The sequence below is a fragment of the Callorhinus ursinus genome, unplaced genomic scaffold, assembly GCF_003265705.2.
Source record: "Callorhinus ursinus isolate GAN/ISIS: 27379988/994484 unplaced genomic scaffold, GSC_fseal_2.0 scaffold4, whole genome shotgun sequence".
In the NCBI taxonomy this organism is placed as follows: Eukaryota; Metazoa; Chordata; class Mammalia; order Carnivora; family Otariidae; genus Callorhinus; species Callorhinus ursinus.
In genome coordinates this window covers 153,377,340-153,665,697 of record NW_027397066.1, presented here as the reverse complement: position 1 = coordinate 153,665,697, position 288,358 = coordinate 153,377,340, and the positions used below count along the sequence as shown (strand labels likewise).

The 288,358-nt window shown below is 42.1% G+C and overlaps 3 protein-coding genes and 1 long non-coding RNA gene across 11 annotated transcripts in view; 1 reads left to right on the top strand and 3 right to left on the bottom strand.

Moving 5' to 3' along the window:
* SCARA5 (scavenger receptor class A member 5) overlaps positions 1-70,264 on the bottom strand; it is a 150,623-nt gene extending 80,359 nt beyond the window's left edge. Inside the window, exons 1-3 of one of the 3 annotated variants that reach the window (XM_073892548.1) lie at positions 69,868-70,264; positions 65,492-65,609; positions 41,767-41,895 (exon numbers count right to left, since the gene is read on the bottom strand). In XM_073892548.1, coding sequence (XP_073748649.1) covers positions 41,767-41,895; positions 65,492-65,603 — 241 coding nt within the window. In that variant the 5' untranslated portion in view covers positions 65,604-65,609; positions 69,868-70,264. The remainder of the gene's footprint in view (positions 1-41,766; positions 41,896-65,491; positions 65,610-69,867) is intronic. The other 2 variants (XM_025874025.2, XM_073892547.1) reach the window with 2 other exon arrangements.
* Positions 70,265-94,911: 24,647 nt separating this feature from the next.
* On the bottom strand, positions 94,912-155,322 carry NUGGC (nuclear GTPase, germinal center associated). Of its 6 annotated transcripts, XM_073892545.1 has the most exons (21): positions 155,305-155,322; positions 147,496-147,559; positions 141,940-142,061; positions 139,595-139,683; positions 136,709-136,813; positions 135,994-136,102; positions 134,960-135,182; positions 134,224-134,454; positions 130,336-130,545; positions 124,923-125,098; positions 123,569-123,587; positions 123,198-123,287; positions 115,161-115,266; positions 113,831-113,964; positions 109,634-109,798; positions 105,985-106,142; positions 104,128-104,266; positions 102,961-103,069; positions 102,134-102,270; positions 100,024-100,114; positions 94,912-96,051 (listed from the first exon to the last, which is right to left on the bottom strand). In XM_073892545.1, the coding sequence occupies exons 4-21, from the start codon at positions 139,635-139,637 to the stop codon at positions 95,912-95,914; spliced, it is 2,385 nt and encodes a 794-aa protein (XP_073748646.1). In that variant the 5' UTR covers positions 139,638-139,683; positions 141,940-142,061; positions 147,496-147,559; positions 155,305-155,322; the 3' UTR covers positions 94,912-95,911. The 6 variants fall into 6 exon arrangements, with proteins under 6 accessions (XP_073748646.1, XP_025729565.1, XP_025729563.1 ...); XM_025873780.2 differs by lacking the exon at positions 155,305-155,322 and having other exon boundaries at positions 134,960-135,176; positions 147,496-147,648; XM_025873778.2 differs by lacking the exon at positions 155,305-155,322 and having other exon boundaries at positions 147,496-147,647.
* Positions 155,323-156,469: 1,147 nt separating this feature from the next.
* ELP3 (elongator acetyltransferase complex subunit 3) lies at positions 156,470-259,111 on the top strand. Its single transcript, XM_025873776.2, has 15 exons — positions 156,470-156,558; positions 159,668-159,767; positions 162,499-162,637; positions 177,236-177,306; positions 178,307-178,370; positions 179,742-179,810; positions 182,756-182,910; positions 197,390-197,551; positions 200,209-200,335; positions 210,034-210,227; positions 221,090-221,180; positions 223,945-224,010; positions 225,591-225,818; positions 227,211-227,292; positions 257,607-259,111. The coding sequence occupies exons 1-15, from the start codon at positions 156,540-156,542 to the stop codon at positions 257,681-257,683; spliced, it is 1,644 nt and encodes a 547-aa protein (XP_025729561.1). The 5' UTR covers positions 156,470-156,539; the 3' UTR covers positions 257,684-259,111.
* Positions 210,581-221,724, bottom strand: LOC112825691 (uncharacterized). The gene is made up of 3 exons (XR_003208778.2): positions 221,655-221,724; positions 216,260-216,309; positions 210,581-210,783 (listed from the first exon to the last, which is right to left on the bottom strand). It is a non-coding gene; the product is annotated as an uncharacterized lncRNA (long non-coding RNA).
* Positions 259,112-288,358: the final 29,247 nt, after the last annotated feature.

Below are 288,358 nucleotides of genomic sequence, written 5' to 3'. Positions count from 1 at the left end.
ATCTTTACAGTCTTTACAATCTGCTTATACCCGCCTCTCTGCCTCCAATTACTTATAACTGTTGGAATGTTCTGCATTCTGTTCAGACTGGAAATTTGCCTTCCTGTAGTTTCTATCCACTGACCCTGCCCTTTGGGGGTCATATAGAGCTAGTGAAATATTTTTTTCACAAGACAGCTCTTCAGAATTTCAAAATTTCTGATTGAAAATCTGCATTTCCTTCATCTGTCCTCGCCTAACTAGGTTCTAAACCTCCATACATCCTGGCCGCCCTCTACATATACTTCAGTGTGTCCACATCCCCTTAGAGGTGGTGCTTGATCTAACTGTGGTTTTCCAAAACGCGGACGGACTGGGCAAAATATGGTAGAAGGATCATCTCCTTCATTCTGGGCATGAGACTTGTCATGTGGCCCAAACTGGGCCCTGTTTAGCTTCATCTGTCTGGGCTTTTCAGACTTTGGCCATTGGATTTGAGTCTATGCAGTCTTTGGTGAAAAATTTCCCCAATTTCCAGTGAAAACACTGAGGCTAAGAGAGTCTAAAGGAACTGCCTAATGGCATGCTTTCTGCCTCCTGGTCCAATGGTTCTTGCCCCTGCTCCATGCTCTGGAAGCTTAGCTGAAGCGTTGTCAATAAGAGTAGAGGTTCTGGGGAAACGAATCCATGACCCAATCACAACCTAAGAAACCACAGGAACTGTCTGCTGAAGCAATCATCATAGGCCAGAATTTGATTTTAAAACCAGTGTGTTTGTCCCATATTCGACCCAGATTGGTTGGCAAGTGTTAGAGACAGGACGGTTGGAAAACAGAAAGCCCGATAATTTGGTTGCAGTCCCTGCCCGTGATGCCCCTGGAGTTCAAACAGACACCACAGTTTATCAGATGCAGTAAAGAACACTCTGGGCTTTGCAAATTCTGGTTTGAAACCTGGGATTTGTGAGTGACTAAGGGGAACAGGGCAATCTACTTGCTTTAAGTTCCAGGCCTGCTTACACCACGAAGTAGGTGATCTCCCTTACTCCCCCTCTCTGCCGGCTCCCCACTCCCTCCTTCCCTCTGCAGGTGGTGCCCATGCCTGACTCGTGCTCTGTGCCCTTGGAGGGCCCTGGCCTTGCCCGGCAGCCCCCCTCTCAGAACCTGCCAGCTCTGGGGCCCCCTCTCTCTGTCCAGGAAACTGGGCTGACCGTTGCCCATGTGGTAGTGATAGTCGGCTACCCCTTCCTTGAGAGTTTATTTGGGTCTTTTATTATTGTTCATTGCACAACCAATATTAACGTACACCCAAATGAAAGAAAGAAAAAAATTCTCCCACAATCCCACAACCTCCAACAAAGCACACTGGTTTTCTTTTTCTCGCTCCATCTGTAGGCATCCCCAATCTTTACAATCTGATTTCGGAGGTTGTGTTTTTGTTTTGTTTTGTTTTGTTTTCTAGTTTGATTATTTCATAAACATGTTCTCATCCTTCTCTCTGTCTTTCGTAATTATGATTTTGGTGCCCCCCCCATAGAGTCCATCAAGAGGATGTGTTGTAATTTGCCCATTCTCTTACCATTGAAATTTTTTTTTTCAGTCATAGACAATAAATGCAGGAAAGTCTCTCCTTGTTTTGAAAATGTTCCTAACGATAAATTCCCAGAAGTTAAATTAGTAGATCAAAGGGTATAAACATTTTTGTGATTCTAAAAATCTCCAGCCAAATCACTTCACCCCAAAGTTGCATCTATTTATGTGCCCATCCCAGATGTTCTAGGCTTCCAGTTGAAACAGTGCAGCTGAGTGCCCCAATCCTCGTATCGTTAATTTCACAGATGTAAAAATGGTACCTTGTTATTTTTTTGCGTTAGTATATTTGCATTTGGGAAGGGGCCTTTTGAAGGTAATGAATTAGCTCAAAGGAAAGGTTTCGACATTTTAGGTATCCAGGCTAATCAAAACAGAAATTACTTGGAGGGGTAAATAGTCTCTGGGCATCAAATCATGCTGTATAAGCCCAGAGCAGCCTCCCTTTTTTGGGGGGGGGGATCACTTACCCACCACCAAAATGAATTATCTCCTTCCAACAGTCACAGTATGTTCTCAGCCCACACCACCACCACCACCCACCCTCTTCCCCCATTTAATTCCTTCCAGATGTTTGCTGTCCTCAACGGGAACAATTCTTCCTTGAGTGTGACTCTCTTAATTCATGTTTATGCAAACAGTTCATTTATCTCTCCGCCTGGCATATTTTCTTTTAATGTGCTTTCATTATTCTTCGACCTTTATACTTTCATAAAGGGGACAAGAAATCAGAGAGTAACAATCATAACTGGCATTTCCCAAGTACTTGCTATGTGCTTTTCACATGAATACACTCAATCACCTAACAATCCTGTGAGATAAGTTTTACTAGGACCCTCATATTCTGAATGAGGAACCCGAGGCACACAGAGGTTAAGTAACTCACGAGGTCACACTGCCAAGAAAGGGAGGAGACTGATTTTGGGTCCTGGGCAGTGTGGTTCCAGAGCTCCTGGCTCTTGACCCCTCTGCAGTTCCGCTAAAGGATGGAAGGCACAGAACCATTTTTTTAAAAGAGACATGCAAATATGGGGAATAAGCTTTGAAGGTAGTGAGTTCCCCATTGTAAACCTAGGCGGGAGTCAGGCTGCTCGGCAGGAATCACGTAGATGTTCAGATTTGGATTCTGATTCAGTATTGAGTGCTGAATCCTAATTAACGTGTTCCTGCATGTAATACTGTACTAATATATGATGAATGCATTAGGGGCTGCCTCAGGCCATGCCCAGGGCTAGGAGGCTTGGTCACACACATCTCCTACAGCCTTCTCACCTGCACAGCGATTGAGCCTTGCCTTCCCACCTACACCCCGGCGCCCAGTCAGCCCCCCTTCCATAGCTGTCCTTTATATTCATGAAAACAAAACAAAAAAAAAATCACATGCTGGGTAAGTGAAGGTGCTCCAGATGTGACTGACCATAGGGGCTGTCTTCCCCAAATGCATCTGGCACACCTGTATGATGCCAACAAGACAGAGGACCCGGGGGTGGGCAGGGAAGAAGAAAGCCAAGCATTCTGTTTGATGTTTAGTGGCTTAAACCTTGGGCCGTGGTGTTAATAAGCCTTTCTCTTTGTATAAACGTTCACAGTATTCTCTGTACTCCCAAGAGGGCAGCAGAAACCTATTCTCTATGCCTGTAGAGCTCCTGGTAACTGACTGGGTGTTAAAGGACACTTACTTAATTTTCAACATAGCTCACCTTGGGAGGTAGGCAGGGCAAGTATTCATCATTTCATGTAAGGATGAAAAAAAAGAGGCTCAGAGAAGTCAAGAGATTACCAGGAGTATAAAACACAGAAGAATCGGGGTCAGGTGTTCCTTAATCCAGCACACTGTCCTCTACCCCTGCTGCTGGGATAGTCAATCACCTGCTGAACTCCAAAATCTATACGGGAAAGCAGGGCAGCAGATGACATTTATTAAGCACCTGCTGCATGCCAAACTCAGTTTTTATCTCTTGTAGGAGACTCCCTCTTCCTGACAACCTTATGAAGCAGGAATTACTATGCCCATTTTCAGATGAAGAAGCTCAGGAAGGTGGCAGGGCGCAAAAGCAGGCTCAGGCTTCTCAGTCTCTGAAGGCCGTTCGGGCTTTCCCACTTTTCCTCCCTCGGACAAAACAGCATAGGGCATCTGCCCACCGTCTTTCCAGGGGAGAGCTGTTGGAGGGCTCGGGCAGGCCACCTGAGCAGAGGCCCTACTCCAGCCCACAAGTCGGGAGGACTAGTTAGTGGCTTGAGAGGGCACCAAGCGAAGTGGCATCTGAGCAGTCTGAGGGAGGGTGGCCCATGTCGGGGAGGCTGCGGGTTGGGGGGCAGGTGCTAGAACACTGCTGAATGCCTTGCAGTTCTCCTGCGGCCCTCCCAAGCCTGCGGGCAGATGGTATCACCATTTTATAATAGAAAACACCAACGCTGGAGATATTAAGTAACCAGCACAAGGCCACCCTGCGTAGGAGTCCTCCCTTCTTCCATGCGCCACGCAGTGGTACTGCCTTGTGTCCATTTGGGCTGGTGACAGTGAAGGCAGGCAGGCAGGTGGGTATCAGAATTCAGAGATCATATAAAAGGCACATGTGGGAAAGGATGGGGCTCAAATGAAACAGCAAAGTGAGCGTGTGGATATAAGCACCAAAAGAAAGAGAAAGGTAATTCTGGTGGTCTGCAAAGCTGGCTTGAATGTGTTGAGCTCTGGACACAGGTGACTTTTAACAGAAAAGTGGAGCATAATATTCCTCCCGAATTGCCGAACGATGAGGTTATCAGTAGAGCTTTAGCACTTACAGTGATGCACGCTTTATTAGGGTTCTCCTGACTTCAAGACGCAGGAGAGAAGCCAGGCCAGCCTCAGGGCATTACCCATGCGGTCCCACAGGGCTCCAGGCCAGAAGGGCACTGTGCTGGGGGCTTCATGCTCTGCAGTCACCATTTTGAAATTTTGAGAATTTTTCCTTGGAGTTGGTGTAAGTGAAGTCTAATGGGGCCTTGGCACCTCAGTTCACGTGCAGCCCCACCTCGCACCAGCCTGGGATGAGGTCTCAGCCTCCCACTCCCACCTCAGGGGCCCCTGCCACCCTCTCTTCTGCCCCCCTGGAGACGTCAGGGTCCAGTCAGTTCCTATGAGGATCTGTACTCATGCCTGAAAATCTTCATGCCTGTTATTGTCATTGTAAACAGCAAATAAAAACCAACATGACAGGTGGTGAGACAATAGAAGAAAAGAAACAGCTTTTTTTCCCTGCTTCTGAAACAGGGAACCCTACATTTTCATTGTGCACTGGGCTCTGTGAATTATGTAGCTGGTCCCGGAGAAAACTAACGATGGCTCATCCTCTGGGGCCCATATAGAAACCCTGAACAGGCAAATCCCAGGCAGGTCTGTCTTAGTTGGCTTGGGCTACCCTAACAGAATACTGGAGCCTGGGTGGTTTAAACCACAGACATTTATGTTCCAGTTCTGTAGGCTGGAAGTCTAAGATCAAGGTGCCAGAAGGGTTGGGTTCTCCTGAGACCTCTCTCCTTGGCTTACAGATGTGTGTCTTCTAGTTAGATCCTCACGTGGTCTTGCCTCTGCGTGCGCATGCCTCCCTGCTGTCTCTTCTTCTTCCTAAAGCGACATTGGTCCTATTGGAATAGGGCCCCACCCTTATGACCTCATTTAACCTTAATGACCTCCTTAAAGGCCCTATCTCCAAATGCAGTCACGTTGGGGGTTAGGGCTTTCATATATGAATCTGGGGCAGGGGGCAATTCAGTCCATAATGGTGTCCTTTAACACCCAGTTACCAGGAGCTGAATAGGCATAGAGAATAGGTTTCTGCTGCCCTCTTGGGAGTACAGAGAATAATATTTAGGACTAGCATATGTAATCCACTCTTCCAAACAGTTGTGTAGTGAGAAGTGACCAGAACAGGTGACTATTGAGGGGAGCAGGTTTGGTTCATACTGTTTGAAGTTTCTAAGGTACCTCCAGGCAGAGATGTCCAAAAGGCTGTTGGAACTGGACCCCAACCAGGAGAGAGTTTGAAGCTGGAAGTGCAGCTTTTGGAATCACCAGCCATACATAAATGTTGATGTTGTGCAAATCAGTGAGGTCAACCATGATGAGAGGACAAGTCTTGGAGTGGGGTTGGTGCCCTGAGGGCAGAGGAGAAGGCCTGGTGCCACTGATGAGCATTAACAGATATTCTGTAATGTCACCTCAGACAATGAGCTCCCTCTGTGCAAGGGAGGCATATGGTCTTCCAGTCTTCTCCATATCTAAGTGCTGAGTTTAAAGCACTCCATGAAGGTTTATACCAACACTGGAGACAGCCATGTAGGCTGGTCAAATAAATGTCCTCACATTTGTGGCTGGCAAAGAGAGAGATGGGCCGGGAAGCAATGCTCGGCCTTCCAAGGGGCTCTGCATGGCTCTTGTTCAATGGGCCACTGCCGGGGCCAGTCACTTAGAGATGGATGGGAGAACTTCCTGGCAGCCCCAACCCAGACACCAGGTGAGCTTTTTACTTCTGTGGGAAAACCATAAAGTCCTATAAGAGATCCTGAAAGGACCACCTCAAGAATTATGGACAAACTGGTCCCTCTTCTTAGAATGCCTTTTCTTTCCATAACTATGTGTCTTAATCATCATTCAGTTCACACTTTGAGAAGCCCTCCCAGAGCCTTCTCTACTCCCAATTGGATAGAATTGTCACTTTTATCTCTATTTTACTGATAACCATAAAATGCAATGCCAGAGTTACTCATACCCATTAGCCTCTCCCATTATCCTGAGAGCCCCAGGAGGGCAGGCACCTTATCTATTTATATACCCTAGGCACTTCTTCAAGGAATTGAGTAGGCAAGACACGGGCAGGATTTAAAACAAAATAACTCTCTCTTTTTTTTTTAGTATCACTTAAAATTAGAGTACCGCAGTGGGTTGAATAGTGTCCTTTCAAATTTATGTTTACCTGGAGCCTCAAAATGTGACCTTATTTGGACCTTATCTGAAGATGTGATGAGTAAAGGTGAGGTCTTACTGGATCAGGGTGGGTTCTAAGTCCAGGGACTGGTGTCCTTATAAAGGAGGAGGACACACAGAAGCACACCACGGAGAAGGTGGCCATGGGAAGATGGAGCCCTAGATTGGCGTGATGCAGGCACAAGAGTAAGAACACCAAGGACTGCCGACAGCCACCGGAAGCCTGGAGAGATGCAGGAAGTGGATTCTCCCTCAGAGCCTGAAGAAGACCCCAACCCTGCTGGGGCTTTGATCTCACACTTGTAGCCTCCTGAACTGTGAGAAAGTGTGGTACTTTGTCAGGTGGCCACAGGAAATGAACACAGGTGTCCAAGGCTTGGCAGTTCCCTTGGTGTCAAGGAACAGATCCGAGGCAAGAATGAGGTGTCATTGACATGCAGTGAGACACAAATCAGGCTCTTTGGAGGTGACTGAGGTGTGGTCAATAGGAGTTTCACCAAGAGAGGAGAACATGGGCTGCTATAGACAGAATGTTTGTGTCCCCCTCCCCCCAGAATTCATGTGGAAGCCCTAATCCTCAGTGTGATGGCATTTGAAGGTGGGGGCTTTGGGGGATGATTAGGTTTAGATGAGGTCTATGGAGTGGGGACCTCATGCTGGGCTTAGTGTCCTTATAAGGAGAGAAAGAGATCCCATGAGGACCCAGCAAGAAGATGGCCGTCTGCAAACCAGGAAGAGAGCTCTCACCAGAACCCAACCATGCTGGCACCTTGATCTCCGACTTCCAGCCTCCAGAACTGTGGGACATAACTATCTATTGTTTAAGCTGCAGCAGCCTGAGCAGAGTAAGACAGGGCCTTCACTGGGTGGTCTGAGGGCAGCAGCAGGGCCACCAGGCAGGGTGGGTCTTAAGCTGGCCACATGGGTGTCATCCAAACGGACCACCTGCAGGATGAGGGCATCTCAGCCATGAGATGAGTCAGCAAGCAGGACTATAGGGCCTAGCTTCGAGGGGCAGAGCTGGGAAGGGCAGGCACGATGCAAACACCAAAGCAGGAGCCAGTCCCAGAGCTAGAGGCACAAAGGAATGGAGCCCGCTGAGGCTGAGAGAGTGTGAGGGGCTCAGGATCCCAGGAGAGCTGGTGGCACAGAGTCAGGTAGACCCCCAAGAGCCCTGGGGCTCTTGCAAGGACACATCTGGATTCTAGGCCCAGCCATTCACCAGATGGGGAGTGGGTGAGCAACCACCTGCTCTCGGCCGCATGTGGGCATGGGGAAGGACTGAGGCATGGGAAGCGAAGCGGAAGGGGAAGGGAAGTATTGGGGGATGTTCATAAAGACCCAAAGAGGAAGGCAACAGATCAGTAAATTTTTGGTGAGATAGATCAACCGATCTATCTATCTATCTATCTATCTATCTATCTATCTATCTATCTATCATCTATCTATCATCTATCTATCTATCTATCATTTTTAAGTACCATACATCCTTGTTTCCAGCTCAGCAGGATGCCCGGGATAAACATTTACAGGTTGGACATGAAATTCTTCTTTGCTGGTGGCCCCCGCAGCCCCTGCAATACCCAAGAAGGAGCCAGGAGCTTCCAGCTGCAGCTCAGAGCAACATGGGGCCCCTTGAGAAAGAAGCCAGACACACTCTCTGTCTTTGCACAGGTGGCCTGCGTTTTCTGATGCCCTGTCAGGTTGGAGACTCCTCAACCAATGGTTCCCAGGGTGACAAGTTTTGCCTGCTGAGATCTGGGATCCTGAATGCCTACCTGCACTGGCCTTTATCAGCTCATGGACAGGCGGGTGTCTCTAACCAAGCAAACAAAGGTAGTCAGTTCTGAGTCTCATATGCAAGGTTCGACAAAGAGGTAAATGATGAGGACCACCCGCCCACTGGAATTGGCTGAAACCCAGAGGTGCAGCCTTTGCAGATAGATCCAGTCTCTGGCACTTTGGTGAGCCCAAACTGCAAACTGGAGGACGCATGGAGCACGCTGGCTAGTGGCCAGCTGATGGCCACAGATGCTCATATTAGGATAGCCTGGCAAAACCTCAAAGGAAGAAAAACCCTACCAATATATTTATTACTTTCCGCAGAGGTGTGGCTGGATACTCTGCTCTTGGCACAAGGGTTCCCTTTGATGGTCCAAGCAGATGGAATCTCTGATAATTCACCACCCATTACTGTGGAAATGAGATCCAAGATGAATTATAAATCAAAAGACTCCTATTGAGGAGACTGTCACCAGGACTCCCATTTCAAGACTAGAGCATCTGAACTCATGACCAGAGATGTCAGGAAACTCAGTGTTTTGATGGCATGCCTACATCTCATAGGAAAAATACCAACTCTTTGTGAATTCACAAGTGGAATTAGGGAGTTGCTATTTAGACCAACGTGGTGCCTAACAGAACTTTGAACCTGGTAGGTGGTCAGTGAATAAGTTGTCAATGATTAAGTGAATGATTTGAAATGGAGAGCATCTGCCTGCCTCTCTTCTCAGACACAGAAGGGTTTGGACAAGCAGAGATGGATGGAGCAGCCCTTGGGCCCTGCCTCACACTCTCAGCCTACATTTGATCCACCCAGAACCACAAGGACCCACTTCCAGGAAGGTGAGACCTGGCAGCACTGCCCTTCATCTATGTTCCCATCCCTTGCTTTCTCCCCCAGGGCTTCTATGACGTCCCAGAACTGTGAAAACCACCTGGACGTCATCCATGCATGGCCCTGATCCTCAGAGGAAACCTGCCCTATGGGGTCAGGGGCTGGTGGATAAATTCTCTTCATAGAGACAGGCAATTCTGCAGCTCTTACTACTCATTAGAAGTCCAGGCAGGATGGACCCCCACTGGCCACAGTGGAGACCAACTCAAGGACGCATCCTTGTGTTTGCTTTAACCTTCTTTCTGATCTTTCCCATCCCCCACTCCTGTTTGCCAGGATCACGTCTCACAATCAACTTCCAAGCACGTGTCTCGGGCTCTGATGTCCATATCCCAGACTAAGACAAGAGGCATCCCTTTCTCCCTCAGCACTAAGGGGCTGACTCTCTTCCCATCTTCTTTTTTTGCTTTTTGCATCTTGGTTCCCTATTGTCCCAAGAGGCCACAGATAAGTTCTAAATTAGGATAGTCATTTTTCATTCATGCATTAGGTCATCCAATATATGTGTGCAAGGTACCGACTCACTCTACGGGTCTGGGTGATAATAAATACAGAGAAGTCTAGAATACAAACTTTGCTATCAAAAAACATCATTTACTTAGGAGAAAACTACACACCAAAAGAAACCTGTTTAAAACTCTTCTGTTCTAATGGGTTTCAAAATGTTCACTGGGAACAGAACACATTAAAACCCAACATGAAGATTATCTGAAGAAGGTAGATACGATTAGTGTGATCAGTGGACATTCTTCAGTAGTCAGGGGGGCCGGCTTCTGTTTATATTTTTGTCAGATGTCCCCATCAGCAATGCAGAGAATGAATTGGGAAGGTCAGGAACTCAAGGAGGAAAGTGGGGTAGGGAGGCCGTGGTCCTGGTGACGGAAGAAGGTCTAGAAGCAAGATCATGCCTGTCAGGATGGAGAGGAGGGGCACACACAAGGCACGATGAAGAAATAATGTTGTCAGAACTTTGGTGGTCTCTTGGAATTGGAGGTTGGCAAAGAGGAAGGCTTCAATAGCACTGAATGACTTGGCATCTGGTGACATGCAATCCTCAGGCCTGTTGAGTCAATACGCAGCTGATGACCAACAGCAGATGACCAAAGCTGGCAAGAGTAATGTTGCAGATGACAAAATCAAAATTCAAAATGACCATAATAGATGTGAAATCTCAGCTGATTACATATAATAGAGGATTACATAACAGAGACAAATGTGGTATTTTGCCTTTGCAAGTCAGACTCTGAAAGAGTCTGGATTCCACATTAGTCAATTTGTATTTGTCAGATTCCTACCTATACCTCAGACACTCCGTATACCCCATGCCACTTAATCCTCAAAACGACCTGTGAAATAGGCACTGTTATCCCTATTTTAAAGATGGAGTAGCTAAAGTTTACAGAAATTAAGTCAAGCTTTCAAGGTCTCAGAGCCAGGGAGGGACGAACCCAGGATTGGGAGCCCGGGTGTTCCGTTACCAACTCCAGAGTCTCTCTTTCCACCAGACTCTCCTCTCGGCTCCCCATCATGGTGGGGGGAAAACAAACAGGCACCATGGGAAAAAAAAGTGGGATGATGTCATAACCAAGTGATGTGAATAAGATTACTGCTTGTGGTTATCCTAAGCTGCACCTGAAATCCCCCTGCAAGCTTCAATAGGTCATCCAGGAACAGGCAGGTCTACCAAACATTCTCCCTGTGGATAATTTGGTTGTTGTTTCCTTTCTTCTCTCTCTGGTCTTTCTTTATTTTATTTATTTATTTTAGGTGGGGAAGATATGTTTTTGAAAACACAAGTAAGTCGTGTCTTAGTCCGCTCGGGCCGCCATCACAAAATACCACAGGCTGGGTAGCTTAAACAATAGACACTTATTGTCTCACAGTGCTGGAAGGTGAGGTCTGGGATCAAGGTGTCCATGGGGTTGATTTCTCCTGAGGCCTCTCTTTTTGGCTTGGAGATGGCCAGGTTCACCCTGGGTCCTTATGTGGTCTTCCCTCTGTGTGTGTCTGTGGCCTAATCTCCTCTTCTTATAAGGACACCAGTCCTATTGGATTAAGGCCCATCCTAGTGACTTTATTTACAGACCATATCTCCAAATAGAGTTACATTCCGAGGTCCTGGGGGTTAGGGCTTCAACAGAGGAATTCTCAGGGAAACACAATTTAACCTATAACAAGTGGTGAGTGAGGCCCTTTACTGGAGATGAACTGGGTAGACAGTAGAGGCGGGTGCTGATTTCCAAGCCTTCGTCCTACCCTCAGGTGGAACTAGCCCCACAGACTCAGAAGGACCTAAGTGGCGAGTCTCATGGGGCCAGGCTGCCGGGGGGCTCCAACGACCAAGTGCTTCTTCAAATCGCTGATGCCTGTGGGGAATGCACACTTGGGGTCTGACAATTCTGCTTAGAAACTTAAAAATCCTCTTGTGGAGAATCTTCTCCACACTTTCCTGGGGCTTGTTGGTCCATAGGAAGTGGCCTTGGAAGACTTCGTCATTGAATATGGTTCCAGAAAAAATAAAAACTTGTCCTGATAAACCCAAAGTCTGTTCTCGTAAGCACACGTGGAAAATGGAGTCCTGTTTAGAGAAAAGTGACTACTTGCCTGTGATACACTGATTTTTCCTAGTGTATCATTTCAGCATTTAAGCTAAAGTCCCCATTGATAAATAATATAATCAAGCCCCCCAGTCTGTAATGACACCGTACCAGAATGAGGGGTGTAAATACCACTCTTCTAGAGCCCAGGTTGCTCTTATCCTTGGCCGTTTTCATCCTATTTGAAAAATAAAGGGAAAAAAACCCTAGCATGCTGGATTTCACTTCATGTATGGCCCTTCTATACAAACGTGGTGCCTACCCATCACAAAGCCAAAGGTCCTTTCTAGAATCTCATCCCATCCCTGAGCCAGCAAATTGGCCATTTACATATTTTCAGAAACAAACAAATGGCTTAAACTTTATTAAGAACAGACATGAGATAATTTCAGTACTTACTGCAGAAATATCTTCTGCTTATGTAATAATCAATCCCAGAATAATTAAAAAGAGGGGAAACTTTCATTGATTCAGCACTTACTGATCATCAGGCATTGTGCTGGACACTACCAGGTATGGAATCTCTGATACACACCCAGCTCTTTATAGCAGTCCTCAGAGATAAATGTCACGGGGAAACTTAGGGTTTTTGATCTACAGGCCTGATACTCACATCAATGTGAAAATTACATGTATGTGGGCACCTGGGTGGCTCAGTCAGTTGAGCATCCGACTCTTGATTTTGGCTCAGGTCATGATCTCAGGGTCATGAGATCGAGCCCTGCATCGGGCTCCGTGCTTAGCATGGAGTCTGATTGAGATGCTCACTCTCCCTCTGCCCCTCCCCCTGGCTCTTGTGCGCTCGTTAAATAAATAAATAAATAAATAAATAAATAAATAAATAAATAAAATATTTTTAAAAAATTGTATGTATGTGGTGGAACAGGCATTTTTTTGTGTTCCACTACCTTAAATAGCATGTCCCTCCTCCCTGTCTCACCCAAGGCTGGGTCCATGGTTAGACATTGGAAAGATTACTTGTGTGGCTCTACAAAGACTGTCCAGGGCTGGCCTCTGTGTCGGAGCTGAGGTCTGTGCTTGTGAGGTGTGGCCAATCTCTTTCTCAATCTGATGACATTGTTCCAACCTCCAAGCTCCTTTGGCCTCATCCCCCAGGGGGACCTCTTGTCCCTGCCCTTCTGACTCACAAATGTACATTGAAGCCCTCAGCGGGAATCAGATGAGCAAGGGGCAACATCAGGCCTGAAAGTTACCTTGGCGAGCATCTGGATGCCTCTCCCTACTTCACAGTTAAAAGATGGAGTCCTAGACAGAAGAACCCTCTTGCCCCAGGTCAAGACAGAGGTATAGATGGGCCTCTGTTGAGCTGGATGGAAGAAGAGAGAAAACTACTATCACTGGATATCTACTCAGTACCAGACCGTGGGCTGGGTGTTGTCATGTATTTTATCTCATGTGATGTTCTGAGATCACTGTTCATACGTCCAGTTTTAGATGAGCTGTGTTCTGTACTGTATAATATATAAAATTAAATGTATAATTATATAAAACATAAAAATATTATACATAATATACACACTATATATATTATAATTATATAAAATTTACGTATTATATGTATATATATAATTTTTTCCTGTATATCATGTTTTGACATCTTAAGAAACCCTTCTAGCTGGGGAGAAACTGCTCCTCCTGGATCTAGCCAATTCTTAGAGATTGCAAAGGGCCCAGCTGGGAGCATGCCTTTGATATCCAGTCTGGAGTCACACCTCCTCTATCTGGCCCCCAGAAGCAATATTCCTCTGCCTTCATCGTCCCGGGGCCAGGTACGAGGCAAGTAGAGACCGCCTCTACAGCCTAGAGTCCACCAAAATGATTGAAACTAGCCAATCCTAAATTACCTACCCTGCCCTGCCTTGCTTTTCTCACAGAAACCACAATAAAGACCTTGCTCTCCCGGTTCCTATCACTCCCGACTTCGGCCTCCTGACCACCCAGGTGCTTTCCCACGTGGCCTTGCGTGGGTGCCGTGCCTCCTGTCCCCAGGACCCAGGTGCTTTCCTGAGCTTCTCCCCTGTCTCCTCTTGTGGCATCACCTGAATGACCATTTCAGAAAAATATACAAAACATGTTCAGGTGTCCAGGTTTACAGGGGAAGCTTGGAGAGATTGAATGGCTCATTCGAGACAACACTGCTGGTAGATGGCAGATCCGGCTTTCAACCCCAGCTATCCAACTCTCTGCCCTACCCCAGTGCATGGCACCCCTCCCACCCCCCACTCCCCGCTCTAGCAAGAGCCTACTCCAGGAGTTCTGGAGTCACACTCCAGCTCCCCAGCCTGCCCCCAGCACAGTCACATGAGGCCCTAATCTGACATTGGTGAGGGCAGCAAGCGTGTTTCTCTGTTTCTATCTTTCTGGACAATTTGTTCCACAAGTACTTGTTTTCAAACAGCTCAATATCAGTCCCCCGGGGTTTCCACCCGGCTCTTGGTTGGATGACTTTCACAAATCCATCTTTCTTCACTTGTTGAGCCTGTCGTAAAGTATTTTAAGGAGGTTGGAAATGATTCTCACTAATAGGCATGTAAGGAATCTGGGCCACACTTGCCAGGAATCTAAGCACTTACTGGGTTTCCTCTTCTCCAAACATGAGGTTGGCAGCTCCCATGTCAAATCTCTCATGTTGCCGTTCTTCCAAAATCAGACTCACGGTACAGTAAGATGCTTTGAGCTGAAAATGACCTGAATAATCATTTACTTCTCATTTTCACAGGAGGATATTAAGGCTGAGAAAGGTGATATGAAATGTTCTGGGTCATCTAGATGGCTGGTGGCAGAACCAGGGCTAGGACTCATATTTCTTGAAGCGCAGGTCACATCTCTTTCTATCAGACCACACTGCTCTCCTACCCACCCACCTACTCATCCATCTAATCGTCCCTGCAAATCGTCACTGACAATAATACAAAAAGCATTTCCACCTAAACAGAGCTTTTCCAATTAAAAACCTTGACACTAAGAGTAAGAGTTACTTTGAAGTATTAATTAGTCCCCAGAGCATCTTGAATTATTAGCTTGGATATCTGTAGTATTGCAAAAGAGGCATATGAAATTGTGCCAGTGACAATCATCAGTCACAATGTGATATCATGTGAATTCAGAGCCTTTCTACAATAGAGAAAAATCTTAATGACAATTTTAAACATACTGTAATAAAAAAAAAACTACCTACATGTCATGTTTACAATTGTCAGTTTCAAAAACTGACAGCTTTGTGTGAAATACAAAAGATTATATAAAAGAAGCGGATTTTAGAATTTCATAGATTCTAAGAATTAGATGGGCCCTTAGACGCATTAGAAAAGAAGGAATATTGAACCTACGATCCAAAGTCCTGCCTATCACTTAACTCAGATTCATCATTCTGAGTCTCTTCCTTTCCATCTAAAAATAGAATTAACAACATCTACAACAGGGGCTTGCTGTGAGGACCCAAGAAAATAATAAACTTTAATTGAGCACTTACTATGGCAGGCACTGAGTTATGTGTTTTATGCAGCTATTATCTCATTTGAGAAAAATGTGTGGGAAGAAAACCCCACGTATATTGCAAAGCCCTGTTCAAATTCAAACTATTGGTATTCACGTACACCCTCTGCTCTAGCCGCCCTCCCTTTCTTCACTGATTATCAGATTTGTGGGCATTCATACTCATTATGGAACATCAAACGGGTTTACATTTCACAAAGCACTGTTATGCACTTGATCTTTTTTGTGTTTGTTACTTTCTGGTGACCTGAACACACAGTTCTTCACCTTCTTCGCCCGCAGGGTCCCCCAGTACTGTTCACCCCAGGACATGTAATCATTTGGTACTTTGAAAAAAGATCCCAGAACATTGACTCCCCGCTTTTCAAACTACCCCTAAGCTTGTTGGCTCTCTCACTGTCTTCAGTGGGCAGACTGATCCTGGTAACTTGCCCCCCTCCATTTGCTCCCCTCAGGCCATATTTGAATCACTGTTGTACCTGGATTCAGAGCTATGCCCCAGGCCTCTGAGGAAGTTTACCTACCTCTCTGTGCATCAGTGATAAACCCAAGGCAACTGCTTTTACCACTTGGACCGCACAGTACTGCTGAAGAAGTGTGCGGACTTGGCCCATGCTCATGCTGTTTGAATATCCCTGGCGTTGAACTGCTTTCAGTGGGTTGGTGGGCTGGGAAAAAAAATCCCTTAGCTGTCATTCAAAACCTTCTCCAAGCCCCTTAGTGCCCAAGCCTGCTTTATTCCTCACTCTATGAAGTAAAGCTGTACTTACTTTACCAATACAAGAGCCACTTAGCATGAACTCTACGTCCTCTGCACCTCACATCTCTGCATCCACACTGTTTCCTCTGAGATCAGAGAGTGAAGCATCCTGATCCCTTCTCGAGGTGACCTACAGCCTCCGCATTTCTATACCAACCCCACCCCCCCAACCCCGCCCCACTAGCTCCCCACAGAAAGCATGTTGGGGGAGATGCCTGTGATTCCTTCAAGGACTCATGCACAGCTCGAGCCCCAGTGGGAGGGAGGGCGGGATGTGTTAAGGAGTTACCTACCAACTAGGGAGGATCCGCCACAAGACAGTCATTTAAATATTTGAAGACAGATCTCCTTTCCTTAAGGTTTCTAGTCCCTCCACTAACAAAGTCATTTTTTGAATGTGTTCCAGCTTGTCTGCATCCAGTGGTAAAGGTTTAACAACTAGTCCTCCAGGGGAACAACAAAAATCCCACTTTGTAGCGCTTGCCAATTTCTGAGGTGTAAATACTCCCACTATGGCCGATTTCAAGCTCCCGATGGACGTGACTTCACTAAATATGGAGTTGGGAAAAGATGCATACAGTTAGAGGCAATTCCAGCACTCCACAGTCTACATCCATCTATAACTGTAGTGCCCAGACAGGAAAACAACACTGAGGATGGTTAGAAAAAAAAACCTCACCTTATGACCAGCTTTGTAATAACAGAGTCAGGAAAGCATTATCAATGGATGCTAAAATCATTGAGTGAAAAAAAGATGGTTGGTATCTGCACAATATCAAATTGTCTCCCAAAGATCACTTCTTAATTAGAAATGGAATAAAGATACCTTTTCAGTAGATAAAGACCTTAACCAAGTGATTATGTTTAACGTTACCAATAAAGGAGAAAAAATGATGCAATATGCCCCCTGATGTGATGCGCTGAGCAGGATTTATGAAGTATTTCCACCAAGAATGATTACCCTCTATCTAATCACGGGGAAACAATCAGATGCACTCAAAGTGAGGAATATTATAGCTAGCAGGGGACCTATGTTCTTCAAAAATATCAACGTCATGAGAAACAATGAAAGGTTAGGAGCCATGCTAGATAAAAGAAGACCAAAGAGACGTGATACAACTAAATGCCTGACACTGGATCGGACCCTGCATCAGGGTAAAAAAAAAAAAAAAAGTGCTATGGAGGACATCACTGGAGCAATTGAAGAAAGTTAATTGTGGACTATATGTTTGTAATTGTACCAAAGTTGAATTTCTGAATTTAACAACTATAAGGGGTGATATAAGAGAATTCCCTTGCTCTTGGAAGTAAATACTAAAGTATTTAGGGGTGAAGCTAGCAATTTACTTTCAAATGGTTCCACAACAATAAAAATAGTAAAAACAGTATGGGGGGACTTGAAGAGAGGAAGGAAGAGAGAGGGAGAGGGGGTAAATGTAGCAAAGTATTAACAGTTGATGGACCAAGATGAAGGGTATATGAGTGCTTACTATGTTTCCAACTTCTCTGTAGGTTTAAAATGTCTTCAAAATTTAAAAAAATGGAAAAAAGAAAGACAAACACTGAGGAGTTATGGAGTTGTCTAAACTACATTGGGTGCAACAGGACTATCACCTCCCTTATTCTCCATACTATACCTCTATTGATATAAGTTCGACTGCAATCGCTTTTGGTGAGCAGCCACATCATACATTTATTCATACTGCCAACCTCAAACCCTAAACCTTGCTTTAAAAACTTCTGTCAAGCGCTGTAGCACAGAATCTCATGCCCATCCATATCAGATTCTCAGGTCCGGGCTAGCTCCCTGGGTCTCAGACTCTTTTTGGATTCTGGTTCTGCATTCCTTTGAATTGAATGCAGATCTCTGTGAACTGCAAAGAACATAAACATGTTATCTGGGATTGAACTACATGCAACAAAATTTATTGAGCACAACATGCAAAGCAGTGGATCGGATACTAAGAAATCAGCAATAACTAAATAAGATGTGATCATTGATTGTAGGCTCCCGGAAGGTAAGAACTAGGCCTTATACTTCCTTGGTCACCCACAGCACACAGTGGTAGTGAACAGGTGGTAGATACTTAATAACTATCTGTTTTGGCCTCACATAGGTGAGCAGGCAAAGGGCTTACAGAGACAGTTCCCTTAAGAGATGATATAATGAATAATCAAATATATGAAAAACTTTATGAGATCATTAGTTATCAAAGAGATATAAAATAAAGCAAATGAAATCTCTCTGAAAATAATGGGACAGTGCTACATCATGCTGGCAAGAGTACGGTGAAAACTAGTACTTTTATACATCGCTGATGACAGTGTAAAATGCTTTTGGAAAGCAATTTGGCAAGATGTATCAAGAGCCATAAAAATGTTCACATCCTTTGTGAACATAATCTCACCCTTGGGAGTTTACCCGAAGGAAATAATCCCAAGAAAGGGAAACACTATATAGCACAAAGAAACTCATTGCCCTTTTATTTCAGAAGTGAACAATGGAAAAATCATGAATTAACAATTCAAGAATAATTAAATCGTGGGTATAGCAATTAGATGGACTTTGATGAAGCCCCGCAAATGACAGCTATGCGGTTTATTATGCAACAGTGTGGGAAATGCATATGCTATAATACTGAGCAAGCAGGCGCGCGCACACGCGCGTGCACACACACACATACACACACACACACAGGATTAAAAGAAAACTGGGATTGCAGGGGCGCCTGGGTGGCTCAGTTGGTTGAGCATCAGACTCTTGATTTCAGCTCAGGTCAAGATTCTGTCAGGGTCCTGAGATCAAGCCCCCCATACAGCTGGCTCTGTGCTGGGCATGGAGCCTGCTTAAGATTCTCTCTTTCCTCCTCTGCCCCTCTCCCTCCTCTCCCCCACCCCTGCACGCAGGTATGTGTGCGCATGCTCTCCCTCTCTCTGTCTAAAAAAAAAAAAAAGAAAGAAAAAGAAAACTGGGATTGTTGAAAATAATTGATTTTTTAGAGCAGTGGAATTCTGAGTAATTTTTACTCTATTTCCTGATAGTATTGCTTTGTTTGAGCAATATAAAGAATTTAAAATAGTCAAGAAAGGAATGAAGGAGGAAAAGGTTGTGTTATGGGCTAAAGTGTGTGCTCCCTCGGCAAAAAAAAAATAAATTTGTATATTGAATTCCCAACCCTCAATACCTTAGCATGCTAACAATATTTTTTGGAGATAAGGTCTTTAAGGGGGTGATTAAATTACAATGAACTCATTAGGGTGGGCCCTAATCCAATATGACTGGTGTTCGCATAAGAAGAGGAAAAGATAGCAGGCACGGGGCCGGGCCGCACAGAGAGGCAGCAAAAGATTGGCCGTCTGCACACCAAGCAGGAAGGCCTCAGAGGAGATTGATCATGCCAGCACCCTGATCTTGGACTTTGAGTCTCTAATAAAACTGTGTGAAAAAATCAATTTCTATTGCTTAAGCCACCCAGTCTGTGGTATTTTGTGATGGTAGCCCCAGCAGGCTAATACAGACAGGGCTAACCCAGCTATATCCAAGGATCTGATACCCGGGAGGGTAGATGTGCTGGAGTGGCCATTGCTGACGCCCCCCAGGACCAGAGACTCTGATGAGGTCCTTTTTGCCGTCTTCATCCCAGTGGGTGGAACGTCCAGTTTTCAGGCAGTGGCTCTAAAACTTGTGACAAGTCGGAAAAGCACACAAGTAACTTGAAGATTGCAGCTTGGAGATTCTGATTCAGGAACGGGTGGGCTGTGGGACTCTGCATTTCCAACGACAACCCTGCCCCACTCCTGTTCTGGTGACAGTAGTCCTGTGAGAGCTGTGGGACCATGGGAGTTCATGATCCCCTGAGTGCATTCCTCTCTTCTCTATTCTCTCTCAACCTCTTCTGTCTCTCCCAGGAAACAGAGCTCTCAGGTGGTCAGGATGTCCCGTTGGAAGTTCAAGGGCAAGCTGATTTAAAAAATCCGAAGGGTAAACAAGGCCACTTCCAAGTATACACCCAAACGAATAGAAAGCAGGAATTCTAACAGGTATTTGCACACCCGTGTTCATAGCAGCATTATTCACAATAGCCGAAGGGCGGAAGCAACCCCAGTAGTTGAACCAACGCAATGATAGATGAATGAATGAATAAACAAAATGTGGTCTATACATAAAGGACTATTACTCAGCCCTAAAAAGGAAGGAAAAGCCCTGTCACAGGCCGTACCATGGATGAGCCTTGAAGACATTAACTATGCTAAGTGCAATAAGCCAGTCACAAAAGGAAAAATACTGTATGATTCCACTCACATGAGGTACCAGGAGTAGTCAAATTCACAGAGACATAAAATGGAATGGTGGTTGCCAGGAGTGGGAAGGGGGGCGGGGAGGAATGGGAAATCAGGGTTTAAAAAATATAGACTTTCCGTTTGGGAGGATGAAACGCACTCTGGAGATGGATGGGGATGACAGTTCCGCGGTGTGAATGCACTTACCACCACTTAACTATACATTTATGGGTAAGATGGTAAGTTTCAGGCCTATTTCACCACACACACACACACAAAAAAAAATTCTAAAGGGGAGCTAAAGAGAGGAGCTGGGATGGGGTGGGGCCAGGAAGATGGACTAAGCCTGGGGCTGGGGACCCCTAGGGTGAGGGTGGGACTTGGGGAAGAGTTTGGCTGGGTCCTGGCAGGCAAGCACTCTGGGCAAGCTTACTCAGGCTCTGCCGGGTCCCACCCAAGGCCCCATGATAAATGGGCCCACTGAGAGCCACTCCAGGCAGCCCTGCTCCGCTTTCACAACTGGAGTTTCAGGACCTGGCTTGGGGCCCGGGGGCTGGAATACTCGTTCCCTTCCCCCACCTTCTCGGCCATCAAATGTCAGGTGGAGGGGTCTGGAACTGGCCCTGCTCTTTGGGGACATCAGGACTGCCAGCCAGCCTTTTGGCCACCAGGATGAAGAGTGCAGCCTCAGGCTCATGTGTTTGGGCTTTCTGTGTCTGGGGCTTGAATGCTCTTCAAACTGCCCATTCCCATGGGGTTTGGTGGGTAATGTTCCCAAGTCCCTCTCCAAGGAAGAAAAACAAACAGCTGAGAGCTCGCGGTTCCAGCTGTGGGACACTTTCCAAGACAGAGAGGAAGGAAAAAAAAAAAAAAAAATTCCGGCCCCAAATGCCTCATTAAATCGAAAGCATTGGGCTGCAGAAAGGAATGGGAACTTCTCCATAACCTCCAGTTTTATCAAGGAAATTTAAAAATCCATCCTCGACTTCATAATGTGCAATGTGGTACCACAGCCCTTTCTGTCGATCTGTTTGGATGATATGCACTGTGGAGGCCGACATCATAAAAAGCCACATGGCCAGGCTGTGGGAATCAGTACACATGGGTGGAACAGAGAACTGGCTTGGAACTAGCCTTCTTTGTGGGAAATCACTCTCCTCATCCCTCAGGACCAGGTGCCTCGGTTTCCCTCTCTACTTCTTGCCCCGAGGCCATGTGGTGTGGTGGCCGGAACTGGGAACTTCCGAAGATTTAGTCCCGGGCCTGTTTTGATCACGGGGGGAGCAGAGCCCTTCCTGCCTGGCCCAGAGCTCTGCTTTCAGGATGATCTGCATTCCCTCGGTGGGGGGGTGGGAGGGGTGGGGGGGGCAGGTGGAAACCAGGCAGGGGCAGTTGGGGGTTCACGGCATGAGCTCTTGACTAGGAAACCAGAGGTTGAGCCCCAGCTGAGCCCCTAGCTTCCGATGCCATTTACATTTAATGAACACCTGTTCACCTGTGAGGACTATCAGGCTCTTTGAGCCTCGATCTTCTCACCTGTAAATGGGGTTCACTGTATCTAGCTCACAGTATTATGTGAAAATCAAGTGACATAATGAATGTGAAATATAACACTACTGTGATAATTTGGTGGCAGTGCGGGGTGGGGGACGTAGCTGCCACCTGTGGGAAGGCAGGGGCCTTGGGGACTGCACACAGGCTGGCTGAGGAATCAGGCCCTGGGCCTGCATGAGAACTCAGAGTGGGAGGGAAGCAAGAAGAGTGCAGATTAGCTGTTGTACATGATTCACCCCCAGCTGACCTCCTTCTGCCTCGACCGCATCCCATTAAAAGAGCTTTTCCCTGTGGAAACTGCTATACTCCCAGCGATGGGAGCCAGATGGGAAAAGCCCCTGCCTGACGCACAGGGTTTCAGGTCTGCATCCTCCCCTGCTGGCGGCCTGGGCGAGGACAGGGTGGTGGACACGGGTGTGGCTCCTGCAGAGGAGGTGGTGGACTGCAGAGGGGTGGGATGCTAAAGGAGCCGCTGTCTCAGCCACAGGAAGGAAGCTGCTGAAAATCCTGGGGCTGGAGTGAGCTGGTGCCACGCAGGAAGGAGAGTGGGCTGCCTCTGGGCTGGTGTGGGCAGGAGGCTTTTGATATTTAAACTAACCAGTGAGGAGGCTCTAAATGGGTCCCTAGCAGCACACCATCGTCCAGCTCCCCCGAGGTGAGACTTGGGCCAAGCAGTGCCGCCCACTGGCTGCCTCTGAGCTGAGTCCTTGCAGCAGGAGGAGGTCCAGAGCCGCCAAGGAGGGAAGGGCTTAGCACACTGCCACTGCCAAGTGGAGGCCCACCCCCCCACCAAGTCTGAGGCAGTGACACCAAACGCATTGATTGCCATTAAATGACCCATGTCTCTGTTTCGACAAGAGCCAAACTTCAGAGGTGCCAGAAACACGTATGCCTACCCAGAACCTGGTCCAGGCTCCCTCCCATCCCCTGTGCAGTCCGGTACCATGGTGGGCCTTACACCCATGCTTGGGGACACCAAGCATGGCTGTACATCCAAGTTCCGTCCCCCTGCCCCTGACACGGGCAAATAGCTCCTGCTTTGCCGCCCTCTGGCCAGCAACATGATTGGCCCTCAGAAGGATGATCCGGTGTCCTGGAAGACAGCTGGGCCTGCAGGACAGCAAATTCCACAGTGCCAGGTCCCCGGAGCATGGCCCAGAATTCTGAAGGGGGTCTCAGGCTCCGGAAGGGCATGTTCTCTTAGTCCCGAGGACTACTCCTGGCCTTGTGGGATTGGATGTGGCCAGCTGAGAGACTGAGTGGGGACCTCTAAAGTATGGAGAAGGGGTAGGGGCTCGTGCCTGGGTCTCAAGGCAGTACTAACCTTGTCCATCATCAGGAGTTTCAATGCTGACTTTTTTTTCCCTCAAATATATGTGAACAGATACCATCTATGCACTTATTCAATCAATCCCATTGAGATCTGTTATAAAAAGCCTACTTGAGTGTTCAACTCCATGAGAAAAAAATAGGTTAGCATGGACTAAGCCGCTTTATTATGTACTTCCCACCAAGAATGAGTGTAAGATTACCTTGTACTGGGATTCCTTTCCAAGAGGAATGTTGGTGCTTGAATCCACTGTCTCATTCAAAGTCCACCATATTCCTCAGAGGATGGCACGAAGATCCCCACTTTACAGATGAGCAAACTGCAACTCAAAGAGCTTCAGTAATTTGCCCAAAGTCACAGAGTAAAAATGGAACAGGATGGGATTGGAACCCCAAGTCTGTGTAATTCCAAAATTTAGGCTAGTGTGGATGATATAAAGGTATTCAAATATGGTCCCCGAGCTCACGGAGGTCATGGTTTCGTGGAGAGTCAGACGTAGAAACCACCAGCCTTTGTATAAGACCAAGATGAAAAACGTGCTAAATGCATGCAAAAGGGTAAAGCTGCAGGATCAGGTACCAAGGATACCTCCTAGGATCTAGAATTTTCAAGGCTGATGGGACTTCAAAAGTCCAGCTCAGAAATTGTCAACCTGGAGTCCCTGCATAACCTCTAAAGCGCCCCAAAGTAAAAATGGGCTTTGTCAGAGGTCAACAATTGGTGATCATCAATGTGCCAAATGATCAGGTCCTGAGGCTCCCAGAGGAAGGCCTCCTGCCTGAGGTCACATAGCCAGTGGCAGTGCTGGAACCAAGAGCCAGTGGCTGGACCACCAGTGGGGACCAGTGGGGCCCTGTCCTCCCTGTGGAGCCACTGATATTCCCGTGGCCACAGGGGAAGGCAGAAGATGAAGTCCCATCTAGAATGTGAGCACACAGCCTGCCAGATGCCCAGAAAACTGCATTAGTTTATAGGAGCCGGGGGACCAAGGGAGCCAGGTCCTTCCTCTTTCCCATGAGATAGAGTGTCCTGGACAAATCTTAAATTTTCTTGTCTATATTCTAATGTTTTGACATCTTAAAACACCTCCCTGGCAGGGGACAGACTGCATCTTCCTGGGCTACCCAGTTCTTAGGGATAGCAAAGGGCCCCAGCAGGAGCGTGCTTTTGCTATGCAAACTAACCAATCCAGAGCCACACTTCTTCTGTGGGGCTTGGTGCACCCCAGGAGGCAATTTTCCTCTTTCCTAAGCACCTGCAAGTCCAGGTCCAAGCAATTGGAGACCACCCAGCTAGCCCAGAGTCACCAAAGTTGTTCAAACCAGACAGTCCTGAACTGCTGTTCTTCTTTCATTACCTGCAGAAACCCCAGTGAAGGCCACCGCCTAACTCCTCCTCTCGCTCCTATCTTCTACCTCCTGACCACCCTGCTGCTTCCCCCTGTGGCCCTGCACTGTGTCCTTAAGACTTGTGTGTACCATAAACTCTGTTTTCCTGAGCCTCTCTTTTGCCCTCTCTTGCCGCACCTGACTGACCATATCATGAAAGAATACAAAACAGGGAGGTCCCTTGAGATTGTGCAGGAGAAGGGCAAATCCTAAATGCTTTCTTGCTTTCAAAGCTTTTCACCAGGAAAAGTGTACTTTCATTCCTTGGAGTACTGGATTGAATAGTGCTCCCCCCCCCGCAATTCATGTCCACCTGGAACCTGGGGGTGGCCTTTGGAAAGAGGGTCTTTGCAGATGTAATCCTGTTAAGGTCATACTGGATTAGGGTGGGCCCTAAATCTAATACAACCGGTGTCCTTACAAGAAGAAGGGAATTTGGATATAGAGATACAGACACACAGGGAGAAAGCCATGTGAGGACAGAGGCACAGATTATAAAGATGCCTCTACGGGCCAAGAAAGGCTGCTGACAACCACCAGAAGCTACAAGAGATAAGGAAGTGTTCTCCCTTAGGGTGTCCAGAGGAAATATGGCCACTTATACCTTGATTTGGGACTTCTTGTCTCCAGAACTGTGAGAAAATAAATTTCTATTGTTCTAAGCCACCCAGTTTGGGGTACTTTGTTATGACAGCCCTAGAATTAATACATGTGGACAGTCATTTTCTGATCAACCCAAGTTTGAATACGAGGGTCTAGATAGGGATACCAGTTTGTAAAGACCAAGTCCTTGGAAAGGTGGTGAACAGTGACTCTCTTTCTGCCTTTGCTGCCACCACCCAAGGGCATGGGCTGTAGACCCAGCAAAGCACTGCTAACCTTGGCCCCTGGGCCCTCAGGCAGGTGCCCACTTTTGCAGAATAAGGTCTGATGCACACAGATACCTGACCCCTGAAGTAGAACTAGTGAAGGATTTTTTTCATCCTTGTTATGGACTGAATTGTGTACTTTCCTCCACCACCACCCAAATTATATGTTGAAGCCCTAATCCCCACTGTATTTGTGGATAGGGCCTTTGAGGAATTAAAGTTAAATGAGGTCATAAAGGTGGGGTCCTAATCCAACAGGACTGTGGCCTTATGAGAGAGAGAGAGAGAGAGAGAGAGAGAGAGACACCAGGGATGCATGCGCAGAGAAAAGATCATGTGAGGACATAGTGAGAAGGTCATTGTCTGTAAGCCAAGGAGAGAGGCCTCAGGGGAAAAGCAAACCTGCCGCCATCTTCATCTTGGATTTCCATCTTCCTGACTGTGAGAAAATAAGTTTCTGGGGGCGCCTGGGTGGCTCAGTTGGTTAAGCGACTGCCTTCGGCTCAGGTCATGATCCTGGAGTCCTGGGATCGAGCCCTGCATCGGGCTCCCTGCTCAGCGGGGAGTCTGCTTCTCCCTCTGACCCTCTTCCCTCTTGTGCTCTCTATCTCTCATTCTCTCTCTCTCAAATAAATAAATAAAATCTTTAATAAAAAAAAAAGAAAATAAGTTTCTGTTGTTTAGGCTGCCCGGTTTGTGAGATTTTGTTATAGTAGCTCAAGGTAACTAATATGATCTTGTTCCCTCTTTCTGCAGCCTAATCCATAGGGAAACCAGATGGCCCAAAGATGTTAAACAGGACCCAAAGGCTATGAAGAAGCAATAGGATGGGAGGGGGTGGGGTGGTGGAGTGGTTTGCCAAGAGGAGGGATCTGAAAGACCTAGAAGGGGGGGTCCATGGAGCCAGGTAGTCAAGGCAACAGGGAGGCTCTGGCAAGGGTCAGGAAAGGGACTCTTTGAGTGGCCCCAAAGTCCAGGGTGAAGGGGTAGGGGTGACATGCTGCAGGAGCCCTTTACTCTTTCCACACAGTGGGGACCCAGTGGGCCATTGGACCCTGGGCTAAAAAGGGCAATCCTGCACCCTCCTGAATGCAGACAGCCACAGAACAACATCTTCATCACAACATCACAACCAACTGTTGTGTCCCAGCCCTCATGCTGAGTTGGAAACTTGAGCATCCAACAGCAGGGATTTGGTTAAAGAAACGATAATATATCCATAAAATGGACTTGAGTTTGGGTTAGGGCATGTTGAATTGGAGGTGCCCAGGAGTACTTCAAAGGGAGCTCTTGAGAAGGCAGTTGCCTGTATGGAAAAATTAGGGACTTGAAGTCCTCAGGACACACTCGAGCTGGCAGAAGCTGTGAAAGCAGGTATATATTAGGAGACACAGGTCACAGCACTGAGGTGCACTCCTAACATGGAAGGAGGTGGGCATGTCGGGGGTGGGGGGTGTGGTGGGTAGTCAGAAAAAACAGTCTGCCCTGTGCACAGCTAATAGGAATGCCAACTGGTGCAGCCTCTATGGAAAACAACTTAGGGAGGTTCCTCAAAAAAATTTTTTAAAATAGAACTACTTTCTGGGCCAATAATCCCCCTTCCGGGCACATACCCGAGGAAACAAAATCAGGAACTTGAAGAGACAGGTATCTGCAGCCCCATATTCATTGCAGCATTATTCACAATAACCAAGACATGGAAACAACCTGTGTCCGTGGACAGATGAAGGGATAAAGAAGATGTGGTACAGACATACGATGGAATATTGTTCAGTCGTAAAAAAGAAGGAGATCCTGCCATTTGCGACAACATGGATGAACCTGGAGGACATGATGCTGAGTGATGTAAGTCAGACACAGGAAGACACACTGTAGGGTCTCACTTATATGTGGAAGCTAAAAAACTCAAACTCATAAAAACAGAGAGCAGGGTGGTGACTCCCAGGGGCTTCGAGTGGGGAGATGTTGGTCAAAGGGTACAAAGGTGCAACTATACAGAATGAATAAGCTCTGGAGAGCTAATATACGGCATGGTGACTAGAGTTAACAATACATAGTATACACTTGAAATTTACCAAGAGGGTAGATCTGATGTTTTCTCACCAAATGCACAAAAATCCTAATTATGCAAGGTGATGGTTAGGGTGATTAGCTTGATTGTGGTGATCATTTCATAATGTCTATGTAAACAAAACATCACATCGTACACCTGAAATATATATAATTTTTATTGGTCAATTATACCTTAATAAAGCTGGAGCCAGGGAGCTAAAGGCAAAAGCAAAGGAAGAGAGAAAAAGAAAATCAGTTTAAAGAGAAACTTGGAGCATTTGACTTTATTCCCATTACCCTGGAAGAATGACTTCACCCCCAAAGAAGGTAGAAGTTCTTAGAAGTTCACCAAGCACTGCGTTTCAAGAACCAAGGGAGGCTCCAGAAAGCATGTGTCTGGTAGAGGTGACAGCTGGGACCCTTGAGGAGGGTGCCCAGGAAGACAGAGCCTCCCAGAGGATCAGGAGTCTGGGGGCCTCTGGAGCCTGGGATGCAAGTCCCCTTCAGCCACAGAGGCAAGGGGAATGCTGAGCAGGACACCTCCCCACCCCCGCCTTGGTCTCTTCTCCAAAGTTGAGGCCAGGACTAATCCTTCCCAGCCCCGGTTTCCTTTGTCATTCAGCCTCTCCCTTCCTGCGTGCCCCTGGGGCACTTGCCCAACCTCTCCATTTGTGGCAGGAGTGTCCTCTGGTCACAGATTCAAGGGAGCCTCTGTTGGCGGCCTTCTGCACCCAAGTAGGGGCAGTACATGCACACATTTGGGGAATAAGTAAGGAAAGACCCGCCGGCCCCACCTGAGAGTAGGCTGCTGGCTCCAGGACAGCCAAAACTATGTTAGGTGCCATGGTCTCAGGGTTACAGAAGGATTCCTTTTACAGAATAAAAGGGTGGCTTTATTAAAACACCAACATCCGAGGAAATTGAAAGAGAAGAATGTGTACCAGTAAGTCTCTCACGCCACCACAGTGGTCTCCATTCCTCCCAGTACCCCCTCCCTCCTTCTGCACACATATCTGCTTGCACACTGCACTCCAAGGATGCACAGGCAATAGGGCAGTTCTGTTTTCTCCTAACATTATTTCATAAACACTCTCCCATGTTGCTTATTAGTTAGCATTTGGAACGGCTATGTAATATTCCCTTGTGTTGTTTTGTCATAAGTTAGTTAAATATCCCGCTAAAGTTAGACATCTAGGTTTTTTCCAGTTTTGAGCGATCATGAATAACGTTGCTAAGAGTTTTATATACATGTCATTTTCTTTCATTGTAATCATTTCCTTCAGGCCAGTGGAGTAGGATTTCTGAGCCAAAGGATATTAACTGCTTTTAAAGATCCTGAAAGGATCTTAAGGCAATCTGCTTGTTTATTTGTGCTCACTGGCCCCAGCTAATGGTCAGGGGACAAGTGTTAATGGGTAAATAAGAGATGCCTTTCCTCAGACTCCTCCTGGAAAGATGCAGTTTTTCCAAAACTCTGGCAGATAATATGTGAAATGTTTCACAGAGGACAACTGGCCTTCTCACTGTTGACAACAACAAGAAGGAGAAACAAAGCCCTGTGCAGAAGAAACCCCTCCCAGGGTGACTCAGTGTGGCTTCGTGTGAATCCCCCGCTTCCCATCCTGGGAACCGGCACCCTTGCCTCCTAGGAGTCACTTTTGGACACCTTCACTGCCCTCCCCATGTTCATGCAGGTGCTAAGTGGGAGAGGGGGGATCCAAAGACCCTGCTTAGAGATGGGGATCTCTGGGACAAGGGGGGCTGGCTCCAGGTTGCCTTACTAGATGACAGCTGAGCTCAGAGCCGTGCTCTCGTTAGAGAGAAGCATGGCGAAAGACCCCATTGGGAGAGACCACCCATGACCCCTGAGCTGGAATGGAGCCTAGGCCTGCCTTTCTTCTGGGATTTCCCAAGGAGGGGAGGCTGTGGGATGGGACTGCAGGAAGGGGCTTCCCACCCACGCACCCACCCACCCACCCACCCCAGTATCCCTTGGATTGCTCTAAAAAAGGATCTCAGGGAATGTGGGGCTCTTGCAAAGATGAACAGGGAAGGGTAGGAGCCCAGGGATGTCTGGCAGCCATCAGACCACATGGGGCTGCCAGCTGGAAGGGTAGTTGGGGCCAAGAAGGCAGGCTTCCCATCTCGGAGGGACTTCTCAGAAATGGAGGGCATGGGTGGAAGCTGGACATTATTCTAAGAAGACCAAACACACCATCTATCTAGAGGCCATAGCAATGGGCCACCACCACCCTCTCCTGGAACCAGAGAGAGACAGGGAGGGCCATCACCCACCACCACCACCACCACAACCAATGTCCCCACACACTTGAGACTGGCTGGTTATGTGAGAAGCTCTCTGCTTTGCTATCCTTCCTCCTGGGCCTGTAAAATTATTGATCATTTATCTGAAATTCAAATTTATCAGGGCATCCTGTATTTTTATTTGGTAACTCTCCACAATTGGGAGGCAACTGGAAGGGTCCAGGTGAGAGATGATGGGGTCCATCAGGGTTTGCTGATAGGGTGAACATGGGAGGCAGGTGAGAGAAATCTAGAAGGATAACTTGGTGTTTGGTTAATACAACTGGCTAGATCACGGTGTCATTTACAGAGATGGAGAGGAATCAGGGAGAAACAATTTTGGGAGGGAAAAACAAGAGTTCTGTTCACATGTTGAGTTTGAGATGCTTATTAAATAACCAAGCGGGAATGGCCCAAGTAGGTAGTTGAACATATTAGTCTGGGATTCGGAGCAAAAGTTAGTGGTGAGGACAGAGATGAAATATGTGGAATTTGATGAAAGACACCAGCAAGAGAGCCCAGTGAAAGAAGGGAAGAAGACCAAGGACTGAGCTCCTAGTTACTCCAAGATTTAGAGGTGAAGCAGGTGGGAGCAGAGCGTCACAGGAGACCAATAGATTGCTTCCCTGAATTAAATCAGAACTTCTCTGAATATGTTAGTACCCCTTTTTTGAGATTTATAGGGGAACATTTATTGAGCCCCTGGCATAAGCTAGGCATTGGGCAAGGCATTTTATGTGTTAGCTCAGTGAATTGTCACAATACTGGCAAGCGATCATTATTGTCCCCATTTTAATGTTTTTTTTTAATGAGTATTAAATCATTTCCCCAGATCACAACTCATAAGTGATCAAGCTGGTATCTGAATTTAGGTTTAACTCCTTCTAAACCATCTGTTTTTTGAACTGCACCATGTTTTATAGGGTTGTTTGTTTTTAGTTTTTCACATCTGCTCTTCTGGTTGGTAAGATCTTTATGTCAGGGACCTCTCTTTATTTCTCTTCGTATCTCTCTGTGCCTCGGGGCCAGGCACATTGTTGGCACTCAACAAATGCTTGCTGTTTTGGATTTGATGCAAGAGGGCTCTACGCCCCTGGGTAGGGGCAGAAGATGCACGATGCCTACAAGTTGCTAACAGAAATGCTGAGAGTTTATACCTTCTCTCCAACAGGGTGGAGAACAAGAGCTTGTGAGTTGCTCGGCTTCCATCCCACCCCAAACTCAAAGCCATCAGTTAGTGACAACATCTACTTGATAGCTCTGGCCCATGTGAGCAGAAGATAGAACCACAAGGCAGACGGAAAGGCAGGTTTTGAAAGTACAAAGGTTGAGCCATGAAGAGGGAAATGTAAGCTGCAGAAGGAAGCAAAAGACTAACTCAAGCCCATTCACATCTAGTTTTGCTTAAATAAGAAAGTTCATTTTCTTATCAAAATCTGGGTGCTGCATTCCCAGTGCCTCTAAAATTTCCTCCAATCCTGGCTCCTTGGACAGAAATCCAAGCCGTTGACAAGTCTCTCTTGATGTTTCCTGTACAACATGGCGAAATGCAGGCTGGATTATGGTACAGTTGGAGGAAGTTATATTCTATTATAATCACCTAACAAACACTGATGAGTCCTACTATGTGCCATGGACTATTATAAGTCGTTTTCATGGATGAACTCATTTCATCCTCATCATGACACCTAGAAGAGGGGACTGTTATCACTTCTGCTTTACAGATGAGGACACTAAGGCTCAGGTAGTTTGAATAACTTGCCCAAGGGCGGGCACACAGTAAGTGGGGAGGCTGACTCCAGTGCCCAGATGCTTTGCCACTGGACCATAGATAATGCCTCCTGCAGGAGACTAGGATAAGAGAAGTGCTGACTTCACACAATCCTATCATCTGAGGTCCAGGCTCCACTCCCCAGCTATGGGACCATGAGCCAGCACGCACAACTCCTCTGAGCCTCAGTTTCTTCAGTGATACACTATGAACTCTTTTCTGGATTCCTTCAATTGTTAGGAGAATTAGATAACATGTCATATGCAAACGCCGTAAAGCACAATTCAGAGGTGAAAGATTAAAGGGCTACTTAGTGGTCAGTATGAACCTAAAGGCAGGTTGGCAAACTTTTTCTGTAAAGGACCAGGGAGTAATGATTTTCGGCTTATTAGGCCATATGGTTTCTGTTTAAACTACCCATCTCTGTCGCTGCAGCATGAAAGCAGCCATAGACAATACACAAATGAATGGGTAGAGCTGTGTACCAATAAAACTTTACTGGCAAAAATAGGCAACAGCCAGATTTAGAGGAAGGATTCCAGGGAGATGTAGCCTAGATAGGTCCTCTGCACAGTCCTACCTTATTTTCTAACAGTTTGACTGAAGACCCAGAGAGCATAATGTCAGATTTGCAGGGGACTTTCCCTCATGCCCACTTCTCTCAATTTACGGGTGGTCAGAGATATCCACGTAAGTGAGAGAGGTATGACAGGTTCTTCATCCTGGGTCATGGAATCTTTTGTGGAGAAGTCAGGATGTCAAAATTCTCTTCCTCTTTTTCCCTCCCACTCGCCTGGAGCTAGGGAGAGGCTGGGGTCCCTTCCACTGGGGAAGCACTGATGGCCTGGGAAGGCTCACACAGCCACGGTGGGATGCAGGGAGAAAGGTAGTGTCTCAGGTGAGTGGGGTCTAGGTTGAGGAAAAAGGCTGGTATGGGGGGGTCTTTGAGGTGATCCCACCTCACAGGACAATAAAATGCATGGGCTGGTGTGCCCTTGGTCATATCCTGTACACGTGGTGGCAGGCTATGGAATGGAGACAGCGTTGGGATACTGGCTCAGATGTGACTGATGACACAAGTCTGAAAGGGAAAGCTAAATGACAGATGTCCAAATCCAGATTCAAACTGATCCAACAGGCTGCAATACTTGGCAGAACCCAGTGTGATGATATTTAATTGGGATTACTAACAAGATCTGCATTTAAGTTAAGGCAACAACAAAACCAACAAAAAAGCCAGTTGAACTGATATGGGATGGAGGGGCCCCCACTAGGCAATATTTCCTTTGAAAGAGATCTGGGGTTGGTTAATGGCCATGATCATTAATGGCTGCATAGTATCCCATCATTTGGATGTGATTTCGTGTATTACTATGAGTCACCATGAGGAACGCTCGTGCAAATTTAGGCTACATCAGCATACGTGCAGTGTCCAGATCAAAGCTAGCCACAGCCCAGCACACCCTGCCCTGGCCAGACCATACCAACAGTACTGTGTCTAATTTTGTTTTTCAGGAAAACATGGAGCTTGTTGGGTGGGGATGGGAGAGGGAGGTTGGCCATTACATTGAGGCCAAACATTAGCTGAGTATCTACTACGCGTAGAGCATCATGTCAGGCACCAGGAGCACGAAGACGAACACGACACAGTACCTTCTCATGAAGGAGCTTTGTTTTGGACTACAAAGGGTAGCAGGCACATAAATAGATGATTTCAATATAATGTGGCAAGTGTGAAGACAGGCACACACACACACACACACACACGCACACAAGTCTCCTAATCAGATCTAAAGAGCCGCTGTTGAAAGAATGAGGCTTGCTTAGCCTCTTTTCAACTCACTGAAGAACAATCATGAGGATGAGGAGAAAGTCTTGTTATGAGCTGTTCCTGCAAGAGGAGCTAGAAACAGCATGTGTGAGATGGTTGAGGAGGATTGGACAAGAGTTTTTGTTACTTGTGGCTGCTCTTCAGTAGAGGTGCAATACCTCATCTGTCTGGGAAGTCAGGAGGGAGGTTCTTGACCTGGGAGCAAGGGAGGTCGTACAGGATGTCCTCTGAGACTCCTTCTAAGGCTAAGCTCCTGGGAGCTGCGGATGGGAACAGCATCATGGAGCTGGCTTGCTCTCTCTCCTCCCCAAGGAGATGCAGTGCTGGAAACCCTATCCTGTTTTTTGGCCTACTGAGCCCTGCACTGTCACGGCAAGTCCAGGATCCCTCAGACTCTAGGAAGCTCTAGGCTTCCCCTGCAGGTTTGTTAGAAACGTGTGGGCTATGGGCGCACGCCCTCCCACCACACCAAGCACACCAAGTTCTCTGTTTATAGACAAAACCACTGGGTGCTCAATCTAAACCAGCAGCCTTCTAACCCTTTGCTGTTCTGACAGCAAAATTCCTCTGATTGTCTAATGATTATGGTAATAACAATATTGTCAAATAGCAGCAATAATAATGATGATATCTAATATTTGCTGAGTACTTCTTATGTGCCAGACACTGAGTTTTCATGTATAAATTAATTTAATCCTTACAACCACCCCATGGGATAGGTATACCACTGTCATCCCATTTGATAGACGAGAAAACTGAGGATTTGACAGGTTAAATTTTTTGCCCCAAGATTACAGAACTCGTCAGTGGCACAGGCCGGATGTGAACTCAGAAGTTTCCCCTCAAAGCCTATATCCTGTAGCTATTCACTTAGAATGTTTAAAAGACACAGGGAGCCCATTGTTTTCCAGACTATGGCTTGTATCTCATTTTTCGATCATGACATGAATGTATGGGTTGTGAATATTTTTTAAAAAAATAAATAGTATAGAATAGACTACATCTGTATCTTTGGGGTAAACACCCAGGAGTGCCATTCCTGGGTCATAGGGTAGCTCTATTTTTAACTTTTTGAGGCACCTCCACACTGTTTTCCAAAGTGGCTGTACCAACTTGCATTCCCACCAACAGTGTAAGAGGGCTCCCCCTTCTCCACACCCTCTCCAACATTTGTTGTTTCTTGCCTTGTCAATTTTGGTCATTCTAACTGGCGTAAGGTGGTATCTCAATGTGGTTTTGATTTGAATTTCCCTGATGGCTAATGATGATGAACATTTCTTTATGTGTCTGTTGGCCATTCATATATCTTCTTTGGAGAGTGTCTGTTCATGTCTTCTGCCCGTTTTTTGACTTGATTTTTTGTTTTTTGGGTGTTGAGTTTAAGAAGTTCTCTATAGATCTTGGATACCAGCCCTTTATTTGTAGTGTCATTTGCAAATATCGTCTCCCATTCCGTGGGTTGCCTCTTTGTTTTGTTGTGCAGAAGCTTTTTATCTTGATGAGGTCCCAAAAGCTCATTTTTTTGCTTTTGTTTCCCTTGCCTTTGGGAGACGTGTCTTGAAAGAAGTTGCTGTGGCTGATGTTGAAGAGGTTACTGCCTATGTTCTCCTCTAGGATTTTGATGGATTCCTGTCTCACATTGAGGTCTTTCATCCATTTAGAGTTTATCTTTGTGTATGGTGTAAGAGAATGGTCAAGTTTCATAGCTGTCCAATTTTCCCAGCACCATTTATTGAAGAGACTGTCTTTTTTCCATTGGATATTTTTTCCTGCTTTGTTGAAGATTAGTTGACCATAGAGTTGAGGGTCCATATCTGGGCTCTCTATTCTGTTCCATTGATCTATGTGTCTGTTTTTGTGCCAGTACCATACTGTCTTGGTGATCACAGCTTTGTAATATAGCTTGAATACTACAGATGTAGTGAAAAGAAGGGGCACACACACCCCAATGTTCATAGCAGCAATGTCCACAATAGTCAAACCGTGGAAGAAGCTGAGATGCCCTTCAACAGACGAATGGATGAAGAAGATGTGGCCCATATATACAATGGAATATGACTCAGCCATCAGAAAGGATGAATGCCCACCATTTGCATCGACATGGATGGAACTGGAGGGGATTATGCTAAGTGAAATAAGTCAAGCAGAGAAAGTCAATTATCACATGGTTTCACTTATTTGTGGCACATAAGGAATAGCACGGAGGACATTAGGAGAAGGAAGGGAAAAATGAAGGGGGGAAAATCGGAGGGAGAGACGAACCATGAGAGACTATGGACTCTGAGAAACAAACAGGGTTTTAGAGGGGAGGGGGTGGGGGGATGGGTTAGCCTGGTGATGGGTATTAAGGAGGGCACGTATTGCATGGAGCACTGGGTATTATACACAAACAATGAATCATGGAACACTACATCAAAAACTAATGATGCACTGTATGGTGACTAACATAACATAATAATGAAAAAAGAATAGATTAGAAAATCATCGGCATCCATCACACATTTAGGATTAGTTGGGTTATGGATGGATGTGTGAACTAGTTGCGATGTAAAATACATTAGTATAGGTCATGATCAAAAAGCCTGGGAAACACTGACCTAGTTCAACCTTCTCACTTTACAACTGAGTGTACTAAGGTTCAGACAATGATTTTTCCCTAGGTTACAGAGTGTTAATGGGCGAGCTGGGACTAAACCCAAGTTTTTTCTGACTCTCAGTTCCCACTATCAAGCTTAATGACTGCAAAGAAAACCAGGGAAAAAAAAACCATGAGTATTAATACTCATAGTAGGGATAGTATTCCCGCCATAATAACAACAGTACTCCTTCTAGCATGCCTACTGGGTGCCAGGAGCCTCTTTTCAAAGTGCTTTTGATATATTAACTTATTTAAATCTCATAACAACCCAATGGGGCAGGCATACTTATTTCCCCCATTTTCAGATGACGAAACTCAAGTAAAGAAAGACCAAGTAACTTGGTCAACATCTCATAGTTGGTAATGGAGAAGAGGGGATTCAAAAGCACCCAGGCTGGCTTCAAAGTCCATTGTTACCCAGTATAAGGTACTGTGTGATGCTGCCTGTCTTACTATTCTCCCTAAATGCTATAATGCCAACACAGTATATACTATCAGGCATGTGTAATAATGTAACTAATTACACACTTACTTCTTCCACCAGTCACATGTCCTTGAGTGGTGATTCCATATTAAGATGCCATTTAGATATTTGACTAAAACTGAAGTAATCCTATTTCCCCCCACAATTAAGATCCCCACCAAGATTTCATGTCTCTATCATCATTCATTCACTCATTCATTCACATATTTAAAAACATGCATTTGCAGAATTGAAGAGAGTAGACAGAATTTTTTTTTCAAAAATTGTGCATAAAGCCCTTCTTTGTTCCAAAAAGGATTAAGGCAGTTTACAAGGATACAGAAAATACAGTAAGAAAATAGTAGACGCCAACAAGATAAAGGAAGAACGGTGAGAGATGCTAAACGGAGGTAGGAATGAAACTAACAGAAAAATGCTTTCTGGAAAGTCTATACAGTAGCTGCTGCAAGTGGACCACAGATCTGTCTCCAGGTTTTCATTTTAATTAGCTTCAAATTCATACATCTTGCAATGAGATGACAGCTCACTCTCAGTTTGCATTAATTACCTCTCGAAAGCAACTTTAATTACTTTCAGATTCACAGTCTCCTTAAGGTGAAAACAAACTAATTCCTCAAGGCATACCTCTTTCTGCAACTAAGGCAGAAAATAATTTCTGCATGTGTTGATGTGTAATGTGTAATGTGTAATGGATTGAACAATATTGGATTGAACAATATCCTCAACAGCACCCCTACAATAAGCACAGGGGAAATTTCGTGGCACTGTTTCCAACAGGTGGTTCCAATAAAGTCCAAGGGCATCACACTCTTAATTCTGAGATGCATAATGAAATCAGTAATCTGCCATCTAAACGGATACGGGCTCTGAGCACACCGTTCTCTGATTGCAGAGTCAAAGACAGACCTGTTTGGAAGGAGGTGATCAAAAAAAGGGGTGCTCGGTTCAAACGACGTTTGGATCACTTGGTGTTCAGCTCTCCCCAGGCTGAGGCCACTCCAGCTCTTGGGAGTCAGACCCTCCTTTGCGCAAGCAGACTCTACTCTGGCACATAGCATTAGCTACATCATACTGTCCTAATGTGTATGTGTGCTCATGCTTTGAAACCCTCCCAGAGTAGGAAACACATCTCATGATTCTTTTTATTCGCATGCTATGGACTGAACGTTTGCATCCTCCCAAATTCATATGTTGAAATCTTAACCTGCAATATCTAACCTAACCCATTTCTCCAGGAACTCTCCCTGCTCCAGTTCTGTAGTCTACATCGCCATAAAACTCCAGCTTTCCAAGAAATCAGAGACAGAGATGTTTGCACTTCCCCTTTCTGCTACTACATTTTCATAGCAGGAATTCAAATTCCTTAGTAGTGTCATGACAGGAGAAAGGTGGAAGACGTTCTTCCTGACCACCCTTTGTCACCACAGTAATGTCCCAGAATAGTCATGAGTAACAGTGACCCTCCTCTAACACTTTCACTCCATCACATCTTTCCTAAAGTGCTGGACCAAGGACCTCATAACCCATGACCATCCATTCTCAACTCTCTTGTTCATGAACTTAAGCCTCATGGTTGATACTGTCCAAAACTCAACGTGGAATAGAACAAAACCATAATATGGAACCATCAGTCCAGGTAATAAGCAATGGTTTGAAGTAGATAAAAAGTCTTAGAGGAATTTGGGGGTGGGAAGAAGGAACTGATGCAGCCTCCTTGAGAGATGTTGGAAGGTTGTGTGCATAGAACCTGGTGATATTGTGGGGATATCAGGAAAGTTCCCGAGAGGATGCTGGTCAGGAATGGATAGGTAGATGGTAGGTAGAAAGCCCAAAATAGTTTGGGTGAAAATAATTAAATCCAGATGGTTGGATCAGACAGGGAAGCCAGGATGATGCATACACACGAGGTATAGTGTTTGCCTTTTATTTCAAACACTTGGACAAAGAGATGAACTGAGAGAAGTTTCATGTGAGGTCTTATAAGAGTAATATTGTTATGTAGTTAGATTATAATTTTGCAATACTGAAACACAGTAAGAGTGAGCATTTGTTCCCTGTAGTTTTTTACCCATCATTTATTCAGACATGGCACTTGGTTGCAATGGATGGTTTTGTCATCCAATTGTAGGATGTATGAGCTCTGTGTCAACAAGGAGGTTTGAAGTCTGAGAGTGGTTCAGACAGAACTCCTCCTGTCTCAGTCAGTCTGGGCTACTATAACAAAATACCACAGACTGGGTGGTTTAAACAACAGACATTTATCTGTCACAGTTGTGGAGACTGGGAAGTCCAAGATCAAGGTGTGGGCCAATTTGTTTGTTGGTAAGGGCTGTTTTCCTGGCTTATAGATGACCCCTTTTCTCTGTGTCCTCACATGGCAGATCTCTCTCTCTCTCCCCCCTCTTCTTTCCCTCTCCCTCTCCCTCTCCTGTCTCTTCTTATAAGGGCACTAATCTCATCACGAGGGCCCCACTCTCATGACATAATAACCTCCCAAAGGCCCCACCCGCAAATGCCATCATATTGAAGGATAGGGCTTTAACATATAAATGGGGGGGCACGGCACAATTCAGTCCTTAGCACCTCTTGTGCAAGGCGACCTCAGCAGGGCAATGAAGAACATGTTCTGCCCACGACTGGGGAGGCAGCCACAGCAGAACTCCTAACAGAAGGCCAGGCAAGCTCTGGTTTACACTGAATCATGGATGTCCCCATGGTCTTGGTATTTTCACAAAAGGAGCAACACTGGAGGTCTTCAATCAGAGTAATCTGAAGAAACTTCCTGCCTAAGGTCAGGCAAGGGCTCCTTGAAGAACCCCAGACTTGTCCACCACATCCCTAAGTCCCCTCCCTTGGGGAGAGGCAGCTGGGGACTATATTTTTCTTTGGCCACCCTCATTAAACCCCTCCCAGAGGCCAGCACGATTTTCCAGACAAGAACCTAGGGAGGGGAGAGTGGCCATGCCAGAGCCAAGAGATAAAGTATGATGCTCTGTTTCATCAGATTAGTTTAAATCCACCCCAAACTGTCATGCCACCCAGGCAATCTGGTACCCAGAAACTTCAGGCTCAAAGGTGATCATAATGATCAATATCTTCCCCAGGTTTCCACACAGAACAGCTAAGGAAGCATGGCAACATTTTGGTTAGATTGGAAAACCATGTTCCACCCGCTCTTCTGAAACTTCCAGGATGTCATCATAAATCCCATTCAACCTCCAAGTTGACTAAGCCAGGAGAAAATTCTTTCTGCATCATGCCAGGCAACACTACTTGTTAGGAACTCTCCTGTTTTGAATGGAAATCTGTCTCCTTACAAAATCCACCCATTTGTCTACTTCTACCCTCTGAGGCCACACAGAACATGCCTGCTCTTTTCCATATGGCAACCCTCCAGGCACCAGAAGAGAACCTTCCTTCCCTGGCAGGTCTTCTCTTCCCAAGAGATGATGCCCGTCCAGGCCTTCCAGGATCCAGAGACCTGCCTCAGGGTCCTCATCTGTCTGGCTCCCTCTTCTAGACCCTCTTCTGTCACCTAAAAGTTCCTATTCGGCAGAGAGACTGTAATGCCATAGCCTATCTTTCCTGCTGGGCTGAAACAGTTTCCAGAAATTCTGGAAATTTGTTATGGTTGTGGCTGCCAAGACCACAAAACCCAGAATCCAATCTCCCACTGAGCAGCCCAAGAACATGTTCAAATCATCCTCTGGCTGGATAGTATCCTGGGGTCCTTGAGATGAATCATGAGTTTCTCTCATTGTTGCTGTTGGCCGCCCCCCTCGCCCCCAGGTCAATGGGTGGTGGGACAGACGCCACTCCTAATGATGCCCTTTGCCCTGAGTGTAGGACCCTGAAGGTGAAGGCAGCATTGAACATCCCATCACAGGACTATGACTATGCTCACTTGACAGAAAGTGAGACAAGACCAGTGAGGTCCTGAGCATCTGCCTCACGATTTCCAGCGAAGGGTCATGTGCAAGTGCTTGACCTCCAGATCCCTGTCCTAGAGTTAACTCAAGGACCCTGCCCTCAACCATCTAAGTCATCTCAGCCTGGCCAGCAGCCTTGCTCTGACCAACCCCGCTCCGTGCAACATCCACACTTCCACTGAGTGCGCCTCCTCTAAATCACCACAGCACTTGTTGTGTCAACAGACAGTCCCCATCATCATCCCTATCACTTTCTACCTTAGGACAGGGCTCTATCTGTATGCCTCTGCTTTGTCTCCCAACAGGGAGCTCCTTGAAAGAAGCCCATGCATCTTATTTAGTTGTGTCTCCACTCCTAGCATGGAACCTGACACAAAGTAGGCACTCATGTAGGACAGGTGAGGTTGAAATAAACTGATCCCTTGGCTTTACTTTGTCAACACTTACATACCTCCATTGAGAAAGGTGGGAATTGTGCACCTCTCCCTCTGGGTGGGAGTCAGGAGAGACCACCACATCTCTGTCCTATCTGTTTCACCATCTACATCACAATGGAGTGAGCTGTGAGTGGTGAGCTAGGCTGCTCAAAGCATGGAGGTCCTCCATTTGATCCTTTTCTAAGTCCATGAGCTCTGCATCTCTTGGCCGGAGAACGTGCTCCCAACTCCAGCATCTAACCAGCCTGTCTTGCAGATGGAAACTGGGGAGAAGAACCCAGCTAGACTGGGGCAAACCCATCCCACCCTCAGTAATTGCAAAAGGGCAGCAGGTTTATTATGACTCTGATTAGCCTCAGCAGCAAAATGTTTCATGGCTATTTTCATCATCCTCAGGAAAGGGGGCTTAGCTTACTCTGTGCAAACCACAGCACAGAGCTCCAGGGAGGGCCAGTGTGATGTACAAGTCACACAATGATGTGGGAAAAATCAGAAGCCGCTGGGAGCAGCTAGGTCTCTGCTCCTGGACTCAGAGATTTCCCAAGCAGGAAATATAGCAGGGGCTATATTTCCACATAGCCCCTGCCAACATCTCATCCCACATGAAATGGGCAATGCTGCCTAGAGTTGTGCTGGTCTGAAAGACCAGCCAGCTTCCTCCTTCGTGGTTTCCATGGTGACAGGGGCAGTGTTTGGGCTTATGACTGTGGAAATGAAGAGCAGAGGCTCCAGCTCTCAGGTTCCCATCTGCTCTTGTTCCCTACACACCTCCCGCTGCATCCTTGAAGGCCAGATGAGGGAAGGGTGCTCTTACCTGCTAAGATGAAGATGCCCACAAGAATCAGGAAGACCAGAAGGTAGAGCCCAAGGACAGCATGCTTCAGGGCTGACAGGGAGCCCAGCTGAGTGCAGCAGCCTCCTGCTCGTCGTTTGTGGCATGGACCTAGACAACAAGGGTAGGAAGAGGAGGGGAAAATAAAACACTTGAAAACCCCACGGTGGTTTTATTTTTCTTTTGGTCTCATCTCTCCTGATGCATGGAGATGTTCACATGGAACCTCTCACACACCTTCTGCACATCTGTAGTGCAGCTGTAACAATGGGGAGCTTTCCAGAACATGACAAGCTTTTGAGCTTCTGGCTCTCCTCCCACCTTCTGCATTCAGAAACAAGCCAGACAGGCACGCCCGCAGCTCACGTGCCCAACAAACCCACCCTTCTGGAGCCCATCCAAGCAACAGCGAACGCTCAGATAGGCTGGAATATGTGTCCTGTACAAAGCATCATTGTCCCATGGGACCCAGAGAATACGGAGAAAATTTAAAACAGGGGTTGCAAAGTTTAACTTCTACAGTGGCCAGGAAGGGATGGAAATGAGCAAAGTGGGCCATGTGGGCCTGGGGAACCGAACAGCACATGCCCACTGTGGAAGAGGCTGTGATGTAGGAGTAAGGGCCAGGTGTTGCCAGACACAGAATTTGCAGGGCAAGCCAGAAGCGACAGAAGATGACAACAACTAATAATAATAATAAAAGACAAAAAACTTACAAAACACTAGGGAGTGTAAACAAAACACGCTTACATGCCAGATCTGACCACCAGTTAGCAACCACAGGTTTAGATTAACAGGAAGACAGAGTAACTTCATTCTGTGAAACTAACAAGGCTCACCGGCTTCTGGCCAATACAGAACAGCAAAATATCAGTGCTCTACTGGACCTCATGGATCTTTTAGTCCAACCCCTTCAGTTTACAGATGAAGGATGCCAGATGTTAGTGGCAAATCCTAGGTGAGGGTGCGGGTACCCTGACCCCTGGTCATCGTTCAGCTGGACTCCTCCTTTGAGGCAGCCTTCTTGGATGGCCTGTGCAGAAGCCGGGAAGCCACTAACCTCCATCTGCTATGTCAACTGACAGTGGAAAGAAGAGATGCTGTCCTGCCCTGACTCCCAGCAGGGCAGGTAGGAATTGGTAAAGGGCATTTTTTTCAAAACATGCATGCACCTATTATGCTTATTCTCCCTCTCCTGTGAGAGACAATGTTGCTAACTAACTGGAGTGTGCTAGACGTGGAGGAAGATGTGGGAGCAGGAAAAGGTTGAAATAACTGATATTCCAAAATGTTTTTTATTATTTATTTTTAAATTTTTACAATTTTTTTCAAAGATTTTATTTATCTGAGAGAGAGAGAGAACATGAGGAAAGGGGAAGGAGGGAGAAGTAGACTCCCTCCTGAGCAAGGAGCCCGATATGGGACTCGATCCCAGGACTGTGGGATCATGACCTGAGCTGAAGGCAGATACTTAACTGACTAAGCCACACAGGTGCCCCTCCGAAACGTTTTTAAAGATGGCGTGATGTTTGTAATTCCTTTGGGTTTGCAAGCGAGGTGCTTCAGGGGCTACTCATTACCTCTCAGGTACCATGACCACCTCTGGGGCCTTTGGGAGGTTTGGTTACCGGGAGGGAGAGGATGGGTGACCACACTGGTGTCCTGGCTCCCCAGGGGTAGTGTTGAGTAAAGAACATTTTCCCACTCATTTACTCTATTTCACTGAAAATACTGCTGCTAAAACAGCTAAGTAGAACTATTACATAATGATTCCATAAAACAGCAGGTACAATTTGGAGCAAGTTGTTAAAGAAATACGAAGTCAAACACCATTCTCATCAACCCTCAACTGTTCGCAAATTTTGAAAAGTTAACCTGCTTTTCCACTTAGACTTGAGCAGAGTACATCTTTCTAACTTCTCCTAAGTCTCCTTTCCCAGGATGTTCTATCCTTTGTACACAATAGAATCTGAAGGCTTCTCGTTGCATTTCACCTTTTTTTGTTGTTGTTCTCATGAGAGCTGCTGGCTCCCTGGTTGCAACTTAGTAGAGACAAGATTATTTTCCTAGAGAGTCCAAATGGTAGGCACAGCATTGGACACCACACAAATACGAGTTCTTGTTATCCTGACAGTTGTCCCAGCTCTCCTGCTCTATGCCCTGCTTCCTCTTGAGATGGTGACAGTGCTCCTGATGACAGTGGTCACCTAACTGCCTAAAAGGGTCAGAAGATGCCCATGCTGAAATGCCATTATCCTGATGTTTATCCCAAACCAATCTTGGGCTCTTCCTTCACTGCCTTTGTTGGGGCACTGCAATGGTAAAGCCCTATTTTTTCCCATCAAGAAAGAATACTTCCCTTCCCCTTTATTTGAGGCTTCTGTTTAACAGCCAGCACCCACCAGTGATAGGTCCCTTCATCAACTAATGCACAACACAGGCCTTCTTCTTAGAGAGCTTCATTTTTTTTGTTTTATTTTTTTAGCAAGACTCAGCTTTGTACATTAAACAAAATCTGCCTTCAGTAGAACATATAAAAATTTCAAACAGAGGTTTTCCACAAATGCATTAGACAAGCAGGACATGAATGATCCTGGCAAGATAGCTAGAGAAATGTGATTATAAGGGAAAAAAAGACAATTTAGGGGAAAGACAAGTTACTAAGTCTGCTTAAAACACATTTACTGACTTTTTAATTTAATGTGGCAACAACATGTTAGCTGGGTAAACCATTCAAATTATTTAGGCTTAGTGGAAGATTAAAAACACTCCAAAATGATACAGTCAGTAAAACCAAGGCAAAAAGTATGTCCACCTATTTGTAAAAAAAAAAAAAGGAAGAAGAAGAAGAAGAAGAAGAAGAAGAAAAGAAAAATGAAAAAACATGGAGGACATTCACATGCGTATTACTAAGTGAAAGAAGCCAACCTGAAAAGGCTCCATGCTTTATGATTCTACCTGACATTCTGGAAAAGGCAGGGGTTAGAGGGGAGGAGGGATGACTAGGAGCAGACAGGATTTTTAGGGTGGTGAAACTACTCCATATTATACTATAATGATGGATACATTTCATTGTCTGTTTGTCTAAACCCACTGAATACATAACACCAAGGGTGAATCCTATTGTAGACTATGGACTTGGGGTGATAGTGATGTGTCAATGTAAGTTCATCAATTCTAACAAATGTACCACGCTGGTGGGGGATGTTGTTATTGAGGGAGGCTGTGCATGTGCGGAGGCAGGGAGTATATGGGAACGCTCTGTACTTCCCACTTAATTTTGCTGTAAACCTAAAACCACTATGAAAAATAAAGTCTATTTAAATAAAGTAGAAGCGTTGACTTATGGCTTATTGGGGTAAAAACTTTCCCAGGCATTTACTGACCACCCACTCTCAATTGCCCTACTGTAGTAACCAGCCTTCAGGATGGCCCCCAATGATCCCTGTCCCCTTATGTAGTCTCCTTCTGCACTGCACCAGGATTTGGTTGGTGTGACCCTTAGAAGTGACAGCGTGTCACTTCTGAGATTACACAAAAGACACATTGGCTTCTCCTTACTCACTTTCTCTCTCTTCAAACATCCATTCAGGGGGAAGCTGGGGAGGGGGACCCTATGAAGAGGCTACTTGGTAAGGAACTGAGGCCTTCAGCCTACAGCCACATGAGTGAGCCTGGGAGCAGATCCACCAGCCATATCAAGCCTCCAGATAACCACACTCTGGCCAAGATCTTGCCAGCAGTCTCATGAGAGACCATAGGCCAGAACGAAGCTAAGCTGCTCCCAGATTCCTGCCAGATTATATTATATGTAAACACATATATATGTAAACATATAATTTTGATCTGAAAAAGTAACCAAAACCTTGGCTTTCCTTGTACACCTATGCCTTCCTCAGAAACTGGGAAGATAACAAATCTTTGTTGCTTTAAGCTGCTAAGTTTGGGGGCAACTTGTTATGCAGCAACAGATCGCTAATACACTTACGACAGACACTTTAAAGGGCAAAGACAACAAGCTGCATGAGGGAGAGACAGTGTCGGCCTGTTCGCCTTCACCTTCCCAGTTCCTAGCCCAGTGCCTGGCATGTAGTAGGCATTCAGAATATTTGTTGAATGAGGAATTAAAATATGGCCGCAGTCCTTCAGAGGCTCACATCTGAGGGGAAGAAGACACGTCAACAGGCATCGGTTACGCAGGTGTGAATGAAACCGGTATGGAATAGAGAGATGGCACAACTACAGTGTTTCGTGGCAGAGAACGTGATTCATTCTGTGTCAGGAAGTGGTTCCCAGAGCACGCATGAAGAAGGTGGCCACTCAGCAGGGCTGAGAAGGACAGGCCTTCCTAGATGAGCTAGAATCCACTATTGCTCCCGTCAGCATCGTTGTCTGATTTACAGCTACTATAAATTTGGGAAAACTGTGACTTTAAGACAAAGACTTTCTTCCTCCATGTGAGAACAGTTATGAGCAAAGCAGCAGGCAAAGCTGTTAGTTATTAAACATAACTGTTGTTTGCAGACATGGTCGCACACAAGACCAGATCGAGGGAGGAAATGGCACACACACAAAACAAACAAACAAAAAACTCTTCCAAGATCCAGGGGAATCAAGCAAAAGGTTTTTCCATCTTGCAGTGGCCTCCCGAAGTGAGGGTGGCTTCGCAGGAGATCAGAAAACCAAGAAAAGGGGGCTTGGGGAGGGCAAGGCCATTGACTCCAAGGAAAAAAATAGAAACTAAAAAATAAATGCAAAGTGACTTGCAGAGCTGGCCCCCCGGTACCAGGCTGGAAGATGTTGTTTATCTCAGCATGGGGCCTATGGCTTCCTGATCAGCTGGAAGCAGATAGATGGTTTCCCCACCTCCAGACATTCTGTCTGCATGTAGCCTGCACAATTTTGTCACAGCCCAGTATCTCTGGGTTATTATTTAATTTGTTGCTCATTTTTTTTTAACCTTAACTTATATGAGAAGGAAATTTGATATCACCGTAAGTGGACAATTAGTATCTTCCTATTACACATTAAAATAAATCCCTAGCTATTAAAATCACAAATTTATACCTGTATATCATTTAAAGTCCTCTTGAGTATGACTGTACTGTATATAGCCACATTCTGAGAAACACTGACTTCAGTGAGAGTAATTAAATCACAATACAACAACCAACGGCAAGACGAAAATGGTTTCATTTATAGAGAAGATTTCATTTATAGAGAAGCAAAACCAAACTTTTTAGAATTTCAAGATTAAGAATATTCTAGGGGTGCCTGGGTGGCTCAGTTCGTTAAGCGGCTGACTCTTGATTTTGGCTCAGGTCATGATCTCAGGATCCTGGGATTAAACCCTGCATTGGGCTCCCGGCTCAGCACGGAGTCTGCTTGAGGACTCTCCCTCTCCCTCTGCCCCTCCCCCCGGCTTGCATTATTTCTCTCTCTCTCTCAAATAAATCTTAAAAGAACAAAGAATCCTCTAGAAGGTAGAACATTAGGGATTAGGTGCCACTGAAAGAAAGATGTCAGAGCCTTACGTGCATTGCTAGCACTAACCTTATTATTCACAATTGTCTATTTACACTTGTTTGCCAACGTGTCTAAAAAATCCTCTGGGGGCAAGGTGTGTGTCAATGACCACACTCTACCCATCAACCAGCCCACAGCAGAACCACCATATGGTTCTTTGCAGGAATGGAGACATGTGTAAGGCATTTATTTTTGCTGCAAAGATCCTGTCTTACATTTGTCTTATGCGAATAGTTGATACATTTCTGTTGGCTGTGAAAACATATTTCTGAGCAAAATTTTGGTCTTAAAATTAAATTAAACAAAATCTTGGCTTTCCTTGCTCACCCATGACATCAGATTGCCACATAGTACCCATATAGGTAAACTGTGGGAGCAATTCATGAGGGTTGAACTGACGCTAACCCTGGCTGAGTAGTACAATCATGCACGGAACTTCTTAGCCATCCTGGGGCCTGAGCCCCACCCCTGGGCCTTCTGATTCTGATTCCAGATGAAATCACACATCTATGGCACAGAGATACACAGTTCTGGAGTAAGGCATTTGTCATATCAAAAGAGAATATGAAGACACATTCTTGGAAAATCCATGAAAAGCCTTACTATTATAAGAGCTTAGTTTAGATTTTTAATTTTGATTCCTTTTTTTTTAAGATTTTTATTTATTTATTCATGAGAGACAGAGAGAGAGGCAGAAGCAGAAGCAGGCTCCCAAGGAGCAGGGAACCCAATGCGGGACTCGATCCCAGGACTCTGGGATTATAACCTGAGCTGAAGGCAGACGCTTAACCATCTGAGCCACCCAGGCGCCCTTTTGATTCTTTTTTAATAAGACACATTCAAATGAGGTTCTCCCAAGCAACTTTATTATTCCCAGGTTAAAATTGTGAAGGGTTCCTTTTAATCATGGGAACCAGAGTCTCTCCGCCCCCACCCCCACCCCAAAGAGTTTGGGCTACAGTACTGTCCGTTGAGGATGGGGGGGTGCATGGGAGCAAGGGTTAAAGAACAAAAAAGGAAAATTTATCTTTAAGCCACTCAACCCCGACAGCTGAGCTGAGAATGCCCAGGGAGACAGTCCCTGGTGTCAGGGACACACTATGGTGGGAGCCTTGGCAACTCTGATTCCCCGTTTCCTCACACGCTCATTGGGGGGAAAGCATGAGTTTGGGGCTCTGTAGAGGTAGGTTCAAAGCCTGCCTCTGTCTCGTGTTAACTGTGAGACACGGGAAAACATTCTGCATTATCCCCGTCATCAGTTTAGCCTTTCCTTGAAAAAAATAAGTTTTCAGTTTCCTTAATAAGTTTAGAGCATTCGGGGAGTTCTCTGTTTGAATTTATTTCCCTCCCATTAAAAAAAAAATACAAACATTAAAAATGAGTATTTACTTCTTTCCAAAGAACCGGGTTCTAAATAACAGAAAACAGGATGCAAGTGATTCAATGGTCACCTACTTCTATTTTACCAACAAGAAACAGTCATCTTCCTTTTGTTCTCTTTGGTCCCACAGCTCATAATAGTAGGTGGAAATCAGGGTTGATTGCTGGGAGGGACCTCCGGGACTCATCTCATCCAAGGATCTTGTTAAAACCACCCAAGGCTGACTTCATCATCCTCACTCTGGTTACTCACCACTCACATTGTTCATTGTAATAGGCAGCCCCAAATAACCTCTGTCTTTGACGCTGCCGTTCCTTTCTGGCTTTAATGGGCACCACTGTTTACTTTCCTTAGGTAAAGGGAAGAGGAGGGTGTGAGGCCGAGACACGGAGGGGGAGAGCCATGCAACCTGCACTTGAACCTGACCTAAGTCTGGGAGGGTCCTGAACCACCTGCTGCATGACAGTGAGCAACAGTCACCCATGTCCGATGGTACCACAGACCTGGGCCCCCAAGGCACAGGACCCAGTGAGGGTGACCCGCAAAGGTGACCACGGTCTTCTGCATGATCAGATGAGTCTGGGACTTTCACGGCCGTTTCTAGGAAAGGGAGCCGGGGGGAAGGCAGGATGACCAGAGCTAATTCAGTTTAGATGTTGTGATGATCTAGAACAGTTTCTTCTGGTACCTCTGGAGATATCTTGTAATTTTGTAATGTCCCTGCAGTATTTGTTATTCTTCTCAGCCCCTATCTATTTCCCAAGTTACTCTGCATAAAAATTCTTGAAAACAATCAAGGGCTTGTGTGCTTATTTTCAGCAGGAGGAAGGGACTCTGGCTGGGGTGCGTATTATTTTGCAGCTGGGCTGCTGAATGGAGCGAGAAAGCCAGGAGGGAGGGGAGATGAGGGCAGTCAAGGTGAGCTGGCGGGTCACGGGGACCCAGGAGGAAGGGAGGGGCCGTGGAGTCCCCAGGAAGCAGACAGAAGCCAGTAGAAGACACCCAAACATGGCAGTGCATGGATTGGAAGAAATATCGTCAATGCAGTCACTCAAACAGCGGGCTCAGGGTTCTGCCTAAAGTCAGGCCAAAAAGACACTCCTCCTACAGAGTGGTCCTCGGTCCCTCTCAAAAAGATTCCCAATTCTTCTCCTGGCCCCTTGTCAGAGGAAATAAATCATCTGATGATGTGTTTGCAATGTGGGAGCCAGGACTCGGCTCTGTTCAGTTTTAAGTCACTACTCTTCCCAGGTCGCCAGTGGAACCTCCCTCCCATTGCCTGATCGCCTTGGTCTGGTGAATTGGTCCAGCCTCAGGGCAGGAATGGATACCTTTAACACCCCCTGTCTCATTCCCCCAACGCCCCCAGTTGAGTTGGGAGGGCCATCTGGGTGTCTGGTTTGGAAGAGGAAGGCTAAGATCCCAACCCATGCCACCTGTACGGGCCTGAGCTGGAAGTGTCTGTGAAGCCGACAGGCTCAGCAGCCTCCAGCTCTGTGGCCTCTGCCGGAAAACAGAGCTGGCTGAGCCACAGAAGGGGGTTCAGTGGATCTGAGTGAAGACAATGGACCTCAGATCCATTGACCCTTTGTCACCTGGTAAGGCCTGGAACGAGCAACAGTTATCATGCATAGAGCTTTGTTGGGAAACTGGCCAATTATGGTGTAGGTAATAATCTGAATAGAATTGTATCCATAAATCAATTAAGAAAAATACAAATTTGCCGAGGGACAGCGCCCGGAGACCAGCACCTGTAATTCATTTCTGTATCCCACAGGTCTTGGCCTATAGAGCAGGTGCTCAATTAACATCTATTGGCTGTGGTTAAATGAGGCTAATAAACTAAAGGCAGATTTACTGGGTACCCCAAACCATTATTTAGGCTTTTGTAATTTGTAATTTGTAATAACCATGTTTTCTGGTTTCTGTATTTGATACTTAAACATCTTGGGGCCTTGCTGACTCTGGAGATTGCCCCTTCCAGGGATCTTATAAAGAAACTCGCCTGCAAGCAAGCCTTTCATGTGCAGACCACCCAGTGAACGGCCCATATGACCACTACCTCCTTTACCACTTCGTCCCTCCAGGCCACTATCCACATGCCCTTTCAGCCCAGGGCCAGGTATCAGACAACCAGAGACAGCCGTAGGTCCCAGAGTCCGCTGAAATTATTCAAGCTATTGCATCCCAAGCTTGCTCACTGCCTCACCCACCCAACCCCCTCCCGTGGCATGGGGTGCTGTGAGCAATAAACTATCTTTTTTTTTTTAAAGAGTTATTTCTTTTTAATTTTTTTTTAAAGAGAGAGAGCAAGCAGATGGAGAGGGGCAAAGGGAGAGCGGGGGAGAATCTTAAGCAGACTTCATGCTCAGCTTGGAGCCTGATGTGGGGCTCCATCTCCCAATCCTGAGATCATGAGCTGAGCTGAAATCAAGAGTCAGACGCTTAAACGACTGACAGCCATCCAGGCCCCCACAAACCACCTGTTCAATGGCAGTCCTCCCCTGACCTGTTGGCCTCACCATACGTGAATAATAATAAAGCCTAAATTTTATTTTAATTTTTTAAAGATTTTATTTATTTATTTAACAGAGAGAGACAGAGAGAGAGCACAAGAAGGCAGAAGGAGAGGGAAAAGCAGGCTTCTCACTGAGCAGGGAGCCCGACGTGGCGCTTGATCCCAGGACCCTCAGATCATAACCTGAGCTGAAGGCAGACGCTTAACCGACTGAGACACCCAGGCTCCCCAAAGCCTACATTTTAAAATGGCTGTGGAACCTCCAACAATAAGTCACAACAGAATAACAGCTGCTATCCCACCAGGCACCTATTCTGGGCTAGGTGCTTAGATAACATTAATTCTAAGCACAACAACAATCACAAAGACAGGTATTATTACTTCTGTTTTATAGATGATACAGTTGAGCCTCAGAAAGGTTAGGTTATTGACCCAAAGTGGCAGGGCTGCGGGGCGCCTGGGTGGCTCAGTCTGTTAAATGTCTGCCTTCAGCTCAGGTCATGATTCCAGGGTCCTGGGATTGAGCCCCACATCGGGCTCCCTGCTCACCTGGAAGCCTGCTTCTCTCTCTCCCTCTGACCCTCTCCCAACTCATGCTCTCTCTCACTCTCGTGCTCATTCTCTTTCTCTCTCTCTGATAAAATGTTAAAAACAAAAAAAAAGTGGCAGGGCTGGGATGTTTCAGCCTTGCCAAAAGGAGGAGATGTGAGGTCCAGGATTGGGGTCCTGGTGTACATGATGGGGAAGTTAGGGAAAGGAACCTAAGGACAGTTTATTCGTTCATTCAGCCACCATTTCTTTTTTTTTTAATTTTTTATTGTTATGTTAATCACCATACATTACATCATTAGTTTTTGATGTAGTGTTCCATGATTCATTGTTTGTGCATAACACCCAGTGCTCCACGCAGAATGTGCCCTCTTTAATACCCATCACCAGGCTAACCCATCCCCCCACCCCCCTCCCCTCTAGAACCCTCAGTTTGTTTTTCAGAGTCCATCCTCTCTCATGGTTCGTCTCCCCCTCCGACTTACTCCCCTTCATTCTTCCCCTCCTGCTATCTTCTTCTTTTTCTTTTTTCTTACCATATGTTGCATTATTTGTTTCAGAAGTACAGATCTGTGATTCAACAGTCTTGCACAATTCACAGTGCTCACCATAACACATACCCTCCCCAATGTCTATCACCCAGCCACCCCATCCCTCCCACCCCCCTCAGCCACCATTTCTTGAGCAAGATGTAGTGGCTAAGACTGCCGATTCCCGGACTCCATCTGCATGAACCAATTAGTCTGGCCATGGAAAGGGAAGCTCTCTGTCCCTCAGCTAGCCCGTGCCAAGACTGATGACAACAACATGCAGGAGAACATGAAGAGCGTGCAGGAGAACCCCGTGGCTGTCTGCCTTATCTCAGCTTTACCCCAACACAGGAACTGCAACCAGGGAGCTTGTGGTAGGACTGATCCCCCAACCACTCAATTCACCTTGGTATCCAGGTGCTGTTCCATTTCTGGGTTTCCTTCAGTGATGGAATTTTGCCCCTCAAAAAAAAAGGTGCGTCACCTCCTAGAATCTAGGATCTAAACTAGCCACAAACACAACGTTGGAGCTTTGAAAACTTATCCAGAAATAGAGTAGTGAGAACACCCATTTTTTAATTCCTGACCACAAAACAGAACTCCTTTACCAGGAGGACCATCTGCAGAGGGCAGGGAAAGGGCACGTTCAACAAGCCAAAGATCCCAGAGGCGGCCCTGGGCATCTGCAAGGCAGGAGGGCAGGCTCTTCTCATGTCCACATCCAACCACTGGCAAGACAGCTCCCTTCTCATCTTTATCCATCAGCGCCCTTCGGGGACCCCCAATATAAGCCTACATGTTAAAAGCAACTCCCCCTGGACACCCTGGAAATGCTTAACATACTTCAGATGTTACATTTACATCTTAAGAGATGTCCTTCGGTCAGAGCTACGGGGTCATCATAACTCTGCAGGGAAGAAATGAATTCCCACACTTGGCAGAGTATACAGAGGTTGAACAGGACTGGACGACCAAGAGGCCGAAATACAACTCACTGGGCAAGGGGGACAAGGTCAAGCTCACTTTCACTTGTGGACAAACCATGAGATCACCTTCCAACAGAGACACTTTTTAAGAGCGAACTGTGCAGAAGGAGAGGGCATAGACCAAGACCGTTCGTGCAAACTGGAGTGTATGGCCCTCACCGGGAAAGCTTGTCCTCAGTTTCCCTTGCCCTTAGTAATTCTCTTCAGTCTGCCCCTCCTGATCTGATTGCTGACATCAGCCCCCTTTGGGTCTCTAGTATGTTCTCTTTTCCTAGTCCCTCCTCCATCAGTTAGATTCCTTGTGCTCCCCAAGGTGACAGGTGGATGATAGAAACTAACCCACACCCAGGTGTCAGAAGAGGCCTGCAGCCAGCCCCTCCCCAGCAGCCTCTTCCCTTAACAGCACTTTCTAAAGACAAGGCACTTGGAACATCTTGGGTTTCTTGGCTTGAATGGATCTCAAGCCAGAAAGCAGGAAGTGGGAAGGCCCGGGAGCACAAAGGCTTCAGGACACTGCGTGGAGGCTGGGACCATGACACGCCCCCATCAGCTCTGTGAGCCTTAGGTTAACCAGCAACCACGTGTGGAGCTGGGCCCCGTCCTCACAGCTGTGTTTATATCTTTCAAACCCCATGGCGGAATCTGCACGTGGAGGGTAGACTCCAGGCCAGAAGTCCCAAGAGGTAGTGGGGGCAGGCGTGCTTCGGAGGGCGGGGCACTTATCCAACCCGAGGTCTGCCCTGAGATTCATGTCCCAGGCTTCCCTCTGAAGCCATTTAAGACCCTGTCCCCGTGCTCTTGTCCAAGGCTCTTTGCATTTATATCTATTTCCTGCCAGTGTCACCTCTTGGAATAATTCATTCCATCTGTCTCCTGCGTCACTGCCATTATTCCCACGGCCCCACCCTGGCTTCGTCCTCACCCAGAATGTCTCCACCTCCGAAACCTTAAACTCCCAAGAATCCACACTCCTAGCCCTCGCTGCCACCAGCACGGCTCTTGATCTTACGGGGGCCCCAAGGCCTGGCGCGGGAGGGAACGGGTTGAGCTGCGCAGAGGGGTGGGGTTTAAGGACCAGACAAGCCGGCTCATTTCAATCGAGGCCCCGCCTCTGACTGGCTGGGTGACCTTGGGCAACTGACCTCACCGAAGACTTCACCTTCTCATCCACAAACTGGGGATAATAATATATACTGAGGTTGAATGGAGACATATACTGAGGCCCTGAGCACAAGTGCCTGCCTGTGCCACGTGCCCACCCAAGGGGAGCCCCCGTATGATCACTCCGTTATGATCACTTCTCACCACCCTGCTACAGGCCCCGCCACGTCCCCTGGCTTCCCCTGACTTTCTCGCCTCCACAAGAGCCAAAATGAACTCCAGAGCTCCTGATGCTGCAGGACAAAGCCCCCCCAGCCCTGCCCACACACCACCCGGGTGGGCAGAGAGGTTGCCCTAGGGCTCTGTGTGCTCCTGGCAAGAACCCTCCTACAAACACAGCCTCACCATCCATTTCTGCCCTAACACCAGCATGACCAGTCTCACTGAGTCCTGGATCTTGGCTTCCAGCAGCCCCACAGAAGCCCCAGAACCCTCAGGACTCCCCATCACCCACAAAAATCCCCAAACAGCCTTTTTTTATCCTCCTTTGACCGTTTCCCTGCCCAGTTACTGAAACCTTCCCACGGTGCAGCCGTTGGACCTCCCAGCCGGTCATCTAAAAAAAATCTCTAATTTTGCCAACCTCTGGTCTGAACATTTCTTTCACTTTCTTCTTTTTGTTTTCATTGAAACCTGTTTCCCTTGCCTTCCCAAGTGTGGCTTTCTCCCTCCCCTTCTCATACAACTGGACTAAGGGTGCAGTAGGTATTTTTCTTTGCTCCTCGCTGCTATTTCCAGAACGTTCTCTCTCTCTTCTCTCCTCCCCATCTTGGACTCTCACATCGCAGCTGCACACTTCTCATTGCTAAGGGACATCTGCTCACCCTTCCCCTCTCTGCGCTCACTCTCGCTCTCTCTCAGCCTCCATTTCAAACTCCTCCTGACCTTTCCTCTCTTGATTTCAACCTCCACCCTGACGCACTTGAAATGTGGGCCAAACTGAGCCGGGCTTAAAATGCAAAATACACACTGGATTGAGAAGGCTCAGCATGGAAAAAAAAATAGAAATACTTCAATCGTTTTTTTATAGTGATTACATATCAAAATGATAATATTTTGGATATGTTAGAGCAAATAAAATATATTACCGTACCTAAATGAGTTTCATCTGTGTCTCCACCTTTTTGTGTGGCTACTAGAAAGTTTAAAATTGCAGATGTGGCTCACATTCCATTTCTATTGGTTTTATCAATAATTGAAACCCTTTCTTAATCCCCATTTCAAATGTCCTGGGTAATTACCACCTCCCCCGTCTTCCTGAGGGGGGCTCCCTCGAGAACTCTGACTCTGGTACTTCCTGACTGCACCCTGGACCCTTCCCCCCCCCCCCCCCCCCCCCCCCCCCCCCCCTGTCTCTCCACGCCCCCCTCAGTCCTTCCTTCCCTCCTTGTCCCATTTACATTCCATGATTTGCGCTCCTCACTTGCTCGACACACCCTCAATCCCCTGCCCCTCTCTGGCATCTCACACTTGGCAAAACTAAATCTGGTTAGAGCTAACTCTGCGTGCGACTCTGCATTTCCATCCACATAGCTGAGCATAGCCGGAAACAGAAACCCATGGCACCATGCTTGCTGGGCTGGCTTAAAGCTCATGACCACTAGACCCATCCAGGAGGCTTGCTACCTGTTCCTAGGCCAACGATACACTCATCCCTGGACACCTGTCTCATCTCTCCTCCTCCATCTTTGCTTTCCCAGTTGAAAAAACAGAAGCAATAAGAAGAGAGCTTTCCTTAGGGGCACCTGGGTGGCTCAGTTGGTTGAGCGTCTGCCTTCGGCTCAGGTCATGATCCCAGGGTCCTGGGATTGAGCCCCGCATCGGGCTCCCTGCTCTGCGGGGAGTCTGGTTCTCCCTTTCCCGCTCCTCCTGCTTGTGTTCCCTCTCTCGCTGTGTCTCTCTCTGTCAAATAAATAAATAAAATCTTTAAAAAAAAAAAAGAAAAGAACTTTCCTTAAACTCCCCCCATACTGTAACCACTGGGGTCCAGGCCCTAGCACTTTGCCTTCCCTTTGGTCACTGGAGTCAAAGCATCTGTGCTCTTGCCTGAGCCAACACCCCTGACTCACATCAGATTCCTTCTCGTACTTACTCAAGGACATAATTCCAGCACATCTACTTAGCCAGTGTTTCCCTCTGCACAGTATCACTCCATCAGCATAAACCATACTCTTTCTTCCATCTTAAAATAAACATCTTTCTTGACCTCCATTCCCCTCCATTTCTCTGTCCTCTTGAACAGCAGAACTTCTTGAAAGAATCGTAGGTACCCACTGCATCCAATTCTTCTCCTCCTGTTCTGTTCTGGACCCACTCCATTTAGCCTCCTCCCTTCCTCGAAAGCAGAGTCTGCATTGTGTCCTCACCCTCTCTCTCAAGACAGACTTAATCCACTGCACTCTGGCTTCTCTCCCACTCCACTGAAATGGCCCAGCAGAGGTAATTGCTGGAAAATCGAATGTCCTACTACAGCTAGAGTGACCATCTTAAAATGGAAATCAGACCTTATCCTTTCGCTACTTTGAAACCCTTTGCTGGCTTCCTATTGCCTCTAGAGACCCAAATTCCTATGTATGCTACAGAAGACCTTCCATGACTTGGCTTTAGCTTCAATATAATTAAGAGTGTGGGCTGTAGAGTCAGTTAATCCTGACTCCAATCACTATATATTGAATGTTTGTATCCCCCCAAATTCATATGTTGCAGCCAACATGATGATAATTGGAGGTAAGGCCTGTGGGAGGTGATCAGGTCATGAGGGTAGAGTCATGAATGGGATCCGTGCTCTCACAGAAGAGACCACAGATAGCCCCCTCTCCCCTTCCACTATGTTAGGACAATGAGAGGATGGCCATCTATGAAGAGGCCAGCTAAGAGGGTCTTCACCAGACACGGAATCTGCCTTGAACTTGGACCTCTCACCCCCAGAACTGTGAGAAACAAATATCTGTTGTTTATAGGCCACCCAGTCTGTGGTATTGCCATAGCAGCCCCACTGAACAAAGACACCATTCCCTCCTAACTGTGAGCTCAGGCGTTACCAGGTCTCTGAGCCTTGGTGTCCTCAGATATCACTTGGCTCTAATAACAGGACTCATTTCACTGGTTGATATAAGGATCAGATGAGCTCACACTTGTCAAATGCTTAGAGCAGTGCCTGGCCTAGCAGAGCTCAAAAAGTGAACGTTCAGGGCCTCCTACCACTGTCCCTCCACAGCCTGAGCTCTGTGCTACCTCCCTTGACCGGGAAACCCTTCTCTGCCCTTTCTAGCAGGCATACTGCTGTCTGCCCTTCCACATTTCACTCTAGCAGCTATTCCTGCAGGATGCCTTCCTTCCTCCCCAAGGCAGACTTAGGGCTCCTTCTTCTCCCCTCTATTTATACTTTGCACCCAATTCCATTAGAGCATGAATCAAATTATAATGCAGGACTGGTCTACCTGTCTGTGTCTTCAGGGGACTTCAAGTCCCTTGAGGGCAGGAACCATGACCTTTTATTTCTGCATGCACCAGCAGCACCATAAAACCTGCCATCTTAGGATGAAAGAAGTCACTGTTGCTTTTGTCTTAGACTCACCTCTTTAAGCATTCCTTCACCTGGTACTTATGGATTTGGTGAACAAGAATATGTTGCATTCATTCAACAAGCAATGGTACCTGACATATGCAAGACACAGTGCTAGGTGTTGGGAATATTAAGATGAATTCAAGGCAGACAGCATCTGCACTCAAGGGGCTTATGGTCCAGAGGGACTCAAGTGCACACAGCTGCAGCACAGTGTGAAGGGAGGGGCTGACAAGGACCAAGAAGGCCAGGCCAAAGGCCTGGGAAAGAGACAGAGAGAAGCCAGGGCTTCTAGACTCAGGGGGCAGCAATCATGCTGTTTATTGTCTGACACCAGGAATCAACACCAGATAAACTTGGGAACGAGGTAGGAATGAAGCTCACCATCCTGGAGACTGAGAACAGAGAATGTGGAGGAAGTAGGGTGCCTTGGACAGGCCCCAGGGTGGAAGAAGACAAATAGAGGGATGCAACCAAACTTCTCCTAAGATCAAACATGGATGGAGTTCTCGGTATATATCGGGCACTGTTACAAGGACTTGATGTGGAATAACTCAGGTAACCCTTATAATAACCCTGAGTCGGGGGCTATTAGCTCATTGTCTAGAGGAGGGGAAGCTGAGGCTAAGGAGGGGTGCACGGCTTCCCAGCCAGCACGCAGCAGCGCTGGAGTTGGAATCCAGCCTGTCTGGCTCCAGAGCGTGGTTTCACCACCCTGCAATGCCATCCCCGCAATGGAGAAGACAAGACCATTAAAGATGTTAAGTTTGGATTAGGTACCTGGGGAGAGCGAGGCTATATGTGCTCTGCACCAACCGCGTGGTCCAAAGCCTGAGTGTCTTTCCCACCGGATTACCTCTAGGTAAGTAAACTTTGCATGTGGATTGATGTTGTGCTGGTCTACCGTGGGCAGAGCAGGGAAGGGCAGGGGACAGGCTAACCACAGTGACAGTGAAATGACAGAGGGCAGGGCCATGTCTCATGCCTCCTGGCACCTCTCCCTGCACATAGCTAGTGCAAAGGCCCTGTAGGGGGCCTGCAAGTCACCTTTCTTATTGAAAGATGAGGATGAAAAAATGAGTGAATGAATGAAAGAATGAGCAAGGGAATGGAGGCCAGGAACCACCTGAGCAGGGTCCCTGGGTGGGGAGAAGTGGGTGATGTGATGAGGAATAGCCATGCCCTGACTCAGTACCCCTCCACTCAGGGCATCTCCTGCAGCTCCCTTCCCACGTATGGAGCTGCTGACCCCACAGACCTCCTCCCAGCACCCCTACTCTGGAGTGTGCCAGGCCAGGGGACAGGTCAGCGCCATTCCCCTCGGAGCCATCCTCACTGCCCTCACTCCCTAGAGTAATGCTACATGAAACATGCCGTAGTTAAGGGGCTGGGGGCACAGAAGCTCCTTTTGTGCCCCCTTATGCCGGGAGCCCTTGGGGCCTCTGAGCTGCTCTCATCTTCCCTCCACAAGACACCAGCCTCCACCCACGGACAATGAAACCCATCCCTTGGTTCTTCTGGTGGCAAACCTCCGGAAGGCCCTTCGGAGCCTCCTGCCTCTGATCAGGGTAGGGAATGGATAGACTCACACGTGCCCCAGAACCAGCAGCCCTCGGGATCTAGAACATTTCTTATAGATTCCGCTATCTGGGGACAAGGACTAAAAGACTTTGTTTGATTTCCCTGAAAATCTAGGCTTCACAAGGGAGCCCACTAACCAAAACTCTGCTTTCTTTAGCAGAAGGTGAGAACCAGCCTTAAGATACCCTGAGAAGTGATGCGGGTGTTTCCTGGGAGACCCTGGGGGCCCGCAGTTGCTCCTGACCTCCTCCTCTATCGCTCTCCTTCTTCCTCACTTCCCCAGGATTTACAAGGGACTCCCCAAAGGGCAGGGAAGTGAAATGTGTATCGAGAGTCTACTGTGCACAAGGTGCTTTACGTGGGTTATGTCACCTGATTCTCCCATGGCTCTTGTGAGGTAACATTATTCCCATTTTGTAGATGGCAACACTGAGGATTAGAAAGTCAAGGCCCCAGGGAAACAGATGGCCCAGTCAAAATAAGACACTTTACAGGATTTAATCAAGGAATATGTGCAAAGTGTGGCCAGGGTGTGAAATGCCCACCAAGGTTAGAGTGGTGCCATCTGGATGTGACCACTCCCAGCCCCCAGGGTCAAGGAGGGGAACAGTTGCTGGAACCTGGAAGGAAAAAACCGTGTGGAGAGGATGGCTTATAAGGGGCTGTGACCTTGGGTGGAGGGACACAGGCAGCCCAAGATGACCCCTTAAGGCAGGACCTGGGAGAATAAATATTCAACCCTCCCTGTCTTCCATCCTTCTACCTCCTGCCAGGGCCGCTCCCCAGTGGCCAACCCAGCGAGGCAGAGAGTGGGGTGAAGGGTAGCCTGTGGGAATGGGGGAGGGGGGCAAACACAAGACACCCTTGCACCGAGCCCAGACCGGCCAAACTGCAATGTCCAGGCTCCTGTCACCTCCCCAGGCTGTTCCCCATCTCACAGAGGGGCAGTCCATTGGGCAAGAGAGACCCAGGACCCAGCCTGGCCACCCGGTGACCACGACCACGGACGGATGGAGCAGCGCTTTGCTCTGTGCTCTTGGGCACACCCCCGAGAGCACCACGGTGCCGCAACCGTTAATACCTCAGCTCTCCTCCGGCTCCAGTGCCTGATTCTCTAACCTGTAGAGGGCGGTGACCCTCAGCAAGGAGGCCCCAGCCAGACCCGCCCAGGAAACCCACCCCTGACCTTGGGCGGCTGCCCGGCAGCCCTGAGCTGCGCCAAGATGAACCAGGGCGATCTGATTGATGAGAAGGCAGATGAGGGGGTTCCCCGAGGAGAATAATTTAATTTTATGGGGAAGGAATGCCGGAGCAGGGGGCTCGGGCCCTACACTCAGCAAGCAGCCTGGCTGCAGGCGCGGGGCGCAGCCCGGAACATGTGTAACTCATTACCTCCGCGAGCCTCCCATTTGCGGCCGCTGGATGACGCCGTGAGCGTGGTGGAGTGTCTGAGGCTGCGGGGTGAGCATGACTATAATATTTTTCTGACACTAACACCTCTCTCTGGCCCTCAGGAAGGACCGTGGAGGAGCCAGGCCCAGCCAAACACCACCCACACCCCGTCCTCCGCCTCCTCCCCCTCCTGGCGTCAGACCCAAGAGGCCTACAGCTACGCAGGCAGGAAAAGAAAGGCCACACGGAGGGGCGGGGGTGGGGGGGTAGGGGGGGGAGGTGAGAGCAGAGGGGAAGAGGGAGTGAAGGGGGGGAGAGGGACAAGCGGGTCCAGCTGGCCCCTATTTGGGTTACTGTTCAAAGGGAGGTAGAAGTGATCGAGGAGGTCATAGGAGGCTGGGCTCAGGGACCTTGGAGGTCGCCTTCTGCCATCAGTCCTTCCATGCAATCCCAGCAAGACAGTTGGAAAGGAAGCTATTCCCCCTGGTGGCACAGAGGGGAGGCCGCCCTGCCCTTGGGGCCTGCCCATCAACAGGGGGCTCCGATGGGGATGCTGACAGCTCAGACCCAAGGGAGGAGGCAGGGTCCTGAGACATGGCCCAACAAGGGGTGCGGGGAGGGAGGAGGTCCCAAGATGTGGGGGAGCAGGGGCTGTGGGCGTGCGCCTTGCAGGATGTGGGGTTGCACCATGCAGGAGCTGGGCGAGATGGCCTCTTGGAGGGGACAGAGGAACCAAGGCAGGTAACAGCCCCCCCTCCCCCTCCCCTCTCACCTGCTACAGGAGAAAGAAGGGGAGAGAGAAAGACAGGGTAGGAGGGAAAGAGAAGACAAGTTAGGAACGGAGGGGGGAGGGGGAGGGACAGGAGGGGAGGAGGGTTCTCAGTGCCTCCTCTCTGAAATAACAAGTTTACGCCCTCATGTCTGTGAAGTCCCACCTGCACTCAAGTCTGAGTTACACCTTAATATCTATGCTGCATTTTTGCAACTTTGCTTCCCCAGATCCTAATAACCCCAGGGCCAATTGGAGACACCACCTCCCCCCCATCTCCTTTCCTTCAAGGGGAAAATCCTGGAAGGGACTCGGAGCCCCTGCAAGGCCTACCAGAGGTTACCGGTTTAAATCTCCTCAGGGCCCATGAGGCGGCTCGGGCCTCCCTCCCTTTCCCCATCTCTGCCCACCCTCTGCTTTCCCATCAGCCTCCCTCTGCCCCCCACAGCCCTTCCTCTCCCTCTCCAGGTACACTCTCCAGAGATGAGGATCAAAGAACAAAATCCTGGGGAAACAGATCCAATCTGGCTTGAATTTCCCCAAGTCAGAGCTCACTGGTTTCCTCCTAGAAATGAAAGGGAAGGGGGAAAAAGTCAAACCAGAAACCCACGAGCTTCGATGGCTGATTTCATCTCAACACTCTGGTCTCTCTGGGTTCCTCATGCCGACCCCCCACCCAATGGCTGGAGGCCAGATCCCTGAAGAGTGGGGGAGACCAGGCAATTTAGAGATCGGGCTTAGAATGTATTTGTTTTGCCACCTTTAGATTTCAAGAACCCGGTGTCCATTCATTCATTCATTCATTCATCCAATAAGTAATTAGTGAGCACCTACTATGTGCAAAGACCAGGTCTGTTTTGATGCACAGAATTCTAGAACTGGACAGAACCCCACAGAGACCTCCCCTCTGCCCTGCCCCCATTTGGCACACATGGAGGCCCAGAGAGGGATGTGACCCGCTCAGGTCACATGGCCCTGGAGGGCTAAGTCAGCCTCCACCTCACATCTTCCAACTTGTGTCTGCACTTCAGGGGTGCCAGGCCTCAGGGGACCCCTGAGGACTTTTATTGGCAGGGCTCTAAAATTGTCCTCTGATCGGATCTCCTCCCCGCTGGGGGGCCTGGAAGGTACGGTGGCTGAGACTACTGTTATTTTCAGTCCTTCTGGTCCAAATGGTCTTTTAAAACCTGGGGTGCAGAAAAAGAGACAGCAAGATGATGTAAGGGGTATGAGGCCTGGTGACACTTCGCACCCTTGGCCTCTCCCTGCCCTGGGGTTCCTGCCCTGCCCCGACTGGCACCCCAGGCTGGCCCTGGTGGTCCTCCAGCCTCCCCCACTGTTCTGTACCCCAGTTCTTTCTGGCCAAGCCAGTCCTCTTTTCTGAGGGGCTGGTAGGGAGAAGGCGGGATCAAGGGCGTGAAAACCAGCTTGGCCTCTGCTGACGTGGGAGTACTGAGCACTGGCCAGTGACCCAGGGTTCCCAGGCAGCAGTAACCTGACAGGAACACTGGCCCGGCTTGGTGCGACATAGCTGGTGACACATTTCCCTACCCTCCTCTTCCCTTACAAAATTGTGTTCAGTCTTTAAAGTCTTTTCTGCAAAAGCTTCTCCTAACTTCAGTATAGTAGTCCCCCCTTACCCATGGGGGATACTCCCAAGACCCCCAGTGGATGCCCAAAGCCACGGAGAGTACCACACCCTATATGTACTATGTTTTTTTCCCTATATATACACACTCTGGTAAAGCTTAATTTATAGATCAGGCACAGCAGGAGATTGACAACAATAATGAATAATAGAACATTCATAACAATATACTGTAATAAAAGTTATGTGAATGTGGCCTCTCTCTCTCTCTCAAAATATCTCATTATACTACACTCACCCATCTTCTTGTGACGTGAGGATAAAATGGCTACATGACGAGATGAAGTGAGGTGAATGACACAAGGCCTTCTGATAACAGGTCAGAAGGAGGATCATCTGCTTCCAGACCACAGTTCAGTGTGGAGAACAGACCGTGGAAAGTAAAACCACAGGTAAGGGGGGACTACCGTGCTGACACGTATTTTTGCCCACTTTATGTAATGGGTGATTGTCCCCAGGCCAGTCCCTGCCACTGAGATCATAGCCCTTTGAGGGCAAGGATGGTTCGATTTCTCTTTGGAGCTTCCTTGGCACCCTACCCTTAGCTTGACACATGGTAGATCCTCAAAATATGTTTGTTGAATGGAATTCAGAGGAAGAGCCACAGTGGTGGGCAGTTTACTAAGGCAGGCTGTGGGGGCTTATCAGTCAGGAACCCAAAGCTTGTCTCCTCTTCCTGCTGAGACTGTCCAGAACCCCTCCATCTCTGAGCTACCCAACTTCCCTTCCGGCACTTAGCACCTCGTGGGAGGAGAGACACAGTTAGAGCAGGCTGGGGAGGCATTTCTCTCCTTCAGTAATTTTGAGACAAAGGCAGCTAGCAGAGTGGAGAGAAAGTATGGTGCTTGAAAGAGCCTTGGAAAAGGCCTGCATAGTGGTTGATTTCTGTCAACTTGACTGGTCATGGGTGCCAGGTGAAACAGCGTTTATGGGTGTTTCCAGATGAGATTAGCATTTGAATTGGTGGGCTCGGTAGAGCAGATTGCCCTCCCCAGTGGGAGTGGGCCTCATCCAATCAGTTGAGGGCCTGAATAGAGCAAAAGGCAGAAGAATTTGCTTTTTCCTCCTGCCTGCCTGCGGAGTTGGGACATAGCATCTCATCTTCTCCAGCCCTCAACTGCAGTTTACACCAGTGGCTCCCCTGGTTCTTGAGCCTTCTGACTCAGATTGAATTACACCACCCACTTCCCTGGGTCTCCAGCCTGAAGTTGGAGATCGTGAGACTCCTCAGCTTCCATAATCATGTAAGCCAATTCCTCATAATAAAACTTTTTATATACGTATATATCCCCGTGGTTCCATTTCTCTGGAAAACTCTATGACAGCCTGTCTCTACCTAACTGGCCATAAGTCTTTATGAGACTCTTCTGTAAACTTCATTCTTTTCAGCTTTGAAGTGGGGACAATGCTCTCCTCCTCTGCTGCTCCCTGCAAAGAGGAGTGTGTTCATTCTTGTAGCAAGCATTTATTAAGCACCTACCAAGTGTCAAGCTCTGGATACACAGGATACAGTCTGTTGGCAAGGTGCTTTGAGCTCCTTTGGAAGAAGAATCCACTGAATTTCCAGTTTTAGCAAATAACCAGTTCCCAGAGATGCAGTGGGTGCCCGAGATGGGGAACTCCTTCCTATGGGCGTGATCTGGGGCCTCAGACCCAGGGGGGGGATGAGCACCTTGACGAGGTATGTTCTCTCCTCACAAATGCTTTGGGAAATGGACTGGGGGCTCCTTACCTGAGAAGGTCTGGGCTCACTAGCTCAGAGACCTTTGCCTGACCCCAGCCTGACCCACCCAGAAGAGAGCAAGGCAAAGAGGCAAAAAGCCTGCCCTAGGAGTCAGGAGACTCAGTGCTGGAACGCCTCTGTGACTGACGGGCTATATGATCCTTAATCACCAGCTCCACCAGCTCATCTGTGAAATGGACACACATCTTGCAGGTCACACAGATTTGTAGAGACGCAGGAATTAAAAGACCTCTCAAAGCCTGAAATTCCACGTAGGAAGTATTAGAGGGGCAGTCACGACAGCCCGGGGACAATGCCAAGGTCGGGTAGGGAGGCGGGGCAGGTCTTGCAGTGCAAGACAAAACCAGCGGCACTCACCATCCTCGCATAGGTTCAGCTTAGACAGGCTCCTGCCATCAAAGGGCTCCTCAAAGATGGAACTGGTGTCCCGGTCGCTCACGGTGTGCAGGTACATGGCTTTGTTCTCCATTCTGACCTGCAGCAGCAGCAGGAAGAATAGTATAAGGGGAGAGGAGGGGGAGGAAGGAAGCAGGGGAGACAGACAGAGAGAGAGAGAGAATAAACTATAGGTGGACACAGAAATGAATGTGCAGAGGGGCGCGTGGGTGGCTCAGTCGTTAAGCGTCTGCCTTCGGCTCAGGTCATGATCCCAGGGTCCTGGGATCGAGCCCCACATCGGGCTCTCTGCTCAGCGGGGAGCCTGCTTCTGCCTCTCCCACTCCCCCTGCTTGTGTTCCCTCTCTTGCCGTGTCTCTCTCTGTCAAATAAATAAATAAAATCTTTAAAAAAAAAAAAAGAAAGAAAGAAATGAATGCGCAGAACAAGGCGCCCATCCCCATAGCCCTGAGCCTGAACACCCGAAGCCTCTCGTCGACAGGTGCCACCCACCAGGTCTCCCGAGTCCCCGCCCAAATTCCTCGGTGCTTGGGAAGGCCGAGGCCCTTTGGACCTTTCTGATCATGGGATCCATCCATTTGTCTCAACAGCCCTTGGCTGGGGCCAGAACCTGAGGCAGAGGGGCCCTGAGGGCCATGCTTGGTGAGGCCTGGAGGAGCTGACCCTCCTGACCCCCATGGAGTGATTTCCCAGCCTCTGGAGCTTTGGACACATTACAGAGACTTGGGCTCCCGCTCTGTGTTGGAAATGTGCTGACGTGTTCCAAAGGACCTGGGTGCAGTGGGACCACAGCAGGGATTCATCGCCCAGCCAAGCCCGAGGAGCAGGCGGCCTTGGTGGAGTCCCCCGGACGCTAAGACCTGGGCAGCCGGAGACCGGGGGATGGGCCAGTGTCTGCATGACCTCCTGAAGCCGGATGGCTGGGGCTCTGGGTCTACACCATGGTGTTCCGGGAATGTACCCATTGACTTGGGAAAATGGCATGCTCTTTGAAGTAAACCAGCACCATTTCCATAAGTGCGTACAACGCCATCCCATTTTGTAATATATACATGTGTCCCGAGGACGTGACAAGAAAGATTGTATTTGGAGATGTTCCGGGTTGCTCTTTATTAGAAGACTCTGGTGGGGATTGTGGGGATTTTGTGCTTATTTTTGTTTGCTGGATATTCTGGGTTTTCTACAACATGTTTGCATTCTTTGTGTGATAAGGAAAACCTTTGTGAGCCAAATTACAGTGTTTATTTACATAAAACACTTGCTATTCTCTTTCTTACATATATGCTCGGTGATTTGACAAATTACTTTCTAATTTCAGCTCCGTTCCAGCCATAAATTTAGCTTTGGTCCTGATGCTCTTGGATGATCTGGATATTGAACCAAAAATCCATTTTTAAAGAGCAAATTCTCTGGAAGATAAAAGCCCCTGGGAGGATGGATGGGTCCCAGGCCCGGTGTGGAGCAAACTCAACTCTGAGACCCAGAGAGCTGAGCCAGGGGTATACCACCTGGGAGGGGATGACAGGGGCCTGGCAGGTGGCATGGGGTGGGGTGGGGTGGGGGGCACAATGCCTGAAGGGGGCAGCCAATCAGTTCCTCTTTGGAGGCAGTGGCCAAGGAGGCATCGGCATCGTGTCAGTAAATAGGGATAATGAAGGAGGAGCCTGGCTGAACCGCTCTGGCAGGCAGAGCAAAACCTAAACCCCTTATTTTCATGGCTTGATGTTAGTCTCCAGAGACCTCTGACATCAGGGCTGAGAAGAGGTCGGAACTGGCCAGTTGCCATACAACTGTCCTTCCAATGGCCCAGGAAGGATGGACAGGGGCTTCTGCTTCACGTAACGAGATGCTACACGCCCTGCACACAGGTGCGCACACGCACGCACGTACACGTGCATGCAGGCATGCACGGGCAGGGTGTTCACAGCCCCTGGGGCCTTACTTCCAGCCTGCGGGAGAGGGGGGCCAGGGGGAGCCCACAGCCCTGCCAGGATCTCCCCTCCCTGCCCCAGGGGTTCCCTGGAGCCCCCAAACCACTCCCACCCAGCTTCTCTGCTGCGGTTATGTCCAGTTTGCTAACCTCCCAACACCCATGCTCCGTCCAAGTCCTCCACCCACTATGAGCCTGTAGGTGGGGCCCCCTGAGCGACTCCACTGCTGCTAAGCTGCAGGGGACCCTCCCTTGTTTCACAAGCACTAAGTGCAGCACCCCTCCCTCTGGCCTCCATCCTGGGGAGCTGCAAAGCAGGAGGCCAGAGTCTCTTCTGCGAGCGATAATCCTGTCTCTGCCAAAGGCAACAGGCTCTGTTTCCCAGAGGTCACACAGGCCTCTGGGCAGGGCTTGATGGGGTGCTGCCATGCTGGCGGTGGGGGTGTGGAGATGAGCTGGGGCCAGGTTAGCCCCATGTTCACTTCCACCTTCCCCTCTGCTGATCAGCTCCTGGACCAGAGCTGGAATGCATGGCTTGTTATCTGGAATGTGTCTGTAAGGCGGCCCCTCTTCTACCCTCTCCCCACCCCCGGGCTGGTGGAGCCGGCTGGGGAGGCTGTTGAGAAGAGAGGCCGGGGCGGAGCAGAGGCCAGATGTGAGTGAGATGAGATTGGAAGTGCTCAGCCAGCTCTGCTAATGTTTGTTACTTGGGAAGGAAACCTAAGAATGTTCTGTCTGTCCCAGGTTTTATTTTGAGCTATTTTTCTTTCTTGGGAAATGAGAGACAGGAATTTGAACCCTTCAATCATTGGTCTTACAGCCATTGGGGCCAAGTTTGTGCTCTCAAGCAAGGTGCAAACTCACTGCCAAGCATGGTGATAATAGAGATGATCTGCACCTCTTGCGTGTGCACACACCCCATTTTCATCCAGGATCTCTCTGCCCTCCCAGGACCACTATGAGGGGGGCAGGTAGCATCAGTGTGTTGTTCCCACCTTAAAGACAAGCCAATCTAGGCCCCAAAAGGCAAGAGCCAATGATATCAGGCAAGGGTGAGGCACCAGGGAAAGGCGTCCCACCCAGGGCACTGACCCAGCCACAAGGCTGCTTCGTCCAGAAAGCATGTATCAGTCCCTCTCGGGGACTCAGGGTCCCAAACCAGGCAGCGAGGAGGGTCAGTGGGGCCCTGGGGCCAAGGAGAGGATCTGAGAGCTAGAAGGGAGGGGACCAGGACCACAGAAACATGAGCAGGGTGTGGATGCCAAAGTGACATACGGAGAAAGCTCGAGGAGCTTGGACTTTGGTGTTTCAAGTCAAAGAATGGGACCTTCCTCCCCCAGGGACGGGACATCTTACTGGCCTCTTGGGGATGTCTTGATGCCACATTTTAGAGCTGAAGCACTCAGATATCCATAGCTCCACCCCAGGCAGTTCCACATAGGCCTATGGGGGGGCGGGGGGGAGCTCAGAGGACATGGGGTCCTGTCCTGGAGCCACTTCCTACTACTCGAGACCTGGCCCAATCCGCTGAGCTTGTTTATCACCTCTGTGAGGGGGAGAAACGCATCTGCCAGCCACTCAGTTATTGCTAGCCTCTGGTGGAATAGTGCACAGGGAAGGGCTTTATGAGCAAAGGTACACAGCGAGCTAGTGCTGGGAGTACGGAGAGAAAGCCCCCCCAACTCCGGCATCTTCTGATCCTGCCAAGCAGTTAGGGGAGGGGTGCCGTCTCCAGGTTCCTGAGGCTTCCCTCCTGCCAGTCAGGCCCAGAAACAATGCTCTTCGGGGTTCCCTTTGCAAAAAGAGGTCATGAATACAGAGCAGAGCGAAATCTGGACCCTTACTCACAAGTCACTCTGTAGGCAGCAGAAGGACTCGATTGATCTTCCTGCTGAAGGTGGCATGAGCCTCACCTGTTGCTGCAAACACAGTGTGTCTGGGTTCCAGCATCTAACTCTGCAGGGCTCGCATCTTCTCTTTGAATCGCATAGCTTTAAACCCATCGAAACCAAGTAAAAATCAGGGGGGGGGGGCCCTCTCCGCTAATGGTTAACCTAAATCATAACCCAAAGCTGAAAAGGTGCAGATGTTAAGCTGTCCCTTCACACGTCCCACCAGTGGCATGCACAACTGTACACACACTTCACACATGCAGAGGGACAGTCACCTGCACCATTGGCTGCCGGCATCGGTTCCCGAGCTGTGACATGAGCCAGGCAGAGTGGATCCCCACTGGCCCACAGCTGGGACCTTCCCACCTGGCGCTGCGCGCCCAGGCTCCACAGCCTGAGATGCCCACCCGCAGCGCCCTGCTCCGCCGGCCACCTCCGGGTCCCCCACAGCTGGGGGTGGCTGCCTCCGGGACACCGTGCTCAGGTGCTAGGACAGAGTTAGTGCCAAGACTCACCTGAGCGCCCCCACCGAGGCTGCAGAAGCGCGGGTCCCCTCAGTTCCCAGCCTTCGCCATGGTGACTGAAGAGCTGGCCGCTGTCACCGCACTGAGACCCAGGCAGCCCTGCACAGCTCGTCCCCACAGCCAGCCAAAGCCAGACGGAGTCATAGAAAGAGGCTGCCCCGGTGCTCAGTGACTTGTCTCAGGGGTCACTTCTCCAGGAGGGTCAGGGAGGGAGGCAAGACTCAACCTTGGGCCTGACTCAGGCCTGTGGCTGGGGAGTCCCCGTGGTGGTGCCTCGCCTCCGTCAGCCACAGGCAGCGCTCAGGAGATGTTCTGTGGAGGCACCAGCGGCTCTGCTAGATACTGAGATGTGAACTGCAGTTACTCTGGCGGCCAGTCTTTATAAATAGAAAGTTCTTGGAGTGATCGCCTAAGCTCCCTTGGGGTCTGGAACACATCCCCCCTCTAGTGGCCGATCTCAGCATTACAGCCCCCCGGTTCTCCCGGAGCCGTGAAGTCAGCCTCCTCCTGGGATTCCACACACCTCACCTAAAACCCGACGCAAAAGAGTTTTTGGAAAGCTTCTAGGGGATTGGCAGCTAGACCTGGCTCAGGAGCCACACAAGAAACCAGTCGTATTTATAGGGCCGAATTTGCTTTGCTCAATTCATTCACCAAACTTGGCTTAGAATTAATTTCCGTGTTTTTCTGAAGTCACATCCACCCCCAAAGGCCACAGATCGGCCACACTGGAGCTATTCAGAAGAGTGTTCCGTGAGTGCTGAAAGAACTTCGCAAAGACAGTCCCAAAGCCCCTTAGGAACGAAGCCAGCATCGAGGGAGCGTTCTCACTGCGGGAGGGCCAGGGGATAGAGGAATGAGTAAGACGGGCTCCCTGTCCTCAAGGGGGTTGCAGTCCAGGATGAGCAGTGCGCTCAGGCACAAATAACTGTAAACCTAAGTGTGACCGAAACATTTTCAAAAAGCGACCTCACCGAAATGTTAAGAGAGCAATTACATTCAGATTGGGGTGGCGATGGGGAAAGGGTTCAGGAAAATTCCAAAAATAGTTTGAGCCACTGGCTGGCATGGTGCGTGTACAAGGACATTCCCCCTCCCCACCCCGCCCCCCGAGGACAGAGCTCTGAAGGTAATGGTCATGAAGACACCCCCATTGATTGGTTAAAAATTCAGACTCAATACTAGAGGGTGAGACCTCGTACCAGAGGGCAGTTTGCCAAGGCTCAGCATTCCCCGCAGTGCCGCTGCCAACCCACAGCTGAGTCAGAAGTGTCTTCGTCATTTTCAGTGACTGAGCCTCCTGACCATCTCTGGGAAGCAGCTCCAATATGAGGCTCCATTTCACCGAGGGAAAACACAGGAGTGGTAATAATAATAAAATAGCAAGGGGTTGAGACGAGCGGGGAGGAGGAGGAGGAGAGGCAGTTTAGGGGGAGGGGAAGGGGAGAGGCAGGAAGTGGAGGAAAACACTTGAGAGTCTCTACCGTGTGCTAGGCAATTCCGAGGGCTTTCCATATATTAACTCGTTTCACACTGTCAACCCCGTGAGGTAGGTCCTCTTGTTATTCCCACTTTTAGAGACGGAGGCACTTAGTAACTTGTCCAAGGTCAAGCACTTTATGGTGGCAGAGCTAGATTCCACCCTAGACAACGTGAACCTTTGGTTTGTGCCCTAACCGTGCCCCGACACTGCCTCTCGTGAGAAAGTGTCCTTTAGTTACCCAACATCCCCAGGAATGCAATCTTAAAAACAGCCAGAAATGTGCTCAACATGTTCTGTCCAGGGATCTGTGTTGCGGGGATGTGTATATTAGCAAGAAATGCCCGGGGGTTAGTAAGACCTTGGCGATGTCCTCCTTCACCTAAAACAAAGAACACCTTTTAATACTCCCACACTGGTGCGCCCTTGCCTGGAGGGGAAGGGAAGGCGGGGGGACCCAAACGCCGTCCAGGCTCTTGGCTGAGCTTCTCCTTACCGTTGATAATCAACGATACACAAATGGCAGAGTCTAGTGTCTCTGCACACGGGACCCACAAGTAGGCACAGAACCGTTAAAACTATATCATTTCAGGAGGAACAAAGCCTATCCTTTTAAACCGCATAGCTTCAGGCAAAGGGCCGTTTCTCCCTTTCGTTTCGGGTTCACTGCACTTCCTATAATGATAAGATTTGTCCATATGGTTGCATGTACAGTGGTTCCTTCTTTGATTTTTATCCATTATATGCAGAGACCACAATTTGCTTATTCACCTGTTGAAGGGCATTTGGGCTGTTTCCGATCTTTGTCTATTATGAGTAGAGCCACCCAAACAGGCAAGGGCACATTTGATAGTGAAGTATAGGAATGAGCCGGAGGCTGGGTTTTCTAGTGGGTGAGAGTCCTTCGGGCAGCGGGTAGTTCAAATGACACCTTCTTGTCACCTAAAATCAGAAATGGTCCAAAAATTGGCTTGTTTCCATTCAAAAATTGGCATTTATAATAGGCATTTTTTTCCCCAGACGTTATTATGAAAATGTGATCGCGTTGAAGGAGAGTTGAACAGACTTTTGAAGAAGCTCATCTCTGACCGTGGGAGCCAATCAGGCACACCTGAACACAGTCCATGTGCTCAAGTGCTTCCTGCTTTCTTTGAATGATTTCATTTGAATGTCCCAATGACTCTCTAGGGTGGAGATGGGGAGTGATCATCCTCAGTCTCTGTATGGAGGAACTGAGCAGTGTTGAAACTGTACGGCACGATGCTGGGTTCCTGGAGACAACATCCACAACTGTCTTTGACCTCCAGAGCATCTACATCTGCAGGGATCCTTTCCGTACATTCTGTTATTCATTCAACAAACATCTGTTGTGTACCTTTATGCAATGTATTCCAAATCTTCTTATGAACACGAATTAGACCCAGCCCCCATCCTTCAGGATCTGGCCCAGGGGGAAAGGAGGCACTAGAGTGGAGAGTCACAGCCCAGCACACCTCAAGGGGCTCCTCGTGGTTTCACATCCTGCTTTTGTTGGATGAATTGCAAAGCTTCATCCTCGGGCCTGACTTTGTTTCCCGCCCCCAACAAGAATCTTTCTAAAAAGTCTAACATACCTAAGGAAAAATGCACACATCTTTATCACCCTGCATATTAAACTGCATAGACCTGGCAAAACCACATCTGGATCTGGGTCAAAGGCAGAACAACTCCTTGTGCCCATTCCGCTCCATAACCCTCCCACCCACCAGGGAACCACTATGTCACATGCCCTCACCATAGAGGATTTTGCCTGTTCTTGAATTTCATAGAGATGGAATCATGCACCATGTGTCTGGCTTCAGCCTCATGTGTGTGAGATTATTCCCTTTGGTTGGGTCTAGTAGTTCATTCCTTCTTGTTGCTCTAAGTGTTCCACTGTGTTAATTTGTCCTTTCCACTGTTGATGGTCATTTGGGTAGTTTCTAGTTTTTGACAGTTACAAAGAGTCCCGCTGTGAACATTCTCGTGCATGTCTTCTGGCGAACGTATGGGCGCATTTCCCTCGGGTCTATCCCTTGGAAGGGAATTGCTGGGTCATAGGGTGACGTGGCGTTCAGCATTAGCAGATAATGCCCACGAACTTTCCAGAGTGGTTGTACCAGTTCACCCTCCCTCCAGCAGCACGTGGGTGTTTCAGGGGCTCCACATCCTCACCTGCATTAGTAATTTCATCCTGAACATTCTGTCCTTTCTGGCGGGTATGGAGAGTCATCACACTAAGGCCTTAATTTGCATTTTCCTGATGACTAATGAAGTCAAGCACCTTCAACTATGCTTACTCACTCTAATATTTTTTACCTGAGGTCTGAGTCTGTCATTCCCATTGTCTATGCATCTCTGTGGACACCAGCAGGTCCCTGCCTGGTGGATTTGCGTGGACAATTCCATGTGCCTGGAATGGCTCCCCCAGATGTTTGCAAGGCTAATTCCTTTGCGTCCCTCCCACCGTTTCTCCAATGTCATCTTCTCAGTGAAGCTGACCCTAATGATCCGGTTTCAAATTGCTGTCTACCCTCCAGCACACCTGATTCTCCTTACCCTGTTCCACTTTCTTTTTCTTTTCCGTCACCCTCATTGACTTAACTTACTACATAATTCACTATGCTTGTCAATGATTACTAATGTATTGTTTATGGTCTGTAGAAGATCAGCTCCATGAAGGCAGCTCACTTACGCCTCCCAAAGGCCTAGAACAGTGCCTGGCACATAGTAAGTGCTCAATAAATATTTGTTGGATGAAGATCTGGGGGAAGTGCATCCTAGGTCCTGGGAACAAGGAGGTCCTAAGGCCCCAGTGTGGAAACAAAGTGGACATTCTGGAGGGCCAGACAGGAGGCCCATGTGGCTAGAGCACAGAGAATGCACATGAAGGCACAGAGCCAGGGGGCCTGAATCTTATTCCGGGTAGGGCTAGAAACCCAGTCGGTTGCTCTTCCTATATGTCTCCCTCTTCTCCCAGGGTGAACAAAGGTCTGCAGTGCATATTTATAAGGTTTTCATGTTATATCTTCACTCTAATTTGCTATTTCTTTAATTTTTAAAAATTTTTAATTGTACTAAAGTACACATGACATGAAATAGACCACCCTAACCATTTTTAGGTGTACAGTTTAGAAGCACGTTCACACTGTTGTGCAACCATCACCCCCACCCGTCTCTGGAACTCTTTTCATCTTGCAAAACTACACTAACTGGACTAACTACCCACTAATTAACTAGCCGCTGAACACTAACTCCCCAGTTCCCCCCACCTCCTGGCCCCTGGCAGTCCCCACTCTACTTTCTGTCTCTACAAATTTGACTGTCTAGTGACATTGCTATTTCTTCATTTGTGGCCTGCTTTACAAAACATATATTCTTAATTTTTGCCTTTAGAATTTTCTGTTTCTCTAGTTTTTAACTCAGTGTATGTGAAGTACAAATATTTCAAAAACAGTTTTTGTCCATTGTTCACAAACCAGCGTTCCTTTTTTTCTGTTGTTCAGCTTTGCAGGAATATTCTGGTGAAAAGTATGTCATCTCTCAAAACCCAGAATTTGGAGTTGCTGTTCTTTAAAAGTAACTACTGTTTAATGATACAATAAATCTCATCAACTTAGGGCTTGTTAAGGAGATAGTTTTGGTAAACAGTGGTTATTATACACACAAAATGGTATCAGAATTTGGCTTTTGTGGTTTTGTAACATTTTGTTTGATCAATAATATAAAGGCTTTCTGATTTGCCGTCTTATTGTTTATCTCGAACCACTCAACTGATCTCAACTGAAACCCACCAATCACCCCAGCCACCAGGCCCCCTGCCCCCTGCCAATAAGAGCTAAATGTGAAGGAGGGAAGACATATCCAAAGAATGGGGCTTCCAAGTCAGAAAACAGCCCAAACCTCTGGGAGAGTCTACACCTGATCGGCTTTAAGTCATTCCTGGTGCTTTTTAGTTCCTCCTCTATAACTTCCTATACCGTCCCCCCAAAATAATTTTGCATGCTTTATTAATTAGGAAAAATACAATAACCTCTTAAAAAGATAACTCAGACATTGTTTTTTTTTTAAAGATTTTATTTATTTATTAGAGAGAGAGAGAGAGAGAGAGAGAGAAACAGCATGAGAGGGGAGAGGGTCAGAGGGAGAAGCAGGCTCCCCGCTGAGCCGGGAGCCCAACGCGGGGCTCGATCCCAGGACTCCGGGATCACCACCCAAGCCGAAGGCAGTCGCTTAACCAACTGAGCCCCCCAGGCGCCCAGTAACTCAGACATTGTAAGACTGAATTAGGGACAACGCCCTAGATTTAAAGTGTGAAGTCCAAACTTCAATCTGACCATTCCTGGTCGCATGTCCTTGGACAAATCACCAAACTTCTTGATCTCAATATTTTCATTAGACTTAAAGATAATCATCCCTTATCACAGGGTAGTTGTGAGGATCAGAGAGGGGGTAAGGCAGATACTGTGTCATAAGATGTTCCTAGGAGTGCCCTAAAAAAGGATTCTCTGGTCAAAGCAAAAGCACTTTTTAGAGGACTATTTACAGGACTTATCGGAGCCTTTAAAATGCTATTGAGCACGGCGACTCTCCACAAGGGTGGGGGGAGGGGGAAGGTAGTATTAAGGCTTTTCCATTTTTAACTGAACACAGAGAACAGGGCTAGTATTCCACAGGATGCACTGAAGGAAATTCTGAGCTGTTAGTCAAAAAGACTCGTTTACTATTTAAACAAAAACAAATTTTAGAAAACTGGAAGGCCTCTCCTCTGAGTGCCAATCAGTGGAAGATGTCTCATGGTACTGGAGTGTGGGGAGGAGCCGTTTATTCTGAAAGGACAATAATACAATCCTGCCTGTCACTTTCCTAAGGGAGGAACCATGTCCCACTTGTCATCATCTTCCTGTCCTGCAGTGTAGCCCATAATGTCTGTGAGTTAGAGGCCCAAAGCAGAGGTTTCACTGCTTTGCTCAAGGCCAATGGCGGCCCACTCGACCCTGTTTTCTTGCACCTTGACCCTCAGCCCCCTTTCTTTTTCGGCACTTGGGCCCCTCCCTTCGCAACCCTCCCCACCTACCCCCACCTACTGAGACTTCGCCCACTGCCCACCCTCCAGCTCTATCTCCCCGGACTTTCCCACACAGCTCATGCCTCAGGGCCAGCCCAAGCCCTGTCCCTCTCCTGGTACCGTCTCCACTGACTGGGCCTCTTCTTTCGAGGACCATTAGTTTCAGGGACTGCTCCACCTGCTCAGGTGCCTGAACAGGGTGCTTTAGGTTGCTCTGAGCTCACTGAGGTTGGGGTTCATGTGTTATACTCTTGCATGCCCCCCACCCCCAGCATGGAGCCCAGTGATAGGCCCAAAGCAGGTGACAGAGCAACACTTACTGATTGGTGACAGGGACATTAAGCTTCAGAGATGCCGGGTGGAGAAGAGACTGGATTCCCAGGCAGGACAGCCAGCCTGGTCTCCCACGTGCCCCCACCCCCACCCCCAAGCATCGTGGGTACGGACAAATCACTAGACGTCTTTGAATTTTCATTTCCTCGTCTCTAAAACCAGGTTACTGCTTCCTGGTCTTCCCATCTCAAGGGTTATTACAAGGAAGAGGGATGTTGAAAACTCAAAGCATTTCACCAACGTTAGCCACCGTTAATATTTTTTACAGTGGACAGTCCCTGACAAACAGAGTATTCATTGCAATGTGGTTCTTTCTCTAGTGTCCAGCTGCTGACAGCTGGTGCTGAGTCTAAGACAGTTTACAGTGGGAACAAGAGCCTCCGCCTTTCGGAGTTCCTACTCCTCATGCATCATGGACTCCACCCAACCATCTGCTTCGTCTCCATGTGCTCAGCTCATTTTCATTCATTTCCCAGAAGGTGTGGGGATGATGAATTACAAGAGACAGCCCAGGTTTTCCGACGCTGTCCAGGGTTGGAGGCAGCAAAGATGGTGAGCCCTCTCCCCATCATGTGCACAGGCCAGAGACCCAAGGGAAGGGCTTGCCCGGACCTCTTTCTATTATAAAATTTAATGACCCAGGGTATTTGAAATGGGTCATATAGTGAGGGGCTCCAAGAGGATCTGTCCTGGAGCTGAGATGATGTAAATTTTGTTTGGGAATTGGATGATGAAGTAATTTTAATGTGAGCAATTTGTAATTTGTAGCCAGACATGTTCATTCAAGTGAATCATAAGAAACTTCTCAAAACAGGGTAGGAATGTGGGCCAAAACTCCGAAGAAAAGATTTAGTGGAATAAATGTACCACAGACAGCAATGTTAGAAAAATTCATCTGCTCACAAACAAGATAGGAAGTAACAGGCTTCTCAGGGGCGTGTAAGAAAAATCTCAGACTTTAGGTGACTGAGGTTGATGTGAGAGTTGAGAGAAATGGCGATTTTAAAACTTAGGCTGCATTAATAGAACCATGGTGAGCCGAAAAATGGAGGTGACAAAGTTCTTGCAGTCTGCACTGGTGAGCTTACACCTGGTAAAGTATATTCTGTTCTGGGTGCCTCTGATTGAAAAACTAAGTCCCAGCTTGGAGGTTGCCCTTCTGGGTGACCAGGGACCTGAAAGGTCCAGAAACCAACAGGGAAGAACAGTGTTTAGCCCAGAGCAGAGCCAGTCAAGGGGACATGATTTCTGTTTGCAAATATATCGAGGGCTGTTATGGGGAGCAGTGTTGGGATTTTTTTTTTTTTTTTTTTTTTTAATCATGGTAGAGAGAGAGGCAGACTTCCACTCAACATATAGAAGCTCTAATTCCCAGTAGGAGCTGTCTGGATCTGGGTGTCTCGGCTGATGACTGCAAACTCTCCACTCACATTGTTTAATCAGAACCTGGGTAGTGTGCACCAGACAGAAGTACCGCAGCGGGGTTTCCTACATCAGGGGACTGGTTGGACCCAATGACCTTTGATATCTCACCCAACTCTAAGAGAGCCTTCACACAAAACTTTTCTCTGCCTTAATAGAAAATAACTTACAACCAATACTGCTGCTTAGATTACTTAGGTTGGGGGAGAAAAAGAGCATTCCATGCATGCTCTTCACATTAAGAACTGAGACCAGGAAACATTATACTCAGTAAATTTAATAAGTAAGAATAATAAAGATAATTCGGCTGCGTATTATGCCAGGAGGAGAAAAAGGAGAAAAAAAGAAAAAAAGATGGAGAAAGTTTGAGAAAGAATGATGGAGATAAAGGAGAGGAAAAAAGGCAGATCAATAGACTAAGAGAGAACAAGGGAGGGAAGAGCGAAGGGCCAGAATCTACAGTGATGCAATATTTTCCTGTCTTTTTCTGCCTTCTTGAAGCACGACACATATCATGACGAGCACAAGATGGAGCTTTTCTGTTTCTAACTTAGATTTTACATTTATCAAAGGTATGTATGCATTTTAATAATCTTTTCAAATAATCTGTTTAAATAATCTTGTATCAAATAGCTCTACAGGCTTATTATGGAAGCAGACGCTCCTAAGCGCTCATTCCCATGTCCTGTTCTACCATTGTTCTCTACCTTCCAATAGTATGAAGTCCAAAACTATTCCCATTCCTGACCTTTATATAAGACCTTCTTCCTTTTCTCTCTAGAAGTATTTGAAATTTTCTCTATCCCCACTGTTTTAAAATTTTTGCAAAGGTAAGTATTGGTGTGGGTCAGTTTTTATCCCTTGTCCTAGGTACTCAGTGAGACCTTCCAATCTGGAATCTCAGGTTCTTTATTTCTGGGAAATTTTCTTTAACTATTCCCTTCATGTTTTCCTTCCCCTCCCCCCACCCCTTTCTTTTTCCCAAACTCTTGTTATCTAGATATTGGACTTCCTGGACAGGTTCTCTCATTTTCCTAACTTTTCTCCCCCAGGTTCCATCTTCTCATTTTTTCTTATTTTACTTTTGGGGAGATTTCCTTGAGTTTTTTAATTAAAAAAAATCCTGCTACCATTTTTTTTAATTTCCAAAAGTTTTTTATTCCGTGATAAATTATTCATCATAACACTTTCTTATCTCATTGATGCAATATCTTTATATATCTCCCTGATGATATTGTTTTTAAGGATCCTTTTTAAAAATTTTTTATTGTTATGTTAATCACCATACGTCACATCATTAGTTTCTGATGTAGTGTTCCGTGATGCATTGTTTGCGCATAACACCCAGTGCTCCACGCAGAGCGTGCCCTCTTTAATACCCATCACCGGGCTAACCCATCCCCCCACCCCCCTCCCCTCTAGAACCCTCAGTGTGTTTTTCAGAGTCCATCGTCTTTCATGGTTGGTCTCCCCCTCCGATTTCCCCCCCTTTATTCTTCCCCTCCGGCTATCTTCTTCTTCTTTTTTTTTTTTAACATATATTGTATTATTTGTTTCAGAGGTACAGATCTGTGCTGTGAATTGTGCAAGACTGTTGAATCACAGACCTGTACCTCTTAAGGATCATTTTTAAGGAATATTTTCTTTTCCCAGCAATTGTCTCTGTTTCCTCTAAGCTACTTATATTCTATTTGTTTTGGTCTTTATCTTTCACATGAGAGACTTTTTGTCTAAAGTATTGGTTGTCTCCTCATATTTCAGAGTGAAGGACTAAAAAAAATCTATTTGAAAGCTCTGTGGACATGGGCAGGTCAACTCAGGGTTTCACTGTGGGGTGACTTAGATGGTCGTTCTACAAGGGAATCCCCATTGTTTGTCTTTAAAATTTTTTTCCTTGTTGTTTGATCACTTTCAGTCTTCTGTTGGAGATTCTAAAAGTGGCAGCCAATGTTTTAGGAGCTGAAGGGGGAAAGAGAGCTGGCAAGTTGGTCCTAGCATTCTGTATGTGCACTTAATCATCTTGCTTTCAGTGTGGCTCAACCAGGCTGATTTCCCTCAGCCCAGACAGCTTCCAGAGGCCAGCCTACAGTTTTCTGTCAGAGTGTGGAAGGAAGAGTTGCCCAGGAGCGTGCTGTCAGAGAGCCTAGCTGGGAGTTGAAATGCTTAATAAGCCTATTCTCAACTAACCATCTTTAAGCCCCACCTTCAACCCACTTCAAGAGGCACCTGGTGCTGTCAGTTTCCGAGACTTTGAGGAGTTTTATGGTGTGTACCAATTACTATTTCTGGTAACAAATCATCCCAAAACCTCAGGACACAAAACAAAACCCACTCTAGTAGGTTCATGGGTTCCATGTGTTGGGAATGTGGACAGGCCAGGCAAGGGTGGCTTCTTTCTACTACACGATGTCTGGAGCTCTAGTTGGGCAAACTCAAATGGCTAGAAGTGACTCAAATGGCTGCAGGCTAAAACAGCTGGGGCTGGGAGATCCATTTCCAGGATGGTTTCATCATTACCTACCTAGTATTTGGGCTGTGATGACGTGCAGAATGGGTTCAGCTGGGCCGGTTTACTGGAGCAACTTTACATGGTCTCTTCATCTGGTTTGGGTCTCTCACAGCATAATAGCCGGGACTGAGAGAGAGCATCCTGAGAGCAAGTGTTCCAAGAGAACCAGGCAGAGCTTGCATGGCCTTTTATGAATTCCCTTCAGAAGTCAGGGGCACCTGGGTGGCTCAGTCTTCAGCTGCCTTTGGCTCAGGTCATGATCTCACGGTCCTGGGATCAAGCCCCACATGGGGCTACCTGCTCCTCCCTCTCCTCCCTCCTCCCCGCTTGTTCTCTCTCTCGTTATCTCTAAAAAAAAAAAAAAAAAAAAAAAAAGTCAGACAGCATCACTTTTGCTATATTCTATTGATTGAAGAAGTCACAAGCCCTTCCAGATCAAGGGGAGAGGACAGAGATGTGTCAAAGCATTTGGGGGCTGTTTTAAAACCACATTATGTTTCAAATTAGATTGTTCCTCAGCTTCTCTGCTTTCCCCACTACCAACATAGGGTTTAATTTTCTTGAACTGTCAGCATCAGCTTTAACAGCCGCAACAACAAAATACCAAACCCCCTTATGGTTTTCTTAGTGGGGTTCTAAAGGCAGAGGAGATAAATATTTATATTCAATCTGCCATATTTATCCAAAAGTCCCATTTATTTAATTGATAGAATTCTTTCACTTATAATTTTATACTAATTTGTTGATTTTATCACCCATGATTTTTTTCAACCAATTTTTAATTGTACTTATCATTCTACATATGGCTTTGTATCGAGACCCTTTACCGTTCTGGTCACATTTGTCTAGACAGCCTATTCTTTTTCCCAAAGAGCTTGTTAAGATGAACCACCCAACATTGAACCCAGATCTGTGGGAATATAGCACCTTGAGACAATTGCCTCCTTGCTTTGGACACAAGTCTTTGCTGATGCAGCCTGAGACCAAATAATGTTTCTTGATTGCTACTCCAAACTGTTGACCAAGCTCCCCAAACAACCTTTACACATGGGCTATTAAACCAAGTTTTCTCCATCTTGTTCTTGTGCAATTGACTTGCAAATTCTGAGTGCGAGTCTACTTTACATTTATCCCTAGTTATATTTTAATCTTGTTAGCTTCAGTTCATTACTCCAATCTGTTGAGATCTTTTGAACTTTGATTCTATCTTCTACAGTATTAGCTAATTCTAACTTTGTGTCATTTACAGCTCTGACAAGCCTGCCACATGCTACAACCAAGCCACTGAAAATATACTGAAAAGCTCAGAACTGTGGCTCTGGGTGCCTTTATAGCTTTCTCCCCAAGATAATGCTGAGTCGCTGAGAAACTGTGCTTGGTTCTCATAACTCAAACTGTTTATGTTTATCTTCTTGGAATTCAACCCATATTTCTCCATCATGGCCACAAAAATGTCATGAGTCTTTTTGTTTCTCTATGTCAATGGAAAATTTTCAAAATATAAGGTATCAGTAGACTTGAGGTACCCTAAGGTCAACAGATCAGGACATAATTGCTACTGAAAAGATAGACTGTTACTCAGAGTTCTCAGGAAGAAGGAGCATGCCACACCATGGGGGGCTACCTGGGAAGCACTGGGGTCAGTTAGCAGGCAAAGGAAGTGAGGGGGAAATGTGGGCAAGAGACTTTGTTGTGATTTACTAGGGAAGAAACAAATTAAACAGGGTAATCAGGTTTAGGACTGGCTAGTTTGAATAATTCCAGCAGGATCTGGGGCATGGGGAACTGTCCCCACTTGTCTGGTAACTGGCCCTGGGGTGATTAGTGGAGGTGAAATAGTGGCCCAGAGTATGAGAGCCCAATAAAGAAGGTTGTTTGCAGTGTGAGTTCCAGACTGATTGGTTTGCATTTGAAAGCACAGCACGCTTACTGGAAGGCAAGTTATTTACTATCTCTAGGAACTGGGGTGGAGGGTAGTCCGTCCAGGGTCAGCAAGGCCCCAGATGTCAAAGCATCAGAATGTAGAAAATAAATGATGTGATTAATACACAAATACAGTGTGTTAATACACAAATACAGAGAGCTAATACTAATGCAAGGTGAGTCTGTGGACAGTCTCCGAGAAGTCCTGCCACAGTGCTCATGACACTATAAGTGCTCTAGATATTTTCTCTTTTACCTTCCTCATCCAAAAGAAGGAGAAGAACGTGTCAGAAAAATTTTCCCACTATTTCTTCCGACGATTCCTGACTCCTCTCTACTCAGGAGCTTTGGTGGTGCTCCACTGAGGGGCGCAGCAGAGGTTCAGCATGCCGGGAGTAGCCAGCCCTGAAGATCACTTCCCTGTGTCCCTCAGTATGCTCCTCGTAAAGCGTGTGCACACATGTGTGTATTTCTCAAGATAGATTCATTCCTAGAGCAATAGTTTTCCCTTCCCCCAATTCCTACTGAACCTTATGCATGGAAACCTCAAATCCAAGTTAAAGGCAGTGAGTTAGAATTCAAACTGGCTGGGATTGAGTGTCTGCTCCCTAAGACCTACTAGGACGAGCTCTTGGCAAGGGTGAGTGAGCATTCTTGCTATAGGTCGTCTCTCCCCTTCTCTGGATTGGGTAACTTTGGCCACTTCCCCTGATCTCTGCCACAGACATGCCACTGTGCCTCTGACAGACCAGACCACATCCACCAGGATTTTAGCACATGCGAGAACAGACTCGTAAAGCTCATTGTCTTTCTCTGGAAACTCTTCCAGTCCCTTGAGTGGGTAGAGGGAAGCTGCTGAGGACACAGACTAAAGACGGCCAGATCGCAGCCAGAGGCAGGAACTAAGCCAGGAAAACTGCTCAGGAGCAATTACAGCCCTTCCACCCTGGTATTTCCAGGTCTTTATGTGTCACGTCACCAGATGAAGCCAATGCGCCAGCAGGTGGCATATCTGTGTGAGCATAATCGACTCTCCATTTGGTCACATTCCTTGGGCTGCTGTCTACTGCCGCAGTAAACGGAAAGACAAAGCTCATCCAGCCCCGTCTCCCTCCACACCCTTCCACAGAGCCTGCATCCCCAGCAGGTGCATCTTGGATCAGAGATTCATCAGAATCCCTTCCATCTCTTATGCTCTCTGACTATGAGTTTTGACTGAAAGATCCCACCTTTAGAGGACATCCTCCAGGGAGGAAGATCTGTTGTCCGGGTTTTCTTCTTTGAGGGGCCCTCTGTCCAGCCACATCCCTGACTTCGGGTGCATACAGAGCCCATTCCACTGCATGACTAATCTCCAGACTGTGTGACAGTATCTCCAGAGACCACAGGCACATTGCTGAGGGGTTGAAGCCCAAGCATCCAGATGCTGACATGCCAAGCCCACATCCTTGGCCTCTCTGAGTCCTGATGGCTTTCTGGGCCCCTTTGGCGCTGACATTCCATTGTTCAGTTCAGCACATTCAAGCATGCTGTCTCCTATTACCAGCACAGCTTGGCACACATTCAAAGCACTGCACCGTCACCCCCAAGCTTCCCCTTCCAGACACCATGTCCTCCTACGTCTAATCTTTTCTGGTGGAAAGGGAAAGGCCCTTCTCAGGGGTTCTGGGGACCTGCCGTTGGTGGGCTGTTGGAAGAGTATTGATCCTCCAAGTATACAGCAGTCCTCTTAAAAATTGCCAATGTATTCTACATGAAGGGAAATTTTGTGGGCACTCAAAAGTTAAAGGAATAAACAGAGCTAGGAAGGTTTGCCTAGCAACACCAGGGCTGCTCCATTGTACCAATCTAGGTGGTACCATTCACATGGAATTTGCTGGGATTTGCACTCTGTGGAGTTGAGCCCTGCCACCTGCTGATTCTTTCCTAATTCTTCATCTGGTCTCATTGCCATTTGGGACACAATGCCCTACCTCTTTGGCAAACTTCAAGCTAGGCTCTTAGAATGGGAGAGCCAGAAGGGACTTAGAGTTTAGTGTCACACTATTACCTCATTTTGAGATAAGGAGACTGTAGACTGAAGAGGTGAAGTAACTGTGCAGGCATCCCAGGAGGAAGAGGCAGGAGTGGGCGCCAAGGCTCTTGACTTCCCCTTTACCTTTGCTCCCAAAGAATAGTCTAGAGACGAGCAGCAGGAGCAGATCCAGGAGCCTGCTGCAAAGGCAGTGTCTCCAGCTTCAGCCCCAGCTCAATCAGAACCTGCCTTTAAGACTTCCTGGTCACTCGCATAGGCACATGAAAGTTCACCATTACCCAAGAAGGAACAGTGGAGACCTCTAAACGTACTCTCGTTTTCAGCATAACTCAAATCCCCCACTCTGGGAGGAAAAAAGGATGGATGTTATATGTGGAGAAGGAGGAGGGGCTAAGATGTGTGCATTTTAGGAATCTGCTCGTCTGGAGAGGATTACCCTTCCAGGTAGATGGCTTCAGAGGGGACATCTGTGGGACATGCTCATGTAAGTCTGGGGAGTTGTGACCTCACATGCTCGCTCATTCTCTCAAGTGAGCAGGTTTCTGTTTTGCCTTCTGGTCTGCCTGACTGAACAAAGGCACAACCTCTTGGCTCCTCACCCTCTTGATGTCAAGAACATGACCCTTTGCAGAGGGGGAGGCCCTAGAGAAGTGAGGGGCCTGGGATTGGAAGCAGCTCAGCTACTGTCTCCTGGAGCCATTACTCTGCGGGAAGAAGCTGCAGCTCCTGGGGTGCTGTGGACTGACTATTTGTGCTCCCCAAAATTCATAAGCTGAAACCTAACCCCCCATGTGATGGTGTTAGGAGGTGGGGCCTTTGGAAGGTGATTAGCTCAAGAGGGAGGAGCTCTCATGAATGGGATCAGGGCTCTTATAAAAGAGATCCCAGAGAGGGATACCTGGGTGGATCAGTCGGTTGTTTATAAGCCACCCAGCCTGTGGAATTGTTAGAGCCACATGAATGGACTGGGACATGAGGCACACACTCACCCCCCCACCGAACTCCATAACTCTTTGGACCTCTCTTTCGGTTCAGTTTGGTTTACAGAAGTCATCCCCACATCTCCATTATATTGCAAGCTGTTTTGAGGAGGGACTGCTTCCAATGCATTGTAACCTTAATTGCATTTAGTAGATAGATAGTGCTGACCACAGATTAGTGGAGAGGGACTGGTGAAGAAAACACGTCTGGAGGGTGGAGGCAGTCGCCTCCTGGAGGCCAGCATCTGCGGGCTTGACCAGGTCTGCCCTGGGCCTCCCTTGGTTCCGGGAAGACTGACCCATTGTTATGGACTGAATGGTGCCCCACTCACACCCATTTGTGTGTTGAAGCTTTAGCGCCCCAACGCCTCAGAATGTGACTGTATTTGGAGATAATATCTTTAAAGAGGCAATCAAGTTAAAATGAGGTTAGGGTGGCCCCTAATCCAATCTGACTGTGAGCCTTATATAAAGAGAAAATTTGGGCACACCAAAAGACACCGGGGCATGCAGACAGAAGTCTTACCAGAAACCAACCCTGCTGACAGGGTTGGTCTAGAACTTCTAGTCTCCAGAGCTGGAGAAAGTACATCTCTGGTGTTTCAGCCACACAGTCCGTGGCATTTTGTTACAGCCTTGGCATACTAAGACACTCATGAACATGCATAGTGACCCCGATCCTGAATCACCAAGAACTAAGTATCTAAGCACTTACCATATTCTATTTCCATGAAGAACAGCAATTTCTAGGCTCCAAATGGAAAGAATCACTTTGATATAAACAAGTGATAGAAGGAAGTAGAAATTTGTGAACAAAACGTAAAATGTTCTCTCCACCGGAAAATAACCTGCAATGTATCTGACTGTCTTATGGCTATGGTCTTTATTAGCATATTTTGCAACAAAGAGTGTATATGCTCCCTTTTCCAGCATAATTAGATTTCCTTTAAAGCTGGAAAACCTACAGTCTGGATCTGATTTGATGTTTTGCTTATCAGCCCATCACCACTATTTCTAAAACTCTATGCCTAGGAAAACAACACTTAAAAAAAAAAAAAGGTAGTTTTAGTTGCATGCAATCTTTTAAGTGCATGCCTGCATTCAAATATGTAAATATGTGGGTCATATTTGTATGACCAAATTATTATCCTATTTTGTGATTCTATCTTATTTCTCTATGTCCCTCCTTAGGCTTTTCTTTTTTTATTTTTATTTTCTTTTTAATTTTTTTTATGATTTTATTTATTTATTTAATTGACAGAGAGAGAGAGACACACACACAGCAAGAGAGGGAACACAAGCAGGGGGAGTGGGAGAGGGAGAAGCAGGCTTCCCGCCGAGCAGGGAGCCCGATGCGGGGCTCGATCCCAGAACCCCAGGATCATGACCTGAGCCAAAGGCAGTCGCTTAACCAACTGAGTCACCCAGGTGCCCCTTTATTTTTTATTTTTAAAGATTTTATTTATTTATTTGACACAGAGTGTGCACGAGCAGGGAGAGGAGCGGAGGGAGAGGGAGAAGCAGGCTCTGCACTGAGCAGGGAGCCCGTCGCAGGGCTCGATCCCAGGACCCCTGGATCATAACCTGAGCCCAAGGCAGACACTTTACCGACTGAGCCACCAAAGTGCCTCAGATTTCTCTTTTTTTAATCAACAGTCATATTACAAAGTCAAAGAGGCTCCCCATCCCTATTATAGGAGGTCAGTTCTTGCAAACCTGGAGCTGTTGGCGAGTCCTATATTCATGGCCCCTCCTTAACCACCTATTTGTAGATACCAGTTGTGATTCTAAGGCAATGAGGTCACCTCTGGTTTCTTTCCTGACCCGAGATTCAAAGTTTCCCCCTTTCTTATTCCCATGTCCTCAAGTGGGGGCAGACTTTGAGACTCAAGAGACTTAGCACTGATTTTCCTAGCAGGGGAAGGACACAAACTCCAAGCCCCAAGAAGATGCCTGTCACTGAGGGAGTGGGACCCCTCACCCACACATATGGGTCAAACAGAGTGCCTTTGTCCACCCACGGTGGCTGGGTCCTATAGCCAGCACCCCTCTCTTCTACCCTGTACATCCCTGCCCAGTTATCCTCTGAATCAGTCTCTCTGGAGCCATAACCCATACCAGTCATCAGAATAGAAAGAATTTAAAATAAAGACTTGCTTACTAGGTATAAAGTTGGTAAGTACGTAACGGAAAGGGAAAAAGAAAAACCCTCTCAGCCAGTTGCCATCAGTATGTGTGTGGGTGCGGGGGTCCTTCCCCTTCTGTTCACGTCTGTGCGGCAGAGTGAAAGCCCTCTCCCTGCCCCCTGCCTCAACGCAGCTCTAATCTCTGTGAAAACCTACGCAAGGCCTGCCCTCTCCATTACCTGCTGGAAATTCCTCTAAAATTGACCTCTGAGGATAGATTTTTAATAATCACTGCTACCTGATGGTGGTTCCACCCAATCTGGGCTTGAGTAAGAAAGTTTACTGCATCCCGAACTCTTTCTAAGACACAGGTAGTTCCAGAGTTTCAACTGTTCTAGGTCTTTAAAAACATTTTTCGACTACAGGTTTTAATTTCTGGGAGAGAGAGAGAAGCAATTGCCTTGGACTTGTCTCCCAGTCAGCAGTCCTCAGCTTTCTTTCTACCATCTATACACAGCCATACAGCCTTCTCTTATCTTCTAGCTCGAGGCAAAACTTGCCTTTTCCTCCCTGTGATGCCAAAAGATAAAGATCATGGTCAGATAACTTGTCCCCTTTCCAGCAGCAAGAACCCTCATGTTTCTTCCAGGGTGAAAAATAAATGAAAGAACTTTTATATAGGCTATGCAGCAAGGGTTTAAAATAGAGATTTAAAGTGTTTTTTCTCATTGATGGTATCTAGGATACAGTCTTACCCAGATTTTGTGGATCATTATCGATTTTCTCTTTGTCCCTAATCAGATTAACTGTGAGGTTAGGAGAAGGGAGGATATCCTGAGTTTTGACATTGTACTTAGATAGAAGAAAATAAACCAGCACAAATTCATACCTTGGTGGGTAATTCGATTGCGAGGGAGAGAAATGCAAAAGAAACAAAAGACCAAACATTCAGTTGATAACACCGATTGCATGTGATACCGCGTTTTCAGAGAAAGTGAGGAATCTCTTCTCAACGGTCTTCTTGACATGAAAGTGCCTATGTTGTTGTATTTTGATAATGATAACGCCTCATTTATCCAGCATCGTCAGGCATGAAGTACTCCTCACACAACACATTTCTTGATGTCACTGGGCACAGAAAATGTTTTCTTTTTACAGTTTGGATGCTGTGCATTCTAAAATGAGCATTTCCCTATTTTCTAAGCAGAGTTTACTAGCTATAATTTAACATTTTTAATGAATCAATCACCACTTATGACTATCGTAACGTCATTCTGGCAGGATACATCCCCCAAGGGAGAAACCTGGGGATAGGAAAAAAGCTACTTGAAGTTGGCATGACCCAGCTGAGATGGGTATAACAGAGTGTGTCTCAGGCTTTAGTGACATCAGCCCAGAACTGGATGGTGTACAGGGGCCCTAGCGCAGTCACGCCAAGAAACAATCCAAAAGTAAGCTCTCCTCCTATGAGACAAGGCAGTGGTGGGTTCAAATAATTAATAATAATAATAATAATAATATTTGCTTTGGAGAAATGTGCTTGCCCACAGATAATGTGCAAGGCCACACAATTCTGGATTTGAGTTTAAGAGCATTTTAGTCTCAAATTGTTTTCCAGAAACACCATCTACTTACTAGCAAGAATGAGAACTCCTGTGATGCTGTTTTTTGTCTTTTAACCAAAAAATGGATATTATTCTTTTCTGTAGTAGGTGAATGGGATCAGATTATTAACATTACCATCTTGTACTGCTTGCTTTCTTTTTGCCATTTTTCCTTTTGCTTTGAAAAAATTTCAAACTTGCAGAAAAGTTGTAGTAATAGTAGCTGGGTGATTCAATCGGTTAAGTGTCTGACTCATGATTTCAGCTCAGGTCATGATCTTAGGGTCGTGAGATTGAGCCCCATGTCAGGCTCCACACTCAGCAGGGAATCTGCTGGAGATTCTCTCTCTCTCTTTCTCTCTCCCCCTCTGCCCTGCCCCTTACCCATGCCCTCTCTCTCAAATAAATAAATAAATCTTTAAAAAAATTATTCTAAAGAAAAAAATCAGAGATAGGGACAAAGATATCTATACACAAATATTCTCTACATTGTTATTTATAATGAAAAAAATAGCACCATCTAAATGTCTAATAATAGAATAATGGTAAAATCAGTGATAGTGCATTTATATTTAGAATACTATGTAGGCATCTAAGGTTGTGTTTTCAAGAACTATTGTCTTCTCTGCCCAATTCACAGTCTTCTGAGCAACACACCATCTTCACTGCTCCCCTCTAGAACTAAGGCCTGCCCTGAACCACGGTCTTGCTATCTCTGCTGGGAGCGTCCTGCATAACCCTTTCCTGGGAAGATGGATCTGCTGTGACTTCAAACCTGTGATGGAGCCCATGGGCTAGACTAAGGAACACGATCAAAGACTGTTTCTCCTAATATCAACCTCCCCAAACAGCAGCTTTTGTTTCTGAGTCTCCTCTATTCCTCTTGAGTCTACCCTCGGTGTTTAAAGTTTTTCCTTTCTTTTTGGCATCGAGTCTGATCTTCTTTCCTGGATTCGTATCAGTATCAGCCTGATGCCTCTTGCCAGGACTCAAAACTCTGCCCCAGCTTCTCCCCCATTTCTTCCGCTCCCCCAGTGTTGGTGCCTTCCTGATGGACAGATCCTGGTTACATTCTTCAGGCAGTTACCATATTGCCCCATGTCAGTGCCAGCTCTGACTAACTTTCTAAGCTTTGGCTGGAGTTAACGCCACTGTTCCTGATAATAACAAGGTAATTTCATCTGGGCAAAACTACGATTTAGAGGAGAGAGATATAAATCCAGCAAGATGTTAATGAACAGCCCTTACTTGGTGTCAAGGTTATGTAGAATTATGTTGTTTACTTTCCAAATATTTGGTAATTTTTCAGATTTCTTTCTGTTATTGATTTCTAATTTAATTCCACTGGGATAAGAGAATAAACTCTGTATGATTTCAGTACTTTTAAATTTATTTATTTATTTATTTATTTTTAAAGATTTTATTTATTTATTTGAGAGAAAGAGAATGAGAGAGAGAGAGAGCACGAGAGGGAAGAGGGTCAGAGGGAGAAGCAGACTCCCTGCTGAGCAGGGAGCCCGATGCGGGACTTGATCCTGGGACTCCAGGATCATGACCTGAGCCGAAGGCAGTCGTTTTTAACCAACTGATCCACCCAGGCGCCCCAGTACTTTTAAATTTATTAAGATTTGTCTTGTGGCTCAGGATCCGGTCTATCTTAGTAAATGTTCCAAGTACACTAGAAATGAAAGTGCACTCTGATCCTGTTGAGTAGAGTGTTCTGTAAATATCAACTTATAAAGTTGGTTGATATGTTGTTCAAGTCTTCTATATTTTTTCTCTACTTGTTTTATCAGTTATCAATAGAAGGTGTTGAAATTTCCAACCAGAATTGTGGATTTGGCTATTTTTCCTTTAAGTTCTATCAGCTCTTGCTTTATGTATTTTGAAACTTTGTTATTAGGTAAATAACAAAGTTGTTATATCCTCTTGATTACTTAACCACTTTATCACTACACGATGACTCTCTTTATCCCTGAAATACTCCATGCTCTGAAATTTACTTTGCCTGATATTAATATAGCTACTCTTTAGGTTAAGATTTGCATTTATGTATTTTTCATCCTTTTACTTTTAACATATATGTGTCTTTACATTTAAAGTGAGTTTCTTGTAGACAATGTATCATTGGATCTTGTTTCTTAAAATTGAGTCTGGGGACGCCTGTGTGTCTCAGTCGGTTAAGCATCTGCCTTCGGCTCAGGTCATGATCCCAGGGTCCTGGGATGGAGCCCCACGTCTCCCTCTCCTTCTGCTGCCCCTCCTGCTTGTGCTATCTCTCTCTCTCTGACAAATAAATAAAATCTTTAAAAAATAATAATAATAAATAAAATTGAATTTGATAATCTCTGCCTTTTAATTAGTGTTTTAGACCATCTACACTTAATGTGCTTATTTATATGGTTTTAAATCTACTCTCTGGTTTTTTTTTTTTCTATTTTACCTTCTGTTATTTGTTTTTTTTTTCTTTTCCTGAATATTGAGGATTTTGAGTATTTTTTTAAAGATTTTATTTATTTATTTGAGAGAGAGAATGAGATAGAGAGAGAGCATGAGAGGGGAGAGGGTCAGAGGGAGAAGCAGACTCCCTGCTGTGCAGGGAGCCCGATGTGGGACTCGATCCCAGGACTCCAGGATCATGACCTGAGCCGAAGGCAGTCGCTTAACCAACTGAGCCACCCAAAACCCCTAGGATTTTGAGTATTTTTAATATTCCATTTATCTTTTTACATGGTTTATTAGATATATCTCTATTTGTTTCTAGTGGTTGCTCTATGGTTTATAACATACATCTTTAACTTATCACACTCTACCTCCAGGTAATATTATATCACTTTAAGTATTGTATAAAAACCTTACAACAACATACTTCCATTTCCTCTGGCCTTTGTGTTATTGTCATATATTTTAATTCTATGTGATATAAACCTCATGTTATAAACCTCATTGTTATTTTTGTCTTAAACAATATTTTAATTCTCACTCACCTCCCTCCATCAACCCTCAGTTTGTTCTCTATCATTAAGAGTCTCTTATGGCTTGCCTCCCCCTTTCTGTCTCTCTCTCTTTTTTCCCCTTCCCCTATGTTCATGTTACAACATTTTACAATATGATGTTTTGATACGATTTCATATATGTATACATTGTGAAAGAATTGTCTCCCATCAAGTTAATTAACTAATATATTGATTACCTCAAAGGTATCAATTTACCTTTTTTAAACTAATATTTTCTTTTGTAGTATCTATTCTATTGTTAATCCCATCTGAACATTAAATCTTGAATCTCTAGAAGTTCTCTTTGGGTCTTTTTAAATTTTTTCCATTTCTCTCCTTATGTTAATGCTTTATCCTATCCTCTTTAGTGTTTAGAGTAAATTTATAATAGCCATTTTAATATCCTTGTCTATTAATTCTATCATCTGTGTCATTTCTGCGTCCCTTCTATTGATTTTTCTCTTCGTTATGGGTCATATTTCCCTGTTTCTTTGCATGCCTGGTAATTTTTGTTTTGATATTATATATTGTGAATTTTCCATTGTTGGGTGCTGGATTTTTTTTATTCCTTTAAATGTTTTTGTGTTTTGTTTTTGGATTCAGTTAATTGTAAAGACTTTGATCCTTCTGAGGCTTGTTTTTAATCTCTGTTAGGTGGGTGGTCTAGGACTATCTTGGACCCACTACTAAGGCAATATTCTTCTGAGGACGCTACTTGATGCCCCATGTGTAAGAAGGTTTTTCCACTCTAGCTACTCCTAGCTTAATGTGGGATTTGGGGATTTTTCTGCCTGCTCCTTTTCAGTGGTTCTTTCTTGGTAGTTTCATGTACTAATCAGTACTCAGTTAAAAATTCAAGAGAATTCTGCTTCATATCTCTGGAGATTTCTGTCTGTATAGCTCTCTTCTCCACAGTAATCCACCCTATGAATTCTAAGCATCTTGGATTCCCCAAACTCTGAACTCTGTCTCTTCAACTCAAGGAGACTGTCAGGCTCTGTTTGGATTCCCTCTCCTTGTACAGTGGCCTGGAAACTCTATCTAGGCAGCAGGATGGGGCAATTGTAGGGCTTACCTTGTTTGTCTCCCTTCTTTCAGGGATCATTGTCCTACACTATTTTCCTATACCTGAAAACTGTTGTTTCACAAATTTTGGTTGGTTTTTTAGTAGCTTAACATCAGAGGGTAAATCTGGTCCCTGTTACTCCATCATGGCTGGAAATAGAAGTCCCCCACATCCCTCACTTGAAAAATAAAAAGTGAAACTACACAAACTGCAATGCGTGTGTTTAGAAGTTTAAAATGAAAAGGACCCGAGACCCACTGAGACCCATCTACATGGATGAATACTTTTTTATCTTACTTACTTAGACAAAAAACATTAAAATAAAAATGGAAAGATTTTAAATCCTAGAATTTCAACGCAGCAAAAGACTCTTTTAATCATCCAGTTCACTTCCTTCTTTTGGTACATGAGGAAATGAAACCTTAGAAATGTTATGGAACTGTCAAAGGTCATATTAGTACTGGGCAGAGGTGGGATCAAAACTCAAGTCTCCCGACAAACAACCGTTAAAACATGCCACCCCTATTCTGCCCCAAAATAACCATTTATCAAGTGCCATTAAGTACCATGTGTCAATACTTTTTAAGCATGATTTCAAAGTTCCTGACAACTCTAACAGTGTCAAGGTAGGTATTACTATTATTGCCATTTTACAGGTAAATAACCCAAAGCTCAAAGAGTTTAAATAATTTGCCCAGTAGTTCTCAAAGCGTGGCCCTTGGAACACTTCTGGGGGTCTCCTAGGTCAGACTCTTTTTATGATAATATTAAGATGTTGTTTGCTTTTTTTTTTTTTTTAACCATGTTGACACTTGCACTAAAGATTTAAAAACAAAGGTGGGCAAAACCACTTGCACCTTCGCATGAACCAAGGCTGTGGCACCAAACTATACTAGTAACTACTGTTTTTTTTCACTGTGTACTTTCAGTCTTAAAAAAAGCAAGTTTCACTTAAGAATGTTCCTAATGAAACAGAAGTTATTAGTTCCATTAATTATTGATCCTTAAGAAGATGCTATTTTGTCATTTCGTGTGACAAAAAGGGCAGTACACTTAAGGCACTTCTACTACTTCAAGGGAAAACACTTGTATGATTGAGTTGTCAGCTGAATTTGACTTTCCCCCCATAGAACATTATTTATACTTGAATTAATAACTGACAGACAAACTATGGTTAATCAAAATGAACCTACCACTTCAAAGAAAGTAACTGACAATATTTGTTGCCAATCATAAGATAAACGTTTAGGAAAAAATGTAGGATTTTATAAAACTTGTATCTGCCTCCATGAACTTGACAGCTTCTTGAAGAATACTTCAAGACTTTCCTAGTTAAGTTGGTAGAGATATTAACAAGTGTGATTTTTTTAGGATACTATATAATGAAATACCAGAAGATCTGCTTAATTCAGTGAACAAATATTTTCAAAATGACTGATGCCACACAATCATGCATTGGTAAAGATACATTCATATTGTGAGATAGAAATGTATTTTAATGTAACAGAATACGAAGAAGTTCACCAATATGATTTCAGATTCTATACTGCAACTAGCCTTTAAGAAACTATCTTTTGTCAAGATCATATTATCAAAGAAGAATATCCAGAAATTATTTGAAAAGGCTATTAATACTCTTCCACATTCCAACTCTATATCTGTGTGAATCTGTATTTTCTTCATATACATCAACCAAAAACATATCGTGACAGAATGCAGAAACAGGTAAGAGAATCCAGCTGTCTTTTATTAAGCCGGAAAATAGATTTGCAAAAGTGTAAATAATGTCACTTTTCTTGCTAAATTTTTTGAAAATAGTTTTTTTCATAAAAATGTTTTTATATTAATATACAATAAGTTTATTTTAAATGAATTAGTAAATAATTGCTTCCACTTTTTGTCAGTTTTAATTTTGAATACGTAAATATCAACCCACAGCAACAAAAGCTCTTTAGAGTTCTCGATAAATTTTCAGAGTGTAGGGTCCTGAGATCAAAATGTTTGAGAAGTACTGATCTTAAATAACACTCCCGGGAAGTGGGAAAGCCGGGTCTCTCGTCCATCTGGCTTTAAACCCATGTTGCTTCCATGGCACAATGTTACCTCCTTACCCAAAAGTCTCATCAGTATTAAAATGGGAAATAGAATTGGGTCCCTAAAGCTTTATTTTGCAATGGTTTTTTTTCCCATGATATTTATTTTTCAATGTTTATTTTTCTTTGCTGAAGCATGAGTTTCTTATACCTAAAACTTTAGAACTCCATTAGGGACTCAAGATGACTCTTTTTGGCTATCAAATAAAAATGAAATGATAGCTGATGCCAGAAGTAACAATATTTTGAATTTGATATTGTATATCAAATCCAAACAGTTAGAAGATGTTCTTTATCAGATTTTTAAAAACAGAAGTGAGTCTGGTTCTTTGGCATCAGGCTTGTTTTTCATCTACTTGGTGCTAAGCCCTAAGAATTAAATTTATGCTTTGGGGGGAGCAGTTTTGCTTGGGGACATTCTCAGAAGGAAATCCTGCATGCCCCTCCGCAGTACCGCATTCTCAGCAACCTCCCTCAGGCTTCGGTGTAGCTTTTCCATCTCCTTGTATTCACTTTGGACATCTACGGAAGAGCAAAAGTATGCATCAGGAGTTAGGGTCATTTTCAGAAATGTCCCCAGAAAACAATTCTCCGGAGGACCTCATCACTTCTCCCAGAATGTGATATCTGGAATGGAACTTAGAGATCAGATAGTCCGATCAATTTATTTTACAAAAAAACCTGATCAAACTGGGCACTCTTGCTCTTACCTTAAGGCTTATCTCAGCATAGGGGTCACCCTCAAAAGAAACACAAACCTACACATAAAAAGATCCAGGAGATCACTGGGTCATTCCTAAGTCTTCACAAGAGCTCAATGAAAGGAGATCCAAAGCCCACCACGCAATAAACCTCCCTAAGTCCTCTCCAGGCTTCTCTCTCCTTCCCCTGACCCTCTGCTCCTAGCAGTTCTCATTCTAGGTAAATTTGCTCTGTTTTGGCCTCTTGGGTTTTCACCTCATGAACGGCAATCAAATTATATCCTTATGATGGTGAATTTTAGGTGTCAACTTGTCTGGGCTATGGTGCCCAGATATTTTGCCAAACATTATTCTGGAAGTTTCTGTGAGCATATTTTTGGACGAGATTTACATTTAAATCAGCAGACCTTGGGTAAAGCAGACTGTCCTCCACAATGTGGGCGGGCCCCATCTAATTAGGTAAAGGCCTGGCCAGATCAAAAGTAGGTCTCCCCCAAGCAAGAGGGAATTCTCCAGCAGACCACCTTTGGACGTCATCAGCAACATTAGCTCTTCCTTCTTCTACAGCAAACTGCTTTGGACTTGAACTCAAGTCTTTCCTGTGTCTCCAGCCTGTTGGCATCCCCCATCAGATTTTGGACTCAGCAAACCTTCACATTCATATGAGCCAATTTCTTAAAATAAATCTACCATCTATCTATGTATCTATGTATCTATGTATCTATGTATCTATGTATCTATCTATCTATCTATCTATCTATCTATCTATTATCTATCTATCCATCCACACATATTCATACCCTATTGGTTCTGTTTCTCTAGAGAACTCTGATTAATACAGTCCTCTTTGAAGGGACACTTCAGACTGACCCTGAGGTTGGTTCTGGCATTTCTCCTGAATGCCTCTCCAATCCACCTTGGCTCTACATGTTCCATATCATTACCTAGACTCACCCACCCTGAGCCTGGTCAGCGATGGGACTCATGACCAAGAAGGGAATCAGAACCTTGAGTCTATTTGTCTTGCTTCTGAGTCTGGGAAGTCTCCCTTCTCCTCACTGCTTCATAAATCCAACCTATCATTTCAGGCTCTACTCCTGGACCCAGATTACATGAAACTTCCCCAACATCCTGGCCATGAATAACCACTGTCTTCTGAATAATCTGGTGGTCAAGTGTAGTCCTCCTGTCAGGTTTTTTTTTAAATGTTCCAATCCCAGTGAGACCTTCCCCAATCACCATGTCTCCCACTCCCAGCCCTCCCTCTCCCCTTTCTCTGCTTTATTCTTCTCCATTTGCATTTATCACATATTTTATTTATTGTTCTGCTTAGTGCCTGCCTTCTGCCCACTGGGCTGTAAGCTCCATGAAGGCAGAGATTTTTGTCTTTATTGGTCCACTGCTGTATCCTCAACACCTAGAATACTGCTCAGTACCTAGGAGGTAATTATAATCACTTATGCAGTGAATGTATACTATCTACTAATTTAATTTACATGCTAACACATCTTGTTTTACCAAGCAGGTAAGACTCAGAGCAGGGACTATTATAGACCTCTTTGGCCTCTGGCACAGTACTCCCTACATAGTATATATCTGCTATCAATGGAAAGAAAGGGAAATGATCTCAAATTGTGGCAGGAGCAATTTACATCAAATTCAGGGGAACATTTTCTGTGTGGGAGACTTGGACAGTTGGAGAACCTTTGGTGAGTAGGAGTTCTTTATTTTTTTTAAGATTGTATTTATTTATTTATGTATTTGAGAGAGAGTAAGAGAGCGGGGAAGGGGCAGAGGAAGGGGGAGAAGCAGACTCCCTGCTGAGCAGGGAGCCCAATGCGGGACTCAATCCCAGGACCCTGGGATCATGACCTGAGCCGAAGGCAGATACTTAACCAACTAAGCCACCCAGGCGCCCCAGGAGTTCTTTAAAGAAGACATAACTGGATGACTCTAATCTTGTAACAGTCTCCTGTGAAGACCTATTCGGAAGGTCAAGAGATAGTTCAATAAAGTATAGGGTGAGGGAGTTATAGCACCTTCCTGAGAGATCATTAGGAACAGGTTAGAGGTCCGTCTCACCAACCAGAGATGGGAAATAATAAGTTCCAGAGCAAGAGACAAGTGTAGGACAGATGCTTAGAAGGAGCAATGTGGCTTTTACTCTGGAAATAGCTCTGACCACTTTCACTGTGACATACTCGGTGACATACAGTAATGACATCAGATCTATTTTTTTCCAGCAGGCAACTGTGCCCGCAGTTTAAAATTTAAAAGGCACAAAACAGGGGTGCCTGGGTGACTCAGTCAGTTAAGTGATTGACTCTTGATTTTGGCTCAGGGTCATGATTTCAGGGTTGTGGAATTGAGCCCCGCATCGAGTTCCACACTCAGTGAGGAATCTGCTTGAGATTCTCTCCCTCTCCCTCTGCTCCTTCCCCTCCCCCCCACACTCACGCTCACGCACGCACGCTCTCTCTCTTTCTAAAATAAATAAATAAATCATTAAAAAAATAAAAACAGGGGCGCCTGGGTGGCTCAGTCGTTAAGCGTCTGCCTTCGGCTCAGGTCATGATCCCAGGGTCCTGGGCTCGAGCCCCGCATCGGGCTCCCTGCTCGGCGGGGAGTCTGCTTCTCCCTCTCCCATTTCCCTCTCTCACTGTATCTCTCTGTCAAATAGATAAATAAAATCTTTAAAAAAAATAAATAAATAAATAATAAAAATAAATAAATAAATAAAAACAAAAGGCACAAAACATACAGAGTACAAAATAAGCTTCCCACCCTCCCTGTCCTTCAGGCTCCAGGTTCCTCTCCTTACAGACAATCAGTGTGGCCAGTTTCTTGTGTATCTCAGGAGATTTTTATGCATATACATATGTGTTTCCTTTTCTTCCCTCACAGATGGCAACATATTACACACAGGTTTTCACTCTGCCTTTTTTCACTTTATGGTATATTTTGGAGATGGTTTCATACCGCTACTCTGTACGAAGAAAGCCTCTTTATTCTTTCTAACCATTGAACGGTCCTCTACTAGTTGTGTACCTAAGTTAACTTAACCAGGACTCTACTGATGGAGATTGGAGTTGTTCCAATGTTTGACATAAGCAATGCTGCCCTGAATAACTTCATCCATGTGCCATTCTGCACATGTATGAGGGTACCATGGGCTAAATTCCCAGAAGGAGGATTGCTGGGCCAAAGGATACGTGCGTTTTTAGTTTAGCTAGAAATTTCCCAATTGCTTTTTGCATTCATTTACACTCTCCAATTGACACCAGGAGGTCTGGGGGAGCACACGGCATGGAAGAGAGATGATTACATGCAACAAGGCATGGGCAGCTGGTAATGCATCCCCAGCCTCCTGGTAGTCAAAGAGAAACCCTTCACCACCACCAGAAAACGAGGCTTTTCATGAGAAGGTATCCACTTCAAAGAATGGGTTTATAGAGACTGCAGAACGGAGTCATCGATTTGAATTTGCCACTTTCCAGCTATGGATCCTTGGGCACATTCTTGAATCTGAGTCTCTGTTTCTGCACCTGCAAAATGGAACATTACCATCTCCCCCTGTGGGCTAACATGAGAATGCTATGAGATGCTGCACACAAAGCCCGAGTATAATACGTGGTCTCCGGTGAGTGCTCCACAAGGGTGGGGCAGTCATGATCCTCTCCATTCCATGCCCCGGAAATTCTTCCTAACTTGATTTCTTTCAATCCAGGAAAGGGCAACCACAGCTAGGGGTGTCTGCAAGGTCACAGCTTATGCAAAAGTTTCATGTATTTACCTGCAAGTTCCTTGTAGAGACCATCCCCCTGGGATGAAGCAAGGGTCAGCATGGTGGCAATACTGCCCTTCACCTTCTCCGTGATTCCATTCTGTACAATAAAGCATGGTCATTCTGTTAGGATGGCACAGCCCAAGGGAAAAGGTTAGCTTATGAAAGGAACCCCACCTAATCCCCCAACCAGACAGTGTACAGACTGGCGTTGCCAAAATCAAAGTCAATTCCAAGAGTGGGCCACCTTAGAGTACAGCGAATGGCTCGGGAGTCAGCAGGGCAACATTTCTGGGGGATCCCACTCGTCTCAGCATGCCCTTTCCTGCCTATCAAGACTCATGTGGGCTTGGAGCTCTGGTGCTGACCAACTGAATCAGGAGCTAAGGAGGCTTCCTGGAGGTGGGGGTGGGGGGAGAGAACAACACTTGCAGAGATGGAAAAAGAGGAAAAGTGCTGGTCACTAACCACCATCGTATTGTTCATTTAGTCACTAGATAGATGTTTACTGAGTACCTGCTTTATGCAGCACACCATACTTGACATTCCTGATTCTCCGTCTCAGCTGCCTGAGATATGCCTTCTTTCTGATTTCAGTCCCGCAACCAATGAAAACCCTTTTCCCTCTTCTAACCATATCTTGACTACCTTTGAAAAATACCGGACTCTTCCCTCTAGCCTGACATGGCCTCGTTTTAAGCCTGGATCTACTGACTCTAGCTTTTTTTCTTCAACATACCAAGGCAAGAACCCTAAGCTATGGATCCTTGGGCTTTAGCTGTGAGCCTTGAGCTAGTAATGCATGCCATCAGCCCCCTTGTCCATAAGATCAGGGAATGGGGACGCTATGTGGCCTCGCCCAGTTTCAGCTTCCTACATTTCTGTCATTTACCATTTGTACACGGTCAATGTACAAAATCACTTTTTTTAGTGGAGTTGTTTTTGGGGGGCTCCTTAAGGGCCAATTTCTATGTACCCAATGGGGACTGGGTGCTGTAGGGTTTGGCCAATTATCTGCTAGTATTTGTAGACTATGACAATATGTTAAATGACAGAGAGTAAACTGCTACTGGCAAACGAGATGCCTCTTAGCCTATTCCAAGAGAAATTATATGCTTCATATTGTGGAGAAAGGTATTTTCCAAAATTGCAGTGGGGCAGGGATGGATGGAGGCACAGGGCTGAGCAGAAGCAGGTTGGAAACATTTCAGGAAGTAGGTTGGTTCAGAGGTGAATGGAAAAAACTAGCCAGGTTCCTTAGCTGCTTAGGAGAGGGTCAACTAGGTCCCAACCAAGGCAGAAGAATTTGGGAACACACGTGGCCAGGAGGGGCCAACAGTGGCTTGGACTAAAACAAAGAATTTTTATTACTTGGGAGGGTGGTGGTGTGCAAAGAGACTTATAACTGAGACAAGATGGCCCAAGGGTCCTTGATAGATGCTTTAGGTTCAAGGAAATTGTTAGGAACTGTTTTCTGAGATACAGAGAGTCAAACCTAAATCTCTCCTAGGTGTCATAACTGACTGACCTATAATAGTTTACTGGCATTTATTTATTGATTGTTATTTTATGTAGACTAGACATTTCCCTCATTAAAAAAAGAAAATTCTGTCTAGAGATTATGCTATTGTCGGAGACCCTGGATCCAGGTTATCTAGTCCCAAATCCTAGCGCTGCAACTTTGTAGCTCTGGGGCCTGTTGCTACATCTCTCTCTTTGCCTCAGTTTTCTTATCTGTAAAATGAGAACAGTAGTCCCTACCTCACAGGCTTGCTGGGGGAGTTAAATGAACTAATGTACGTCAAGAGCTTAGGACCCCCATCTGGCTATTACAGTGGTTCTACTGATGACCCAGTAAAGAGGAAAGATGTGAGAGAGAGGTGGAGGGGCTGCATTCCTGAAGTCACAGCCCCACAGAGACCCCAACACTAGCATGCGGGGGCCATGAAGGGACAATGGCCAGTGACAGTTGGCCTTCTCTCCTGGCCATGGGCATGGGCTGGGCCCCCTCTGCAGAAGGCATCGGCTCTACATGGGCCCCAAGGACTACTACTTCTCCCATCTTCTGTACCCGCTTCTTTGGCTCCCCCAAGGGGCCCAGACTATGGATGTAGTATACCTTCAGTTGCTGAAATTGGTGCTGCATCCTTTCTTGAGCCCTTTCAAACATGCGCTCGGCCACCTGCCGGTCCACCCCTCTTCTGATGACATCTTTCATTCTCTCACACGCTTTTTTGCCAGCGATCTGAGCTGCCTCTGGCAAAAATGATAGCCGCGGTCACACCACAGCAAAGACTTGCTTAGAAATCTTTAGCATCAGAAAGAAAAGCAAGCAAACAAAAAATATATATACACAAACATAGGTATACATCCACACACACACACACACACACACACACACGTATTCATATATGTAGCACCATTTTCCACACAGTGGAAATTGTTTAATAATCACGTGATAGAAAAAAATCAACACTCTCAATATTTAGATAACTATTATTCAGAAAATCTAATGAGTGAATTAAGCAGAAGTTTATAAAATTCCAACGCCCCCCACCAGAAAAAAACAATGGGACCGCCAAAACGAGAAGGAGCTGGAAAGGGGGTTTACAAATAATTAAAGGGAATAAGAATGAGAATTGGATAAGGGATTTTATAGTTTAATTAGCTGAGATGCAGCAAGAAGAGGAGAAGCAAGACGAATAGATAAGGAAAGGGTGGACAGAAAGCACTGAAACACACAGATAAAAAAATGACTCACGGATCACTTCTCCCCACACCCTTGCAATTACTTGGTTTTCAATTTGTGGGGTAAGAGTCTGAGAGGGACTTAGGATACAGGGGGACAAATACTCTGAGGGGAAAGCAGAAGAAAAGGATGCCGAAGGAAAAGCTGACCAGAAAGACCCCAGAAGGAGTGGACAGGTTGCCCTCCGGAGCCCCCACCTTCATAACAGGGCTTCAGGTCATTCTGGACAGAGGTGGTGAGAGACTCATAGATCCTCCTCTTCTTTCTGAGGATGTAATCCTCCAGGCCTCCCAGGATGGCGCTTATCTGCAAATCCACGTTAACAAAAGGCCATTTGTGCCAATTCCTTTGATAGAAGCAGGGAACACCTGCTGTTCCCGTGTGTGGTCACCATTTCCCTCTGCCTTATATTATGCTTGGCTGTCCACAGGCCATTTCCTCAACTAGGCTGTGAGCTCCTCATAGGCAGGAACTTTGTCCAAAGGGGAGAGGCAGAGGGACTGTTCTCTAGTGTTGCCATATAATTCGGGCTGGGCCTGTGCCATGGGATGAATGCCCGTGTCCCCCAAAATTCAGATATTAGAATCCTAATCCCCAAGGTGATGGCATTAGGAGGTGGGGATGTTATTAGGACATGAGAAGGGAGCCCCCAGGCTCTCTTTACAGAAGAGATTCTAGCAAATTCCTTTGCCCCTTCCACCATATGATTTGACAGTGAAAAGACAGTCATCTATGAACTGGGAAGGGGACCCTCACCAGACACCAAATCTGCCTGTACCTTGACCTTGCACCTCCAGCCACCTACGAGGAATGTATTTCTGTTGTTTATAACCTGCCTCGTTTACAGTATTTTGTTACAGCAGCCTGAACAGACTAAGACAGCCTACAGGAAAATGGCTCACAGACAAGAATCTTGACTACTCAAAAATTGAAAATGATCTGCAAAAAATGACACGTCTTTAAGCTTCACTGCTTTGGATAATACTTCATAGTATTGGCAAAAATGATAGGGTAGTGAAAGTGTTACAAGCACATTCAGACGTTTGTACATCTCAGGATTCTTTGAAGATTCTTCCTAGGCACCGAGTCTCCTTCCAACCTCAGCACTTCCTGCCTCCCGTGGCACAGAGCCAGCCTGGGGTCCCGCCCCCCATACCCCCACGGCAGTCTCAGGGCCGCTCCAACCCCCCCCACCGCCATCCCACTGTGCTTTGTGTCCCGGAGCACCTGCTGTGAGACATGCCCAGACCTGGACACTCCAGGGGCACAAGGGGGGTTGAGACCCATAACACCTCCAAACTCCTGCTGGGAAGAAAGCCACAGCCCAACCTCCCTGCCCTCTCTCCCCTTTACAACTATCTCACCTCCTGGATCAGGAAACTTTTTTTGTAGCTATCATATTTCCAGCCATTTCTTACTCCAATTTCCATCATTTTCTCCTGCAGAGAGTTCTTAAAAGCTTCTATGTGAGGCAGCAAAGTGGAGTCAGTGGGCTTTCCAGTCCTACGGAAGAAACAAAGTAAAATGTTGAGACAACAGTGGCTACTGTGGGGCTAAAATGAAGAAGGAACTAGCTGGTCCCCCTTTTATTCGCTTTTAAGCCAGGGGGAGGAGAACCAACAGTTAATCTAATTCCTATCATGGGCCAGGCACTGTGCTGTGCCAGATCCTGGAGATCAAAACCTTTGAAACCAGTGTAGTGATGCCCATTCTACAGACAAGAAAACTGAGGTTCAGAGAGGGTTGCTGATGGGTGCACAGCCACACAGCTAGTAAGTGGCAGAGCCAGGCTTTGGACACTGATCTGTTCAACCTCAAAAGTCAGTCTCCCCACTGCCAGGGGGTTGCCACTTGAAAGGGTGAGACTTGAACTACATCTTAAAAGATGGGGATGTTTTGGGGAAGCAAAAAGGAGGAGGAGTTATTCCCCATGGGGACAATATAGTTAGCGAAATTTCAGAACCTCCCAACAGTAAGAAGCAGCAGGTTATAGAGGAGAGGGCATAGGTTTAGATCTTGGCTCTCTACCTGTGAGCTGAGTGACACTGGAAAAGCTGCATCCAGTCCTCTGAATCTCATCTTGTCCCCTTATAGATAGAAGCTACTTCGGAGGGTTATTGAGAGGATCTGATGAGATCTATGCTTAGCACCGCTCCTGGCACATCTCAGTTGCTCCCTGCTACCCTCCAGGCTGGCTGGAGCCAGAGGCTGGCACTGAGAAACAGGTTGGGGAGAGAGTGGGAAGGCCACTTGGAGGCAGGTGGAATGTCTTGAATTGCATTCTTTTTTCTTAAGATTTTATTTGTTGATTTGAGAGAGAGAGCTGGTGGAGGGGCAGAAAGAGAGAGAATCCCAAGCAGACTCCCTGCCGAGCATGGAGCCCAATGTGGGGCTCGATCCCACGACCCTGAGATCACAACCTGAGCTAAAATCAAGAGTCCGTATGCTTAACCAACTGAGCCACCCAGATGCCCCTTGAATGCCATTCTAAGGAATTTGGAGTTTATGCTATAGACTTGTAAACAGGGGTAGAGCACATGGAATGGCATGATCCCAAAGGAGTTTAAAGAAAGATGGGGGCAGGGCAGGGGAACACTGAGTAAGAATCTAGCAAAGGTAGAAGGTTCAAGTAGCAGCAGGTGGCGAAATGCCAGAGGCGAAAGAGGGGGGCTGGGGGTAGGCTCCTGCACTGGGGGATGAGGAGAGTCTGCTTCTGTTGATGGAGAAAAGGACTGAAGGTCAAGGAAGGAAGGAGGCACCGTGAAGCTCACACAGCTAGTGAGTGAGTGAGCGCATGCCGTATACCAAAAACAAACACAAAGTCATGGGTCAGCCTCTTTGCCTTTTTGCATTCAGGAAAATTTATAAAGGCCATGTGTTTGCTTAACTCCACACTCTCCAATCAAAATAACCTGCCCGGGGCTCTGATCCACAAGAAAATGTATCCCTTGCTGCATGTATGAGATATTTGAAAAATACTAGAAATCACAATATTAGTCTGAAAGTAACATCTCCATCTGCACTCCAGGTCACTGTGAGAAATTAAGTAAACCAAACCAAGAAGGCTTTTGTGTTTTGCCAGAGACTAAGCTTTCCTCCTCAAGTTGCAAGCTACTCTTTACACTTCCAGATCCAAAGTACAAATTCTTCTAGAGATGAGACTCGGGCCCAATGCTCTTCAGTTGTTTGTTCACGAAGGAGCAAGAGAAAGAATCCTTTACCTAAAAATGCCTCCAAAAACGGGATCGATCTGGTCATAGATGGGCTGAGTGATGGCTTCGTTCAGATCTATTCTTGCGAGGGTCCTGGAGGCATAGATGCCATTTTTCAGGCAAACAGCTTTCAGAGTCTGGTGAAAGCCCTGGTTTCCTCTACTCCTCTAGGTAATTAAACAATAAGATAGTAGAGTTAGTACATTACTCTAGTTAGTACACGTTAACTAGAATGTCATGGGATCAGAATCAGATTGCCTTTGGCCAAAGCCTATGACCAAGGATCACAGGAAAGAGGAGGGACGACATGATCTTTTAACACATGCTTAAGCTAGACAGAGGGCACAGTGGTCATGCCTCAAGCTCCAGAGAACCCTGTGCTTTTGATCATGATCTCCTCATACAGCTTATAATTGTCTGTTTACTCATTGCGCTTCTCTGCCCGAACAGCAGCTTGTTGGAAGCAGGCACGGTGTCATATCCATCCTGATGTTCTCACCGTCTGGCGTATTTGTTAAAGGAGCAATTTTTAAATGTAAATGTGCTACGACCCTACTGGGGTGTAGGTTTCAGATTTTCCAAGCAAGACCCAAGTTGTTTTTTAATATTTTTTGTTACATGTCTAATGAAATGTAATTTGATCTGTACATCTTCATAATACTTTTTTCCCAGAGAAATAAATTGACAAATCAGAGGCAAAAAAATTCAATGAAGCGAGAGCCACAGAGACATTGATAAATCTTACCTGGATGGCAATCCTTAGTAAAGAGAATAAAAATATATAGGCACTGACCAAAATTTCAGTAGAGGTTCTTGTGATCAATGATATATGCTTTAAGGAACTCTATTTCAAGTGCAAGGCTGTGTTGCAAGATATGATTGGCATCATACCACATATGTTTTAATATTCTGTCCCTTTCACTTAATATTATAACATGGGCATTTCCTCAATTCATTGCAAATACTTTCAAAAATTATTTCAATATCCACAAAATATAATATCATCTGGATATAACCTAATTCATGTCACCACTCTCTTATTATTACACACTTTAGATTATTTTACTATGTTATGTAATGATATGATGTCAGCATATAAGTGTTTGCCCAAATTTCTGATCAAAGAGGAAAGTGGCCTATAAAAGACACCTCAGATATGTTTGTAGTCACCGAGAAAAACGCCATTACAGAACTGATGAGACTGGAGAGTTCACGGGAAAATTTGTGAAGGCCTGGAGATGGCCGAACTGCTCCTTCCTTTCATGGAGACCAAAGGAATGGTCTCCATTTTGTGTCTTCACCTTCGCAGAATGCACTTACTCACTTTTGGTGATCTGGGTTCTCCCCCGGAGCGACTTACTTATCTATTGCTATGAAATGAATTACCCCAAACCTAATGGCTTAAAACAACAAAAAACATTTATTGAGTACCGCTCACTAGCGTTGTGGGTCAGGAATTCAGATATGGCGTGGCCGCTGTTTCGCGGTTCACGAGATAGCCAGGCTATGCGTCTAAGGTTAAAAGGCAGAGAAGAGACAAGTGCAAGATTCAAGGTCACCGAGAACAGACAATCTGCACACTAGGCTCAGGTGGTACAGTGTTTACTGGCAGCAAGAGGAGAAAAAATGTGCACAAGATCCAGCTTTTGCAATGCATGGGTCCCCTACGGCCAGCAGACCCACACCACAGCTACTGCGGGTGACGCTCCTGCACACATCCCACATTGTGTGCAGTACAAGGACCCGGAATCCGAAATAAAGAAAACTGGGAGCTTGCGTAAGGGCCTTGGACGCCTATACTAAGCAGAACAAAGAAGTCCTCACTGAGCATATAGCAGAGAACAATATTCCCAAGCAAGGCGATAAGCCCAACACAGGCTGAGGGCTCTTTTATCTCTTGTTCCAGGCCCAAAGCCCATTTTTATGTGGCCAAGTTATGTTTGTGTGTGTGGGGAGGGTGTCGAAAGACTTCATGTCCGGATTGACCTTTCCCCACAGCTGGCCAGTGCTGGCTCAGGGCTCCGCTGTGAGTCTCCATCAGGCATTGGCTGGGGTCAGTCACCTGAATGGGGCTGGAGGATCTGCTCCCAAGGAGGCTCACTACGGACCTGGCAAGGTAATGCTGGCTGTTTGTGGACCAAGCTTCACTACTTTATGGGGACTGACAAATTTTAAACTACATGACTGGTTGGCAATTACAAGTAGCTGCAATAGTTTGCAGACTACAGTTGGGGAGGTGCAATAGGCAAGCGTAGGGGTTGGGCATCCAGGCTCTGAAGACAGGCCTGTGGTAGATGTGGATCCCATATGTGGCCACGGAAAGTTGTTCAGCCACTGTAAGGCTGTAAAATTAAAATAATAATAAGAGTGGTTACCACCCAGAATTGCTATAAGGACTGAATCAGGTAATTTACAGTATCTGGCACCAGAGTAAGCATTTTATCCACGTTTGCTGAATGCATGAGTGAATGCATGTGCACATACTATATTCATGGACACTCAGCCACCCCCTAGCCATGTGAAAGGCACTCCACCTCTCATTCTCCTGTGTCAAAATTCTAACAGTCCTCTCCAGTGACCCCAGAATCATTCCCACTTCTATACTCTTTTAGCCCATGGAAATGTAGAGTTCCATTACACACCACCTTCTCACTGCTAACATTCTAACTTTCCAACTCTTATTACAACAATGCCAACAACATGCAGTCTATGCACTACTCCCAGCTCTAGAGACTTCTGTATCATCCTTGTCCCATGAGCAGTGTTGTTCATCACTCCTTACTCCTAACAGGTGTCATGGAGTGACCTGTATCCCTCTGACTTGACATGTTGAAGCTCTGAGCCCCGGTGTGACTATATTTGGAGATAGGGCCTTTAGGGAAGTAATTAGGGTTAAACGAGGGCATAAGGGTAGGTCCTAAGCCCATTGGACTGGTGTCCTTATAAGAAGAGAGAGAGACGCCAGGGATGCACACACAGAAAAAAGACTGTGGGAGGATACAGCTAGAAGGTGGCCATGTGCAAGCCAGAAAGAGAAGCCCCAGGAGAAACCAACCTTGCACTGCCTTGATCTTGGGCTTCTAACCTTCACAACTGTGAGAATAAATGTCTGCACTTTAAACCACCCGGTCATTGGTATTTTATGTTATAGCAGCCCTAGCAAACTGATATGAGAAGCCTCCTTTTTCACCATTTAGCCTTAGATAAATACAGCCTGGCACTTACATCTTTATCCTTCAGCTACCTCATATAAGTAATTAAGAGATAAAACAACAATTTGCAGGCCCCTTGAGAGGTTTATGTAATCTAATTGGCATTTCTATCAACCCTAAGATAAGTAGGGTGAGTATTTAGCATCCCATTTTACAGAGGAAAAAAACCCACAAGCTTAAATGGGTTGAAGGTCTCACCCGGGGCTACGCAGTGCATGATGGGTAGAGCTGGCACTCAAAACAAGACCCTCAGTTCTCTCCTAGGTCCTCGTGATGCACAATCAGTTCCCTGTATGGGCTTTCCTGTATACAATTTTCACTCTCTCCTACTCTCGTTTAGCTCTTTCTTTATTTCCTTCAAAAGCCATGGAATAGTGCAAAAAGAGCATGGAGATAAGGCAGATGTCACCGAATATCACAGGTCCTCCCTGGAGAGGGTCACTCACCACCAGGCATGCCCCAAGGATCCGTCGGTAGGAAGTCCTGGCATTTTGGACTCCTTCTTGCAGAGGTTGCTCTATGTGGGCAAAGCACTGGTCAATGGCCTTCTCTAGCAGCTGTATCTTCTCTTCCACAAATCTCCGCAGTCCACTCATGTGCAAGTATTCGTTCTAGGGACAAGGGCCATAAGAAGCATGAGGCCACCCCTCCCTAAGGGCACTCTCTCTTCAAATTTTGCTTCCTTTATGCTTGTCCACCAACACAAGATTTGGCTTGAGCTAATCACCCTCAGTTGACTTCTTTTGTCCCAGTGAAGCATCCCTCAGTGGACAGACCTCCTTAAGCTTTGTGGGTTGGAGAGCACAATATATATATGCCTCCTGCAACTTACTTTAGGTGTCTAATCCATTGGGCTATTTGAGGGAATAACTAGTCAAATAAAAATCCAAATGCTGTTAAAACATATTTTTTCAATGACATCTGATGCCACAAACATTTAATAGGCTTTGTGCACAACGCAGTTTTTGAGAATTGTGTTTCTCAAACTTTAACATGTGTACAAATCACCGGGAGAGTTTGTTCAAATCCGAGGACCTGAGATTCTACAATTCTAGCAAGCCCCCAGGTGATGCTGATCTTCTGGGCCCTGGACCACACTTTGAAGAACAAAGCTACAGGACACAATAATAAAGACAAGGTCCTTTCTTCAAAGGAGAATACAGTCTAGTCGAAGAGGAAAAGATCTACTCAATTAATACAAGGGAGAGACAGCCTTGACCTCTAGATTTCAAACTGGGAACTCTGTAGTGTTATTCCCTGTGTGAGAATCTTGAGAATCACAATGTCTACAGCAGATGGAAGCCACACTACTTAGCTCAGCGCTTAAAGGCTCCGCATAGCAAGGACTCAGCCAACTTCTCCAGCACCACCAGCTCTTTGCCAAAAATGTCATCCCATCCCAGGGTAGCTGCTCCTGAACTTGCTACCATTCTCCAAATGTGTCATCCCTTTTGTACCCCATGTCTTTGCACATGCTTCCCATCCTTCCAGACAAAGCTCAAAAGCCACTCCCCATGTGATGCTTCCCCTGACCCCACTGGGTGGAATTGGGGCTCTCTTTCCTGTGCTTCCACTGAATCTTGTACATCCCTGCATTACAGCCCTCCTCCTGCTGTGCTACGTCTGTCTCATTCCATATCTCCTTCCCTGGACTAGGAACTTGCTGAAGGATCTGCAGACTGTGTTATTCATGTTTGTTTATTCCAAGGCATGGCACAGAGTGTGCAGTTGATAAACATTTTGGAGTGAATGAAGGCCACAGAGAAACTACTAGATAATGTGGGGTTTTAAATTCTATTCCAAATTTGATGATGGAAATCACTCTCAAATTGATGTGTGACCTTACACAAACAACTTAGATCTTTTCTAGATCTTTACTGCATTGAAGTGAATGAAGCTGAATCTTCCTGAAAACAGACTCAAACCCCCATACTTCTTGAGACTTAGAATACATAAGTTTTAGAGTTTATGGAGAATATTCCACGGATTCTCACAGTTTTTCACTGGTAAGAAAAAAAGTCATACTTTTCTTTCAGAGTGCCCTCTGGATTCTTCTGAGTTTGTGGTGTTACTGGTGATCAAAAGGAAATAAGAAAGATGTCACCAACAGAAACTTTACGGGCAAGATTCTCACAAAGTCTCATACTCAATAAATCGTTGTTAAATAAACGGAAGAATGATAAGAAAGGGCAGGTCTGGGAATAAAAGAACAGTAAGAAAGGGAAAGGCTTACATCTACTGCGAATAAACGCAGGGCTCATTTGACATTGAGATGTCATAATCAGCTTCCTACTGATTCATAAAAAGAATGACTAGATCCCTGTTCATTTAGAATCAATAACTACCCAGACTCTCTCTTTTTTTTTTTTTTTGGTTTGAGTCATAATCTTAAAAAATGATCAATCACCACATTTCTTCAGAATGCGAATGAACTGACAAAACTCTTGCCTTCCAACTTCCCATCAATGAATTAAGACTGAGACCAATATCTGAGGCCAAAGGATTTTGAGGAAAAGTGCTGGATACCCCAGAAGTGCTGACCAGCCCCCTCCTCTGTGTTTTCTGTCACCTACAGGCTGGCCCTGAGGATGGCAAAGAGTCCCTCCATGGGCTGCCCCTCCCCCTTAGCCGAGAAGATCACCGGGCAGGCACTTCTCAGTTTGATTGCAAAATGCCTTGTCCTTGTGTTTGTAAAACAAACCAACCACACACAGCACCACATCTGATTTGTTTTCCATTAGCACTTCCAAAAGCAATCTTTTGCTGGGCAGAGAGGCAATTTTCACCCTGAAGAACATTTTCGGGAAGTTAGAAGGTCAAATGCTTCCCCGGTATTTCAGAGGACAAAGTTAAGTTAGAAAATCTCAAGATTCCAGCTTGTTGCTGTTGTTTTTGTTTTTCCCCTCACAGAACTAGGCCAAAACAAGGCATAAGAAATATGATAAAAAAGACAGGGAACCTTGGTCTGTATGTCACTTTTATATAGAATTTTTAAAATGCAGACATTTGACCAAAACTGCAAAGACCGTCAACAGTTGGCATTACTTACTTTTCACATTGAAGTCAGGTCTCCATTATCTGCCTCCCCTGGCCATGCCATAGGGCCAGCCCAGGGGTACCTTCCCACAATCTCAGAACCAGCCCCTTGAACCCTCAGGGAGCCCTACTGGTTCACTTTCTTTGCCCCTTCCTTGTTCGGCATAACAAAAAGTTGGACAATCTGGTGGGACAAATCTGATGGTTGATAGCAAGTGTGGAAATAAACACCAGCCAAATGAGAACATGCGAAGGCTCTTTTGCCAGAGCTTGCTGGAGCAAGAGAGTCAGCCACCATCACTTGTGTTTGGCAGAGATTCAAAGGCAGGCAGAGGAGTGGGAAGGCTCCAGGCACACCCCGACTAGAGGCCACCAGCACAGGGGAGCTGTGGGTGGGCTAATTAGAAGGGAGGATCCTATGTGATTCATTAGGGTGCATTAGTAGCCCATTTGGGTCTGATTGTTACAGACATCATTGCTTAGCTTCTTGGATTGTTACTAGAGATGGCAGTCTGACTCCCTATGAATCTAACTTACAGCAGGCTGTCCTCCTGAGCTGTTTGTTGTAGATAAGAGGTTGGTTTCCTAGGCAGATTGCTGCAGGCTGTTTTAATATATGATTGCCCAGTGGTATATTCAAATGCAATTCAAATGCAAATGCCTCACAGAGAAGCAGTATAGTTGGTGATTGATTGAAATGACAGATTTTTTTTCCCCCAAAACTCTCCCCTGCATCTAATTTAGCAGCCAATCCATCTTATTTTAGAGTAAAAACATAAATCATCCTGGGGTGCCTGGGTGGCTCACATGGTCTGCCTTCAGCTCAGGTCATGATCCCAGGGTCCTGGGATCAAGCCCCACATCAGGCTCCTGGCTCAGCAGCAGGGAGCCTGTTTCTCCCTCTCCCTCTGCCTCTCCTCTTGCTCATACTTTCTCTCTTTCTCTCTGTATCTCTGTGTCTCAAATGAACAAATAACATCTTTAAAAATAAATAAATAAATAAATCATCCATCAAAGAGATAAATTTGTCCATTCCTATGACAAGAGTAATTTGGAACTGGTCATTCAGAAGGCCAGCATTCGAGATCATGAAGATATATATCTAAACTCTTTGCTGAATGTCCCCGCTAGCGCCCTTCCTCTCTCACATTATTGTACTAGGCTGCTCTGAGTTTGAGATTCTGACAGCACCAGGGCATGAAGGAAATCCATACACAGATGAAATTTTTTGGACTGTATGCCTAACCATGCCTCTGTAGGATAACCAAGAATTGTCGGTATTCTACGAGGGTGAAACAAATCACTTCTGTTATCGCTTAAACACATTCCATCTTATTCAAGGTCCCAGGAGAAGTGAAAGTAGCTGCTGATCGTTTCTACATTTTCCTCTCAACCCATCTGTCAGGCAAAATATTATTTCTTTCTTTTTTACTCAAATGTCACCATCGTAACCCTCAAATTATCTCTGTCTTCTTTAGATTTTTTGAGCTTACTATCTTCCTTTGATATGAAAAGAAAAAATATTGTAAGTTATTTTCCAAACTTGGTAAAAGGGAATGTTCTGCCCAGGCTGGGAGGCAGAGCACACATGTAAGTATCTCCCGTACCGGCAGGTTTTCTGTGCAGTTGAAACTGTCTGTGAGGAGCAATAAACCAAAGGCTTCAGTCACATACTTGGTCACCATCATCCTCTTCTTGTCCAGGAGCCTTTTCCTGATAGAGCCTCTTAACCTGGGGATTTCTGGAATTCACAGGCAGCACAAACAATTTTAAAAGGCCAGAGTTCACAGCAAAGAGAATTCACAAAAATGAACAGATCGGAATGGCAGTTTGAATTAGCTATAGCTGAGGTCCTATGTGAGCTGACTGCCCACTACACCAACTTTTCTGGGGGATGTTTTTTTCCACGTCTAGGATCAACAGTAATGGCTGGGTAAGTTAGCAATGATGAATATTAATTTTATTTAGTGGTACAAGTCCAACTAAGTAGAAAAGTGCAGGCTGGTTAGAAACATTGGTGCTTCCCTTGGGACTGCTACTTACAGAGTTGAACAAAAGGTGCTCACAATCCCAGAGTCTCAGCTCTTCCATCCCCCTAGACTTTTCCGTGAGAATCTCTGCTGAATGGGATTTTGGATTAGAAATTCCTCTTAGTCCTAACCTTTTGTGGTCAGAAGATAACAGGTGTCACCCTACTCTTCTCCCCGTCATTCCCGTAAGTGGAAATTCTTCTATATCATTCCTTGCGTATGCCATGCTGATTATTTCTTTTATATCCTTGTTCAAGAAGTTCTCCCATTTCCAGGAACACTTTACACTTTCTGGCCCTTCGCCTCCTCTCCCACGCAGACACGTCGGGTAAAATGCATGCCCGTCTTAAGCCATTTTAAGCTCGGATCAAAGTCAAACTCAGAGCCTGCCCGCTCACCCACTTCACACTGAGTGCTCCAGTCATGCAGACCTCTGGGTTCTCGGGGCTTCTATTGTACTCACAGCACCATTTGACTAAGTCTTATTTGTACCTTGATTTTTACACATGCCTTTAGTACTAGCTCCTCATCTAGATTTTAAGGTCTGTGAAGAAAGGGGTCATGGCTTCTGCTTTTTCCTCCTCAGAGACAAAGCATACAATAGATGCCGGGTAAATACGTCTAATACTTGTAGCTGGGTGAGTGAAGAATTACAAGCCAAATACTTAGGAAATGACACCCCAATCTCTGACCTCTACCAACTCTTGGTAAAATTTGGATGAAATAGGAACTGTGGTCTCAGGCACCACAACAATGCAGAGAGAAAAACAGATACATCTGCTAATAGGTATAGAAACTGCGACAAGCTGGAAATGACACACAGAAAATTCTAGAGAGTTAATTCAATGTGCGGAGCTTCATCTTGAGAATTCTAGTGATTGAGATAAAAAAAATATATATAAATTACCAGTTTCCTCCTCAGTGAGGAGAGCCTGCTGCCAGTACTCCTGGGCGCTGACTGTGTACACTAGATCGGAAGCCTCCAGAACCTTGGAGTCTGCGGGCAGTTTTCTCTGAAGTGAGAGAGATACACAGGGAACAGAATAACTCAAACATGGTGAAGGAAACAATGTGCAGGCCTTATGAGAACCTTCAGCCAGCTTCCGCTCACTCACTCTCAACCCGGCAAGAGCCCCTTAAAGAACACAGCACACCTGTACATCAGGTGTTCCCATCTGTCCACACCTCACAAGGATGGACATTGTAAGAAAACCACTGCATAGAAACTATTCTATTGGGAGCTAAGAATAGCAATTCTAGAAGGAAATGTGTAGAGAAAATAGTTCAGAGTGTACTGAAATGTTCAGAGAGAGGAAAAGTACCAGGATGCTTTATGGAAAAAACACAAAAAAGCCCAACTCCAGCAAAGGCAGCGACGTGCTAGAGCCGGCTGCACCTGTTCCTAAGAGCCGATTCACAGTTCTCCCCAACTCCGCCTTTAGTGACATCACCCTGGTAGCTTGAACTTGGCAATGGTGGGAGTATTACACCTTGGGAATCAGCAAATGCTAGAAATCGGGGCTTTTTTGGTTTGTTTCTTTTCTTTTCTTTTTAAACAGAGGGCTGGTTGTTAAATATTTACCTACACCACACAACACGGGGCAAAGGTGCTGTGAAAATGCAAGTTTCTTAGCTGGGTGCTTAGTGAGTAATCAGACACATTTAAAAGCAGAGCAACATTTAAGTAAATCATGGTTTTAAATGTCAAGGACTTAAGAATGTGAGGAAATCTTTTTTATGATTAGAAAAATCATGATCACAGAGAAGTCACATTGGGATTAGACACAAATATTGTTCCATAATCTTTCATTATTCTCACTTAAAAGAAAAGAAGGGGTGCCTGGGTGGCTCAGCCAGTCAAGTGTCCAACTCTTGGTTTCAGCTCAGGTCGTGATCACAGGTCGTGAGATCGAGCCCCGCATCGGGCTCTATGCTGAGCACAGAGTCTGCTAAAGTTTCTCTCTCCCTCTCCCTCTGCCCCTCCCCGCCTCTCCCTCTCTCTCTCAAATGAATAAATAAATCTAAGAAAGAAAGAGAGAAAAACCATAAAGGGTTGTGTGTGTGTGCATGGGTGTTTGGGGGCAGTATGAAACTGTAGAGAGTTGTCGATCTCTTTCTGATGCAAAGATGCAAAAAAGCTGAGTGAGTAGTCCACAGGGAGAGGCAAGAGACCACATGTCTGGCAAGCTGTAAGCCCATGCAGTCAAGGCTGGAATAGAGATGCCTGGGTAAGCTTCCAGCAGCCCCACAATTTCAGTCAGGGCTGAAATTATACAAAGGATCTGCCAAGATTAACTTTTCCCCCCTTCTGATAGAGTTTTGACTCTAGCAAAAAAAGTTTAGGGAAAGTTGAAACTATTTTCTACTGGGAGATAAAACTGATGTGGAATTAAATTTAAGTAGGGTTTTAGAACAATTGAAAGAGAGGAGTATGCCTCGCTGTGTCTAGGTGTTTACATTATTTAAAATCTTGCTCTAAATTCTGTATACCTCTTCTAAAAATTATTGACGATTAGTTAACACTTATGTTTGTTATTATAGTAGAGAAATATTTTTATAGTGCCAATGAAGTGACTACAGTATGCAGGTTCCATATTATTATAAAAGAGATGTAGAAATAGTTACAGCTGGAAAGTAGGATCCAAGAGGTGAGTAGATATTCATCCAATTATCCCATGGAAAGATGAGTCACTGTTACAATTTACGCACATGGTTGGTTAGGACAGTGTATAACACCATAGATATTAAAGTTTGTAAGAAGATATTATATATGAGAGATGAGAAAGCCTACAGCTCAAAATAGAAGGGATACTAGATAAAAGCAGAATCAAAGGGGGATAATAAAGCTGGAGTTAGCTTGAGATCAGTAATATAAATCATGACCCCATTTTCAAAAAAAAAATCTATCTTTTCTAGCTTTGTCATTAAAATAATTTTGCAGTGATAGCACCCTGCCCACTTCTTTTGCTTATATGAAATCATTTGATATGGACCCCCTAGCACCCCAACTTTCATTTTTAGTATTATTTTTTACTGAAAGAAACCCAAGTTTCTTTCAGAGTAGGAGGTCCATATCTTGGGGCAGGAAAAAAATAAAAGGAGCCTGGGTATCTTGTTGTTGCCAAAGAGCAAAAATATTTTTAAAATGTCTGGGTAAGGCTAAATGGAACCAGCTTAAATTAAAGGCTCCCATTGGCCAAGAGGTGAACTGGAACATCAAAAAGAACACAGTAATTCTGTGAAAAGCCACGAGTCCATTATAATCCTCAAACTAAGTAAAATAAGTAATAGTAATAAGAAAAAAAAATTATATGTATTGGTCTCTCCCCCGGTTTCTGATGCAGGGGCTCCTAAATTCCTTATAAATAGGGATGCTAGGATAATATTTGGTTCTAACATTAGTCTTTGTCCCCAGTTCTCAGCACAGAGCTCCTAAAACCACTGTGATTTCCTAAGTGATAAGAGCACTAGAAGCATCTCTTATTCTAATATTTGGTCTTCGTACCTGACACAGATCCTAAATCCCTTGGAATTTCCTAAGTGATAGGAGTGTCTTCTTTTTCTAATGAGGCAACTCTGGGTGAGCTCCTGAATGGGGGCTGGTCACAGATCAGGTCATTAGAAGTTTGGAATTTTCAGCCCCACTCCATCCCACCCCCAATCTCCAGAGAGGGTAAAGGGGCTAGGAATAGAGTAATTGATGATGCCTATGTGAGGAAACCTCCATAAAACCCCAACAGTATGGGGTTTAGAGAGTTTCCAGGTGGGCAAACACATCCACATAACGGGAGGGTGACATACTCCGATTCCATGGGGACAGAAGTTCTTGCATTTGGGTTCCTCCCAGGCCTTTCCCTATATATCTCTTCATCTGGCTGTTCATCTGTATCTTTTATACTTTATTATATTTAGAAAAAAACTGGTAAATGTAAGTGATTATTTCACTGCATTCTGTGAGTCGTTCTAGCAAATAATTGAATCCAAGGGGGAGGAGGTCATGGGGATCTTCAATTTGTAGCCAAGTCAGACAGAAGTTGTGGGTAAACTAGGGACCTACTATTTGCAACTGGCATCTGAAGTAGGGGGCAGTCTTGTGGGACTGAGCCCTTCACCTGTGGGATCTGATACTATGTCCAGGAAGATATTTTCAGCTTGAGTAGGATGCCCTACCCCATGACCCAGCAATTGTACTACTAGGTATTTATCCAAAGGATACAAAAATAGTGATTCAAAGGGGCACATGCACCCCAATGTTTATAGCAGCAATGTCCACAATAGCCAAAATATGGAAAGAGCCCAGATGTCCATCAACAGATGACTAAAGAAGATGTGGCATACACACACACACACACACACACACACACACACACACACACACACGGAATATTTCTCAGCTGTCAAAAAGGATGAAATCTTGCATTTTGCAACAACGTGGATGGAACTAGAGGCTATTATGTTAAATGAAATAAGTCAGCCAGGGAAAGACAAATATCATATGATTTCACTCATATGTGGATCTAAGAAACAAAACATATGAACATCGAGGTAGGGAAGGAAAAATAAAATAAGACAAAAACAGAGAGGGAGGCAAACTCTATAAGAGACTCTTAACTATAGGAACCAAACTGAGGGTTGCTGGAGGGGAGGTGGGTGAGGGGATGGGGTAACTGGTGATGGGCATTAAGGAGGGCATGGGATGTTAATGAGCACTGGGTGTCATATGCAACTGATGAATCTCTAAATTCTACCCCTGAAACTAACAGTACACTATATGTTAACTAAAAAAAAAAAAAAAAAAAAAAATCATAGTATCACAGAGAATTGCTTAGGGTGGGAAAAAAAAAAATCCCAACACAGATGTCAGAAGTGTTGTTAAGTGTGTTAGCATGGATTGGAAGGATTAATATCATTAAAATGTCCATACAGCCCAAAGCAATCTACAGATTCAAGGCAATTCCTATCAAAATACAAACAGTATTTTTCACAGAACTAAAACAAATAACACTAAAATTTATATGGAACCACAAAAGACCCCAAATAGCCAAAGCAATGTTGAGAAAGAGAAACAAAGCTGGAGGTATCATGCATCTAGATTTCAAACCATATGACAAAACTATAGTTATCAAAACTGTATGGTACTGGCACAAAAACTGACACATAGATAATGGAAGGGAATAGACAGCCCAGAAATAAACCCATGTTTGTATGGTCAATTAATCTACAACAAAAGAGGCAGGAATACACAATGGGGAAAACACAGTCTCTTCAATAAATGGTGTTGGGAAAGCTGGTCAGCTACATGCAAAAGAATGAAACTAGACTACTTTCTTAAACCAGATACAAAAATAAGCTCAAAATGGATTAAAGACCTAAATGTAAGGCCTGAAACCATAAAACTCCTAAAAGACCAGATAGGTAATAAACTTTTGGACATTGTATTTTTTTTTTTTTTTTTGGATCTGTCTCTTCAGGCAAAGACAACAAAAGCAAAAATAAACAATTGGGACTACATCAAACTAAAAAGCTTTTGCCCAGAGAAAGAAACTGTCAACAAAACAAAAAGGCAACCTCCTGAATGGAAGAAGATATTTGCAAATCCTATATGTGATAAGGAGTTAATATCCAAAATATATAAAGAGCTCATGCTTGGGCACACCCCCCAAAAAACAAGTAATCTGATTAAAAATGGGTAGAGGAACTGGATAGACATCATTCCAAAGAAGACATATAGATGGTCCACAGACACATGAAAAATGCTCAACATCACTAATCACCATGGAAAGGCTAATTACAACCACAAGATATCACCTTACACCAGTCAGAATGGCTAGTATCAAAAACACAAGGAACAACAAGTGTTGGTGAGGGTGTGGAGAAAAAGGAACCCTTGTGCACTGTTGGTGGGATTGCAGATTTGGTGCAGCCACTGTGGAAAACAGTGTGGAATTTCCTGAAAAAAATTAAAAATAGAATACCATGTGATCCAGCAATTCCCCTCTGGATATTTATCTGAAGAAAATGAAAACACTAATCTGAAAAGATCTATGCACCCTCCTGTTCACTGCAACATTATTAATAATAGCCAAGATATGGAAGCAACCTAAGTGTCCACTGATGGCTGAATGGATATTCCACATAAGTGGAATAATACTCAGCCATAAAAAAGAATGGAATCTTGTCACACTTGCAACAACACGGATGGACCTACAGGAAATTACACTAAGTGAAATAAGGCGGACAGAGGAAGACAAATACCGTATGATTTCACTTATAAGGAATGTAAAAAACAAAACAAATGAACAATCAAAACAAAATGGAAACAGACTCACAAATACAGAGAACAGACTGGTGGTTGCCAGAGGGGCGGGGGATGGAAGCATGGGCCAAATAGGTGAAGGGGATTAAGAGGTACAAAATTCCAGTTACAAACTAAATAAGTCATGGGAATGTAAAGTACGGCATAGGGACTATAGTCGCTAATACTGTAATAACATGATGACAGATAACAGACTTATTTTGTGGCGATCGTTTTGTGATGTATAGAATTGTCGAATCGCTATGTTGTACCCCAGAAACTAATATAAAATTGTGTGTAGACTGTACTTCAATTAAAAAAAAGAAGTGTTGTGAGTGTGTTAATAGCATGAAAGGAAAGGAGAGACACACAGGAGGATAGGATGGTTTTCGTTAAAGGTACCCTAAAGCAAAGGTAAAATGCTATGTAATAACCAGCTCCAAGCACGTGTCTAAGAATGAGAATGTAAACACCCAGCTCTCTCTCACTTGCCACATACAAGTAGTCATCCAGTCTTGTGGATGTGAACTCACTAATATCTCTCGAACGCATCTCCTCTCCTCTAGTCCTATGGTGACTGCCCTGTTCAAGCTCTCGGCACTTCAAGCCGGATTACAGGAGAAGCCTCCCAAACGGTCTCTCTGCATCCAGTCTTTACTCGCCCCTCCCCCATCCATTCTCCTTAATGCTGAGAAAACAATCTTTCTAAAATACATAGTATTTCCAGACTGAGGTCTACAAATGGAGTCTCAGGGGTCTGTCATTTTTCTTACAACATGTTTTCCTAATTTTTATTTTTATAATAAAAAATAAGCCATAGACATCTATATGAATGATTGCTTTATGTTCAACTTCTGCCTCACATTTTCTTTTTTTTTTTAAGACTTTATTTATTTGTCAGAGAGAAAGAGAGAGAGAGAGCACACACAAGCAGATGGAGCAGCAGGGAGAGAGAGAAGCAGACTCCCTGCGGAGCAGGGAGCCCGATGTGGGACTTGATCCCAGGACCTTGGGATCATGACCTGAGCCAAAGGCAGTTAATTAACCAACTAAGCCACCCAGGCATCCCTGCCTCATATTTTCTATGATTAAGATTAAATTTGCTCCATGCAGTACAAGTGAAGGGTTGATTAAGATTGAAGTAAAGTTGTTGGAGAATTAAGGTATCACCTGGCCCTCAGAGGTATAGGTGTGCAGACCTAAAAAAGACTTATATGATAATAGAACAACAGTCCCCCTGCAAGCTGACTCACTGTTGTCCAGACGCACCAAAGCGCCATATTTATTAGCGATATAGTTGTGAATTGTATATTGAATATTTTGTTTTTGTTTCCAGAAACAATATGATGAGGTACTCATTAAATGCATATTTCTTGAATGCCAACAAGAACAACTGAAAAGAATAAGAACAGCTTTGCTCAGTTATTGCCTCATTAAAACCAGCATTTAAGAATTGGTTGGTCAAAGCCTTTGGCTTAAGTATGAGATCTGATTATTCTGAATTAGAGACAAAAGCTTTGAAATTTTCAATTCCACTTTGTACATCAGACGTTTTCTGCATCAGTGTAATTGAATTCAAACGACAGAATGCAATTAAATATAGAACTGGACATCAGGCCATATGTTTTTACTATTACCCAGCACCAAAGATTTAGTTTCAGCAAAACCAAAACATCTATCACATTATACTAACCCTGACATAACACTTCTATGTTTTGTTTACAGCTTATCTTAAAACTGGTTTCAGTTTTATCCTTGTATAAGACAATCATAGTAAGGAGTTTTATGTCTATAACTATTTTAGCGGCAGAATAACAAAAATAATTTAAGAAAATGCCAAGATTCCCACAGAACAATTTCTCAAGCTTGAAAAACAGCTCGGGGGGGGGCAGGTGTCTGGGTGGCTCAGTCAGTTAAGGGTCTGACTCCCGATTTCGGCTCAGGTCACGATCTCAGAGTCGTGAGATCGAGCCCTGTGTCTGGCTCTGCACTGGGCGTGGAAACTGCTTAAGATTTTCTCTCTCTCTCCCTCTGCCCTTCCCGCCCTCCCACTCCCACCACCCCGCCCCCCGCACCTCCCTGCTCAGGCTCTCAATCTCTCTCTCTAAAAAATAAAAAATAGCTCAGGCCTTATCTCCCAACGCTCCTGCAGAAGGCCCTTTCTCCCACTTCCTCACCTTACTAAAGACTACTGGTTCTTTAAAATTCTGCCCAGGAGCATGAGGAGTTTTCCCTGCACCTCTCTGCAACACCCTCCCCCCGCACCTGCCAGCATGATCTGAGGAAGATCGTGTGTCCCCACAGCACCCTATGCGTTCCTCCGGCAAATCACCCTCAAACAGTGTGGTGATCTCTGATTTTACCTGCACATATTTCTCAGTGGACCATACACTCATCCCATCCTTCCAGCAACCACAGGAGGTAGATGTTATCATTTCCTCATTTTACAGATGAGAAAGCGGAGGCTCAGAGAGGAACAGTAATTTGCCTAAAGTCACAAAGTTATTAACCGGTAGGACTAAGTTAACTCCAAACTGTCTGCTCCAAAGCTTTTGATGTGGCTACTACACAGGATCCAATAGACATTTGTTTCTGAAAATCTGAGTGGTTGAAAAGTCGAAAAATACATAGGGAAATCTGTTAACTCACCTTGAGTTTTTCCTTGAGAATTCTATTCCGTTGTAGTTTTATCATTTCATTTCTTTCTAAAACAGCCTCCCTCTGACTTGAAATAGCTCGCTAGATTGGAGAAAGAAATGAAAGCATGGCAAAGGGTCCAGGGTTATCAAGAGTGATATGGTGATATGCTGCACAATTGTTTTTGGCGTATCTTCATTTGGGCCAGACTAATGTGTACATATTTGAATTTTATAATATTAATCATGAAAAGTATTATTAAAAATAACTAGTTCATGCATATGTCCAAACTCTTAAGTTGTTACATGAAATGTGTGCAATTTTTGTATATAAATTATCTACCATTAGAACTTAAAAAATAAAAGTAACTAGTCCGTACTTACATTTCCCACTTTTCTTTCCCTGAAATGAAAATCGTAACAATTACTTAACTCATTTTATGTGTCACAGCAGTCTCAACTTTCCCTAAAAGCAGCATATACAGTTGTGCCTTAACACCTTTACATAAGCTTTCTTTGGTCCAAATGTCCTCTCTTCTGGTCCACCTGCAGTGTCCACTTGAAACAAGTGTCTTTATTTCTCAGTGCTTTGTTGGTGGTGGAATTTTCTGTGACCCCGCCCCCCCGGCCCAATCAAAATGCAGCCCCCTCTCTCTGGGTCCCCATAGCCACTTTGCTTGTTCCTCTTTTATAACTTTTAACCTTCTTATAAGACAGTGGTCTCAGTGACTAGGCTCTATGCCCCTTTGAATCTGCAGCCCCTACTACAGTGTTCAATAAAGGTTTCATAAATCCAGCTGAATCACGGTCAGTTGCAGAGCTGACACTGGAAGGGAGAGCTAGAGATACTATTCTGGGGCAGGGGGCAGGATGACGGGAGCCTGCAGGTGAAAAAAAAAAAATTGAAGCTTTAGTTCCAACCTAGCCCATGAAAGCAAGAAGTTGGGGGAAAATCCTTGGCCTATTTCTTTACCCGGGAAGGTGTCTCTGCTTAGTGAATTCCTGGAGACACGGATTCAGGTTTCAGTGGGTGTGGGGGAAGGGCAGAGATGACAGGTGACCAGTAAGGATGCTCTTATTAGAGAAGCATTAATGACCTTATATCTGGTGACTACGTGCCCTGTGCCCCCAGGACAGACCAGCCGGCACTTGCGAAGTGTGCCCACAGAGAGGGTAAGTTATAGCTTCCTTGGTTATGGCAGTACACAGATCCCTGCGGAAACCAGCGTATCTTAACATCTATTAAAATGCTTACCTTCCACTAAAATTTTGTCAGAATTTGACTCTGTAAGAATGCTGTTACTTTTGGCCAAAGTTCTGAAACATCGAGAACCTTGCTCCAAATGCCTTTAAAATCTGAAACAGAATCTGACACTTCAAAGCTGTGCAGCACCAGACAGTATTATAGAAAGTGTCTACCAGCTGGCGAGGCATCTACACATCCCATATCTGCAGGGACGGGCACACCTCCAGGAGGTGCTCTTTGCATCTCATACACACGAGTGGCACCCTGTATAGGGTCAGCCTACTGGGTATTGAGCAGCTACTCTGTTAGAGGGGCCACAATGTTCAGATTCCCAGGACAATCTACCCAAGGGTCCTAATGTCCTAGGAAGTCACCCAGACTTCCCTTTCATCCCCAACATGGGTCTGGAATGTCCAGGGGTCAAAGCTCTGTTGTTGCGGAAGTCAGGACCCACGGAGGAAAGCCCACAGGTCCTCGAGCCCAGCCTGGTACCTTAGATATTCCGGCAGGTGGAGTTTGTCGGTCTTAGTGACCACTAGGGCAACGTCCCTGCAGAAGCCCCTTTGGCAGGCTCTGATGCTCTCATTCAGAAGGTCTTCATGGGCTCTCCCTCCAGAAACTCTTTCGATGTCACTGATCACCCAGATCACTGAGCATTTATCAATGGTCTGTGGAACATAACCACAGTAGGTTTAGGAACATAAGTGGCATCTCAGTTGTAGAGGACACGACCCCTTAATGTATCATTCATGTCCTCTGTGCTCTGCTCCATCTCTCTTCCAGTCCTATCTCTCAACTCTCCCCACCGCACTCTCCATGTACCAGCTCAAGGCTGAGCTTCTTGAAGTTTCTCACATGTAACTTGCTCTTTTATCCCTCAGGACCTTTGCACTTGCCACAACCTCTGCTTGACCTCCGTTTGCCCTTTGAGACTAATGACCACGTGAGGATGGATTGGACACCCCTCCTCTGCATCCTGCAGCACCTGGACTTACCTACCATGGTACCTCTCAGAGTTATTGTATAGGATCGGCTCTCTGTACCACCCCACCCCAGCCCACCCCTAGATTGTGAGGTACTTGAAGGGAAGAGGCTGCACTTTTCAGGGGAAAATTCACATCACCTTAGGCACAGTGCTTGGCCCCTCTTAGAGGCTTCATAGATATTTGTGGCATTAGTGATTGATAGAATTCAAGAAATCAGACCTCCAGCCCCAGATCCATCACTGGCTTGCTTTACCTCAGTTGCCTTCTAGGGAAAATTATTGTGTTTGCAGAACTAGTTCTGGTCATGCATCCAGACCACAAAGTTATCAGCAGAGGGCATCATTTCCGTGTTTGACTGCCCCTGCATATTCAGCACACTGCCACCATGTGGGGGCAAGGAGCCAGGACCTTAGGATTCAAGTTGCAAAGGGCAATGGACATGAAATTACAATTGATTAAAATCATAAAGATTGCTCTATTAGATATGCAACTTTTATGTGACAAGTAGTCGTGGGCTGCCTTGTGATATTTCTCTTACTGCACTGTTTCACTTGTTTAGCCTCTCCATATAAATGAAAAGCTGGTCCAGCTCAGGGATTGAGGTTTTTTTGAGGTTCCTCAGGACAGCACTTTGCTCATAGGGGTGTAACAAGTTTGTGACTTGCTAATTAAACCATTATTTTGCTTTATGCCAATGGTTCTTAATTTGAGGCAATTCTGTACTCCAGAGGACATCTGGCAGCCTCTGGAGACATTTTAATATATTTTTTAAAGATTTTATTTATTTATTTAAGAGAGAGAGAGCACACAGGGGAAAGAGAAGGAGAGAGAGCATGAGCAAGGGAGGGGCAGAGGGAAAGTGAGAAGCAGGCTGCCTGCTCAGCAGGGATTCCAGGCTCGATTCCAGGACCCTGCGATCATGACATGAGTGGAACGCAGATGCTTAACTGACTGAGCCTCCCAGGTGCCCCTGGAGACATGTTTAATTGTTACAACTTGGGGTAAGCTAGTGGGTAGTGGGTAGTGGGTAGAGGACAATGATGCTACTAAACATCCTTCAGTGCCCAGGTCAGCAGCCCCATAACAAGTAATTACCTGGCCCAAAATGTCAACAGTGCTGAGGCTGAGAAATCTTGAGTTTCAAGTTTGTTTTTGCAGTGGAGCCTTTTCAAATGAAATATTAGGAAGATTTCCAATTGATTTTTAAAAACTGAACTGCTTTAGTTGAACTGGAGGTGGAGGGTTTGGAGCCCCCACCTGCTCAGTATCCTCAACCCTCTGTCCATGGATCTCTTGGCTTTATGCATCGTTATTTTAAAGCCATCAATCTTTAGAGTTAGACAAACTTCACCATTTCACAGAGAAGATAATAGGCCCCTGAGAGGCAAAAGATCGGTTTAAGGCCGTACAACTATGGGCCTGAGCCTCCTCCTTATGTGGATGGACTCGCATTTAGGCAGGAAAATAAAAACAGCTGTTCCCTCCCACTTCCCAAGTTATAATCTATTGAGGTAAGCTTCTCGCTATTCAATCAGGTTGTGGAAGATGGCAGGATATACCAGGCAGCAACCCCCCCCCCCAAGGGCAGAGCCTCTTTCACCTTAGTATTCCCATGGTCCTGGGAAAATGCAGGTGCTTCCTAAATGTTTATTGACATGAGAAGAGGACTGCAAATTTCAGGCCCTACACAAGGCTCTGACTGCCAGGATTTGGTCAAGTTAGAGTCGCAGAAGACACAAAAAAGCTTACCTAGAGCAACTGAATTTAGGAGTGGGTGGGTGGCATCCCCCCCACCCCCCCCACCAACTCCCTCCCATGCTGAGAATGGGGCCTCAGAGAGTTCAGGTGGCATGCCTAAAGTGTCATGACTTCAAGGTGGCAGACAGAGAGACACATGAGTTCATAATGGTCTTAGCTTAGGGAAGGCACGGCTGGCAGCTAGAGAGACGGGGGAGGGGGCATTGTGCTCTGTTCTCCCTAAAAAGTGGGGAGTCTTTAGTCACTCCTTGTGAGGGAATCTCACAAAACCGCAGGAATGCAGGGGAGCTGAGGCCAAGCAGAGGAGGCTGGGAACCATCCCTTCCCTGTAGCCCGACCTCCTCAGAGAGGGTGCTCTAAGCCAGATCTGCTGGCTCCTCTGTTCTGAGTGGTCTTTGCTAGGCTGCCCAGCTTATCATAACTGGCAGTGACCATGGCTCCATCCAGGGAGAGAGGCTGGCTGCCTCCCTAGGCTGTTGCTCTCCGGGCCTAGCCTGTACTAGCCAAGGCTGGCGATTGCACTCCAAGAGCTGAGACCCTGGCCCTCATGTCAGGACCTGAGCAGACCACCAAGGGGAAGGACATTGGGACTGCCTTTATCTTAGAGAACTGTTAAGAGGAGGTGCTGTGGGGAGAGATAGAGCCTCAGTCGGGAAGGTAGGAACCTGCCCTCTGTTTCAAATTCTGCCATTCAGTAGCTGGGTGGTCTTGGGCAAATTACTTCCTCTCTCTGAGCCCTTCTTTCCTCGTCTGTAAAATCGGGGCATGGGCTGATGATCTGTAAGCTGTCATCCTGATCTATCATCCCAAACTTGACTGCAAACCGGTCTTAAAGCTCCCCTGGCCCGTAGTCAGAATCTGCAGAATTTCAAGTTTGCATCTAGCGGAGAATCAGTGGCTCTCCAGTGGAGCCTTCTACAGCGCTGGGCTGATCACAATGCAGTGATCCCAGCCCTCCCTCCCGGGCCCCTTCCAGCGGCAGTCTTGTGCCTCGTCCCCGTGTTGCCACCCTGTGCTCCTGAGCTCCTCTGCCTGAAGACACACTTTCTCTCTCTATCACATACCCAGGTCCCTTTTATCCTTTGAGCTTCCCCAGGAAGAGCAGTATTCAAGCCCAACCCCCGAGTTTTCCAGGCTCGCCTTTTGTGCCCCTCTCCTCTACACCCCACGCCCCTTCCCTCCACCCACACTGCAAGACTCATCCTTCCCCCAACACTTGGCTCCTTCGTTCCTCTGGGTCTTTGCTGCTCGCTGGCCCCAGAACAGTGCTCAGGGGTCCCATTCTCAACAATCTTCTCTGGTGACTGCTGAGCTCAAGGGCCCTCTCTGAAGCTTCCCTCACATGCAAAAAGAATTCATCACTTTATGCCCGCATAATTAAGTAAAGTGGTTTGTTCATTAATATGACTAATTAGATTCCCTTCCAGACTACAAGACTGCCAAGGGCAAGGACTTTGTCTCTGTCCATCCAAAACCTAATGCAAAATTGAGGAGAGGCTCAGTGGGTGTTTGCTGAAGGAATGAGGTCTCTTGTTGAAGGTAATTTCTATTTTTGAGTGTTCATAGCACCTTGGACTTCTCATGCATCATGTTCTGCCAGGGATTTAGTCATCTGTAGGTGTCTTCTCTCCTGTTAGACTCTAAGCCCCTTGAAGTAAGGCTCTGCTTCTCATTCAATAGTGGTTTATTTTCCTTTCAGCTTTTTAGTTATATAGGTAACACATGTTCATGCAAAAATATACAAACAGCACACAGGTGTGCATAGTAAAGAGTGGTAGTAAACACAGAAACTCTTGTTAATTGTTGGGTGTGTATCCTTCCAAAGGCAAGATTCTACTTTTGCTGTTCATTTACAAACATTACACACACATACAGGCACACACATACATGCTTCTTAACATTAAAGATCATGCTCTTTTAATTTAGCTTTGTTTTACCATGTAGGATTATAGTAGGGTTTAAGAGCAGAGAAGCTCTCGAGCACCCTGCCTGGGTTAAAATCCCCAGGGTGATAATGGGCAACTGACTTCACTGAGATCAGTACCTAGCACGAAGTAAATGCTTGGTAAATGTCTGCTATTATTATTATTAGGTATAATCTTTGCATCCTCAGTGCTAAGTACATTGTCTTACATATTATGTGTTTGATGAGTGAAAAACAAATGAACAAAGAGATAAACTCTTAAAAATATTTCAACCTCTAATCATTAGGTACAGATCTAACTACCCCAATGCTTAACTCATGGGCTGTAGACATATCTGGAGGTGCCTGGTCAGCTCCAACTTCATTTGCTGGGAATTGAAACCCTACCCAAGATTTTGGCTGAAAGTAGACTTTCAACCACCACCCTCAGCCACAGCTGATTGCACTAAGGATACTTAATCCAGAGAGGGTTAATCATTAGCTGTGCAGTAATTGGTCCCAATTTCCTTCTTAGGAATTTGAACTAAAGCACATAGAGACTAAAGTCAGACAGTCATAGGTGTATGAACTACAACGTCATTAGAGACAGGGGTAGGGTGGTCATTCTCCACAACATGGAACCTAAGGACTACATAGAGAAAGCTAAGTGAAAAGCAGGTCTCTGCAGAGCAATGCACAGAGAAACAGTCACAAGAACCAGGCAGAGGATGAGAGAGAAAATGGCAGCTTCTGTCCTGATAGGTGGCCCTGAGGTCTGGCTGTCTCAGGAGATCCTTGGATACTCTATTGATTAACCCCTCTTAGCTTGGGATTGCTTTAGCAATCTGCTTAGCAGGTCTCTGTGCCTTACAACTAAATACCTTAGTCCTCTCCTGGTTCCTTGGTGCTCGGCTCTCAGCTTCTGCACTTTGTACCCACCCCTTAGTCTCCCCTTCTCCCTCTCTGTCTGCATTTACTCTGCTTACTCCTAGACCGGTCTACTCTGTTGCTGACTTTTCCCCTGTACCGCATGCTCTTGTTCTAGCTTTCTGGCCTACCTCATGATTCCTCTCTCCCCAGTTTCTCTGGCCACCCCTCTCCTGCCATTGCCCTGAGGCTTAGAACCTACAAAATAGAAGAATTTAAACCTCCTGAGCTCATACAATTCCTGCAGCTGAAAGCAGAGCATTCTTTGTTGCTTTAGAAAGGGTGGAGGAGTTGAGGGAGGAGGGAACGAAGTCACACCAAAGAGAATCACCTTTTTCCACATCTCATCCCTCTTGCTGTTGAAGTCACCTGTGCCTGGAATGTCCACCAGTACAACGCCTTCTGGAATCAGCTCTGATTTGGGAAGAGTCACTTCCACGTGTTTGATCAAGGGCCAGATTTGTGTCTCGGCTGACTCTCCATCCAGGTCTCTCCTCTGAGTCCGGATGTAGGGGTCCAGCTTGACAGACAGCTCTCCTGCCTGAAGAAGAAGGACAAAGTCACACACACCAGACGTTCTCCCAGTTCCTCGGTCCTGGATCAGCTGTGATTCAGGTTCAGCAAAGGTACACTCAGTAATGGTAAGAAACAGCACTGGGCAATGGATCCCGGGAGGCCTGTGATCCCATCTGCAAGGGTCTACGCTCTGAGAGCCAGAAGGGACCCTGGAGATCAGAAAGTGCAAGCTCCTTAATGTATAGATGAAAAACCCAGAGCCAGTTAGAATGGGGCTTCAGCAGAGTTATAGCTTCACTGGATAACGATTTCATCCTTGAAATTCCATTTCAATTCTTTCTCTTTTTAGATTTTTTAATTTATTCATTCAAGACACAGAGATACAGAGAGAGAGAGAGAGTGCACGAGCAGGTGGAGAGGCAGAGGGAGAAGCAGGCTCCCTGCTGAGTCGGGCTCTATCCCAGGACCCTGGGATCATGACCCGAGGCGAAGGCAGATGCTTGACCATCTGAGCCACCCAGGTGCCCTCCATTTCAATTCTAAAATTAATGTTATTAATATGCAATTGTCTACATTTTGGAGAGAGGGCATTCTTCCCCCATGGCTAATGCAAACATCAGGATTACCAGAAAGCCCTGACTAGAAAATTGATGGTGATATAGTGACCATATTTTCCAAATTGAAAATTGGTCTGAAATTGATCTTTAAAAAGGTTTTTAAAACTTCTCTTCCAAGTACAAAAAATATCTGGATGCGTAGGCATTTCTAGAATGTTCTAATGATGGGGGGAATGGGGAACTGTTCTCAGCCCATTGTTCCTAGCTAAACACATCTTCGGGCAATGACACATTCATGCCAGCAACCATGTGTGACAGCAAATCTCTACTGGGATACTATTTCAAAGAAGATTTGGGATATATGGTGGTCATTTTTTTTAAAGATTTATTTATTTATTTGAGAGAGAGAGAGAGAGCACTGAATGAGGGGCGGGCAGGGGAGAAGGGCAGAGGGAGAGGGAAAGAGAGAGAATTTCCAGCAGACTCCCTACTGAGCACGGGGCTGGATCCCATGACCCTGAGATCATGACCTGAGACTAAATCAAGATTTGGACACTTAAGCAACTGAGCCACCCAGGCGCCCCTTTGGTGGTCATTGTTAATAAATATCTATAGAGGGGCGCCTGGGTGGCTCAGTTGGTTAAGCGACTGCCTTCGGCTCAGGTCATGATCCCAGAGTCCTCGGATAGAGTCCCACATCGAGCTCCCAGCTCAGCGGGGAGCCTGCTTCTCCCTCTGACCCTCTCCCTTCTCATGCTGTTTCTCTCTCGCATGCACTCTCTAATAAATAAATAAAATCTTTATAAATAAATAAATATCTATAGAATGACCCTGAGAGAAAGATAAGAACAGAAATTCTTAAGAGAGTTGAGATTAAATCAGGGGATTTGTTGCAATCTGGGTAGGGAGTTACGGAATTCCATCAATTCTAATCAAATAACAAGAAATTGTGAAAGAAAAGATGATAAAAGTTCTTTAAGACTTTTAATTTAAAAATAAAGCAGATACTGGGGCACCTGGGTGGCTCGGTTGGTTGGGTGTCTAACTCTTGGTTTCAGCTCAGGTCGTGACATCATGGTCATGAGGATGAGCCCCCTGTCATGCTCCCTGCTCAGTGCGGAGTCTGCTTAGGATTCTCTCTCTCCTTCTGCCCCTCCCACTCATGCTCTCTCTCTCTCTCTCTCTGAAATAAGTAAATAAATCTTTAAAAAAAATAAATAAAGCAGATACACTAAGGGCAATGTAAAAGAAAAAGCATGGCTTTGAAAAGTCCCTTTGAATAAGAAGAAGGCTCAACCCAATAAACTGGCTCAGGACAAACCATTCTGGGAGGCAAACTCAACTTCCTCATTCCAGTCTAGAATCCTGGACTCAAACTTTGAATCTGTGTCCTCATTCACTGAGATGTAATTGTGTTTCATTTTCTTTTAAGATTTTATTTATTTATTTTTGAGAGAGAGAGAGCACAAGCAGGAGGTGGGGAGGGTAGGGGCAGAGGGAGAAGCAGACCCCCTGCTGAGCAGGGAGTCCAGGTTCCATCCCAGGACTCTGGGATCATGACCTGAGGGGAAGGCAGAGGCTTAACCGACTGAGCCACCCAGGTGCCTCTGTAATTGCGTTTCAACCAGTATTTCAACTCCTAGTTTCAAGGGGTAAATTTGTAACATTGGGAAGGAATATTTCTAAATACAGAGTAGTGAAGAAATGGATACTATATTGATACCTTGGTGTAACACTTGGTTTAAGTTGCATGTGTGCAGATAAAGTAAACAGTTTTGTAATCGTTGTGTTTCTTTGGACATACTCAGTCTATGTTTTAGACATTAGGGGTGTAATTATTTTGAACAGTAATACCCATTTAAAATGTAAGAAGTGACATTAGATTTGTTTGATTTCCTAGATACACAAGAGCTAAGTGCCTTGAAAGATTTCATTTATTTGACTTCTAAGTGTACCTGGTCAAGCATTTAAAAATTTTGGGAGAACGGAATATATTAAATCTGAAGGGAATATATTAAATCGGAATATATATTAACACAAAAAGTCTAAGGAAACTTGATGAATTATATAAGTAAGCATTAGCTACTTAAGGAGGACTTGCTATGTTAACCTTAGGAGATAACTGAACATTAAAATTTAGAACAAGTATAAGTAATTGTTCTTATTTCATACAAAAAAAATCCAGACTTACAAATAGAATAACAATATTTTAAACATGAATTTTAGGAGACAAGAAACACTAGGTTTTAAATGTATAATTGTAATAAATTACATATTAGTTCCACAAGTGTTTTACTTTAATTTAAAATGAAATAATAAAATGAATATTGATTATAGAAGTGAGGAGAGTGTTGTTCTACTTGCTGCATATCCAGTATCCAGCCTGTCCTTTGTCCGTGCCAGCAGAATAGTGTTTGTTTGTTTGTTTGTTTGTTGGTTGGTTTGGGCAGTGGATTGAGATTGGTCCCAGCCAATCATAAGACATTTGCTTCTTGCTTTAGACTCCCTTTCAGCTAGGAAAGGCCATGTGATTGAACCAGAGACCAGTTCTGAACAAGAAAATCTACCCAGAAGTTTGTTGGGGGTGTTTCTGAGAAAGCTTTTACTTTCCCAGGAAAGGGGAGATGTGGTTGGTGCCAACTTTTATCCATTTCTTTCTTCCATGAAGCCAACTGTGAAGTCCAGCACTTCAGTAGCCAACTTATGAGTATGAGGCAACAAGTTTGAGGGAAGGCCAAGGAAACCCGGGAGGTGTTGATCCGGACATTGATGAACCACTGAACCAACCCACAAACCCAACTGCTTCCAGACTTCTTATGTGAGAAAATGAATAAATCCCGGTTCATTTAAGCTATTATAAATTGGGTGGTTTCGTTTTTAAACATTTGTAGCCCAAAGCATCCTTAATTAATCCTCAAGTAACTATTAAATAGTCTTCCCTGTGCACAAAAGACCCCCCAGTCAGATACTAACATTTCTCATTTGACAGCCATAAATAATGAAAAAGAACTTGGGCAGGGATACTTCTGATTCGGGTATCAACTCATTTCCAATAAAAACACTGTGCCATGAGCAAATCTCCTAATTGGATTCAATTCTTATACTTGTGACTCATGATAAAATAAAGAAAGAAATCTCAAAGCTACCTCTTCTGCCTTGAGGGTGATGATTCTGGAGGTGGGAATCTTTCCTTTAGGCTTTGCCCTTAGTAACTCTTCATAGTTCTTTCTTTCTGCCCCATTTCCATAAAACATTTGTAGCTTCCAGATGGCTTCCTCCACGGCATCATCCCTGTCCCATGCGTCTGCCTCTTCTCTGTCTAGTTCCTCTGTCCTGTGCAGGAGTTTAGTCAAGTTCTTCAGCTCTTCCTTCCACTCCTGCCAAGGGAGAGTAGGGACAAGCCCCTCATGACAAGGATATGGAAAACAATGAAAAAGGGAAGTAGTCGATTGTTCCTGTGGAGGCGGGGAGGGGCTGCACATATCCAAGAACTCTAAAATCATCTAATCCTGCAAGGGATCATCTAATCCAAACCTCTTGTTTTGTCCTTAAGGAAACAGGGACCCAAGGAGGGAAACGGCTTGCCCAAAGTCCCATAACAACAGTGACAGGATGCAGGCTAGAACCCCCATCTCTCTCTACGGAGCTTTCTCATTCTGTACTTGTTTTTTTTTTTTTTTTTTTCATTCAACAATGGCATAAACTATATTTACAAGGAATATAATGTTAATCTCTAAGAGAGAGGGAAAAGGAAAGAAAGAAAAGGAAGAAAAGAAGAGAGGGAAGGAGGAAAGAAAGGAGGGAGAGAGGGAGGAAAACAGGGATGGGAAAGCGGAAGGAGGGAAGGAAGGGAGGGAGGGGAGAGAGGAAGGAGACACTTACTTGGTCAGAGAGAAGGTGGATTTTGGCCTCGTACTGCTCACAGCAGCCTGAGCTCACTTGTACAATACATGAGGTACATATACTTTCTCCAGATACTGGTAGAAACATTGCTTGCTGGATGATGGCATTGATCAGGGAGCTCTTCCCAGCCCCTGTGCTTCCAAATAATCCAATGTAGATCGGGTCCAATGACGGTTTTTCAATCAAGGCAAGAAGCCTGTTTCTAGATTGATTTTTTTAATGCACATTGTAATGGTCATCAAAGCACAGTGGGAAGGATATAAAAACAGAACACGAAGGAAGTAAGTTCCAATCCTAGGCAAGTCATACATCTTTTTGAATCTCTGCTACTTTCTTGATCAGAAGGGAATATTAGTCCCTGCTTCCTATATAGAGTCGTCATTAGGCTCAAAGGAGATCATGCAAAAATACTTGGTAATGATAATTCTATACAAACTCTGTAATGCCTATCCAGATGTGAAGCATCCTGGTTTGTTGTTCTTTGGAAATTACATAGTCTTGATCCTAGAAATAAATTTTAAGCAGAGGTAAAGTATTACTGGGAGCAACCCAGAGACTTTCTGAGCAGGAGATTCAGCCCTGGTACCAATCAAGTCCTTCAAGTCAGCTCAGCCCAGTGGTTGAGGCCACAGGCTAGAGTTTCACACAGCCTGGGTTGGGTTCTGGCCCTTTAGTTTACCAACAGTGTGACTGTGGTCAAAGTCTTGGCCTCTCTAAGCCACAGTTCCAGTAAAATTGGGATGATAATAATAGTTCTTCCTTTATAGGGGTACTGGGACAATTAAATGAAATTTTATATATGTAAAATATTTAGCAGGTTACCTAGCAAGAGTGGCAACCCAATGAATGGCGTAAATAAATAAATAAATAAATGCCCATAGCTACATAAATGTTCACCCTTCTTTGCTTAGTTTCTAACTTAAAATTCCCTTTCACTGTTGGAGAAAAGCATCTACAATCCCCTAAGGAAAGAATGGATGGAAGATTTGATGGGTAGCTGATATCAGACTCACATGAGATACTTGACTCCATTAGGAATGCTGTCATCCAGGAAGACAGACTGAATAAGTTTCTGATATGTGTTGCTCAAAACCCTTCTGGTCCGTGACTCCAATTTTTCATCTGGAATCAACAGGAATGTATTACCTGGCACGTACCTGGCAGAGGTCAAGTACTACATCTCCAAAAGAGGAATGTGCTCAATATCACAGAGAAAGGAAAAAAGAAAAGAAATGAAATGAAAAGCCAATTAAATATGAGAGCAAGTTATCTGACACTAGCAATAATTGCCCATAGGAGATAGCAATTACTGATTGAGAGCCTCCCAAGGAGTTAGCCTGCTCCGAAACTCCTTGTAACAGAAGTCAGCATATGTTTTGCCATGGGCTATAGCCCTCCTAGAGTCTTCTCTCCTGTGGTCATAAAAAGAAAAATTGCCGGGGCATCGTAGAAATACTCACCAAGGCACCAAACCAAATTTTCACAGTCTTTGTTCTAATCAGGAAGAGGTTATTTTGATAACAACCCTCCTATCCAGAGACTCCTACAGATGAATTGTCAAATTATAGATCTCTGTAGACTCTGAGGCCTCCTTTTCTGGATCAGGATCATTTGAAAATATTTCAACCTTCTTTCCAATTTAACCTTCTCCTCCTTTGAGCATTTTCACACATTTGGAAAAGAACAGAGCCACATTGGAAGAAGCCACATAGCAGTCATAACACTCACATTCCTTAAGAGCACTTTGTTCCACGGAGGGAAATGCTCGGAACCTCTGGTCTCTATCTGAACGTCTTCTTTTTTTCATTGGTTCTTTAAATACATCATTGTCAACTAGACATAAACAGAGGTTATATAAAATTAGAGGTTTTGGGGCAGAGTATACTTGCCTGATCTCTATCAGTACACAAACCCAAAGAATCTAAGAAGGCTCCTGCCAGCTCTGTATGCCTGTAAACTCATATCAGAAGCAGGCACTGTTGGGCCATTCCAGTCTGGTTGCTAATTCCCAGTCATAGCACTTTGCATCTAGCTCCAAAATGCCATCTAACATATCTCCCCAGAAATGAAATGAAAAGTTTGGAAATCCCGAAAAGCCAAAATGGCTGGATATTCTTCACTAAACGCCAACTATGTACAAAGAGGCCCAAGATAGGACTAAGTGTGGGGTGAAGAAAGGCCTCTGGGAGGTCTTTTCAAACCGAGAAAGAAATTGATCAGGAGCCGAATGCAGAGGAAAGAATGGGCCACATAACCAGGGCAAATAATTTCTCCTTGACCATCTGTAAGATGAGAGGGCCGACAAAAATTATACTCAATGTAACAGTGTGGGAGGGTGTTCTACCAGTGGATGCCCTTCAGAGGTTAAAGTTGGAAGAATTTTCCCCCTTCTTCACTGAAAGTCATTAGCAGCTGCTTCCTTACATAAAAAGGAAGAGAAATCTCTAAGAAGTAAGTCTTTGTAGTTCCCCAGAAATTTATTCACTTTAATGGTTTCCCTTGGTTATGCAGTGAAGGGCTGGTAGGGTCCATAATCCTTGGGAAAGGGCACAAACAAAACACTATGTTTTGGATGAGTTTTAGAAACTACCCCCTGGTGGTCTCCACCTGGTTAGAAAAGGGCCATAGGTGGGTCTTTGGGGTCAAGGTGATTGGAAATGATCCTAACCCAGTGCTCCTGGCATTGGGAAATGGCCATGAGATGAACCCTAAAAGTTGATCTCCAAGAGTCATGGCACTCCAAGCTCATACAGGAGCGTGAGGCCCCAAAACTGAGCATGGCACTGGGAGGTCATCTTCCCTGAAGAACCACAGAGAGGTTTCACTTTGGGACCCAGGATAGCGCAGAAGGCCCAGCCTCCACCACTGGGCTCCAGACAGCAGGTCTTCCAGACAGTTCAGCCTTACAGCTTCCAGGACAAATCCTGCCATGTCCTAGAGCCAGCTCACACCCCAGAAAGTATTGCAGTGCAGTGGGATGCTGTTTGCCAAAGCCCAACTCTCTGCCACCTCATGTTCATGCAGTGACAGGGAGTTGAAAGAGCTTGTATAACAGACCCTTCTGTCTCAGACATTCCAACTTCTTTAATTGAGCTCAACTCAAAGAATTCATCATGGCTTAGTTTAAAGACTGCATAGAATTAAATACCAAGTTGCTTGCTCAGTGGTTGGAGCTGGAGAAGAAGAAGCAGGAAGAAAAGAATCTGCCACTTAGGCCACCCTAGACCAGCTACAGGCCGAAGAATACTTTAGTCCATGTTATAAAAGGGTCTCAGAATTCCAACCTTTGTGTCTTAAGTGAAGGATGTCAGGCTTTGATCTCGACTTCAGAACTCAGGAAGTCTTTTTGGCAAACAATATGTGCATAGTATCTTAGCCACATGTATAAAACAAGGGATGGGTCCACGTATCAGTGGCCTTTATTTCAATTTTATAAGCACTGGCAATTAATCTGATGAGAGATCAGAAGCTTATTTCTCAACCAAAGCAAAGGCTAGGAAGTCAGATAAAACAGCAGGGTTTTAAACTTTTTCTTCAATTTCTAAAATAAAAAGCCCCTTGGAAAGGAGAAAGTATTCTATATGGGACTTGGACCATTTAAGGGTACTTTTGCTATATAGATTGTAACTGGAATGAACTGGTCTGAACTGGCCACATCTCTTCTCATTCCCTGTAACTGCTCAAGCACTCCCTCCCCTTTTCTAGCATTTTAAACTGAATCACCCAAGAAAAAGAGCAGTAGGGGTGGGTGGGGGCAGTCCAAAGCTAGTCTACTGCTGCCGTTGCTTCTTGCTGCCACAAGGTGTCGCTTTTGAAAACTGATCCTTAAAAGCCGGACACAGGATATGGGCTCATTAATCCTGAGGGTTGCGGGACAGAGAGTGCCATGGATCTTCCAAGCAAGCTCTTTCAGGGCTAAGCTCAACCAAGGGTGCCTCAATGTTATCGTTCTTTCAGTTTACGTGCCCAGCCATGCCTCGGATGCTAGCCACCACCACCCCACTGACCCAGAAACCATGTATTCCTTGCCCCTAAGGGATTTCATCCCCTGTGAGTGAGGAATTTTTCCTCTCAATTCTCAAAACACAAAGGATGTGATACTCCCTGTTTTCTGTACATAGGGGTTACTTTCCTGCATCTTCCTAGGGAAGGCTCCCTCCTTGGCTCCAGGGGCTCTACATCAGCCTTCTAGGGAGGGAGGCCGCCCTCCCTGACTGCAAAGGCTTTCACCCTATATCTCCCCTTCTAAGAAAAGCACCTGATATGATTCCAGGGGACTTACCTTGCCCATTCTGAGAGAGACTACTCTCAGAAAATCCAAGATGGCTTTCTGGAACCTCCTTTTAAAAGGGCTGTGTGTGTGTGTGTGTGTGTGTGTGTGTGTATACAAATATAATTGCTGGTCAGACAGTATACTACATTATGAATAGCCTATTTTAGTTGTTGAAATAATTTATATTCATTCACTATTATACCATGTCATAAGAAATCAGCTTTTGAACAAAGAGGAAGGAACACTGACTATAATTAAATAGTCTCAACCCATCGGCCCTTTATTATATAATGATAAATAGGGACTATTTATTCCATCAGGGAATATTGTAGGGATGTTACCTGGATGTGGCCCCTGACCCACAAAATCCTCAGTGTCTTCCATCTCCTGTTATGCAAACGCCTGCTTTTGTCCACTTAGCAGAACCAGCCTGAAAATACATACAAAGTACAAGGGTGGAGGTGGGGATAACAGCAGAAGTTGTTAATACAAAAAGCAAAACAAAAACAACAACAATGTGTAAATCTGCTTATGCTTTGTTTCCCCGACTAGATTCCAAGCTCCTAAAGGGCAGTAGCCATTCTAACTTGTCTTTGAATTCCTCATAACATATGCTACATGTCTATTTAAACATGACAAAGATCTGTGTTGGACTATTGGTTTTCAATAGTCCTTACATCTATAGAACTTTAAACTGATGTTATCTGAGATCTTTAAGATGACCCACTCTGAAATAACCATAAATCTCCAGTGATCAGAACCATAAAGGTGAGATTATATGGCTTTACTCCTTTGGGTGACATCAGTAGCCCAATCAGGTAAGCCTTGGGTTCCATTATATTTAGTTCCAGTAGGTCTCAGCAAGAATCTGGAAGATGGATGGAACATTTGATATTCCTAGGGTTCCCTGGGGTTGCTTTGGGAGCTACTGAGTCAGGCAGGAGAGCTGCGATAATTAGGTTCTCTGGATCTTCTTCTTTTTTTTTTTAAGATTTTATTTATTTATTTGAGAGAGAAAGAGAGAGAGACACACAGAGCACAAGCAGGTCGAGGGACAGAGGGAGAGGCAGAAGCAGTGCCCCGCTGAGCAGGGAGCCTGACATGGGGCTCGATCCCGGGACTCCAGGATCATGGCCTGAGGCAAAGGCAGACACCCAACCAAATGAGCCCCTTCTCTGGAGCTTCTTTGCCACCTCACTCCACTTCGACGAGGAAGACACCCCTAGTCGGCTCTATATGCAGCACCACAGCTTGGGGTATCTGCAGGGTTAGGGGGTGGGGGGAAGAGAGGCACATCCAAAAGGAGAATTATCAGATCCCACCTGCCTGCAGCCCACAGGCCGACAGAGCTTGGGCATGGAGGGAGAACGGGGCCGAGAGAGGCCCCTCCCTGTGCACTACACAAACTGGGTAGGGATATGCTATCCTGGAGCTTCTTTGTCTCCACACATAGAGAAGAATTTGAGCAACACAGGTGGGGAGCTTCCTCTCCTTATCTGATGTTGCTGTGTGGATCACTCAGCCATGTATTTCAAAAGCAGACAGTCACCGGCCCTTTTGAAAAATGCAAAATCCCACCTGATCTGTCAACTGCCACTAGACCCCTGGGCTGTTAGAATCAAAACAGCCTCTTCTGCTTAGCTTGGCTGGTGGATATTAACTGGCCAAATGGTTTCTGTACTTGGTGGATGTTGGCTGGATGTGGTGGGAATCCCTACTATGTGCAAGGTCCTGAGCCTTAGATGGAGTGCCTCATCTCTCCATTCTTTATCCTGAGGCCCCCTCTCAGACCACCCCAAACTCCCTACAGTTCTCCAAGGCAGGGCCTCCTAACCCATGCAGTTTAGCGTAGGCTCTTCTCTCTGTGTAGGGTACCCTTCCCCTCTTCTTCCTGGTGAATTCCTACTCTTTCTTTAAGACCCTGTTTTAGCATTTCCTCTGTGAAACTGTCCTGATTTCCAATCATTCCCCTCTTGTGTCACCACTGCTCCAAGCACACCTCTGTTATAATCCTTTCTTGCCCCTTCCTCCTTTCCAATAACCATGAGCTATTGGAGGTTCTATCTACATTTGTTTCAATGTTGCATTTCCGTCATGAAGTGCAATGGCTGAAAATAAATGCTGAATGAATGAATGAATGAATGAAATAAGGGATGGGAAGCTTCTGATGAGATTCTACACCATAGGATGTTTTAAGCCAATTACTTTTTTTTAAGTTTTTATTTAAACCAAATTAGTTTTTGATACAATTAGAGTCCCGGCTTAAAGAGTAAAGCAAAGAGAAGGAACAAAAGAACAAGTATGCAAATGGAACAGCAACAACCATGAATAGTGTTGGGAATGCTGAACTTGACAAGGGGATGATATGGCAAAGGCAGATGTGGATAGGACTTCACAGTGGTCTTCAAATACATGACCTTAGAGTTGCATATACAAGAGGGATGATACATGTTTTCTGTGGTCCCAAGAGAGGACCACTAGGGCCCTTAGGTTTCGTGGAAGGTACATTTCAGCTTAACATACTCTAGTAGTTAGAGTTGTCCAAAATGCAATGAGCTCCCTTAGAAAGTAATGAATTTTCTGCCATTAAAGGTATCTGAACCCATGCTGGGGTGACCACTTAACAGTGACATCCGACTAGATGAATTTTAAGGCCTATTCAAATCCCAAGATTCTATGTTCTTACTTGAAGTGTTCACCAGCAAAGCTAGTAGTAGAAGTCCTCTGTGAGGTCACAAAAATTCACGAGAGACACAAGCAGCTCCTGGTTTGTAATGCTGAGTTGGAAATGTTAAATCACATGAAAACCTAGGTAAGATAGGAAAACCAATGTGTAGGTGACCTATAATGTGTGCAGGTATATGGCAATGCCTATATAACTTGATTTTTTTTTTTTAAGTAAGCTCTATGCCCAACATGGGGCTTGAACTCATGACCCAGAGATCAAGAGTCGTGCTCCACCGACTGAGCCAGCCAGACACGCCCCCATCAATAACTTTAGATGCAGAACTAGGAATTACCCCAAGAAAGAAAGCGATCTGTTGTTTTCTGAAGACAGCAGCTCAGTGAGCCACAGTCACACAAATGTTAGGCACCCTATCATAGGTGTATCCAGCACAGAGCTTGACACTTAGTAGGTGCTTAATAAATGCTTGCTATAAGAATGAACACACTTGGGGCTCCTGGGTGGCTCAGTCGTTAAGCGTCTGCCTTCGGCTCAGGTCATGATCCCAGAGTCCTGGGATGGAGCCCTGCATTGGGCTCCCTGCTCAGTGGGGAGCCTGTTTCTCCCTCTCCCTCTGCTTGCCACTCCCCCAGCTTGTGCTCTCTCTCCATGTCAAATAAGTAAATAAAATCTTTAAAAAAAAAAAAAAGGAGATTTAGAAGAGAAGCAGACATGTTCACCAAATCCTGGGCACTGGTTTTTGTCTTCCTTTAGGTTTGCAGGGACTTCAGTTCATCTAACTTCATTTATGAAACCAATGGTATACAATGGCTAGCAAAGGCTAGCCAGGGTTTGGCCTGGGTTTTGCTGCTGCATGCAGTGGAGACACCAAACTGTGAGCCTCCCAATGCAGGGGCATCTATGGTACCAGTGCATGAGTAGTTTGTGATCCCTCACTGAAATGTGGAGAAACTGGAAATGATTTGAGTTGTGGTGGTGGTGAATTGGTCTTCCAATCCCTTCTGCCAGTGTCCAAAGACTGGCAGGAAGAGACCATTTGATCAGTAAACCAAGACACTGGAAAGTGGGAAGGAATCACTAACAAAAAGTCTGAGAAAGTAGAATGAAAGAAACACCAGGCACTTAAAAGGAAAGCTTATAAACAAATATATCAATAGGGAGGGTAGTATGGTGCAGACACTCAGTCCATAGTCACTGAGCTGAAATAGGTGAAGGTAGGAAGGGCAATAAGTCACCAGTCAGGTGTGGAATGTACAGTTCTGGCTTTTCCAACCATCAAAGGAGCTGTGGGACTTCAGACAAGTCATTTTTATCACCCTGGGTCTTAGTTTCCCCATCTACGAATGAAAGATTGATCTAGTCCTTCTCTGATTTGGTTGGACGCCAAAAGGATTAAAATTCTTAATTTGAAATGTCACCTGCTGTTGAAACCAAGACTATACCAATGATTAGGGCTCCTGTGCAATCAAAAGCAGCACAACCAAGATTCCTGTAATTTCAGGTTCATTTCACTTTCAGGAGCAAAGGACCCACAGGTGCACAGTCCTTCCTCAAATTATGTGGGGATTGACTTTACCCCCAAGGAGAGGCAGTAATGGTAGTTGCATCTTGTGAAAGTTTGGCGGCTGTGGAGAAGCAATTGAAAACAGTTCAAATTTATTTCTCATACAGGCAAAGTTTTCACATGTGGTTTATTTCACCTGTATTTCAGCTACGCGGTTAGCACTGAAGTTTTGATTTTAGTGCTTATTTACATTCATGTGCACTGAGCCTAAGAATAGACTCTCTGCATATTTAGCTAGATATGGGAAGGTTGCACAGAACGCATTTCCTGTTAAACAATTGTGACTTTTGACAGTTATTCTTGCTTCTCCGATTCTCCCTTTCTTGTTTTTGTCTACTTGATGTCTTTTTTTGACATCAAATGCACAAATGCATTTGCTTGATGTCTTTTTTTGACATCAAATGCACAAATTCAATAGTTATTCCTTTATTAGAACAGCTTCATATAGTGGAATTAAATAAAGAATGCTCTTGAGCCCCTTCTTCTACAGATATGGACACTGAGACCCAGAGAGGAAAAGAAACTTGTCCAAGGTCAGAGCGACTCCAAGTTCAGTGTTCTCTCCATTCCACCAAGCAGCCTCTCATAGGTACTATATAAATAAAGCCTCTGGAGCTTAAGTGCGGGAGAATGGAGGGAACAGTGCTAACAAACAAGGGGCTCCTTCAAATATATAACAAAGGCATTTTGGAAATGAAGGCTATTGAGTAGGACTGAGAATAGCTACTTGATAAAATTGTACTTGGGACTCAAACTGAAGCTTTTGATTGAACATTCATTCTTCAGTGCCCTCAGAAGTAAAATAACCCAGTGTGTGTGTGTGTGTGTGTGTGTGTGTGTGTGTGTGAGAGAGAGAGAGAGAGAGAGAGAGGTGGGGGGAGAGACTGAGTAGAACACTTTCACTGCATTCCTTCTGTGTCTGATGCAGAATTGAACGTGCTCAAGAATTGCAAACATCATGTCCTCTTCCCCCAGCTCTTCTCCTTCAGCTAGAATCTCATCTCACCCCACCTTGCTTCACATCATTAACCCTTCCTAACATGATTCTTTTTTTAAAAAGATTTTATTTATCCATTCATGAGAGACAGAGGGAGGGAGAGAGAGAGAGAGAGAAGCAGAGGGAGAAGCAGGCTCCCAAGGAGCAGGGAGCCCGATGTGGGACTCGATCCCAGGACCTTGTGATCATGACCTGAGCCGAAGGCAGACGCCCAACCATCTGAGCCACCCAGGCGCCCCCCGTAACATGATTCTTGTTATCCTTGCATTTCTGTCTCCTACCCCTACCCCCAAGGAAGCACTAATAGGAAAACATCAAAATGCCTAACTTAGCAAACTTCCTTTAAGGGAATAATCAAAATATCGATCATTAACTGGTTTACTCCCTACTTTTATTGAATGGGGGAAGGGCTTGGTCCATAGTAAGCACTGAATACATATTTGTTGAAGGAATGAAGTGTTTTCTTTTAAATGTATCTTAGATGGTAAGATTAATAATGGCAGGAATTACATTCATTCATTCATTTATTTAAATATTTGTTGAGTGTCTATTATGTGCCAGGTATTCCTAAGTGCTGGGCCTACATCAGGGAACAAAATGGGGAAGGTGTCTACACACACAGGGCTTACATTCCAAAATGTGAACGGTGTAGTGAAATTACTCAGAATTTGGCGTCAGACTGTCTGGATTTGGGGATCATGTTCCAGGACTCCAGTGTAACACTGAACAAATCACCTAACCTCTGTAAGCCTCAGTTTATCCACATATAAAATGAGACTATAAAGAGACCTATATCAGGAGTTCATTGTGATGACTAAATGTAATATTTCATGCACAGTTGGTCTGCAGGAACTTAAGCATATGTACAAATGTTATGTATTTTTAGAATATTTGGTGAAGACACTTAAATTAGAAATCAGTACAAGTATTCACCAGGGTCAAGTCTATTTAGTTTTGAGAGTACATATGCCACCTTCGCTGATAAACTGACTTCATTCTTGTCCACATTGATCAGTCAATAACCTTGAGAGTTCTATCTCATTGTCCTTCAAGAGTCCTTGGTGAAGTCTTAACCTCTTCCCATAGAGAGGTGGGCTGGAGTATGAAATAAGGAGAAGGAGATTCTTAATAAACCTATTGAATGCTCGTGATGTTTAGGATTTATTTCCTTTCTTTTTAAGTTTTAAGCACCTTTGGTATTGGCAATATATCCTAACCACTTTACTGAACATTGCACTGCTCTTCCAAGCTAGGTATGTGCCAAAAAAGCAATTTAAACACATTAGCTCCGAAGCAAAAATGAAACAAGGACCTGCGAATCCCCAAAGGATAAGAGTTACATTTTCAGCATTAACACATGAGCTAGTATGTGCAACCTGAGAAGCGCAGCCCCCAGAGGTAGATATAGTAAAGGAGTTATTAGAATAACATGATTTTCTCCTTCCTTCCCCCCCCATGAGGAGGTAAGTAAAAGAAGCAGATATTTTCATAACATACATTATCTGAGGCAAATGTACAAACAAAATGAATTCCAGGGGGCCTGGGTGGCTCAGTCGGTTGGGCGGCTGTCTTTGGCTCGGGTCATGATCCCAGAGTCCTGGGATCAAGCCCCGCATCGGGCTCCTTGCTCAGCGGAGAGCCCGCTTCTCCCTCTTCTTCTGTCTGCCGCTCCCCCTGCTTGTGCTCTCTATCTCTCTGTGTGTCAAATAAATAAGTAAAATCTTAAAAAAAAAAAAGAATTCCAATCCCCTCATACTGCTCCCCCAAGCTTGCCAAAGCTAATGAGGCATAAGATGACATTAATAGGGGTGCCTTAACTCAGTCGGTTAAGTGTCTGCCTTTGGCTCAGGTTATGATCTCAGGATCCTGGGATCAAGCCCCATGTCAGGCTCCCAGCCCAGCGGGGAGTCTGCCTCTCCTGCTCCCTCTGCCTCCCCCATGCTCATGCTCTCTCTCTCTCTCTCTCTCTCTCAAATAAATAAATAAATGTGACATTAATACTATCCCTGATAATGACTGAAATTGCTGTTTTTTTGGAAGGGAGGAATGATTAGAAACTTGCCTAAGATCACACTCTTATGTAAAATTCAAGCTAAAACCTGATTCTCCAGATTCTATTTCATTGGTCTTTGCATAGCCTTAAAATTCACTTAAACCAACCAGAAAGTGAAACCCAGTTTCTTTCACACACACACACACACACACACACACAAAAACTTACTTTAAGACGATTAAGAGAGGAAGAAGAAACAAGTCTTCCATATAGAAAAATTCCAAATAATTTATGTAGATACTTTACCCTCAAGGAGAGGGAACATAACCCCCCACTCCTTAAGTGTGGGCTTTGCAGAATGACTCCCTTCCAAAGAGGGCAGTCTGGAAAGGAGGGGAGAAAAGTAACTTTACAGTAGAGAGACCTGACACACATTGCCTCAGCCAGGTGATGAAGGTCAACATCAACAGTCATAGATCAAATTGTCTGTATGTACCCTTGACCTGATGAGGTGAGAGCAGCACTTTAACTCTGTGATCTTCCTCCCCTAAACCCATCACTCCAATCTAATCATGAAAAAAACAGATACATTTCAATAGGGGTTAAGCCTACAGAATATCTGACCAGTACTCAAAACTGTCAAGATCATAAAAAACAAAGTCTGAGAAACTGTCACAGCCAAGAGGAGCCTAAGGAAACATGACAATTAAATGTAATATGGTGTCCTGGATGGAATCCTACAACACAAAAAGGAAAGTAGAAAAAAAAAAACTAAAACAATCTAAATAAAGTATTGCCTTTAGTTAACAATAATGCTATAAATATGGGTTCATTAATTGTGACAAATGTACCATTCTGATGTAATAAGATATGAGAGAAACTTGGGTGTAGGTTATATGAGGATTCTTAGTACTATCTTCCCAATATTTCTATAAATCTGAAGTCTATTTCTTTAAACCAACCATACATTACAGCAAAAATTTCATAAGAGATACAACTTACCAGATGTCACTATTTCTACTTCGGCTTTGGGAGTCCACAGAAGAGATGGTGGCAGTTTCTTTGCCTTGGTAAAGATATGTGGAACCAGCTGGGGTATATAGCCTTTTGTGGCCACAGTCACAAGCCACATTCACACAAGCAGAAGTGAAACTGACTTGCCATCCGAGGGCTATTTATGACGATCTCTCCCTTCAGAAATTGATTCATGCTATTTCCCTCTCTCATTTAAACTTAAATTGTGTGTGAACTGGGGATCTTACATCCTTCTCTGCCCTATTCCTACAAGCAGGCAGGTAGTAGTAATTTTTTTCTTTCCAAATAAATTACAGCATCCATCCTGCAGCATTCTTTCTTTGAGGGGGGAATTTATTCTGATGGATCTTTTTTAAAAGATTTTATTTATCTATTTGAGAGAGAGAGAGAGAGATCACAAGCAAGGGGGAAGGATAGAGGGAGAAGCAGACTCCCCGCTGAGCAGGAAGCCCAACTTAGGCCTCGACCCAGGATCCCAGGCAGATGCTTAACTGACTGAGCCACCCAGGTGCCCTATTCTGATGGATCTAACTTACTTGAGCAGATAGGAAAAATGCCCCAGTCCCAAGAGAGACAATGCACTGGTTCCTACACCTCCAAATACAAGATCACTGCTCGAGATACATAACATAAGATGGTAAAGATAAACTGACTCTTGGTAACAAAGTCTTGAAACTCACCAAAAACCAAACAATACTGGGTTGTTTGTAGAAATGAGGGTCATACAGTTTTAAAGATCTCTTTGGAACTTAAATTTTACATCCATTAAAAAAAAAAAGAAAAGAAAAACGGGGTGCCTGGGTGGCTCAGTTGGTTAGGTGTTCTATTCTTGATTTCAGCTCAGGCCATGAACTCAGGGTCATGAGATGGAGCCCTGTGTCAGGCTCCATGCTCAGGGAAGTCTGCTTGAGATTCTCTCCCTTCCTCTCCCTCTGCCCCTCCCCACCCCCCACCCCACTACTTGCTCTCTCTCTCTCTCTGTAAAAAACCCCAGAAAAACAAATATTTTTAAAATGCTGTCCAACGGAGAAGAAAGTAAAACATACTCTACTTTGCTGTGTTTGGCAACCTAAACAATCACATCATGTACAGGGAAAAAACAATTTTTTTAACCTTCAGCTTCAGGTTGTGTTTGACCTTTAAAGGCAGACTCAGTCATTACTAGGATAACTCTCAGTAACTGTCAGTATTTTTTAGTCCAAAGTGGGGATTCAGAAAGCAAAGAGGTTAAAAGAATTAAAGATGAATATTTAGACTGTAATCTTAAAAATTGCATTGAACTTTTAGCAAAATGGTACACCTCATCCATAAGAAAACCAGGGAAATACCAGTATAAAGTTCAAAGCAAAGAATATCAATGAGAATACCATCCTTAGTGTTGGATCTTATGTTTTGGGCAAAAATTACAACTTAGTCTTATGTTCATGTCACATATGCTTAGGTCTCCCCCTACTGGCTGTTTCTTTGTATTCTAAATCAAAGGTACTTCTAAAGTACTTAATAACTGAAAATAATTTTGATCATTTTTAAAGATGCCTGGGTTATTTATGGTGGTCCTTCATACCTGCTATTGGACACCTGAATTCTGGGTCTGTTAAAAGTATGGGAAATCTACCAGGCTGCATTACCACTGAATTCACTGGAAACACTGAAGCAATTGAAAGAAAACTTGCACAGAGCCCCATCATCACACCAACCATCTATCAGAATCTGCGCTCATGTGTTCTGCCTTCCAGCCTGTTACTAGAGGAACATCAAAAGCAAATCCCTCCTACACGCTATCCTACTTAAAGGGTCTATCCAACAAGAAGATCTAACAATTGTAAATATCTATGCCCCTAACATGGGAGAAGCCAATTATATAAGCCAATTAATAACAAAAGCAAAGAAACACATTGACAACAATACAATAATAGTGGTGGACTTTAACACCCCCCTCACTGAAATGGACAGATCATCTAAGGAAAAGATCAACAAGGAAATTAAGGCTTTAAATGACACACTGCCCAGGGCGCCTGGGTGGCTCAGATGGTTAAGCGTCTGCCTTTGGCTCAGGTCATGATCCCAGGGTCCTGGGATTGAGTCCCACATCGGGCTCCCTGCTCCTTGAGAGCCTGCTTCTCCCTCTGCCTCTGCCTCTCTCTCTCTCTCTGTCTCTCTCTGTCTCTCATGAATAAATAAATCTTTAAAAAAATAAATAAATGACACACTGCCCAGATGGACTTCACAGATATATTCAGAACATTCCATCCCAAAGCAACAGAATACACATTCTTCTCTAGTGCCCATGAACATTCTCCAGAATAGATCACATCTTAGGTCACAAATCAGGTCTCAACCAGTACCAAAAGATTGGGATCATTCCTTGCATATTTTCAGACCACAATGCTTTGAAACTAGAACTCAATCACAAGAGGAAAGTCGGAAAGAACTCAAATACATGGAGGCTAAAGAGCATCCTACTAAAGAAGGAATGGGTCAACCAGGAAATTAAAGAAGAATTAAAAAAATTTATGGAAACCAATGAAAATGAAAACACAACTGTTCAAAATCTTTGGGATACAGCAAAGGCAGTCCTGAGAGGAAAGTATATAGCAATACAAGCCTTTCTCAAGAAACAAGAAAGGTCTCAAATACACAACCTAACTCTACACCTAAAGGAGCTGGAGAAAGAACAGCAAATAAAGCCTAAACCCAGCAGGAGAAGAGAAATAATAAAGATCAGAGCAGAAATCAATGAAATAGAAACCAAAAGAATAGTAGAACAGATCAACGAAACAAGGAGCTTGTTCTCTGAAAGAATTAACAAGATTGATAAATCCCTGGCCAGACTTATCAAAAAGAAAAGAGAAATGACCCAAATCAACAAAATCATGAATGCAAGAGGAGAGATCACAACCAACACCAAAGAAATACAAACAATGATAAGAACATATTATGAGCAACTCTATGCCAGCAAATTAGATAATCTGGAAGAAATGGATGCATTCCTAGAGATGTATCAACTACCAAAATTGAACCAGGAAGAAATAGAAAACCTGAACAGACCTATAACCACTAAGGAAATTGAAGCAGTCATCAAAAACCTCCCAACAAACAAAAGCCCAGGGCCAGATGGCTTCCCAGGGGAATTCTACCAGACATTTAAAGAAGAATTAATACCTATTCTCCTGAAACTGTTCCAAAAAATAGAAATGGAAGGAAAACTTCCAAACTCGTTTTATGAGGCAGCCATTACTTTGATCGCCAAACCAAAGACCCCATCAAAAAGGAGAATTACAGACCAATATCCCTGATGAACATGGATGCAAAAATTCTCACCAAAATACTAGCCAATAGGCTACAACAGTACATTAAAAAGATTATTCACCATGACCAAGTGGGCTTTATTCCTGGGCAGCAAGTTTGGTTCAACAGCCTCAAATCAATCAATGTAATACAATACTTTAATAAAAGAAAGAACAAGAATCATATGATCCTCTCAATAGATGCAGAAAAACATTTGACAAAGTACAGCATCCTTTCTTGATCAAAACTCTTCAGAGTACAGGGATAGAGGGTACACACCTCAATATCATAAAAGCCATCTATGAGAAAAAACCCACAGCGAATATCATTCTCAATGGGGAAAAACTGAAAGCTTTCCCCCTGAGGTCAGGAATGCGGCAGGGATGTCCACTATCACCACTGCTATTCAACATAGTATTAGAAGTCCTAGCCACAGCAATCAGACAACAAAAAGAAATAAAAGGCATCCAAATCGGCAAGGAAGAAGTCAAACTCTCACTGTTTGCAGATGATATGATACTTTATGCGGAAAACCCAAAAGACTCCACCCCAAAACTGCTAGAACTCGTACAGGAATTCAGTAAAGTGGCAGGATATAAAATCAATGCACAGAAATCAGTGGCATTCCTATACACTAACAACAAGACAGGAGAAAGAGAGATTAAGGAGTCGATCCTATTTACAATTACACCCAAAACCATAAGATACCTAGGAATAAATCTAACCAAAGAGGCAAAGAATCTGTACTCCAAAAACTATAAAATACTCATGAAAGAAATTGAGGAAGACACAAAGAAATGGAAAAACGTTCCATGCTCACGGATTGGAAGAACAATCATTGTGAAGATGTCAATGCTACCTAGAGCAATCTACACATTCAAAGCAATCCCCATCAAAATACCATCCACTTTTTTCAAAGAAATGGAACAAATAATCCTAAAATTTGTATGGAACCAGAAAAGACCCTGAATAGCCAGAGGAATGTTGAAAAAGAAAAACAAAGCTGGCAGCATTGACTTTCAGCTCTATTACAAAGCTGTCATCATCAAGACAGTATGGCACTGGCACGAAAACAGACATATAGGTCAATGGAACAGAATAGAGAGCCCAGAAATGGACCCTCAACTCTATGGTCAATTCATCTTCGACAAAGCAGGAAAGAATGTCCAATGGGGGAAAAAAAACAGTCTATTCAACAAATGGTGTTGGGAAAATTGGACAGCCACATGCAGAAGAATGAAACTGGACCATTTCCTTACACCACACACAAAAATAGACTCCAAATGGTTGAAAGACCTAAACGTGAGACAGGAGTCCATCAAAATCCTAAAGAAGAACACAGGCAGCAACCTCTGCTCGACCTCAGCCGCAGCAACTTCTTCCTAGAAACATTGCCAACGGCAAGGGAAGCAAGGGCAAAAATGAGGGACCTCATCAAGATAAAAAGCTTTTGCAGAGCAAAAGAAACAGTCAACAAAACCAAAAGACAACTGACAGAATGGGAGAAGATATTTGCAAATGACATATCAGATAAAGGGCTAGTATCCAAAATCTATAAACAACTTCTTAAACTCAACACCCAAAGAACAAATGATGCAATCAAGAAATGGGCAGAAGACATGAACAGACATTTTTCCAAAGAAGACATCCAAATGGCCAACAGACACATGAAAAAAGTGCTCAACATCCCTTGGTATCAGGGAAATCCAAATCAAAACCTCAATGAGATATCACTCACACCAGTCAGAATGGCTAAAATTAACATTCAGGAAACGACAGATGTTGGCGGGGATGCGGAGAAAGGGGAACCCTCCTACACTGTTGGTGGGAATGCAAGCTGGTGCAACCACTCTGGAAAACAGTATGGAGGTTCCTCAAAAAGTTGAAAATAGATCCAGCAATTGCACTACTGGGTATTTACCCCAAAGATACAAATGTAGGGATCCGAAGGGGTACATGCACCCCGATGTTTATAGCAGCAATGTGCACAATCGCCAAACTGTGGAAAGAGCCAAGATGTCCATTGACAGATGAATGGATAAAGAAGGGGTATATATACAGTGGAATATTATGCAGCCATCAAAAGGAATGAGATCTTGCCATTTGCAACGATGTGGATGGAACTGGAGGGTGTTATGCTGAGCAAAATAAGTCAATCAGAGAAAGACATGTATCATATCACCTCACTGATATGAGGAATTCTTAATCTCAGGAAACAAACTGAGGGTTGCTGGAGTGGTGGGGGGTGGGAGGGATGGGGTAGCTGGGTGATAGACATTGGGGAGGGTATGTGCTATGGTGAGCACTGTGAATTGTGCAAGACTGCTGAATCACAGATCTGTACCTCTGAAACAAATAATACAATATATGTTAAAAAAAAAAAAGAAGAAGAAGAAGATATCAGGAGGGGAAGAATGAAGGGGGGGAAATCGGAGGGGGAGATGAACCATGAGAGATGATAGATTCTGAAAAACAAACTGAGGGTTCTAGAGGGAGGGGGATTGGAGGATGGGTTAGCCTGGTGATGGGTATTAAAGAGGGCACGTTCTGCATGGAGCACTGGGTGTTATATGCAAACAATGAATCATGGAACACTACATCAAAAACTAATGATGTAATGTATGGTGATTAACATAGCAATAAAAAATTTTTTTAAAAATAAAATAAAATATCATCTGAAAAAAAAAAAAAGCAAATCCTTTCTGCTGTGCACCTCTCTCCAGGACTAGGAAGAGTATCTTCCTCTTGTAATTCATCTGATTTTCACTCTCCATTGGATTATTTCCATTGGCATAAAAACTGGCTGTTGTTTATTATTATGTTTTATTTTATTTTTAAAGATCTTATTTATTTATTTGATAGAGAGAGAGCGAGCATGAGCAGAGGGAGAGACAGAGGGAGAGGGACAAGCCAACTCCATGCTGAGCACAGAGCCCAATGCGGGGCTTGATTCCAGGACCCTAAAGTCATGACCTGAGCTGAAGTTAGATGCTTAACTGACTGACTCACCCAGGCGTCCCTGTTATTTATTATTTTAATAAACACTTCCTTCGACACTATTTTCCCTGTCAGCTACTACCCCATTTCTCTGTACTTCTTTAGGGCAAAATCCCTCATGAGTTGTCTAAACTCACTGTCTCAAATTCCTCTCCTCTCAATCTATCTAAACCTTCTCTTGTCAACTACATTTTCATAAAACCATTGTTGTCAAAGTCCCCAATGATCTTAGTCAGTTTTCAACCCTCATCTGACTTGACCCTTCAGCAGCAGCTTTTGACCCAGTGGATCACTCCCCCCTCCTTAACACACTTTCACTTATTTCCCAGGTAACCACCACTCTCCTAGTTTTCTTCCCACCTCCTTGGGGGCACCTCCTCAGCTTCCCCGGCCGGTTATTTCTCTTCTCCTCAACCTGCTAATAATATAATGCCCCCAAAGCTTGGTCTTTAGTCTTCTCTTTCTTTTCCACACTTACCCTGTTTCATAGCTTTAAATTTCACCTACGTACCTATAACTCTCATCTGGTATCTCCAGCCTGAACTTTTTTCATGGCTTACTGCTCACGAGGCATCCCAAACATGACATGTCTGGATTGACCTCCTCACACACACACCCCCCGCAAAACCCCACTCTGCCTACAAGCTTATTCATTTCAGCTAATGGCAACTACATGGTTCCAGTCCCTTTGTCCAAAAGCTTCGGCATCACCCTTGATGTTGATGTCTTTCTTTCTCTTATATCCCACATCTGGTTGGTTGGGAAAGCTTGTTGAAATCTTCAAAATATTTTCAGGTTCTGAACACTTCTCATCACTTCCACAGCCTACTACCCTGACTCAAGTTATAATCATTTCTGGACTCGTTCAGTAGTTCTCAAACTTTGCTGCCCATTGGAATCACCCAAGGATCTTTAAAACCTGACTGGCTCCCACCACTTGATATTTATTTTTATTTAATTGGTATGGGATGTGATCCAGGTGCTGGGATTTTTCACTACTCTCTAGGTGATTCTAATGTGCAGCCAAGTTTGGGAATCTGCAGCAAAGGTATGATAATAGCCACCTAACTGATCTCCCTTCTTCTGCCTGTCCCCACCTCCCAGTCTATTCCCAACACAGCAAATAGAGATAATTTTAAATTATAAATCAGATCACATCTCTGCTAAAAACTCTCCAACAGCTTCCCACATCATTTAGAGTAAAAGCCAAAGGTTTTACAATGGGGGTCTTATATAAACTGCTCTGTCCCCCACCCCACCCCATCACTTCTCTATTACACATCCCTCACTAAGTGCTCCATTGATGCTGGCCTTCTTACTTTCCGTGAACAACCAGGCATCCTTGCACCCCAGGACCTTTGCACTAACCATTCCTTTTACCTGAAACACTCTTCCCCCTGATAGCTGCATATCAAACATTAGCTCAAATATCACATTCTCAATAAGGCCTACTCTAACCTCACTTTAAAATTTACCCACTGTACTACTCACCTCACTTGTTCTCTTCTGTGAGGCAAAAGAGTGATAAAGTGGATGGTGGTGACTTCAGATAAGGAAGAGTGGGAAATGAGCAGATTGGAGTAAAAATAGAGTTCTGTTTTGGACATGTTGTTTGAAATGCCCGAATCTAGACACCCAGATCTAACCAGATATCAAATGGGGAAGAAGTTGGAGCTGTCCTCTAAAAATGGGAGCAAATGGATGGTGTTTGAAGTTTTGATACTCTGGGGATCACCTTGGGAGAGACAAGGATGAGAAGTGAAGTCCAGGGTACACCAATATGTTGAAGTGAGACAGAGGAGGAGTCCACCAAAAGAGATGAGAAAAAATAGAAGAAAAATCAAGAGTGTGGAGGGTCCTACGAAAGACTTTCAACGAAGCTAACATGTCCATTGGTACCAGGATGACAATAAGGACAGAAAAATACTCCTGAATTTGGTCTGATGGGAAGTCACAAAACTTGACCAGGACGGTTTCAGTGTCATGGTGGGTTCAAAGACTTGGGGTCGCCTCAATTCTAGTGGGAAGAAAGGAAGTGGAAACAGCACCTATTCCTGTCTTTTTGTTAATGAGAGGAGTTCTAAATTTCTGGCCCATGAGCAAAGATCACAGATGGGTTTCAGGAAAACGTTTTCCCAAGTCCTGCCTCCAAACTGCAAAACTTCGTGCGTGTGCTAGTTTTTCTGGAGAGATCTCCATAGCTTTCATGATATTTATCGATAATTTGTGCCATTCATCTGAGACTAAGATGATTAATTGGCGTCAAAGCCTGCACCTCAGATTGTTACTTGATTCCTGCATGCTTTCTTCCAGGTTCTGATTTAGTTTCCATCACACTAGGTGGCTCGTCCTCAGACTATCTCCCACTCGGGCGCGCCCTGGGCTTCTTATTTAGAGACCACCCACATCCACACTCCCATTTAGGCTTGCTAGCCTAGCCCCTATTCATAAGCATTGTCCGGTCGCTCTACTATCCAGGTCGAGCTTTCTAATGCCCAACCTGTTCTTTGCCTCGGCGGCCCATCTTCCCCGCCTCCTGCAGCTTCGCGAGCCGCCGCTGGGGAGCGGGTCAGGCCTTTGCGCTCTCCGTCTTCTGGGAATAGCTTTACGATACGTTGACCGTCATTTTACGACACGCTGGGGTTGCTTTGTGGCTGTCAACTTTCCCCGAGGTCCGAGTTGGTGGCTACCTTGTGTGTGGTAGCAGATACTACGGCCGCGGAGAAATGAAGCAGAAACGGAAAGGTACGGAAGGGAGGGAAAGGAAGAGGGGGCAAGAGGGGTGATAGGGAAGGGGCGAACACGTGGGCGGTCAGGTGCTGAACGCAGTTTTTCCCGCGGGAATCCTCTGAGCCAGTCGCCCTGCCACCCCAGGGTCAGTCCGTGTGTGGCTCCAGCCCCTTGCCTTCTCATTTTACCTGTTGTGCTTTTTAAACCAGCCTACCCTTTTCCTTTTTGGCAGTCACTTGGTGTCTTTTGTGTAGATGGCAGGAAAAGCTTTGTTCCAAGGTATGCTCTCCAAGGAGTTAATGTGGTCGGTCGATTCAACGTGCTCTCGGGTCTCTTAATTTGCTAAAATTTGTTTTATGGTACATTTCACCTATTTTTTTTTTTGAGATTTTCCATTAAGATCTGGGTTAAAAAAAAAAAAGAAAAACTCTGAGTTCTTGGTTTTCTGTGGGACAGTTGTGTAGTTATTTTCGTTTATACTACCTCCTGAATTAGCATGGTGCAATTCCATCTTTCGTTTTCAACAGGATGCTATCAGATTTGTAAGTATTTTCTCACAAGTTCTAAACTTATTTCTGTATACTCATATGAGCAGTCGGTCTAATCATGATTGATGGCTATGATAATAATAGCTACTATTTATTGAGCCTTTGCTAAGAAATTTGAAATCGATATCATTTCCACTGTGATGGAAAGTGGAATCTTTCCCGCGGGAGATTCAAAGAGTTAAGTAACTTACCCAGCCCAAAATTATACGTAGGAAGTGGAACGGATGGTCAGGCTGTCTGCACCCAAAAACCCACAATTTTTTCTTTTAAATCTGTCTTTAATCACTGTGCCTCTGGGCATCCACTACCATTTCTTAGAACAACAGCTCCAAATGTCCAGGTTACTTTCAGTTGTCTTGTGGCATCACACTACATGCCCCCAGTTAGTCATCTTCTTCTGCATTGCTCTTCCTCAGACTATTAGGCCAGACAGCTTCCCACTCTTCACTTCATCTGTCACTAAGCCCTGCCTCTTGAAATAGTTTATTACTCATCATTTTGGCCATCATCCTCCTAATCCACCTTCATCAATAACTAATATTTAAATACTACTTTGACTTTCCTATACGTTATTTCAATTGATTCTTACAGTAGTCTTGTCAGATGTGTATGCTTTATCCCAATTTGGCAGGCAGGGAAATGGGAATACAGAGGTCTTTGATCTTCCCATTATCACACAGCCAGTAGGGGTTGGGAGCTAGGGATGGGAGCCTAATGTCCAAGATTTTTACTTTTTTTTTTTAATTTTTATTGTTATGTTAATCACCATACATTACATCATTAGTTTACTTTTAAATCTTGTGGGGGTTTTACATTATTGCCTTTCAAGAGCCTTTTATTTAGTATCAAATTCTATGTATTCTTTTTACCTTCTGAATCATTTTTGTATCATCTTCTTTATTTTATGTACTTTTTTTTAAACACTACTTTGATCTTTTTACTCCCAAACTTGAGAATATATTATTCTCCACTCCATTTAAATGCCTTTGCCTAGTAGTCAGTGTATCCTGTAATCTGTTTTTCTCTTGAACCTCATCAGAAAGCTGTATTCTTGTTAGGCAACACTCCTTCACACAAAGATAGATAATTCCTATACCTGACATTGTTCCTTCTGGATTGTCCTCTGTTTCACTTGTCCACTCCTTTCCTTTCTTTTAAAGTCTCCTGTGCTGTTTCCTCCATGAAGCTTTTTCTTACTAATTTGCTTCTCTAGTTAATTTTTTTATACTCAAGAGCTGTATATGTGGTTTTCAAATCTTTATCTGTTTTTATCACCTGAATCCTCTTCTCCTCTCCAAATTATTACATAGAGCTTCAATATATTACAGATGCAAAAGCCAAGCTACTTTGGTTTAATGAAGAAAGAGATCCTCCTTTTCCTTCCTCTCCTCCCTCTCCCTCTTCTTCCAGCACCACCACCAACCCTACCTCTGTTACATGGTCCTTGAAGCGCCTTTTTGGAACTCTGAATTACGTGGTTTTGAAAGCATTTAGCTTTTGATTATAGATGGACTTTTTTCCCTCAACATTGTGTGTGTTAACTTTGCTTCATTAAGTTAGAGGCAGCTTAGTACAGAGAAAAAAGCGTGGAACTTGCGGAGAAAACACCTGGATTTGAGTTGTAACTATTCCATTTACAATGGCATCTTAACTTCCCTTAATTTTTAACACCTGTAAAAGGGGCTGACACCATCTACCATACAGTGTTGTGAGGTTTCAAATGAGATAAAATAAATAAAGGGGCTCCATTACTGCCAGGGCTTTATCATCTATTCTTCTCTCTGATGACTCCATCGTCTCTGCACGCTAGCTTTCTCTATAGGCTGGAAGTATGCTTGGTGGCAGTTCCCAAGCCATATCACTGGTGGGAGAGTGGCATTTTTTGCCATGAGGAAAGAGCTCAGATTGGCCTGACGGGTAGGTGCCTATCCTTGAACCAATCTATTGAATGATGAAGTCATGTAAGTCATGTAAGAACATGTTGGTTTCTGCTTGTCATGTCAGCCACAGTTGCCAGAAGGTCATGATGGTGGACAGACTATATCTTAGATCCCTAGGCAAGTATAGAACCAACATTCTTTGTATTACAAAGGAGCATTGCATTGCTTTGTAATATTACGTCTGTGGATACCTGGATTTGAGTTTCAACTTCACCCCTTGGTGGCATTTTTGTGTGACTAGCAAATATTCCTATCTACTGCATTCTGAGAGATGAAATAATGCATCTAAATATCATTATAATTCTGGAGTTAAATGGAAGCTATTTTAACCACTTTGATGCTTTCTTGTACAATTAGGTTCTTTCTCCTCATGTTTGTCTCTGTTCTTTCCTGTATCTATCATTCTTACAATGTTTGTACTTCTAAAGTGAATTCTCCCCTTATATAGATGAAGCAGGTTTGTTTTATTAAGGGTACAAAGGATATGCTCAAACTGTAAACAGTGGAAGTTTGGTGTCTTGTAAACTTGAGCTGTTCATCTGGGATGGTTGGAATAATTTTGGAAGAAAAAAAATAAATGCAAAAAACTTTACTGGGTTATATGATTTTTTACATTGTTAAATATTATTTTTCCAGGAGATCTCAGCCCTGCTGAGCTGATGATGCTGACTATAGGAGATGTTATTAAACAACTAATTGAAGCCCACGAACAGGGGAAGGACATTGATCTGAATAAGTAAGTTGATTTATAAAACAAAGAAGGCAGTCCTGTTCTTAGGTGGTAGATCTTTTTATTGAAATTATCAAATATGATTTGTTTTCTATCTCATGTTTTATATTTTAATTGAGAACTTAGCTTTCTGCTCTGCCCTGTCACTCATTTATGGCAAAATTCTGTCACAGCCTAAGAATACTAATCGCTTCTAATATTTATTGGGCGCTTACTATGTCCCAATCACTATTAGTAGTGCATTGTATTAATTCAGGTGGTCCCCTCAAAAACTGTGTGAGTTAGGTACTTATATCACCCTCATTTGACAGTTGGGTACGAGACAGAGGAAGATTAGATAATTTGTCTAAAAGTAAAGAACTAGTAGTTGGCAGAACTGGGATTTGGAATTAGATCGTCTGTCTCAGAGCCCCTGTTATCTTCTTTGCTGCATCACTTCACATCCTTGTTCCCTTCCTCCTGTCTCAGAAGAAGCAGTAGCTCTCTTAGGAAAACCCTGCCTTTGGGGTCTTTGATCTAATCCAACCCTTTTCTACTTTATAGCCTTTTTGACCTGTTCATCTGTTTCCTTTCCACAATCATGTTCAGTTTTGACTTTGCTACATCCTCAGTTAAGAGTAGTCTTTCATCTCTGCTTCTTTTGTTTCCATTAGATATTCACTATGTAGATCTGCTCTAATGAAAGGGTTTTCTCCCCACTCCCAGGTAGGTCATCAGTGGTCTAAATCACCACAGTGAGGCCTTTTTAAGACTGTTTCTTGTTGCTTGGGATGCTACAGTGTTTTATCACTTCCTTGGAATATTGCACTTAATAAACTTTTGCTAAAGGAATAAATAAGTTACTTAATTATCCTTTCTGGACTGTGGAGTTATGTTTTACTGATTTTTCTATCCTGTCTTTAGGAGTTGCTTTTCTGTCATTGTTGGCTATACCGCTAATTATACAAAAGTCTTTTATTTCTAGTGAACATTTCTTCTTCTTGTATTTTTTGTCAGTCTCTTTAATTTAGCACATCTAAAGTTTATGCTAACATCTTCCTGAAAACAAGCCTCTATGCAGATGTCCTCTTTGCTTAATTGTATTAACCTTCACCCAGGCTTGAAACTCTAGTGTCCTCTTCAGATTGTTTTTCTTAGTTCCAATTAATATTTAAATTTTGCCTACTCTCTCTTCATTATGACTCTCACTTTCATTTCCACTACTAACTCCCTAATTCATCCCTTTTTGAACTTAATGCTAGACTACTGCAGTAGCTTATGCTTTCAGTCTATATCTCTTGCTGGGTTAATTGTTCCTTGTTCTTGTCTTTTATCATGTCATTGCCCTATACAGGAATTTTCAGTATGTCCTCAACATATATGAAATTAAATGCAAATTCTTCAGCCCCTTATGTAAGGCCTCTTGGTCTGGCTTCAACTTGCCCAACTTTTTAAATTTCTGTACCTTTACATTGAAAGTGTCTGCTTTATATCAAGTCTACCCATGTATCCTAAAATATGTGCATTCCTGTTTTTGTGTCTTCACATAAGCCAGCCTATTTGTTCTCAGTGGCATCTCCATGTCTTCACTGCCTGTCTGAGGCCAACTCTTTTCTGTCCCTGTTTTCCATGACTGTCTCCACAGCACCCATTGAGTTCCTCTCTTGAACTCTGGACACGTTCATTATTGTATGTGTGTTTTATCACATATATTTTTATCACTTACACATTTATTTTTGTGAATGCCTCTCTGAAAACATAGCAGCATACAAACATAGAGCATGAAACAACTATGCCTTATACCTTCTGGCATACCAAGTACTTGTACTCTTTACAAATCAGGTACTGAGTTAACATTTTTTGAAAATGATGCAAATACTTCACAATATTTTTAGTTGGATTAAAATGAGAAATTAAGGTGACTGTTAGGGTTTGCTAGCACCAAGAAACAAGAAACCAATAAAATTATAGAGAAAAGCAAGGAATTATTAGTTGGGCTGAAGGTTATTTCTAGGGATTAGGGATAAAGTTATAGTCAGGAAGGAGTAAATGGGTTTTCTGAAGTGCTGATCATATTCTGTTCCTTGGAGTATAGTAACACAAGTGTTTGCTTCATAAATTTTAAAGTATGTTTGTATGTTTTATGTTCTGTTTTTTATGTATATATTATTTTATGTTAGAAAAAGTTTTAAAACACTTTAAAAATATACATTATTTACTATTTGGTTCTGTACACCTTTCCTTTAAATTGTTTTTTGTTTGTTTGTCTGGTCTAAGACCATAGCTCACAACCAGGCATGATACCACCCACCCACCCACCCAGGAGACATTTTTAGTTGTTAACAATGGGAAGTGGGGTGCTGGTGGGTAGAGGCCGATGAAGCTGCTAAACATCCCACAGTGTAATAAACAGTCCCTTACTACAGAATTAATCCCAGGTGCTGTAGTGTTGGGTTGAGAAAAGGGTAGAATGCTGTGAAGCTAGAGCACTTTGTTGAATGAGACCTACCTGTGTCACTGTGCTGGGACCTTCCCTGTAGTCATCTTGTTTTCTTTCTGGTACTCTGGAGTAAGAAGTCATTGGTACGTTTTCCTGATTTTCTTCTATTTTTCTGATACTCACAAATGTTAATGCCACTGTTGTGACTGGGTGAAAAGATTGGGGAGTGACAGGAGTTGATGTTATTTGTAGGTCATTCTTTTGGTAGTATGCCTTGAAATACTATGATCTTGATAATGCTAGATGCTTTACTTCCAGGGTAAAAACCAGGACAGCTGCCAAATACGGCCTTTCAGCACAGCCCCGCCTGGTGGATATCATCGCTGCAGTCCCACCTCAGTATCGAAAGGTCTTAGTCCCCAAATTAAAGGCAAAACCCATCAGAACTGCCAGTGGGGTGAGTAATTTGATTCATGAAATATTGATTCCATATCTATTCTGCCAGAAATCCTTGCCTCCATGTAACGCTCAGGTAGTGAGGTGGAAAAGGGGGATTCAGTTTAATAAAATCCAGATATTATGATATGTGCTACAGTAGAGACATGTGCAGAATGTTGAAAAACACTCACTATGCTTAAAGGAGTAGATTATGTTTTAATGTCCTTAAAAGTATAAATTGAGGCGTGGTGACTATCTCAATGTGATAAATATTGTTGGCCATTTTAAGGTCATGGCTTTCAATACAACTGATACTTACAAAAGGTACTTTTATTTTTAAAAGATTTTGTTTGTTTATTTGAGAGAGCACATGAGCAAGGGAAGAGGCAGAGGGAGAAGGAGAGAATCTCAGGCAGACTCTGTGCTGAGTGCAGAACCCGAGGCTGGGCCCAATCTCATGACCCCAAGATCATGATCTGAGCTGAAATCATGAGTAGGACGCTCAACCCAGGCGCCCCTTGTACTTTTAAAAGGTAGTTAATGGTACAAATGCATTCTGTATGTGGTATTTGGGAAGCGACTGACGTAATGGGAAGCACTGTGGAAGTCCAGAGGACAAAGATGTCCCTGCAGTAAAAGAGACTAGGGAAAGCCCTAGAGAAAGCATGGCACTTGCTTGACATATAAATGGTGCCCATATGCAATTTCTGCATGGAGCACTGGGTGTTATATGCAAACAGTGAATCATGGAACACTACATCAAAAACTAATGATGTAATGGTGATTAACATAACAATAAAAACTAAAATTAAAAAAACGGTGCCCATATAAGCAGCGAAGAGCAGGCTTGAAGAATAATGGGAGCAAGGACACAAGGAACTAAGGCACAGAAGTAGAGGTATTATAAGAGGTGTGATGTGCGCAGGGTACAGTGAGTACCTCACACTGACTGGAGTTGGTAAACCATTTGAGAAAGCAGCAGGACATTAAGTTAAAGAGTTAATTTGGGATCAGCTTATAAAAGATCTTAAATGTCCTGCAGAGAAGCTGGGTAATAGGAAACTGGTAAAGGTAGTTACTGTTAAAGATTGAGGAGAGTGATACGAACAAACCAGACTTTCAGAAAATTAATTTGGATACAAGATGTAGAGTAGCTCGGAGCCAAAAAGACCAGTTAGGGTACTCTTGGCTTGATCTAGGTGTAAGATATGTTAAGAGCTGGAATTAGGGTAGGGGCTTTAGGATATAAAGGATGAATGTGAAAGATAGGATTTGGACCCTCTTAAAACATGATACCCAGAATTGAATTGTGTGTTTCTGATATGATCATAGAAATTCAATCTCTTATTTGGATGCGAGTATAAAACTTGGTAATTACAGTTTATGTTGACTTGTTTGGTGGCCATATCTCCTGGATCATATTGCATTTGTGACTAATTAAACCCTAAAACTTTTATACACAATGAATCACTAATTCTGGTCTCTTCTCCTTGTAGTTAAGAGTTTTTGTTTTATTTATTTGTACCTAGCGTAAAGGGTTCCTTAAGAGAAATTAATACAGTCGAACAACATGGGTTTGAACTGCATGGGTCCACTTACAGGCAGATTTTTTCCCATAAGTACAGTACTATAGATGTATTTTCTTTATGATTGTCCTGGTACTTCTTTTTGTCTAGATTACTTTATTGTAAGAATACAGTATACAATACGTATAGCATACAAAATATGTATTAATTGATGGTTTCTGTTACCAGTAAGGCTTCTGATCAGCAGTAGACTATGAAAATAATTAAGTTTCTGGGGTCAAAAATTATATGCAGTTACTCAACTGAGTTGAGGGGTTGTCACCCCTAACCCGTGCTTTCTTCAAAGGTCAGCCATAGTTTCAAACCCCTCACCTCCCATTTTTCCCCTCAGGGCAAGCATTTTTAACTCTTAGCTGATTCCTTGGCATTTGCTTCTATATCCCCAGATAACACACTCTATAGATAAGTCTTGAATTTTTAGTTTTCAGCATTATGTATGAGCTTGCTGCTATGGAAGACAAAGACTTATCAACCTTTCCTTAACCTGACTAATAAGCCTGGCTTCCATGACACCATTCTGTCTCCTCCTCCTCCTACCTCTAGTTACTTCTTTTCTTTCTTTGAGGTCTATTCTTGTTCTGCTTGCCTCTAAAAATTGATGTTTTCTGTTGTCCTGGGTCCACTGTTCTTAGTACTGTACACGCCATCTTTGGTGATCTCATCCATTGACATTTCTAAGTATTGTTATATGCTGACATCCAGCTCTGACCACTCCTCAAGCTTCAGGCTTTTGTCAGAGTGCCTGTTAAACATCTCTCCTTTGACTGCCTATATACCCTCAAGTATAATATAACCAAAACTAACCTCAAACTTGCTCATTCATCTTTCTTCTCAATCCTAGTTCATGGTGCCTCTATCCACTCAGTTTCCAAAAGATGTGAAATGCATTGTCCATTCCTACCACCACTGGTAAGGATATTCTGGCCTTCATTATTTCTTTTTAGACTATTTCAGTTATTTCCTAACTAGTCTACTTTTTCTTACCTGCACCAAATCCATCTTTGACAATATCACCAGAGTGAACTATTAAAAATATCAGAAGTACAGGGAGAGGTTGGAAGATGGCAGAGTAGGAGGACCCTAGGCTCACCTTATCCTACAAATACAACTAGATAACTGTCAGATCATCCTAAATACCCCAGAAATTGACCTGAAGAGTTGCAGAACAAACTACACAACTAAAAGTAGAGAAGAGGCCACATTGAAGAAGGTGGTAAGTGCAGAGATGCGGTTTGGGAGAGAAAGAGATCATGGCCGCTGTGGTGGGGAGAGAGCCACAGTGGCAGAGAAGGGTGAGAGACAGACTAATAACCATCAACCAGGGAGCCCACAGGGAAAATGAATTCCCATAGCAATTGGCTTGGCAAGTGAGAGGGACTGAATTTTGGGAGTTCTTGCAACCAGTGGACTTAAAGACTGGAATTTTAAAGGTCAGTGGGCATGGCTGGGATAGATCCCAGAGGGCATTGCACTGCTCTTAGAAGCTAGGCAAACAACGCATGATGTACAGTGTGGAAACAGCAATCTGAAGAGCACCTGGGGGACACAGTACAGAGGTTATTTGCTCACCTCAGAGCACATCCCAGAGAAGCAGAGTTCAAGGAGAGACCCCTCCAGGAACACAGAAGTGACTGACACCATTTCCCTCACCCATCCCTCAGCCCATGAGCACAGGGCCACCTGTGGGAATCAGTGCAGCACCCACACTTGCTACCTAATTTGCTTATACCAAGCCCCACTTCAAGTGCCTTTACTCCTGTGGAACTGCCCTTCCCCGTCACACTTGCCTCAGTTCCAGGTTGATGAGTCCCCTCCCCCTGAAGACCGGCCCAAACTTCTGCTTACAGTGTGTCTCCTGACTCAGGAGTTTTGTGGAGCCCCTGTTCAAACAGCAGTGGTGACAGGTCTCATTCACAAGCAGACCAGAGCACGCCTCATTAAAATGCACTACATTCAGGTTGGGGGCCAAGTACTGCTCACAAAAGGCAAAGATAGCCTCTGAAGATGACTGGCCTAAAGGATGTAACAGCTAGGATAAAACAGCACAGCACATGCAGCACACATTGGTGACATTCCCAGAAGCGCCAGGCCCTGGGGAACTGGGGACAGTACACAGCAGGGCAGTACAGGACTTCTTCATAAGGCCATTACCCTCAAGAACAGGAGATGTAGCTGACTTTCCTAACACAGAGAAACAGACACAGAGACAAAATGTGAAGATAGAGAAATTTGTTGCAAATGAAAGGAAAGAAGAAACAAAAGAAAAGGAAAGACAAGAAGGGAGGGAGGGAAAAAGAGAGAAAGAAAGAGGGAGGGAGGGAGAAAAGAAAGAAAAAAAAGACAACACCACAGCCAGAGATCTAAGCCAAGCAGATATAAGTAACATGCCTGATGGGGTACTTAAAGCAATGATCATGAGGATACTCACTGGATGTGAGAAAAGAGTAGAAGACATGAATAAAGTACTTAATACAGAGATAAGGAATAACATAGCAGAGATAAAGGGCTCAATAAATGAAATGAGAAACACACTTGATGGAATGAATAGCAGGATGGAAGAATCAGAGGAGCGAATTAATGACCGAAAGACAAAGTAATGGAAAATAATCAGGCTGAACAAAAGAGAGAAAAAAGAATTTTGCAAAATTGGAATAGATATAGGGAACTCAGTGGCTCCATCAAATGTAATAACCTTCATGTTATAGGTGTCCCAGAAGAGGAAGAGAAATCAAAGGGGAAGAAGAATTTATTTGAGGAAATAATAGCTGAAAACTTACCTAGTTTAGGGAAGGAAACAAATATTCACATCCAGGAGGCACAGTGAATGCCCAATAAAAGCAACAAAAGCAGATTCACACCAAGACATAGTGTAATTAAAATGGCAAAAAGTAGTGATTAAAAAAAAAAACATATCTTAAAAGCAGCAAGAGCAGACAGTTACATACAAGGGGAAAGCCCCATAAGGCTATCAGCAGATTTGTCAGCAAAAACCTTGCAAGCCAGAAGAGAGTGGCGTGATATATTCAAAGTGGTGAATAGGAAAAATCTTCAGTCAAGAATACTCTATCCACAGGCGCTTGAGTGGCTCAGTCGTTAAGTGTCTTCCTTTGGCTCAGGTCATGATCCCAGGGTCCTGGGATCGAGCCCTGCATCGGGCCCCCTGCTAGGCGGGAAGCCTGCTTCTCCCTTCCCCACTACCCCTGCTTGTGTTCCCTCTCTCGCTGTGTCTCTCTCTGTCAAATAATAAATAAAATCTTCAAAAAAAAAAAAAAAAAAGAATATCCAGCAAGGCTATCATTTAGAATAGAAGGGGAGATAAAGAGTTTCCCAGACAGGGGTGCCTGGGTGGCTCAGTTGGTTGAGTGACTGCCTTCAGCTCAGGTCATGATCCTAGAGTCTTAGGATCGAGTCCCACATTGGGCTCCCAGCTCAGCAGGGAGTCTGCTTCTCCCTCTGACCCTCTCTGCTCTCATGCTCTCTCTCACTCTCTCTCAAATAAATAAATAAAATCTTAAAAAAAAAAAGTTTCCCAGACAAACAAAAACTAAAGGAGTTCATGACCACTAAAAGCAGCCCCACAAGAAATATTAAGGAGGACTCTTGAAGTGGAAAGAAGATCAAAAGTGACAGTATGAAGATAGGAAACACAAAAGCAGTAAAAATGAATATTTATGTAAAAGATGAGTTAAGAAACTCACAAAATAAAAGGATATAAAATATAGCACCTTATACCTAAAACATGGGGAGGAGAGGAGTAAAGAATAGGTTCAAACTTAACCATCAACTTAATATAGACTGCTATATGCAGAAGATGTTATATACAAACTTAATGGTAACCACAAATCAAAAACTAATAGATATGCAAAGAATGAAGAGAAAGGAATCCAAATATTTCACTAAAGAAAACTAGCAAGCCATGAAAGAGAGAAAGAGAAGAAAGGATCAGAGAAAAATGTCAGAAACAACCACAAAACAAGGAATAAAATGGCAATAAATACATATCTGTCAATAATGACTTTGAATATCAGTGGACTAAATGCTCCAAAAGACATAGGGTGACAGAATGAATTAAAAAACAAGACCAACCTCTACGCTGCTTACAGGAAACTCATTTTAGACCTAATGACACCTGCAGACTGAAAGTGAGGGGATGGAGAAACATCTGTCGTGCAAATGTATATCAAAAGAAATCTGGGGTAGTGATACTTACATTGGACAAAATAGACTTTAAAACAAAGACTGTATGTAATAAGAGACATGGAAGGACACTATATAATAATAAAGGGGACAATCCAACAAGAAGATACAACAATTATAAATATTTATGCACCCAACAGGGGAGCACCCAAATGTATTAAACAGTTAATAACAAACATAAAAGACTAATCCATAGTAATACAATAATAGTAGAGGGCTTTACCAGCCCACTAACACTGATGGACAGATCATCCAACCAGAAACAAGGAAACAGCTTTGAATGACTCGTTGGACTAGATGGATAACAGATATTCAGAATATTCCATCCTGAAATAGCAGAATACACATTCTTTTCAAATGTACATGGAGCATTCTCCAGAATAGATCACATATTAGGCCACAAAACAAGCCTCAACAAATTCAAGAAGATTGTAGTCATACCATGCATCTTTTCTGACCATAACACTATGAAACTAGAAATGAACCACAAGAAAAAATCTGGAAAGACTACAAATATGTGGAGGCTAAATAACATGCTACTAAACAATGAATGGATCAATCAGGAAATAAAAGAAAAAATTAAGTACATGCATGGACACAAATAAAAATGAAAACACAACAATCCAAAATCTTGGGATGCATCAAAAGTGGTTCTAAGTGGGAAGTTTATAACTATACAGACCTACCTCAAGAAGCAAGAAAAATCTCAAATTAACAACTTACTCTTACACCTAAAGGAGCTAGAAAAAAGAACAAATGAAACCTAAAAGTAGAAGGAAGGAAATAATAAAGATTACAGCAGAAATAAATGATACAGAAACTAAGAAAATAGTAGAACAGATCAGTGAAACCAGGAGCTGGTTCTTTGGAAAAAGATCAATAAAATTGATAAACGTCTAGCCAGACTTATCAAGAAGAAAACAAGAGAAAGGGCCCAAAATCACAAATAAGAGAGGAGAAATAACAACCAACACCATAGAAATACAATTATAAGAGAATATTATGAAAAACTGTATGCCAACAAATTAGCAGCCCACAAGAAATAAATTCCTAGAAACATGTAAACTACCAAAACTGAAACAAGTAGAAATGAAAAATTTGAAGAGACTGATTACCAGCAAAGAAATTGAATCAGTAATCAAAAAACTCCCGACAAACAAAAGCCCAGGACTGGATGGCTTCACGGGCAAATTGTACCAAACATTTAAAGAAGAGTTAATGCCTATTCCTCTCCAACTATTCCAAAAAATAGTAAGGAAAACTTCCAGATTCATTCTATGAGGCCTTCTTTACCCTGATACCAAAACCAGATAAAGACCACTAAAAAAGAGAACTACAGGCCAATATTCCTGATGAATATAGATGCAAAAATCTTCAACAAAATACTAGCAAACTAAATCCAACAATACATTAAAAAAAAAAAAACATTCCTCACAATTAGGTGGGATTTATTCCTGGATTTCAAGGGTGATTCAATATTCACAAATCAATCAACACCATACATCACATCAGTAGGAGAAAGGAAAAGAACCGTATGATCATTCTAATAGGGTAGGAAAAAACATTAAACAAAGTACAACATACGTTCATGATAAAAACCCTTAACAAAGTAGGTTTAGAGGGAACATAACCTCAACATAATACCATATATGAAAAGCCCACACCTAACATCATCCTTAAGGGGAGAAAACTGGGAGCTTTTCCTCTAGGGTCAGGAACAAAGATAAGAATGTCCTGTTTCACCACTTCTATGCAGCAGAGTACAGGAAGGCCTAGCAGCAGCAATCATACAACAAAAAGAAATAAAAATCATCCAAATCAGTAAGGAAGAAGTAAAACTTTCACTATTTGCAGATGACATGATACTGCATGTAGAAAACTCAAAAGACCACCAAAAACCTGCTAGAGCTGATACATGATTTCAGTAAAGTGGCAGGATACAAAATCAATGTAGAGAAATCTGTTGCAGTTTTATTTTTTTATTTTATTTTTATTTTATTATGTTTTTAAGATTTTATTTATTTATTTGACAGAGAGAGCACAAGCAGGGGGAGCAGCAGGCAGAGGGAGAGGGAGAAGCAGGCTCCCCACCGAGCAGGGAGCCCGATGCAGGGCTCGATCCCAGGATCCTGGGATCACAACCTGAGCTGAAGGCATATGCTTCACTGACTGAGCCACCCACCCAGGTACCCCCTGTTGCATTTTTATACACCAATAATGAAACATCAGAAAGTGAAACTAAGGGGTGCCTGGGTGGCTCTCAGTTAAGCATCTGACTCTTGATTTCAGCTCAGGTCATGATCTCAGGGTCATGAGACTGAGCCCCATGTCAGGCTCTGCACTCAGCATGGAGTCTGAGATTTTCTCTCTCCCTCTCCCTCTGCCCCCCTCCCCCTTTCATTCTCTCTCTCTAAAATAAATAAAATCTTAAGAAAACGAAATTAAAACAATCCAATCTACAATGACACCAAAAATAGTAAGATACCTAGGAATAAACCTAACCAAAGAGGTGAAAGACCTGTACTCTGAAAACTATAAAACACTTATGAAAGAAATTGAAGAGGACACAAAGAAATGTAAAGACATCCCATGCTCATAGATTAGAAGAACAAATATTGTTAAAATCTCCATCCTACCCAAAACAATCTGCACATTTAATGCAATCCCTATCAAAATACCAATAGCATTTTTCTTAGGACTAGAACAAGCAATCCTAAAATTCATATGACTCACTAAAGACTCCAAATAACCAAAGCAATCCTGGGGGGAAAAAAAAGGCAAAGCTGGAGGGATCACTGTTCCAGACTTCAAGTTCTATTTACAAAGCTATAGTAATCAAAACAGCATGATACTGGCACAAAAATAGACACACAGATCAGTGGAACAGAATGGAAAGCCCAGAAATAAACTTACAGCTGTATGGTCAACCAATGTTTGACAAAGCAGGAAAGAATATCCACTGGGGAAAAAGACAGTCTCTTCAACAAATGGTATTGGGAAAACTGGACAGCAACATGCAAAAGAAAGAAACTGGACCACTTTCTTACACCATACACAAAAATAAATTCAAAATAGATTAAAGACCTAAATGTGAGACCTGAAACCATAAAAATCCCAGAAGAGAACAGCCTGTATCTTCTTTGACATCAGCCATAGCAGCTTTTTTCTAGGTATGTCTCCTGAGACAAGGGAAACAAAAGCAAAAATAAATTATTGTGGCTACATCAAAATAAGAAGTTTCTGCACATCAAAGGAGACAAGAAAACTAAAAGGCAACGTATGGAATGGGAGAAGATATTTGTAAATGACATATCTGATAAAGGGTTAGTATCCAAAATATATAAAGAACTGATACAACTCAACATCCATCCAATTAAAAAATGGGCAGAAGACATGAACATTTCTTCAAAGAAGACATCCAGATGGCCAAAAGACATGAAAAGATGCTCACCATGACTTACCATCAGAGATATGCAAATCAAAACCACAATGATTTATCTTCTCACACTTGTCAGAATGGCTAAAGCAACAACAGAAGATACTATTTTGACAAGAATGTAGAGAAAAAGGAACCCTCTTGTACTGCTGGTGGGAATGCAAACTGGTGCAGTCACTGTGGAAAATCGTATGGAGGTTCCTCAGAAATTTAAAAATAGAACTACCCTACAAACCAGCAATCACACTACTGGGTATTTACCCAAAGAATACAAAAACACTAATTCAGAGGGGTACATGTACCCCTATATTTATTGCAGAATTATTTACAATAGCCAAATTATGGAAGCAGCCCAAGCGTCCCTCAATTCATGAATGGATAAAGGAGATGTGGTACATATACAGTGGAATATTATTCAGCCATTAAAAAGAATGAAATCTTGGCATATCAACTCACTTGGGTAAATACCTAGGAGCATGATTGCTGGATCATATCGTAAGACTAGGTTTAGCTTTGTAAAATTGCCAAACTGTCTTCCAAAGTGGCTGTATCATTTTACAGTCCCACCAACAGTGAGAATTCCTGTTGCTCCACATGCTTGTCAGCGTTTCGTATTGTCCGTGTTCTGGATTTTGGCCATTCTGGTAGGTGTGTGGTAGTATTTCATTTTAGTTTGCAATTCCCAAATGACATATGTTGAGTATCTTTCATATTATTATTGTCAATACTATATCTTATTTGACGAGGTGTCTCTTCGGATCTTTTGCCCTACTCCTAATGGATTGTTTGGTTTTTTATTGTGAAATTTTAAGAGTTCTTTGTATATTTAAGATATGTATCTTACCAGACATGGGTTTTGCAAATACTTTCTTTGAGTCTGTGTCTTTTCATTCTCTTAAGAGTATCTTTCTCAGAACAGAACTTTCAAATTTTTAAGGTAGTCCAGTTTTTTCCAGTTTTTTCTTTCTGGATCATTCTTTGGTGTTGATCTAAAAACTCATTGCAAAACCCAGGGTCACCTAGATTTTCTCCTATGTTAGCTCCTAGAAGTTTTATTGTTTTGACTTTACATTTAGGTCTGTGATCCATTTTATTTTATTTTATTTTTTATTTGAGAGTGAGAGCACACATGCGAGTGCAAGCAGGGGGAGGAGCAGAGGGAGAGGGACAAACAAACTCCACACTGAGCGCAGAGCCCAACGTGGGGCTCCATCTCACGACCCTAAGATCGTCACCTGAGCCTAAACAAAGAATTGGATGCGTAACCAGCTGAGCCACTCAAGCACCCCATCAATTAATTCTTAATCAGCACAATTGTTAGCATCTCAGGAAGGCTTCCCTGACTTCCCTGGTGAGGGCTAATTAATTGCCTTCTTTGGCATTCCTAGTATTTTCTACATCCTTCTTACCATGTGGTTTTGAAATAACCTGTTTCTATGTATCTTGCTACCCTAGGCAGATATGATTTCAGAGGACAGAAGCAGTGCATTAATATTTTTTTAGTCTCAAGGCCCATTTGTTCTGTGTAGCTTAGAACCTGGCCTATATACTGGGCCCTCAATAAAAGATTGTTGAATTAGACTGACCACATCGGTGGTATACGTAGTTGTGGCTCATTTTAAATAAAAACATTTGTTTGAAAATCTAAATTTTTCATTCAGATTTGCAATTTTTTATAAATTTTGGATTTTTGTCTAGATCACTGTTTAATGATTTAAATTTTAATAATTTTTATTATGAAAAATAATCAAACTTACAGAATTGAAAGTCTGGTATAAAAACATTTTCCCCCTGAACCACCTGAGAGTATGTTGCAGAATAAGTTGCCTTTGAATACTTCAGTGTGCATTTCCTACAAATAAGGACATTTTCTTTTATCACCACAATAGAGTGTCAAAGTCAGGAATTTAACACTAATTAAGTACTGTCACCTAATCCTCAGACTTTGTTCAAGTTTCACCGTTTTTTTTTTAGCCATAAGAGACTTTTTTTAATTATCTATTTTTTTTAAAGATTTTATTTATTTATTTCAGAGAGTGAGTGAGAGAGAGCATGAGCAGGGGGAGGAGCAGACTCCCTGCTGAGCAAGGAGCCCGATGTGGGGCTTGATTCCAAGACTCCAGGATCATGACCTGAGCTGAAGGCAGACACTTAACCAACTGAGCCAGCCAGGTGCCCCTCACCCACTGTTTCAATAATGATCTACAGAATCCAGTTCAGGATTACATGTTAGATTTGGTTGTCATGTCCTTTAAAGTCTGGACACTTCCTGTCTTTCCTTGACTTCATTACCTTAACGCTTTTGAAGATTTCAGGCAGGTTATTTTGTAGCATGTTCCTCAGTTTGGCTTAATCAGATGTTTCCTCATAATTAGATTCAGGTTATGCATTTTTGGCAGGAACATTATAGAAGCAATAATATGTTTTTCTGGTATACTAGCAGGTGGTATATAGTTTCAATTTGTCCTGTCACTGATAATGTTCTTTTTTTCTTCATTGAGGTAAAATTGGTATATAACATTTTTATTGAGGTAAAATTGATATATGTCATTATATTATCTTCAAGTGTATAAGATAATAATTTGATAATTGTATACACTGCAAAATAATTACCACAGTAAGTTTTGTTACCATCCGTCACCATATAGTTGACCCCCTTCACCTGTTTTGTCCATCCCCTAGCCCCCTCCCTCCTTGATAACCCCCAGTCTGTTCTCTGTATATATGGTTTTGTTTTGTTTTCTTTTTTACATTCCACATATAAGTGAAGTCATGGTATTTGTCTTTCTTTGTCTGACTAATTTCATCTACCATTTAATACCTTCAGGGTCCATCCATGTTGTCACAAATGGCAAGATTTCATTCTTTTTTATGGCTTAGCAGTATTCCATTGTGTATATGTATGTGTGTGTGTGTGTGTATATGTGTGTGTGTCACACACACACACACACACCACACCTTCTTTATCCATTCATCCATGGATGGTTACTTAGGTTGTTTCCATATCATGGCTATCGTAAACAATGTTGCAGCAAACATAGGGGTGCATATATCTTTTCAAATTAGTGTTTCCATTTTCTTAGGATAAATACCAAGAAGTGGAATAGCTGGTTCATATTGTAGACTTCTTTTTAATTTTAACCTCCATACTGTTTTCAATAATGGCTGCACCAATTTATAGTCCCACCAACACTGCATGAAGGTTCTTTTCTCTCCACATCCTCACCAACACTTGTTATTTATTAGATTTTTCATAGTAGCTATTCTAACAGGTAATATCTCATGGTTTTAATATGCATTTCCCTGGTAATTATTGATATTCAACATCTTTTCATGTGTCTGCTGGCCATCTGTATGTCTTTGGGAAAATGTTCAAGTCCTCTGCTCATTATTTAATCATATGTGGTTTTTGCTATTGAGCTGAGTTTTGTAATATATTTTGGATATTAACCTCTTATTGGATATATGTTTTACAAATATTTTCTCCCATTCAGTAGGTTGCTTTTTCCTTTTGTTGATGGTTTTCTTTGCTGTGCGGAAGCTTTTTAGTTTGATGTAGTCCCACTTATTTATTTTTGCTTTTGTCGCCTTTACTTTTGGAGTCAGATCCAAAACTTCAACACCCAGATCAATGTCAGGGAACTTTTTTTTTTTCTGGGAGTTTTATGGTTTCAGGTCTTACATTCAAGCCTTTAATCCATTTTGAGTTAATATTTGCATATTACCTAAGATAGTGGTCTAGTTTTGTTCTTTTGCATGTCGATATCCAGTTTTTCCCGACACCATTTATTGAAGATTGTCCTTGCTCCATTGTATATTCTCAGCTCCTTTATTGTAAATTAACTGATGATCATGTATGAGGGGTTTATTTCTGGACTATTTCTGTTCTATTGATCTACGTGTCAGGTTTTATGCCAATATCATATTGTGTTTAATAGTTGAAATCAGAGAGCATGATACCTTCATCTTTGTTCTTCTTTCTGACATTGAAGGTTCATTTTGATGAAGGTAGTGTCTACCAGGCTTCTCCTCTGTAAAGTTAATCTTTTCCTTTTTGTAATTAAGAAGTTTTGTGTGGTGAAGTACTTTGAAAGTATGCAAGTATTTTCCTTATCAGATTTTCATTTCAGATTTCATTTACTCATTCATTTATTTGTATGAATGGATTAATGGTTTCCAGTTTGGTGGGTTATAAACTGCTACTATCATGTGTTTATTTTGATGTACACATGATCCCTGATTTGACCAGTGAGAGTCTTTCAGGCTGGTTTCTGTGTCTTTCTAAAACGTCCCTATCATTTTTTGAGCAGTTCTAACTTTCTGTCATAATAAAATGTTCCAGGCTCATCTTGTCCTTTCTTTGCCCCATGTCTGGAATCAGCCATTTCTCCAAGGAGTCCTGGGGTTTTTCAGTGGAGAAGCGTAATTAGAAACCAAGATCTGAGTGCTATAAATAGCTATAAATATAAATAAATATAAACAGCTATACTCATTATATATAAATATATAAATAACTATACTCATTGCTATTAGGGTGTTGCTGCTCCATGTCAGTGAACCAAGCTAGGAAATATATGTATACATATATACATATGTGCACACACATATATATGACACATTTGCATTTATATTTATTTGTATATCAGAATATATGTTGAAAACTGTGAGTTCACAGCAGTACCTTCCATTCCATCCAGGTTCTCTCCCTTTTCATATTTATAACTTCCTTCTCTGATAGTAAGAAACCTGGCTTATATTCACCTTAGTCTATACCCTTATTTGGCCAGCACCCCCATATGTAACCGTACTTTTATCTCTGTCATCACCCCCTTTCTGAAGCACATACTGTGCTCAGACCAGGAGGGCTCTGACGGACCCCTCTGAGAATATTTTGCACACGCTCTGAAGTATAGCTCCTAGTTTAATACTGTCTGCTCTAAATATTGAGGTCCAGTATATGTGTGAGGAGGGTGAGTTACAAAGGTTAGGCTTAGATATAATTTTATATCTTTATTGCATAAAGTAATTTTTTCTTGTAGGCTATTTTAGTAAAAGAAAGTGAGAGAATAGAATCACTGTGACTTTGAAAATTATTAATTCCTTATTTTGCACTTAATTTATAGGTAAAATATAATCCAAGCTAGTATATAAGTGCATTTGTAGATTTTAGAGATTAAAAATGTTGAAAAGAGATCACCCTTACACCCACTGCTCAGCTTAAGAAATACAGCATTACCAATACATTGAAGCCCCTTTATGTGCCATTTTCTTTTTTTGTTTTTTCCTTATGTGCCATTTCCTGATTCTATTCCTTTCCCTCCTTCTGAGAGATAACTACTATCCAGGTTTGTGTATTCATCATTCCATAATAGCTTTTTTATTAATCTTTCTTTTGTAGATTGCTGTTGTGGCTGTGATGTGCAAACCCCACAGATGCCCACACATCAGTTTTACAGGAAATATATGCGTGTAAGTGTGGATGATTTCCATAAGTTGTGTGTGTGTGTACTTTAAATGAATTAGTTAATCCCCTAAAGTCTTAATCAGTGCATGCTGGTAATATTTAAAACTTTGATTCAGTAGATTCATAAGTTAGTTCTTTGAAACAAGCAACCATTGATAGGATGTTTCACTGCTTTAAAAATGAGACATATAAAGATTTTAATATGTTGTAATAAAAAATGCATAGGTTAGAGAACTCAACAGTGACAGTCTATTAACTTGATAAATGAAACATGGAAATATGGAGCTGCCTAAATTCTAAATGTCAGAAATCTAAAATAGGTTTGGATCAGAAAAGTATCAAATTAAAAAGTTACCCTTATAAATAACCTTTAAACTTCTTAAATTTAGATAATTGGAAAAATAGGCAGAAGAATATGCATGATTCTAGTTAGGAAGATTAAATGAGAGAAGGTTTTCTTCTTTTTTTTTTTAAGATTTTATTTATTTATTTGACAGAGAGATAGAGAGAGAGCACAAGTAAGCAGAGAGGCAGGCAGAGGGAGAGGGAGAAACAGGCTGTCCACCGAGCAGGGAGCCCGATGCAGGACTTGATCGTAGGACCCTGGGATCACGACCTGAGCTGAAGGCAGCCGCTTAACCAACTGAGCCACCCAGGCGCCCAAGAGAAAGGTTTTCTAAGTATAGTTACCAAGAGAGCACTGTATCATTCCAAACCTAGGAAGACTTAAATCCTGTTAACTTCTTCCTAAAAGCTTAAGCCTCTAAAATAACAGTGACTGCAACATTCTCCAAATGACTACAATAATGTTCCTTATATGTTTATTGTGTTTACTTGTTCATAGAAAATATATTAATTGTAATACTGCAAAGATAGACTCTTCTGTTAGGATTTGAAAATGAAGCTTGTTTGCTCTCAGAATTTTATGGAGACTGCAGATACTTGAACTAGACTGTTGAACTGAATTTTGTATCTGACATCTTTATTCTTTGGTTGTATTGACAGATACTGCCCTGGTGGACCTGATTCAGATTTTGAATATTCAACCCAGTCTTATACTGGATATGAGGTAAAGTAATGTGAGGTTGTCCTGAGGAAGTATAACATCATACTTTACCTATAGTGCACTTATACAAGTACGGGCTTTCTTAAATTTTATAATTTTTTATTTTTCTCCTGATTATAAAAGTTGTTCATCAAATATTTGCTGAGTGTCTACATATATTGCTCTAGTCACTAGAAAAATACTTATATAAGCACTTGTTATATATGTCAAACTATTCCAAGTGCTTTACAACTTTAAACCTTACAGCAGCATCTTGAAGTGAAGACACTGTTATTATCCTGGTTTTATGAATAAGGAAACAAGCTTAGAAGTCCTAAACATCTGGCCCAGAGACACACTGCTAATAAGTGACAGACCCAGGTTTTGAATTCTTTGTTCCTCACTACATTATACTGCTTCTTAAGCAGTAGGAAGTGGACGAAGTCCCTGATTTTATGGAATTTACATTCTAATAATGGGAGATAGACAAGAAAGAAGAAAATATCAGGTACTAGTAAATGTTAAGCTGAGAAGTAAAATTGAGTTAGATCTGTAGATGAGTAGATACTTTTGTCTTGGTGGTTGGGAAGTGACTGTCTGAGGCCATATTTGAACTGAGTCCTGAATGACATGAAGGAGCCATGCAGGAATATCAGGAGAGAGCATTCCCAGCGGAGAGAATCACTAGAACAAGGCGCTGTAGCAGGAACGATAGTGGGGTGTACCAGGACTGAGCGGGTAAGGGGAGGAATGAGACTGGAGAGACAGATGACCTAGGAGTTTGTAAGCTGGGCAGAGAGTTTGGATTTTATTATAGGTGTCATGAGAAGCCATTATGGTTGAAGGCAGGGAGATGGTCTGTTGCAGTGTAGGGTTTTAAAAGATCATTTGATGCTGTGTGGGTAAAGGATTAGAGTAGGGACAGGGTGCAAGCGGGAGAACAGCAAACAGGCTTTTGAAGCGGTCAGCCTCTTCAGAAGAGGTCAGCAGCAGCAAACCACTGGACTTTTTCTTATATATGGCATTTCACTTTTTACTTGTTTTCCATTGTTCAAATTGTTAAAAATACAAAAGGAATTATTCAGTGAAAAGGCTCCCTCTCATTTCTGTCCCTTAGCCACCCCTTTCTGCTCCAGCAGAAAGTGACCCTGGAGATTTCATAAGTGTTTACACAAAGATAAATATGATTCAAGGAGATGCCCTGCTGTTCAGATACTTAAGACAGTGGGGGTAGAGACTAGCCAGATGCTATTCAGAACATTATTTTGATCCCTAACAAGACTGAAGAAGGAAGGAGCACAAGAGGATTTTATTTTTAATACAGTCCTTTAGAAATTATTTTTTATTTTTTATTGAATGTGGGCCCAGCAGGAGATTTTTCTCTTTTTTTCTTAGCCAACCTCCATGCGAGCTATCCGTGCTAGATATGACCCTTATCTACAGACAAGACACCGAATAGAACAGGTAAGTTTTTAAAAAGCATTTTTAAATTAGATTTTTGTACACAGAAGGTATTATTGTTTGATTTGAGTTGAACCTGAAATAAAGAGTGTCTTTCCCCTCAGTAAGTTTTTAGTATCTATCTGAAGGAGGGAGACTGTTTTGCAATACCCAGCAAGGTCAGAAGCACTACTTCCTTTAGAGACTGTATTATTTTCTTTAAGGGTCTTATAGTCTCTAAATCTCTTTCAACTTGTACAAACTCATTTACCATATGAAATTTACAGATGTAGATGCGTGGAAGTTCTTAGACAGTAAGTGGATGGATTGAATTTTTGCTTCCATAAGCCACATAAGAAGTATTGTGCCTGGTTTGCCAGGTTGGGAATAGGGAATTGACTACAAAAGGGTATGAGGAACTCCTGGGAGTCATGAAATTGTTCTATATCATGACTGTGATGGTAGTTACACAACTCTAAACACTTACCCAGACTCATCCAGTTGTACACTTAAAAATTAATTGATTTTAGTGTATGTAAATTATACTTCAATATAACTGATTAAAAACAAGTGCTTTGTAAATGGTCTTGCTCTGTTTGGGAAACCTGAACATTAATATAGTTTTTCTTTCTTAAAGTTCTATTTTGAACTTACCCAATTTTAAAAAGTGTGAACACTTAACTTCTACCGTGACATCTAGTAGGGCAACTACAAAATCTCCAATGGAAAGTAGTACATCCATAGTCATTAAGTCATTTCTAGTCATTTCTAACTAGTATTAGTGAATAGCAGCCAATTAAGATTTTTCACTTCACTGTCTCCCAAGCACATGTGGATCAGGATTGTCAGCTATAGGAGAGGACCCCACCTGGGTGGAACCTACAGAGTTTAGAAAAGCATGTTCTAAACTGCCCATTGCTTCAGTTTCTTTTTTAACTGTGGTATTTAATTCATTTAAAATGATGTACTGTATGGTGACTAACATAACATAATAAAAAAAATTAAAAATATAAATAAATAAAATGTTTCAATAGCATATGAAATTTTTATGTTTACCAAAAAGGGAATGGGTTTTAAAAGATTTAGAAACTACTATAGAACAGTGATTCTTTTCTTAACTGTAAATGCACTAGAATCACCTGAGTATCTTTTCCAAAACATATGCCAGCATTCCACCTCTGGCATTCTGATTAAGTGTGGTTTAGGGTACTGGCAAGATATTTTGAAAAAGCTTCCAGAGTGATTTTGTTGTGTATCCCTTATAAACAGTCATAGATACAGAGCTTCTTTTAGTGTGTGTGCAACTTACATATATACTTAAATACATATCTGCACGTGTATGCATATGCATATGTGTGAATATGATTTACATACATAAAGATATACATATATATAAATTATTTGCTGTTTTCAGAAACAAACATTTGAAAAGGTGCCTTTTTGTCCAGATTAAGTGTAGACATCCTTTACATAGTGCCTTAATTTGAGTTCATAATTTGGTAGTCTACTTGACGCAGTTTTTCTCACGCCTAAGATATGGCAAGAATTTTTTTTTTAATTGAAGTGTAGTTGGTGCACAATGTTACATTAGTTTCAGGTGTCCAGCCTAGTGGTTCAACATTTCTATTTGTTATGCTGCGCTCACCACAAGTGTAGCTACCATCACTCACTATACAACGCTGTTACAATAACACTGACTATATTTTCTATGCTGTACCTTTTATCCCCATGACTTAATTCTTTTTGTAACTGGAAGCCTATATCTCCTACTGCCCTTCACCCATTTTGTCCATCCACTCACCCACTTACCTCTGGCAACCATCAGTGTGTTCTCTGCATTTATGGGTCTACTTTTTGTTTATCTGTTTTTGTTATTTATATTCCACATATAAATAACATAAATGAAATCATATGGTATTTGTTTTTCTCTGACTTATTCCACTTAGCACAATATGCTGTAGTTCCCTCCATGTTATTGTAAATGGCAAGATCTCACTCTTTTTTTATGGCTGAGTTATATTCCATTGTGTGAGTGTGTGTGTATATATATATATAAATATAGTGCATCTGTATTTGTCTATCAGTGGACACTCAGGTTGCTTTCATATCTTGGGTATTGTAAATAATGTAATTATTTACAAATAATTGACTAAATAAACGGAGGAGTATATATATCTTTTCAAATTAGTATTTTTGTTTTCTTTGGTTAGATACCCAGTAGTGAAATTACTGGCTCATACTGATTTTCTATTTTTAACTTTTTGAGGAACCTAAGGAATTTAAATTAAATATCTGTTTTTAAAATTTAGAATCTTGCTTCTTATAGTTGACAAAATGAAAAATCTGTACCATTCTCCCCTAGTAGAGAGATAATATTTCATATTTTATCAACCAGACTTTTCCTTTTTTTCCCCTCAGAGAGCAGTGCCACCTGTGCTCATAATCTTCATAATTGATTTAAAACTTTAAAGTTTTGATTTAAAACTACTTTCTTAATTTTTCTTTCTAATGTAGTGTTCTTTTTCTTCCATTGGCATCAAGTCCTGATTATGTTTCATATAGTCATCTTTTTTTTGTCCCCAAGGCTTACCGCAAGTGTTCTGACATAAAAATACATAATCATAAATATTCATTTATTATATTACATATTGTATTGTTATTATATTTGCCCTTCCTGCTTTCTAGCTTATATTCCATGTGTTTTTAAATTTCCACATAGGTATTGATGTCAAGCTTCTTGCTGATTCTTTTTAATTCTCCCTTTCCCTCCATGAGCTATAATTTTTTTTTTCTTTCAGACTCTGGAGTCTGTTTTTTCAATCCACAGAATTCACTAAATATGTTGAATTGCTTTTCATTTTTAAACTATACCGATGAAAACACTACAAAATAAAATTAGAAATTTGCAGTGCCTTCTTAGGATAGTTGACTATATATATCTAATACTAATGAATTTATATGTATTTCAGTTAAAACAACTTGGTCACAGTGTGGATAAAGTGGAGTTTATTGTGATGGGTGGAACATTTATGGCCCTTCCAGAAGAATACAGAGATTATTTTATTCGAAATTTACATGATGCCTTATCAGGACATACCTCCAACAATATTTACGAGGCAGTCAAGTAAGAAATCCTTATTTTACCATATTCTCCAGAGTGGTTGTCAGCTTATCGTTCCAGCCGCAGCCTGTGAGAATTCCTTCTGCTCTACATCTATATTCCTAGTTCTTTTTTGGCGGGGGGGGGTGGGGATTGGGGTAAAGGGGGTAGATTTTGTTCTTTTTATTTGCATATATTTGATGGGTTATAATTAAAATACATTTTTTTCTAGTTTATTGAGATATAATTGACATACAGCATTGTAAAAGTTTATGGTGTACAGCATAAGAACTCACATATATTGTGAAATGGTCTCCACAGTCAGCTTAGTTAGCATCCATCGCCTTACACATTCCTAGTTCTCATAGTTACGTCTATTTTGTGGGAAAGGATTGTTTTCCATTGAAAAAAAAAATTTTTTTTTAAATAAGTGTGTATGGTTCGTTGACATTAGTATTCTCTGAGAAAGAGTGATTCATAAAATCACTGAAGGTTTTTTTCAACCTTAGGCTGGTCTAAACTACAGGAGTAGTTTTGATTTGACTAGTTGAGCTTTCAGCCCACTCAAAAAGAGCACTAGGGGTACACTTTATGTAAAACATCTGGCTGCCATGAAATCAACAAAACAAGTGATTATTATTTAATAACATTAATAACTAAATAATTTCTGTTCATGAATGAGATGACTTATTCATTGTTGACAAAAGAGAATTATACATTCTTTTGATATCATATCTCAGTTTTTAGCAAGAATACTAACATTTTATATATATAGCTCAGTTATTTAAAAAGTGAGTCTTAAAAGTAGTTTTTATTTTCAGAAGTTTCAGGAAAACCTAGACCTAGTTAATTACCATATGCTATTCCCTCTTATTTGCCGAATGTTTATGGAGGTCCCACTAGGTGCTGTGTATTGATTTAGGCACTGGGAATAAGAAGAATGTTGTCCTTGCCCTTGTGGTGCTTATTTCTACTAGTTCAACACATAAACAGGAATGCTATGGTAGAAATAGGCTATACTATGATAAAGAATAAGTTTATTGTCTAGACAAAGTGGTAAAATTTAATCTGAGACCCAAAGTATAAGGAGGAATCAGGCCAAGAGCAGAAAAAAATAAGACAAAGGCACTGAAATGGGGAAGATCTTGGAGTCTTCTAGGAACAGAGAGGAGGCCAGTGTGGCTAGACTCCAGTGAACAAAGGAGAGCATGTCATAAGGTGAGCTCGCAGAGATATATATGGGCCAGAGAATATAATGCTTTTGAGGAGCTAAAATTGTATTTGAAATGCAGTAGGAAGTAGATGAATGGTTTTAAGCAGGAAAGTGACACATTCAGGTTGATAAGAAGGTCATTCTGTCTATTGTCTGGCTAATGGGGAAGTGGATTACAAGAGTAAAAGTGAGAAGCCAGATAGAAGACTATTATATCCATCATAGTTCAGTTGAGGGTGGTAGCAGTAATGATGGAGAAGAGGATGGATTCGAATTCTGTTTTATTGCTGCAAATGACAGGACTTTGGATTGGGTTGGGGGTAAGAAAGAGGAAGGAATCAAGCATGATACCCAACTTTTGGTTATAAGACATGGTTGATGGGTGGTGCCATATGCTGAGATGGAAAAGACAGAGGGAAGAGCAGGTATATGGGAGAAAACCAAGAATTTTACTTTGGATATGTTAAGTTTGAAATACCTAAGATACATTCAAGTGGAGATTCAGGTAGACTACACAAGAGACATGTGGGCTGGCAATGCAAAATTGGGGGTTATCAACCTATACATGGCATTTAGATGCCATGCAGATGAATAAGATCACCTAATATGGGAGAGTTACTGGTCTCTGAGGTATACTGTGTGAGAAAGCAATTTTTAGAGCAATTCTTACAGTATGGATTCCATTATTTTTGCACATGCACATAAATGTAAATGCATGGGAATGTAAGCACATGGAAATGTGTGTAAATGCTTAGAAAATGTAAATGCATGGAAGAGGTAGTAGAGTGATGATTATTATGGGCATTAGAGCTGAGGAGGAAGGGACATGGGAGGTGGGGGTAAAGGAAGACATTCATGTTTACTCTGTATATCATGTGCTGGGCATTGTGATAAGTATTTATTCATTTATTTAAAACTCACAGTAAACCTTTGAGTTAAGTATTTATTTATTTATTTTTAAAGATTTTATTTGAGAGAGAGAGAGCACGAGAGAGCACAAGCAGGGGGAAGGGCAGAGGGGGAGGGAAAAGTAGGCTCCCAGCTGAGCAGGGAGCCCCATGTGGGGCTCGATCCCAGGACCCCCAGGATTATGACCTGAGCTAAAGGCAGACCCTTAACCAACTGAGCTACCCAGGCACCCTGACTTAAGTATTTGAATTATCCCTGTTTTTACAGATGAGGAAACTAAGGCACAGAGATTAGGCAACTTGTCAAAGTTACACAGGTAGTTTGGCGGCCAAGTAGGGCTGTGAAACCAGGCAGCTTTGCTTTCAGAGCCCGAACTTTGCTATAATGCAAGAAACTGTGCTAGGTATAAAAATGTATGAGAGTGTGTGTCTGTGTGTATATGAGCACACATGTGTGTACATCATCAGAACTTCAAAATAACTGGAAGAAATAATATCTCTCGAGTTTTTTTACACTCCTCTTCCTGCCTTCAGGCTTTTTTCTGGCTTCTCTTTTATATTGGGGAGGGAGGGTCATTTAGCTAATACAAAGTTGTTCAAATAGTGCCCCTCTTAGAGAATTTTTTATAGAGTAGTAAGTGCAACCAAAGTTTGAATGAACCTAAGGGTGGTTTTCATTGCTTTGTAAATAAAATGGTTCTTAGCACATAGTAGCCATCAGTAAATGTGTGAATGAATTTTGAATGAATGATCAATCTGTAGGTCAATACTGACAGCTAATGACTTAAGTAGGGCTACCTCTTAGAATAGGGACATCTTTTCTGTCCTTTCTACTTTCCCTATCCCCTGAGCTATCAAGGGTATCTGGAAGGATATGTATAAAGAGTTCAGCAATTGGGAGAGTGTGTGAGGAACCTACTTTGTTTGATTGCTTCTAGAGAATGTGATGGGTTAATTCTGTGTCCATGAATCTAGACTTTTAACAACAGCTGGCTGGTGTGATCTCTTCCTCCTACAGGATCTTTAATAGCAAGATGAGATGGTGACCATATTTTTACTGCTTATTCAAAACCTTGATCATTCATGAATGTAAGTCATGCTTAGTAAAACACTGAAGTCTTTGAAACTTTAGAGGAATAATGATGTAATCTAACCCATTCTTCTTAATACTGAAAATCAGTTGATAGCTTAGAATAAAAATATAAGTTGAGGGGAAACAACATTAATTAGTTTAAAGCCCCATGACGTTGAAATGGCAATACTGACTAAAATTCATTTAACTCTGAGAATTCCCTAACAGGATAATCTATCAAGACCATTGAATTTTTCTACCCACACTTAGATATTATATACTCTTTTCTCAGTGCAGCTACTTCTCATGTTGAAGACCAAACAATGAGTGGAATTGAGTATACTCTCTTGGACTTGCCCCACTGACCCAACCAACCTCCATAAAAGTTTGCCATAAAGCTTTTCACAGTCTATAGTTTGGGTCCCCTGGGTCATATGAGCTAGGTTAACTGAAGATCTGCATAATGAATTTTTAGGATGCAGCTAGTTTGACATTTTTATCTGTTGAAACTTTAAAATTCTTGCTTTATTCTTGGTGTGAAGTTTTAGCTTTATTTTTGCAGAAATGTTTAGTGCCTTTGTAAGTTGTCTGTTGTTGGGGTAAAAATAGAGTTTGTATTATAACTGTCCAGCTTCAGATCATGATATGTTTGTAGAAAAAGCCTGTTGGAGAAGAAAGCCTCTTTCTGTAATTGACTAGGCCAAGCCAGCATTGTTTTGTTTCTGTTCTTGAATTTACCTCAAGAGGGCAACAAACTCTTTACTTCCAGATGAAAATTTATATATGATTTGAGTCTTCATTGCAACAGATTTCATGAATGGCTCTCGGGAAGTAATAAAAGTACAATTTGGGAGCCATAAAACCATCCATAAATGTTACACTGAATCATGCCAACCCACATTTGACATATTTTGTTCTTTTCTCCTGGTCTCTATACTTTTATGAGATAATCTGGAAAAAGCTGATTTGTGGCATCCTGTTTGTTTTGTTGAGGTAAATTTTTTGCTACTAACTCCCTACAGTAAAAATGGTATTTAGTTTTTGGGGAAATGTTCTATAGTTTAAAGAAATAGCAGTCTGGTTTGTACTATAGAACTAGAGACTTAGAAAACCATTTTCAAATGTTAACATTTTGTGAAATAAAGAGCAGCCCAGAGATACTGTGTTTTGGACATAATGTGTTTCTTCAGAATTTTTGGATGAGCTGTTTATCTCCGTTTTCTATGTTCTCTTGCACTAGGGGTATTTGTGAAGACTGGCTGGGTTACCTAGTGTGGCTGACCTTTCTCAGATGTAAAGTAATGAGCTTCATGTTTGTTTTAGTATTAGTTGCTATTAGTTGTTTGTTATTGCTGAATATAAATATGCAATACTAACTTTCATTAGCATAGCAGAGGTTTTAATTTAAAAGATTAATTTTAAAATTAGGTTAAAAATTACATAGTGACAGATGAGTCCATAATGTTTAAGGTTAAAAGTCTTCATTCAAACTGCAGTTAGCTCGTGTTACCCTCCTTTGTTACCCAGTGTCTAACCTGATTAAAGTTTAAGCCATATTTAAACCTGATTAAAGTTTTGCTTTTTACTTAAAATGTTAAAAGTTAAGGTAAGGAAAAGCCCCCAAAGTGAACCTGGTTATTATTTACAGCAAGTTAGTAGCAAAAAGTATGTTATATCCTTGTAAATAGAAAAATTGGAAAGCTGAGTCAAAGAGTTCAAGGACAAAGCAGGTGTGGTTTCTGTGAAGGCACATTAAATCAAGCAAAGTGATAATCACTCATTTCTGTCAGCTAGACTGAGACTTCAGTTTTCTACAGAGAGCAACAATTACTGGTGACTGTTGTCCTCTAAAAATCATAGCTCTGGAGATGAAAAGGACGAGCAGTAGGATCTGAGTCACCCATTCACTGGAATGCAAATATTGCCAGATAACTCAGAGTAACCTTTTTAAAATAGTTTTATTCCTTTTTAATCAGTCCTGCCCAGAAGCAGTTTTACGTTCAATCTTTAATGCTTCTTGGCTGTTTTCAAAAGATGCAATTTCAAAGGGTAGTTACCCATCAAGAAGTGGGTGAGTCATAACTTCTCCCAGTGGAATTTTTAATTCATTTCCGTTCCTTCCTCTTTTTTGCCCCTCATCAATGACTTTAAATCCTCCAGCTGTGTCCTTATGTGTCTTGGAAAAGCTAGTGCTAGATAATGCTGGATACCAGGCCTAGAAGAGAGTTTCATAGACTTGCAGAAGTTAGGAAGAAAGCAAAAGCAACCTCAGAAGGCTTGAAAGTGACTGTTTTCTGCCTTCCTGCCCTGGCATTGTTTCTGTCACACTTAAGACGTCTTGCATTTCTGGGCTTTGGCTCTAATATACTCCCCACCCCTCACTTTATATTGACCTCTTTCACTTCCTCCCTTGATCAACCGATTTTCGTGGATGGTGACCAGGATCCTTAACATTGGCAGTCCAACCTAAAAGACAATCTCAGTCATATTAGCTGCTGTTTTTCTTCCAACGTTTTATTTGAAACAAACAAACAAAAAACCAGAATTTTTCAGTGAGCACTACATACTTGTCACCTGGATTCTATAGTACTTGCTTTATCACATACATATCCCACTATCCATTTTTCTACCTATCCATGGATCCCTCTTTTTTTATGTATTTCAAAATACGTTGCAGACTTCAGTACACTTCTTTAAATATATCATCATGCACATCATTACTAGTCCACTGTGTTTTCTTTTGAAGTAAATTTACATACAATGAAGTGCAAAGATCTTAAGTATATCATTTGATGAGTTCTAATACATGTACATACCTGTGCATCAAAACCCTAATAGGGTATAGAACATAACCATCATCCCAGAAAGGTTCCTCGTGCTCCTTCCCAGTAAATTCTCATCTATGTCTTCCAGAGACAGCCATTATTCCCTTTTTCCCCCCTTCCATATAACCATATGCTCTTTTGTGTAAGGCTTCTTTCATTGAGCATAATATTTTGAGATTCATCAGTGTTGTTGGGTGTTTCAGTGGTTGTGCTGAGTAGTATTCCATTGTATGCATAGACCACAACTTATCTATTCTGTTGATGGACACGTGGGCTGTTTCCAGTTTGCAGTTATTATGATAAAACTTCAGTGAACATATTCTTACAAGTCTTAATGTGAATATAGTATTTATTTCTGTTGGAAGTAGAAATGCTACATCTTACGTTTATTTTATAAGAAACTGCCAGACATTTTTCCAAAGTAGTTGTACCATTTGTACTCCCACCAGTGATGTATGAACATTTGGTTGTTCCACATCCTCACCAACATATGGTGTTGTCAGTCTTTTTAATTTTAGCCATTCTTGTAGGTGTGTAATGGTATCTCATTGTGGCTTTAATTTTCATTTTCCTGATGACTAATGATGATGAGCACTTTATTATGTGCTTATGCTTTCTGTATATATTCTTTGCGAAGTGTGTTAAAATCTTTTGCCCATTTTTTATTGGGCTGTCATAAATCCTGGATACCAGTCCTTTGCTAGATTTATATTTTACAAATATGAAAACCGAGTCTGTGGCTTGAAGTATTCATTTTATTAAGATTAACTTTAAGCTGAAGTTTTTATTTTGATGAAGTCTAATTTAGCTATTTTTTGCTCTGTTACTGCTTTTTGTATTGTCTCTATTAAACCTGTGCTTACTCCCAAGACAAGAAGATACTCTCCTGTGTTTTCTTCTAGTTATAGTTTTAGCTTTTTATACTTAACTTGCCTATTTAGGCTTGTGATCCATCTTGAATTAATTTTTAAATGTAGTGTGAAGTAGGGAGTCAAGGTTTCTTTTTTCTCATATAGGTGGACATCTAATTGTTTTAACATTACTTGTTTAAAAACTTCCCTTTCCCATTTAGGTTATATTGGTGGCTTTGTCAAAAATTGATGGACTATAAATGTGGAACTGGGCTCTGTTCTGTCCCACTGATCTATTTTTTCTTATGCCAGTAACACACTGTCTTGATTATTGTAGCTTCATAGTATGTCTTGAAGTCAAGTAGCGTGAGTCGTCTTTGTCATTGTTTTTCCAAGATTGTCTTGGATATTCTAGTTCCTTTGCATTTCTATGTAAAGTTTAGAATCAGCTTGTCAGTTTCTACTAAAAAGTGTGTTGGGATTGGGATTGCATTAAAACTATAGAACAATTTAGGGACGCCTGGGTGGCTCAGTAGTTAAGCTTCTGCCTTCAGCTCAGGTCATGATCCCAGGGTCCTGGGATCGAGCCCCACATCGGGCTCCCTGCTCAGCGGGAAGCCTGCTTCTCCCTCTCCCACTCCCCCTGCTTGTGTTCCCTCTCTCACTCTTTCTCTCTCTCTCTCTCTCTCTGTCGAATAAATAAAATCTTAATAAAACAACTATAGAACAATTTAGAGAAAATTGACAATATTGAGAGTCTTCTGATCCGTGAGCATAGTCTGTCTCCTCATTTACTTAGGTCTTCTTTAATTTCTCTTAGAAATCTCCAGTGTAGAGATGTTATTAACCTTTTGTTAAACTTACCCCAAAATATTTTTGTGTTGATGCTACAGAAATTGAACTTTTTGAAAATTTCATTTTCAGACTGTTTACAGATAATATATAGATGTACCATTGATTTTTTTGTATATTAACCTTGTATCATATTACCTTAATAAATTCACTACTTAGTTCTAAAAGTTGTTTTTGTAAATTTGCTAGGATTTTCTTCATAAACAATCAATTTGCAGATACAGTAGGCTTTAATTTTTCTTCTTGGATTTGCATCCTTTTTCTTGCTTTATTATAATGGCTAGGACATTAGGACAGTGTTAAATGGAAGTGGTGAGAGTGGGCTTCTTTTTCTTATTTCCAGTAACACGGGAAACATTTAATATTTCAGTATTAACTGCAATATTCCTTGAGTTTTTTGTAGATACCTTTATTAGATTGAAGAAGTTTGCTGAGAGGTTTTATCGCTAATTCATTTGTCTAATGACTTCTCTGTATCTAGTCAGATGATCACATAATTTTCCTCCTTTATTTTTATCAGGTAGATTACTTTGATTTTTTTAATTTTAAACTAACCTTCCATTCCTAGGATAAACCCTATTTGGTCATAATTTATTATCCTTTTTATATATCATTTTGCTAATACTTTGGAAAGGATTTTGTGTATATGTTCATGAGAGATGGTGGTTTGTAATTTCCTTTTTTATAATTTCTTTGTCAGGTTTTGGTATTTGTATTATGTTGGCCCCATAAAACATGTTAGGAAGTGTGTCCGCCTCTGTTTTCTGAAAGTTCTTATAAAATGAATGTTTTTCTTCCATAAGTGTTTGTTAGAACTCACCAGTAAAATTATCCAAGGCTGAAGTTTTTCTTTATGGAAGGGTTTTAGATGATTAATTCAATTCTTAACTAGAGATATTCAGATTTTCTGTTTTATCTGTATCCATTTTGGTAAGTTATATTTTTCAAGGAATTTGTCTACTTCATCCAGGTTGTCAAACTTTTTGGTATTAAGTTGTTCATACTATCCCCTTATTATGCTTTTAATATCTGTAGTATGTTAGTGATCACCCCTCTTTCAATCCTGGTACTGATAATCTGTGTTTTCTCTTTTTTTCTTGATTAGTTAGGGGTTTATCAATTTTGTTGTTCTTTTCAAAGAACTGACTTTTGACTTTATGTCCTCTACTTCATTGATTTCTGCTCTATTTTTTTGTTGTTGTTGTCTTCTACTTTCTTTGGGGTACGTTATGGTTCTTTTTCTGTGACTTAGTAAGGTATAGAGGCTTGGCCATTATAGACCTTCCCCCCCCTCCCCGATGTAAGTATTTAAACCTTTAAGTTTTCCTCTAAGCACTGCTTTGGCAGAATCCCACAAACTTTGATATGTTGTATTATAATTATTATTCTATTCAAAATATTTTTTAAATCCTTTATATTTTGACCCATGGATTATATAAAAATTGGTTGTTTAATTTCCAAATTCCCAAAAAACGGAGTTTTTCTTGGTATCTCATTGTTCTCGATTTCTATTTTAATGCCATTTTGGTCAGGGAGAGTATGACTTCAGTTTTTTGTTTTGGGTTTTTTTTTATATTTCTATTTATTTATTTATTGGAGGGAGGGAGAAAGGGTGGGGCAGGGGCAGAGGAAGAGGAAGAGGAGAGAGAGAATCCCAGGCCGACTCCACTCTGAGCGAGGAGCCTGATGCAGAGCTCAATCTCACGACCCGGAGATCATGGGCTGAGCTGAAATCGGGAGTTGGACGCTTAACTGAGCCACCCAGGCACCCCTTCCTATTTCCTTTAAGAGGGAATGTCTTCTTAAGAGAGAAGATCCCTTATATCTAGCATAATGTCTTACAGATAGAGAGTACTAAGTAAACGTTATTAAATGAACCCAGTGGAAAGAACTGCGTGAAGAATCGGGAGACTTAGATTCCACACTTATGTCTGTGATTATCTTGCATTATTACCTGATTTAAGCCACTTGCGTGTTCTCTGCTTTATTTTCCTCATCTATAAAAATGAGGTGGGACTAGATTATCTCTGAAATTACTTCTTTCTCTGACATTCTGTAGTTTGAAGATTTCTATTGGAATGAGAATGTTTATCTAAAGGATGTATTTGGAAGTTATTTTTCATCTAGCAGTCACTTTCTGACAATGACAACTTTTCTGTAATGCATTTATGGTCCTTATATATAGTCCTTAAATTTGAATGTGTGTGTAATATTAAAAGAATGTGTAATAACTGTGATTTTTTTTTCTTTTCTATTAATAATGCATTGCTGTTGGTTCTTCAGCTGTCTGATAGCATTCTTGTCAGCTGTTGAAAGGATTAAAACCCAAAATGTTACGGGTTGTTTTTCCTATATGTATCTTACACCTTGTCAACTAGCATGATAGGTCCCTGATTTGTCTCTAAATTACAAGGTCACCAGGTTAGTTTTTCATAGGTTGTGCTCATTTAAAAATCAGGATTCTGTTTCTTTCTGTTTCCTTAGTTTGTGTTGGGCAGAACCTTATTGTTTTATAGACCCCCTTGACAATAACAACCAATATCCAGGAAGCAAACTTGACCACTGTCTCAAAAAATAAAGGGAAAAGGAAAAAAATTGTCATTTTTAAATCACCCAACACCCAACTCAGTCATTCTTAAGTCTGGAATATCACCAGCACAGCATTGTACAGAGCATAAAATTTTATTGAGATATTTTCCAGATATGATTATAGTAAAAAAGAAAAAGAATTTGTTCTGTGGTGCTACTATTGAGGAATTTCATCAGTAATCCCAGATATTATTTGGCAATTCAAACAGATCTTTGGCTGTCCAAGAATTTTGTAAATTCTACTTAGCAATTTTGGGATTGTAGATATGGAGAAGAGTTTTATATTATGACTAATGAAAATTAACATTTCATCTATATACCATTTTTATTTATTTTGCCATTTGGTTTGAGCAGGTTGAGGTCCATGTAGGAAGGTTCTCTAAGGTTTTCAGGAATTTGGGCCTAGAGCTGTAGTGAGATTGCACGCAGGAGTAGACTAAGACACATCCGACTTTATTAATGACAGGTTTTAAAAGAGGACTGTAACAAATTGATAGCAATGAGAAGTGTTCTTTGATGCCATAGCCTTCCTGGAGTGAATCATGTAAACAGTTTCCAGAAGATAATAGAGAGACTTTAACATTGGTTTGCTGTCTTCCTTCGGTGTCCCCTTTGTTGGGGCCCTTCAGGCAAGGAGTTAGTAATAATAGATATCACTTTTATAGTTTACTTTTTCCTTCTATAAATAGAACCAAGAAATAATATATGTTTATATTTCTGCCCCTTCTAGCTCTTTGCTCTTAAATCCTTCTTGATTTCATCTGTGTCTTTTCTCTTGCAGCTAGATTGTTAAGCATCTCTGGGACAAAAGCTAGTGTATTACTCCTTTCTATAGAATACCTGGTCTAGTGCAAGGCACCCTCTAGGGTTGATTCTTTGCAAGAGGAAAGATAATCAGCAGAATTAACTAGAGGCTGCTATGGGAGTAAAGAGAGACCTGTGTCTTCAGTTATGCCTGATTCATTTATTCGTTCTTTGTATTTTTTTTTTTTTACACTAAAGGAGAGTTTTTAGTGCTGAAGCCCTTAAGCAGTTACCTCTAAACATACTTGGGCGTACTGCCTTCAAGGAGCCTCCTGTCTAGCTGCACAGACAAATATCCACAAATAACAGGGCAAACTATATTCGTATTATGGGCAAGGTGGCTTTGGGAATGGTAGCACAAAGTAAAGAGAGGCTCTGGGAAGATGTTGTGGGAGGAGAAACGTATTTGAGCTATGTTTTGAAGACTGGGTAGCATTTAGTTTTTGTGTAAGTTCAAACTTTGAAGGTATTGTCCCACCCCACCCCCCAACCTTGTTAAAAAAAAAAATGCTGTCATCATAAGTTATTAGCTTAAGTTATATTTGGCTTTGCAGAGCATATTAGCATCTTTTATAGTTGGTGCCACTACTGTGGCATACAAAAAAGTGTAGGATTCCACATAGCCCCATACAGGTAGGGTCCAGACTTATTTAAGATGACCCTGTAATATCACAAAAAGAGCATTGGAATTGGAATTAGAAGACCTGTATGCAAAAATTTTATGGTTTTTTGTACTTCAAGAAAGAACTCTGAACTTCTTTGAAAGGAAGGAAATTAAACGGAGGAAAGAAAAAAAAAATTGGGTCTCTGACTTGGTCTCTTAGAAGTTTATGATCAGAGTTGGAAAATGTGTAGCGCATTTCCTAGGTGCCCAAGAACTTAAGAATTCTGTGGCCCCCCAGAAGGTATGGGAGTTGAACTAGGTACTGAGGAGAGGCACACTGTTGGATGGCTACCTAAAATGATATGGAGGGTTATGGCAGGCCCTGAAAATCGCCCCCAAAATTGTAATTTGCTTAGACTAGTTGAAAGCCTTAATGCAAATATTTGCATATTAAATAACAATCATTCATATCTTTACACCTCTGTTAAATGAAGAGGTAGGTTCAGTGATTGTAGGACTAAATGTAGCATTAACAAAAATCCTAATAAAAATAGAGTGATCCTATAGGAAAAATGACCTTAAACTCTGTTCTTTAGGAAAATACCCCATTGTTTTTGTCATTCAAATTAAAGGAGTTTTTGCTTAATTGCTTTTCAAATGAAAATACAATTCTGAAAAGAAGACAGTGGTAAAAGCTTTTTGTAAATATAAAATGTTAGCTTTTAAAAACTTAATTTCTTTCATTTTTCCATTTCTTCTCCTGCAAAAGGTAATGACATTTCCCTTAAGAGGAAAGACATTTTTGAAATGGAGTTAAATTATTATTTGAGATAAGGCTTGTCTCTGTCCTTATACTATATTCCAACTACTTAGGAAGAGACCTTATAGTCCTTGCAGCAGCTTCCTCTCTGTCTGCATGCCTTTCATGATCTGGGCAATAGAAAGATTAGCAGGTGATTTCCTCTTTCCTCTAGACATATTCCCACTTGCACAGTTGCACGTCCTCTGGTTTTTTCCCAGTGATGCAGGGTACTGTTGTGATGCTGAACTTCTTTTAAGAAATACCAGAGGCTTTATGAAACAGGCAGTTAATAGGGAGATTTGTGATAACAATTTTGGAATGCTTGATTCTAATATGTTGTTATTTACTTTCTTAAATACACTAATTTAGAGTTTCTTGCTTTCCTTTTTTTAAAATCAATCTTCATGTGATTTCCTTTCTCCATAATATAGTATTTTAATTTTTTAAATATGGTTTTACCCAAACACAATAATTGATACTCAAAGAAAATTATATTTAGCCATGGCATTATGTACTTCTGTTACTGCAGGTCTTGGTACCCGCCTATTTGAGAGGTATGTGACTTTCTGATTTACTTCAAAAAAGCCTAATGATTTAGTATCCTGTCTTAGGCAAGATTTGATAAAATCTGAGCCCTTTTTCTCTCTCATGATTCACTTGAGTAACTTTGGACTACTTATTTACTTTTTAGTTCTGTTGCCTCTGGTAATCCTGTATAAAACCTTATGGAATACAGTAATAAACAGTGCAAAAGAGTTTGAATGTCGAGAAGGGAAAATTTCAGAATCAGTCCTCCAGTTCAGTGATTCTTAACTTCGTTAATAACTGTTATTAACATTAAATAAGTCAGCTTTTATTGACAGTTAATGAAGAAGTGAACCTAAAGGAGTAGTTACAAAATTTTGGAAATTTTATGATTTTTGTACTTCAAGAAAGAACTTTGAACTTCTTTGAAAGGAAGGAAATTAAACGGGGGAAAGAAAAAAAATAAGAGGTTTCCCTCACCCTCCCAGGGAATTGAGAAAGTTGTAGAAGCGTGCACCAAAAAGAATCACTGGGTTCTAGAACGTTAGAGAAGTTGAAAAGAGAAATCTGATGTTCCTTGCTGAATTGTCTAAGCAGTGCTATAAAGTGAAGTGTAGAACAAGGATTTGGAAGTCAGGTGGGCCCAATTTCAAATCCTGACTTGGATGTTATGAGCTCTGTGTTATGAGCTGATGGAGCATTCCATATATACAGAGTGTCTCACATAGCGCTTGGCACAGTGGCCTGTATAAATGTTAGGTCCCCCCTCACATCAGCAGCCCCGTCCACAAGTCATTTTTACTTCTCTGGATTCTTGGCCAGCAATAAAACCATTAACTCAAGCAGCTTGAATCTAAAGTGTTACTCAGTACTTTGATACCTGCTGTTAGTGAAAGAGAAGAATGATGTCTAATTTTGTAAATCATTGCTAAAATTAATAGGCTTGGCAGAATGACTTATGTGTATATAGGAAACATTTTATCTAAATTATTCCTATGATCATTATACATACCTACCCTCCCCTTCTTTTTTTTTTCTTATATTTAACATGACATAAAATATGGAGTGGGAAATAAATAAGGCAGATAGTTTTCACTTATATGAAAAGTGGTTGCTAGGGTTCCACAGTTGAAATCACTGCTTTCAAGGAGATTATGGTTTGCAGCGTACTGTAGGAGGGTAAGAATGATAATGGTAACAGTACTGTGTGCTGATTCACTCATGTCAGTCCTATGAGGTATGACTCCTATTAGCCTCATTTTGCAGATAATGAAACCGAAGCACAGAGAGGTTGTTTGCATAGTTAGGAAGTAGCAGAGCCAGGATTTGAACACAGTCTGGGTCCAGAGGCCACTCTCTTAACCACTGTCTTATAGGACTAAGAGAAGACGGTCCTTTAAATGGGAGCAAATGTCCTAAAGCTGTGGTAGGTTGTTTACTTTTAGATTTGCTTGGCAGGTATTCTGAGAGAAGCCTCACAAAGTGTATCGGAATTACTATTGAGACCAGACCAGATTATTGTATGAAGCGGCATTTAAGTGACATGTTGACCTATGGTTGCACAAGGCTGGAGATTGGGGTGCAGAGCGTCTATGAAGACGTGGCCAGAGATACCAACAGGTAAGTTGGCAAATGATTTCACACAAGATCCTTCTAACTCCCACTGATTCTTTTCTGTGTTCATGCTCATCTTCTTCTCCTTCCTACCAGTCTTAGAGAAAGATACATAGGGATTCCTTCTTTTCAGAGTCAGCCTCTATCTCTGCTCTGAATTTCCATCCCCTTTCCTTATTTCTAGTCTTTACTGGCTCTTTTTCAGCAGCCTGTAAACGTGCTCTTCTCTCTTCCTGTTCTTGTCATAAACAGTCTTTCCCATCTGGAAAGCAGAAGGCAGGGCTCAAGATCAGTCATCTACAGCAGGAGAGAAGGCCAGGAGCATGGAAACAAAGAGAAGGGTTTGAACAAGAAGGACATCAGGGTGATATTTAAAAGATTAGTTTTTGTGAAGCGGATGCCAATAAGCAGAGTAGTGAAAGAAGGATTGGGGAGCAATGGATATAAACTGAGAAATTTGGGAGGGTAAGAAAGGATGGAAATAAGGTTGACAGAGCCATATGAAGTTCTCTTGTAGAACTCTAGAAATAGATCACTGAATTGATGAGAAAAGTTACACATGAAAGATTAGCTGTATAAGGAACTTCATGATTAATTGGTAAATTAGAGAAAAACAAAAGATTTCAGGAGTTTATTAGGCAGCAGAGATCATTGATTGTGTATGTAAAGGCAGGCTTCGGGAAGTTGGTATATGTTCAGTTGGACTTTAAAGGCTGCTTTACCAGGAGGGGCAGACATAATTGGGGGTTGTGGTAGGAGAAGGAAGTAAAAGGGAACTTGGGAAACATACACTGGTCAGCATCTTAGAAACCACCAGAAGAATGCCAGGCTAAGGAGAGAGGAATCTTTCCTTTAGGTACTAGAGGTCTTTTGGATACTTTTGAGCACAGGGAAGAATTACACAGAAATCAGGATTAAGAAAGATTAACCTGAGTAGAATGCACTCTTGTAGGGGAGAGTCTTAAACCGGAAGCACTGGTTGGCCTGCTACAGTGATCAAGGGTTGTACGTGTGGAGATGGGAAGAGTCTCTTGAAGGTCAGGAAAGCTTTCTGAAAAGAATGACATCGGACTTGAGACTTACAGGAAGAGTATGACTCAGGTGGGGAAGAGAAAGATTATTTCAGACAGAAAGAAACATACAAGCAAAGTCCTGAGGATGGGCGCACATGGTATATTTAGGGGATTTGGAGCAGGTTAGCTTGGTTTTAAGAGTGTAGAGCATGAGGTAGGAGAGTGGTAAGAGGTGAGGCTGAAGAAGTAAGCCATGGTGGCCAGATGATGAGGAAACTTAGAAGCCAGCCCAGGGAGTTTGGGCTTTAATCTGAGGACAGGCTCTATGCTAACTTGAGCATATCTGCATTTTAGATCCCTTTGGAAGGATCACAGTATGGAGGTGGATTAAGAAGAGCATGCTAGAAGGAAGACCAGTTAAGAGGCTCTTGCACTCATTTAAACAAGAAATGATGTCTTGAAAAGAAGTGAATGACAGTGTTTAGTGACTGAATGGAAATGGGGATAGGAGAGAGTGGGAAGTAGAGGAGTCTTGGAGGGAAGGTGAATTTCATTTTTGGACGTACTGAATTCTAGATACTTGTAGAACAACCAGTTGAGGGTTTGCTTTAGAGCAGAGCTGTCCAGCAGAACATTCTACAGTGATTGAAGTGTTCTACACCTGCACTGTTCAATATGATAGTGCAACTGAGGAACTGAATTTTTCATTTTAATTAAGTATAAACTGAGTAACTACATGTACCTAGGGACCGTGGTATTATACAGTAGAACTTTACTGGATATTTGCATGGGGTATCAGGAGAGAGGCCTTGCCTAGTCATATAAATTGGTAAGTGGTTAGCAAAAAGAGATTGGAAATGGTTTAATGGAAATGGATGGTAACATCCAGAGTAGGATGGAGTCCACTGTGTGTGTGTGTGTGTGTGTGTGTGTGTGTGTGTGTGTGTGTGTTGAATGGGAATGTCTTGGAGGTGAAAGGATTGGCTTAGGGCTTCAGTTTATAGTAGCCCCAAACTGTTATTAGGGCTTGCTTTCAACTTGGATGTGGTACTAGAATGGTAAGATGATTTACCCAGCTGGCCCCAGATGATTCTGCCTTGTCACTAAATCATTCACTCTTCTCACTTTTTTAAGGACCTTGGAGACTACCAGAATGAAATCTATTTTGTATGTAGGTGACATTCTTCATCTCTGTCTCTCTCCAAATAATTTCAAAAGGTTTTTAAAGGAAAGAGCATAACAACAGGCTGCTTCTGCATGGTTTTGAGCTCATTATTTCTGTTTTTAACTTAAGTATTTACATCAGTAAGCTTACTTCAGCTGATGATGCTAAACCAAATAATTTTTTTTTGTAGTCCAAATAATTTTAGTATACAGTAACTCTGGTTAACCCAGTCATTTACTGTCACAACCTTGAGTAAGTACATGGGGAATTTCTGAGAAATATCTCAGAAGTGAAATGATTTATTTCCAGGCCTTCTCAGAGCTAGAGATATAAAAATGATTTTCTGAGATTTTTATTCCCCAACCATATTATTCTTCATTATAAAACTACCATTACATGTCTCAGAGATTGTTTTCCCTCTGTTCCTTGTGTTAACCTTCCTTCCCATTTATTTGTATAATAGATAGTGAATTTTCTTTCCTCAGGGGCCACACTGTGAAGGCAGTATGTGAGTCATTTCACCTGGCCAAGGATTCTGGGTTCAAAGTCGTGGCTCATATGATGCCTGATCTGCCAAATGTGGGACTAGAGAGAGACATTGAACAGTTTACAGTAAGTGTTGCCTTAAACCAAGCTAATTTAGAATGCCTCTAGATGCTGCTCTGTCTACCCTCTCTGCTGTTTTGATTATTTACTGCTGATTTCCCTATCATTATTTAAGCAATGTGTCCTCATTATAGAATAGTAGAAACACTGTAGTGAAAGAAAAGTCATTCACAGCTCCAACACCAAATAAAACCCTAACATTTTAATATCCTTCTTTCTAGAATTTTTTTATGCTTAGGCTTTTTGGAGGGATGAGGTGGATTATACATATATACACACAGACACACTTACACTTATATATATGGTAAGTGTTTTAATGGCTTTTTCACTTAACGTAATGCAAGCATTTATCTGTGTTATATAGCCTGGTCTCTGTTAAAATGTTAACACATTTAAGTGTGTACTTAATTTCCATTGAATAAATATGCCATACTTTGCTTAATTCCTTCGAAATTTTTTTAAATTGAAGTTATTACCAGTTTTTTATATTGTAAATAGCACTGCAGGTGAACAGTTTTATGCCTATAACTTTTTGTAGTATTTAAGATTATTTCTTCAGGGAGTAGAATTATCAGGTAAAGGTATAAACACTTCAAGAATCTCACATTAGTTGCTTTTCAGAGGGTTGTAATAATTTAGTCATTTTAGCGGGGTTATCTTTTTCCCCAAATCTCTCCTGTTATGTATTTACATACACACACACATATAATGTTTCTATCTTTGCTAATTTGGTGGATTAAAGTGCCATTTCAGCTTGTTATTTTGTAATTATAGTAATATATTTTTCAGGTTTGCATGTAATAGTCATAATTCTTGCATCTTTTTAGAATTGTGTGTTTTTATTCTCTGACCAGTTACTCTGTTGAATATGAATTTTTTTTTTTTAAGATTTTTTATTTATCTGACATAGACACAGTGAGAGAGGGAACACAAGTAGGGGGAGTGGGAGAGGGAGAAGCAGGCTTCCCGCGGAGCAGGGAGCCCGATGCGGGGCTCGATCCCAGGACCCCGGGACCATGACCCGAGCCGAAGGCAGATGCTTAAATGACTGAGCCACCCAGGTGCCCCGGATATGAATATTTTTAATGTTAATTTAGATAAACTTTCTAGGTAAGGGCATTCTGGATTCATTGGGTTTTTTTTTTTTTTTAAGATTTTATTTATCTGAGAGAGAGCACACTTGAGCACACGAGCAGTGGGGAGGGGCAGAGGGAGATGAAGAAGCAGACTCCTCACTGAGCAGGGAGCCCAGGACCCTAACTAAGATCATGGCCTAAGCCGAAGGTAGATGCTTAACCGACTGAGCCACACCGGTGCCCCTCATTGGTTTTTTAAAAATAGTTGTTACAAATATTTTTGCCCACTTTGTCTTGGACCTTTCACTTTTGTATCTGTTGTCAAATCCATCCTTTATTTATGATTTCTTCAGATGCTTCTGAACTTAGAGCTGCTTTTCTCTTCCAGGATTTCATTAAACAGTAAGAGAAAATACTTGGGTTTTTTCCTAGGTTTTCTGTTTTTTAAATTTTAATACCTAACTCTGGGTTGGTTGGTTTTGGTTTTTGTTCTTTGCTTTTTTGTTTTTTGGGGTTTTTTTGTTGTTGTTGTTACTCTGTCACATGTTTGCTTGATCTATGTTCCTGTTGTCTTGGGAAATGAGATTGATCAGAACTTTTTTTTTGTTTTTTCTCCTTCAGATTCTCAGCTAGAGAAAGTACCTTTGGGATACTCTTTTAGAGAAGAGAGTGAAAGTATTTATCAAGTTATTTCATTCACAAAAATATTTTACTCTATTTAGAAAAATGGATTTCACCTTATTGTGACATATTTAATAATTCTTTCTTTCCTTGTCAGAAGTTTATCTTTATAATTTTTAAGCCAGTGAATTAACAACCGAAGGCCAATTTATAAGATAGTACTAATTCATAAATGTCCCTGTAACTAATTCCCCTGTGTTAGCTGTGTAAAGATTTTGAATCTAATACTAATAGTCTCTCCTCAGTAGTTAATAGCCAGGTACCCAGACTCCAATTCTAAAAGGCCCCTGAAACACTTTTCTTTAACACAGCTCCTAGGTGGACCAGAGATATAGTCAGAATTCATAACTTTAGGTATCCTTAGAGAAAAATATGGCATGTTTCAAATAATAGCAAATAGCTGAGTCTTACTATTCATTTTCCTTAGTGTCTTCAAAATAAAGAATAGTTCAGTAATAATATTGCAAAGACAATTCTTCATGTAAATAGACATATCTTGTTTGTAATCTTTTCAGAAAAACTCAAAGGGAATATGAACAGACTGTATGCCTTTTCTGACTGCATCCCAGCAAAAAAATGAGTGACAAAATAGAGCTAACATTTCTCTCTAGAGGAAAATTCTCTGCAAAATTAAATTTCCTTAAAATAAAGAATTTCTACAAATCAGTAAGAAAAAAGCAGACAGCCCAATAGGAGAATGGCAAAAACGTTTGAACAAGCACTTCATAAATAGAATATTCAAACAGCCAATAAACATATTTAAAAGTTCCAAAGTCATTAATCTTCAAAGAAATGAAATTTAAAACTATGATGCATTCCTACTATATACTCACCAGAAAAGCTAAGAATAGCTAAAATGAAAAAAAGACTAAATCAGATGTTGCTAAGAGTATGGAGCAACTAGAATTCTTCATTTACTGCTAGTACATTGGTACATCATGTATGACATTATCTACTAAGGGTGAATATATGCATACCCCATGACCCAGTAATTGTACTCCTAGATGTATACTCAACAGAAATGCCTACACATATTTACCAAAAGTCACGATCACAAATTACTATTGGTAATATCATCAGAGTGGCAACAAGTGTCCATTTAACAACAGAATGCATAAATTATGTAGTCATACAATGAAATACTATAAAAAATAATAAATTAATTACAACCTCATGCAACAACATGACTGATTCTTTTCAACATAAAATTGAAAAAAGGAAACCCGATCCAAAAGACTACCCAACATACAATTCTGTTAATATGAAGTCCAAAAACTTTGGGTGGAATTGTAACTGGAAACAGGCATGAGGTGGGCTTCTAAGGTTTTGATATTCTTTTTCTTAATTTGAGTGTCTGGGTGCTGGTTATAAGATGTGTAAAAATCTGTCAAGATATACACTTGGAGTTTGTGTACTTTTCTGTATGTAAGATACACTCCAATAAAAGTTTACACAAAAACTTTTAGAACTAATTTTTGTTTAGGAGATCTTGTTTGGGCCTATTTGGAATTCACAACCTTTCCTGAATTAGTAGGACTAGCAGAGGGAGAGGGAGCAGACACCCCACTGAGCAGGGAACCCCATGCAGGACCTGATCCCAGGACCCTGAGATCATGACCTGAGCTGAAGGCAGACGCTTAACCAACTGAGCCACCCAGGCACCCCTTGTTTTATACTTTAAAAACTTTTTTCCCTACTTTAGTTTATCGTCCCATCATTAGCAACCCACAGATATATTTTCCTTAATTAATGTGTTTTATTCCATAGGAAGTGTTGCTAAATCGGGAGTCTGTCTTAAAATTACAGAAGTGTACCAAATGTTATATTTGTAGAGGACGGGATAGCCTTGCCTGGCACGGATCCATAAAGCTACTACCTAGCCTGCTGAGTTATCACAGCTATATCTTGGGTTGTATGCCTACAGTGTGCTAGTTATAAATTGGCTTAGACCTCACACCTTGTTATTTAGGTCAGCTCTGGGTCACTACTCTTAGTATCTGTTTATTTGCATCTGTTCATGACAAATTCACACTCTTATCTAGTGGTAGGTGCAGAGCTTGTAACTGTGTGTGATAAATAGCATTTGCTTGTATTTTCCGGGAACTCAGAAATGAAGCTTCCTTTTTTCTTATGAAGCTGGAAGTCCTTGTTGTGGTGGAAATTCGGGAATTTATCCTGAAAGCATTAACTTCACCCTTTCCAGCTATCCTCAGATAGAACTTATTTATTACTCAAAGTAACTTTTAGCTGTTTTGGTGTTTTATTCCTTTAAAAATTAGACTGCTCTTGAATATCCAAGCTAAGATTGCTGAAAATGCTTGAAGAACATTTATTTCTCTTCAGAATCTCCTGTCAGTTACCAGAAGTCTTTCAAAGTCCATTAACATCTGACACAAGTTCTTTTTTTTCCCGACTGAGCCAGTGTGATTGAGTTACTGTTTGGCAGGGATGGCTAGCGATATTTGTTGTTACTTGTTTTTAATATAAAGGCTTGTCACTGAAGATAGTGGCATAGGAAACAAGTCACTGTAGCATTCTATCAGAAAAGACTACCTGTTGTAGTCTCTTCAATTGAGGAAGCCGGCCTGATGAGATTACGTAACTGGTCAAATCAGTGGTGAGTCTCATGTAGAACCCAAGCTCTTAGGTAAGCACCCTTTCCATGGCACCTTTCTGTGGTAACTTTTTTAGGTGCAGGGAAGTTTGACTATGAATGACTATGCATGACCTGAATGATATTGAAATACAAGTCAAGTTGGAGCTTAACAAAACTTTAAACCTCATTCTACTTTTAGTTATTTTTTATTTGAATCAAAGGAATACATGCATAATTTTAAAAGTCAAATTGTACCGAAAAACCTACAATGAAAGACAGCAATACCTTCCTTTCCTTTTCCTTGAGTGCACCCAGACAGATCATGTTACAAACGCTCCAGTGTCTCTGCTTCTCCCTCCCCTTCATTCCTCAAACCCCCTGCAGTTTGGCTCCCACCCTTCACTGAAACTCTTCTCTTGCATGTTGTAAAATACTTCCTAATCTCCAGACGCAAAGGGTACTTCTCTGCTGTCATGTGATTCAGTCTTAGCATTTGTTGTTGTTAAAGACTGTCTCCATTTTGGGATTCTCACCCTGCTGGTTTTTGTGACTCTTCTGTCTCCTGGCTCTTTTCTTGCCTCCAGGACTCTTTCTTTTCTGCTCTTCTTTTTCTTCCCACCACTGAAATGTAGGTTCTGTCTGTTGCTCTCTTCTGTCTGCTTGCCTTTCTTCTACTCTAACTTGACCACTTACACTTGGGTGAGTCTCATTTTCTCGCCAGCCTGAAGGCTTGGGCTCTTCAGACCAATTACTTAATACTCTGCAACTAGCACTAGATGTCTTACATGTAGTTAGAACTTAGTATGTCCAGTGTGGACATATTTATCCTTTCCCCCAGCCGTCTCTTCCTCTTTTTTTTCCTGTCATGCTTGGTGGCCCCTTCATCCACATATTCTCCCTAGCCAGAAATTCAGGAGTCATTCAGGAGCAAGTAGAGAATATTTGGACTCTGGAGCCAGACCGCCTAGTTTGGATCCTGGCCCCCAGTACTTAGTAACAGACTGTTTGACTGCTTTGTTCCCCAGTTCCCTCATCTCAAAAATGAGGTTAATTACAGTATCTCCCTATTATGAAGATTAGCTGAGAAAATGCATGTAACACACTTAGAAACATGCCTGGCACGTAGTGAGTGCTCAGTAAATCTTTGCTTCTGTGACTGTCCCTTCGTACCTTGAATCTAACTCCACAGGAGGTTGTCAGTAACTCCCCCTGCCTGTCCTTCAGAGCTCCCCTCCTCTCTGTCCCCACTGCCACTTCAGTTCATACTTTTCATCAGCTCACCTACACAGTTAGACAGCTTCTCAACTAAATCACCCAGCCACCGGCCCTCTTCCCTTCTGATGTTCCATTCACATTGCACCAGAATGATGTTTATCAGATTAATTTTTTATCTTTACAATATAAAAGTTGTTAAATAATAAAATCACTATTAAATATTCCTTGAAAATTCAGTACATCCTAGAGCGATCATATCAAAACACAGTAGTAGTCCTCTGGCACTTTCAACTGTTGTAGCTGGGGTTTTTTTCTGGGTATTTACCCCTCTGTATTTCTTACTACCATGCTTGGATTGCTTTTTCCTGATGATTTTGGATAGATTCTCTTGTCTTATTGTTATTGTGGATGAAAAGTTAATTCTTTTAAACTCTGCTCCCATTCTCCCAATATTGTTACATCACTATTTTAGCTACATTAGTAGTCAATGTTTACATTACAGTTTTTACATAAATTAATACTGACATAGAGCCAAGTAATATACTAACATTCTTTTCTTGAATAACCTTTTGAGTTTTTTCTAGAATTAATAATTGTCTTTTTTTTTTATTTGCTTAGTTCTCTATGCACCTGAAACTTTCAAGGGTACCCACCCACTCAATGTTAAGGCCTCTCTGCCAGTGGCCTAATTAATCAGATATTCTCTCAGTTCCTTTTTTAGGCTAGTGACATGACTCATGGATGTCTTGTCCTCCAACTCCAAACAGGACTGGCAGTTCTCTGTGCCTGGTTCACAACTGTCCTCCTGGTGAGGCTTCTCTTCACCAATCTCCTGGATTAGATTCTTTGTTTTCTGGTTTCCAAGTTAACCCTTTTTATTTGTTTATTCCTTGCCTTTACTGAAAACACCTTTTCTACCAGTTTCCTTAGGAAATATTCATCATAGAAAGTAAGCCTTTGGTGTGCTCGAAAAAATGGCTCTATGCAACCTTCACACTTACAGAATTGTGTAAAAACATTTTTTAAGGCATTGCACCATTGCCTTGTAGCTTTTAGCATTGCTGTTAAGAGCACAATTTTGTTTTTATTCCTTATTCTTTAATTCTATGATCTATGTAACCTGGGTGTTTTGTTAACTCCGAAATATTTTAGAAAATTGTCTTTATCCCATATGTTGTGAAATTTCACAGTGCTGTATCTTGAGAAGAGGTTTTTAACTAATTGTGCTAGATTTTTGAAGGATCTGTCTTCTGGGAAATTTTCTTGTACCACTGGATAATTTTCCCCTTTCATTTTCTATGTTCTCTTTCTAAAACCCCTATTAAGCAAATGTTGGATCTCTCAGGTTCGTCAAGTATTTTTTATATTTTTTACCTATTTGTCCTTTTTTTCTACTTTCTTCTATTTTCATGTTTATCTTTCAACTTTTCTGTTAAATGTTATTTTTGTTATAGCTTTGATTTTCAGGAGTTCTTTCTTACCTTCTGGTTGTTTGATTTTCTTTAGCATCTTGTTCTTGTTTAATAGATGTAATAGATCTTCTCTCTCTGAAGGAATTGTAGGGTTTTTTTAAGTTTCATTTTCCTTTATGCAATGCATCTTTCCTCCAAGTTCCTTTTTTTTCTTTTTGTTTTGTTCTGCCCTTTTTTTTTAGGCTTCCTCCAAGTTTCTGGTGATCCTTAGCCAAATGGTCATACTTTAAAAGTACGGGACAGGGGGCCTGGGTAGCTTAGTCAGTTAAGCGTCCAACTCTTGATTTTGTCTCAGGTCATTATCTCAGGTTGTGAGATTAAGCCCTGTGTCAGGCTCTGTGCTAGGCGTGGAGCCTGCCTAAGAGGCTTTCTCTCCCTCTCCCTCTGCTCCACCCACCCCCCCTTAAAAAAAATTAAAATTAAAAAAAAAAGTAAGGGGCTGAAAAAACAGATTGCAAGGTCTAGGTAGGTAGCTGCTGGGATACCTCATTGAAGGATATTCATATAATAAGCTCTCCTTTTCTTGTTTTGAGGTTTTATTTTATTTATATTTTTTAAGATTTTATTTTTCAGTGATCTGCACCCAACCATAGGGCTCGAACTCACAACCCAAAGATCAAGAGTCACATGCTGTCCAACTGAGCCAGCCAGGTGTGCCCCAGCTCTCCTTTTCTTTAGGGGATTCTCAAATGTCAGTATCTTGAACTCTTATTTAGGGCCATTTGATTAATCCAGAGATGAACTCTCTAACTTCCTGCTTGGGGGTGGCTGGTATGAGTAGGTCACAGAAAATTGACTGCTGGTATCCAGGGAACAAGGCAGGGAATCCACCAGTGAGTATGCTGGCTTTCATGTAATCTCTCTGTCTTCAGCCTTTATCCTCACCTAGGCCTTCCTTTGTACCTGGAATCTCAGAATCCAGCAGTTTCTCCAGGGAACAAATGGGCAGGTGACTACCTATAAGCAGGCCAAAGGAATAAGGGATAAATCCCTCCATGTTCAGACAGAAGAAGTCCTGTGATTTCTTCCATCCTGCCTGGTTAATGGTGCTTTTGACCCATGAGCCTTTCTGGGACTCTCGTGTGACTGAGCTGGACTTTCATGGGTATCCACTTTTGCAGATACTTTGTTTACAGTTTTATTTACTTGCAAAGTCATTTACCAATCTTCATCCATTTTCTGTCTCCCAAAAATGTATTACCATCACTGGTCCTGTTCTCTAACACCCAACTGATTTCCTCTGATGTTCTTTTTGTTCTTCTGGGTTTATACTTTCTTAAAAGTTCATCTCTTGTATTACTATGATTTTGGAGGGAAAAGAAGGAAGCACACGTTTCACTTCTCCATGTTTAACCAGAAGTCCAGAACCAATTTCATCTATCATTCTTACCAGCCCGACTATCTTCTAAATTTATCATATAAGCCCTTGAACTACTTTTCTGAAATCCCATATTCCATTATGGATTCAAACTAGGTACAGAAGGACTTGCATACATGTTCTTTGGGGTGGCTATAGAATACTTATAAGGGCCTAATGAATCGTTAATATATAAATGTTACAGGGAAAATTATATGCAATTACAGAAGAATATCCCTAAGACCAAATGATGCACAAAGAATACAGCACTTAAGAATATGACAGAAATCCATGAGAGAGATCGAAAAGTCTGCAGTTACATTTCTTTGAAAAGCAAGTTAAGCTTTGGAAAGCTCTGCAAGAATAATGGAGCACGAGATAAAAAGCACTGTAGCACGATGTAGTACAGCTGGCTCTGTAGGTACTACTGCCAGGGCGGGCTGAGAGGAAACTGAGTCCACCTTCATTCCTCTGTCCCACACTGCTAAAGTAAGAGCAAATGAGCAGTGCAAAGTCATGGAAAGGATAATGCCTGGTGTCTCCTTGCTTTATCCCAAATAAAGCCAGCTGGGATGATATAGTACAGGAAATGACTATGTCAAAGTAGATAAATTAGATGTATTTCTCAGTGTCTAGATAACAGATAGTGTGGATCCCAGGTTAGGAATGGTGCCAGTTGGCCTGAAGAGGGATTGGCATAGTCTTTCTGCTAAGGGCTGTATAGTAAACATTTTAGTTTTGCAGGCAAGTGATGATCTCTGTCACAACTTTTTTAAAAGTTGAAACAGTTAAGCATAATCTGTTATGAAAGGAGGATACAGTCTAGAGGTGAAGGCAGGCATCAAATAAATTACCAGTGTGATGATACTAAGAAAGCAGTAATACAGAATTCAGTATGAATTTTTTTTTTTTTTTAAGCGAGGCAACTTGTATTTGAAGGTCAGGAAGGCCTCTCTGAAGAATTGGCATTCATGCCGAGACCTGGAGATTAGCTAGATGAAGTAAAATTGATGTACTTTCCAGACAGAGGAAATTGCCTTTGCAAAGGCAGAGAGGCAGGTGGTGAGGAGATGAGATTGCAGCAGTAGACAGGGGCTGGATTAACGAGGGCTTTGTAACCCAGCACGCACACGTTTTGCTCCAGTGAGACTGTAAAAACAATGAGTTGCTATTTTGTTCCGTCAGGGGAGTCTAAGGACTTGGTAGGTATGTGAGAGAAGCTGGCCCAGGACTGAAACTTGACCATGGAAACTTCATCAATCTCTACATAACTAATGGAGTGGTAATTTTCTGTTCTCCATTCACAGGAATTTTTTGAGAACCCTGCTTTTCGTCCTGATGGTTTGAAACTCTACCCTACTCTGGTGATTCGTGGAACTGGGCTTTATGAGCTGTGGAAGTCAGGAAGATACAAGAGTTATTCTCCTAGCGACCTGATTGAATTGGTGGCTCGGATCCTTGCTCTTGTGCCTCCATGGACTCGAGTGTACCGAGTGCAGAGGTAGTGTGTTCTCTTTTATGCCAGAAGTAATCAGTGATGAGTCTGTCTGTTTAATTTCTAATGAGAACAGTCCGAGTTAATATTGAGGGGTTTGAATCTTTTTTTTTAATTGAAAATGAGACCTGGGGGCGCCTGGGTGGCTCAGTTGGTTAAGCGACTGCCTTTGGCTCAGGTCATGATCCTGGAGTCCCTGGATCGAGTCCCACATCAGGCTCCCTGCTCAGCAGGGAGTCTGCTTCTCCCTCTGACCCTCCCCCCTCTCATGTGCTCTCTCTCTCAAATAAATAAATAAAATCTTTAAAAAAAAAAAATGAGACCTGGAATGCTGTCTCTACATAGAGATGGAAATCCTGTCCAAGCCACTTTGCCAGTATCTTACTTATTCATGTATTCATCTCTCCATTGATTCATGTGCCAGGAAATGGAGTTATGATGGTACATATGCATGATGTTGGTTCCAGAATTTCCTCTTACAGGCCCACTTCAGTCTGGATACAGTAGTGAGTATGGAAGGAGGAAGTGTAGCCATTTGTCTGTTATCCCTGTTGCAGAGCCTCTAAAGAAAAAAAAGAAAGAGTAGCTATAATCATTCTTCACAGATATTAATGTAAATGTGGAGAAAGAGTAACCTATTCCTGAGGGCATGAAAGAAATCATCTTAACTGCTTTTTTCCTAGAGGAGAGAAAACCTAAGATCTCATTTGCATTCATGACATACATACATACATACATTTATTTATTTATTTTACAAGAAACATAACATGGAAGAAAAATTTTAGGAACCATAAAGTTACCTGTCTACCTACAATCCTGACAAAGCCATCCCTGTATTTGCTGTTCAGGAAGACACATTTCCACCACCTTGCCAAAAGCTGCCTAGATTCTAGTACAAACAAAAGGTTTGAAAAGGTGACTAGCAAATGCATGTACAGTCAGTTGCTGTGACTATTACTCCACTGAGCACAAAAATTGTGTTCCTAATAATATAAAACAGTGAGTACTGAAAATAAGCAGAATGAAGAAAATTATCAAGAATACAAAATAATGGATTTGCTTAAAAGTTGAAGGATATTTACACACCATACTTCTGCCACAATGTATTTGATTTCTTAAATTTTTTAAATTATTGGCCCAGTTTAAGAATCTTAAATTGCCCATATGATTTCTATTTTTTTCTTTTAAATACTGAGTAAAACTCGGCTGCCAGAACTGTTTGCATTGTCCTTCCCCTTCTTTTTCAACCCTTCTGAAATTCAGTTCAAAAGACATTAGGAGGTGTTCAACGATGCAGCCATCCGCACAGAGGTAGGGAGTCACAGGGCATGTATGTAGGCTGCACTTGTGGAGGAGGCAGTGGTGTGGCGTGGTCTCTGGCAGCCTAAATGTTGTAAAAAGGGCATTCTTGGGGCGTCTGGGTGGCTCAGTCATTAAGCGTCTGCCTTTGGCTCAGGTCATGGTCCCAGGGTCCTGGGATCAAGCCCCGCATCGGGCTCCCTGCTCAGCGGGGAGTCTGCCTCTCCCTCTGCTGCTCCCCCTGCTTGTGCTCTCTGTCCCTCTCTCTGTCAAATAAATAAAGAAAATACTTTAAAAAAAAAGGGCATTCTCGCTGAGGACTGGTCTGGCACAGGATGTCAGAACTGAGCAGGGTGAGGAGCATATCTCTGGGGTGGGTGCAGAGGAGAGGACAGCAACGGAAGATTGGTTACTTGCAGAGGGTTGATCTAGGAAAGTAGACAATATTAAGGATAATGGGAGCTAGGTTTTGTGTTATCTGGAGTGGAAGTTACAAGTGTGAAAAAGAAAATTAGAGTGTACCCCATGGTGTTTTAGAATAGGAGATACTGGTGTGAACTCATGGTTTTCAACATATAGGTAGATACAGAAATAATTGTAAATGTATAATAAATAATAAATATATAGTGTGTCTTTTTCACAGTCTGTTTAATGCCATGTTTTTTTGCATTTTTTTGCTGTTTGTTGGTGGTTTCACTATTTAAAATGACCCTTAAGGGTAGTACTGAAATGTTGTGTAGTGTTCCTAAGTGCAAGAAAGCTATGATGTGCCTTCTGGAGAAAATACATGTGTTAGATAAGCTTCATTCAGCCTTGAGTTAGAGCACTGTTGGCCGGGAGTTCAATATTGAATCAGTAATTATACATATAAGGTGTTGTTAAACACATGTGAAACAAGGTTATATGTTGATCAGTTAATGAAAATGTTGTGACTAGAGGCTCACAGGAACCTAGCTCTGTATTCCCCCTAGGAGCAGTGTTTTAATATTCACTAACTCAGCGTTCATGGCACCTTTATAGAACATATACTGTGAATAATGTGAATTGACTCTACATTGTTTCAGAATACCTCCCTACAACAGGCTTATTAATTACAGAGCAGAAATAAGTAATTTGACTGGCGAAGACCGGCAGCTGGTCGAAGTGAATATCATCAGTAATAGGACAAGTCAGTTATGTGCCACATGATAGTATGACAGTGTCACTTCTGTGTTAGCCAAAATTCCATGATCTGAATTGAATTATGAGGAAACAGCAGACAGTCCCAAATTGGGGGATATTCTAAAAAATCGTGTGAAATCTTCAAAATTATAAGAATTAAAGAAAGAGTTTCATTTTGAAGGAGACTAAAAAGTCATGACACCTAAATACAACACAGAGTTCTGACTGGACCCTTTTGCTATAAAGGACATTATTTAGACACTGGTGAACCTGCAGTGGAGTCCAGGATTAGACAGTAGTAAAGTACCAGTGTTAATTTCCGAATTTTGATGGTTGTATTATGGTTGTGTAAGAGAATATCCCTGTTGTAGGAAATACTTTAAGTATTCTGAGGGTATTGGAACATCTTGTTCCCAATTTACCATCACATAATTTAGGAAACTAGTTATTTGTACTGCACTTGGGACTTTTTCTGTAACTTTGTAAAAATGTAAATTAATACAATAGAAAACAAAGATGCAGTAAGTAGTATTAACAAAGACGAAAGAAAAAGATTAATTGCATTTAACTGACTTGAGCAACTAGATACAAGTGAAGATACTATTTCCCAGCAGCGGAGTATGACAACAAATCTGTTGTGTTGTAATTTAATGATAGTGATCTTATCAGCTCTGAGTACCTGAGACACTACCTGGCCCTTATTACTCATAGTGAGCCCTAACACTTATTTCCCCTATGGGGGCTAGTGTTGCTGGACTAGCCCTTACGCTGCTTTTTATAATTGCAGGACACACTTCAGCAAAAACCATCAGGGAACTTTGAGAAACCAGATTTGTTCCTCAGATGTCCTGGAGGGTAGCCAGCAAACCCAATAGGTACACAGTGAGCTTGAGGGGGGATGGGGGAAAGGCATGAACCTGGGCCTCTGCCTTTATTAGGATCCAGGGGTGGAATGTCTAGGGTTTTGTGGGTTCACTCATTATTGGTTAATTTAAAGAATAAGAATGGGAATTAGGGTGTGATAAGGATGAAATGGGACCACTTAGAGGGTCAGTTATCTAGGTTACCCAGGGCTTTCTGAAAGAGGCAACTTCATGGGGGGAAGGGGCAGTCCAAATCCTTATCTGGTTGTTCTGCTAGTAGCGTGTCACACAGCTGGCAATATGTTTACTCAGGATGGATGTCTTTGGAAATGGATGCCTCAGCAGTCGAAAACTTAATGTCAAGCACTTCTACTACAGAAAACTTAATGTCAGGCACTTACACTACAGGGCAACCAGAGAGCTCAGAAGATAATACTTCCCAGCAGCAGAGAATGACAGCAAATATCACGAAGTAGATAGAAATTTCACAGCCGTGGACACCATAGTTTTCTTACCATAGGTAACAAGGCATAACTCACACAATCAGGTGAAGAATTTGCATTCTCCCCCTTCACTTTCAGTTTTCAATTTCTTACTGCTGTAACCAGTGAGTCAAAAGCAACAGAGACATTGCTATAACATTAAAAGCTTAATTTTATAGGCCATGAAATATCACCATGGGACATTATCATGGCCTACCACCAAGAAAATAAAGACTTTGAGAAAACAAGAGCAGCAGAACAATCTCTGTAGCAAAATTGTGAGGGCGTCATGACCAGAAGAATTAAGAACATGTGTGTTAATACAACTAAAGGTTGTAGGATGAGAAGGGCATAATATTATGGATAACGAACATGAGGCTGATGAAAGAAACCCTGTTCTCACTTCTCCTATTATGACCCCATTAGAGCTCTCTCTGGAGAATCCAGCAATAGACGTGTCCCCCAGCTCTAATTCCAAGAAGCCAAACTGTCAGTTCTATTTCTCTATCAATACATCACTTAAAAGATATATGCAGGACAAATGGTACAGGTGGGTATAGGCTTAAGATTTTGAAGTGACACTCTTTTATTACTTTACAGATGTGTGGGTGAATTAAAACTTAACAGAATGCTGTAAAACAAGAGGTACAATCTCTTTAAACATGGAATTAGTAATGTCCTCAGACACTCAGAATTCATTTCAAGATGGTGATGACTCAGTTCCTAACATAGCAAATGCCTTTGGTGGAGAGAGTCATCCAGAGTCTACCTGTGATGTCAGATTTTCAGGCTTTGGGACTGATAATTTACTTAATTTTGAATGTGATTATTTTCTACGTTTTTTAGATTAAAGATTAAAATCTTTGGGATACTTCCTATTTTATTTTTCTATTTTTTGTATTTCTAATTTAACCATGATATTGCTAAACAGGTTTCCATTAGAATTCTTTGGTTTTATGTAGCTCACCATGCACTAATTTAAAGCATTTGTTTTCCAGTACGCATGGACAGAATCCCTTCAAATACATTACCTTATATTTTGCATTGAATATTCCTGAACTATTACTGTGGCTACCTGCATAAGAATTCATTCAGATTTATGTTTTGCTACTTGCTTTTTACCCATTTTTATTTGCATACTTTCTTGTTATATACTGCATAAAAAATTATTCAAACTTATTTTATATTGACTTGTTTTTTTGTTATCAGTAATCACTGAAATTCTAGCCTAGGCTTTTACAGTGCTGAGGTAGAGAGTCTTTCTGTGTACCACCGTTTGTTGATCCCAATACATTTCTTTCGGAGCATGTGATTTTATACTTTTTTTCCAACAGAGTTTGTAAGATATTACTAACTATCCAGAACTTGTATTTTCTACTTAATTTCTAGTCGTAAAGCACTGTATTTATATGAACAAAACAAGTTCTCTATAAAGCTACTTTAAAAGCACTTTCAAAATACATGCTGTATTTTGAATAACAGGCTTATGTTATTTTTCCAAAAATTTCCTTGTATGATTGGAATGCATCTTCACATAGCAATACATTTTATACACTTGCAAATATTTTGTTTGCATTTTTGTGTTCCATTTCTCATTAAAGACTTAGAATAATCTTCATAGTTATAATTTTAATGGCAGCACTGTACTCTAGCATTTTAATTTGTCTCATTTAGTAAACTGTTTGTTCCCTGATGTTGGACATTTAGGTTGCTTTCAACTTTCTTTTTTTTTTTTTACCACTATCCTGACCTCCATGACAGCTAAAATCCATGTACATAGAAAAGTCCATTTTTACTTTTGATGAAATCATCTATTAGAGTAGTATAATCTAGGAAAAGGATCACTCATGCTAAGGGAACCAAGTAAGATGATGATGAATATACTTTCTGGAACAAGGGGAGTATAAATGAATTTTGTGGGTTTTGCTATGTATATTGATATAGTTTTCCAAAGGGATTAGGATAAGCTACCAATGTCGAGTAGTAAGTAGTTACTGGTTTTATCACAATCTCTATAGAATCAGATGCTTACATTTTTTATTTACCTAGGGGTTTTGATTTGCATTTCTGTAGTTACTAGTGAAGATTAACATTTTTTCATGTAACTGATTATTATTTGTGCTTCTTCTTACATCAGTTGCCTGTTTTGTATATAAGTTCCAGTCATGGAATTTGGATCATAAAAGAGGTGGTGCTTTTTGTTGAGATAACTCAGAGAAAATCTCAGTTTTACCTTTCAGAGGCCTTTTGAATTATCTTCATTCTTCTGGACAAATATGAAGCCTAGGGAGACAAAAAGCCATGTTCACATGGTACATTTAACGCTTAAGAACAGTCTGATAGCTGTGTTCTGGTAAAAAGCTTCACGTCTTGGCTTAATATTTTATATTTTATTTATTTTATATTTGGTTAAAGCTCAAATTAGGTATATCTGGACCTCTAGAAGGAAATTTGTATGGATAGCTGGATGGTAAAATTTTGAAATAGAGATGCTAAAGAAAGTTTTAGTGGGTAACTCAAACATTATATACAAATGTGTACAAGAAAAGACTGGGTCTTTAGACAGTGTTAAGTAACTGAGAAACCTGATTTGGGCAAAGAGAATCATATGGTTTTGACTCTGCAATGTTCCTTCTAGCTTCAGTTTTCAACTTTTAGAGCAACTCTGAGAATGTAGAAAACTGGTAAAGAAACCATTGGCAAGGGAGAAGAGTCTCCTTCCAGAGTGTTGAATCTAGGTAATTTAATAATTATAGTTTATTTTTGTCTTAAACCATAGTAAAGGCAAATCATATGTGTCTTTGTGTTCTGTGTCTTTAGGATATCTGGCTATTTCTATGTAGGGTCACCTAGTGACAGCTTCTACCAATTATAGGTAGTAAACTTAGTGTTGACTGGTGAATCTAAACATACAGGGAGATTTTAGGAATTGTTTTTCAGACAGGTGTTAGAAGGGGAGAGAAGGAGAGTAGGAGAGAAGATATTTCAAGTGAAAACACAATGTTTCATACTTGGCCTTTTTTTTAATACTATATTTTACTAATAGATTACTTGGTATTTTTAATTGGACATTTTCCCCAACCTTTTCTTAACTAATTTATAACTTAACACTTCTAATTTTATGACCGTTGAGTCAGTAACATCTTATTGGGTACTTTTATGAAGCAGTATTCTAAGAGATGATTCTCTTTTGTGGCCCTGAAGGATGCAGTGAATGATTGAATGTGAAATTCTGTGCAGACACATGATGGAGCCACATTAAAGTGCTGTTGCCTGAGGGCCCTTTGACAGCTGTCTGCCTTGCGGTGGTATTTAAATCACTGTGAAGCATTAGAATAGGAATACCAATTTGCAACCAAAACATGCTTCTGAAGCTTGAGAACCTTCAGACCAAAAAAGCTCTAGACATCATTTTGAAAGGTTTTTGATGAGCCAATTGCAAATATTAGCACCTCTAAGCTTAAAATGTTACCTATTGAAATAAAAAAGTGAATAAATATTCTTGAGTGTAATCTCTTTTCAAGTCAAGAAAGTAAAACTAGATTGAAACAAATTGAGAAACCTAAAAATAATTTTAACTCCTCCCTAGATGGAGTTCAGATGGTCAGTAATCTCACCTGGGCTTTGAGCTCCTAGAAGACTATAACAGTGTCTGTTTATCTTTATACATTCCAGATTGCTTAATAGACTACTTTGCACATAGAAGATGCTCAGGATATATAGAATTCTGTCCCTTTGTTTTCATTGCAAAAGACCTTATCACTGAAAGTGGAGATTGCCACATTGCTATTCCTTAATGAGGAAGAACTCCCGTCTGGTATACTCCAAGCACGTCACTGCCAAAGACCATTAAAACCACGTTGTGGGTGTCTGGGTGGCTCAGTCAGTTAAGTGTCTGCCTTCCTCTCAGGTTATGATCTCAGGGTTGCCCCATGTGTCGGGACTCCCTGTTCAGCAGGGCGTCTGCTTCTCCCTCTGCCCCTCCCCCCAGCTCGTGCTCAACTTGTACATGGGCACACTCTCTCTCTCAAATGTATAAATAAAATCTTTAAAAAAAAAACATGTTGCATTTTTGTAGTGATAGATATAAATTTAAGGATATTTATGAATTGTCAGCATCATCATAAATCGCTCTATTATCAGGTCCTCTCTGACTTGTGCTTCATGGTAATCAGAGCTAGCTTTTGGGACATGTGACATGTGTAGTCTCATAGGGCCTTGAACTTGACTTAATGCTTTGCTTTCACCATCTTGAAATTACTAATAATTTCATAACAAGAAGCTGTTGTCGTTGTACTAGAGCCAGCCCTCTTGGTAATTATTTCTGTCATATAATTCTGCTTAACAACACTGTATGATAAAACCAGTCCCTTAGAGAGTTTACTTCATTTGAAAATTTTAGTCTTTTAAAAGTACTGGTTCATTATTAGAAATACTTGTAGAGAGCCTGTCTTCCTTTCCCTTCCCATCTCTCCTTCCCATCACCTATGGAGGCAGTGCCATGGAGGCATTGACCACAGCATATCTGTCATCTGAAGAAATGGAGAGTAAGGGTAGAGAGTGCAGCAGTGGCAGCTTGAGTAGTTAGGAAATTGGTTACATTGAGCAAATAATTTGATTTAGCAAAGAAGTCAATATACTAAAGATAAAAGAGCCAGATTTCTCATTGTCTGAAGAGATTTATAAACAATGAAAGGTAGAAAGTTGAACACTGGATTAGAATTGTAACTATCAGTATGAACTCATGGATTTTTAAAATTTACATATAGAAAAGTTATAGATGTACATTTATGTGTGTGCATATATGAACGCCTATATGCACATAGGAATATGTATGTATATACATAAATTTCTTGGTTGTTTACACTGAGAGAATCTGGAGGCAATGGCACCTCAGTAGTAATGAGCACAGTAAGTGCCTAGATCTTGATTTCTAAATACCATTCCTCACTAAAAGGAATTAGGGCTGCTTGGAAAAATGGCCAGTTCCAGGGCTGAAGCAGCAAACATGCAAAATAAACCTGGAACATCTTGTTGTTCCAGAAAGTAAGGAAATATTCAAAGAATGAGGACATGTCAAAAGGACCCAGAAACCAGCCTGAATACATACCAACTGGCCAAGTCTAATTTAAGCAACAAAATAAAAAACATTAGCATCAGATTACAACTCTTTGAATAAAAAAGGAATCCATGAGTTCATAGGTGAATAAATAAATGAAGAAGAGAAAGTTCTTCCTTGCAATACAAGCCCAGCTAATAAATGTAGAAGGGATGATAGATAATCACCAGTTTGACAGTCATAATAGGGATGGTGAAACAGGAGTCATTGGCGCATGTTAGACTAGTAGTTGGAGGGTTGATGAGGAACAAGATATTGTTCTGATACTGTGTAAACAGGTGTCCTTTTTGCAATCTACTAAATTACCCATTTTTCACATTTTTGTGCTTTGTGTTGATTTTGCTGTTTAAAACGGCCCCAAGCATAATGCTGAATTGCTGTCTAGCATTCCTAAGCACAAGAAAGCTGTAGTAAGCCTTCTGAAGAAAATAAATATTAGATGAGCTTCATTAAGGCATGAATTACACTGCTGCTAGCCACAAATATTCTGTTAATGAATCAGATATATGTTAAATAAAGTATCTTTACACAGAAATAAAATAAAACAGGGTTATGTATTGATCAGTTGAAGAAAAAGTGACTGAGTCTCACAGAAACCTAACCCTGCATTTTCTCCCTCTCTCCCTCTCTCTCTCCCTCTGTCCCTCATGAATAAATAAATAAAATATTTAAAATAAAATAAAAAATAAAATGTATTTGATTTTAAAGAAATTGTAGTTCCAAAGATAGAAAGTTAATTTTTTTTTTACTAAAAACTGTAAGTAAACCATATATATTAACTAATCACTCTAAATATATTATTTAATATCACTCTCACTCTGAACTTGCTGGTGTGTCATTGTCTTAAAGAATTTTGGCTTATCATTGTTTTATGTAATGTCTAATGGAAACTCAGCTGGCTTCCAGAGCCTAATAGATTTACGTGTATAGCTTTTAATGCTAATTGATTGGCTTTTGATACTTTTGAGTGAGAGAGAAATATCTTATTAGAATCAAGTGGATGAATTAGCTAATTGTATATACTTAACATTTGGAGGGATACGTAAAAAGAGAAGAAAAAGACTCAAGTTGATTCAAAAGCAAATGAGAAGAAAAGATATTTGGTGTATTCTTCAAATCTTTCTTCTAATGAACCAAATATTAGACAAAACAAATTGGAGACTTGTCTTTGAATAGGAAACAGATGTGCTAAGCATATTCAGATTTTTTTTAACTTTTATCTTCAGATGCTGATTTTTGTCTAGAAGAGGGTGCTGGGGACTACTAAAATAAAGCTCATAACTTCAGCTTTTGATTGAAATCTCCTTGGTGCCTGGCACCTTATGCTGTATTAATGCCAGGAAATAAAATTTATCTCCTCTTATCTTTAGGCAAGCTGTTAATCTTCTAATGCAGAGTCACTTCTAATTTAGATTTCTAGGAAACTGGGAGGGGCGAGGGAGTATTCTTCAAGTCCAGTTGTTGGCTGAGCCAGGCTTTTGAGCTTCCTGGTTACTTGTCATTCAGCAACTGCATGGGCAAGTGTTTATAAGCTATTAATAAAGAAGTGCATTGATAATAATTGTTATTTCTCCTCTTTAAACAAATTGGATATTTAAAAAGACAGTTGTATTTCTTGTTTTGCTGAGTGCAAATATATCTCTTCAGCCAAAAATCATTACCGATAGTTATCAGACATTTGTTTTACACTTTGTGATCTTATAAGGTGATTTTCATCGGGTGTTTCTCACAAAAACCCTGAGTGGTAGGTGAACATCATGATTTCATGGATGGGAAAAGAGGGACAGAGAAGCTCTGTACCTTGCTTCCTGTTTAGAATATTCTGCTTTTCTGATCTGCTTTGTAGGTTTTTGTTTCCTTTTTTTTTTTTTTTTTTTAATATCCCTGCCTTACTGCTGTAGAGAATGATTTATATTTTACAACAGCTGATGTTTTCTTTTGCAGAGATATTCCAATGCCCTTAGTCAGTTCAGGAGTAGAGCATGGTAATTTGAGAGAGCTGGCATTTGCAAGAATGAAGGACCTTGGAATACAGGTAAGAGTCTGACCATAACTGTTAAGATCAAAGTAATCTGAAACACAAAACACTTTGAATATATACTTACAGACTCACAAGTTTGGTCAAAAAGTTTCATATACTGAAGGCATTCTTATTCTGTAACATGAAGTTGAAACTAGTGCTTGCAAAGGCTGCATCTTATCCCTTACACCCCTCTGCTTTCTTCCAAAGGAGTATAGGTTTGCTGATTTAAGGATTGCTTTTTCACCTACTCAGATGCCAACTATGTGTGCTCAACTCTCTTTTTTAAACTTTGAAGTATTTCTTTTTTTCTTTCTTTTGAAGTATTGGTGGGTGTTCAGTTCTTGACTAGTGGTGATAGACTATATGAGTGTACATTTGAAGAAACAAGGTTTACTACTGTGTAAAATGATTACCAAACAATGCTGTTGCCCACACAGTCCAGTGTGCCTTGCCCCACTCCACCCCCATGTTTGTTCAGGTACTTACTTCTTCCGCAGATACTTATTAAACATCGTTCTTCTGACCCTGAAAGTTACAAAAGAGCCCAGGAATCTGTGACAGTCTCTGCAGATGACTCTTAAATCACAGTCAAGTGATTATGACATAAATTCACAGTGCCCTAGAAACTCCTTAGAGTTGCTAAAGAGAAAAAGCCAGGAGTGGGGGTCAAGGCCTGAGCATTGATTCCTGGGCTCTGCCTTCAGCAATTTGGATTCACCAGGCCTGGGATGGAGCTGTGGGATATTCTCATGCACAATCTAAACATGGACCACACTTTGAGAGACACCGTCTTGAGGATTGCATATCATGTTTGTGGACTTGCCCAAGACATATTATTCTTTCAGTCAAATTATTATGGAGAAAACGTTCCAGAAAATTGTTTGTCCAGAGAAGAGTTTGTGAACATGATTGGCTTATTCTTTAATAGAAAAATAGCATATGTATTATTTATGGTAATTAATAGCAAGCACCAAACAAGACTGTATGCCTGTTCTGCTTCCCAGTTTCCAGCTGCCCTTGTCTTCCAGCCCTCTGTCCTCTGAGACTACCACAGCCAAAGTGACTGACCTGGCCTGGTTATCCTGATAATCTCATCATCTAGCTATCATCTTTAACCCAGTATCCCTTTTAAACCTTGATAGCCTCTCTTAAACTGGGAAGACTGAAAATCAGTGATAGACCAAAGACATCTAGTTCACATAGGCAATGTCTTTATCAGAATATAAGCACACACCAATCTCTGCTTTTTTAAAAAACATTCTCCTGGCACCTGAGTGGCTCAGTCATTTAAGTTTCTGATTCTTGGTTTTGGCTTGGCCTGTGCTCTCAGGGTTTTGGGATCAGGCCCCATGCCAGGCTTATACGCTGGGCATGGAGTCTGCTTGGGATTCTCTCACCCTCACCCTCTGACCCTCCCCCCACCAAAAAAGGCATTATCTCATAGCCCCCCTCCCAAAGGCATGCAGGTGTTCATTAAGAGCATGTAACTATGGCCTGTTCACATGCAAACTACTTTATAGAACTGCTGTAGCTAAAAGACAACATCAGGGGCACCTGGGTGGCTCAGTAGTTAAGCATCTACCTTCGGCTCAGGTCATGGGCCCAGGGTCCTGGGATGGAGTCCCACATCTGGCTCCCTGCTTGGTGGGAAGTCTGCTTCTCCTTTCCCACTCCCTCTGCTTGTGTTCCGTCTCTCACTGTGTCTCTCTCTGTCAGATAAATAAATATCTTTTTAAAAAATAAAAGACAACATCTAAATGTAATAGATTTGTAATTACAGAGACTTGTGATCCTTGTTTGCTATATAATTTTTGAGTTCATAGAATCCACATCAGCAAGGCATTATTATCTTGGACTGGTTCCTGGGACATGGAAATAGCTTTGCTTTTACAGAGCTGAATAACGAGCTCTTATTTTTCTCATGGAATTCTATACGTATATAATAGTACTTCATAAATATGCTATTTTAGTAATATAGCTTGCATGACATCACATTTCCTAGGATGATCTTTTCTCACAGGTATAAAATGTTAGAATCCTGACAATAATTTTTACAATTTATTATGTAGGGGAAAATAGACCATAGAACATATAACGGAATACTGTAAGGACTTTGTAATTATAAATGTCAGGCTGTATAGTATGCACACTGGGTTGTGGAATAGAAGTGAGAGTCTCATCACATGAGCTTGGCCTTGCAGAGACCAGGCATTGCATGTGTATCATCTGCAGGTAGCTCTGTGCCTCCTAGTGATGCTCTCGTGACTGTGGTTCAGACTGTATAATAAATAGCTCTGGGTTCCTTCTTTTCTTCCTTTTTTCCTCCCTTCCTTCCTCCCATCCTTTCTTCCACAATGCCCTTCTCTGCAAAAAAAAAAGCACAGCAGTCTTTCAGCATCCCTCTTTTTGACATTTTAAAATGATACAAACGTGATGGTGAAGACATAGTTTTGGATTGTACATTCAGGTACAGTTATATCCCCTGGGTAAAACTATTTTCAGATTTTAGGACCTATGTTATTTACTTTGAGTATTATATATTGATCTCAGAATTCTGAGCTTGTTTTTAAAGCATTACTGTACTAACTTTATACTTTATTTCCCCCATCCTCAGATTTATTAAAGATGGTTTTATTTTTAAATTTAGTTGTTTTTCTCTCATTGTAAATTATGTCCAGACTTAATTTTGAGACCAGGGTTTGGTGGGAAGGTGTGAATAAAAATTGAATTAGTTACCAGTTTTGTATTTGCCCCTCTCCTCCACCTTTTTTGGCAGTGTCGAGATGTAAGAACCAGAGAGGTTGGAATCCAGGAAATTCATCACAAAGTACGGCCATACCAGGTTAGTTTCTTCATTTTATAGAGAATTTGGGTCCTGTTCATAAGTTTTTGGCAAGGCTGGACCCACACTTTCTAACCAATAGGACTGATCCCTAGAAGTTAATAAGTAAACTAAGCAAAGTGTAATTGACAATCACATATGGATGTCAAGACAGGAAAGGCAAATATGAGGGTGGATGAATCGTAGAAGAGCCAGGCTAGGAAAACCAAGTCTGAGCTTCGTTCCGGATCAGCACAATCCACCAGAATTTTCTGCAGGGTTGGAAATGTTCTATAATCGGCGCCATCCAGTATGGTATCAGCCACCAGTCACAAGTGACATATGACTAGTAAGCACTTGAAAAGTGGCTAGTGCAGCTGAAGAACTGAGTTTTTAATTTTTATTTATGTTTAATTCAAATATAAATAGCCATATGCAGCTAGTGGCTACCTTCAGGTAGAGCCGAATATGATGTTTATTTCTGCATATACAACTATTAAATTCTACCCCATTGGTGGTAGTCAAATCAATAGATGGGCCCTTATCTACAGGGGTTCCACAAAACTTAAGCGTAATGCCCAAAAGTATTTATTGTTTGTACAGAGAGCTAACTTCTTTCCTATATACCTATAATGCCTAGCTATGTGCCACATTTCCTTTGGGAGTTAACTCTCTTGTGGAACCCCATTTGAGAAAGGCTAGGTGATACCTGCATTGATATTTTTAATATTTGGGACCTTTTGAGGAAAAAAGTAGACCCAAACACAGTTAATTGATTTTCCAAATTCCTTTGCAATCCAGTTAGTTAGCAAACATTAAGTTTGAGAAGAAACATAAGCATTAGTCTGAATTGTTCACCTCACTACAGGTACAATCTGCCTATTTTTGGAATGTGTCTGGGTGTGACCATATGTAGGTTTCTCTGTGCATACTGTTACCTATTGCTTATATAGATGCAAAATTCAAGGGTCACTTGAACAATGAGTTTAAGAGTCAAAAGCCTTTGTAGATTGCTACCACAAGAGCTTCCCCAAAAGCTACTTTCCAGTGCTTGATTTTCTTTGATGTTTTAGTCTTGTAACTAACTAGGCAGAATATTTTAAAGGGCTCATCCCTTTAAAGGGATGCCATACTTTCTTAAAATCCCATCAAGAAACAAGTGACCAATAACACATTTTTCCCCCCAAAAGCAGGTTTTAGTGGAAGAGGTAAAGGCCAGGAAATGAAATTGTTGAACCGCCTGACTGTTCTGGGGCTCAGTGGTGCTCGCAAGAGCTACACATGTGATATAATGTGTAAATTTTACCTTAGAGACTCTTCCTGGAGGATCAAAGATTTAAGTACATAGAAGCATTTACTAAGCCAGATCTCTGCAAGAATCTCAGGGTTAATGAAGTTCAAATATGTTTTCCTTTTATAGTGTTCCATGAACTAAGCATGAACTCTTACTTAATCATTGATACGTGAGAGTAGACAAGTAAAAAGAAACATAATTCATGATTATTCATTCTTTATCCTTAATTGAGTATATTAGCCTAAATAAACTTATAACAATGAATTTTGTTCTCTAATTTAAAAAATTTTTAATTTTTATTAAACAGATTGAATTGGTAAGGAGAGATTATGTTGCAAATGGTGGTTGGGAAACATTCTTATCATATGAAGACCCAGATCAAGACATATTGATTGGCCTCCTGCGATTACGAAAGTGTTCAGAGGAAACCTTCCGTTTTGAATTGGTTGGAGGTGTTTCCATAGTTCGAGAGCTGCATGTGTATGGAAGTGTAGTCCCTGTGAGCAGTCGAGATCCTACTAAATTTCAGCATCAGGTATGCTGTATTCCATTTCTATTTGACTGTAATTAAGAAATTGCCCAGGGGTGCCTCAGTGGCTCAGTCAGTTAAGCATCTGACTTGATTTCAGCTCAGGTCATGATCTCAGGGTCGTGAGAACGATCCCCGCATTGGGCTCTGTGCTGATTTTGGAGCCTGCTTGAGATTCTCGCTCTCCCTCTGCCCCTCCTCTCCCCCAGACCTCCCTACCCTGCTCACTCTCACAGGCATATGCACTCTCTCTCTCTCTCTCAAAAATAGATTAATAAAGAAGGAAAGGAAGGAGAAAGAAATTGCCCAAAGGAGGAAAAGTGAAAAAGAATGGGTGGAGGGAGGGGGCAGAGGAAGAAACAGTGAAAGAGGAAGGAGGAAGGGGGAAAGGCAAGTACAGAAACCGAGGAGCTAATATTTTATGTTCCGGGATATTTTCTCTCCCAAGTTGTAACCTTTTGGGTGTGAGAGGGGAGGAGTGACAGACAAATTTGAGACTCAGTCAAGTAGAATATAGTATTAGATTGAGCCATATGAAATTGCTATTTTTGAAAGCAGAAATGGTGTAATACCAGCAATTTCTTATGATTCAACTATGTATTATGAAATCAAAGCCAATGATGATGTGAAATATTAAAGTTCTTCATAGATGCAAGCTAAATTTGATATATAGTGGAATGCTATTCCACTCCCCACAAACAACTTAAATAAATAAATAACTCACTTTTTCAAGTTTCCAGAAAATGGTTTTTAAATCACTAATGGTGGATATGGCATAAATCCCTAACTTGGTGATTTAAGAATATTGCCTGGTTTCAAAAACCTTTTAGAAATTGGAGGGGTGACTAACAGATACAAGATTAGATGCCACAGACTTTTTTTTTTTTTAATTTATTTGACAGAGAGAGACACAGTCAGAGAGGGAACACAAGCAAGGGGAGTGGGAGAGGGAGAAGCAGGCTTCCTGCTGAGCAGGGAGCCCGATGCGGAGCTCGATCCCAGGACCCTGGGATCATGACCTGAGCTGAAGGCAGACGTCTAACAGACTGAGCCACCCAGGCGCCCCTAGATGCCCCAGACTTAATCACCTGGAGATTGCCTAGAGCTTATTTAAAAAGAGACGGAAGTTGAGAGACAATTGCCCCCTTCCTGTGATGAGATTACATCATCTACAGAATACCTTTTGATGGCTTTTGTTGTAAAATTATTGCCTAGTCTGCTACAGTGTATTTTTGGTATGATTGAATGGTTTCTCTTTTCTTATCCCCATAATTTTTTTTTGTCACTCTTATTTAGCAGATTTTAGCAACTACTGAATATTAGCCTTTTTGTTTTACAGACCCTTCTTAATGACTTCTTTCCTTCTTAATTCCCTAACACCTCTTTTGCTCTTTCCAGGGATTTGGCATGCTGCTGATGGAGGAGGCAGAAAGAATAGCTAGAGAAGAACACGGATCTGGGAAAATAGCTGTGATATCAGGTAACTAGGGGAAGACGGTTCATGATTCGTTCACATTTTTATTTTTTTATTTTTTTTTTTTAAGTTTTTATTTATTTATTTGACAGAGAGGTAGAAGCACTAGTAGGCAGAAAGGCAGGCAGAGGGAGAAGCGGGCTCCCTGCTCAGCAGGGAGCCTGATGTGGGACTCGATCCCAGGACGCTGGGATCATGACCTGAGCTGAAGGCAGACGCTTAATGACTGAGCCACCCAGGCGCCCTAATTCACATTTTTAACTTGGTATCACAATTAAAACGATCTCAGGCCTCTCTTGCCTCTATTTATGATTATTCACAATTGGGCAGAGTATAATAGTGAAAGACTTGTGGTCAAACACAGAATTCCTATGAGCAGTTTTGGTGGCATAGTTTCAGAAGCACTCCATCTCTGAGTGGCAAGACCAGTAATCTGGATCCTGTCTTCCTTGCTGTCTGTCACACCAGTCATCTCTCTATCCCACTAATTGTCATGGTCATTTCTTCTCTTGCACTTTGTGCCCAGTTACTCTGTCTGGGAAAATGAAATTTGGTGATAAGGATCCAAGAAAAAGTAAACCAATATGGCCACTATCAATATTGTTGTTCAGAAACTTAAAATGGAACCTCAGGTGCCAGTACAAGATGTTTAAAGGTAGAGTTCTTTGCTCCTTAAATATTGCCCTCAGTAACTTTGCTTCTGGGAAACCGCTTTCCCCTATTTGGAAGTTTCCCCATACTTTGTCTAGGACATCAGATAATTGGGGAAGTGGGCATGAAAAGGAAATTCTGGTATGAATGGAGCGAAAATAACATATACACCCTTTCATTCCTATGCTTTAGTACTATATCCTTACAAAAATTGCTGTTCCCAATAAGAAGCTAACATGAGGAAAGCCATGATCAGAATATAGGTTGTTTTTCCTCCAGCATTTGTTCTCACATTCGAAAACATTCTCTCTTAAAGGCGGATTATTTTCTCTTAAGATCTTTTAAATAATCTTTTCTGAAAACGAAAGTTGAAATTCGTTTTTTTTAAATCAATAAGTTGTTGCTAATCAATAAATCAATACCCTGGCCCAGGTATTAACAGTTACAATTATGAAAATGTAATGACCCAGGCTCACTTAATCATTAGTCTGGCTATGGTTTTTGGCATTTTCCAGACAGATTAGTAAAACATTTCTTACCATGGCTAGCTTTATATATTTTCATCTGTTATCTTTAATTTCACTAAAGAAGAGGGAACTAAATGAGGCTCACCTGATTGATACTGATATTTGTAATAAAAAATGTTTACTTCTCAACTGTTTAACCTGTGGTTGTTCAGAAGTCAACCTTTCCTGGTACCAGGAGAGGGCCAGCCTGACTCAGGACTCCTTCCACACACATCTGTGGTGGGTTGAAAGCACCTGAAATTTCAGTGGTCCCTTTTGCTAGAGCACTCTCAGTGTTTTCAGCACAGTACTTCTCAAGCTTTAAATATGCTTGTGCTTCACCTGGAGATCTTGTTGGAATGCAGATTCTGATTCAGTCTGGGATGGGGCTTGAGAGTCTGCATTTCTAACCAGCTCTCAGTGATACCTATGCCGATCGTCTCTTCAGACCACAGTTTGAGTATCAGCAAGGTTTTCATATTCTCTTTCAAATCATTAAGGTCAGGATACTCTCAGGGGCCCTGGCGGTGCCTCCCCTCCCACATTCGGCTATGCAATCACATGGTTTTCTGGTATCTGTAGGAACGTCATCAATTTTAAAACTAAAGAGCATTGGTATTCTGTCACTTCTCCACATTATTTCATTAGCCTTCATAATATCTATCTCTTTTTAGAAATGTTACATGCACAGAGGGCCCCTGACTTGCCTGCGGTTCTATTCAGTTGCCCATAAGAGCCTCAGTTTCTGTTTTTTATGAGCAGGGTGTCTTTCTAAGTAGAAATCAGCATCTGTCCTCTTCCTGGCTTTTTATCATAATCTAAATAATAGCTCAATTTCAGATCATCTGCCTGTAGAATTTTTAAAATAATAAGAGACTTACTGAAAATAGCAGGGAAGAACCTTTCTCCTTATCAGCAGTCTACAATAGGACCACTAGATTTCTGTATAGGGGGTTTCTGTTTTTGTTTTTTTTCTTTTTATTTCTTTATTTATTTTTTTATTCTTGATGTAGTGTCATTGTTTGTGCATAACACACAGTGCTCCACGTAGAATTTGCCCTCTTTAATACCCATCACCAGACTAACCCATCCCCCCACTCTCCTCCCCTCTAGAACCCTCAGTTTGTTTTGCAGAGTCCATCATCTCTCGTGGTTCGTCTCCCCCTCCGACTTACTCCCCTTCATTCTACCCCTCCTGCTATCTTCTTTTTCTTTTTTCTTAACATATGTTGCATTATATGTTTCAGAAGTACAGATCTGTGATTCAACAGTCTTGCACAATTCACAGCGCTCACCATAACACATACCCTCCCCAATGTCTATCACCCAGCCACCCCATCCCTCCCACCTCCCACCACTCAGCAACACTCAGTTTGTTCCTGAGATTAAGAATTCCTCATATCAGTGAGGTCATATGATACATGTCATTCTCTGATTGACTTATTTCACTCAACATAACACCCTCCAATTCCATCCACGTCGTTGCAAATGGCAAGATCTCATTCCTTTTGAGGGCTGCATAATATTCCATTGTGTATATATACCACATCTTCTTTATCCATTCATCTGTCGAGGGACATCTTGGCTCTTTCCACAGTTTGACTATTGTGGACATTGCTGCTATAAACATTGGGGTGCACGTACCCCTTCGGATCCCTACATTTGTATCTTTGTGGTAAATACCCAGTAGTGCAAATGCTGGATCATATGGTAGCTCTATTTTCAACTGTTTGAGGAAACTCCATACTGTTTTCCAGAGTGGTTGCACCAGCTTGCATTCCCACCAACAGTGTAGGAGGGTTCCCCTTTCTCCGCATCCCCGCCAACATCTGTCGTTTCCTGATTTGTTAATTTTAGCCATTCTGACTGGTGTGAGGTGGTATCTCATTGAGGTTTTGATTTGGATTTCCCTGATGCCAAGCAATGTTGAGCACTTTTTCATGTGTCTGTTGGCCATTTGGATGTCTTCTTTGGAAAAATGTCTGTTCATATCTTCTGCCCACTTCTTGATTGGATTATTTGTTCTTTGGATGTTGACTTTGATAAGTTCTTTATAGATTTTGGATATTAGCCCTTTATCTGATGTCATTTGCAAATATTTTCTCCCATTCTGTCGGTTGTCTTTTGGTTTTGTGGACTGTTTCTTTTGCTGTGCAAAAGCTTTTTATCTTGATGAAATCCCAATAGTTCATTTTTGCCCTTGCTTCCCTTGCCTTTGGCAGTGTTTCTAGGAAGAGGTGGCTGCGGCTGAGGTCGAGCAGAGGTTGCTGCCTGTGTTCTTCTTTAGGATTTTGATGGACTCCTGTCTCACGTTTAGGTCTTTCAACCATTTGGAGTCTATTTTTGTGTGTGGTGTAAGAAAATGGTCCAGTTTCATTCTTCTGCATGTGGCCGTCCAATTTTCCCAACACCGTTTGTTGAAGAGACTGTCTTTTTGCCATTGGACATTCTTTCCTGCTTTGTCAAAGATTAGTTGACCATAGAGTTGAGGGTCTATTTCTGGGCTCTCTATTCTGCTCCATTGATCTATGTGTCTGTTTTTGTGCCAGTACCATACTGTCTTGATGATGACAGCTTTGTAATAGAGCTGGAAGTCTGAAATTGTGATGCCGCCAGCTTTGCTTTTCTTTTTCAATATTCCTCTGGCTATTTGGGGTCTCTTCTGGTTCCATACAAATTTTAGGATTATTGGTTCCATTTCTTTGAAAAAAGTGGATGGTATTTTGACGGGGATTGCATTGAATGTGTAGATTGCTCTAGGTAGCATTGACATCTTTATAATATTTGTTCTTCCAATCCATGAGCATGGAACGTTTTTCCATTTCTTTGTGTCTTCCTCAATTTCATTCATGAGTATTTTATAGTTTTCTGAGTACAGATCCTTTGCTTCTTTGGTTAAATTTATTCCTAGGTATCTTATGGTTTTGGGTGCAATTATAAATGGGATCGACTCCTTGATTTGTCTCTCTTCTGTCTTGGTGGTGTATAGGAATGCCACTGATTTCTGTGCATTGATTTTATATCCTGCTACTTTACTGAATTCCTGTATGAGCTCTAGCAGTTTTGGGGTGGGGTCTTTTGGGTTTTCCACATAGAGTATCATATCATCTGCAAAGAGTGAGAGTTTGACTTCCTCTTTGCCGATTTGGATGCCTTTGATTTCTTTTTGTCGTCTGATTGCTGTGGCTAGGACTTCTAATACTATGTTGAATAGCAGTGGTGATAGTGGACATCCCTGTCATGTTCCTGACCTTAGAGGGAAAGCTCTCGGCTTTTCCCCATTGAGAATGATATTTGCTGTAGGTTTTTCATAGATGGCTTTTATGATATTGAGGTATGTACCCTCGATCCCTGTACTCTGAAGAGTTTTGATCAAGAAAGGATGCTGTACTTTGTCAAATGCTTTTTCTGCATCTATTGAGAGGATCATATGATTCTTGTTCTTTCTTTTGTTTTCTTCCTGGTTCAATTTTGATAGTTGATACATCTCTAGGAATGCACCCATTTCTTCTAGGTTATCTAATTTGCTGGCGTAGAGTTGCTCATAATAAGTTCTTATAATTGTTTGTATTTCTTTGGTGTTGGTTGTGATCTCCCCTCTTTCATTCATGATTTTGTTGATTTGGGTCATTTCTCTTTTTTTTTTGATAAGTCTGGCCAGGGGTTTATCAATCTTGTTAATTCTTTCAAAAAACCAGCTCCTAGTTTCATTGATCTGTTCTACTGTTCTTTTGGTTTCTATTTCATTGATTTCTGCTCTGATCTTTATTATTTCTCTTCTACTGCTGGGTTTAGGCTTTATTTGCTGTTCTTTCTCCAGCTCCTTTAAGTGTAGGGTTAGGTTGTGTATTTGAGACCTTTCTTGTTTCTTGAGAAAGGCTTGTATTGCTATATACTTTCCTCTCAGGACTGCCTTTGCTGTATTCCAAAGATTTTGAACAGTTGTGTTTTCATTTTCATTGGTTTCCATGAATTTTTTTTAATTCTTCTTTAATTTCCTGGTTGACCCATTCCTTCTTTAGTAGGATGGTCTTTAGCCTCCATGTATTCGAGTTCTTTCCGACTTTCCTCTTGTGATTGAGTTCTAGTTTCAAAGCATTGTGGTCTGAAAATATGCAGGGAATGATCCCAATCTTTTGGTACCGGTTGAGACCTGATTTGTGACCTAGGATGTGATCAATTCTGGAGAATGTTCCATGGGCACTAGAGAAGAATGTGTATTCCGTTGCTTTGGGATGGAATGTTCTGAATGTCTGTGAAGTCTATTTGGTCCAGTGTGTCATTTAAAGTCTTTATTTCCTTGTTGATCTTTTGCTTAGATGATCTGTCCATTTCAGTGAGGGGGGTGTTAAAGTCCCCCACTATTATTGTATTGTTGTCGATGTGTTTCTTTGCTTTTGTTATTAATTGGCTTATATAATTGGCTGCTCCCATGTTAGGGACATAGATATTTACAATTGTTAGATCTTCTTGTTGGATAGACCCTTTAAGTAGGATATAGTGTCCTTCCTCATCTCTTATTACAGTCTTTGTTTTAAAATCTAATTTGTCTGATATAAGGATTGCCACCCCAGCTTTCTTTTGGTGTCCATTAGCATGGTAAGTGGTTTTCCACCCCCTCACTTTCAATCTGGGGGTGTCTTTGGGTCTAAAATGAGTCTCTTGCAGACAGCATATCGATGGGTCTTGTTTTTTAATCCAATCTGATAGCCTGTGTCTTTTGATTGGGGGCATTTAGCCCATTTACATTCAGGGTAATTATTGAAAGGTATGAATTTAGTGCCATTGTATTGCCTGTAAGGTGACTGTTACTGTATATTGTCTGTGTTCCTTTCTGGTCTATGCTGCTTTTAGGCTCTCTCTTTGCTTAGAGGACCCCTTTCAATATTTCTTGGAGGGCTGGTTTCGTGTTTGCAAAGTCCTTTCGTTTTTGTTTGTCCTGGAAGCTTTTTATCTCTCCTTCAGTTTTCAATGAGAGCCTAGCTGGATATAGTATTCTTGGCTGCATATTTTTCTCGTTTAGTGCTCTGAAGATATCTTGCCAGTCCTTTCTGGCCTGCCAGGTCTGTGTGGATAGGTCTGTTGCCAGTCTAATATTTCTACCATTGTAGGTTACATATCTCTTCTCCCAAGCTGCTTTCAGGATTTTCTCTTTGTCTCTGAGACTCGTAAGTTTTATTATTAGATGTCGGGGTGTTGACCTATTTTTATTGATTTTGAGAGGGGTTCTCTGTGCCTCCTGGATTTTGATGCCTGTTTCCTTCCTCACATTAGGGAAGTTCTCTGCTATTATTTGCTCCAGTATACCTTCTGCCCCTCTCTCTTTCTTCTTCTTCTGGAATCCCAATTATTCTAATGTTGTTTCGTCTTATCGTATCGCTTATCTCTCAAATTCTGCCCTCGTGATCCTGTAGTTGTTTCTCTTTTTCTCAGCCGCTTTATTTTCCATCATTTGGTCTTCTATATCCCTGATTCTCTCTTCTGCCTCATTTATCCTAGCAGTTAGTGCCCCCATTTTTTATTGCACCTCATCAATAGCCTTTTTGATTTCGTCTTGGTTAGATTTTAGTTCTTTTCTTTCTCCAGAAAGGGTTTCTCTAATAACTTCCACGCTTTTTTCAAGCCCAGCTAGTATCTTTAAAGTCATGATTCTGAACTCTAGGTCCGACATCATACTAATGTCCTTATTGAGTAGGTCCCTGGCAGACGGTACTATCTCTTGTTCTTTTTGCTGAGGTGATTTTTTTCATCTTGTCATTTTGTCCAGAGGAGAATAGATGAATGAGAGAACAAAATGTTAACAGGTTAACAACGTCCCCAGCAAATATACTCTATACAAATCAGAAAAGACCTGAAACCAGGGGAAAAGAAAGGGAAAGAAAGAGAAAAGAAAGAAAAAAAAAAGAAAAAGATAAAAACAAAAACAGAACAATACAAAAAAAACTGAATATGATCAAAAATGATCAGGCTAGTGCATAGATCAGTGCCACACACTAGATTTTGGGCGTATTTTGGTCTGTTAGAAAAAAGTGCCTCCTAAAACTTTAAAGAAAGAAAGACTTATATATGTACAAAATAAGGGTTGATACAATGAAGGGATGGAAGATGACTATAAAGATGAAAATTATAAAAGATTTTATAAAAGGAATTGATACGACAAGTTGTTTGAAAAAAGAAGAAGATTTAAAAAAAAAGGCAGAGAATGTGATCAGGCAGGAGACTAGATCAAAGCCATATACTAGTGATTTAGGGTATATTTTGATCTGTTAGAAGAAACTGTATCTCAAAATTTAAAGAGAGAACAACTTATATATATATGCCAAAAATAAGGATAACTACTATGAAGGGATAAGATATGACTCTAAAAATGAAAAATAAAAGTTTTTTTTTTAAAAAGGGATTGATAAGATGTTGGTTGAAAAAGGGAAAAAGAAAAATTTTTTTAAAAAGTTTAAAAAAATTAACTTTGTAAAACTAATGAATCATGGTAAAAAAAAGCCATGAATTCTATGTGCAGTGTTCCCCTAGCGCTGGAGTTCTCCCGTTCTCCTTGATCAGTAAACTTGGTCTTGGCTGGCTGTTGTGCTGATCTTCTGGGGGAGGGGCCTGTTGCCGTGGTTCCCAGATGTCTTTGCCGGAGGCAGAATTTTCCCACCCTTGTCAGTCCGGGCTAAGCAAGCTGCTCGGGTTTGCTCTCAAGAGCTTTTGTTCCCTGCAAGCTCTCGGTACAGCTTTGGAGGACCAGAGTGAAAATGGTGGCCTCCCAATCTCCACCTGGAGAAGCCGAGAACTCGGGGTCCCGCTCCTCAGTGCGCCCCCAGAGAAAAGCAGTCACTCCCATCTCCCTGGTCTCCGGCCGCACTCCGTGCTCACCCGGCCTGTGACCGAGCGTTTGTATCTCTGGCACCCAACCCCGTGTGGAGTCTCCAAACCCAGCAGATCCCTGCGGTGCGCTCCCGCACTGCTCCTCCCAGGGGAGGGAGGGGAGTCTCCCCGGATCTGCCGCTTGTTGGGTCCCTGCTGGAGGAGCAGTGGCCCGACTGGGCCGCAGATCACAGTTTATGGCAACCCCGAGCTGAGAGCCCGCGCTTTGGTTCCATCTCTGCAGCCAGCTTCCCTCCTCCGATACCTGGGAGCTCTGCTGCTCAGGCACCCCCGGTCTTTCTGTGACCCCGAGGGTCCTGAGACCACACACTCCCGCGAGGTTTCCACCACCTGCTTAGCCACTGGAGCGACGTCCCTCAGCGGAGCGGGCTTCTAAACGTTCCGATTTTGTGGCCTGCGGCTCTATCACTTGCCAGAAGCGGCCGCCGGAGGCCCCTGCCCCCACCGTCTATCCTCCTGATTATCGCCTGGGATTCACTTCTCAGCACGTCCTACCTTCCAGTAAGTGGTCGCTTCTCTGTTCAGAGAGTTGTTGCTACTCTCTTCTTTGGTCTCCTGTTGAGTTCGTAGGTGTTCAGAATGGTTTGATCCCTATTCAGCTGAATTCCTGAGACCTGACGAAATCCAGGTCTCCTACTCCTCCGCCATCTTGCTCCGCCCCCTGTATAGGGGGTTTCTTTTGGCCAGTGGGTTTCTGTAGGAGCAGTCCTGTATTGTCTTTTTGAACCAAAGTGAGTTCTTCCTGTCATTTTAGTCTATAAGCTGGACCATTGCTTTCTATTGAGGAAAGCACATAGGGCCTTGACTTTCTCTTTGACTCAACATCTGATCACCTTTCAAAAGAAAAAGCCAAGAACATTTGCTCTTTGTATGATGCATTTTATTTCTCTAATTTAGAAATATATTATTGTTCCAGTTAAGTTTCTGAATCAGACGCCTGAGATGTTCATTATTCCGAACTTTGAGTAGTGCAGATTTAATAAATTATTATCACATGTCTTTAATGTTGCTTTTATCCTTCCATGTTTGTTCATTTTTTACTTTGGTCTTTCTGCTTTGAGTACAATGGGGGTGTGTGTGTGTATGAATGTGTTTTAATTCATTTTTGCAAAAAGTCAAACAGTTTTTCTCCATAAATGGATCCTTGGAATGAAAAACTCTCTGATCACAGTGGTGTTTGTGCACTACACTTATTCACAGTGCATCATTCGATGTGCTGTATAGGACACATGTGGCGGGGGGATTGGATTCCAGTCCTGTGTTGACAGTAGCACCCCTTGTGATCTTGGATAATTTCACTTGATCTCTATGGACCTTTCTTTCCTTACTAAAAACAACAGAGGTAGGTTAACCATCTTTTACAGTTCTAGAGTCTAGAACTCTGCCCCTCAGTGTCTTCATCTCTTTTAGTGCTCAGAGTAACCAGTTATGTTTTACTGATTCATCTTACGTAGATTCTTTTCTGAAACCATGTTCGGAAGCCCTTCAATTTCATTAGTAATTGAGTTCTGTCTCCTTGTACATTGGGTATTTGATGATTAAAATTATACGGGTTCCCGTAGGTAGATTATCCTATCCATGATTTGTGGATGGATGCATATTGACTTCAGTCACAATTTGGTGATACCTTGTGACCATCCTGTGTTTTTTTCTGACCTTGTTCTTGATTTGTAAATCCATCCTTTTTCTGGCCTGTAGGCTTTTGTACACAGTGGTGGCCTAGATATTCTGTCCTGGCATAACTAGGAGCTTGAGCAAGGGAGAGACAGGTCATTTATCATTCTGGTTACTGTGACTGTAAGAGTAATGCACTTATGTAGAGTTTTTGTTTAATTACATTCTGATTCATTATGACTTCCCCTCAACTTGCCAGCAGATTTTCTGTTACTTGGATTTATAATCTTTGATTCTGCCTCTAGACAGTATGATTAACTGCACAGTAGATCTGATTTGAAACACTAGTCAGAAACACTCCATGTGTTCTATTTTTCCCTATTAAAAACAAATAGGTTTTTATCTTTGTTACCTCAATATATTTTGTTTCTAGAGGGTGTATACTAAATATTTTACAGCTGATTGACCCCTTTAAAAAGATGAACTTTATAGCTACATGAGAAAATTGAAAATTTTCTTGTTTATTGGAGTCAAATGAAGCACTTTCTTAGACTTTTAAGATTATTCATTCTATTTTTTAAGTATGTATATTTGTCTTAGTAAGTAAACTGTGTTTTAAAGGTAACCATCAACTCTAACTGTAAAGATTAAAGCAAATTGAAATGTTCAGCTTCATCAGCATCAAAATCACCAAGTGCATTGAGTATCTCCTAAGTTCAAGGAACCAGCGCTGAGAGGGCAGAGGAGTACAAGATGCTGCCCTGTCTTTGAGGGATGTTGCTATTGGGCTGCACAGCTAACTCAGCCGTCACCCCACAGGTTATCCTTAACTGCTGAAGGAAGAAGATAAATTTTTCTCTCTACTTACATCTCAGTTCATGATTAATTGCCTCAGAATAAGAAGATAATCATTTTCTACATACAAAAATGAGTAAATCGATAGGATAAGAACAACCAGTTTACAAAATAATGTGTAAGCAGTTAATTACTGCTAAATATCTAAGCAATTAATTAGTCCCCATTACCTCCAAGTGCTTTAGTAGCTCCCGAACTTCCTCATGTGGTTTCTGTCAACATACATCTGTTTAAGATTAACAAATTGTATCTACTTAAAAGCCATGTTGTTTATGTGGATGATGAATATTCTTTCTAATATGTTAAGATGAAGCAGTTTTTTCTCTTCCCTGTCTTATGGTGTAAAGTGCAAGTGATTATACTGTAGAACCTAACTACAACATTTGAAATGCCATCACTAATAATCACCATGGAAACTGGAGATCTCTGATGTTAAACTGCCCATACCATTTCCAAAAGGGCAAATATAACTGTTGATAGCTGCTATTTAAAAAGCCACTTAATACCCCCAACAGAATGATTTTTTTCTTTTGGCAATTTTGGGTAGGTATCAGATCCAATCATGTTACCGTTTCTGTTTGCCAAGCTAATTGCTATGCATTAAGACGAACAGCTATTCCCCAAGCTCCCCCTAGTACCTTCGTCATAAGCAATATTCTGTTTGTGTTCTTTCAAGTAGAAAATTAATATGGCCATTGGCCAAGAATTGTACAAGGCTGATGGATCACACAGTGGTGGTGAGAAATGAGGAAAATGTCCGAATGGTTGATGACAGAAATCACTGAAGTCAGAGAGTGTTAGCCATTTTGTTTAAACCCATTAAACAGGCACAGAAGAGGGAAGGGAAGAAGATAGATATACAGGGTGAGTAAACCTTAAACCTTAAATATAGAGTGAGTAAATGAGTCCTTGTGGAGATGAGATCATTCTAAATCATGATGCTCAGAATATGATTCTAAAACTACGTCTACAATTCCTACCAGTGAAAAAACATCAACATGCCTGTGCCTTATATAAGCCAATATGGTTTCCTAGGACCGAAATTAATGGTCTGGTGCCCCAGAGCCAGTGTTTAATGATATGTGGGCAGAAAATAACAGTGGTTTGGTTTCATTAAACTACAAATGGCTTAGATCTACTTATTGGACCCCAGAAACTTCACCTGTATTACATGCGGCAACCCTTCTCCCTTAATTTAAGGTGAAGATAGTTTTATTCTTTGCATGATAATCTAGGTGAAAAGAAGCATGCATTTGTAACTAGATCTGTCTGGTAATGGACTCATAATCCTTACCAAAATGCCTAGAAAAGCTTTTCCTCGTTTTGGCTTATCTGTTTGCTGATGGACTCAGGAAGCCTGCCAAAGGCAAACCGATCTGTGCTACACGTGTGTATGTGCGTAGCACTTCTCAGAAAGGAAGGGAAGAGATGGTTTGCTCTTTCTTTTTGTCTCATCCCTTTACATAATTTCTCTTTTAATAAATTACCCCCCTAATTAAATGCACATTGTTAAGAGTTCTGTATATTCCTCTATTTCTCCCACTTCGGTATTCTAACAATTATACATCTTTTTTGTTTCATGTTCCCACAGGATTTTATCATGGTGGTGCCTAATATCTTTCTTTTTATTTTTTTAAAGATTTTATTTATTTGTTTGACAGAGAGAGACACAGCAGGAGAGGGAACACAAGCAGAGGGAGTGGGAGAGGGAGAAGCAGGCTTCCCACTGGGCAGGGACCCGGATGTGGGGCTCAATCCCAGGACCTTGGGATCATGACCTGAACCGAAGGCAGATGCTTAACTACTGAGCCACCTAGGTGCCCCAATATCTTTCTTTTTAAAGACAATAGATACAACATAAAATACTGCTTTGCTACCAGGATTTTCTTAATTTTAGCATCATTATTAATTAGACTGGCATTGATGACATACTATTTTCCTAGATAAGAAATTAGCTAACTGTTGGCTAATTGGTGTCTGTATTGCCACTGGACTGTGGAGGCATTGTTGCTCATCTCCTCTCAGGACTCTTTATTCCCTGACTTGACATTTATTCATTTGTAGATGAATCAGGTACCAGATTGTAAAAGTACTTTGCATATCAAGTGCATTATACTCATCCCTCTCTTGGGATCTCATGACTATATTAATTAAAGCATGTTTTTCAAGTATTCCTGAATAAGCCACTAGTGAGTTTCCACTGTTTGGATTGTGTCAGCAACTGAATATGGTGAGGTTTCCTAGGCTGAAGCTAGTGATCCAGGGAGGTAGTAGCTTGTTGACCCTTGAGGAACAGCATCTGGCAAGTGCTGTTGCTCTTCCCAGGTCCTTGCTAGCAGGTTTCCTTGTGTCTCAGAAATGTGCACATGAGCGTCCCAGAGGACAGCCTTGCTAATGTTGACACACATTTGTATGCTTTTTCTCCCCATTCTTGTTCCTCTTAGTTTTTGGATATTGGGAATTACAACTGTGCTTCTGCTTGGGAAGAGGAATAGTGTTATGTCACGTGGCTCCTAATAATATTCCCAAGAGGTCTGGGAGCTTAGATAGAAATGACTGCCTTAATTGTAAAGTTAGACACTTCACAGGCTTTTTTCTGAGGAAGGAAGCCTTCTCCAAAGTAGTCTAGTCTAGACTACTCATCATCTGCTGTCTGTCACAAAGTCTGTTTATAGTTTGTTGCAGTGTTAACTCCTTATCAATATAACTTTCATATGATTAGTACCGTTCTTTTCTGTAAATATTTGACATTGCTATAATCCATTCAATTTGATGAAACTTTCCTCTTTTAGATCTATTAAAGGCAAGGATTTGGCAGATTCTCTCCGCTTTGGGTGAGCAGATCACTAAATACTGGAAAACATTGATGCTGCCTTCCTTAGCAATTAAGATAGTGCTTTTATGGAGTCTTTTAATTTAAGCATTTCTAATGCCAACAGGACATAACACAGGGAATTTTTTTATTCTTTGGTCAGCTGTCTCTGACTAATAGCTCACATTTCCAAGACATTACCTGGTAGATTTAGGGTTTTAGATAGTGGCCGTGGGATATAATGTTTCCTTATGCCCCTCCCCCCATCCTCTCCTTCTCTGAGCATCCAGTTGTCCAGTTTGTCTAGTATTTATGAATGAATCACTGATATTTGGTATACCAGTCCAGAAGCCCCAGATCTAGATCCTGTGTGCTCTGTTACCTCTTACAGCAAATCCTACTAATTAGTGATTGTTTTGGTTTATTTCTTGTTGTGTAATACACCACACCAAAATTTGGTGGCTTAATAGAACAACCATTTTATTTTCTTAGTGATTCTGTGGGTCAGAAATTCAGTAGGGCATAGAAAGGATTGCTCATTTCTGTTTCCTGATGTCTAGAGCCTTAGCTGGGGTGGCTTAAATGGCTGTAAACTGACTAGGTTGGCTTGTCTGGAGTCTCACTTCTAGCCTGTAGCAGGTGCTCAGTTGAGACTGTCAACATGAGCACCTTGGTTCTTATCCAAATGACTTGCACGTCCCATATCATGAAAGGCTGGGCTCTAAGAGGAAGGGAACAAAGACTTGGACTTAGAAGTCCCAGAACATCTTACATTCATTATCTGTTTCTGTGTAATAAATAACCACAAAACTTAGTGGCTGGAAACAACAAGCAGTTATCTCACAGTTTCTGTAGGTCAGAAATCTAGAAGTGACTTAGCTGGGTACCTCTGGCTCACAGTACCTCATAAAGCTGCAATTAAGGTATCAGCTGGGGATATAATCATTTCAGGATTCAATTGGGGTTGAAAGATCTGCTGCCAGGTTTACCATGTGGTTTTGACAGGCTTCTTCAGTCCTCACAGGCTGTTGGTCTTAGGGCCACAGTTCCTCACCATGCCACATAGGCCTCTCTATAGGACTGCTTATCATATGTCAGCTTGCTTCCCTCAATAGAGTGATCACAGAGACAGAGAGCCCCTTAAGATGGAAGCCACGGTCCTTGTACCTAGTCTTAGAAGAGAGTCAAGTCCAGCCCACCCACAAGGGGAAGGGATTGTACAAGACTGAATACCAGTACACAGTGACCTTTGGGAGTCATCTTAGAGACTGCCTACCACAGTGTGACTTAGGTCCCATTCTGTTGGTTACGAGCGTCATTGGGCCAGCCCAGATTTAAAGGGAGAGGAAATACATCCACTCTTAAAGAGAGGATCTGGTGACAGCCATTTTTGCCTACCAAGTTAAATACATTTTCATTAAGTTGAAATTAACAGGCCTAGAGTCCCTTTCTACAGGAAACTTCATTTAGTCTTCTCCCAAGATGGACTCTCTCTGAGCATACATAGGTTCAGGGGTTTTTGTCCCAAACCCAATATCAGATTTTCATAGAGCCAGTCATGGCAGCACAATTATACCTAATACTGTCCAAAGCAGACTTTGTCAGGCCCCCACAAGTAGCCCCTGCATCTGATCTTTTGTCTGCCATCTCTCTTCCATGAGGACATTTGTGTATTTCCCTTTACAAGCCTACCTAAATCCTAACTGATCCTTTAGATCTATGATATTGGCCATTTATATCTTTCTTCTAGGTTATGGAATACAGAAGACTATCTTTGGGCTGAGGGTACATGGTTTCTCTTTAGAGCTATCTATCCCCCCACAGACACCTGAAAATAGTTAATAAACCTTAAAGTCTTTTTTTTAATTTGGGGAGGTAGTAAATTATATATGACATAAAATTTACCATTATAACCATTTTTAAGTATACAGTTCAGTGGTATTAGTTACAGTCACAACGTTGTACAACCATCACCCCTATTTCTGAAACATTTTCATCACCCCAAACGGAAACTCTGTACTCATTAAGTAATACTCCCAATTCTCCCATCTCCCCAACCCCTAGTAACCTTTAATCTACTTTCTGTCTCTGTAAAGTAGAATCAGACGGTATGTGACCTTTTTGTCTCTGGCTTATTTCACTTAGCATAATGTCTTCAAGGTTCATCCATACTATATACATTAAAGGATTTTGCTTCATTTATTAAGACTGAATAATATTCCATGTGTATATGGTGTGTGTGTATTCATATGTATACATACAGTTTGGGTTGTTTCCATCTTTTGGCTATGTGAATAATGGTACTATGACATTGGTCAAAGTTTAGTTTGGATCTTCTCAAGTCCCTACTTTCAGTTCCTTTATGTAAATACTCAGAGTTGCTGGATCAAACAGTAGTTCTTTTTAACTTTTTCAGGAATCACCAAACTTTTCTGCAATGGCTACATCATTTTACATTCCTATCAGCAATGCTTAAGAGTTCTGATTTTTCCACATCCTTGCCAACACTTGTTATTTTCCTTTTTTTTTTTTTTTTAAATAACCATCCTAGTAGGTGTGGAGTGATGTTTTATTGGGGGTTTAACTTTGATTTCCTTAATGACCAGTGATATTGAACATCTTTTTTGTGCTTGTTTGTCATTTGTGTATCTTTAGAAAAACATCTATGCAAGTCCTTTGCTCATTATTTAATTGAGTGTCTTTCTGTTGAGTTTTAGGAATTCTTCATATTTTCTGGATACCTTTATAAGATCTGTGATTTGCAAGTATTTTCTTCCATATACATTCATAAAGGTTAGAGGTCTGTAGTTTTCTTTCTACTGTCTTTGTCTGGCTTTATTATCAAGGTATTGCTAGCCTCATAGGCTGAGTCCTAACTCGGTTTTTTGGAAGTGTTTGAAGATTGGTGTTAATCCTATAAATATTTAATAGAAATACCAGTAAAGCCATCTAGTCCTGGGTTTTTCTTTGGAGGTTTTTGATTACTGATTCCATCCCCTTACTTGTTATAGGACTATATAGACCTTCTGTTTCTTCTTGAGTCAGTCTTTGTGTTTCTAGGAATTTGTCCATTTTAACTAAGTTATCCAGTGTGTTGGTGTACACACACATCCATATTGTTGTTCATAGTATTCTTATAATTCTTTTTATTTCTGTAAAGTCAGTAATGTCTCCTCTTTTATTTCTAATTTTAGTGATTTCAGTCTTTTTTTAATACTTTTTTCATACTTTGTAAGATTTCATTCTTATTAAATTTATTAAGATTTGTTTTATGACCTGATATATGATCTAAGTTGGAGAATGCTCCATGTCCAATGTGGAAAATGTATATTCTGCTGTTGTTCAGTGATGTGTTCTATATATGTCTGGTAGGTCTAATTGGTTGAAAGGGTTTTTCAAGTCCTCTATTTCCTTACTGATCTTCTGTCTTATTTTTCAGGAAATTATTGAAAATATGTATAGGAGGAAGTCTCCAGTTCTGAATGTAGAACTATTTATTTCTCCCTTCAGTTCTGTCCATTTTTGCTTCATGTATTTTGGAGCTCTGTTGTTAGGTGTAAATATGTTTATAATTGTTAAACCTTGATGAACTGAACCTTTTATCAATATGTCACATCCTTCTTCATCTCCTTTTTTGGACTTAAAATACCTTTTCTTTGATAGTATATCCACCCCAGCTCTCTTTTGGTTACTAGTTATTTTCTTAGTGATTACCTGAAGGATTACAATTAACATCTTAAAACTTCCAGCAACCTAGTTTGAATAATGCGAATTTAGTTTTAATAGTGTGCAAACACTTTGCTCCTATACATATCTGTCTCTGTTTTGCCTTGTTACTGTCATAAATTACATCTTTATACCTGTAAGTCTCTTAACAAATTTATAATCATTGTTTCATGAATTTGTCTTTTAAATTATATAGGGAAAAGAAAGGAGTTACAAACCAGTACAATAATACTGGCTTTTGTATTTACCTATGTAATTAACCTTTAGCAGTGTTCATTCATTCATTCTTCATTCTCCTTCCTTCCTTCCTTCCTTCTGTCCTTCCTTCCGCTTTGAGTTACTATCTAATGTCCTTTTGTTTTGGCCTGAAGGATTCTTGTAGGGTATGTCTAGTAGTAACAAACTTTCCTAGCTTTGGTTTATTTGGAAATAACTTAATTTCTTCTTTATACATGAGAGATTATTTTGCTGTATATAAAATTCTTAGACAGGTTTGTTTGTTTGTTTGTTACTCTCAGCACTTTAAATGTGTCAGCCCATGCCTTCTTACCTCCATGGTTTCTAAGATTAGCTGTTGATATTATTGAGGACCCCTTGTATATGATGAGTCACTCTTCACTGCTTTCAAGATTCTTTGGCCTTTGATGATTTGGCTATAATGTGCCTTGATGTGGATCTTTTTGAGTTTATCCTGCTTGGAACTTGTTGAGCTTCTTAGAAGTATAGTTTCAAGTCTTTTGGCCATTATTTCCTTAAATATTTTTTTTCTACCCTTTATCTGTCTCATCTCCCTCTGAGACTTCTATGATGTGTGTGTTGGTATGCTTCATGGTGTCTCACGGGTCTCTTGGGTTCCTCGTTCTTTTTTCTTTCTGCTCCTTAGACTGGACAAATTCAGTCACATTATCTTTAAGTTCACTGATTCTATTTTCTGTCTGCTCAAATCTGCAATTGAACTCCCTCTAGTAAATTTAAAAATTTTTTGCTATTGTATTTTTCAACTCCAGTATTTGTTTGGTTTCTTTTTACAGTTTCTCTTTATTGACGTTCCTTCTTTGTTCATACAGTGTTCTGATTTCCTTGAGTTCTTTTTTGAATTGAAATATATTTGACATATAACACTGTATAAATTTAAGGCATACAACCTGTTGATTTGATAAATGTATATATTGTAATATGATTCACATTATAGTATTATTAACACTTCTAACACATCACATAGTTATCATTTCTTTTTTGTGGTAGGAATTAAGATCTAGTCTCTTAGCAAGTTTGATGTTTATAATATTGCTGTCTGTAATCACTGTGCTGTGCATTAGATCTCTTAAGAATTACTTATCTACAGGTTGCAAGTGTGTACCCTTATACAATATCTCTCCTATTCCCCCACCCTCCCAGCCCCTGGCAACTACCGTTCTACTGTTTTTATGAATTTGGCTTTTTTTTAGATTGTACATATAAGTGATATCATATACTATTTGTCTTTGTCTGACTTATATCACCTAGCGTAATGTCCTCAAGGTCCATCCATGTTGCACATGGCAAGATTTCTTTCTTTCTCATGGCTGAATAATATTCTGTTGCATGTACTGTGTCCCATATACCACATTTTTTTAAACCATTCACTCATTGACAGACACTTAAGTTGTTTCCATATTTTGGCTAGTGTGGAAAATGCTGCAGTGAACATGGAGTGCATATATCTCTTTAGTATCTTGTTTTCATAACCTTTGGATGTATATACCCAGAAGAAGAATTATTGGATCATATGGTAATTCCTTTTTTTTTTTTTTGGTAATTCTATTTTTAATTTTCTGAGGAACCTCCATACTGTTTTCCATAGCGGCTGCACCAATTTACATTCCCACCAACATTGCACAAGGATTCCCTTTTCTCCACATTCTTGCCAACACTTGTTCTTTTGTCTTCTTGCTGATGGCCATACTAACAGGTGTGAGGTCATATCATTGTGGTTGTGATTTGCATTTCCTGTTGAATAGTGATGTTGAGCACCTTTTCATGTATTTGTTGGCCATGTGGATATTTTCTTTGGAAAAATGTCAGTTTTAGTTCCTCTGCCCATTTGTAATCAGATTGTTTTTTGTTACTGGGTTGTATGAGTTAAGTATTGTGGATATTAACCCCTTATCCAATATGTGAATTGCATATATTTTTTCCCATTCTATAGATCGTCTTTTCATTTTGTTAATTATTTCTTTTGCTGTACAGAAGCTTTTTAATTTGTGCAGTCCCCCTTATTTTTGCTTTTGTTGTTTGTACTCCTTTAGTTCTTTGTCCATGGTTTCCTTTAGCTTCTGAGCATATTTAATACAGTTGATTTTGCCTGGTAATGCCAGTGTCTAGGCTTCCTTAAGCATAGCTTCTGTCAAATTCTTTTTTTCCTGGGTTTTCTATTGTTGTCGAGAACTGCACATATGAATATTATAAGTCAGACTCTCCCCCTTTGCGGTGATTGCTTTTAAGGGCTGCAGTCATCCATTTGTATAGTGACTTTTCCAAACTGTTTTTGTAAAGTTGATTCTTCGTTGCATGTGGCCACTGAAGTTTCTATTCTCTCTGCAATCAGCCTGTGACCTGACAGGGATTTTCTTAAATGTCCCCTTAAAAAAGGGGAAGGGTGGTGTTTGTCTCTTCAAATTTTACAATAAACATCCCAGGGAAGCCTGCACAGCAAGGAGGGGCCAAAACAAAGATACTCCTCCCCACAGGAGCCTCCAAACCAAACCACATATACAACCCCAAATTTTTAAAGAACAAGGGCTTACTGCCTACCATGGCTGTAGCCAACCACCTAGAAATAGGGAATAGTAGGTGCTTTATATCGGCTGCTCTCCTGTCAAAGTTCAGCAGCCCCTTCATCAAGCACCCCGAGATGCTGTAAGTGTCTTATTAAGTTCTAGTGTCCCAAAATAATTGATTCTATTTTTTCCAGTTTAGTGGTTGTTTCAGTGAAGGGACTGATCTCTGGAGTTTCCTACTCCACCATTTGCTTAAAAGTCTACTTTTTAAAAGACTATAAATAGAAGGGATCCCACTTCCTACCAGGTTACAGATGGCACAGTCTTTAACTTCTGCAGAGACACACTAATGTTTTGGGACATGAGCAAAGTAGCGAGAATGGTCTGTGACATACAAATATTCTTCACTTATACGAACAGAGCCACTCTATTTTTGAATTAGAAGATTGCAGGATCTCCTATATCAGATACCCTATGAAGGAAAAAAAACCTTTCTAAGAGCTATAGGATAACCCAGCACCATCACCCTACTGTAAGTTAACACAGCCTTCATTTAGATTCTCTATAACTGCTTTATAAGTTACCTTTTATTCTTTGTTCAATTTGTGTGTGTTATTATCTTAGTATAGCCATTTCAGAATGGGTAGAGGAACTTTTAGGCTGCTGGGTAGCAGGTTGGATCTTATAGCTCTACTCAGATATTCTCTGTATCTTCCGAGGTGATGGATAGAATAAGGTACTAATGTGCTGTATTAATGACTTGCAATAATCAACTGCTTTGAGGAGCTAAGATTATATGTGGGTAACTTTGTAAGATTTTTTTTAGAACAAGAAAAAAAACCTCTCTCAAAGATTTAAGGTCATTGAGTTAATTGGTTCATTTTCATACGTTCAGAATAAAAACCTTTCCCCAACTCTTACATATGTGCATTGTTGAAGAGTGAAATATTGCCATCCAACTAAGAGATCAATGAGATATACAAAGTCTCATTTCAATAGCAAATGAATGAAACTAATGAATACATTTGCCTTGTATTAATGCTGCTAGGCACGTATCAAGCACTCGATAAATAGTTAATGGAACCCAAAAGTAATTAAAACAGTTTATTTTTATTTCACTGATTTTTTTAAAAAATGATCATGAATCATCATCTCAGTCTTTTGCACCTACTCGGAAAAATCAGATTTAAGTTTCAAAGGATAGATTTAGCATATTTTCTTTTTTCAAGTTTGGCTTTAGGAATGTGATGTGGGCTGAATTTTAATTCAGTCCAACACATGACTAGCAATTAAGGGGACAGCTTTGTGTCTTAACAGAGGTAGTGTCAAAGAACTGGAATGCTCCTCCAGGTTTCAAATTCATTTTCCTGCTTCAGACGTGAAAGCATCTAAATTATTAGGTCAGAGTTTTTCTTTCCTTAAAGAATTCTAGGAGAGAATTAAAAGAGAAAAACTCTTTTAATTTCCAGTTCCTAGTACATACTTAATAATTACTTGATATTAAACTTCCTTTTTCTTCCTGTATTAAATCACATTAGTAATTTCACATTCTTCCTTTGTCCAGTTAGAATCACTAAACCCAAGTTTTTTTGATATTCCACATGCATGAAGAATTTATTTCCATATTTAAACAAGCATTCATATAGTTAAAATTACTAAATCTTAACTTCTCTGTCATTTTTAAAAGTTGACAGTAAACTGTAACAAATAGGAAAGTGAATTGTTTAACCGATGCCTATGTCATCCTTACTTAGGTCAGGAACATATGCGGCATCCAAGAAGTACCCCTCTTTACCCCTCCCACCATTCTCTCCTCCCACCTCCTTGCCTCTTCCTTACACCAGCAGCCCAGCTTTTTTGGTATTTTCTCCCATGTATTCTTGTTATACTCCACTACCTAATTCTGAATCCCTTAACTATAGTTTAGGTTTGTTGTTGTTAGTTTTAGATAAATGGAATCATTTTAGTGAATTTATGTTGTTCTGGCTGCTTGTGTGCAACATTGTGAGATTGAGTCACATTGTGTGTGGCTGTGTTCATTTTCACGCATTTTCATTGATCCCATTATGCAAATATCTCACAGTTTGATTCTTGCTGGATATTTGTATAGCTTCCAGTTTGGGCTCATGAATATTCTTATATATGTATCTTGGGGCCCATGTGCACACATTTTTGTGGACAGTGCACCTAGGAGTGGCTTGTTGGATTACAGGGAGTTACATGTGTTTATAAGAATCTACAAAGTACTTTGTACAGTATACAGCTGTACAAAGCTGTATACAGCTACCAATTTTCACTCCCACTAGGAGTATATGAGTTTTAGTTGTTCAGTATGTATGTGATTGTATTTTCTGTAGTTTTAATTTTTATTTCCTCATGAGTGATGTTGTTGACTCCCTTTTCATGTTTGTTGGTCATTTAGATATTTTCTGAAGTTTCTCCATGTATGATACTATTTCAAAAATCCACAAGACATTATTATATTTTTGTATATACACTCGATATTCATTTGGATTTACTGTTATATTTATTACTTTCTTTGCTTTTTATTTTCATTGATATATAGGATCCCATGATGCAGATATATCACAGTTTATCTGTTTTATTATTGATGGGTAATCAGGTAATTTGCAAGTATTATTTTCTTTATGCCTAAAGAATTTACTTTAGTAATCTGCTGGTAGCAAATTATTCAGGTTTTGACTATATGGCATGTTCCATTCTTGAATTCTGTTTTCACTAAGTAAAGAATTCTGGGTTTGCATTTATTTGCTTTTAGCACCTTGAAGCTGTCTTTCCACTGTCTTTGGCTTTTAATGATGTAGTTAAGAACTCTCAGGTCTGTCTTGAGGATGTTTCTCTGGCTGCTTTTATGTTTTTATTTTTTAATATTGTCTGGTTTTAGAGTGTGTTTTCTCTAGTTTTACTATGGTGTTTCTGAGTATGGGTTTTCTCTGCTTGGGCTTCTTTCAATGGGAAGTTGATTTTTTTTTTTAATTGAGTTAGTTTCAGCTTTGATCTCATATTGACTCTCTCCCATTCTCTCCCCCCTTCCTGGGACTGCAATTAAACATGTTAGACCTACTCATTGTATCCATCGTGTCTCATACCCTCTTTCCCTACCCCTTTGCTTTGTTTCTCCATGTGTCATTGTTGATAGTTTCTTCTAATTCAGTCTAAGCTACTGCTAAACTCATTCATTGATGCCTTAGTCCTCATTTTATTTTTCAATTCTCTGATTTCTGTTATCTTTTTCAACTGTTCTATCATGTTTTATAGCTTTTTGTTGCTTTTAAAGTCTTAAATTCAGCTTCTATCTCAATGAAAATAGTAAGCATAGTTCTACAATCTGCATCAGATGACCTCAAATCTGGAGTACCTGCATGCAATCTCTCATTACCCTGTTGTCTTGTTTCAAAGTATACCTCATCATTTTTTATTTGCTGAGCATTTTATGAGAGAATTTGCTTTCAAGAATACTTCAAGACGTAGATGATGTTAGCTTCTTCCAAGGAGGATCTCTGTTTCCTTTTGCCAGGGCATCTAAGAGCACTAGTTGTCCAAGAAAAAGGCTTGAGGTTTATCGAGGTCCTTTGAATGACCCCTCCCCAGCAGTCCCTCTCTCCACTTCAAAGTTGAGCCTTTCAGAGACAGTCCAGAAAGGGATTGTTAGGCTGGAGACTGTGCCTTTACTAGGCTCTGGATTCAGACCCCCATCTGTTCCTTCAGCTCCTTGAGTCTTAGTAGCAACTCTGGCTTTCAGTTAACTCCCACAGTGCAGAGCATAGCCCTTCATGGAGAGGAGTGAGATGAGCAGTATTATAGCTAGTTCTGTGCTTCTGGTGGCCATGTGACTTCTGCCCAGTCCTGCTTGTCTCCAGCTGGTCTCTGTGGATCTCAGCTGCCCTTCCTGGATTGGCAGACACCACCGAGGCAGAAAAGTCTACTCCCTTCTTAAAGCTCACCTTTTCTCCTTATTCTCTGCCTGATAATAACTGGTAATAGACCTTTGGTGTTGGGGTTTTGTTTTTTTTTTTTTTCAAGTTGATCTTAATCATTTAGTGTGTCACAGTCCAGCCTGAAGTCACCTTTTCTGTAAGCATAATACTCCTCCTGACTTGACTGCCCTTCCTCTGGGATCTGGTTTCTATCATTGTTCCATCTTTGTTGCTTTTTCCCTCCAAATTTTATATGGTGTTTTTCTTCATTTTAGAAAAGGTGACCACAATTTATCAAGTTGTTACTGAAAAGTAACAGTAGGTCTCACATTTGTAAGCCGTATCTGTTAACAGTTTGTTATTGCCTATGTTATCTCACCGTTTTATGTAACTTTTCTTACTGAACCCTGTTAATGAAATGAAAATAAGGTCACCATGTTTATTTCATCTAGTGATTTATCAAAAAAGATACTGACAAATTAGACACAGATAAGAGAGGTAAGGTGATGAAGACAAGCCAGTTAGTTGTCCATTCTATGCTGCTACTAGAGCAGACATGATGTTTAAAGCCAGGGTCGGGGAAGGGGCTGTGGCACTACCCACAACACCAGTGCTGCCAGTGCTGTAGCTTAGCAGAAATACTGGGAGCTGTGGAGACGAGGGACCTGGGTCTGAATTACAGTTCTGCTTCCTAACTCTGTGACCTTTTGTTAGGACCCTTTCTGGAACTCACATTCCTCATAGGATAGTAATTCCAATCTCTAGCCTTTTTTTTTTTTTTTTAAGATTTTATTTATTTTAGAGCAAGAGCATGCTTGCCAGCGGGGGAGGGATAAGGGGAGAGGGAGAGAATCTCAAGGAGATTCTCCTGCTGAGCACAAAGCCTGATGCAGGGCTCAATCCCAGGACCCCGAGATCATGACCTGAACTGAAGCCAAGAGTCAGACACTTAACTGCCTGAGCCATCCAGGTGCCGCTTTGTTAGGTGCTTAAGTTGATGTGTCAAGCATGTAGATGCAATGCCTGGTATTTCTAAGTACTCAAGAAAGTTCTTCCTCCTCTATCTAGCTTTATACTTTGTACTCAATCAACTATAAAGTTGTTGCTTCCTTTGTTTTGAAATGGAGTTAGGTGGGGTGTAGGCTCATCTCCTGCTCCTGACTGACTTTCTCTCTTGAAGGGAAAATGTGTTTTCAGTTTTCTCAGCCTCTACTTTGGTGTTGGGTTTATCCTTTTAGAAGGAAAGGGCTGTGGTAATATGGAGAAGTAAAGAGTTGTTTTGTGCCCAATTCAGGCACCACATTGACTAGTTTACTCCTTTTGCTTACTTCTTCCCCCTTTGTTTTCTAGAATAGAATCAGAGTGGAATTTAAGTAAACAGATTTGTTCCATTTTCCTTTTTCATTTATCTTAAGGTTTTGTGATTTTTATTCCCCCACTTTTACTAAAGAGCATTAAACAAGCCATAATTAGCCTGCTCCTGTGGCCACTGGCTGAGGCAGTTGGCATGTGTACTACACTCTACGTGATTTCCTTTCTGTCCTCAGTGTTTAGAGTATGCAAAACTTAAGCTAAATGGTGTGCGTCTTTCATCAAAGAGAGGAGAGGGGGTCAGAAAGCAGAGGCATTTTCACCAACTGTGGGGGGCTGGAGGCTTGAAGGCATTTGGTACGGAAAAAGGATCAGGGAACTACTATAGCCCCTGGTCTCCCCTAGGTGGCAGGTTCCCAGGTGGTGGGCAGCTCTTGGCAGCCAGCCTTGGAGCAATAAGGCAGAGATCCCAGTTGGGAAAGGGGGCGGAGGCTTTCCCACCTAGTGCTGGCCAGCTCCCTCTTCCTGTCACCCCATCGGAGTGAACAGCGTCCCCTGTCTTTATCTCTGTCCTGGGGCACAGGTGGAGGCCAGGAAGGTAACTAGAGAGGCTGGTCACTGAAGCCACATCACAGAGTGTCACTCTAGCACATTTCAGGATCCTCTTCTGTCACCTTACCTCATTTCATCATCATCACAACCTGCAAAGTGCTGAAGATAGAAAATTTATCCTGCTTCTGAGAGTAGGAAAACGACCCCCACAATATAGGTAACTCCTGCCTGTGGGTTACAGAACTTGGAGGATGAAAGGAAGCAGGCATGTGGCCCACCCCCGCTGTCCTGACAGCTCTACTAAGCACTGGCCATAGCGGCGCCCTGAGGGCTGCTTGCCGCATGTCGGCGCAAGTCCTGCTCGCTCCCCAGCCCAGGGCTTCGCAGACACCCAGGCGATTGAGTTGAGAAGTCAGTTACACATGCAGCCCACTGCATCTCTCCTCAAGGGCAGGAGCAGTGTTAATGCTGAGGCCTGTGACACAGCCTGCCGACGTCAGTCCGGGAGGCTGGCTGACGTCAGTTGTGACACGTAATTGCCTGTTTTTGGCCGAATAACAAGAGGAAAGTTACCGTGAAGGGACTGTTTGGAGCCCTCCTCAGCACGGCGGGGGGGATGGGAGCAGGGTGTGGCCTGCACCCAGCCTGGGTGATGGTGTGTTCTCCTCCAAGCTGGCTAAGAGTACTAATGCTTTTACCAGTCTGTTCTGCAGATCGTAGAAACGGCAGGGGGTGGGAGTGGCAGCCGGCGGATCTTTCAAGAAAAGGGAGGCACAAAGAAATACAAATGGGGAGTATTTTTGCCTTAGTTGGTTAAGACCCACTGGAGGTCAGAGTTCTTTCCCCCAAATTCTTAAATCTTCCCAGAGGGTCCAAAAGTAGATCTTCCATCTCAGTGCTACAGCATGTTACTGAAAACAGGATAGGAGCTTGAAAATACACCTTTCTTTCAAAAAAGCAAACAACGCCTGAATGCCTCTTCTCAAGCTGGTAATGGTTTCTAGGGCCCGTACCCTGTATAAAGGCAGAAGGAGAGAGCCCAGGGAGCCCGGATGCTGGATGCTCAGTGAGAATCATGGCTGAGGAATGCTTCGTTGTGCCCCTGTAAAGCTGTTCTTTTCAGCAGCATGCTTAGGAAATCGGGACACACTGACAGTGACTGAACTTCTGCAGTTATCCGAGGCCTGACTAGTCCTGTCTCAGGAGCTGCTTCCGTCTCACCTCTGCAGCTGGTTGTGGTGGACAGATAGAGGATGTAGCATGTCTCAGGAAGTAGAGCACTCTGACCAGTGGTATGTCTTCGGTCTGGTAATTGATGGTAAAGAAGATACCATCATCCTTATTTGAAAGAAGGCAATTAAAACATGTCTCCAGTGACCAAGCTGAGCAGAACCAGAAGGAAACAGATGTATTTTGTGACTTCCCCTGAGTAGAAAGCTAGAAGCATTAGCAGTTTGGTGGATGAACTGATAACTGTTGAAGCTGGGTAATGGGTATGTGGAGGTTCGATACACTGTCATCTCTACTTTTATATACCTGAAATTCTCCATAATGGGTTAAGTCCGTGGAAAATGGCATCTGCTTTGTGAAATTAGAAAATATAAAACCAGAAATATTTCTAAAAAAATTGGGGGCAGTTTTATTAGAGATAATAAATTGAAAAGCTGCCTCTAAATCTTTAAGTTAACAAGGTAGAAAAGTCCTTCCCTTAATACCTTTTACATTGAGTCATTCCCACTGCCTGGCACCTAACAACACAGAGGCAATTTTTTTTTCTTTTTTTAAAGACATCCCCAGGAGCACATTTCGTCCTATGTACACAACATAATAACTGAATACGGTACAATGTATCTGCAAGCATTTATCGCATATTCATTATATGCCAGACACTTATTAAGCCCTAATGATGGAAGTCATTGACTTTAAAGAGCTTACATTCTAGGAGGGGAGCTAGACATGCAAGTAAAATGAAGCACAGCATGATTACCAAAACAACAGGACGATAAGTAAGGGATGCAGCTAGCGTGGAGAGAGGGGCTGGATTTCTAGCTTCCCTGTGGGTAGGGGAAGTACGTGCAAGGGTCTCCTGGTGGTTTGTCCAAGTTGGGGGTTCAGGGTGGAGTGGGCCACTCATCCTATTCCTTCTGCCTTATTTCACTGAATTCTCTGGACTCATTGATCTGTCAAAATACAGTAAAACATCTGTTAAATGAATTGTCCCTCTGGATTTTTTTTTAATTGAGATATTACATGCAGAAAGTACATGTTAAACACACCACTTGATTAATTTTTGCATGTAAATTACATTCCCATGTAACTACTAGATTAAGATAGAACATTTTCAGCACTCCAGAAGACTTTCTCTCCTTCCCTCTTTCAGTCCATATCGTCTTACAGATGTAACCAGTACTCTGACTTCTAGGACCATAAAATTAGTTTTACCTCTAGCCTGAACTTTGTGTTAACAGGTGAACTTGTGTTAACCTTTTATATCTGGTTTCTTTCATACACGTTAGGTCTGTGAGGTTCATCGATGTTCTTACAAATAAATAAGCTAAAGTTCCTTTTTTCATTGCTGTGTAGTATTTTATTGTGTGAAAATACAATTTATCCATTCACTTGATATTTGGGATATTTCCTGTTTGGATATTATAAATAATGTCTTTTGTTGGATGTAAGCATTCATTTCTCTTTTCACTCAAGAGTATAATTGCTGGGTTATAGGATATGCTTATGGACAGAGAACTTTAGGAGAGGTTGTGCCCCTCTGGGGGTTTTCAGCCGTCTTGCTGTATTCAGGGGTCTGAGCTGCCACGTGACCTGTACTGTGTTTTTGTTTTCCCCTTGCTCTACCCCAAGCCACAGTGTTGAACAAAAGTAATGATTAGAAATGCAGAGACAAGGTGCAGTTGTGTGAGATGGAGTATCAGTAATCCTCGACTTCAAAGGGAAAGTCTCCAATGACCTGTTCTCACGGGACAGTTTTGTGACCTCCATCGTGCCAGCCTCAGTTCCATTTTCTAAACACTTGAAAAATTTCGAAGGGGATGGAAAACAAAACTTGGTAGGAAGGCCTATTCCTAAATAGCAAAGGTTTGGGCTAAAGAACTAGGCTAGACTTGAAAGAGCGAACAATTATTTGATTCCAGGCACAGTCTGCAGTACTAGCCTCACAATACAAAGTGAGGAACAAGATAAATAGAACTTGCACCTCACAGAGAGGCAGAGCAGTGACACAGTCCGCCGTGGGGAGAGCTGTGGGGGCAAAGCACTGTAAAGAAACACGCTGCAGTTTTCATTCACACTGCACACAGCGCTCTGTGACTACTTATGCTACTGACACCAGATGCAGCGGTTTTCCACACATCAGGCAATTCTGCAATAGCAGCTGGGTGTCCTGTAATTTAACTCCATTCCCACGGTCTCCCTGGAGATAACATCAGATCCCACAGGTTAAGGGCTCAGGCCCACAAGAATGTCTGCACTTCAGATGCCCATTGCAAGTCCAGCTTCTTACCTGTGCTTCTGACCTATAAATGGAAGTTTCCACTAACTCCCTCCTCGGGTTCACTTAATTTGCTAGAGGGAACAGCATGAGCAAGGACCCGGAAGCTAAAGAAAGAGCCAGACATATGCAGAGAACTTGGAAATATTTTAAATTCACCAAGGCTGAAGCAGAGTGTTTAGGGAGAGAGTTGTAGCAAGAGATGAAGCTAGAAATATAAGCAGGTAGGTACCAAGTCATAAAAAGCTTTAAAAGAATAACGACAGCAGCCAGTGTTTCTGAGGAATCAGCCTTTTTCAGACTGAACTAATCACATTTCATAGACTGTCTCATTTAATACTCGACATCCTTAAAACATAAGTACGTTATTACAGACGATCAAATAATCAGGGAAGGTAAGTAAGTGGCCCAGGCCACAGACCTATGCAGTGACGGGTCCAAGTCTCAGATGCATAGCAAACTGATCCAAACCCATCCCCCTAACCACTCCTGTGGATACTACCGGAGAAGCCATGCTCTATCGTCTTAGGACCTCAGCTTCTTGTGTGTAATACTGTTACTGCTTTAGAGGCATCATTTAGGATAGTGTTTCTCCAAAGAGAGTAAGTTCATGGATCTTTCACTATTGACTTAAATCAGCCAAGTTATTTAAATGTGTGCAAACTTAAAACTAGTATAGACTCCTGGTACTTATACTGCTCATACATGGAAGTGAATATGCCAGTTAAGACAGACAAAACTTCAATAAAATGCAAATTAAGTAGCATTGATTTAATGTGCCCGCTGTTTTGCTGAAATGGCCGCTGACGCTGCGGGAGTGTGGCGCTGACACTACAGCGCAGCTTTTCCTTCAGTGCCCTTTTCGTCTTGGCGCTCTGTGGAGACCCCACCTCCCCACGCCTCTTCTCTCAGCTCCCCAGAGACCGGACTACTGTTTGGCTCCGTTCACGGGGTGGTGTCAGCAGGATTGAAATACATACGAGAGGCTCTAAAATACAGTTTCTGTATTTTAATGTGGCTTGAATTCAAAATAATAAAAATGTTCCAGACTCATTAAGATGAGATTCCGTCTGGACTGGAATTTGGTCTCTGAGTAAGAGTGGGAAAGGGGAGCTGTGAGGGGAGTGTTCGCTGGCTTTTGAGGGTTTTACTAAAGTTAGGCTTCGTAGAGACTTTTCTTAACTTCGGTTTTCTGCTGCTTCACAGGCGTCGGCACCAGAAATTATTACAGAAAGATTGGCTACAGATTACAAGGGCCATACATGGTAAAGACACTAAAGTGATGGCCACACCAGCCCACCTTGATGCAGTATCCTCCCTGGCAGAAAATAAAAATTCAAGATATTTTGAATACTCGGGAGAGAGGCTGAGCTAAACAAATGGACCCACCCTGGCTCCCTGGCAAGGAGCTTCACCCTCATCCTACAGCTGCGGAGACTGGAAACTACTTTCAGGGCCAGGCCAGACGTCTGCTGACCAAGCCCACCGAGCTTCTGATGTTCAGAGCTCCCGCTCGCCCTCTCCTGCGTGTTCTCAAGTCACGTGTCCAGTTTCTATACGTCTGCATGAAGCCTGCAATTGACCTACTTTGACTCACGCACAGTGACGAAAGCAAATTAACTCATTTGGACACATTATTCATGAAATAAAACTAGCTATTGTCATGTGAGGAATAAACTTAGGAGTAGGTTATTTATATACCATAGGGACAAAAAGGTTGGAACATAGGAAAACTGTTAGATTTTGATCTCTGGCCTTTGATATACACTCTGGCACAAGAAAAATGAGCGTCTTTTTTTTGTTTGTTTTTGTTTTTAATGGAAATCACTCTGATTCCTGTGATGTTTGAAATAACAGTGTGATGGGGAGAGGAACCGAAGTCGTCGGTTGGTGTTTCAAGCTTAAAACCAGCCTTTCTCACTTGGGAGTCTGCCATCTACAATGGGCTGTTACAAGCACCCTTTATTTCACATTTTTTCTTGTCTGTAGTCCCTACACTCTTGACCCCTACAAAGCAGGGAGGGCAGCACTTCTACCCAGAGAAGTGTTTGGCTTCCCCTCTTGTCTGTCCTGAGCAGGCAGAGTCTGACATGCCCCCGTCCGGGCGTGCGTAGCCCTGAGTCCAGATGCACTTCCACAGAAGCCGTTTCCTGCCTTGTAATTCTTTAAGATGGGCTTTGGTTTGCTTTAAATGAAGAAAGGTAAGAGCTCAACTCCTCTGAAAACAAAAAAAATGGGAAATGAGCCCAAATCGAAAAAATAGGAAAAAGATGGGCTTTTTCAAAGTTTCATATTCTAGAAGTGCCTCTTTGTAACTTCCAGGTAGTCTGCGAAGGAGACTCCACTTGGAGAGGGCCAATTCTTAAGACCATGGCTTAACTCCATGCCCCCTGGCTTCTGGGGCATTTTACAAAGGTTTAGTAAATGGAATTGATTCCCCTGAAAGGTTCAAGGAGTAAAATCTTCAGCCTACAGAGAAGAATCGTGTAAAGTGTTTTTCTTCTGCCTGTTACACATGTAGTGACATTGCTATGAATCCGTGATGCTGTTTACTTCCTCCTGGGTGCCACGTGCCATCTCATTCGGCTGCCACACGGCACTGGCATTCTCAGGGGCACGCCATGGGGCTACAAAGGCTTGCCACACCTGTAATTTAGCTACTTCTCAGTTGTGCTTGTTTTTCCTTTAAAAATAAAACTATTAAACTAACAGTGCGTGCACACTAGCTGTTAGCACATGTAACTGGGGGTGACGGAATGGAGAGCGTGCTGGCCCAGCCTCACCTCTGCCTGCAGTGTGACCACGGCTTACACAAGCGTTTCTGGGCCTCCAGGTGCTCATCCTTAATATCCCGCTGCCCTAAAGGGATCCACATGTGTAAAGTACAGAGGGGTCCCTTGTCAAATTGTAAAAAGGCTTATTTTAATATGATGATTTAGAGCAAGATTTTAAAACAAAATCACCAGGGAACGTGCCCGTTTCCAGTGGCCATCAGCCAGTGTTCCATCTGGATTTTCCTCTCAGGGCTCAGGAAAATACCTCTTTCTTTCTAGCTTGTCCTCAGCCTTCTTTGGAGTGGGTCTTCTAAGCTTGGGTAAAAGGTGCAGAACCTTTAAAGCTACATGGGAGAGACAGAGCACAGGCAGAACACCAGCAGCCTTTCTGCCACGAGAAGCTTCAGCTGCTCTTCCGACTGCCCAGGGCTTTTTCTGGCGTGTGGGGTGCTTTGCGCCTCCACGATCTGGCCAGCCTGGCCCTCTCGAAGACATGTGCCCCTCAGTCCCACGGGCCACTTCCTGAGAAGGGTCAGTTGGTCGGGACCCTGCCAGTCTCAGCACGGGAGCTTTAAAGCTTGTGTTTCTGATCTCTGTTGAACAAACCTTAGCAACCACCTTAAACCTAGTCAAATAGCCCTGCTTTTAGTTCACCTTGTTAAATCACCTGAAGAGTTTGTGAAAAGTACAACTTAAGAACTAAAGAAAATATCTTTCAAATTATAAATTTCTATTTCCAAAGGTGTGTGTGTATGTGTTTTAGAGATTATCGTCTAACCAAAAAGACAATTTGTTCATAAAGAACTCACAGACCCCTGAGTTTAAGAAAGAGCTCAAGACCTAGATTCTGAAAACCCTGAAGCTCTGGGGTGCCCCTTCACCTTTTGAGCCATATTTAAAGATTTATTTTAGAGAAAGAGAGAGTGCCGGGGTGGGGCGGTGGCGGGGGGGGTAGTGAGAGGGAGAACAAGTTTTAAGCAGACTCTGTGCCAAGCACAGAGCCCGATGTGGGGCTCGATCTCACGACTCTGAGATCACAACCTGAACCAAAATCAAGTCAGTCACTTAACCGACTGAACCACAGGTGCCCCTATGATTCCCCTTTTAATGTGAGATAAATAACCAGCTCCAAGGCAAGTGCGAGGATCAGATGTGGTCACACTGGAGAGACAATGCATAAACTGACATTCTCTTATATATAAACAGTTCTCTAGTGAAGTGGCTTCTTGACAGAAGTGTGACCTTGGGCACATAAACTTACTCTGCTTTTCAGCAAGTTCCCAGTGATGATAGTAACTCCCTCCTGCTGTAGTCGTGCAGATTAAATGAGCTCATGTAGGTAAGCCTCTTAGTACAGGGTCTGTTCAACATAAAACACTGAACTAGCTGTTATTACATCTAACAAAGTGCAGTATTTGGCCCATTCTAAAAAGGGAGTTTCTTATCTGTTAGCAATAGAATGTGGCTTTTTGCTAGAAACCCTAAATTTTGCTAGAAGCCAGTCAGAAAAATAATACCTCTTGGGCTCTGGTCCTTCTATCTCATCCATCTAAGTCTAGGGTTGCAAATTGTCAGATCCATGCTTTGAGGGACAAGAGACTAGCTGAGACCTGGGACGACAACAAGCATTTTAAAATATCACTGTAGGGGCACTGGGTGGCTCAGTCGGTTAAGCGTCTGCCTTTGGCTCAGGTTTTGATCCCAGGGTCCTGGGATCGATACGGGGTCCTGGGATTGAGCCACGCATCGGGCTCCCTGCTCAGCAGGAAGTCTGCTTCTCCTTCCTCTACCCCTCTCCCCTGCTAATGCTCTCTCTCTCATGCTCTCCCTCTCAAATAAATAAAATATTTCTTAAACTAAAATAAAAATCACTGTAATTTTGGGGGCTTCCCAGAACATTGTCCTATATCAACATGGACTGCCAGTGTCCCCTGTGTGTGCTGGTGGCTGTGTCCACTTAGGGAGTCCCTCCGAGGGAGTTCAGCAGCTTTCAGTGTGGGGAGCAGGGTAGTGCCACATTTCTCTAGATTAGAATTGCGTATGCCAGCAATACATTTCTGTTTCATTCTGGGCAGGCAGTTTCAAAAACTAAGTTTACAGACTCTTCAAAGAAACTGATTTTAACAAGTTTACAGACGCTTCAAAGAAACTGATTTTAACATCAACAACCAAATTCATGCCTGTTAGGAATAACAAACTGGCTGCTTTTTTAGGTCCGAATGTGCAGCATTATTGTACTTCTGTCTTTTCCCAAGCCTAGAATATCCTTCTCGCCCACCTGGAAAACTCCTCCTTCAAGGGAAGGAACTAGCATCTGCTGAGTCCCAAGGCACTGGGCTCCGCCTCAGGCCCTTCCCATGCTTGACTAGGCAGTCCTCGCCCAACAGTGAGTGCCAGACTCCCCCTCCCCCCGCCCCCGTGACAAAGGAGGACACCAGCTGGTGTCTTCAGCTCTGAGCCTCGAGTCACAGGCCAGGCCGCCACACTGCCCAGCTCCAGTTGGTACCAGTCCCGAAGCGTCTGGGTCGCATGCACCGGAATATAAAAGTGCCCAAGTGGCCCAGCATGGCAGCCCAGGTCTGCTGCTCAAGGGATTTAGGATCCAAACGCAAGGCAGTGACTCAGCCTTTCTCACCCCCTTCTGCCGCATGGTTCCTGTTGTAAGGGGGGGAAATGTTCAGTCCGCTTCTGTTTAAAACTGTTCAGCCAGCAGCTATTGAGCAATGAGTCTGTGCTTTCATATTATTTCATCCTCACAACAAACAACCTGTGAGGAAAATCCTGTCATCGTCCCAATTGTTAAAACTGCACATAGTAGAAGTGAATGAGGTCATCAAGAAAGAATGCAAAGCAAAGAGTCTGCTTTTCTTTTTTTAATTTAAATGAATATAGCTTATGGTTCTAAAAATTATATATGCTCATTGTAACTAATGGAAACAGAAAAGCCCAAAGTCCCCTGAGATCCCACCATCAGAGACAACCATGGTAAACACTGTGACAAGCATCCTTCATCCATCTCCCGCACACTTATGATCAGTTCCACATAAAATGTTCACACTGGGCATGTCGCTTTGGTAACTTGACAAAATGTAAGCATCTTTCCGTCCCTCTACACATAGATCCATTTAATCCCTTTTAATGACTACCTGTAATTAATATATCTATGACTAATACTCTGTTGTCAGCAGACGCCACAGTTTGTTTAAGCAGGTCTTTCGTATCTTATATTCTCTTACATTCTCATTGTCACAATAGCTAGAATCCTGAATTAAGCATTGGGGCTGCACACATAAGTGGATTCAACACTAAGATTTGCTTCTTTACACCTTTTCTCTACAAGCACTCATTCATCAACAGCAGGCTTCTTCTCTGTCTACCCCCAGGTCCTTCAGTCCCTCATTCACAACCCACTTTGCAGGAATGGTGCAAGAAATGAACCTGTCCACACTCGCCCTTTTTCATTCAGAAAGCAGCAACACACTCGATCGTGAACAAGTCCCGTGATGAGAAATGTCAAGCTGTGGGTTCACAGAAAGGCACTGGAGCATGGCCATCCTCTCATGGAGATTACAGGTGACTGTACCTTATCTTTCCTCCCCTGATGGAAGTTACTGCTTTGAGTCAGAGTCCTTTGCCAGCTAAAGCCCTGCAGTGAAGGTTATGCTCTTGTCTCAGGGCTGATCTTATCTGTGAGGTTAGCAGCTAGGAGAGCAGGAAGGTGACGGTTCCTGCTGTCCCAACCAGAGCAGGTGGAAAAGGGCTCAGCCCCTGACTCTCTAGGAAAAGCCAGCCTGGCTTTTAGCTGCCTGGGTTCAAGGCTTGTTTCCACCTGTTGTCAAGCTTTCCAAGAACCAGGGTCTCAGACCTCTATGTATTTGGGCACTGGGCAAAGGATCCTTTCTGTCCATCTAAGGAAAAGGAAAGGAAGGCTGGGAAAGTGGGGGGAGGGCAGAGAAAGGGAAGTAGTACCTATTGAACTGATACTCCTGGTATTGCCCCTCCCAGCAACCTTCTGAGGACTGATGGCCTCCATTTTACAAACTACAAACCAAGGTCCCAAACAGTGAAGGAGGTTAACCAAGGCCACAAAACTAGGAAGTGAAGAGCTGAACGTCAAGGCAACAGATTGGCATTCACAAACTGGCAGAGATCTAAGGACTCTAAAATCTATGAGCAGTGGTAGCTCTAGAAGTTCTAAAAGAAAGGGTTTCAGGGGCGCCTGGCTGGCTCAGTCGGTTAAGTGTCCAACTCCGATTTCAACTCAGGTCATGATCTCAGGGCTGTGAGATTGAGCCCTGCGTCAGGCTCCATGCTTGACAGGGAGTCTGCTTGAGATTCTCTCTCTCTCTTTGCCCCTCCCACTAGTGCTCATGCTCTTTCTCTAAAATAAATAAATCTTTTTAAAAAATAAAACAAAGGGCTTCAGACTGGCAATTGGGTTAGAAAATGATTTTAAGGGGCACCTGGGTGGCTCAGTCATTAAGCACCTGCCTTCAGCTCAGGTCCTGATCCCAGGGTCCTAAGATCGAGCCCTGCATTGGGCTCCCTACTCGGCAGGAAGCCTGCTTCTCCCTCTCCCACTCCCCCTACTTGTGTTCCCTCTCTCGCTGTATCTCTCTCTGTCAAATAGATAAATAAAATCTTTTAAAAAAATTGTTTTAAGATTTATTTATTTTTGAGAGAGAGTGTGTGCACAAGTGCAGGGAGGGGCAGAAGGAGAAGCAGGCTCCCTGCTCAGCAGGGAGCCATGTGGGACTCGATCCCAGGGCCCTGCGATCATGACCTGAGCCAAAAGCAGACACTTAACCGACTGAGCCACCCAGGCGCCCTGAAAAGGATTTTTTTTTTTAAGCTACACTTACTTAGCACACTCCATCCGCCCTCACCCCACCTACCTCAAGCTACCTCTTGGCATCAACTGCCAGTAAACTCTTCCTTAAAAAACAATTTGACAAAGAAATGTAGCCAAGAGATACATCCAAATAAAGAACTTGGGACTAGGGGCAATATGGAAAGAAAGAACCAGCAGTAAGTAATAAATCTATTTAATTGGAGAACTGAAACTAACTCTGGAAGTTACTGCTACAGAAAAGAATGGAAGCTTCTGGGTTAAAATGGAGGATCAAGCACACGGATCTAGTTTTGCTCCCACCCAAAGCTCACAACACAGACTGAAGGGGATTTTTTTTAAATCCATACCACAGGAAGAACAGAAGAGACAAAAGTGATAAGATTTTGGAAGCTATAGAGCAGTTAGATAGTAGTAACTCGCTTAGCAGTTGAAACTGAGCAATGGAGAAAGTTCACAGCCAATACAGCTCATACCGCAGAACTGACAGCAGCAAACACCAGAGAGGAAGGGAAGAAGCCAAAATGAGGAGGACTAATGATGGAAGTCCTCTGATAGCAGGTAGGTCCCTGGGTCCCTCTACCAGCTCCCTCCATTCAGTGGATGCTCTCTTCCCACCTCAGCAATAGCCTGGAAGTTTATTTTCTGAAGAGGGTCAAACAGAGGATCCTTGAATGAGAGAACCCTAGACAAAGTTGAAGGTTGGGGTAATAGAACTGAAAACAGGATGATTAAGGGAACCCAGGCACACCAAATAGTACTAAAAGTCCCAGTCATCTTTCCTCAACTCAATTTTCAGAAGGCTGGCAGCTGAAACTTTTCCCTACAGGCCAGAAATTGAAAGGCTCTTCTGGAGACTCTAACCAGCCCCAGGGGAAGGACCTAAAAGAGACTGTCATTTGGAGCTCCTTAGGAAACAGCCCAGATGGCTACTCCACAGCAAGATCGGTAAGCCCCAGTGTCATGGACTGAATGTTTGTATCCCCCCCACAAATTCATATATTGAAGCCTCAAGCCCCAATGTAACTATATTTGGAGGTAAAGCCTTTTAAGGAGGAAATTAAGGCAAAGTGAGGTCACAAGGGTAGAGCCTTGATCTAATAATATTAGTGTCCTTATAGGAGGAGAAAACGGGAGAATGACCTCAACAAGATGGTGATGTAGATTGCTCCTGACTTACTCCCCCTCACAAGGAGAACAGCTAACAATAGGCAAGACACCACTGAGAATTCTAGAACATGGGGATGAAGCTGAAGCATCCCCCTGAACCACAAGAGACCAAGACAGACTGCATTAGAAGGGTGAGAGTAGTGGCCCATGGGGACCATATTGCCCCTCACCCAGGCTGGTGCAGCACTGCACCGAGAGGTCTGCCCTGAGCCTATGGTACCTCCAGTGAGAAAAGAAAGTCTATGGTGGACATCCAGCTCCACCAGCATTGTGGGTTGCTTCTTGGGAGCCCTCTGAGGATTGCAGGGGAATATGAGGCACTCAACCACTAGGAATCCGACTGTGACGGAGAGGGGGGAGGAGCTTACAACAACTAGCACTAGGATCCCAGACCCAGTTCATATCTGCAGCACCCTAGTAGTAGTACGAGTGGCTGCAGCTGCTTTGTTCATTTGCAGAGCCAAGATGGCACAGTTTGACCAGGGAACTTGGCAGGATGCAAGTCTACCTGATTCAGGTCCTCAAAAGAAGAATTTTGCTGGCCTTGGAGCCTAGTCTGCCTTCACCCAGACAGGGAAGCTGAGTTCTAGCCTAACCCATTGCTGAGTGTAGCTCCTGGCCCCTCCCAACCAGAAAGTCTGAACAGGAACACCTGGAAGCTGCATAGCCCAACATGCTGAAGCTGAGTGGAGAGAATGGAAGGCAGAGCTGATCTGCAGAGCAAAGCCAGTGGCACCATTCAGCCAAGGAACTTAGGGAGCAGGTTAGCTTGAGTTGAGACCACAAACAAAAAGTCTTGCCAGGCTTGGAGTGTTCCTCTGCTTTGCCCAGGCAAGCAAGCTGAGTCATAGCCCAGCTCACTGCTGAGTGTAGCTTCCGGGCCCTCCTGACCAGAAAGCCTTACAAGAGCACTGGGAAGCTGTGTATCCCTGCAACACTCTAGCAGAGAGTATAACAGGCAGAACTGATCACCTGCAGAGCAAAGGCAGTGACACCATTCGGCCAGGATACTTGGGGCATAGGTTGGCATGAGCCAAGACCACAAAGAGCCTTATTGGTCTTGGAGCCAGTTTGCCCACTCTGCCTGGACAGGGAAACTAATTCGTATCCCCACCTATTGTTAGGTACAGCCTACAGCCCACTTTATCAGGATGCTAACCAGAACATCTGGGAAGCTGCATAGCCCATTCATGGCCCTGCTGAGACACTTGAACAAAGAGTACCCTATGGCTTTCCCCATTTGTGGAAACAAAACAAGTGGCCCCAGCTAGCCAGGAAATTCAATGTGCAGTCTTGCCAAACAGTGAGCCATGTAGGCCCTGGGGCCTATCCCTGCTTCACTGCTGGGGCAAGGAACCAAATTCATAGCTCTATCTACTTCTAAGTATAGTATCCAATCCTAATCATCTAGTAAGCCTGACTCAAGAACCCAGGAAGCCACAGATCTCATCCTAGAGTACTGCATGATCAGGGAACCAAGCCAGCAGTCCTATCCAAATGTTCTAAGCCAGTGACACATCCCCCAAGCTCAGAGGTTAGGCAATGGCCTTACCCCAAAAACTAGAACCCTGTTTAGCAAGCTCCACCTGCCCAAGGAAGTTACCAGCACATACATCCAAAAACCCAAATGGAGCTAACTGGTAAGTAACTATGTCTGCCAAAGGGAACCTGGAAAGTCTGGAAGAGACCACTTACCCAAATGTACAGACACCAATGTAAGTAATCAGGATTATTAAAAAACAAGTAAACATGACACCACCAAAGGAAACTAGTAATACTAAACTCCAATAACTGACCCTAAGAAAATGGAGATCTATGAACTGTCAAAGAATTCAGAATAATTCTCTTAAAGAAGCTTAGTGAACTATTAGAACACACAACTAAATTAGGAAGAAATACATTAAAAATAAGTTCAACAAAGAAGTACAAACCATCAAAAAAAATGGTTAATATAGAGTAAAAAATACAATGACTAAAGTGAAGAATTCAATTCAATAGAGAGCTTCAAATGTAGATTTGACCACACAGAAGAAAGAATCAGTGACTTAGAACATAGGACATTTGAAATTATCCAGTCAGAGGAGAAAAAGGAAAAAAGAATGGAAAAAGAGTGAAGAAAGCCTATGGGATTTATGGAACACAATCAACAGGAAGAGACAAAGCATATTGTAAGCAATAATGGCTGGAAATCTCCCAAACCTGGAGAGAGAAATGGACATCAAATCCATGAGGCTCAAAAGACCCCAAATAGCTTGAACCTGAGTAGGGATACACCAATAAATACTGTAGTTAATTGGCAAAAGTGAAATGCAAAGAATTTTTAAAACAGCAAGAGAGAAGACAAAAGTTATGTATAAGAGAACCCCTCTAAGATTACTGGCAGATTTCTCAAAAGAAACTTTTCAGGCCAGGAGAGAATACGATGATACTGAAAAACAAAAACTGCCAACCAAGAATTCAACACCTGGCAAACCTGTCCTTCAGAAATGAAGAAGAGATAAAGACTTTACCAAACAAAAGCTGAAGGAGTTCATCACCACTAGACTTGCCTTATTAATAAGTGCTAAAGGGAAGTCTCTAACTTGAACTAAAAGGATGTTAATTAACATCATAAAAACATAAAATGGTAGCATAAAACTCACTGGTAATGAAAAATATATAGTCAAAGTTAGATTCTATAATATAATGGTGGTGCATAATTCACTTATAACTAGTTTAAAAGTTAAAAAACAAATGTAAAATAACCATAACTACAATAATCTGTTATTGGTTACACGATATAAAAACATACAAACTACAACATCAGTAATGTAAAATGGGGGGTAGGGGGTGGGGAGGAGAAGTAAAATTATAAGGTTTAGAAATACTATTGAAGTTTTTAACCAGTTTGAAATACGCTGTTATAATTTCAAGATATTTTATGTAAGCCTCATGGTAACCACAAGGGAAAAGCCTGTAGTAATTATGTACAAGAATATGATAAAGAAGTAAAAGCATACTGATACCAAAAGACATCAAAACACAAAGAAAGACAACAGGATTAGAAACAAGGAACAAGTCTCCCAAACATCCAGTAAACAATAAAATGACAATAGTGAGTCCTTATCTATCAATAATTACTTTAAATGTAAATGGATTAAATTCTTCTGTAATAAGATATAAAACAGCTGAATGGATTTTAAAAACAACATCCAGTGGTATGCTGCCTATAAGAGACTCAGTTTAGCCTCAAAGACACACAAAGCCAGAATGAAGGGTTGGAAAAAGATATATCAAGCAAATGGTAATCAAAAAGAGCAGGAGCACATATATTAGACAAAAGAGATCTTGACTAAAAATAGTAAAAAGAGACAAAGAAAGCCATTATGTAATGATAAAGGGGTCAATCCATCAAGAAAATATAATTGTATACTTATGCACCCAACATCAGAGAATATATATATAATATATAACAGTGAAATGTATATATACATATATATAAAATATACATGTATATAAATATACATGTATATTTTATATATATAAAGTAAAAACTAACAAAGCTAAAGGAGAAATAAATAATATAATAATAGTTAAGGACTTTAATACCCCACTCTCAGTAGTCATCCAAACAATAAACAACAAAACAGACTTGAGCAACACTATAGATCCAGATGGACCTGACGTACCCAGAACATTCTATCTGACAAGAGCAGAATACACATTCTTCTTAAGTACACATGCAACATTTTCCAGGATAGACCATAAATTAGGACACAAAAAGGTCTTAGCAAATTCAGGAAGATTGAAGCCATACCAAATACCTTCTCTGACAAAAATGGTATGGGACTAGAAATCAATATCAGGAGTAAAACTGGAAAGAACACACGAGTAATAAAAATTAGACAATACTTTATAAACAACCAATGGATCAATAGAAAATTAGAGGGGAAATTAAAAAGGACCTTGAGACAAACAAAAATGGAAACACAACATACCAAAATGTATGAAATGTAGCAAAAGCAGTTCTAAGAGGGAAGCTCTACCAAAAAACACATTAAGAAATGAGAAGCGTAGAGAGGAAGGTGGTGACAGAGTAGGAGGACCCGAGGCTTGCCTCATTCCTCAAATACAACTAGATAACTATCAAATCACCCTAAATACCCCAAAAATCAACCTGAAGACTGGCATAACAAACTCCACAACTAAAGATAGAGAACAGGCCACATTGAAGAAGGTAGGAAGTATGGAGATGCAGTTTGGGAGAGAAACGGATTATAGCTGCTGCAGTGAGGAGGAAGCCACAGTCATAGAGAAGAGTGAGAGAGAGACTAGCACACAGGGAAAATGAACCTCCATAGCAATTGTCTTGAAAAGCAAGAGGGGCTGGATTTCAGGAGTTCTTTCAACCAGCAGGGCTTAAAGCCTGGATTTTAAAGGTCAGCAGACATGGCTTAGAGAGAGCCAGGAGAGCGTTAGGGCTGCTATTGGAGAGAAGGCAGGGCAAACAGCCCCTGGACATACAGCATGGAAACATCGATCTGGAGGTTACCTGACCCACACTGGGGGAAGGTTATTTGCTCATCTCAGAGCACATCCCAGAGAGGCCAGCATTCATGGAAAACCCCTCTGGGAACAAAGGAACTGGCCAGTCATTTCTCCTCCTGCCCCATCCCTCAGCATAAGCACAGGGCCACCTTCAGGAACCAATGCAGTGCCCACACTTGCTATCTAATTTGCTTATGCCAAGCCCTGCAGTGGAACTGCCATTCCTAGTCACACTTGCATCAGTCTGGGCTCCACTCCAGAAGACCAGCCCAAACTGCTGCCAACACCATTTCTCTTGACCCAGGAGTTTTGGGGAGCCTTGGTTCTGGTAGTGGTGGTAACAGGTCTCACTTCAGAAGCAGACCAGAGCACACCTAGTTAAAACATGCCACATTGAGGCCAGGGACCAAACACTGTCCACCACAAAGAGAGCCTCTACAGACAACTGGCCTGAAGGAGAGTGGCCAGAACACAGCAGAGCACATGCAGCACACACTGGAGACACTCCCAGAAGTGCCAGGCCCTGGGGAACAGGGGACACTACACTATAGGGCACCATAGGACCTCTTCTTCATAAGACCATTACCCTCAAGAACAGGTGACATAAATGACTTTCCCAACACAGAGAAGCACACAGACTTAGAGAAAATGAGAAGACAATGAAATTTATTCCAAATTTAAGAAGAGGAGAAGGCCACAGCCAGAGATCTCAGCAAAACAATTAAAAGTAACATGCCGATGGAGTATTTAAAGCAATGATCTTAAGGATACTCACTGGACTTGAGAAAAGAGTAAAAGACATTAGTGAGACCCTTAACACAGAGATAAAAACAAAGAAAACCAGAGATGAAGAGTTCAATAAACTACATTAGAAACATGCCTAAGGCAATGAACAGCAGGCTGAAAGAAGCAGAGGAACAAATTAATGACCTAGAAAATAGAGTAATGGAAAATAATCAAGATAAACAAAAGAGAGAAAAAAGAATTAGGCAAAATTGGAATAGAGAACTCAGTGACTCTATCAAACATAATGGCATTTGTATTATAGGAGTCCTAGAAGAAGAAGAGAGAGAAAGGGGACAGAAAATTTATTTGAAGAGATACGAGCTGAAAATTTCCCTAATCTAAGGAAATGGATATCCAGATCCAGGAAGCACAGAGAACCCCCAACAAAGTCAAAAGTAGAATAACAGCAAGATACATTGTAATTCCATTGGCAAAATATAGTGATAAAGAAAAAAATATTAAAAGCAACCAGACAACAGAGGACAGTAACATACACGAGAAACCCCATAAATTATCAGCAGATTTTTCAGCAGAAACTTTCCAAGCCAGAAGAGAATGGTATGATATACTCGAAGTGCTGATTGGGAAAAGTCAGCAGTCAAGATTACTCTGTCCAGCAAGACTATCATTCAGAATAGAAGGGGAGATAAAGAGTTTCTCAGACAAACAAAAACTAAGAGTTTGTGACCACTAAACCAGCCCTGCAAGAAATATTAGAGGGGACTCTGAGTGGAAAGGAAAAAACAAAAGTGACAGTATGAAAGTACTGATTTACAAAATCAGTAAAAATGAATATTTCTAGAAAAAATCAGTCAGGTAGACCAACAAAATAAAATGAGGCAAAAAAAATGACACCATATACCTAAAATATGGGGAGGAAAGGAGTAAAGGATGGGTTCAAACTTACATGATCATTAAGTTAATATAGACTGCTATATGAGGAGGATGTTATATACAAACCTAATGGTAACCACAAATCAAAAACCACTAATATGCAAAGAATAAAGAGAAAGGAATCCAAATATATTACTAAAGAAAACCAACAAACCATGAAAGAAAGCAAGATAGGAAAGGATCAGAGAAAAACTTCAGAAAAAAACACAAAACAAGGAATAAAATGGCAATAAATATGTATCTATCAGTAATGACTTTGACTAAAAATCGGCTAACTGCTCCAATCAAAAGACATAGGGTGACAGAATGGATAAGAAATAAAACAAACAAACAAAAAAGAAGACCCATCTATATACTATTTACAAGAGACTCATTTTAGACCTAAAGACACCTGGAGATTGAAAGGGAGGAGATGAAGAAACATCTATCACACAAAAAAGAAAGCCTGCATAGCAATATTTATATTGGACAAAATAGACTTTAAAACAAAGACTATAACAAGACAAAGAAGGACACTATATAACAATAAAAGGGACAATCCAACAAGAAGATATAACATTTGTAAATATTTATGCACCCAAAAAAGGAAAACCCAAATACACAAAACAATTAACTATAAACATAAAGGAGCTAATCAATTATAAAACAATAATAGTAAGACTTTAAAACCCCACTTACATCAATGGACAAATCATGGAAACAGAAAATTAAAAACAAAAAAACAATGGCCTTGAAGGACATACTGGACCAGATGGATTTAACAGATATATTCAGAATATTCCATCCTAAAATAGCAGAATATGCATTGTTTTTAGGGGCACATGGAACATTCTTCAAAATAAATCTTATATTAGGCCACAAAACAAGTCTCAACAAACTCAAGAAGTCATGTCATGCAGCTTTTCTGACCACACCACCATGAAACTAGAAATCAACCACAAGAAAAAATCTGTAAAGACCACAAATACATGAAGGTTAAATAGCATGCTACTGAACAACAAATGGGTCAACAAATTAAAAAAATTAAAAAGTACATGGAAACAAATGAAAATGAAAACACAACAGTCCAAAATCTTTGGGTTGTAGCAAAAGTGGTTCTAAGAGGGAAGTTTATAACAATACAGACCTACTTCAAGAAGCAAGAAAAATCCCAAATAAACAACCTAACCTTACACCTGAAGGAGCTAGAAAAAGAACAACAAACAAAACAAAACCAGCAGAAGGAAGGAAATAATAAAGATTACAGCATAAATAAATGATATGGAAACTAAAAAAACAAAAACAATAGAGCCAATCAATGAAACCAGGAGCTGATTTTTTGAAAATAAAATTGAGAAACATTCAAATAGACTTATCAAGAAAAAAAGAGGACTCAAATAAATAAAATCACAAATTAGAAGAAATAACAACCAACACCACAGAAATACAAATTATAAGAAATATTGCAAAAAACGATATGCCAACAAATTGGACATCCTAGAAGTAATGGATAAATTCCTAGAAACATATAACCTACTAAAACTGAAAAAAGAAGAAATGGAAAGTTTGAACAGACTGATAACCAGCAAAGAAATTAAATCAGTAATCAAAACATTCCCCAAAAAACAAAAGTCCAGGACCAGATGGCTTCACAGGCAAATTCTATCAAATATTTAAAGAAGAATTAATACCTATTCTTCTCCAACTATTCCAAAAAATAGGAAAGGAAGGGAAACTTCCAAATTCATTCTATGAAGCCAGCATTACCCTGATACCAAAACCAGAGAAAAAGAGAACAATAGGCCAATATTTCTGATGAATATACATGCAAAACCTTAACAAAATTTTGGAAAACCAAATCCAACAATAAATTAATAAAATCATTCACCATGATCAAGTGGGATTTATTCCCAGATTGCAAGGGTGTTTCAATATTTGCAAATCAACCAACATGATACATCACATCCATAAGAGAAAGGACAAGAAACATGTAATCATTTCAATAGATGCAGAAAAAGCATTTGACAAATGCAAACTGGTGGAAGACACTGGGGAAGACAGAATGGAGGTTCCTCAAAAAGTGAAATATAGAATTCCCCTACCATCCAATAATCACACTACGGGGTATTTACCTAAAGAATACAAAAATACTGGGGGCCTGGGTGGCTCAGTCGTTAGGCGTCTGCCTTTGGCTCAGGTCATGATCCCAAGGTCCTGGGATCGAGCCCCACATTGGGGTCCCTGCTCAGCGGGAGGCCTGCTTCTCCCCCTCCCACTCTCTCTGCTTGTGTTCCCTCTCTCACTGTGTCTCCTTCTCTCTCTGTCAAATAAATAAATAAAATCTTTAAAAAATAAAAATTAAAAAAAAGAATACAAAAATACCGATTCAAAGGGATACATGCACCCTGATGTTTATAGCAGCATTATTTATAAGAGCTAAGATATGGAAGCGGCCTTTGTCCATCAATTGATGAAAGGATAAAGAAGATGTGGTATATATGTATGTATATACACAATGGAATACTATTCAGCCATAAAAAGGAATGAAATCTTGCCATTTCCAATGACATGAATGGAGCTAAAAGGTATAATGCTAAGCAAAATAAGTCTATCAGAGAAAGATAAATACCATATGATTTCACTCACATGTGGAAGTTAAGAAACAAAACAAATGAATAAAGGGATAAAAAAAAAAAAGACAAACCCAGAAACAGACTCTTAATTATAGAGAACAAACTGATGGTTACCAGAAGGGAGGGGGGTGGGATTATTGGTTAAATAATGATAGGATTAAGGAGTGCACTTGCCAATGATGAGCACCCGGTGATGTATGGAATTGTTGAATCACCATATTGTACACCTGAAAATAATATAACACTGTATGTTAACCAGCTGGAATTAAAATAAAAGTTTAAAAAATGAGAAAATTCTCAAAAAACAACTTAAATCTCTGCCTTAAGGAAACAGAAAAACAAATTGAGCCCCAAATTTGCAGAACAAAGGAAACAATAAAAAATAGAGCAGAAATAAATGAAGTAGAGAACAGGAAAACAATTTAAAAAGTTAACAAAACTTAGAGTTAGTTCCTTGAAAAGAAACACAAAATTGACAAACTTTTAGGTAGACTAACCAAGGAAAAAGGAGAACTCAAATAAAATAATAAGTGAGAAAGAAGACTTACAACTGATACCACAAAATACAAAGCATCATCAAGGCTACCATGAAAAACTATATGCCAACAAACTGGACAACATAGAAGAAATGGAAAAATTCTTAGAAACATACAACATACCAAGAGGAAAGTAGGAAGAAATAGAAAATCTGGACAGACCAATTACTAGTAAGAAGATTGAATCAGTAATCAAAAATTTCCCAACCATGAAAATCCCAAGACCAAATGGCTTCATTGGTGAATTTTACCAAACATTTAAAGAAAAATTAACACCAATCCTTCTCAAACTTTTCCAAAAAATTGAAGAAGAGAGAACATTCTGAAATTCATTTTATGAGACCAGTATTACCCTGATACCAAAGTCAGAAAAGAACACTATCAGAAAGAAAACTATAAGCTCATATCCCTGATGAATATAAATGTAAAAATCTCTATAAAATATTAAAGCAAATAAAATTTAGCAGCTCATTAAGAGGATAATTCACCATGATCAGGTAGGATTTATCCTGGGATGCAAGGATGACACAATATACACAATTTAACCAATGTGATACATAACAATAAAATGAAAGAGAAAAATGGTATGATCATCTCTATAGATGCAGAAAAATCATTTGACAAAATTCAATATTCATTCATAATAAAAACCCAACAAATTAGGTATAAAAGGAACATACCTCAATAAGGCCATATGTGACAATTCCACAGCTAACATTATATTTAATGGTGAATATAGAAATACATATTCAGTGGTGAATCAGATATAAAAAAAAGGTAACAGAATTGGAAAGAAAGAAGTAAAATCATCTCTATTTGCAGATGACATGATTGTATATATAGAAAATCCAAAAAGACTCCAAAAAACTGTTAGAAGTAATCAATGAATTCAGTAAAGTTGCAGGATACAAAATTAACATACAAAAAATCATTAGCATTTCTATACACCAACACATTATCAGTAAAAGAAATAAAGAAAACCATCCCATTTATAATAACATCAAAAGCAATAAAATACTTAGGAATAAATTTAACCAAGTAGGTGAAAGATCTGCAGATTGAAAACTACAAGACACTGATGAAAGAAATCAAAGAAGACACAAATTGAAAGGTATTTCATGTTCATGTATCAGAAGAATTAATATTGTTAAAATGTCCGTATTATCCAAAGCCATCTATAGATTCATTGCAATCCTTATCAAGATTCCAGTGTCATTTGGCATTTTTTATAGAAGTAGCAAAAACAATCCTAAAATTTATGTGGATTCGCAAAAGACCCCAAATACCCAAATCAATCCTGAGAAAGAACAAAGTTTGTGGCATCACACTTTCTGATTTCAAGCAATATCATAAACCTTTAGTAATCAAAGCAGTATGGTTCTAGCATAAAAACAGACACACTGACAAATGGAACAGAATTAAGAGTCCAGAAATAAACCATATAGTCAAGTAATATTTGACATGGATGCCAAGAACACTCAACGGATAAAAAGCAGTCTCTTCAATGGTGCTGGAAAAATTGGATATTCATTTGTAAAAGAATGAAACTAGACCCTTATCTTGCACCACTCACAAAAAGTAACTTGAAATGGATTAAAGACTTAAGTGTAGGGGGCGGAGCAAGATGGCGGAGGAGTAGGAGACCTGGATTTCGTCTGGTCTCCAGGAATTCAGCTGGATAGGGATCAAACCATTCTGAACACCTACGAACTCAACAGGAGATCGAAGAAAAGAATAGGAACAACTCTCAGAACAGAAAAGCGACCACTTTCTGGAAGGTAGGACATGCGGAGAAGTGAATCCGAGGCGATATTTGGGAGGATAGACAGCAGGGGAGGGGGCCTCCGTTGGCCGCTTCTGGCAAGTGATAGAGTCGCGGAGCACAAAATCGGAACTTTGAGAAGTCGGCTCCACGGAGGGATGTCACTTCAGTGGCTAAGTGGGGGGTGGAAACTTCGCGGGACAGTGTGGTCTCAGGACCCTCGGGGGCACAGAAAGACCGGGGGTGCCTGAGTGCAGCAGACCTCCCAGGTATCAGAGTGGGGAAGCCGGCTGCAGAGACGGAGCTGAGGCGCGGGCTCTCAGCTCGGGGTTGCCATAAACTGTGATCCGCGGCCCAGTCGGGCCACTGCTCCTCCAGCAGGGACCCAACAGGCGGCAGATCCGGGGAGACTCCCCTTCCTTCCCGGGGAGGAGCGGCGGGGGAGCGCACCACAGGGATCTGCTGGGTTTGGAGACTCCACACCGAGTCGGGTGCCAGAGATAGAAACGCTCGGTCACAGGCTGGGTGAGCACGGAATGCGGCCAGAGACGGGGGAGACGGGAGTAACTGACTGCCTTTCTCTGGGGGCGCACTGAGGAGCGGGGCCCCGAGTTCTCGGCTCCTCCGGGCGGAGATTGGGAGGTTGCCATTTTCACTCTCGTCCTCTAATGAGGTACGGAAAGCTTGCAGGGAACAAAAGTTCCCGAGAGCAAACCCAAGCTGATTACTTAGCCCGGACCCGGCAAGGGCGGGGCGATTCTGCCTCTGGCAAAGACATTTGAGAACCACGGCAACAGGCCCCTCCCCCAGAAGATCAGCAAGAACAGCCAGCCAAGACCAAGTTTACCGATCAATGAGAATGGGAGAACTCCAGCGCTAGGGGAATACTGCACATAGAATTCATGGCTTTTTTACCATGATTCATTAGCCTTTCAAAGTTAATTTTTTTAACTGTTTTTTTTTTGAATTTTTCTTTTTCCCTTTTCCAACCAACATCTTATCAATCTCTTTAAAAAAATTTTTTTATTTTTCATTTTTAGAGTCATATTCTATCCCTTCATAGTAGTTACCTTTATTTTTGACATATATATAAAAGTTGTTCTCTCTTTAAAATTTTGAGATACAGTTTCTTCCAACATATCAAAATAGACCCTAAATCTCTAGCGTGTGGCTTTTTTCCAGTCTCCTGCCTGATCACATTCTCTCCCCTTTTTTTTCTTTCTTTCTTTCCTTTTTTTAAATCCTCTTCTTTATTTTTCAAACACCTTCTGATCAATTCCTTTTTTAAAATTTTTTATAATTTTCATTTTTACAGTCATATTCCATCCCTTCATCGTATCAGCCCTTATTTTGTACATATATGTCTTTCTTTCTTTAAAATTTTAGGAGGCACTTTCTTCTAGCAGACCAAAATATACCCAATCTAGTGTGTGCAACTGATCTATGCACCAGCCTGTTCATATTTGATCATATTCTGTGTTTTTTTTGTTTTGTTCTGTTTTTGTTTGTTTTTATCTTTTTTTCTCTCTCTTTCTTTTTTCTTTCTTTCCCTTTCTTTTCCCCTGGTGGCAGGTCGTTTCTGATTTGTTTAGAGTATATTTTCTGGGGACGTTGTTAACCTGTTAGCATTTTGTTCTCTCATTCATCTATTCTCCTCTGCACAAAATGACAAGACGAAAAACATCACTTCAAGAAAAAGAACAAGAGGTAGTGCCATCGGCCAGGAACCTACTCAATAAGGACATTAGTGCAATGTCGGACCTAGAGTTCAGAATCATGACTTTAAAGATACTAGCTGGGCTTGAAAAATGCATGGAAGTTATTAGAGAAACCCTTCCTGGAGAAATAAAAGAACTAAAATCTAACCAAGTCGAAATCAAAAAGGCTATTAATGAGGTGCAATCAAAAATGGGGGGCACTAACTGCTAGGATAAATGAGGCAGAAGAGAGAATCAGCGATATAGAAGACCAAATGATGGAAAATAAAGAAGCTGAGAAAAAGAGAGATAAACAACTACTGGATCACGAAGGCAGAATTTGAGAGCTAAGCAATACCATAAGACGAAACAACATTAGAATAATTGGGATCCCAGAACAAGAAGAAAGAGAGAGGGGGGTAGAAGGTATATTGGAGCAAATTATACCAGAGAACTTCCCTAATGTGGGGAAGAAAACAAGTATCAAAGTCCAGGAGGCACAGAGAACCCCTCTCAAAATCAATAAAAATAGGTCAACACCCCAACATCTAATAGTAAAACTTACACATCTCAGAGACAAAGAGAAAATCTTGAAAGCATCTCGGGAGAAGAGATATGTAACCTACAATGATAGAAACATTAGATTGGCAACAGACCTATCCACAGAGACCTGGCAGGCCAGAAAGGACTGGCAAGATATCTTCAGAGCACTAAACGAGAAAAATATGCAGCCAAGAATACTATATCCAGCTAGGCTGTCACTGAAACTAGAAGGAGAGATAAAAATCTTCCAGGACAAACAAAAACGAAAGGACTTTGCAAACACGAAACCAGCCCTCCAAGAAATATTGAAAGGGGTCCTCTAAGCAAAGAGAGAGCCTAAAAGCAGCATAGACCAGAAAGGAACACAGACAATATACAGTAACAGTCACCTTACAGGCACTACAATGGCACTAAATTCATATCTTTCAATAGTTACCCTAAATGTAAATGGGCTAAATGCCCCAATCAAAAGACACAGGCTATCAGATTGGATAAAAAAACAAGACCCATCGATATGCTGTCTGCAAGAGACTCATTTTAACCCAAAGACACCCCCAGATTGAAAGTGAGGGGGTGGAAAACCATTTACCATGCTAATGGACACCAAAAGAAAGCTGGGGTGGCAATCCTCATATCAGACAAATTAGATTTTAAAACAAAGACTGTAATAAGAGATGAAGAAGGACACTATATCCTACTTAAAGGGTCTATCCAACAAGAAGATCTAACAATTGTAAATATCTATGCCCCTAACATGGGAGCAGCCAATTATATAAGCCAATTAATAACAAAAGCAAAGAAACACATTGACAACAATACAGTAATAGTGGGGGAATTTAACACCCCCCTGACTGAAATGGACAGATCATCTAAGCAAAAGATCAACAAGGAAATAAAGACTTTAAATGACACACTGGACCAAAAGGACTTCACAGATATATTCAGAACATTCCATCCCAAAGCAACGGAATATACATTCTTCTCTAGCGCCCATGGAACATTCTCCAGAATAGATCACATTCTAGGTCACAAATCAGGTCTCAACCGGTACCAAAAGATTGGGATCATTCCCTGCATATTTTCAGACCACAATGCTTTGAAACTAGAACTCAATCACAAGAGGAAAGTCGGAAAGAACTCAAATACATGGAGGCTAAAGAGCATCCTACTAAAGAAGGAATGGGTCAACGAGTAAATTAAAGAAGAATTAAAAAAATTCATGGAAACCAATGAAAATGAAAACACAACTGTTGAAAATCTTTGGGATACAGCAAAGGCAGTCCTGAGAGGAAAGTATATAGCAATACAAGCCTTTCTCAAGAAACAAGAAAGGTCTCAAATACACAACCCTAACCCTACACCTAAAGGAGCTGGAGAAACAACAGCAAATAAAGCCTAAACCCAGCAGGAGAAGAGAAATAATAAAGATCAGAGCAGAAATCAATGAAATAGAAACCAAAAGAACAGTAGAACAGATCAACGAAACTAGGAGCTGATTCTTTGAAAGAATTAACAAGATTGATAAAACCCTGGCCAGAATTACCAAAAAGAAAAGAGAAAGGACCCAAATCAACAAAATCATGAATGAAAGAGGAGAGATCACAACCAACACCAAAGAAATACAAACAATTATAAGAACATATTATGAGCAACTCTATGCCAGCAAATTAGATAACCTGGAAGAAATGGGTGCATTCCTAGAGATGTATCAACTACCAAAACTGAACCAGGAAGAAATAGAAAACCTGAACAGACCTATAACCACTAAGGAAATTGAAGCAGTCATCAAAATCTCCCAACAAACAAAAGCCCAGGGCCAGATGGCTTCCCAGAGGAATTCTACCAAGCATTTCAAGAAGAATTAATACCTATTCTCCTGAAACTGTTCCAAAAATAGAAATGGAAGGAAAACTTCCAAACTCGTTTTATGAGGCCAGCATTACCTTGATCCCAAAACCAGACAAAGACCCCAACAAAAAGGAGAATTCAAACCAATATCCTTGATGAACATGGATGCAAAAGTTCTCACCAAAATACTAGCCAATAGGATCCAACAGTACATTAAAAGGATTATTTACCACGACCAAGTGGGATTTATCCCTGGGCTGCAAGGTTGTTTCAACATCCGCAAATCAATCAACATGATACAATACATTAACAAAAGAAAGAACAAGAATCATATGATCCTCTCAATAGATGCAGAAAAACATTTGACAAAGTACAGCATCCTTTCTTGATCAAAACTCTTCAGAGTATAGGGATAGAGGGTACATACCTCAATATCATAAAAGTCATCTATGAAAAACCTACAGCAAATATCATTCTCAATGGGGAAAAGCTGAGAGCTTTCCCCCTGAGGTCAGGAACGCGGCAGGGATGTCCACTATCACCACTGCTATTCAACATAGTATTAGAAGTCCTAGCCACAGCAATCAGACAACAAAAAGAAATCAAAGGCATCCAAATCGGCAAAGAGGAAGTCAAACTCTCACTGTTTGCAGATGATATGATACTTTATGCGGAAAACCCAAAAGACTCCACCCCAAAACTGCTAGAACTCGTACAGGAATTCAGTAAAGTGGCAGGATATAAAATCAGTGCACAGAAATCAGTGGCATTCCTATACACCAACAATAAGACAGAAGAGAGACAAATTAAGGAGTTGATCCCATTTACAATTGCACCCAAAACCATAAGATATCTAGGAATAAATCTAACCAAAGAGGCAAAGGATCTGTACTCAGAAAACTATAAAATACTCATGAAAGAAATTAAGGAAGACACAAAGAAATGGAAAAACGTTCATGCTCATGGATTGGAAGAACAAATATTGTGAAGATGTCAGTGCTACCTAGAGCAATCTACACATTCAATGCAATCCGCATCAGAATACCATCCACTTTTTTCAAAGAAATGGAACCAATAATCCTAAAATTTGTATGGAACCAGAAAAGACCCCGAAGCACCAGAGGAATGTTGAAAAAGAAAAGCAAAGCTGGCGGCATCACAATTCCGGACTTCCAGCTCTATTACAAAACTGTCACCATCAAGACTGTATGGTACTGGCACAAAAACAGACACATAGATCAATGGAACAGAATAGAGAGCCCAGAAATGGACTCTCAACTCTATGGTCAACTAATCTTTGACAAAGAAGGAAAGAATGTCCGGTGGAAAAAAGACAGTCTCTTCAACAAATGGTGTTGGGAAAATTGGACAGCCACATGCAGAAGAATGAAACTGGACCATTTCCTTACACCACACACAAAAATAGACTCCAAATGGTTGAAAGACCTAAACGTGAGACAGGAGTCCATCAAAATCCTAAGGGAGAACACAGGCAGCAACCTCTTTGACCTCAGCCGCAGCAACTTCTTCCTAGAAACATCGCCAAAGGCAAGGGAAGCAAGGGCAAAAATGAACTATTGGGATTTCATCAAGATAAAAAGCTTTTGCACAGCAAAAGAAACAGTCCACAAAACCAAAAGACAACCAACAGAATGGGAGAAAATATTCGCAAATGACATATCAGATAAAGGGCTAGTATCCAAAATCTATAAAGAACTTATCAAACTCAACACCCAAAGAACAAATAATCCAATCAAGAAGTGGGCAGAAGATATGAACAGACATTTTTCCAAAGAAGACATCCAAATGGCCAACAGACACATGAAAAAGTGCTCAACATTGCTTGGCATCAGGGAAATCCAAATCAAAACCTCAATGAGATACCACCTCACACCAGTCAGAATGGCTAAAATTAACATCCAGGAAACGACAGATGTTGGCGGGGATGCGGAGAAAGGGGAACCCTCCTACACTGTTGGTGGGAATGCAAGCTGGTGCAACCACTCTGGAAAACAGTATGGAGGTTCCTCAAACAGTTGAAAATAGAGCTACCATATGATCTAGCCATTGTACTACTGGGTATTTACCCCGAAGATACAAATGTAGGGACCCCAAGGGGTACGTGCACCCCAATGTTTATAGCAGCAATGTCCACAATAGCCAAACTGTGGAAAGAGCCAAGATGTCCATCGACAGAAGAATGGATAAAGAAGAGGTGGTATATATACACAATGGAATATTATGCAGCCATCAAAAGGATTTAGATCTTGCCATTTGCAACAACATGGATGGAACTGGAGGGTGTTATGCTGTGTGAAATAAGTCAATCAGAGAAAGACATGTATCATATGACCTTACTGATATGAGGAATTCTTAATCTCAGGAAACAAACAGGATTGCTGGAGTAGGGGTGGGGTGGGAGGGATGGAGTGGCTGGGTGATAGACATTGGGGAGGGTATATGCTATGGTGAGCACTGTGAATTGTGCAAGACTGTCGAATCACAGATCTGTACCTGTGAAACAAATAATGCAATATATGTTAAGAAATAAAAAGAAGATAGCAGGAGGGGAAGAATGAAGGGGGGTAAATCGGAGGGGGAGATGAACCATGAGAGACGATGGACTCTGAAAAACAAACTGAGGGTTCTAGAGAGGAGGGGGTGGGGGTATGGGTTAGCCTGGTGATGGGTATTAAAGAGGGCACGTTCTGCGTGGAGCACTGGGTGTTATGCACAAACAATGAATCATGGAACACTATATCAAAAACTAATGATGTAATGTATGGTGATTAACATAACAATAAAAAAATAAAGAAAAAGAATAAAGACTTAAGTGTAAGACCAGAAACCATAAAATTCCTCCAAGAAAACATAGGGAATAGCTCTGTGACATAGGTCTAGGCAATGATTTTTGAGATATGTTACCTAAAGCACAAGCGACAAAATAAAAGATAAACAAGTAAGACCATATCAAACTAAAAAGCTCTGCACAGGAAAAGAAATGATCAACAAAGTAAAAAGACAACCTATGGAATGGGAAAGAAATATTTGCAAATGATATATCTGATAAGGGGTTAATATCCAAAATATATAAAGCAATCATACAACTCAATAGCAAAAAACCCCAATCCAATTTAAAAATGGGCAAAAGATCTGAAGAGATGTTTTTCTGAAGAAAATATACAAATGGCCAACAGGTACACAAAAAGATGCTCAGCATGGCTAATCATTAGGGAAATGCAAATCAAAACCACAATGATATATCATCTCATGCCTGTTAGAATCATCAAAAACACAAGAGAAAACAAATGCTAGTAAGGATATGGGGGAAAAAAGGAACACTTGTGCACTATTGGTGGGAATGTAAACTGCTGCAGCCACTATGAAAACCAGTATGGAGTTTTCTCAAAATATTAAAAATAGAACTGCCATATGTTCCAGTGATTCCATTTCTGGGAGTATATCTGGAGGAAATGAAAGCACTCTGTCAAAGAGTTATCTGCACCACCCCCATGTTCATAGCAGCATCACTTACAATAGCCAAGACATGGAAACAACCTAAATGCCCATCAATGGAGGGGAATGGATAAAGAAGTTGTGGTATGTCTGTGTCTATATATATATGCAGATATATATGCATATATATATTCAGCCATAACACCAGTCAGAATGGCTAAAATTAACATTCAGGAAACGACAGATGTTGGCGGGGATGCGGAGAAAGGGGAACCATCCTACACTGTTGGTGGGAATGCAAGCTGGTGCAACCACTCTGTGGTTGCAATATTATTCAGCCATAACAAAGAAGGAAATGCTGTCATTTGCGACAATGTGAATGGATCTTAAGGACATTATCCTATGTGAAATATGTCAGAGAAAGACAAGTATTATATAATCTCATTTATATGTGGAATCTGAAAGAAAAGAAAAAACCAAACTCAGAGAAAAAGAGATCAGAATTATGATTACCCAAAGCAGGAGATGAGAGGAGTAATTGGATAAAACCAGTCAAAAGATGCAATATAGGGGAACCTGGGTGGCTCGGTCGTTAAGCGTCTGCCTTCAGCTCAGGTCATGATCCCAGGGTCCTGGGATCGAGCCCCACATTGGGCTCCCTGCTCAGCGGGAAGCCCGCTTCTCCCTCTCCCACTCCCTCTGCTTGTGTTCCCTCTCTCACTGTGTCTCTCTCTGTCAAATAAATAAATAAAATCTTTAAAAAAAAAAAGAGGCAATATAAATAAGTACCCGGGATATAACATACAACATGATGACTATAGCTAACACTGCTGTGTGATAGTGTATATGAAAGTTGTTGGAATAAATCCCAAGAGTTCTCACACAAGGAAAAACAAATGTTTTTCTTTCTTTTGTTTTTGTATCTATATGAGATGATGGATGTTAACTAAACTTACTGTGGTATTCATTTCACAATATATGCAAACCAAATCATTACTCTGTACACCTTAAACCTATATAGTGCTGCATGTGAATTATATCTCAGTAAAATGGGGACAGGGACAGGAGGAGAAGAGACCATAGAGAACTTGCTCTCTCCCTCACAACCATGTTGAGAACACAGTGAGATTTGTGAGCCATCTGTAAGCCAGAGTTCTCATCAGGAACCAAGCCCTGCCAGAACCTTGATCTTGGACTTTCCAGGCTCCAGAACTATGAGAAAATAACTTTCTGTTACTTAAGCCACTCAGTCTATTATAGCAATCCAAGCAAATTCAGACACCCACTGTACACACAGAGCTTCCTATCAATTTTTAGTTTCTCTTCCCCTCTTAATCATGAGCAGAAAACCAAGAATTATTAGATTTCTGAGGAAAACCTCTATCATGGAAGTGAGAAACCAAAACAAACAGGAGAAAGTGAGTTGGAGAAAACACTCAAAAATCATTAATAGCCAAAAAAAAAATCATTAATAGCCTCAAAGAGATAAGAGATGACACTATGTCCATAAAATAACAAGATATATACATATATATACATTAGATATATATATGATAGATATAGATGATATATAATATATAAAACAAGATATACATATATATGGGATAGATATGATAATATACACATATATATGCATTCACATATTTGTTCACAGAGGTAAACAGAAACACTAGGAAAGAAAAGTGTGAAGCTAAAATGAAAAGCTCAGAAAATTGGAAGGCCAACTTATGAGGGCCAACTGAATAGGAGTTGCAGAATGATAGAACAGAATGAAAAAGAGAAAAGAGACTCTAACAAAAGCAATCAAAATATTTTCCCAAATCTGAAGGATATGAATTTTCAGACTTAAATGGAATAATGATTTTCAAATGTGAAAGTTTGAAAACAGACCCATACTAAAGTACAGAACTGAAATTTCAAAACAGTGGAGAGCACAAGACAACCCAATAGGCTTTGATGGGACTGTAGAACAAGTTATATATACAAAGGATCAAAAATCCAAATGGCTCTGGACTTCTCAGCAGCAACACTGAAAACAAGATAGAAATGAAGCAATGCCTTCAACTTTCTGAGGGGAAAAATTTCCAAATTCTATTTTCAGGCAGATTATCAATTAAATGTAAGGACAGAATAAAGACATTTTCAGATATTTAAGGTGTCAAAAAATTTACTTCCCATGTACTCTTTCTCAAGAAGCTACTGAGGATGTGCTCTATGAAAGCAAAGGAGTAAACCCCAGAAAGAAGATGCCATTAGAGGCATGTTAAAGGATATCCAACATATGAGAACAGAGATGAAAATCCCCCACATGATGGTAAAGGGAAGGTCCCAGAATGATGGTTGTACTCAAAAAGAAACAAATCCAAACTGAAGTGGGGTGACTCAAGACACAGTCATGTTGGGGTGCCTGGCTGGCTCAGTAGATGTGCAACTCGATCTCGGGGTTGTGAATTTGAGCCCCACATTAGATGTAGAGATTGCTTAAAAATAAAATCCTTAAAAAAAAAAAAACACACAGTCATGTTGAGGAACGTCACCTTCAACTCCCCACTGCAATTGCATCCTCTTTATAGCCTGAGGCCAGAATGCCCACACGAGCCTGGTCCCAATTCTCAGTATATATTTTATATACCCTAAAATATAATACATTTCCCAGTTATTAAAATGGATTAAAAAGAAAAGAACTACACAATGTAGAATTGTAATATAATCATAATGGACTTGGACAGATAATCTACTATGAAGAAAAATTAGAAAGTAGAAGAACCAAAGGGAAGGAAGATATAAATGAGTACACTGATTTCCTCATATTTAATAACAAGAATCAGTAGACTCAACTTCATTTTTTACCTTGACAAATCAAGAAACAGAGGTCAAAGTTATAATCGTCATTAACAGAAGAACTAAAAATAATCTATAAACTTCCAATGTGCAGGGAAAATGGCAGGGGAAAAGGGTACAGCAAAGACCATGAGCCTCTGGAAAGTAAGACTGAAGAGGAGGCCAGGAGACCTGAGGTGCCTACAGATTTTTCTGCACTATTTTATTTTACTTGATTTTACTTAGAAAATAGAATTGTTAAAAAAGTAAAAAAGGAGGGGCACCTGGGTGGCTCAATTGGTTAAGTGTCTGCCTTCGGCTCAGGTCATGATCCCAGCATCCTGGGATCAAGCCCCGCATCGGGCTCCCTGCTCGGCGGGAGGCCTGCTTCTCCCTCTCCCACTCCCCCTGTTTGTGTTCCCTCTCTCACCGTCTCTCTCTCTCTCTCTGTCTGTCTGTCAATTAAATAAATAAATAAAATCTTTAAAAAAAGAAAAGGAAAATCACAAGGAAGTACTGAAGGTAAAACAAAACAAAAAGATAATAGCATTAAGACCAAACACGTACTTTAATTTTAACATGTAAATGAAGCAAACACACATTAGGTCAAATAATGAAGCCCAAGTACATGTTGAATAGGAGATATTGAAGATCAAGTGTCTAACCTGTTGTATTTAACCCATGATCTATTGAACATTAACCAAAAGCAGAAGCAGGATTATGTTAATATCAGACAAAGCTGAATTTGAGACAAAAAGTATTAAACACATAAAAGAAAACTTTATCATGAAAAAGCTGATGTTCCACAATGAGGTCATAGCTGACATCAATTATTATGTACCACCGAAGAGTACCAAATAAATAAATGGTTAAAGGATAATTTTCAAAAAGGTAAAAATCTGAACTCTCAGGCAAATACAAGAAGAACATATGTCAAAGATTTTATTTAACTAATTAATGAGAGAACCAGAAAAATGTAAAACTAATCAAAACCCATCTGAGAAGCTAGATTTGTACATACAGTTAATTTAATAGGTTATGGATTAGATGCAAAACTAGTTAATGTCCAACAGGGCTATAAGCTGTAACTTTGGGGGTTATCTGTTCCTCTGCAAAGAAGTTATTTCCATCTCTACCTGACAACCATCTATAAGTTAACTTCTGCCCTAGCAGACTTAGAAAATACCTAGCAAACAGAGTCAAGCCCAGCATTGCACTGAAAGAACACCTAGTAATCTCTTTTGCCTCTTCCAAGTTTCAGATAACTTTTGTTGTGAAAGCACCAAAAGCCATACCTGCAGGGGGAAATCAACAAACACAATAGAAATGGGAGACAAATTCATCTTTGTCAGAGCAAGATCAAACAATCTTTTTAAAATAGGTAAAGTACAGAGCAGGGGTGATAATTTCAAATTCAAATGCAGGGGCCAAGGGATTAACATAAATGAGTGAAGTCCTTTTAAGGAAACGATCAACCACCAAAACGATGGTTAAGTATGTGCTTCAGGTGAGATGTGAGGATAGTCTTCCTGTTGTCACAGAATTTTGGCCAAAGTCCCCAAGCTGAGAAGGATAGTGATGAAGACCTCTACTTCTACAGAAAGCAGACATTCAACAAACTAGACGGGTTTAAGAAACTACAGAACCAATCGAGCTGGACACCCCCAGCCTAAAAAGGGGAGAC

Coding starts and splice junctions, on each gene's coding strand:
- NUGGC (XM_073892545.1), bottom strand. CDS start 139,637: ATGGAAGACACTGAGGATTTTGTGGGTCAGGGGCCACATCCAG. Junction 136,103..136,708: donor ACAAAGTGCTCTTAAGGAAT/GTGAGTGTTATG, acceptor TGTTGATTCCAG/ATGAAAAATTGGAGTCACGG. Junction 106,143..109,633: donor TCCTTGGGGCATGCCTGGTG/GTGAGTGACCCT, acceptor TTAATTACCTAG/AGGAGTAGAGGAAACCAGGG.
- ELP3 (XM_025873776.2), top strand. Junction 197,552..200,208: donor GTGGCCAGAGATACCAACAG/GTAAGTTGGCAA, acceptor TTCTTTCCTCAG/GGGCCACACTGTGAAGGCAG. Junction 210,228..221,089: donor CGAGTGTACCGAGTGCAGAG/GTAGTGTGTTCT, acceptor TTTCTTTTGCAG/AGATATTCCAATGCCCTTAG.